Below are 288,358 nucleotides of genomic sequence, written 5' to 3' on the forward strand. Positions count from 1 at the left end.
AGAAGCAGCTGTTTGTAGTTCAGCTACATCATTAAGATATGTATTTGCCGTCATAGTAGTGTTTTGTCAAGTAACTGATTCTGTTAGTCTATGGAATAAATTTCAAGAAAATATGGCCAGTGATATTCTGATTCGGCGACGGCAAGAGTCAAACTCTGTTGATGTACAATATGACCAAAACATATTTGACGAAGCATTATTTGAATTAAACAAAATAGTGCAATTACTTTCGGGTAAAACGATCAAGGATTTTGGGCTGCCGATGCCAGCTAATACTACTAACTCTGATTTAACTAATAGTGCCGAGTACACAAGAGAAACATCATACGATCAAACGAGACTTTTACAAAATATAGCTCAAGATGAGCCACGATTAAACATCGATCAGAAAAAAGTATTCACTGCATTACTATCAACAATTGATAACAATGAAGGGAAATTGTTTTTCCTTGATGCCCCAGGAGGCACAGGAAAAACATTTTTAATCAATCTGCTTTTAAAAAAAGTGAGATCTACCGGAAAAATTGCGTTAGCTGTTGCGTCATCCGGCATTGTCGCTACTCTTTTGGAAGGAGGCCGAACCGCACACTCTACATTCAAGCTCCCGCTGAAAATCGCAACCGATGATGATAACAGCGTCTGTAGTGTTTCTAGACAGAGCAATACAGGAAAATTGATGCGTGACTGCTCATGAATAGTCTGGGACGAAGCTACCATGTCAAACAAGACGTCTGTGGAAGCACTGGATAGGACAATGCGCGATTTGCGCAACAAAAATGCACCTATGGGTGGATGTACAATTCTGTTCTCAGGAGATTTCCGTCAAATCCTACCAGTTGTGACTCGAGGAACACGTGCTGACGAAATAAATGCTTCGCTAAAAAGATCCCACCTTTGGTCGCATGTCAATAAATTAGATCTTTAAACTAATATGAGGGTTTCGTCATCTTCACGTGAGAACAGGCTATTTCCAGAGGTGCTACTAAAAGTTGGCAATGGAGAATTAATACAAAGTGAGGGAAGGATTAACCTAGAAAACCTTTGTGTTTTGATAGACAACATCCAAGAGTTAGTCAACATCGTCTATCCTGACATTGATAACATAAGTTATAAGACAATATCTTGGTTTAAAGAAAGAGCTATTCTGTCACCAACTAACGAACAAGTAGATAAAGTAAATAACTTGATTATTTCAAAGATTGATGCGCCGACGAAAATATACTACTCGGTCGATACTGTTCCCGATTTGGAAGAAGCTGTTCAATTTCCTACAGAATTTCTAAATTCTTTGAACCCGTCTGGACTCCCTCCTCACAAAATGGAGCTGAAAATAGGTTGTCCTGTTATTTTATTAAGAAACCTAAGTCCACCTAAACTTTGCAATGGCACGCGTTTGCTGGTAAAATCACTGAAAACTTTCATAATAGAGTGCACAATACTCACAGGACGTGGTACCGGAGAAGATGTATTGATTCCCCGAATCCCTCTGATACCATCGGATCTACCATTCCAATTTAAACGCTTACAATTTCCGGTAAAGACATCTTTTGCAATGACCATTAATAAATCTCAGGGTCAAACCTTCAACGTTGCAGGCTTAGATTTGAGTGTTGACTGTTTTTCACATGGCCAACTGTATGTCGCTCTTTCAAGAGTAACCTCTAGAGAAAACATGTTTGTATTGTCTAATGACAAGAAGGCTATGAACGTTGTATATAAAGACATTCTGTAATATAGTAATTGTTGTAAAAATAAAATAAACACATATGTAAAAATGCAAAAAGTTAATATGCAAAAATGTAGGGTATGAATTTAGATATCCCAAAGATAGCAGGAAATCTTCATGCTATAAAAAAAGGGGAATTGTTTTACTCCAAATTTAACGCGTGCGGGCCACGGGCAGTAATGAATAAGCCACAACTACTGGATCGATTTTAATAATTTTTTCAGTGAGTGACATAGGGTATATATTTTATACCCGTGCGAAGCTGGGCGGGTTGCTAGTCTATATATATAAATGTGAAAATCTGTCCCTATGTTCGCTTATAACTCGAGAATGGCTGAACGGATTTATCTTATCTTGGTCTTGAATTATTCGTGGAGGTCTAGGGAAGGTTTAAAAGGTGAGAAAAATTCGAATAATTGCCGGGAAAATGGTCAAAACGTGGACCCGGGTAACCTTCGGATGTGTATATACAATATGGGTATCAAATGAAAGCTGTTGGTGAATGCTTTAGTTCAGAGTATTTTTCATGCCGCTCCGTGACTAGGGTCTCGAGATAGAGACCAAAACGTGGACCCTAGAATGTGTTTGTACAATATGAATATCAAATTGAAGCTGTTGGTGAATGCTTTAGTACAGAGTATTTTTCATGCCGCTCCGAGACTGGGGTCTCGAGATATAGGTCAAAACGTGGGCCCGGGTAACCTTCGGATGTGTATATACAATATGGGTATCAAATGGAAGCTGTTGGTGAATGCTTTAGTTCAGAGTATTTTTCATGCCGCTCCGTGACTAGGGTCCCGAGATAGAGACCAACACGTGGACCCTAGAATGTGTTTGTACAATATGGATATCAATTGAAAGCTGTTGGTGAATGCTTTAGTACAGAGTATTTCTCATGCCGCTCCGTGACTGGGGTCTCGAAATATAGGTCAAAACGTGGGCCCGGGTAACCTTTGGTTGTGGATGTGCAATATGGGCATCAAATGAAAGCTGTCGATAAGTGCTTTAATGTGGGGTAATTTTCATACCTATTGATGACTATGGTCTCGAAATATATGCCAAAACGTGGACCCACCGTGTCTTTAAACCGAATTAAACCAAACTTACACACATTGTTAAGTAGGTATTGAAGATGGTTTCCGTATAGTTTGAATACCTATTGGTAGATAGGGTCTCGAGATATAGGTCAAAACGTGGACCCGGGTAACCTTCGGACGTGTATGTACAATATGGGTAGCAAATGGAAGCTGTTGATGATTTCTATAGTATAGAGTATTTTTCATACCGTTCCGTGACTAGGGCCTCGAGATAGAGACGAACACGTGGACCCTAGAATGTGTTTGTACAATATGGATATCAATTGGAAGCTGTTGGTGAATGCTTTAGTTCAGAGTATTTTTCATGCCGCTCCGTGACTAGGGCCTCGAGATAGAGACCAACACTTGGACCCTAGAATGTGTTTGTACAATATGGATATCAATTGGAAGCTGTTGGTGAATGCTTTAGTTCAGAGTATTTTTCATGCCGCTCCGTGACTAGGGCCTCGAGATAGAGACCAACACGTGGACCCTAGAATGTGTTTGTAAAATATGGATATCAATTCGAAGCTGTTGGTGAATGCTTTAGTACAGAGTATTTTTCATGCCGCTCCGTGTCTAGGGTCTCGAGAGATAGGTCAAAACGTGGACCCGGGTAACCTTCGGATGTGTATGTACAATATGGGTATCAAATGGAAGCTGTTGGTGAAAGCTTTAGTACAGAGTAGTTTTCATGCCGCTCCGTGTCTAGGGCCTCGAGATAGAGACCAACACGTGGACCCGGGTAACCTTCGGATGTGTATGTACAATATGGGTATCAAATGGAAGCTGTTGGTGAATGCTTTAGTACAGAGTAGTTTTCATGCCGCTCCGTGACTAGGGCCTCGAGATAGAGACCAACACGTGGACCTTAGAATGTGTTTGTACAATATGGATATAAATTGGAAGCTGTTGGTGAATGCTTTAGTGCAGTGTATTTTTCATGCCGCTCCGTGACTAGGGTCTCGAGATATAGGTCAAAACGTGGACCCGGGTAACCTTCGGATGTGTATGTACAATATGGGTATCAAATGGAAGCTGTTAGTGAATGCTTTAGTTCAGAGTATTTTTCATGCCGCTCCGTGACTAGGGTCTCGAGATAGAGACCAAAACATGGAGCCTAGAATGTGTTTGTACAATATGGATATCAAATTGAAGCTGTTGGTGAATGCTTTAGTTCAGAGTATGTTTCATGCCGCTCCGTGACAGGGGTCTCGAGATATAGGTCAAAACGTGGACTCAGGTAACCTTCGGATGTGTATGTTCAATATGGGTATCAAATGGAAGCTGTTGGTGAATGCTTTAGTTCAGAGTATTTTTCATGCCGCTCCGTGACTAGGGTCTCGAGATAGAGACCAAAACGTGGTATTGAATAAATAAATAAATAGTATGAGAATAAAGAAATAAATAATATGAAAACCATATCTTTTCTGTTCTAAACCATATCTATTCTATTTTAGTGTGCCCAGCGAAGCGGGCCGGGTTTGCTAGTATTTATATAAAAATCTTAAAAAAGAAATTTAACAAAATATATATATAATTTTTTTTTTAAATTTAAAGTAGAAAAAAATTTTTAAAAATTAAAAAAAAACATTTTTTAATATAAAAGAATTAAGAAAATTGAAAAAAAATGTTAAGTATTAAAAAGAAAATACGTAGGCCCCCTACAAGACTGAGTCTTGCCTTAGTTTCGTTAATCTATTTTGATTTCTGACAGAGTAGGTGATTAGCCTGCCGCTACCAGTCCTAAATAGTAGGAATGGCCACCTGTCGTGGCTTAGGAGCAACGCCTTCTTACTGCTAGGAGCGCCATCTGTGTTTCACTTTTTTCTGGCAGAAGGATCGCACAGATGGTTGAGGACTTCCCTAAATTTGGTGTGTCTGTGCTATTATCGCGGTTGCCCGCTTCCTCCTGCTGGCGCCACTGATGCATTGTGTAACTGTGTGTTTTTTTTATTTTAGCAGCCACAATGCAAATATGTAATGCGCTGACCATTGTGCGGGAGTAAGGATGGGACGGATAAGTTTTTGGGGTTGAAGAATTCGATGTTTTTTTTAGGAAGAAGAAAAGTAGATAAGTAAATTTGGATCGAACCCACAACCTCTGGGATGACAGGCTAGTGCACTTACGCTAGACTACTGAGACCACCTCAAAACAAAACAAATTTTTTTTTTTTTATTAAACAAAATTTTTAAATATATAAAATAAGAATAAAATTAAAATTAAAAATTAAATAAACAACACAACCGTATTATTATTGAACATTTCACTTGATTTCTGCATTTTGCGAAATGTTCAACACCACGAATATGAGAATAATAAAGTTGGACAACGCGTCACTTCAGCATCACACAAAAATAAATCTATGATAATCCGCACATAATTTCATCACATTTCCACCGACTTATGGTCATGCCAGTCTACTATTGCGACAAACTCAGTACACCTGAGAGCAGAGGACTGATTACATCATCCCGACGGTAATATTTAATAGGCATTTTAGCACTCTCTTGCCATCTCAGGAGGAATGGAGTAAGGGATTCTCACTACACAACTTCGGCACTACCGTCTATACAGATGGCTCTAAACCGGATTGTGGTGTTGGAGCAGGTATATATTTTCAGACGACTCAAAATTGAAATATCAGTCCGTCTTCCTAATGCTTGCAGTGTTTTCCAGGTGGAAGTACTGGCAATTGTGGAAGTTTGTAGGTTACTAATCGCAGATTTATCTTTTAAAGGCAATATCGCAATTCTTTCGGATGCCAAACTTAAGCAACAGAGTAGGAATAGCCTTACCACTTTAAGTGTAAATCATAACGTTAGCTTAATCTGGGTTCCAGGACAACGGACCATCGAAAGTAACGAAAAAGCAGATGAACTGGGAGTAGAGGTATCTGCCATGAATAACATTTTTGGAGAATCGATATTCACACCACTGGGTGCCATCAAGAACGCAATTTCCTCAAAGTATCTTCGAATTGCGGATTGTAGATGAAGAGACTAAACAATACGCAAAATTAGCAGCAGGGTTGGGCATTTTGCACTACCACTAAATTGCACTACCACTATTTTTTTAGTGGTAGTAAAACAAGGGTTTCATTATCACTAAATACGCTTATTGCACTAATTATTTAGTGCACTATGCCCAACCCTGATTAGCAGGCAACGTTAAGGCCCATCTACCCTTTCAAACAAACGCCAACATCGATAAACATGAAAAGACGGGACGCCTGGAGACTCCCGGCAGTCTTAACTGGCTTTTCGTCTATTTCGATTTCCCATTTCCTCTGTGAACTCCCTGCCTTATGGAAGGAGAGAATGTCAACGCTGCGAAAACCACTATTCGAGAGGTAACGAACAGCTGTCTCGCTTAGACGTCAACAACCTAAGGTTCTTAAACCGCACGACTGAATATAGTCATGCTGTAAATTGTCATTAAACAAGTTGGTAGCGAGGATGTGACAACAAAATGGTACGGAAGCGCTAGTTGTATTCTGGATGAATCACCACTTTAACCAACCAACCATCTACCGACAGTCGGTTCTACGTTGTCAGAACGACCCGGATTTATATACGGCTAACTACTGTCACTTTAATAGCAAAGATTTATGGGAGCAAAGGTAAAGTTGTTGTAGCAGTTCATGAAGCCTTGCCGGTATGGTGTAATCACTGGCCGTCATCTCATCTAACGGTAGGCTCATAAAATTTCGCCTAAAAATCATTTCAAAAACTATTTGGATAGGAAGGAGATGCTTAGAACAGGTCGTAGCAGTGCAGCAAAAACAACAAGAGCAATGCATTTCGCGTTTGTTTTTGATGCGACACGCTTAAACCCTTGGGTTTATTTAACGTCTGAGACGCGTCATGCACTTGTTTGCCCTAGGAGCGGATGACGTGTTTTATTTTTATTAATTTATTTTTGTGTTGCAATTCTAATTACCTGCAGCCGCTACATACATATGTCACTAATATTTTAGAAATAAATGAATTCTTACGTAAAATTTACTACTCCAAGCAACAAAATTTTTTTCTCGGTTCCACATGCAAATATTTTCTGAAAAAAATCTGTACTCAAGGGGTTAAATTAAAAAAAAATTGCGTCGATCTGCCTTTGAAATAAACAGAATAGCCGAAGCGACAACACACAAAAAGGTTTCAGGACACTTCAGTTGCTGTAGAGAGCATTTGAAAAAAAAAAAAAAAAAACACAGAAGCACGCAAACACGACGTTTGTACTTTTTGCAGCTGCAATATTTGGTAAGTTTGGTAGTTAGTAGTATAAGTTGCACAGCAAGTGGGAGTGATCTGATATTAGAAATATTTATGTCAAACGGCACTCTATTTTGACTAGGATTAACTGGCAGACCAGAATGGGGCTATGGTAAAAGTTTAAATATGCTCTAATCTGCCCACAATATGTAGCTGTGTTTGTGGTTGTTGTTGTAGCAGTATCTTCGCCCTGTCAGTGTAGTGTAATCACCGGTCGTCTTCGTCTAGCTCATCTAACTGTAGGCGGGGTGCCTTCACGTGCCGGACATATGTTTAGTATGTCGGGGTCGATTCTGGATAAGTAGGAGTTTAACCTGCTACAGTATCCAGAACGTAATTGTGCCAAGGTTACGCGGGACTCTCGGGGAAGCTGGAGCTCTTCGTCTGCAATAGGTGGTGGTTGGACTCCGATAATGGCATTCGGGGGTCGGGAGCTTGAGAAGGTGGTAAGGGTCTCCCGATGAATGTCGTTTATGGCCTGTCTGTACACTGTCTGATCCTGGAGTGGTCTGTCCGTTTTGTCCAGGATCTCGTCCACGTAGTTGAGGAAGTGCCTCCTGATGTGCCTGGGAGGTGGCTCTAACTCAAGCAGGTGTCTGCATGGGTGAGGCCTACGGTGACACCCTAGCAGAAACTGATTGCTAAGCAGTTCGTTATGCTCCTTCACAGGAAGCATGTGATCCTCGTCATGCAGGTGTTGTATTGGGGACATCAGGAGACATCCTGTCGCGGTCCTAATAGCAGTATTTTGGCAGGTCTGGAGCTTCGTTCACTGCGTATCATTGGTTCCGCAGCAACATTTCTTTGTCTTTGCCCCAAGTGCTGCCGGCAAGCGACTTGAGGACCTTGTTGTGATTCTGTACTCTCGTTGCAATAGCGGTTGTGTACGCTGAGAAGGAGAGCAAGCTGTCAAAGGTGACTCCCAATATTCTGGGGTTGTTTACCGTCGGTATTGGGGTATCATCGACGTGTACCTGAAGTTGCAGCTTGACCTCCTTTTAGGTTTTAGGTTTCTCACAGTGAAGAAGCGAGAAAGGCGGGCGAGGTGGTCGTTTACTTTTGTGCATAGGCCATCAATGTCATTGCCCGACGCCATTATCGTGCAGTCGTCGGCGTATGAGACCAGTGAGACTCCCTCTGGTGGCTTGGGGGAGTTTCGAAATGTAGAAATTAAAAAGCAAGGGTGAAAGGACACCACCCTGCGGTACTCCCTGCTTTATTTTTCTCTGTTTTGACGTTTGGTCTCGAAATATCATCGACGAGTGACGACCACTCAGGTAGTTCGCGGTCCACCTTTTCAGCCCTGGCGCGAGTGTCGACTGTAAAATGTCATATAGTAGCGTGGCGTGGCTGACTGTATCGAAAGCCTATTATAAATCCAACGCTACTAGGACAGTCCCCTCGCAGGGGCGGTTTTGGTTTAGTCCGCGGTTTACCTGGGTGTTTATGACAGTGAGTGCCGTCGTGGTGCTATGCACTCTTCGGAAACCATGCTGGTGTGAGGCTGGAGTCAGGTGTTCTGTAAGAAGTGGGAGTAGAAGGGCTTCAAGCGTCTTCACTACTGGGGAAAAGACAGTTATCGGACGATAGGACTCCCCTTGGTTGGCGGGTTTCCCAGGCTTCAGTAGTGGGACCACTCTCTCTAATTTCCACTTATCAGGAAAGATGAGAGTGGCCATAGACAGGTTGAAGACCTTGGTGAGAAATTCTACTCCCAGTGGACCCAGCTTTTTCAGCATCAGCATGTTTAGTCCGTCAGGGCCAATGGCTTTAGATGGTTTCATATGTTTGATGGCCCCCTGAACCTCGTCGCTGGAGAAAGCAAGCGGTGCACTGTTGTATGTCAGTTTGTGCAACCGTCTGGTGGCACAACGTTTGGATCAGTCGACCGGAGGATGCAATATAAACTGCCGGCTAAAGTAGCTCGCGCATCTCTTCGGATCCGACGAAGTACGACCGTTAAAGGTGATATCCACCTTGTCGTTGTGCTTCGTCGGGTTCGACAGGGACCTTACGGTGGACCAGAGCTTGCTCACACTAGTGGTGAAGTTGCAGGACTTCAGATGCTCTACCCATTTGGTCCGCTTGTGTTAGGTTACCAGTTGCCGGATCTCCGAATTGAGGTCCTTTATTCGAGGATCCCCGGGATCGGCCTGGCGTAGGCGATCACGCTCGTTCGCCAGAACAGTTGCTTCAGCTGGGAAATTGGGACGTATGTCCCGGATCCGTCCAGCGGGTATGAAGCGAGCCGCGGCGGCTGTGATCACCTTGCGGAATGCGCGGTGATTTTTTTAAGGTTGATATATGGCCGGTGATCCGCGGAAACAAAGTCGGCAGGTTTCTCGATCGAGATGATAATGGGCAAGTGGTCTGATGCAAGCGATAGCATAGGTCGCCAGGTTATGGTATTTATTAGAACTGCGCTAGCAATTGTGATGTCAGGCGAGCTGTTGCAATTGCCCACTACCCTAGTGGGGGCGTCGTCGTTTACAGTGCTGAATGTCGAATCGTCTATCTGCTCTGCCAATAGCTGTCCCCAACGATCATTTGGCAGGCTTGAATGCCAAAGATCGTGATGCGCGTTAAAGTCACCTACTACCAATCGGGTTTTTCCCCTGATGAGCGCACCAATATCGGGGAGATATCCTGCCGTGCAGCAAGTGACAGGGGGTGTATACAGTGTTGCCAGAACCAATCGCAGCAGCGTACTAAAGCGATGATCAAAAAAGTAATAGATTGCTGTACTCCGTAATAGGAGTCTCAGCAAAATTCAAAAAAAAAAAAAAACGAAATTTGAAACTTTATTGACGTAAAATGGTTTCAAATTTAATATTCAAAATATTGTCCATCGCTTACTACTACTTTTTCCCATCTTTCTGGCAATTCACGGATTCCCTTTGTGAAAAATTCGGTCGGTTTTGCCGCAATCCACGAATCGATCCATTTTTTGACTTCATCGTAATTACGGAAGTGCTGGTCAGCCAGGCCATGTTGCATCGATCGGAAGAGATAGTAATCGGATGGCGCAAGGTCTGGACTATACGGCGGGTGGGGTAGGACATCCCATTTGAGCGTTTCTAAGTATGTTTTGACCACTTGTGCAACATGTGGCCGAGCATTGTCATGTTGCAAAATAACTTTGTCGTGTCTATCGGCGTATTGCGGCCGTTTTTCTCGCAGTGCTCGGCTCAAACGCATCAATTGTCGTCGGTAGACATCCCCCGTAATCGTTTCATTCGGTTTCAGTAGCTCATAATACACAACACCCAGCTGGTCCCACCAGATACACAGCATAACCTTCAGGCCATGAATATTCTGCGCCGACGTCGATGTTGAAGCATGGCCAGGGTATCCATACGTTGCCCGACGTTTTGGATTGTCGTAATGGACCCACTTTTCATCGCCAGTCACAATTCGATGCAAAAAACCCTTTCTTTTGTGCCGTTGAAGCAGTTGTTCGCATGCCATAAAACGGCGTTCAACGTCTCTTGGCTTCAATTCATACGGCACCCAATGGCCTACCTTTCGGATCATTCCCATGGCTTTTAAACGTTTGGAAATGGTTGATTGATCAACTCCCAAAGTTTTTGCAACCTCTTCTTGCGTTTGAGCCGGATCTTGATCGAGCAATTCCTCCAATTCGGTATCCATGAACTTTGGCGGCGCACCCTCGCGTTCTTCGTCTTCCAAGCCAAAATCACCACTTTTAAAGCGTGCAAACCACTTCTGGCACGTTCGCTCAGATAGAGCATGCTCACCATAAACTTCCACCAAGATACGATGACTTTCGGCTGCTTTTTTCTTCATATTAAAATAATGAAGAATTCCCCGCAAAAACACATTATTTGGCACGAAATTCGACATTTTCAAGTGTGGTAAAAATATTGTTGTTTACGCTTCAAATAAAAAACTTATACTGACGTTTGTGCCTTACGACAGTAGCTCTCCAATGAATGTTTGGAAATGTGGATCGATGGAATAATAATCAAGTTACGCCATCTGTTGTAAAACCGCACGAACTTATTCATAGTCCTATTAATAGCGGCCGCCCCTCGGCGGGCAATGGCAAACCTCCGATTGTATTTCAGCCATGAAAAAGCTCCTCATAAAAAATATCCGCCGTTCGGAGTCGGCTTGAAACTGTAGGTCCCTCCATTTGTAGAACAACATCAAGACGCACACCACAAATAGGAAAAGGAGCTCGGCCAAACACCTAACAGAAGTCTAATTTTCGTTTAATAATAAATCTGCACGACAAAATACGGATTCCTTCTTATGCATACATGTAGATATTCTTTTATATTAAATTCTTGTTCATGGTCCATTGAAAAAATAATCCGCAATTATTTCACGTGAGAAAATGTTCAGAAACACTCACCTTTCCATACTGATGTATCAACAGTATTTAATTGACTAAAACGAAAACAAAACACTCACTATCACACTGACATGCTCATCACAGTGACAATTCTCGAACTGAATAAACTTCTAACAAAGCAGTAAAGCTCATTCGGAAAGGCAGAGTCAAATAAACGTCATAACACAGTCAGTAACACAGGATATCACTAATTAACATATATTCTTCCAACAATACGTCTTTTATAAAACATTTTTTTCAAAATTTGGCTGAAATTGTAATTTAAAACATGAATAATTTTTTTCCTCTTTCCTCTTAGAATTGGAAATTGTAATAGATGTCATATGAAGTGTAATAGCGTAATAAACTGAGAACAAATGTAATAGATCTATTACAATTGTAATAGACTGGCAACACTGGGTGTATAGATATTATAAATTTTCTATATTATAACATTCTAAGGTGCTGTCCCTGCGGCCGACGCCTTCATCGATGAGACGATACTGCACTGAATGGTGGACTATGAACGCTAGGCCCTCACCGTTGTCTCGCTCGCGGTCCTTTCTATGCCTTTCTAGCCGTCCCTGGTAATCAGGGGGGAGCTAGCGTGCAGTTTTGTCTTCTGGATCGCAGCTGTCTTGATACCATACCGGCTCATGAAGTCGACTATGGCAAAACTTTCCTTTACTACCACGATATATTTGAATGGGGGGCGGAGGGGGAGGAGGCGTGGCACCACCCACCCCGCCCATTAGAAAGAGCAAGGTCACACCATTATAACTGTGAAAGTCCCAACCTCCTAGTGTCCCTATAGAACCCCCAGGAGAAGTTTAAAAATTAGGTTTTTTCCGACCGCATTTGCAGTTTGTACTGAAATACAGTTGAAGAGAAGAGTATACAGCAGTCGTCAACCCAGAAAGCATTTAACTTAGGTTTTATATTTCATAGCACTTATGAAAACGTTGTTTTATCGTAAAAGTTATGAGTGCCGATGGCGAAAATTTAGGTCAAAAATTGTCCGATTTTGCATTATTTCCCTATTTATAAATTTTTTTTTTTTGTAAAAATATTTGTTTTTGTTATAAACATGTATATTTGAAATCAAAAAAGCGCCGCAGGCGAAAATTTGGACTAAAAATCGCGCGATTTTTACTCCAAATTTTCAGTATTTGTAAAAATATTTGTTTTTGTAATATATATGTATATTTGAAATCAAAAAAGCGGCGATTTTTATTCCAAATTTTCAGTATTTGTAAAAATATTTGTTTTTGTAATATATATGTATATTTGAAATCAAAAAAGCGGCGCAGGCGAAAATTTGGACTAAAAATCGAGCGATTTTTATTCCAAATTTTCAGTGTTTGTAAAAGTATTTGTTTTTGTAATATATATGTATATTTGAAATGAGAAAAGCGCCGCAGGCGAAAATTTGGACTAAAAATCGGGCGATTTTTATTCCAAATTTTCAGTTTGTGTAAAAATATTTGTTTTTGTAATATTATGTATATTTGAAACTAAAAAAGCGCCCCTATAAATAATAAAAGAATTGTTCGCTTGTGGTTGCTGGGTTTTTCTTATTTCGCCTTGTTCTTCTCTCTCTCATCGTTCGTTTGACAGTTCGCTCTTCAAATTTATTCTGCACGGTATTACAAACGGTTAGAAGAACATTTGTAATAATAGAATTTTAATAGAATATGGACTATTATTTAGTAAAAATAGCTTTGGCTAGAATTTAGTATAGTGCCGATCGCTTTGGAAAAAACGGTAAAAAGGGGGTGATAGAGGGGTGTATCCTCATCTTAAAACTGAAAACAGAATCTGCCGGAGGCTTATAGTTTTTAAGTAATTTAATGTTAAAGTTCTATAATTTAGCGAAAAGTTGGTGTTGCCATACACCTGAAATGAAAGCGAAGTTCGCACGCAGGGATGTTCAGTGGAAGGTTCATTGTAAAACTGCAGTATTTTTTGCTGTAATTTAAAGTTGAGAAATGAATTTGAAAATAAAAACATACAACTCATTTAAACTTAAAAACAATGATATTAAGCGTATCACAAAAAATAATAAAGTAATTAAAATTAAATTAAATTAATTAACACAGTATTTTTGCGTGGAACTCTTTATCGCGTAGGCGGCCTTCGGCCGCGCTTCATAAAAATAACCCTCATCAGTCCTACTCCGGCTACACAATCCACAGTATTTTTGCGTAGAACTCCTTTTCGCGTGGGCGGCCTTCGGCCGCACTTCAAAAAAATAACCCTCATCAGTCCAACTCCGGCTACGCAATCCACAGTATTTTTGCGTAGAACTCCTTTTCGCGTGGGCGGCCTTCGGCCGCACTTCAAAAAAATAACCCTCATCAGTCCAACTCCGGCTACGCAATCCACAGTATTTTTGCGTAGAACTTCTTTTCGCGTGGGCGGCCTTCGGCCGCACTTAAAAAAAATAACCCTCATCAGTCCAACTCCGGTTACGCAATGCACAGTATTTTTGCGTAAAACTCCTTTCCGTGTTAAAACCATTGAACCCAAAATTAAAACGTCATATGCGTGTATGTAGTAAGCAGGCACAATAACCCCCATTCCCATCATTAACACTAAACTCAAGTACTTAATTTTTGTTTTCATTTGCAGGCATCCGGCAACACCATACTGTTGGCATTCCAATCTTCTTCTTATTCGCGCTTAAAATTGGAATGTGATTGCATAGGCAAATGTATTTGCATTTAATTTTAATAGATATAATTAAAATATTAGCATAAAAATCGGTAAAAACACGCGTGTGAGTGTATATTTGGTGATTTATAGTGAAATGTTAAAAAATATAGAGTGTAATGTGGCAAATTATACTGATGTTCCCAAGGGCATTTTGAATGTAAATAATTAAAAAATTATTATTTCCCGATTAATTTAAAGTTATAAAGAGTGTTCCTTAACACCTCACTAACATCTCCACCAAGTTTCATTAAAAAAAACATTATAGTTTGCCAGAAATTCCAAGATCGGCACTGTTCTAAACTCCAGCCATAGCTTTAAATCGAATCTTAATGTAATAAAGAATGTTTATAAGTGATTTTGTTACTTTTCTGTGTTTGTATTTATGTGAAATAAGCGTCTGTAATAGGGCATTTTTTTTAAGCTTATGCAAAAAGCTGCATTTTTAACGTTAAATATTGCTATTAATTCTTAATTTTAATTTATAAAAAGTAATATAAATCAAAAGGCTGATATAGTGACTACATTTGTGTGTTATAATTTTTAAATTCGGTCCACGCACTTAGACATTATAAGCAAATATATCGTGGTAGAAAAGGAAAGCACAGCCTCGACTATTTCGTCAATCTTGCTCGTGAGTCCGTTGCAATAGCCTGAAGCTTCGCGGGAGTATGGTCGTAACTAGGAGGGTGAGGGATGCGTGATGTTGTCTACGTTGGCCCTGCTGTGCGTTCCGCAAAATTGTTTGTGGCCTGATGTTGACTGGCGGCCGCGCCACTGGGGGCGGTTGCGGGTGCAGAGCTCTGCAGCAGGGGGCCACGAAGTCGCGTGTCCACTCACGGGTGGTGTGCAGGCCGTAGCACCTCCGAAAATGGCACCAGCCACTGCAGGAATTGCATTCGACAGTTGTCAAGTTCCGAGGAACTACGGTCCGACACACTGAGCAGATTGTGCGGGGGACCAAGAGCTGCTGGTTTGCCCCCGTACTGGGGTAGGAGCAGGAGGGTTGTGGGTCAGAGACGGAGTTGTGTTGCTCGTGGGGGCTCCTTACCGTTGAGGTGTTGTTGGTGGCGGCAGTGAGACGTGCCGGCACTGAGGGCAGTGTCGCCGTTGAGGCAGGGGCCCCCTGTGAGCGGGAGCAACACGTGGCCATATACCTTGTGAACCACTCCCTGTGAGTCTTTAGGCCTGAGCAGGTCTTAAGATGTCACCACCCGTTGCACTTATTACACCTAACCGAGGTGGAGTTCGGGTGGAGCCGTTTGTGGCAAATGCAGCAGTAAAATACCTCTGGTTGGGTTCGACGCCAGCCCGGAAGAGAAGTATTTGGAGCAAACTTGCTGCAATGAGTTGCTCCTGTGACGAAAGATTGGGAGTGGGACACGGTACACTAGACAGGGCTAGTTTACTGGGGCGGCAGCCCTTGGTCGGAATGTTTGTGCTTGTTTGTTTGTGGTGCATTATTGCGGCTTTGATAAAGGTTAAGTAGAACTTTTGTGGCTATACAAGGTTTACCGATCTGTTTGACAACCGAAATGGAAAATTTATTTTAATTAATAAAACCCAAAGAATCTCTATAGAATTTGGTTCATTCACTTTACAAAACCAATGTGCTCAAATTTGGAAAATTCATAAATTGTAGACTCGACACTCCATTAATTTTAATTTAAAAATTGAACTAAAAAAAAATATAAGAATTCTTTTAATCCAGCAAACTCTCTCTTTGGAAACTCCGACTTCACTTACATACCTCAAATTCATTGGGGAAAAATTACGCACTTTTCTCATTTAATTTAGCTGGAGGCAATCCAAATAATGCATTTCCTATGAATTTGTAGACGGATCTGAAAATAAGAAAATATTTCCATGTTATATAATATATATATATATATACATATATTTCCAAAACGTTGCCTTAAGTCCACACCCTCTAGCTCTTCTGCTTCAGGAAGATCCTCTTTGTTCGCTATTGCATTGATAACTAAGCCAGGTTCATATGAGCATAACTCTGGCAAATTCCATTTTTTAAATTGCTATGTTGTTAAAACTCAGTGATCCGCACTCCTCATGTACATTAGTTTCAGCCATCTCGATACGCTGATTCATATAGTCTACAATTTATGCGAACTGCGATTTAAATGAATAGGCACCGAGAAAATTATACTTCATATTTTCCCGAGTATACTGTTTGTTAAATTTCGAAGCAGTAATCACTTCATCAAGGCTTCTAGGGCTACAACCCTTTTCTTCTAAATGGCTCAAAACCTTCTTTTTCATGTAACCATACACTTGAATTTTTCCCCCAGATACGCATATTTTTGCTTCTTTGGGATCCGGTGCCTGCGCTAGGGCATTGCTAAAATAATAGAAACATTTGAAACTGAATATTTGAGAGGATTTTAGTACCTCTCATGATTGGTTGCAGATTTCTGTTTTTCTGTTTCCACAAGAAGGTTCCTCTGGTCTGGCTAGTTCCTCCTCTAAGATACATTTCTCGTCAGGCCGCTGACTCCTGCAACCATAAAAGAACAATAATAATCAACAAAGAAAATTATTTCTCAAAACACTTACTTATCTCCTTCAATAACTTCCTCCATATTACCAATTTGTATACTTTTTACACTTGCACACAACGCCGCAGCCAGCTGTTTCAACACAATGAACAAAAATGAACATTAATGCTGCCATATCGTACATATTTTCTAAATAAGGTAATATTAAAATTAAAATAAATTATTTAATATATATTATTATATATAAGAAAACAGAATTCGTAAAATCAATTATATATGTTAACTTAAAAAATTATTAAAACCTAATTAACAAATTATTTAAAAGTTAGACCGTAAGTTAGTTTAAGTTGGCAAAAAAGGCCAAAAAGCAAATAATATGCTTATATCTATTCTATTCTAATTTCGAAATTTAGAATCAAATATATTAGAAACAGCTGTTGTGCAAAAAAATAAAATTTTTATTTCCAGATTTAAAAAACCTAAATGAAAAGCATTGCAATATTGCGGAGTACAGTATTTGTAGTTTCTATTTAAAGGAAGAACCGCCTGCAAAAAAACTTCTGGAAGATAAAGTCGTATTGACTTGGCGAATATAAAAGGAATGTGTAGTGGTTTCTTAATAGTGTTTAACCGTGTTTTATTAAAATATTACACCTACTCATAGCGGCATTTAGTTTCAGTGGGCCAATTGCATTATTTTTATGGTTTGTTAGTCACAATGAATGTAGTTTTCAGGGCATTGGTCACAGAAGTGGACAGACTACCATTCGGAAGTGCGCAGGTTCGAATCTTCGCGCATGAATTATATAAAAAGCAAGCCAAGGCAAACCTCCAAGTGTATTTTTACCATTAAAAAGCCCCTCATAAAAAACAATTTGCCGTTCGGAGTCGGAATACTCACAAATAAACACAAATTATATATGTGTTATGACTCGGATGGCCTTTCGGGCATTTTGCTGAAGAACTGCTTGTGTCTCGCTGAGCCTCTTACAATTATCTATACTAATATTATAAAGAGGAAAACTTTGTTTGTTTGTTTGTTTGGTTGTAATGAATAGGCTCAAAAACTACTGGACCGATTTTAAAAATTCTTTCACCATTCGAAAGCTACATCATCCACGAGTAACATGGATTATATTTTATTTTGGAAATAGGGCTCGAGATATAGGTCAAAACGTGGACCCGGGTAACCTTCGGATGTGTATGTACAATATGGGTATCAAATGGAAGCTGTTGGTGAATGCTTTAGTCCAGAGTATTTTTGATGCCGCTCCGTGACTAGGGTCTCGAGATAGAGACCAAAACGTGGACCCTAAAATGTGTTTGTACAATATGGATATCAAATTGAAGCTGTTGGTGAATACTTTAGTACAGAGTATTTTTCATGTCGCTCCGTGACTGGGGTCTCGAGATATAGGTCAAAACGTGGACCCGGGTAACCTTTGGTTGTGTATGTACAATATGGGTATCAAATGAAAGCTGTTGATAAGTGCTTTAATACGGGGTAATTTTCATACCTATTGATGACTACGGTCTGGAAATATATGCCAAAACGTGGGCCCGCCGTGTCTTTGCACCGAATTAAGTAGGTATTGAAGATGGTTTCCGTATAGTTTGGATACCTATTGGTAGATATGGTCTCGAGATATAGGCCAAAACGTGTACCCGGGTAACCTTCGGATGTGTATGTACAATATGGGTATCAAATGGAAGCTGTTGGTGAATGCTTTAGTTCAGAGTATTTCCATCCGCTCCGTGACTAGGGTCTCGAGATAGAGACCAAACCGTGGACCCTAGAATGGGTTTGTACAATATGGATATCAAATGAAAGCTGTTGATAAGTGCTTTAATACGGGGTAATTTTCATACCTATTGATGACTAGGGTCTCGAAATATATGCCAAAACGTGGACCCGCCGTGTCTTTGCACCGAATTAAACCAAACTTACGCACATTGTTAAGTAAGTACGGAAAATGGGTTTCGTAAAGATTGGTTGTAATTCGGAGCACTGGCAACGGGTACAGCGTTCTTTTGAACCAGCCATAATGTCGCTTACTTTTTTAACGCTTGGGGCGGAACTGAACTGTCAAATTGACAGTGTGAGTTACAATGTGTCAATATTTCTTTCTGATTTGGATGCCATAAGGAAAAAACGTAGATAAGTGCAACATGTAAAAATTGTTTGTGAATTTTTTTGGAGTGGATTTTGGAACAGTGAATAATTTCGTACGAAATTTGAGAGTTTAATGCGAAATCCGAATGAAATTATGTGTTCGTGGAAAAAAAAATTTTTTCGTTTTTTTTTTTGAAAAATATAAATGGATAGTGGTTAAAAAAGCTCCAATGCTTAATAAAACATATAAATTGAAACGAAAAATTCATGGATGATCAGGAAAAAAGACGATTGTTTATTCATATGCGTTGATTTGAACTTTAAAAACAATCTTCTTTTTTCCTGATTTTCAATTTATATTTTATATTTACTCAAAAACAAATAGAAAAACAAAAAATATTGTTTATGCCAAAGCGCTTGAATAAAGAATAAAGAAATAAATAATATGAAAATCATATATTTTCTGTTCTAAACCATATCTATTCTATTTTAGTGTGCCCAGCGAAGGGGGCCGGGTTTGCTAGTATTTAATAAATCGTTGTCCTCCGGTATCTTTGTTGACGACTGGAAATTTACTGCCGTTACGCCCATATTTAAGAGTGGAAATAAAAATGATGTTAGCAATTACAGGCTGGTTTCGAAGCTTTCGTCTGTCTCAAAACTTTTTGAGATAACAGTGAATGAAAAGTTATATTTTGCTGTCAAAGGCCTAATATCTACCAACCAGCATAGTTTCGTTGCAAGTCGCTCCACTGTCACTAATTTGTCTATTTTCAATGATTACTGCATTTCAGCCTTCCAGAACAGATCTCATGTTGATAAAATTTATACAGACTTCTCTTAAGCGTTTGACAAAGTATCGCACCGAATTCTCTTGTCGAAGCTTGCATCATTGGGTATACATTCCACGTTTTTGTCGTGGATCAATACGACATCCCGTGCATTTATTGCGTCCTCTGGTCTCCCACAGGGAAGTATTCTAGGACCCCTTCTCTTTATACTCTTTATTAACGATATTGGTTCTTGCTTTTCTTTTGCTGAGCACTTGTTGTATACTGATGATCTTAAAATATTTGCGGTGATTAACAGTGTAAGGGACTCTGAAAAATTGCAAACCGACTTGCACAATGTCCGGAACTGGTGCTATTTAAACCGTTTGTCACTAAATATAAGCAAATGCTTTCACGTAAAATATGCTAAATCAAACAATACTTTGGATACTTCGTATAGTATTGCTGGCTTACCTTTGCAATCCGTTGAGGATATTAAAGACTTAGGCGTTATTTTCGACTCTAAGCTGAATTTCACCAACCATGTTAACCACGTCATAAGACAATCATATGCGATTCTAGCATTCATACGCCGAAATTGTTCTGCATTTACCAACCCACACACTCTCAAAACATTGTATTGTGCTTTTGGTAGATCGAGATCAAAGTATGCCGCTGTTATTTGGAGACCATACCAAATAGGTCTGTCTAATCGGATTGAGAGAGTTCAGAAAGTCTTTCTTCGTTTTGCGCTCCGATCTTTAAACTTTTCTGAACCTATACCATCGCACCTCTCTCGATATTTATTGATTGACTTAAAACCACTTGATAGCAGACGATCTATTCTATCGTGATCATTTATTATTCGTATCATTTCTGAATCTATTTATTCAATTTAATATACCCAATATGAAGCTCCGACAGTACGAAACCTTGTAATTAGCTTCTCGAGAACCAATTATGGGGTGAATGCTCCGATTCCTAAGGCGTGTGCAGATTTAAATATGTTTTTCAATTCTTCTGGTGCTGATTTTACATGGCCGTAAGGCATCTTAGCCAATCATCTTAAATCGTTCTTTTCTTAGTAACTACTAAACTATTGTACATTAGCTTAATATAGGCTGTAAGAATGTATCCATTCAAAGACAATAAATAAATAAATAAAATAAATAAATAAATAAATAAATTTCATTTTAATAATTTTCTAAGTTAACATATATAATTGATTTTACGAATTTTGTTTTCTTATATATAATATATTAAATAATTTATTTTAATTTTAATATTACCTTATTTAGAAAATATGTACGATATGGCAGCATTAATGTTCATTTCTGTTCATTGTGTTGAAACAGCTGGCTGCGGCGTTGTGTGCAAGTGTAAAAAGTATACAAATTGGTAATATGGAGGAAGTTATTGAAGGAGATAAGTAAGTGTTTTGAGAAATAATTTTCTTTGTTGATTATTATTGTTCTTTTATGGTTGCAGGAGTCAGCGGCCTGACGAGAAATGTATCTTAGAGGAGGAACTAGCCAGACCAGAGGAACCTTCTTGTGGAAACAGAAAAACAGCTTGACAAAATAGAAACATCATTAACGAAACCTGCAACCAATCATGAGAGGTACTAAAATCCTCTCAAATATTCAGTTTCAAATGTTTCTATTATTTTAGCAATGCCCTAGCGCAGGCACCGGATCCCAAAGAAGCAAAAATATGCGTATCTGGGGGAAAAATTCAAGTGTATGGTTACATGAAAAAGAAGGTTTTGAGCCATTTAGAAGAAAAGGGTTGTAGCCCTAGAAGCCTTGATGAAGTGATTACTGCTTCGAAATTTAACAAACAGTATACTCGGGAAAATATGAAGTATAATTTTCTCGGTATCTATTCATTTAAATCGCAGTTCGCATAAATGGTAGACTATATGAATCAGCGTATCGAGATGGCTGAAACTAATGTACATGAGGAGTGCGGATCACTGAGTTTTAACAACATAGCAATTTAAAAAATGGAATTTGCCAGAGTTATGCTCAAATGAACCTGGCTTAGTTATCAATGCAATAGCGAACAAAGAGGATCTTCCTGAAGCAGAAGAGTTAGAGGGTGTGGACTTAAGGCAACGTTTTGGAAATATATGTATATATATATATATATTATATAACATGGAAATATTTTCTTATTTTCAGATCCGTCTACAAATTCATAGGAAATGCATTATTTGGATTGCCTCCAGCTAAATTAAATGAGAAAAGTGCGTAATTTTTCCCCAATGAATTTGAGGTATGTAAGTGAAGTCGGAGTTTCCATAGAGTAAGAGAGTTTGCTGGATCAGAGGAATTATTATAACCTTTTTTTAAGTTTCATTTTTAAATTAAAGTTAATGGATTGCCGAGTCTACAATTTATGAATTATAGCTTATATTCTCCAAATTTGAACAAATTGGTTTTGTAAAGTGGATGGGCCAAATTCCAGAGATATTCTTTGGGTTTTATCAATTCAATCAATTTTTCCACACAAGTTCGAGTTAACTTAACTTTTATCAGAGCCGCAATAATGCACCACAAACACAGCTACATATTGTAGGCAGATTAGAGCATATTTAGACTTTTACCATAGGCTCATTCTGGTCAGCCAGTTAATCCTAGTCAAAATAGAGTGCCGCTTGACATAAATATTTCTAATATCAAAAAATGTGAAAGTATTGAATTCAAATTCGAAATTTACTTAATAAATAAAAAAATATAATATAAGAAATATCTGTTTGATTTTATTGATATGGATCACTCCTACTTGATGTGCAACTTATATTACTAACTACCAAACTTACCAAATATTGCAGCTGCCAAAAGTACAGCCGTCGTGTCTGCGTGCTTCTGTGTTTTTTGTTTTTTTTTTTCAAAATGCTCTCTACAGCGACTAAAGTGTCCTGAAACCCTTTTGTGCGTTGTCGCTTCGGCTATTCTGTTTATTTCAAAGGCAGAGTGACGCAATTGTTTTTTAATTTATCCCCTTGAGTACAGATTTTTTTTCAGAAAATATTTGCATGTGGATATAATTTTTTGTTGCTTGGAGTAGTAGATTTTCCGTAAGAATTCATTTATTTCTAAAATATTAGTGACATATGTAGTGACTTCAAGTAATTAGAATTGCAACACAAAAATAAATTAATAAAAATAAAAAACGTCATCCGCTCCTTTGGCAAATAAGTGCATGAAGTGTCTCAGACGTTAAATATACCCAGGGGTTTAAGTGTGTCGCACATCTAATCACAGCAAGATAAAATTCTTAATGCTATTGTTAATTTTTCAGCAGCATTTTAAACCCTCTTATTCCGTGGTCAGTTAGACGATCACCGAGAAATAAACAATTTTTCGAATTACAATTTTTACATATCCACAATTTTTGTTGTGAATTTTAATGACATATATTTCTGGAGTGAAATAGAACTGATTTTAAAAAATTATTATAACTTTTTTATAAGCGCCATCGAACTGTGAGACCTTCTACGTTCCCACGTAGTCGGTTCTACGTTACCGTAACGACCCGGATTTATATCCGGCCAAGGACTGCCCCCTTCCAGCAGCATTTTCCGTACATGCATCGGAAATGTCTCTGCTGCTACAACAAGAACAACCTGTTTAAACAAAGCATTTAAAAAACTTCGAACTTTAAATAACCTCCATCTACGGTCCATTGCACAGGTAAAAGCAGTAGCTGTTTTGATTTTTTCTATTTATTCGATTTCTAAATTACCAAATTTGGTTTCAATTACTCTAAACTGTCAATCTTTGTTTATAGATTTTTATATTCTAGGGACCAAAGGCAAACGCGAAATGCATTGCTCTTGTTGTTTTTGTGCTACTGCTACGACCTGTTCAAGGTACCTCCTTTTTATCCAAATAGTTTTTAAAGGGATTTTTAGGCAGTATTTTATGAACCTACCGTTAGAAGAGTTAGACAATGACGACTACCAAAAGCCAGTTAAGACTGCCGTGAGTCTCCAGGCGTCCCGTCTTTTCATGTTGATCAATGTTGGCGCTTGTTTGAGATTGTAGATGGGCCATAACGTTGCCTGCTAATCAGGGTTGGGCACGGTGCACTAGATAATTAGTGCAATATGCGAATGTAGTGATTTGAAGATCTACAATCCGCGATTCGAAGGTATATATATATTAGCGTCTTGATGTTGTTCCTAGAGTTTCAAACCGACTCCGAACGGCAGATATTTGTTATGAGGAGCTTTTTCATGTCAGAAATACATTCGGAGGTTTGCCATTGTCTGCCGAGGGGCGACCGCTATTAAAAAAAACGTGTTCTTTGTTTTTGGTGTTTCACTGAGATGCAAGCCTACGTTCTCTCTGAAGTCCGAATGGTAGTCACGCACCAACCCATTCGGCTACGGCGGCCACGATTCGAAGGTACTTTGAAGAAATTGCGTTCTTGATTGCACCCAGTGGTGTGAATAGCGATTCTCCAAAAATGTTATTTATGACAGATCCCCCTCCTGCCAGTACATCTGCTTCTTCGTTACCTTCAACGTTACCAAGACGCTCAGATTTTTCAATTTTGAGTCTATGAAAATATATACCTGCTCCAACACCACAATCCTCTTTGAAGTGCCATAAAACTACTATGCTGCTCTAGTGCCGAAGTTGTTTAGTGAGAATCCCTTACTCCTTTCCTCCTGAGATGGCAAGAGAGTGGTAAAATGCCTATTAAATGTTACCGTCGGGATGATATAATCAGTCCTCTCCGACGTTTACTGAGTTTCTCGCAATAGTAGAAATAGTGGAAATGTGCAGAAATTATGTGCTGATTATCCTCGATTTATTTTTGTAGGACAAATGAAGTGGGAAATTCTTAATATTATATATTGATGGTATTTTCTCACGCTCCTCATCGCTTTATTATTTTATTGAATTTAAAACACATATTATAGTATAGAGTATACACGCTCCAGCCGGTGTACAATGAGTTGGGCGGTTGTTTAGTATACCATAAATGTTTCAACATGATAAACAACGCGTTGTCCAACTTTATTATTATTATATGCGTGGTGTAGAACTTTTCGCAAAATGCAGGATTCAAGTGAAATTTGTTCAATAATAATAATCGAATTGTTTATTTTATTCTTATTTTATATATTATTCTTATTTTATATATTAAAAAAAAAATTAATTAAAAAAATGAATTAATCAATTTTTTTTTAATTAAATTTTTTTTTATTTTTTAAATTCTTTTATTTAAACATTTTTTTTAAATTTTTTATTTTTTTTTTAATTTTAATTTATTTTTTTAATTTTTTTAAATTTTTTTTATTTTTTAACATTATTTTTAATTATCTTTTTAAGCTTTTTTTCTGTGGAAAGAACTAAAAAGAAAAATGTAAAATCTAAAGTTGGTTGTTGTTGTTGTTGTAACAGCATAAACATTCCCCATACTTACATACGGGGAATGCTGCTGGAGTGACAGTCCTTGACCGGATATAAATCTGGGTCGTTTCGGTAACGTAGAACCGACTGTCGTGGAAACGAATCATTAATTAGATTTTTAATCTAAATTTGGTTGTACAATCTGCTTATACACGTTCCAACTCATAGTGCAACCGCTAACTACGCCCACCAAAAATTAAAAACAATTTTAATTTTCACGCAACCGTTGTACAACCATACTTATATGATACAAGCGTGTATCCAATATGCCCATGTTGACACAACGGTTGGAGCGTGCATACTTTGCCTAATACATCATTATTCAACTTTCAGCGCCAGCATTGAGTCTAATAAAATTTTACCTTAGCGATCGTGCGTAAGCTGTATGTGCCAGTCACAGCTTATCCAGCTATTTGCCCATAACTAAAGGTGTGTCCCAAGGTTCTATTCTTGGCCCGTCAAAGATCTTCCAAACGTACTAAAACATTGTAATATTCATGTTCATGCCAATTATGTTCAATTGTATTTATGTTAGTTGTGACTTTGTGTCCATCAATAAATGTATTTTAATAACCTCAACAGTGATTTAGAAAACGTTAACAAGTGGGCCTGCGATAACGGGTTGCTATTAAATCCAAACAAATCACAGTGCATCGTTATTTACTAAAATACATTTAAATTTGACGACTGCAATGAAGTGAAACTGAATAATACTAAACTTTGTTCTATAGTGAAATAAACAAAGTCTATGGTATGCTAGGATTATTATAGACTATTCAGAACTTTATCCCCGTGAAAATTCGATTGCTTTTTTTGTCCTTGCGGTCCGTTTTTGCAACCTCCTACCACTGAAAATCAAAAGAATCAGAAGCACACTGCGCTTTAGAAGTGAACTGATATATAATATTACTTTGTTACCAATAGTTGCTAATATGTATGTATATCTTTCTTTTTATCTTTTTTCTTCTCTTGTGTTTCTATACCTTCACAACTTCAACATTCTTTATAAAGGGTGGTTAAGTTTCAAGCGCCGGTGTTGATTTTGAATAAAATAGAATTTTTTAAAGAAATTATTGTCATTTCTCTATATTATAATAATATTTGTATGGCTCAATTACGTATGGAACAAAACATCGACCAAATGGCCGCCGCGGACTCGGCGGCACACCTCCATCCGATGGTCCAAATTTTCGATGACGCTGAGGCATGCCGTTAATGTGCCGAATTATCTCATCCTTAGCCTTATCGACGTACACCTTTTTTTTCACATAACCCCAAAGAAATAAGTCCAACGGTGTCAAATCACATGATCTTGGCGGCCAATTGACATCGCCGCGACGTGAGATTATTCGGCCATCAAATTTTTCGCGCAAAAGAGCCATTGTTTCGTTAGCTGTGTGACAAGTGGCACCGTCCTGTTGAAACCACATATCATCCACATCCATATCTTCCACTTCGGGTCATCTCACGATAGCGAACACTATTCACAGTAACTAAAATAAATAAATAATTGGCGCGTGCACTTCTGTTAGGTGTTTGGCCGAGCTCCTCCTCCTATTTGTGGTGTGCGTCTTGATGTTGTTCCACAAATGGAGGGACCTACAGTTTCAAGCCGACTCCGAACAGCAGATATTTTTATGAGGAGCTTTCTCATGGCAGAAATACACTCGGAGGTTTGCCATTGCCTGCCGAGGGGCGACCGCTATTAGAAAAATGTTTTTATTAATTTTGCTTTCACCGAGATTCGAACCAACGACACAGTACAGTAACTGCCCTTGGAAAAAATACGGCCCAATGATGCCGCCGGCCCATGAACCGCACCAAACAGTCACTCTTTGTGGGTGCATTGGTTTTTCGGCAATCACTCTTGGATTATCATTCGCCCAAATGCGGCAATTCTGCTTATTAACGAATCCACTGAGGTGAAAATGTGCCTCATCACTGAAGATGACTTTCTTCACGAAGTGCGCGATATGAATTTCGATTTGAACGCCCGTTTTCATAATAAGCCTGAATAACTTTAACGCATTGCTCGATTGTGTATCTTTCCATGGTTCAATTTAAGCTAGTCTGAAATTGAAAAATGTCAAATAAAATGCAGAAAAAAACTTGACATTTAGGTGTGGTTCACATTCAACATAGGCCCTTGAAATTTAACCATCCTTTATTTTATATCCTACTGACTCTGCTAACCCACTCCTAACTCCATATACATTACCTTTATGTGTACTTACGCTATGTTATTATTAAGAATAGTAGTCATAAGTTCAAGCACTGTTAAATTACTTTTGGTTGTGTGCTTTATAAGAAAACTAGCAAACCCGGCCCGCTTCGCTGGGCACACTAAAATAGAATAGATATGGTTTAGAACAGAAAAGATATGGTTTTCATATTATTTATTTCTTTATTCTCATACTATTTATTTATTTATTCAATACCACGTTTTGGTCTCTATCTCGAGACCCTAGTCACGGAGCGGCATGAAAAATACTCTGAACTAAAGCATTCACCAACAGCTTCCATTTGATACCCATATTGAACATACACATCCGAAGGTTACCCGGGTCCACGTTTTGACCTATATCTCGAGACCCCTGTCACGGAGCGGCATGAAAAATACTCTGAACTAAAGCATTCACCAACAGCTTCAATTTGATATCCATATTGTACAAACACATTCTAGGCTCCATGTTTTGGTCTCTATCTCGAGACCCTAGTCACGGAGCGGCATGAAAAATACTCTGAACTAAAGCATTCACTAACAGCTTCCATTTGATACCCATATTGTACATACACATCCGAAGGTTACCCGGGTCCACGTTTTGACCTATATCTCGAGACCCTAGTCACGGAGCGGCATGAAAAATACACTGCACTAAAGCATTCACCAACAGCTTCCAATTTATATCCATATTGTACAAACACATTCTAAGGTCCACGTGTTGGTCTCTATCTCGAGGCCCTAGTCACGGAGCGGCATGAAAACTACTCTGTACTAAAGCTTTCACCAACAGCTTCCATTTGCTACCCATATTGTACATACACGTCCGAAGGTTACCCGGGTCCACGTTTTGACCTATATCTCGAGACCCTATCTACCAATAGGTATTCAAACTATACGGAAACCATCTTCAATACCTACTTAACAATGTGTGTAAGTTTGGTTTAATTCGGTTTAAAGACACGGTGGGTCCACGTTTTGGCATATATTTCGAGACCATAGTCATCAATAGGTATGAAAATTACCCCACATTAAAGCACTTATCGACAGCTTTCATTTGATGCCCATATTGCACATCCACAACCAAAGGTTACCCGGGCCCACGTTTTGACCTATATCTCGAGACCCCAGTCACGGAGCGGCATGAGAAATACTCTGTACTAAAGCATTCACCAACAGCTTTCAATTGATATCCATATTGTACAAACACATTCTAGGGTCCACGTGTTGGTCTCTATCTCGGGGCCCTAGTCACGGAGCGGCATAAAAAATACTCTGAACTAAAGCATTCACCAACAGCTTCCATTTGATACCCATATTGTATATACACATCCGAAGGTTACCCGGGCCCACGTTTTGACCTATATCTCGAGACCCCAGTCTCGGAGCGGCATGAAAAATACTCTGTACTAAAGCATTCACCAACAGCTTCAATTTGATATTCATATTGTACAAACACATTCTAGGGTCCACGTTTTGGTCTCTATCTCGAGACCCTAGTCACGGAGCGGCATGAAAAATACTCTGAACTAAAGCATTCACCAACAGCTTTCATTTGATACCCATATTGTATATACACATCCGAAGGTTACCCGGGTCCACGTTTTGACCATTTTCCCGGCAATTATTCGAATTTTTCTCACCTTTTAAACCTTCCCTAGACCTCCACGAATAATTCAAGACCAAGATAAGATAAATCCGTTCAGCCATTCTCGAGTTATAAGCAAACATAGGGACAGATTTTCACATTTATATATATAGATAGAATAGAAGATAGATAAAATAAAATAAATAAATAAAAATAAGTCACACTCATCTAATATATATACAAACTTTCTTTTTAGATTCTTGTTGGTGAAGCCAATACGAATGTTGGCGATTGTGCGACAATGCTCCTGAACAATCGATTACAAAACTACAAGGAGCTGCCGTTTTGCAGGGAGAAAGAAAAAAGTAGCATCGACGCTTTATGTCTAGAGGATGGACAGAAATTTACTCAATAATGAAAGGCGGGCACGCTCTGCATATTCCAAATAAAATTGGGCTATACTAATCTGTATTTTATATTTTTTGAATTGGTGATTTTGTTCGTAAAGATTATAATACCATTGCAAATAAAAAAAATTATTGTAATATGTTGATAGAATTAAAACGCACCACTTTAAATATTTGTCCACATTTATTACACACTCAAATATTATTCCGTACTTTAAAAGAGTTGACACAAATTTGTATATATGAATGTAGTAATTTTTATGTTAATTAATTCCTCTTATTCTTTGTTACAATAACCCACGCCGATTTACTTATCACTTGCACGTGTTTAAATTTACGCCTCAAAAAGATTCATTCAACCTTTAAATGAAATTGCTTGTTGCATGTAGTTTACTTAAAAAAAAGCTAAACTGAGTGTTCAGAGTTTTATGGAGTGTTGTAAAAGTGACAGATAACATATTTTATGTTTTATTTTGCATGTACACGTGAATGTGGATTTTATTTGACAATTAGAAAAACGTCAAAGTTTATGTGGGTTCAAAATTCTTTCTTTTTCGACGGGTTCAATTTTTTAGCTAATTGAGAAGGTACAGTTTTTAGTGTAAATTTTATTAAGTAATTAAACTACATATTTTACGACTAGAAGTACATATGTATGTGTTACATAAGTGTTAACATAATTCTGTAAATAGTTTTTAGTTTTATAAAGTAGTTTGGCTTTGTTGTAATAGACTGCAATAACCAAGTTGTTGCTAATTTAAGTAAGGTAAAGTACTTTGCGGTGTGCTTTGTGTAGTTTGTTTTAGTTATTTTTGGCCTAAGGAACTTCTTGGACAAGTCCTTCGGTAGAGCACATTTACCATATAAGAATATCTAAAACATACTAATACGCGGAGTGTTACACCACATTCCATATCTGTTTATGCATATTTGTATCTATGTATGCACTATATATAATATTATAATATAATAATTACACTAAAGTAGTTTGTAAAAATAATAAACTGCTTACAAAATTTGGCAATTGCCCTTGACTGTAGCAACTCATTTTTGATTACTAAAATTAATAATACAATTTATTTATTTATGTACGCGTTACATATGCAAATAAGTTAACTTAATTAATTCAAATTCAGTCGTGTTTGAGCTTTTGCTTTCCCCTTATACATTTTTAATACATGAGTATGTATGCAATTAATATATGGTTGTATGTACATAAAAATATGTGCGTTTCTAATGCGAAAGAAATTTTGTAAAGTACATTTTTTATAGCAATCAAACAAAAAGGCTTCAGACTAAAAAAAGCGACAAATTGGATGCATTTTTGCCAGCGATAGGACTTAAATGCATAATTTTTCCTTTGTATGTTTGCTAACTAATAAATACTTGTACGAAGAAGAACCAATAAATAAATTAATATATTATTTAAAAACCTTTTACGGCCTGAATTATATGGCATGGGCTTGGACAATACGATTTCACCCTATTGGTCTACTCTCTCTCTGGCTACGTGAAAAATATGGTCTATACCAGGGTGGCCAAGCTCCTTGATAGTCCGAGCCATTTTTAAAAATTTGAAATCTTTCGCGAGCCGCAATTAAATAAGTATTTAAAAGATATGCATAAAATGGTATTAAACATTTTTTTTACAGAAACTGAATTTAAATATTAAAAATTAAAATTACATTTATTTCACTATTCATATTATTTAAAAAAAACGTTTTGCTATTGAAGTAAAAAGGAAATAATAATAAAAAATATCAATGAAAATAAATTAATAAAGACGTACAGGGTTTGATTGAAAAGTAATGAGCCTTCTCGCGTGGAGCGTCTACCAAGCAATCAACCGAATCGGCTGGTGGGGGAAAATGATCGTTGGACCTTCCCCTTCCACTAGAAACCGGTCCCCTGTTTGAAAAATGAAAATGCAGCGATCGTTGGAGCAACGATACTTGATCAAATTTTGCGTAAAGCTAAACAAAACGAGTACCGAAACCATTGGGCTACTCAAGGGGCTTACGGTGCTCCTTCGGCTGAAAAACCGCGTCGCCCGGGTTCGGCCCGACCTCGTCAACAATTGGACCCTCCATCACGACAATGCGCCGGCGCACACCGCCTTCCTCTGCACCTCTGCATGGGCCAAGATGGGGGTTCCGGTACTTCCCCACCCTCCCTACAGCCCAGACCTTTCCCCTCCGGACTTCTTCTTGTTCCCGCGCCTGAAAAGAAAGTTGAGGGGGAGGTGTTTCGACTCGATCGAGGCGATCCAAAAAACTGTGACAGCCGAATTGAACGCGATTCCGGCGAATGAGTTTAAAAAATGTTTCCTGCAGTGGAAGGACCGCTACCAGCTCAAGGGTCCTATTTTGAAGAAGATTAGTTGTATAAGCCAAAAGGTTTAATAAAACTGCTTAAAAAAATAAGGCTCATTACTTTTCAATCAAACCCTGTAGGTAGAGGAGTCAAGCCCATCGTAGTAACAAAAGGCCACAGAATGAGTTAACGAAGATGCATCAAAATGCCGCTAGGGTTTACATAACTTTTAAATTAACCCTTTGGGAACGAGTGCCGGCATATAGCCGTCCAAATTAGTTCGTAGCTGCAAGGCTCGCGGCGTCTGTCGTTCTGAGCGATAAGATACGCATAGGTATAGTAAACGTGTTCATTCAAAGATATTAGGGGCGATTAGTGATGAAGTCTTATCTTCCTTATAATGTCAACTTACGATGTGAGACGACGGTAGATTCAGAAGAAATTTCAGTTCTTCGATTCAGTCTCTCAGTGTCAGCAGGCTTTTCATATATTTTATCCTACGCACGATGGCAAAGCGATCTAGAGATGATACGTTAGATAGTCACAGTTCTGACGAATATTACTTTGAATCTGATAAGCCGGAAGATGACATTACATCGTTAAGTGGAAGTTAAATCCGTGCAATAAGACATCCACTGAGGCATTTCAACATTAGCAGTGATAGCAGTTTTTTTATAATTATTTTTTGATTTTATAAAAAAAATGTTCTTGTTTATTATAAATCCTTAGTTTTTATAACGTTCAACGTATTTATTTTCTTTACTGTGCACTCCAATACCTCTCGTCCTCAGCGAAGCTCGCCCATCGAGCGGCTCCGGCCTCAAAGGGTTAAATTTAATCAATATTGAAATGCAAATATTTATTAAACGAAATATTTTATAAGGGCGAAAAAGCGAACTAACTTCCAATCTCTTAAAGGTGTGGTTGAAACATAATATTTTTTATTTTGGATTTCATTTCACGCTTTTGTCCCATATGACACACATAAACCAGACACACATAAATTTGGAAAAAGTATTATTTTGCATTCATTACTAATGAAATCCCTAAAACAGGTTGGCATTTTTTGCTGTACACATCGTCATAATCAGCTAAATCCGATTTTCTAGATATAAGCTCGCTTATGGTACGTTCATCGTCTAAAAATTTCTTGGGTTTTAGTCTTGGTAATACCGTTTACTCTAGCAGGTGATTCAATGTTTGGAAGCTTGCAACAATATTTTGGAGCCCATTTACCTGTATTGCCTACAACCTTGGGTTAACTCCTAGGAAGCAACATATACTTGAAGAAGTACTGGGAAAGGGCGCACAGTCTATATACTTATATGTTTAACAAGTACTACTTGATTTTCTGAAACTGATGGTATCATTTTCTCCCTTCTTCTTGATAGGCGCTTGCCATTCTCTTTGCACAACTAATAATTCATATAGAGCAGTTTACTTTTTAAAAATTTTGCTGTTGCCGGTATAGATATTGGCTAATTTACGATCAACTCTACTTGATCAACCCACAATTTCATAGTTCTTAATTTAGTATGAACTTTCCTACTATGCAGAGAACGTTTCCATCCAAACTCAATTTTTTTTTTACATAAATTGCCGCAAGCATGACTTATATATTTTATAAATAAATATTTTTTGAAGTACAGCTAAGAAACAACGGTACGATTCCTAGTACATATTTCGTTGGAAGCGAATTATTTTCATAGAATTTTCGAATAAATTTTTTGCTTTGCAGTTTTTTCAGTGGAATATTTACGACTACGTTTACTATACTCAAATGATCTTTAACTGGATGAGAGGTGGAATAATGCCCTTTTAATTTATGTATTTTGTTGGTGCCTTTCTTTGCACGTGCAATTATAACTGTATATAATTTATAAATAGGATAATTTAAGGGTGTGGCAGATCATTCACAGCAATTATTTGTGATATGTAAATTTTATTTAATTTTTTCAGGCAATTGGTAATACTCACTTTGGTAAGCTTAGTCATTTAGCGATACTCAGTCGAATAGCGCGCAAAAGTGATCCAAATATAAATGAAAATTTAGGGTGCTGATTATTACACATATTCAAGAAAAGGCTTTGCATCCACAAAACACATCCAAGCTTATGTGGGTGATGTGTGCGTACTAATCAGGGTGGTCACTAAAAGCTGTATGCAATAAAATCCAAGTAGCTCTAAACAAGATTTAGCATTGGCGCGAATTGCATTGTCTTTCGGTGAATCCTATAAAATGCACCTTGGTACTTTTCACTTGGAAACGCAATATGGAAGGCCTGTTACTACCAACATTGAAAGGAGTAACACTGAAACTGTCTTCTGCGGTCAACAACTTAGAGGTCAAAACGTATTATGTAGCAAGATGACCTGAAACACGCACGTTGAGCGGAAGGTCTCTCGAGTATTAAAAGTCTTCTGGCAGGCTAAGATAATCTTTGCCAAGACATGGCGTCTAAAACCGTTCTAAGAACACTGGTTGTACATCACCCTAATTAGGACCATTATTACATACGCCTCTGTAGGCTGGTGGAAAGCTACTGTGGTTAATTCTATATAGCAAGATGAACTGGAAGACGTTAAGCAGAAGGGCTCACAAGCACTAAAAGTCTTCTAGCAGGCTAAGACAACGTTTGCCAGACATGGGGTCTAAGACCTGTAAGAACACTGGTTGCACATCAGCCTAATTAGGACCATTATTACATACGCCTATGTAGTTTGGTGGAAAGCTACTACGGTTAATTCCAAAGTAAAACCCTTTAACGGACAAACGGACTACAGAGAAGTGTGTGCTGGAGTATCATGGAAGCTATGAGTACGACATTTGGCGATGCCTTTAATGCCATCCTGAACTTCAACCTCTAGATCTTCAAATTCGAAAGGAAGCGATGAAGGCGGCGTACAGCCTCAAGCTAAACGGAGTCTGAGGAAACGAGGAAAACACTGACCACTGCCAGATCTGCCACCAGTTGTCAGAGCGGTGCAAACTGTTCCCGATGCCGCCGGACAATCGGGTGCCTTACGCGACCGCAAACCAATTTTTCAGTCTTACCATTCATTTAATATATATTGTGTCTCTCTACTTCTTCCACTGTAATCTATCCGGGTGTAGTATAATAGTCCTCCTGTCTTGTGTTTGGACCTATCTGACTCCCCACAAATCTAATTTCTAATCTAATCTAATGTAATCTAAGTTAATGCATTCACTGTTTGGTTGGGTTTTGGGTTGACTACGTTGACTTCCTCGAAAATGTTGCAGGTAGTGCTGTTATGGTGAGCGGCGAACGTTAACATGACATGATAACAAATCTTTTATGGTCTGAATTAGATGGGATTGGACTATATGTGGATTCAACAGGACGGTTCCACTTGCCACACGGACCATGAAACAATTACGAACGAAGTTCCGCATACGAATTATCTCACGAAACAAGAAGGTCAAATGACCGCTGCGATTTTGCGATTTGACACTATTGGCCTTGGTATGGTCTATAAAAAAGGGGCGTCCAAGCTCCTTGAAAGTCCGAGTCATTTTTTTAAATTTCAATTTTTTTCGCGAGCCGCAATTATATTTATATTTAAAAGATATGCAAAAAATGGTATTAAAAAATTTTTTTTACAGAAACTGAATTTAAATATTAAAAACTAAAATTACATTTATTTCACTTCTCTTGATACGTCCTTAAAATTTGGTGAATAATTGGTGACAGCACTTCTTAGTAATTCTTTGAGATGCTGGCTCGTTAATATCGATCGTTTTTTTTTCGACCAATGCGACAAACAGCCTTTTATAATTGAGGATACTTCGATTCTGGTACAAATTTCCAAAATTCAGTAATCGACGTCGACTTATATTTTAATTGCAAAGCTTGATCTTCTTATATCTCTATTAATTCTAATTCTCCAGATGCTTTTTAGACCATAATTATATTAGAAATGGAAAACTCACCGTGAATTGTGAATGGATTCAGAAAAAAAAATCAAGAGACGTAACGAATTCGTAACAAAAATGAAAAGGGAACTCTGGTGCATTTATCGAGAGGCAAAAATAATCCTTCTAAGAGTTGAATGTGGCTCATGAGACCATTGGCGTTTGAAGTGATATATAGGTTGAACTATGACAAAAAGTAAGGAAAATTTTGATATGCCCAACCTGTGTTGCCAGGGGTGTTATGGTAAGTATGTAACATATATTTTATTTCATACATAAACGTCATGAACTAAATATTGTGAACTTCATTTTTCTTATAAGTGTTAGTAAGTTTTCTTATAAAGTTCGTAAAAAAGAAACGCTGGACTTAAAAAAAAGAAACTTAATCAAATGCATCCAAACAGCCATTAAAGAATTTCTCGGAAGGTGTAAATATAAATGAGTTCTAAAAAATTTACATGTGTGTGTAAGCAGCATATATGTATGTAGAAATGTATATCCATATATATATATATATATTCTTTTTTTGATTATCTGATTTTCCTAGAGTATTGTTATGATCGGTGGTATGAACTTACTTTTAGTATTTCGCTGTAAGCCCACCCATGAGATTTGATTGCATACACAAAAATGGGGTAACCCTGTAAAAGAATATACTAGAGTATAAATGGACTTGTAAGAATCTCTTTCTATGTTACGAAGTATAAAAGTATTAATGTATGCAAGTATATATGTATATATTAAAATTTATCAAGTGTGAATATCGTCAGTTTAATGCAGAAACTTCCCACAGCTACAAATACCCTCACAAGTAGGCAGATGCTTTTGAATTTCAAATTTAATATTTAAATAATATTCCAGAATCTTAACCGGATTTAATTAAAATTTTCACCAGTCAGTTATTTCCGCATTAAACTAACGATAGGCACGCACCCACACGGTTTCTCGATTTCTTCTACACGCAAATTACTGATTGTCTCTTAGATACACAAAATGTACAAATAGATATACATATATTGACGTAACTTCTTGCCTTTATAAATGTACCTTGACGTAATTATACGAGTAAGTATATATATTTTTAGTTAAATTTTTTATCCTGAAATAGTATTTTTTTGGTGAAATTTCGCTTCTGCTTTGTTAGCTTAAGTTGACAGTTGCCACATATAAATTTTATAGTAACGATGGTTTTTATTGTTACTTTTTTGGGCATTCTTTAGTGCTGTTAAATTGACAGAGTATATGTAAATGAATACATTTCATATAATATTTGTTGAAATAGTACATATATTATAATTTTATGGTTCGATCGCACTTTGAGGTGCCCACAATGCATTCTTAATAATCTTTACAACTTTTTATTTATTTTTACCTTATCTTTGCAATCTTTAATAGCAATAAAATTTCTCTATTTCAACATTATTAATCAAACCTTTCTGTTTGGTTGCTTTTAAAAATATTGTTATATTTTACAACATTTTTAGTTTTGTGTATTTGTAATGTTCAACTTGAAAGTTTCGTATGCATAAAGTAATTTTGTTTCTTTTTTTTTGGAGGGGGGTGTTTAATCTTCTTATTTTTTAAGTAAATACATTTAATTAGTTTTTTTACTATTATAATATATTTTTTTTATTTTTTTTTTTTTTGTAAATACCAGAAATTTCACATGTCATACAGTCATACATAAAACTAAGAAATATTTACCTACATATATGGTATATGTATGTATATTATATTAACTAACTACATATATGGGTGGGACCTGCCCTGCCTTGAGTAATTAACGCTTTTAGCTCAGTAGTAGTAGTTGTGGTGTTTTTGACGCTGATGCTGTTGATGATGCCTTGAACTTTCGTTCAACAACGTATTTTTTGTAATAAATGGGGTGTAACATCTATTTTTCAACTATGGTTTGAATTTCCTTCTTTTTGATAAATATTTGTATACACCTGCACATACATCTATTTTGACTGTTAACAATCCAATGACTATGTTTTTTGCCTTATATAATCAGTGAAGGGATAGACATGTAAATATGCGTATAAAATAAGTTTATGCGCATTAGAGCTGGTAAAATGTTTCCTCTACTTTGTTTCGGCCACTGAAATATTGTACGGGCAATTCTGAATGAAAAGGGCCAAGAAATCGTAGCTCTAAAATGAGTTTTAAGCCTCCTTATTTGGTTGTTCAACCTCAATAAATTTTTTCTTTTAGAAAATGTTTGGGTTATTTCTGGCGTTTAAGTTGGCCGTTGGTTTAACAGACTCATAGCAGAATTTAATTAAAAATATTTTTGTGGTGCGTGCTAATCTGTTACATGTCACTATTATGATTATTTTTTGCAAAGTAAAACCAGTACTCTATAGTTTTTCCGTTTTTTTTTTCAGAATATAGTCAGCATCAAAATAAAGTGTACACCACATGTTGCTAAGATTTGACTATTTATTTATTTATTTTCAAATTCCTATTATTTTTTTTTAAATATAGTTCAACTACAACAAAAGCCATATAAGCTAAAGTTTCGAACTTTGTATAAAACTTGTAAAAATTCGGCGAATTTTCATCAGATTTTCAGTCTTTTTACTTAGAATTTTAAGAAAAATTTCGGTTATCTAGTTTTATAAATCATTCAATTTTGGTATAATAAAATGCAAGTTTTAAGTATATTACATTCAAAATTACATTGATGTTTGACAATTTTTTTAGGAAGCGGTTTTGCGCATTTTCTCTATTCGACACAATTTTCTTATATGGAAAAAATATCCTATACCGTCAGCAGGAAAAATTGTCAAAAACCAACGCAACTTTTGAACTTTTTGAATTTTGTATTTTAGTATACCAAAATTCAATAATCTACAAAACTGCGTACTTGAAATTTTTCTATGAATTCCTAGTAAAATTTGTGAAATTTTGCTGAACATTTGCAGAATTTTTATAAATTTTGTGTTAAGTTCGTGTAACCTTAGTTTACAGGTATATGGGTTTTATTTTAGTACGAGCCATATTTTTAGAAACAAATTATTGAAATTATAAAATAAATAAACAAATAGTCAAAACTTAATAATATCTGGTGTACATTTTATTTTATGTAAACAAATAGTCAAAAGTTAATAATATCTGGTGTACATTTTATTTTGACGTTTATGTCAAAATAAAATAGCAAAATACCCTCTGAGGATTTAACTCGCTGGAAATAAAATCGAAAGTAGTTTTTCCGCATATAGTCTTTATTTACACTGGTAAACAAAATAGTAATTTAAAATAAGGTCTCTTCTATTCGCCATTTCCGCACTCTTCATGCTGAATTAACTTCACGAAAAATTTGCATTCGCAACAACAAAGTTATCGAGTAAGATTCGCTGCTAGTGAGTATGGCTATAGCTCATTAGACTGCTATGCCGTACTGCCTTACCAACACATGTAATATAAGGCAGCTCTTTTCCCGCGTTGCCAATATATGTTCATTTATACTAGTTGCGTCATCTATTCGCCACTTGCTAACGCTTGGGGAAAAGAAGAGGCCTATAGTATTTAAAATGAAAAAAATATTCACAAATTATGAATGAGTGGCGTATAAAACCTTTTTACCGAGCGAATAAATACAAAGTACTGACAAATGTATTCTTGAATTTATTAAAAATTGGATTTTCGGCACTGAATCGAGATTTTGAGGGCTAATTGAAATTCGGAGCATGCAGTTTTTTTATTTGACAAAACCTGAGATTTAAAAGATTTTTGTGTCACACAGTTAAAAATATAATGAACCAATTTTTCTAGAAAATTTTATTGCTTTTTTATCATCAAATACTTTTAGGTTTTATATATTTTTTATATTTGGAATAAAATAATTGCAATAAATAATTTGTTTTTTTTTATATTTGAGTGTAGGGAAAATCGATGTTTTCCATTAAAAGTAGTAAAAGTAACTAAACTTTGCAATGTTACGCTCCCTACCGGAAAGCAAAATAGACATAAAAACTGAATTTCTTGTACCCAAAAACCATAAACGTAGATTTTCTCCCAAAAAACTGCAACAAAATAAAAATAATTATTAAGGATTAATAACTCAAAATTAAGAAGTGTCGAAATATATTTTAGAGCTATGCTTCCAGGTACGTTTTTGTTCAGAAATCCCAGTAAATTACTTCAATCGCCGAAACAAAGTAGCTTATATTTCTTAAGAACAAATTGACCCACCCTAATGCATATGTGTCTGAAATAAAACTTTGCACTTCATTGAGTAGATGTGAATGGGATGCAACAGTACTTGATGCCCTAACAGCAGTATAAGTAAATTTTATTCACCTCTAAGTTGTAATGAGAGGCCTAGGAAATCATTTTTAAGGGCTTAAGGGAGACTGGCAGGCAGATACGAGAGGATCTAGACTTTCAAAATAATTTCGATAGTTATCCCTTTGTGACTGGGTTCACATGGAATCATAAGATAACTCTACATTCTCTCAGATATAATAATACATATGTTGTATAGTGAGACCTATTAAGATTATAGTAAATTCATATGAGCTGGCCTATGTTACGTCTTGCTACGCGATGTTTGTTATGCTATGGTATGTAAAGTTATGTTATATTTTGATATGTTGTGTTATAATACGCTGTATTCTTTTATGTTCTGTTATGCCGTGTTATGTTGTGTTGTGTGCTGTTATGCTTGTTATGTTAAACGTGAAATTTTAGTAAAACCTTAAAGCAATATCATGTAAATGTGTAATTTCGTCCATTTTAATGAGTAGTTGGAATTCCCATGCTTGGCCTTGAGCAACAAGTTTTTAGCCTTAAAAGATGTATGCGCGCCATACTAATTGTATTAATTTTGGAATTTAGCCATTCAAAAATGTTGGCCTAGAAACATTTCAATTGCTTTCTTTTGATTTTCTTGCTTTCAATTGCTTTCTTTAATTTTTTGCTTGACCTGTATATGCATAAGACATTTTTGAAGGTAAATTACTCGCTTAACTGCTTATGTTTGGTATGTTGTGCTAAGTATAGTAATGTTATGCAACGTTGTATTATGTTATTTTAAGTTTTTTTGTACTACTCAACTTTGTCTAGGTCATTGATCATGACAAAACGGTATGTGTGCTTCGAACAAGGAAGAAGTGATGTTATGTAGATAAGAGGGTTGCAGGAGGTATTTATATAAAAAAAAGGTCAGTCCACGAATATTTCTTGACCACACAGTTGGCTAAACTATGGGCTAAGCTATCGCGTAGTGTTTTGGAAAAGCTAATAAATGCTTTGGCTACCAAGCGAATATAGATTAGGTGTGGGGAACTCTACATTTAAGTTTTTACGTGATATTTCTGTGTTCTTTTGGGTTTTTTGTGTATTTTCTAAAATACATTTTTAGTTCCAAAAAAATAAGTACTTTTTCATTGATTTGTGGTCAAATATATAAAAAATATATGTTATAAGGTACTATAAATAGAAAACTGTGAAGAAAAAAAAAAACTTGAAAATTTTAACATTCTGGTGTTTTTAGAAGAACCAATAGAAAAATATTTGAAAAAAACAGTAAGGTGCAATCTACGTCTGTCCAGTATTAGTAGTAGTCTCTCAATTTATAAGGTACTTTATATATGTACATGTAGGAGACATAGTAATGCTAGTGCAGTGAAAAGAGGTTGAGAGAGACGGGTAATAAGTGCAATCCATTTCTTGACTTTCTCGATTGGCTTGGAACTTAATTTGTTTAAATTCAAGTAATAAAATACTACGCAAATTCACAATTACTTGCAATAGACAGGCATTTGCAAATTATGAAGACAAATACTTTTCTACACACTTCACATTTAGTTGTTGTATTGTCATTGTAATTTGTAAACGCCACGATGCCAGTTTTTTTTTTGCACCTAATTGAGAAGGGCGCTATTATTTAGAGTAATTAAAACCTGTAACACTTCATTGTCAGCGCAGACGGAGAGCTGCAAGCTTATTAACAGAGTAGGAGATGGTGTTTTACCATAAATCTCACCCTTATATATTTCGAAATATACCTTTATGCAAGCTGGTGAAATTGGAGTCAACCCGTAATCGGATCGAAAGTGAACACGAGTTGTTTACCCTCTGAATAAGGGGGATGTCACTACCATCGTTAGAGTTCAAGCTGTCCTGTGATTTGGCAAATTTCCTCTACTTTTGCCTCAGAGACTCCATTGTTTTCGGCGGCAAACGAGAGCGTCTGAAACAGAAAAGATTCTCTTCCGGCTCATTTCTCTGCGAAAATTCACAAAAAAGATTCATAGAAAAACCAATTCAATCAGTAAATTAAGGGGAAACCGCATAGGTATATTTTTGGTAGAGAAGTCACACAAAGGTATTTATGGGCGAATCTACAATTCTGGATATTGATTTATGCATGTAATATTGATAGAACGAAGCTACCACGACAAGTCTACTAAACTTTTTGAAAGTTATAAAAAATATTATATTAATAATTGGCTTTACTTTCGTGACTTTCACTATTTTGTACTGAGCTAAACACTACGTACACCTACTAATTCACCTACATTTGGATGTATTAAATGTGTGTATGTGTGCATATATACTTTTGGGCTTTTTGCCCCAATTCACCTACAATACTTGTTTAATAAAACATCGAGATTCCTTTGTGAACATCAACATATTAAATATGTAAATACATTAATATATTTTGCTGAAAATTTGCTAATGGTTTGTAGTTTGTAATTCGTGTAAATGTTAGTATGTATAAGTAAATACAAGGTTTAAATTGAATTAGATTCCCTTTTTTCTAGAACATTAAATGTGGGTATTAATTTCTAATTTCAGTTTTTAAAATGATTGCATATGCATACAGCGTATTTGTATTTCACCTTAAATTTCGGAAATATGTAAACTTTTATTTGCTTACTTTGTGTTTAACACAACGTCAACCTCATTTTGATATATTTAGGTATGTATGTATGTTTGTACGTAAGTAAGGTTAGCATTTTAACTAAATATGCTAGTATATAGATAACATTTAAGTTAAGTTTGATAGGTACGAATATGCTACCTGGCTGAAAATAAATCTAATATTTTGCTTGTTGGTTTTTCATAGATATTTATATGTATGTGTTTATATGTTCTTTAAGCGAAAATTGAAACTTGTCGATTTCTTTCACAAGCCCCTCTTAGTTCACGCTGTTATTTGGTGCAGTTGAGAATTTATTTCTGCTAAACATATGCAAGATGAGCTAAAATGATTTTGATAGTTATGTCGTTTAAAATGTTTTTGCTTAAGTTCGACCGAAGAATAGCTGATACTGAAAAAGATTTAGATTAGCAAGTGAAAAAAGAGAATATTGATAATTTAGTAGCGTCTTTTTTATTAATAATTTTAAGAGAAAATAGCGGTGGAAGCATGTAACATGTATTTGTGTAGGAATTACAAAATGTGACATATTTAATTCTTTGTATATAAATAATTATTTATTATATAATATGTATAATAAAATGACCTATAGTAGCGAGTAATGCAGGCAATGCTATAAAATTTGAAATAATTATGTCACGAATATGGCGAGAGGCGGAGTGCAGGACGAACTTGGATTTTTTATTAGTGTTAGTATTGGGTTACTCAGTTAGTGCAAATTTTGATAGACCGCATTTGAACAATAACGGGCATCGAGCTCAGTGGTTAGGGCACATCAAATACTTCATAATAGTATTGAAAGGGGAACGGTACAAAACGTTGGAAGATTGTATAAAATTCTCTTATTGCTCTGGAAAAAATTAATAATAAGCAAAAAATAAAATGTTTTTTTAATAAAAAGAACTAAGTCCAAATCAGAAGGGATTAAACAAAGATATGAAAAGAATTTGATTCCGACTCGTCGGTTGTTTTCAGCAAATTTTTCGAAAATTCTTTCCACCTCTATAACAGAGGTCGGTAAAGTGTTGTTACGAGTGTGTTGGTGAGCACAGAGTAAGCGCTCTGCCCAGTGAAAAGTAAAAAGAGTAAACCAGTGCGTCAAAAACCAAATGCGCCAAAAATTAAAAATTAATATTAAACTAAACTAAATACTAAGTAATTTAAATTAATTTAGATTTATACTTTTGGGACTTTTTCAATCATTTTATTCATGTATCCAAATATGTATGGTATGTCTACTGTATCATAAGAATTAGGTTTAGAATAACGACTGATTGGAAGAGCGTAAGAATACGTGTGTTGAGTGTACTGCTCACAAGCGCAAGCTTTACCGACCCTGCTCTATAGGTATACAGATGCGCTGCCCCATTGATCTGCTCTTGTGCTGTGCATCGTACTTCTTAAATACATACTTTCTCTCTCTCTCTCTCTCTCTCTCTCTCTCTCACACTAGATTACGACCAAATTTTTTTTTTGTGTAAAATTTCCTTTTAGAGTCGTCCAAAGAATGGTAGTTGTAAAATACTCGTAGAGTTTTTTTTACCTCAAAAATGTTAAGTCAAAAAGGCGTTTTGGTTGTTAACTGTTATTTGTTTTATTTAATAGGGTATATGGTCATTCTTTATAATTACTTAAAAAATGCGATTTGGTACAGAGTGATTTAAGGTACAATAAGTGATTTCAGGTTGTTTAATGATATCGGGCTTCAGGCTACTTTAATCGCATGAATCTTTTTGGCACAATTCAATAGCTTTGAGATTTGTTTTTCGCTTTTCATCGGACTTCATATAGCAAAGTATTTGTTCGTTTCGTTCCTTTTTCATATTATAGGGATCCACTAGGGGAAGGTTTTTAGCAAAAAAAAATTTTTTTTTTAATATTTTCTTCATATAAAAAAAAGAAAAAATCAAAATATTGTAATATATAAATTGTGTTTTTAGTGAAAATTGCCGCAGAACTTTCTCGATTCTTAGATTAAGTTCCGAATTAACATTCATTTTATGTGTACAACTTTTTTTGAATAAATATACGAATTTTTCGTTATTGTGAAACGATTTGTGTCGTGTTGCTAAGTTGCAAATTTTTTTCGACGGAGAATAAACATAAACACAAAGGTTTGTATGCTCTTTATGAAGAGAAATGCTTCAGTACACATACACGAACGCCGAACTACTGATTTGTGTGCAGTTCATTTGTGAGAGCAACAAGTGTGTTACCAAGGATAATAGATTTACCAAGGTTTGCCAGACAAGAAAACAGTTATGGTGATAATAATTTTAATGCGTTGTTTAAGCGTGTATCGTTCCATTTTTATTAATGGCGTAATTTCTACTTGTCAAATATCAAAAACTCACAGCTTCAAAAGTGACATCTACCGGAATAGAGGGCTATTCAAAGTAACACCTGTTATTGGAAAACTCTTTATGTTGCTAACCCTTCGTTATCGTTGGTGTAAAAACACGAAGTGAAATTGTATAAATTCCATGTTTTGGGCGATACTATTTTATATTTTTTAGGAGCATAATTTTTGACCAATAGTGGTAAATTTGCATTTTCCAGTAGTGTTAAGTACAACGTGGTGCAAAATTTATCACCCAAGATTTATAATTCTTTTATATGGCGTCGTACATCTATTGTATTTGACTCTTGTGAACTAGACTTCTGTGGCATGTATTTTTTACAAAATTTTTTTGCAAACTTTTCTCAGTAACGTATCTTCCGTGTGAAAAAAGAGTTTGGTGTATGTACTTATATATGGATTACAAATTGGGTTTGTAACAATCGCTAGAAGATCAAAATGTTAACCGGATGTGTCCCGTGTTATTAAAACGCATATCAAACATCTGATTGTCAATATGAAGCGATAAAGTGGCAAATCAATTTTTTTTTCAAGAATGTGATAACGCTTTATCCGGTAGAGAAGTAGTTAAAAATCTAAAATACAATTCTTTTCGACTCTAAGAAAGTTCGTTTTCCATGTAGGTATGCGTGCAATTTCCTGTAGCTCGACTATCTTCTGTCTGGCTACGTGAAGTTTCGTATTTTTAAGACAAATCGTAGACACCCATACGCTGTGGTACATACCAGTTACTTTCTCAGAAACGATAGAACGCGCAATCAACCAAGAGAGATGCTTACTGTTAACTTTTGAGCAGATACTTGTACGAAAGCACAAAAGTATAGATGGCTCCCAACAATAATTGCGCCATCCGTGAGAACATTTCTAGCTTTGATGTAACAATTGGACAAACAATAAAGAGAACGGCGTAGTGAAATAAATTCGCTCATTAATAATTATAAAAATTAAAAATAATACAACAATAAAATTAAAACAAAAATTCAATTATTACGTTAGCAAATCAGTTTCACTGCTCCTGTATTCTCGCCACCGAACATTCGCGATTGCGACAGTAAAAGTTATTCAGGAAAAATTTAATGTGGGCGTGAAAGTATAGATTTTACATATGTTAGTAATGCTGCATATTCAGTTTTTCATTTCCTCATTATTCGGCTGAAATTATTATAAATACAAAAACATTTTCGCATTAAATTTTTAAAAGCTCTTAAAGTTTCAAAAAACTAAATTTTCAGAAAGTGGTAGTAATATTAAGAGAAAACATATATACATATGTATATGCAGCTGATAAAAAAAGAAATGGTTTACTTTCAACTTTGCTCTTCTTGCTGTTATAAAAACGTACAAAAGTAACGCACAAAAATAGTTGAATTTTCCTTCTATGATAATAATTCGACTCCAAATATCATACATAGCACTGGTAACATAATGGGCACTAGAGACCTAAGTGCGATCTTTTTACAGATCAGCCAGCGCCACCTTCCTTCTATGAAATAAGGTCACCCAATGGATACTATCAAAAATCTTATTTGCCCTGGCGAAAAGTAAAGAGTAGTGTTCTTGCAATTTTTAGTTAAATTCTCCTTCGTTTCATATCCATATTAATATCACTGAGTGAGTATAAGTATAAAGAAAATAACTTTTTAAAAATCAGTTTTTCAAAACTTCAAAGCCATTTCAAAATTAAATTGCTGATAAAATGAAAAACTGGGTCTGCATCATTACTCTATAAAAACTATACTTACACGCCCACATAAAATTTTTCCTGGATAACAAAAGAGGTGATAACATAACGTGGCATAACAGATAAAAAAACGTTCGTTTATCCGCAATTATTTCATAAGCGCACATAAAACTGCGCTTAATGCTTCGTGCAAGCAAGCTTTAAGCGCAGTTTCATATGCGCGTAACAAACACAGCTATTATTTATTTACTCTAACATGAATTACTAAAAAAGACAAAATACATACATAAATACATACACTATGGGAGAGCACTTGTGTGTTATTTGGTTGGAGGGGAAGAGGCCTATTAGTAAGTTGGGTAATGTTAAGAAGGTTTATAAGAGTCATGCAAAATGGAAGTGAGCAAATACACCAAAGGAGTTTTATATAAATTTAGAAGTACATATAAATCCGTATACATATTTACACTTTATATATAGAAATACATGACTTATGCCTTTATATTAAGAGAAAATATCCTCAAATTCATTAGTGGAATCCAAAAACTTTGCGGAGGTGCATCGATGCGACAGCTTTTACCTAATAGCTGCATACGTATGTATGTATGTTGATTTTTTTGAATTTTGACTATTTTTAAATTATTATGTGTTTTAACATATTGCAATTTTCTCAAAATAATTCACATAACAAATTTTTATTAGAATTATTTTTTATTATGAACTAGCATCACCCAGTGGGCTTCGCACCACCATACATAAAATGTTTTTTTTATATCGCAAGAAATTTTTCATATTAAGTTTTCTTTATAGAACTCGTAAAATGTTTAAACAGTTGAATTAGTTGATTTTTTTCATTCAACATACTTTCTAAAGATGTCACAATAGCCTTTTCTGTACTTTTTTAAAATTTGATTGTGGTGGTCACCTATATACAGGTAAGGTGAAAGAGCCGATAAAAACTTGTAATTAAACTTTGATTCTTTAATTTCCATTTCAATTTTTTACGCTAAATAAATTATGCTAAAATAAATAAAGTTAAAAATGTTTTTCCAGTTCCTTGAATGCTCCAGTTTTTATTATATTTTCGCCCAAAATTAATATTAACAGAATACACTTACAACCACAATAGTACAACAGAAACGCTCATAAGCGGCTGTGTATTTGTTATTGTTTTTCCCATACAGGCATTTCGTATGAGAGGAAACCGATACTCACATAAAATATCATAACTCAGGAACGGCTACACCGATTTCAATCAAACTTCACACAAACCACCTCCTCAAAGATAGAAAAGAACTCTAAAATTTTTGTGTCAATCGGTTCGGCGGTTCTTGAGTTATAAGATTACCAAGTAAATGTAATATATAACGACAACTTGAAATAACCCAGGATCAGCAGTGTGGTTAGGAATTTCCGCTGATATAAGGCTATCGATTTGATTCGGAGTTATTTTATGTACCAGCCAAATTAGTATATGTGCGTGCGGCAATCCCCTTTTCTGCCATTCGATGGAGTACATATGGCAACGCACCTCCCCAAATACATATAATTTCACAATTAAATCCATAAGTGCTTTACATTTTTGCCGAAATGGATACTCATGTGGTTCAAACACATCCTAGGGTTATCCAGGTCCACGTTTTGGTCTATATCTCGAGACCCTAGTTACGGAGGGGCATTAAAAATACTCTATACTATAGAATCATCAGCAGCTTCCATTTGCTACCCATATTGTACAAACACATCCTAGGGTTACCCGGGTCCACGTTTTGGATTATATCTCGAGACCCTAGTCACGGAACGGTATGAAAAATACTCTATACTATAGAAATCATCAACAGCTCCCATTTGCTACCCATATTGTACGAACACATCCTTAAGTTATCGGGGTCCACATTTTGGGCGATGTCTCGAGACCCTAGTTACGGGGGGCATTAAAAATACTCTATACTATAGAATCATCAGCAGCTTCCATTTGCTACCCATATTGTACAAACACATCCTAGGGTTACCCGGGTCCACGTTTTGGATTATATCTCGAGATCCTAGTCACGGAACGGTATGAAAAATACTCTATACTATAGAAATCATCAACAGCTTCCATTTGCTACCCATATTGTACGAAAACATTCTTAAGTTATCGGGGTCCACATTTTGGGCGATATCTCGAGACCCTAGCCACGGAGCGGCACCAAAAATACTCTATACTATAGAATCATCAGCAGCTTCCATTTGCTACCCATATTGTACAAACACATCCTATGGTTACCCGGTTCCACGTTTTGGATTATATCTCGAGACCCTAGTCACGGAACGGTATGAAAAATACTCTATACTATAGAAATCATCAACAGCTCCCATTTGGTACCCATATTGTACGAACACATATTTAAGTTATCGGGGTCCACATTTTGGGCGATGTCTCGAGACCCTAGTCACGGAGCGGCATCAAAAATACTCTATACTATAGAATCATCAGCAGCTTCCATTTGCTACCCATATTGTACAAACACATCCTAGGGTTACCCGGGTCCACGTTTTGGATTATATCTCGAGACCCTAGTCACGGAACGGTATGAAAAATACTCTATACTATAGAAATCATCAACAGCTCCCATTGGCTACCCATATTGTACGAACACATCCTTAAGTTATCGGGGTCCACATTTTGGGCGATATCTCGAGACCCTAGTCACGGAGCGGCATCAAAAATACTCTATACTATAGAATCATCAACAGCTTCCATTTGCTACCCATATTGTACAAACACATCCTAGGGTTACCCGGGTTCACGTTTTGGCCTATTTCTCGAGACCCTGGTATCCGATTCTTAAAATTTTAAAACACAAACCATCTACTGAATACTCCAAACAAAGCCTAAAAATTTGGTTTGGATAGGTGAGCCCGTTCTTGAGTTATAAGATTACCAAGGAAATGTAACTTCTTTTTATATATATAGATATAAGATCAAAATAAATTTGGTCGATAAAAGGTTTAAGTTAAGTTCAGACCTCTGGGTCGCTCTGTGTGTTTATGCTTTATTTGGGAGATGGTGTTTAAAGCAATGCACTTTAGTATTCACGTAAAAACTTGTCGTTAGCGCATTGTTTAGTGTTTATGGGAAAACCACATCGTGAATGTCAAATAAGATGTGTAGAATTCAAGTTTCCATTTCAGACATGGCTGATAAAATCAATCAAATAGTAATAAACTAATGGACGACCAATAGTTCGTAAGATTACTAAGGATATGCGCATCTGCATCCGAATTCTGGCAATGGTTCAGGTGCCTTTTTTCTCAGCCGGCAAAAAGTGCATTGTAAAGGGTGATTTTTTAGCTATTATCTTTTTAGAAAGTTGGTTTAAACAGCTGACGCACGTTTCGTGTTCTGTTTCACTATCAAACATCTTCAGTTTGGTCTATAATTTAACCATGAATCGTCTTACAAACGAACAACGCTTGCAAATCATTGAATTTTGTTATAAAAATGCGTGTTCTGTTAAGAAAGTTAAAGTCGAAAAATTGTGTTCAGCGACGAAGCTCATTTTTGGATCAATGGGTACGTAAATTAGCAGAATTGTCGATTTTGGAGTGAAGATCAGCCAGAAGAATTGCAAGAGCTACCAATGTATCCAGAAAAGGTCACCGTTTGGTGCGGTTTATGGGCTGGAGGTATCATTGGACCGTACTTCTTCAAAGATGCTGCGAATCGTAACGTAACTGTGAATGGTGAGCGCTACCGTGGAATGATATCCAACTTTTTTTTGCCCAAAATGCAAGAGCTTGACTTGCATGACATGTGGTTTTAACAAGACGGTGCCACATGCCACACAGCACACGTAACAATGGACTGGTTGAGAGGCGAGTTCGGTGAACATTTTATTTCACGTTCGGGACCTGTCAATTGGCCACCTAGATCGTGCGATATAACGCCTTTAGATTATTTTTTGTGGGGCTATGTTAAAGCTCATGTCTATTCAGACAAGCCTACTTCAATTAACGCATTCGAAGACAACATTAAAGCATTTATATGTGAGATACCGGCCGAAACATTGGAAGAGTTCGCCAAAATTGGACTAAGCGGATGAACCATTTGAAGCGCAGTCGCGGTCAACATTTGCATGAAATAATCTTCAAACATTAAATTATATGGGCTGTACTATCGATTAAAATAAAAATTTCATGAATTTTTCTGAATTTTACGTGCGTTTTTTTAAAAAACTTTCCTATAGCTCTTAAAAAATCACCCTTTATAATAATTTCAGAACGTGCAAATAATGACTTTCCACAAGACTTGCATCCACCAAGAGAGCAGAAGCAGTAAACTTTTCGAAACATGACGAAATCAAAATAGGCCCACATTGGTCTGCGAAAATACAATAAAGGAGTTAATTGCCCGTTGCGGTGTCAGTTTGAGAGAGTTTTCAATACATACACAATAATAATATTACTCTTACAGTGCCCTGTTGGAGAAGTTTCGCACTTCAATGATTGAGAGGATTATCTTCTTAAGTTATATATGTATGTATATTAGTATAATTGGCGCTTGCATCGTTTGTTGGTTTTTTTGGCGAGGCTTCTCCTTCTATTTGTGGTGTACGTCCTGATGTTTTTCAACAAAATGGAGGAATTGAATTGGATGGAACAGTTTTATACCGCCTCCGAACGGTAGATGGTTCTCTAAGGGGAGATTTTTCATAACAGAATTGTTGTAAGATGACGGCAAGGTGTTATGAGCATAGCGTTGGTGTAAGAACAACGATTGATTTTAAGAACGTAAGAATACGTGTGACGTATGGTGCAGAAGCTCGGACGATGACAACATTCGATGTGGCGTCCCTTGAAGTATTTGAGAGAAAGATTCCGCGGAAGATTTTTAGACCTTTGCTCGTTGACGACGGCGAGTATCGCAGGCGATGGAACGATGAGCTGTATGAGCTTTACGACGACATAGACATAGCGCAGCGAATAAAGATCCAGCGGTTACACTGGCTGGGTCATGTCGGCCAAATGGAAACAAACTCCCCGGTTCTGAAAGTATTAGTTCCGGTACCAGCTGGTGGTAAGAGGAAGGCCTCCTCTGCGTTGGAAAGATCAAGTGGAGAAGGACTTGACTTCACTTGGTGTGTCCAACTGGCGCCGGTTAGCACGAGAAAGAAACGACAGGCGCCTTGTTAAACTCGGCCAAAATATAGTAAGTGGTTATCACGCCAATTAAGAAGAAGAAGAAGAGGAATACGTGTGTTGAGTATACTGCTCGCACGAGTAGAGCACTTGTTGGTGTTTAAATAAAGCGGAGAATTTATGCACTATAGTTGAAATCTGTCGATGTACTTTGAAGCTTAAGTACATCATCGGAATTCATAATTTTCGAAAATAATTTAAAATCGTCAGTATAGAACAAACAATTTTTATTAACAAAACAAACCAGCAGTGGGCCAAGTAGACTCCGTTGAAGAGCCCTAGAGGAGACGAAGAGAGGTTCAGAAAAAATGCCGTCGATGCGTTTACTAAAACATGTTTACCACAGTTTTTTCTAATAGGCAGGCATTGGCAAACCTTCAAGATTATTTCTGTTCCTCATAAAAACCATTTGCCTTAAAACAGTTTGTCCATCCATTTGCGGAATAAAATCAAGACGCACAACACAAATTAGAGGATAAGCTCGGCCAAATACCTAACAGAAGGGTAAGCGCTAATTATTTATATTTAATCCTTGGATGTGCTCTTTAAGGGGAATAAATGCCGAAGTAAAACCGACAGACAAGGGTCTTCGCAGGGCCTTTGCCCACTCAATTGTGGTTCTGCTGACGAGAAACCGTTTTTAATTACCGACAAAATTTGGGGGTATGCCATATTTCATAATTTTTCTGTGGTAATAGATGTTTAGTAGCAGTTTTATAGCCAAAGGCCAGTGAATTTTTCCTTAAGCGTTTTATTCTCCATATTTGGCTCTTTGTAACTATTGGCCCTTTCGAACTTAGAGAAATGACTTAGTGCAAGTAAAACTCTAAATTTCATTTTAGAAATGAATTACTATGAAAGTAGAGTTGGAGCCAATTTACCCGATGACTTTTCAACCTAGTGTTTTTGCCCATTCTCTTTTAAATATGTCTTCGAAAATCTTCGTGCATTTACACGATGACTTTTTGTTTTCGACTTTCCTGGGGTCTTTTTGAGATTTAAGTGGATAATTTTTTTGGCTACTCGTCTGTTGAGCACGAGAGTCTAAGACCACTTGAATGAAAATACGAAAATTGTGAATAGATGAAAGCGAAATGTCAAAAAACCCATCGATTTCGCTAACCGTCAGGAAGATTATACATATACTACGACAAACCTAACTAAGATGCCATTAATATGGCTTAGAAAAGTTCACAACAACTCGTTTATTACATATACGAATTTTAATAAGATTAACGACATATTTATATAATTAGTACGTAAATATTAATTTAAAAACATTTTCGAGTATTTATGTATGCACACGAGCACTAAAAATATGTACATGTGATAGAAGACCGTTCCGAGGTTGAGAAGACACTTAATTACATTTTAAATATGCATTTACATACATTTCGCATAATATTACTAATGTTTTTGTTGATTTATGTATGCATTACATTTGCAAAAGTCGTTCTAGGAACAATGCATTTATCAACTAAAATATTGTAAAGAAAATATACTAAGCAAAGTATTGAGCTATAAAGGAAATGTTATATGATTTAAATTGCATTGTATGTATGTCGATTGGATGCATATCAACAGTATAACGTGCAAACGCGAGTTGCTTAAATCGTAACCTGTTTCGAAAGAGTACTTAGCATATACTACTTACTTAAGTTTACAAAGCATCCCGCCTACATACCTAGTATTTTAAATAAACGATTTTCAACGAAATTTGCGAAATCGCTAAGCGTTTACGACTGCACTTACGCCATCGCATTATGTACCTATATCAGCATTACGCAACTAAGTAGCCAAACAGACTTGTTATATAATTGGTACAAGCATTCAAATACGAACACATGAACATATGTAAGCAGGTCTATAAATGTGTTTTATGTGTGGTTGTGTGCTATAGAACACACGTACATACATATGTGATTTGGGCCGTGAGTGTCAGTCAATCATATCCTTAAACATTCCATTTGCAATATTTGCGAAGCAATGCTTGATGATTTGATGATATATAAATTTTATTAGTTTGTTCATTCATTTAAAATATTTTTAAAATTTACTTTTTATGAATGTGTTTTTATTTTATCAATTCAAAGCAGTGCTCGATAACTTTTTTTATAGAAAAATTTCTTTGGCAAAAAAAAAATCGCGAAATTTTTTCATGGTGCAATTGTCAGATAGGCAGAAACTAAAATGCGCATATAACAATTGTATTTAAGTTTAATAAATTTTGCATGCAACAAGAAATAAATAGTTGTGTGTATGGTGAAATTTTTTAGAAGAAAATATTTACAAAAGCATCAGTAGAAAACTACATTATTGCTGCGAGTTGTGCAAATAACTTTTTTATCAAATTGTAAGTTAACGTATTTATATGCAACAGAGTGAGTTTACAATTCTTTGAACTTTTGACAAAACAGCCCATGTCGACTTAGCACTTTTAGCTTCACAGATAAGCACATATAAACTATATATAGTATGCCTGTATGAACAATTTCTAGCTAAAAATATTTATATGTTGGTAAAAAACAAATCCTGTTAAAGTCCGTTAAGTTGCTTTGTCAAAAGCTCACGGATATACTTAGACTTGCCATAAATTCTGTAAAAAAATGTACAATGCATACCGCGAGGACAAATTCGCAGATAAGAATTCCGTTATTTTTGCTTTTCTTCATATATGTATATTACATTGTCTACCCATTAAATATTATATATTCAGTTTCGTGAGTGGAGTGGGGAGCTAAGGAAACTCGCATTGCAGTGAGAAAGAATTCGCAGAAATCTCCTTGGAAAGCAGACAATCATGGAAATAAAGGTATCAACCAGATCCATGCGAAGACTAATTAGAAATGTCTTCGTCAGTCATAAGGAAAAAACCACCCAGACAAAAAAAAAACAATAAACCTAAGTTGATAGCCGCAGAAGTTTGGCCGTGTGGAAGTCCAGATCTGCATCCATTGGACTACAGTTTGGGGTCCGAAATGGAGAACATGCCCTGTCGAGGACCTTACAGAAATTTTGAGAGACTCAAAGTCTTTAGTTCGAGCAGCAACGTCAACATCCATGAAAACCGTGCGTGCTGCAAAAGCTGAAAAACCTAATAATTTCAAGGCTTCTGTAAAAGCAAATGGTGACTATTTCGAATGAAAATTTAAAATTGCTTTTTTTTTTTTAATATTTACATGAACATTTACATAAAACTAACTTCATTGAAGAAGGTATTATAATATATTATATATATATACAATACGGAAAAATTACAGCTTAGCGAAGAATGCTATTCAGTAATCACCATGACCATTACCAAGTTTCTTAAAATTCAGAAACCAGACCAGATTCTATACATATTACCAGCTATTGGCAGCACCGACATATGTAGAACTTGCCCCAGTGCTGCCCTGAGTGTTGTTTTGCATTTACTTCTCATCGCTTTTACGTTATTTCCATCGCTGCTCAAAGTGCAATCGGGTTAAAGGAGGTTGCCCTCTGGAGGCAATCTCTCAAGGGACATGGTAGCAGTTTTGGGCAGTTAACACCGCATTTCTCTGAACTTCGAACAGATCTCTCTATCTGCAAATTTGTGTTTAAGAGTCGTGACAGGGCAATCTTTTCAAGTACGCAAGATTGGAATGAGGAGAAAACCTGCATCGAAGCTGGTACCTCTGTCTTAACTGACGACTTCAAGCTGGAATCGGGAGTCGGAGCAGGGGTTTTCTCTAAATCAGTCAATCTATCTATTTGTTTAAAATTGCCAAATACTGCTAGTGTTTTTCAGACAGAAGTCTTTCCGATCCTGCAAACATGCAAAAGGCTTAGGGAACATGGGAGCAAGGGAGATATTAACATTTTCTCTAATAGTCAAGCCGGGATCAAGGCTCTGACGACGCCATGGTGCCTATTCAAACTAGCCAACTAATGGAAGGAGGAGATAAAATCTCTTGGATTTGGAGGTAACATTCTTCTGATCTTATTTATATTTTTACGTATTTGTGTTGGTTGAAGGAACGAAACAGTTGGAGCTGTTGTAACTTAAGATTGGCTGCATTATGAAAATCACGGCCAGAAGAGGTTGGCTTCAAATTATACCTGACTTATGTTTTACATGCCAGCTTTCTTCTTGATGAAAGCGGCTACTAAGTTCGATAAAATATTAAGACTTTTACTAAATATTAATCGATTGGGACATTTAATGCATGATGATAGAATTCTCCGAAGATTTTAACTAAATGTAAAAAAGAAACGTTTAGCAAGTTTTTTCAGTCATCGCGACAAAATTTGGTTATTTGTATCTCTTGCAGAGGTGCATATGGATATTACAGAATTACCAAAAATGAGAAACGAGGAAATGCTCTGTCTTTCTATATAAGAACTTAGGTATGATATACTCTGGCTGTTTCTCCCCATGACCATTCTTACATGAGTTGAACATATGAACCAGAAAACCGCTCATTGACCGACCTTGAGATATGATATGAGACTATAAGACTTTAATGATTAGTACAATCTGATAGGATTTTGAGAGAAAGCTCTAAAGTTCCTATGATAGAAGGTGCATGAGTATAGAAACAGTCAAACCTCGGCGCGGAATTAGATGTTTGCGGTGTGTTGCATTATGAATTCCTTCAAAAATTACAAACAGTCAACGAAGATTCCCTTGGGGGAACCTGTTATCCCTATAGGGCGCGTCCCCAGGTGGTGGATAGGGGAACGCCTCCCAGATATGGAAGGTAGGAGAGTAGGTCTCCCGCGAACCACACAGGTCAAAGACGTAAACTTCGTTAAAAAACTCTCTCAACCCAAGGTGTGATGCGACCCGTGCCTATTGGGTGGGTTTGGCAGCCGGGGGACTAAATAAGGCTGTCTTCGTACGGAGCCCTCCTGATATCAGGCCGCCTCAGGTTGTAACGGTGGCCTTGCCATGGTATGGGGCGCTGCCATGGTCGACCGGATATTTCCCCACTATCCTCTTTGGTCACCGCGCATGGCGACATGCGCAGCTCCCTCGGCGGGGCAGGTGACCATACGAACCAATTGAAATGAAAAAACAAAAATTCGGATGACGGGAAAACAAACACGGAACAAACGGGAAAAATGACGGGAAAACATACTGACGCATCGACAACACGGACTGATAAAAAACCAAACATGCGGACAGACCTACAGGACAAGCAAACAGACAGACAGGAGGAAGTGACGGACGCACTCAAAAAACAGTCAGACATTTGGACAAGACGTACGAGCAAGGACGAACTGAGGATGACGGGGTCACCCTCAGAGGATGAGCTCTTGGCCTCCAGCCAAGAAACAGTTGAGGGCAAAGCTGTGGGCCACAGTACGCCAACAACTATAAATGAACCAATAACATCCGCTAAAGCCATGGGGCAAAAGCGTGGCAATAAAGGTCCCTCGAGGTATAAACTTTACCAGAGGTCTCTCGCTATCCTTGGCAGGATTCGGAAAAACGAGACCGAAGGTAAAGTTCATCCCAAAGATGAGACCGACAAGGCAAGATGCCAAAAGGTGGTTGATGAATACTTGGCATTCCAAGCCGCCAACAGGACAGATGCCAAAAAACGAAACCGCTCGCATGACGAAACTGGGAAGGTAACAAAGAAGCACAAGATATCGGATCAGGGTGCAGTTGCCTCCAAACCTATCAAGCGATTTAGTGAGGTGGCACGGGACCATCTCCAAATGGCATTGGTAGACGAAACCTCTAACCGCGGAAAACCAGTGCTTGACAAATGGTCAGAGATTGAGGCACGGTTGTCTCGCATAGTCGTTGACCATGTCATGGCGAACCCGGAGGGCCAAACACCAGGTTTCGACTCGGTGGAGGTAGTCCGCGGCTACCGTGTCATTAAATGCGATGACCAATTCTCACTGCATTTCTTGACAAATGTGATTGGTAAAATCCAGAACAGCTGGGAAGGCTTGAAACTCAAGCTAATTCCGGCTAGCGAGATTCCACGAAGGCCGAGGGCTCACATCTGGGTACCAAACATGGAGTTTGATGCCAATCAACTAATCCCCTACCTTCAGGCGCATAATCGCTCGGTGCCGATGACCGATTGGTCGATCATCAAAGCGGAGGCTCCGCAAAGGCACAGCAGATCATTCCTCCTTCTAATTACAGAAGAGAGTCTGGAACCACTGGAGAAAGTGGGAAACAAACTTCAGTTTGGGATCAGGAAGACCCAGCTGAATATATTCCGTTCTGCAAACCCGGAAGAGGAGCAGGATGAGGTCGATCGTGCCAACGAACTGCTGACTGGCATGCAGCTAGATGACACCGAGTCCGAAAAAGGAAACCAGTAAACATGGGTTTAAAGGTTGTCCAAATCAATCTGCAGCATTCACGGTGTGCAACGGACAACCTAACCGTTCTCCTGGCGGAGGAGGACGTGGACATCGCACTAATTCAGGAACCCTGGGTGCGGAGCACCGAGGTGAATGGGTTCACTGGGAAAACCTACAATATCTACTATAAACGGATAGAAGGTAATCCCAGAACATGTATTGTAGCTAAAAAACATTTAAACACATTTTTAATTCCATTGTATAGTTCACAGGATGTGACGGCTGTTGAGGTGGAAGCCACTGACGGAGTCAGAATTACGCTTGCCTCTATATACATGGCACATGAAAGACCAGCACCGCCTGAGGAGGCTTGTAAACTTGTGCAGGAAAACCCGAACAAAACCCTGCTTCTCGGATGCGATGCCAATGCAAGGCATGCTCTATGGGGAAGCTCCGAAACAAACGACCGAGGTGAGTCTCTTTATGATTTCATAATTAACACTAACTTGTCGGTATGTAACAGGGGTAACACTCCCACTTTCACCTTTCCAAGTACGGAGTACTTCAGGGGATGGGAGGAAGTGATCGATGTTACCCTAATGTCTGAAAACAGCTCAGTAAGGTTAGACAATTGGAGGGTCTCTGATAAAAGGTCTTTTTCGGATCACAGCTGGATCCTGTACGATCTGGATCTTAATGTTGATCCGCCCTTACCGTATAGAAATCAACTAAGAACCAACTGGAAAAGGTTCAGAAACATAGTCAATAAAAGGATAGGAGAGATTCCCATCCACAAAATCACTCTCACCGAAAACCTTGAGAGTAGGGTCACAACACTGGAGAAGGCATTTAGTAGGGCCTACAAAACGTCCTGCCCCATAAAATTTAGTAAAAAATCCCATCCCCCTTGGTGGAGCAGTGAGCTCTCAAAACTAAGGGAAAAACCTAGATCAACGTTTAACCTCAGCTACTCGACAGGAAATTGGCAATTGTATAAAGAGAGTCGGAGACAGTACAAGAAGGCTATTAGGGCCGCCAAGAAAGAGAGCTGGAGCGAATTCTGTTCGTCAATCGAATCCACCAGGGATTCTGCCAGGCTTAGCCGTGTTATGTCCAAAGATCATTCAATGGCTTCTTGGGTCAAGAAACCTGATGGTACTTGGACAGCTACGACAGAGGAATCGCTAGAACTTCTGCTAAACACGCATTTCCCGGGGTGCAGCGTCCACGAAAGAGGGAGGGAAAGTATCAGGCGGAGCCAATATAATCCACAGCACCTTGCAAAAGAAATAATTACAAAGGAGAAAGTTGCATGGGCAATTACATCTTTTTCACCTTTTAAATCTCCGGGGCCAGATGGGATCATCCCAAAGATGTTACAGGAAACCTTGGACTGTATCCTACCATGGCGTGTTTAAACCTAGGTCATATTCCAGATAGCTGGAAACTAGTCAAGGTCGTCTTCATTCCAAAAATAGGCAGGAGGGGACATGAATCAGTGAAGGACTATAGGCCAATCAGTCTTTCGTCTTTCCTGTTAAAAACCTTTGAAAGACTTTTGGATATATATCTTAGAAGCTCTTTGGAGAGCTCTGGTATATCTACTGCACAACATGCGTACCTTAAAGGCAAATCTACGGAGAAAGCGCTTCACGAGGTAATCTGAACAATAGAGGGCTCTCTAGAGAACAAACATTATACCATGGCGGCATTCTTGGATATAGAAGGCGCCTTTAACAATGTTAGTACAGATGCGATCCAACGGGCGTTGATAGACTTAGAGGTGGACAATTGCATCAGTAATTGGGTCATCTCTATGCTAGAAACCAGGATCATCAAAGCTAATATGGGTAATATCAGTATAACCAAGAAGGTCCACAGAGGCACCCCACAGGGGGGAGTACTGTCTCCACTTCTCTGGTTATGCGTTATTAGCAAAATCATAATAAAACTTAATAGAGGTGGGGTAAAAGCGATGGCGTACGCTGATGATGTGGTGTTAATGGCGTCAGGACTGTGTCCTAATACGATCAGTGGGATCATCCAAAGGGCATTAGGCGAGCTTAACTCTTGGGCCACAGGCTGTGGCCTAGGTTTAAACCCACGTAAAACAGAGCTTATGCTTTTCACCACCAGATATAAGGTACCACCTTTTACCTTACCAAATATTAACGGACAAACTCTCTCACTATCACCCAGCGCAAAGTACTTAGGGGTAATTCTGGACTCCAAACTAAGCTGGAAATTAAATGTTGAAGAACGGGTAAGGAAGGCAAAAATTGCTCTATATGCCTGTAAACGTATGCTTGGAAGAAGATGGAGTCTTCAACCTAAGCATACATTATGGCTGTATAAGACGGTTATACGACCTATTCTATCATATGGTTCGGTAGTTTGGTGGAAGGCTCTAGGGAGAGAGTATAATACCAAACTACTCGGCAGAATACAAAGATCAGCATGTGCAGTAACGGTCGGTGCAATCAGATCATGTCCTAGAGAGGCTCTCAATGTACTGACACACGTTATTCCAATAGACCTACATATTAAGATGACGGCAACCATGAGTGCATTTAGGTTAAACGAAGCGGGTCGCTGGAGAGAAAAAACTTATGGTCATGCTAGTCTATTATTGCGACAAACTCAGTTAATCTCGGTGAGAACTGACTACATCGTCCCGACGGTAACTTTCAATAGGAATTTTGCCACTCTCTTTCCAACTAAGGAAGAATGGAATAAGGGATTCTCTCTAAACAACTTCGACAATACAGTCTATACGGATGGAAGTAAAATGGGCTGCGGTGTTGGAGCTGGTATATATTCTTACAGACTTAAAATTGAGAAATCTGTGCGTCTCCCTAATACCAGCAGTGACTTCCAGGCGGAAGTACTGGCGATTGGGGAAGCCTGCAGGCTACTAATCGCAGATTTCTCTTTTAAGGGTAATATCGCTATTCTCTCGGATAGCCAAGCTGCAATCCAGGCACTGGGTTCGGCCACAACAACCTCCAAAGTGGTGGAACAAAGTAGGAATAGCCTCACCATCTTGAGTGAAAACCATAAAGTTACCTTAATCTGGGTCCCGGGACATCGGAACATTGAAGGTAACGAAAAAGCAGATGAACTGGCAAGAGGGGGATCTGCCATGAATACCACTCTTGCAGAAGCGGTACTCACACCATTAGGTGCAGTCAAGAGCACAATTTCCCAAAAATACCTCCGAATCGCAGACTGTAGGTGGAAAGTCCAGACGAAATGCAATATTAGCAGAACGTTATGGCCCACCTACAACCTCAAGCAATCGTCGGCATTAATAAGAATGAAACGACGGGATGCCTGGAGACTAACGGCAGTCATAACTGGCTTTTGGTCTATAGGAGAACAAGCAGCCAAAATGGGTATCCCTCACAATACATACTGTCACAGTTGTAAACAACCGGAGAAAAAGGAGACAATCTTCCATTTCCTCTGTGAATGCCCTGCCCTATGGAAGGACAGACTGTTAACCCTGGGCCAACCGCTGTTCGAGAATCTCGAACAACTATCTGGCTTAGACGTTAACAACCTAATAAGGTTCCTTAACCGCACAGACTGGATATAGTTATGCTGTAAAAAACCGTTAAACAAGTTGGCAACGAGGATGTGGCAACAAAATGGCGCGAAAGCGCTAGTTGGATTCTGGAAGAATCACCACTTTAACCAACCAACCAACCAACCAACGAAGATTATTATTCGACCATCTTGGGGCGTTTAGATGCAAGCAATTCAGGGGTTCTGTATGACAATATCACATCTTTAAATGACAGTCGACGGCAGCATCCTGTTCCCACCTACAGTCTGAATACATTGAACTCGTTGATAAAACGTGAATGCGTGTCATGCGGTTTTCATTTTGTTTGTAAATATTACTCAGATCGAGGTAGAAGAATGGGTTGGTACGTGCCTCCTATTTGGTAGTGCTCAGGCTTGAAACACCAAAATGAGAGAAATAGTCTAAAAAGTCGAATAGTAGTCACCCTTTGGCAGACAATAGCAACCCTCCGAGTGTAATACACTATGCCCTGAAAACGTCCTCATAAAAAATCATCTGCCTTTGGGGGATTAAAGCGGGCATTAAAATTTGAGTATCTCCTTTTGTGGAAAAACATCAAAACGCACACCGCAAATGGGCGAAGGATCGAAACAAGACCCAGCAAAGGCGGTAAGCACCAATAACTTTACTCTACTTATTATGAGAAATCCACTTTCCCAGTTATAGGGTTACGATACCAAAAAACGTTATAAAAAATAGGCAACCTGTGTTGTTTCAAATTAGAGCTGTTGCTTCGTGGTCAGGGATGAGCTCACTCAATTAAGAAATAAGTATTTCTTACTTTTCTATGGTGAATTCAATTTTAGTGATGGAAAAAATTATTTGCATAACTTATAAACAATTGTAAACTTAATACGATATATGTACACACATAGAATTTTACCCGTCTTAATTATGCACCAATACGTTTTGCTTATGGCTAGGGTTGTCCTAAAAATTCAAATTGCTTTTTCCAAAAGCAAAAATACGTTAACTTAAAGGGCGTTTTAATTTCACACCCTCAATGGAATAAATTTAAAACCTTCTTGTGGCCCCAATATTTGACATCTTTTTTAAACCGTTTTTAATATAGGGTGGGCCATATAAAATTTGCTTTTTGAATCGGCTGTAACAAAAAAACGAATCAATATTTTTTCAAACTTTTTTTTTCATTTTGAAGATTGAACATTGTCATTTATGAATGAAAAATAATATCATTCAAATGGCTGCCACGACTGGCTTTACAGTAGGCCATTCGATCAACCCACTTTTTAAGCACATTTTCGATTGTTTGGGCTCCAATTTCATGAATGGCAACTTCGATTTCGTGTTTTAAAGCATCAATCGTCTCTGGATGGTTCGCATACCATTTGTCCTTAACGGATCTCCACAAAAAATAGTGCAACGGGCTTAAATCACAGCTCCGAGGCGGTCAATTGATATCGGAATTCAAAAACGGTAGCCAAATTTCGAGTGTAACTTTGGCAGTGTGACAAGTTGCACCGTCCTGTTGAAACCAAATGTCGTCCATGTCATCCTCTTCAATTTTTGGAAACAAAAACTCGTTGAGCATGTCACGGTAACGCTCGCCATTTACTGTAACCGGGAAGAAGAAGAAGACTGACCACTTTGGAAATAGGTTTTCAATATTTCCCAATTTTGTTCAAGCGTATAGCGTCCCATTTCGTAAATGTCAAACCTTTAAGTAAATTATGAACACATTTTACATGTCATTTGTGTTACCATTCTCAAAAAAATAGGTGGTTCAAAAAGCAAACGCTATATGGCCCACCCTGTATTAAGTGCACGCTAAAAAATGTATAACATCATTTTTGTTTGATTTAAAGTTAATATGTACAACGTGTAGCTGTTAAACTAAACGAATATGGTAAGCTTGTTTTTTGTTTTGGTTTCGTGGGAGTAACGATTTCGAACACATCCATAATAAAAGTTTTTTAATAAAAATTGTCGCTTGCTACTGCGTTGTTACTTAGTTATTATTGAATTATGCTCGTTTTTATTCGTGTGCTATTTTTTTTTTCATTTACTTAATATTATTCTTTCTTTCTGGATTTTTTTCTAGCAACAAAACAGCAAATATGCGACAAGTTATAAATTAGGCCGGGTCGGTTTGTGGGGAGGCAAAAAAATCGCCCATTGCTCTGTGAAAACCGTATTCTAGGGATCAAAATAAGAAACTTTGCCGAAGCAACCATACCTCTAAAACGAATTCTGATGTCCCCCAATTTGGGTCGAACTTTTTAGTTTCTTTTCTCATGTAAAGGCCAAAAATGGTGATATTTTGAAATGATTGTATGGGGACCCCCCCGGGGGAGTTCCAGGAGGTGTGCCACTGGCATGGGTGGATCGGCCGTCCAAAGTTAGTGGGGGTCGGTCATACATTTGGACTCGATTGGAGCACTCTAAATGGGTCAAAGTGGGATTTTTCGTTCGACCCAAATTGGGGGACATCAGAATTCGATTTTTAAATCGACCCGCCCTAGTATATATTCAAATATAAATGGTAAGGAATTTTAACGGTTCTAGGCCATGAATTAAAACACTTATACATTTAATTAACGTTTGTTTTGTTGTTAATAGCATCGACATTTTTAAAGTAAATAACATTTATTATACAATTTATGCCTAAATTTTGGTTTTTATGTATGTATATGTACTATACACACGGATACAATTTGTATGAACGTATTAACTATTTTAGTAAGTATGTATGTAAAAGAATGCGCAACATTTGTGGAATTCAAGCCTTTTATGGTAACAAACAGATGTGTTACGGCAGGAGTAAACAGGATCCGCACCCGCACAAGGCGAATTGAGTACTGAAGGTGGCGCGATTTTGACAAGCCTGACGTCAGTTGCCTTTCCAATACAAAGCAAACGAACAACACAAGGAGGAAAAGTTAGTCCGGTCAAATTAGGCCAAAACGTAAGGGTGAAGCTACTAAAACTCATAACAAGCTGAAAATGGATGAAATTGTTCAAAACATATGAAAAAATAAAATTTTAAAGCTCCCAATTGATCCGGCCGGGGAAAAAAAACTGACTCGAGGTCAAAGGTTAAAAAAATGGGGTTTTCGTGAATTTCTCGAAAACGGTCAATTTTATCGCAAAATTAACTCAGACAAAAATTGTAGATCATAGCATTATCTACAAAAAATGTACGAATGATTTTTTCCCCAAATACCACCGTTTCTAAGATATAACGAAGTAAAGAGTTGCAAGTGTCATTTATTAATTTGATCTTTCATAATCCATGGCAGTGCTAGCGAATTCAACTCTTCTCGCACGTAAAATAACTCTCGCCGCAAACATCCGTCCGATTGCCATAATAGGGATGATTTTTACCCTCTGCCTCGTCTACATATTGCTTGCACAAACAACTTAGATACAGTATTCTCTTTAACTCTTTATCCTGTAAATCCTGTACTAAGTTCGCGTTTTACGTGAAATGGCTGTCAAAATCCATACAAATTGCATTGCTGTGAAATATGCGTGAAATTTCATATCTATCTTACGGCAACGTAGTACTCATTAACGATGGCAGCAATATTGTTTCACACCTATTTGTGCATTTTGTCATATGAAATTCAGCGTAAACTAACAGTTAATTTGCGAGTGAAGTGCTTGAATTTAAATACTCCGAAGACATGGCATTTTTAAGCGAAACATATTGGCAAAGAGTGTAAGTAAATCTTCTTTATATTTTTTTTGTGTCAATTTAAATGATGATTTGATTGAATTGTTTTAAAAGACTTTTCTTACGGAACTTTGCCAATTGATCGCCCCAGAAGCTCATAAATTTCACGATTCTTCTCATTTGACAATCAATGTTGCTAGCAACATTTCACGGCTGTGAGCTTTAAGCAGAGAATGTTAATGCAATGAGAAGGAGCAAATGTTAAATGAGCTTTTTTCGAGTTCTAATTTGTAGATTCATAATAAGGTAATTTCAAATTCAACTTTCCTCACGAGTGGCGAATTGCAGATATTTACCACGCGAGTGACGCGAGTGGAGGGTTTCTATATTTACTTACCACGCTAGGACAGCAATTCAGATTTTTTCTGCGTTTACCAAACTACTGAGGAAGTTCATAAGATTTTTCGGCACACTACTAAGGAAATCGAAGCGAATAAATTTGCGATTAAGAAGGCTACGCGGCAGTTCATTTGTGGTGCAGAAGTCGGCGGAATTATTATTAACATTCTCTGGTACTATGCTTAACATAAAATTAAATGTATTTATGCATTTCCAACAGAAAAAATTGGTTCGAAGGTTTCTGTTTTACACATACTCGTACATGATTTCAAGTTCGATATCTTAGATTTTTCACTTAGAAAAAATTAAATAAAATTGACTTACGAAAATGTTTCTGCACGGGTTAAAAATTAAAAAAAAAAATTTATGTAAAAGTCAACAGAAACACCTTCTATTTTGCATAACGAAAATTGTAACACCGGCATTAAAAATGGGGGCAACTCCAATCAAATAAATATTTAAAACTAAAAATTTTGTATCTCTTATATTTACTTAAAAAAATTATGGAACTGGAAATATGGTTATGATATGTGTTATTGCTTTTAAATTGTTTAGCTTTGGAAAATATGAAAATAATTGTAATTGAATTTTCGAATATAATCCAAGATGTCGGTGCGCAAAGAGATTTAATATGTACTACTGTGAAGAAAATATAGAGCTCCTCGTGACTGGAATAATGACACATTGTTGTTGAAAATCGGGTGCCAAGTAATAATACTTCCTCTGACGGAAAATTCGAGTTGATACCATTCATTCAGCCAGTTTGCGATGCTCTCGTAAGAAGTGAGCCGCACTCCAATAAAGGCTGACTGCTTTGATCGGAACAGATGGTAATCCGAAGGTGCAATGTTCGGGAGAATACGGCGGGTGGGGCGAGATTTCCCAATTCAGTCCCTCTAAATATTTCTGGACCGATTTAGCAAAGTGTGGCCTGGCGTTGTCATGCAGCAAAATCAGTTTGTCATGTCTACCGTCCCATTCCGACCGCTTTTCTTTGAGAGCTCGATTCAAACGCGTTGGCTGTAGTCGGTAAAGATCGCCAGTGATAGTTTCAGATGGTTTAAGGAGTTCATAATAGATGACACTCGTCTGATCCCATCAGATGCACAACATAACTTTTGAAGCATGAATATTTTTTTTCGCTGTCGATGGACCTGGTTCATCTGCCAGGTTACAACATTTTCGACGCTTAGGGTTATCATGATACAACCTGTTTTCATGGCCAGTGACGATGCGATGCAGAGAATATTTTATTTTCTGCTGTTCGAGAAGCATCTCACACGTCAACTAAACGTCTCTCGATATCCCTCACATTCAATTGATGTGACACCCAGATACCTGCTTTCCGGGCCATTCCCATCGCGTGCAGCAGTTGATCTGTCAACATCCAACTCTTTACACATATCATCAATCGTTTATCCATTGATTGTTGTAGTTGAGATTCTTCGAATTTTTTCGGTGCGCCTTCGCGATCTTTATCACTTACGTCGAAAATGCCACTTTGGAAGCGTCGAAAACAGTCTTTACAAGTTGTATTTGATGGAGCGTGATTACCGTAAATATTGATCAATATACGACACGTTACAGCTGCACCTTTCTTCAAAAGGTAAAAGAAGCATGACTTCCCGAAAATGCTGTTTTTTCAAGACGAACGTAGACATTTGTGATGTCAGATAAAAAAGGATCTTTACTCTTCAAATGAATGTCATTTACTGTAATCAAGACCTCACATATACACCTTCAAATCACCAGACTAGTAATATACGAACACAAAAATAGTATCAGCAGCGACACCTCTTTTACGAGGGCGGAAACTTATTCCCATACCCAATATTTCGGCGGTTTTAAAAGGCTAAACAAACTTTTTTTATGGTTCCGAAATCCTCTTAACATTAGCGTTAAATATAGGTGAGGACTTTTGCAACTTGGTTTTCGTATGGCGACCCATCCGGTCTAGAGTACATGCACATGTGGTTTCAGGGTGTAGGAACGCGCGCTAAATATCGCAGAAAATGGTTACAATGTTATTGAAATGCTTTTTACATTCATACGTACACAAGTAGCTTTATACACATACATATGCATGTAGTTTTAATTAAATATTTTGCTTCGATTTTATTTAAAGCAAATATTAAATTTGACTTTTAGTATTCTTAAGTTCAATGCATTTTCCCTGGTGCAATGTGATCCAGAAGAGCGGCTGTGTAAAATTCTAGTTTTCGTTATGGTTTTTTATCTGCTTTTGTATGTATCCACTACTCCCAAATTCAATGATTTGTTATTGTTTGACGTTATTGTGACGTTCGTGAGCACGCGAAGTACGTTTTACTACGTGTTTTTTTTTCAATTATTTAAAAAAGATTTTTTCGTTAAACACTATTATATATTATATTATATGTATTGTATATGTGTTTAAATTAAAAAATTTGTTTTGCTTTCATTGAGCATTTAGTTACAAAGCACAGCCGATATGATTTAATGTATATTTGCGTTTAAGCCGTTTGCAAATCTTCATATCTTGCTAACGCCAAAAGGCTTCGCTTGTTCAATTCTTCATTACTGACTGAATGTGATATTGAGTGACGGACACTTTCGGACGTACTTAGGTACGTTGTCCATTAACCATTAAATGTAGAAGTAGTTATTTGTCTTACCATTCCGCTGCCAAGTTGTTGTAGAATCCCAGAGCCAGATCCCAATGGTCCCGATGTGTGTACAGTAGAAGTAAGTCTGGAACGGATCGATGGCATGCTGGATGATAATAAAAATGGTAAACTGCTCGATGTATTCGGCATTGATCCACCCTGTTTGTTGGAGGATAATAAAGGAGATTTCTTTGAAAGATAATGAAGTCTCTTCATAGCATACAAATGCTAATGTCATAAATATGTACATACATATATGTATGTATATGTGTATTGCCATATGTATATATGTGTGTGTGTGTCGGTGTTTCTTGTGCGAATTTTGAAGAAGAATATGTGTGCGTTTATACGCGTACTGAATAATTGGTGAGTTGATTACAATAAGAAATATATACATATATATTTAATTTATATAAACAGTTAATACATATAAATTGAAATTGGCAACACTAATTCATATAATTAATTACAAATTTAATTTTCATTAGCAATCCGATAGTTTTTCCAATTATAAATTTTATTTTAATAATGAAATATTATTAAATTTTGTTAAATTTTATTACTTAGTAAAGCCGCCTTATTGTAGAGCAGTGTTATTTTTTCATTTGATTTCACACATTTTTTTGAATTCACTCACATTCTTCTTCGCTAGAAATACTTTTTATTTGGGTTTACTAGTTATTCGCTGTAGTAATAAAATTTTTGCAATAAAATGTGATGGTTAATGCGTATTATTGAAACTGTTGAACAATAATAAAAATTAACGAACCATTTAGGCAACGAATTGAACAACCAATTACACAAAAGAACATTTTAAGTACATAAAACACAATGTCACAAACGAAATTTTAAAACGGAAGCAAAACAGTGAACGTTTAAACAGTAGTCATTATGTTAACAATAAATAAACGCATATATGTATATATATGTATGTAGGTACTTACTCATAGCGATATGATTGTATATATGAGTAATTTGGTGAAGTAAGTAGTGGTAGGTATTTGTTTATATGTAAGCATTTCGCAAGAACAGCTCAACGCAAAACGAACAAGAAATCAACAAACGATAGTGGATATGTATAGGTATGTATATACCTATGCATGTATTGTAGGTACGCTGTACCTGAAAAAATATTCTCAAACCTTTGAAAAAATCCTAGTTCTCAATTTGATATTCAGCATTGCTTATCATTTGAAACTAAATATTTTCTTAAATTTTTCTCAAATGTCTGTTATCAATTTTAGTAGGTGTTAAGAAAGATTTGACAAAATACTGGCATCCCTATTGCTTGAAAATGACTAATTTTCAACATGAAAATAAGTAAGATGGCTGGTAGATACACCTGTAAATTAATTAAATTTCGAAAAAAGCATGTTTTTATTTATTTAGAGTCTATCCCATTTATCCACATAAATAAATGGAATTTACATTCCACAATTTTGGACTGAGAAAAAAAATTAACTAAATCAGGAATTCATGTTCAAACGAAGAAGCGTACAAAATTGAGTGCCCTTAAAATATTTTACAAATCTCCTGTGGCAACCAGACTGAACGGACGACCCGATGGCAACCCTGACAATAAGAGGACAATATAACAACGTAATTGAACAAACAGAGTTTGATCGAATCGCCGGCGAGTACAGACGCGTTGTACTAATTCGCATCACATACATTTTTCTTTAAATCTAATTTAATCCTAATTTTAAACTAAATATATTATTAATGTAATTAAAAACTAAAAATAAAAAATACGTTTTTATTGAACCGCATACAATTAATTGCCAACGTCTATTCGGGTTTCACAGCTTCTTTCAGCTCGTTTGTGTTGCGAAAAACTTTATTTCTTAGTTTTCTGGTCAAACCCGATTTATTGATATCAGACAATTCAACGGGTGTTTAAAGTAGGTTAGGGCATTTGTAGATAAACTGATTGTTTTCTGATAGAAAGCAATATTGTGCTATATACCCAAGGGTTCGGCTATTTAACTTCGCTTTACGCATATTTGGCTGTTGCAATTTATCCAGAGGGCATTCTCTCATTTATCCTTTTGGCATATCCCGAAGGCCTCGTTTTCGTTTTTATTGGGTGGGTCTCAAACCCAGCGCACAAACAGCTTTGCTGGATTGCTTTGCCTTCTGGATGTTCGGAAGCTTCGCAGAGGATTTTTGCGCTAGCCCGAAGTTGTGAGCTGCTTGGACCATATGCAGAAGAATCGTCCTGGCCACTCCCAGGTGAATAACAAGCAATGACTTTCTCCACTTGCGTGGACTTCTACATATGGGACCATTTTTCCCATCTGGATAAAGAAGTAAAGCGAATGGGTTTGGTAGTGAACGAGGACAAAACAAAGTACCTCCTGTCTTCAAACAGCTCACAAACAGTCGGCACACTCGCTTATCGGTCGGCGCACGTCACTGTTAACAGATATGATTTCAAGGTTGTAAGAGACTTCATTTATTTGGGATCCGGCATTAATCGATAATAACGTAAGTCTTGAAATTCAACGGAAAATTTCTCTTACCCTGTAAGGCCAACTGCGGACAAAGTAGGCAATTGAGTAATAAAGTCCTCTCTCGACGAACAAAACTAACACTCTACAAGACTCTCATCATACCCGTTTTAATGTATGGCGCAGATGCTTAGATGATGACAACATTCGATGAGGCGTCCCTTGGAGTGTTTGAGAGAAAGATTCTGCAGAAGATTTTGGACCTTTGTACAGAAAATAAAGATCCAGCGGCTACGTTGGCTGGATCATGTCGTCCGAGTGGATACAAACACCCCGGCTCTGAAAGTATTCGATGCGGTACCAGCTGGTGGTAGCAGAGCAAGATCAGGTGAAGAAGGGCTTGGCTCCAACTCACGCCAGTTAGCGCGAGAAAGAAACGCCTGGCGCGCTTTGTTAAACTCGACATAAGCGGTTATCGCGCCAATCAAGATGGAGAAGATATCCAGAAGGCATTCTATTAAGCACTCTTTCCAACATCTGCACTTGAAGCACAGCCCTACACTATTATAAAACCATCTCCATGCTTATAATTAGCCTTTATATTCTTCAACTCAAATTCAGTATTGGGCTTTCTGCAGTCATAACACTGGCCATTCTGCCCATTTAAGTTATATTTGCTTACATGAGTGTGTACTACCTTAAAAGAATAGAATAAGTGCAAAAGGAAGTGATTTGGTTATGTTTACCATTTTCCCAAAGTCTATACCTTGAGGCAAATTTCTTTCGAGCGCTCTTATAAATCGCTTCTTTCGCGCAGTTTGCCCGTTATCTTTCTTGAACACATTTTGAACTGTATCATCGTAAACCTTTTTATTAGTATATTCCTTTAACCTTTTATTAAGTTTTACGTCTGATGCAAAGTGGCCTTCCCCCTCTTAAAATCGAGCGATCTTCGTCATCATTAAGTTCCGTTCCCTGACTTAGGCGGCTTATATCTTCTAATTAGGTATTGCACTATTGAATGAATTCCGCTTTTTATGTTTATCACTTCAAAACTTTTAGCAAACAAGAAACTGTAGTGGTTTTTATGAAATTTGATTCGCATGTTGACCGCGCACGTGAAATATAACGATATCCTGGCGCATTCTATGATATTTATGTATGAGTATTAATTTTGACATGAATTCTCCGAATTTATTTATTTTTACTTCCAGTATAAAATGGTTGAATGTAAATATAATTTTTTACATGTAGTTAAATTGAGTACACTAAAAATAAGTGCAACACATGTTGTTTTCGAAATATTATTAATTTATCGTTAAGTAAATTGGTTTTAAATTTGAACGCTGCATGTACAAATTTAATAATCTATTTTTTTACGTGAATCAAATACCTTATTCACTAACAAAAATTAATTTGTTATCGTAATCTTGTATTTTTTTCGTATCATTGGCAATACTTTGACTTAATATTAGCTTGGGGCAAAAGAAATATATTATTTTCATTTTTTATTTTGCGCAAATGATTTAAAACTGTTTTATGGCCGATCTTTAACTCTTGAGCGATGATACGACTACTAACATTCCGGTCAAAAATGCCTGAACGAAATCGACGAAACCAAAATTGCATGTAATTAGCTGTTATGGTATCGGCACCATAAACACTATTCACTACTTCATTGACCTGGCTTGCATTTTCGAATTTATCAAAGAAAAACTGTTACCGAATTTTTTCTTTGTTGCCTTCCATTGTTAACGCCCTGTAACTCACAACTGAATGAAACAAACAAAAAAGAGGTTGTCTGTAAAGTCGGTTTACTGACGATAGTTTAAGAAAATACGTCATAAGAAAATACTGATGTAATGGTTGCAATTTTCAAAACAAAATTTTAATTTTATTTGTTTGATAGATATTTTGTATGGATATAGAGAAGGAGGTAAATGGAATCGCAATGGAATAGGTCAAGTTACATTTACACAAACGTGAAAAATTACGAAGCATTTATCAAATTCATGAAAGATATGTTCAATTTCGATTGTGAATCAGACGTTAATAAGTCAACAACACTAAGAGGCAACATCAGCGATTTGCCTTTTTCAAGACACATTACACTCGAAACACTCCCTTTCATATTTCCTACTTTTCCTCTCATCGTCCTATTCTCAACAGAGAAATGGTTCATTACCATGCACACAGGAAGAAGGCATATGCAAATACAAATACATACCATGATGGAAAGAATAATGAGATGGCGCCTATCGTGGTCCCGTTACTTTGCGCTCAGCGAATTTGACAACTAGTTACGTGATTTTAGCTCCAGTATGGCCAGATTACTATTTTCGTAACTTGATTTAGCATTTTTTTTTTATTATTTAGTCTCGGAGTTTTAGTTCTTTCTTCATGAGATTTTTCTAGCTGTTCTAATTAAAATGTTATGTTTATAATTTTGTAAAATATACATTTTTTAATAATTATTTAAACAATTCACTCAGTTTTATTTAGCTTTACTTTTTTTTAACGTCTGGTGGCGTTGCCCGCGATTGCAGGTGTTGTTGGTGTTCTTCTGCTTTCGGCAGTCAAATCTCTCGTGACAATTTGCGTGACAAATTGTCTTTAAAATGTGCGTTTTTTTAAATAAATGTGTTATGCTTATGTTCAACTTAATTTATGAGGTTTTTTTGTTAAGCGAGACTCTTTTGTTAAGGGAACGACTTTTTTGCTATATTTGAAGTTATGTAACTAGATAAGGTACTCTTTTTGTAAAAATGTCAGTATGGTTTCTTTAGTATTTTCTGGTATTTTCTTGTTTATTTTTACAATGAATAACTCTTAATGTCCTATGTCTCACCAAGGATTGATGACTGGAAGAAACGATTACACCTCTATGGTTTTAATTCGCATTCAATAAATTCAAAGGCTTTTTAAAATGTGTAAAAAGGTTTTCAATCTTAAGAAGAGTTGAGAGAGGGGCATTTAATATTTTTGCATAACCTTAAATGGAGCCAAAAATTAAATTTGCACTTTCAAATTATCAAATTTTATAAGAGTAAAAAAATGTTCATTAGCACTAAAATCTTCTCAGAGTGACCTTTTTTAACCTTTTTTTGTTTAATAATATAGTTTGTTTTTTAACTTAAAGTTTCGGTAGCTTTAAATTAAAAAAAGAAACAAACACGAAACTTAAAAATTTTTGCATTTTGGGTATAAAAAATCACTAAATTTATTGCGAAGAGCAAATGGTTGGCAATACTGCACAACTCAGCAAACGTGACGCCACGTACGCTCTGATGGGCGCAATCCTCTTTCTATCATTCTTGAATACATACCTATGTATGCTCACTAGGAGTGGGACTATTTTCGAATAATACCTCACTATATATTCATTTATATCAGGGAGAAAATGATTTTAAAAATATAAAAATTACATTGGCCCTTCTCATGGTGCTAATCAGTTTTTCTCGATTTTTGAACATTTTGATTTTTTGATTTGACCGCTTCATGTTTCAATTAGCTAATATGATAAGATTTCTTTGGTATTGTTCTTGATAAAACATCGACAGGTATACATACTTATATGTATGTGCATAACTAAATGTGCATAAAAACATCAGAGCGTTTCTAAAAAAATATTTGGTTTTCCCTCGTAACAATTCTTGTGTTTAGACGCCTTAATATTAATATTAGGGTGGCCCGCACCGCACTTTTCAATTTCCCATATAAATTGTATGGGCAAATATGATTTCACATTTTCTATGTCCGCATCGGTTTTAACATTCTCAGTAACGGATCGAAATAATGGTTTTCTCTCAAACGATAAATATGGAGCCTTAAAATCTTCTTTTGCTTAATCTACAGATTTAGAAGTTATTCAAGGCCAATAATAGGATAGAATTATATACTTATTTATGTACACATGCAGATTGCTTTGAAATTGGATTGATGCGCAAATGCATGTGTGTATGTATCTATGTATGTATGTATGTAATTTCAAAAAATTACGCTATAGAAGAAATTAAATAAAAATATCACTTACTTTTTGTTGCTAATGTGTGTACAACAGATACATGACAACAACAACAGATATATGACATATGTATGTATATGTACATGTACCTACCCTGCTGAGTGGTCAATAGTAGGTAGATATTTCTTTGTATATTTAGTTATAAGACACTATTTGTAATAAATAATTATCATAGTAAATGGTTTTTGAAGTATTTATGTACGTATGCTTTTGCTAAAGGCAAAATACCTTAACGCTCTTCCTTTTAAAGTAAACAATTTTTTTTAATTCGATAATAAAATATATATTATTTATCTCTCTTAAAAAGAAGTCTGAAATAGATTACGTATTTCAGTGTCACATGAAGTTTATTTTCTTATTAATAAATAAATAATGAATTTAAACTTAATTAATTCTAAAATCTGTTTAAATATTTATTTCCTTTTGTTTTGGTGTAGAAATACTAAAGCTGATACTAAGTATTGTTTTAATTTACTCCTTGAAAGTTGGACAATATTACCAGCACTAGAAAAAACTCGCTCGGAACTTGCTGATGTAGCTGGTATTGCAAGATATTTCTTGGCTAGTAGTGAAAGGATGTGATACTGCTTTTCGTGATCCTTCCACCAAACTCTCGCCTCTAAATTATGGTTAATTTGAGACTCAGAAATATACTTTTCAAACTCACTTTGCATTTCATTTATGTTATCCCCACCAAGAAGTATATCCATAACTGTTGGAGTATCATCTGCGACCGAAGTTGACGGCATGTTCAAACAAGACTGATAAATTTCCTTTGCCGTTGTGAAGATCTTTGTTCTAAACTCCTCGGAACTTTCAAAAAGTAAGTTCTTATGTCGCGGATCTAAGAATGATGCGATGTGAGATGGGTCCACGCAACGTGTCTCCAACGTAGTATTCAGTCCAAACCTTTGAATTAAGTCAAATGAAATTTCATTTTTGAGATCCGTTACAAAACTGGTATCATTGCAGTTCACGTTGAGGTGTTTCCTCACTAAACTATTCATGATGGGCTGAACGAGAGATATTGTAATTTTGGATTCAGAACACAAAACAGTTGTTGCATTTTCTAATGGCTTCAGCAAATTTGAAACCTCACTTAACTTAAGCCACTCGTCCTCGAAAATTTCTATTTTTTGGGCCGTACGACCATCAAAAATTTCTCGATCTGCGAGCACTGCCACCAATGAGGGTCTCAGCCTTAATAGCCGCTCGACCATATAAAAGCTGGAGTTCCATCTTGTCGTGCAACTTTGTATCAGCGACAGTACGGGTTTTTCAAGTTGCTGAAGGGGTTTCTCCAGTGCTGTTGTTCTTTTTGGGGAATGATTGAAGGCACTTACTAAATTTGATGCTTTTTTTAATAAATGTCTGCAGTCTTCCATCTCCATGCCCTTTTTTATGCTTAATTGCAGTGTATGTGCTGCACAAGCAACGCTGTCTATGTTGTCCAAATTCCTAACGGCGTTTGTAATATTTTTTGCATTATCGTGGACTATAGCTGAAACTCTTCCGGAAATTGCCCACTCCTCTATAGAGTCCAGAATGAAGCTTCGCAAGTTTTCCGAAGTGTGGCTTGTACTCAATTCTTCTGTTTTCAGGTTCATTGAATGAAGGGCCCAGTCGGAATCAAAATAATGCGCTGCAAAGAAATTTGTTAGCAAAAAAGTACTTGTGTAATACAATTATGTAATGGTAAATAAAGGCGATATTTCGGCTGTGTAAGAAACGAAACTTTTTTCGCCTTAACTCTTACAAAATATCGCCCGAAAACTGGTCGCAATCAAACTATAAATATATTTTATGTAAACAACTTACCTGTTATTGTGACATAGGAATCCAATGCCCTTGAAGTCCAACCATCTGTGATCAGAGCTATATGTGTCTCAACCTTCCCAATGATACTTTGAGCTTTGACTAATTCATCAGAGTACAAAGCCTCAATTCGTTTTCGAATGGTTTTCCGACAAGGAACTTTGTACCCTGGCTCCAAAACACTCATTAACGATCTAAATCCTTCATTTTCAACAAAGGATGTCGGCAGAATATCCATTGTTAACATTTTCGTTAACGCCTGGGTAATTAGTTCTTGGCGGTCTTGGGTAATACTTGTGGAACTGCTGGTTGAAGTACTAACCCGTGACTGCCGCTTCCGGTTTGGAGGTAAAATTTCTTCTGAATCACCTGTAGCACGGCTGCTCGAAGGTTCCGGTTGATTATCAACTCCATGACTGAGTTTATGCTTAAAGTTATAATGGTTCCATAAACAAGTGGTGGATCCCATACGTTTCAGCATATCACCACAATAATTGCAGGAGGCCTCACCGGTATTTTAAACGATTGTAAAATGTTGCCAAACTTTGCTTCTGGGCATTATTATTATTTTTTTTATTTGTCTTGATTGATGATTAGATTGGCTGAACGTTCTTGCTTGAGGTTCTTGATTTTAATGAGTGATCTAACCCAACCCAAAGAAAAGTTTGCCTGAAATGTCCATCTAATATATATAATTCTCATCGCCAGTTACCTAAGCGTATGCATGGTCGTAGGACTGTCTGCACTCGTTTATCGGGCTTAGGTCAGTCAGTAGCAGGTAGAGTATATGTATGTGCATATAATAGTACTGCGAAAAGCAAAAAAAACCTAAAAGAAAATAATTTCATGCCTCAAGCAAGAGTAGTCCGCTAATCTAAGTAAATATTTACCAAAATATGAAACAAAAACAAAGAGCCGACACAATAAAAAGTAGGTAGTATTTTCATTTAACACGTTCCCTCTCCGCTGAGCCACATATGGTTCAGTAAACGTGCGCCTGATAAGCACTGATACGTTCCTGAGCCATATGTGCGTCAGGGGGTATATGAACCACATGTGTTTCATGAACGTGCAGAAGCAAAAATGTCCCTCTACGCTCATGTATTATATGTGTTTCAGGTAGAAATACCCTACATCCGTTTTTTTTTAATTATTATTATTACTAAAGCTATCCTATGACTACAAATAAACAAATTATTCAAAAAACCCTGTTGGACTTGTCGGTCAATTTTGCATTTTTGTATTGCGACAGGGAACGTGTTAATATATGTAAGCCTTTGCGTGGTTTTTGAATTTGCATACATAGGTACATGCACTTGTACAGAAACCGATTAGTAGTCCGCTAATCTAAGTAAATATTTACCAAAAATACTCGAATAGTGAAGTATTCAAATGGTAAGGTATTTGAATAGTGAGGTGGTATTCGAATAGTAAGGTATGCGAATAGTAAGGTATTCGAATAGTGAGGTATTCGAATAGTAAGGTATTCGAATAGCATTATTCGAATAAACGAATAAAAAATTCGAATAAATATTATTCGAATTACGAATACCTCTCGAATAAAAGATTTTATTATTCGAATAGTCCCACCCCTAATGCTCACTCAAGTAGGAGAGAGCCAGATATCGAACGTTGCCGAATGCGGGGGCCGATTGTGCTCTTTGTCGTTCATTCCGCGCTTTCACTTGCAGTTCAAGCAAGGTAACGACCATGAGCAAGATAACGACGATTGAGCACGATAACGACGATTGAGCACGATAACGACGATTGAGCAAGATAACGATGATTGGGCAAGATAACGACACATTTGTTCGTGCGTGCAGCCGGCTAAATCGAATTATAAGACGTTATCACGTCAAAAAAAACAGCAAGCGAATGTTTTTAGTGTGAAATGTCACCTTGACAACGAGCATAAACCTTAAATTGTTCCATTGGTACTTTACGAGATATCGATCACTACAGCCATCTGCCGAGGAAGTAATACATTTATTTTTTCCCAAAGTAATATAAGAGCAATGGGTTCCATTCCATTCCGTTTGTGCTTGAGATGGAGTTGAGGACTCTTCAATTTGAGAACTAAGCATATTCAAATTGTGCCTTTTAGTTTGAGAACGTTTATGAACGGTAAGTTTAGATGAAATTGAGAACTAAAGCTGAAGATTTGAGAAAATGGTTAGTTATCAAATTCCCCTCAACTTGAGATTGAACAAAACGTTTATTGGGAGTAAAGAAAATATTTATTGAAAATTCGATACTTGTAGATTTCGAATCTGTGCTTGCGAATAGAGCGAAATAATCGAAAAAATAATAATATTTGCAAACAGTGAGGAACAGCTGACCAATATTCGCTAGCAGCTATTGCTCAATTCAGCCTGCTAAATTTCTCTCGAGTAACTCGCTAGTAAGCATATTCGAACTCCACTATCAGGTATGTATAGCAGTGTACAAAAAGCAGAGGTGTATAGTTACCATTTTAGAGTAGGCAAAGGACAGTTGAATGCATTTGTTTATATTTGTGTGTAAAAAATGAAATACATAGTTGTACTTGTAGATATATATTTATATACTTTTGTGTGTGTAAAACAGTGGGTAAATAAATGATTTGTACATCACGCGTTGTCAAGTCAAAGCGAAAACGTGTACTCACGATCATGCTCCGTACAAGCTGCGATAATTTCCAACTAACCGAAAGTAAATGAAATAAAAAATATGGTTGGATAAACAATGGAATGCATACATTGGTAGAGAATTTGCTTAGAGATTGAAAATAATACGAAAATCAATACAAAACCAAAACGAACATTAAATCACACATATGAAATAATGAAATTATGCCCACTGAGATAATCACATAGGAAACTTGATGTATTTACGTAATTAACTGAGTAATTGAGAAAAGCTCACGCTGCGGAACACTCAGATTTAATGCGAAATCGAAAAACATTTGCACGCCTATAAAGATAGCTGCAAATATGTATGTATGTGTATATAACCAAGACACGTACATTAAGTAGATATTGAACGTTTACGATTTTGATCTCTGAGAAAAGTAGTTGTGACGGTTGCAGTCACTCAGATGCACGAGTATAACATTAAAATAAGGAATTTTATGAATCGGCATGCAAATTTGAAAACACCACGGCGAAATAAAAAATACACTGACGCTCACATGAAATAAATAAAAACAGTTATGTATTTATGTATATAAATACAAAAATATGCTCGTGTTTGGTCGGTAGAACGGAATTAAGTCATGTACAACATTAAATACAGTAGATTCTGTTTTTATGCGGTATATACGTTCCGCAAGAAACAGCATAAAAAAAGCTACCAGTTCTATAGTAAAACTATAGATACGTTTCAAAAGTGCTAAGAACCGCATAAATCTGAAATAATGTAATAAAATCGCATAAAAAAAGGGCACTAGTCCCATCTTATACCTATAGATACGTTCCTCAGACCGCATGAATCTGAAATAATTAAATAAAATCGCATAAACAAAATATTGTATTTTTGAAAATTATATCTTTATTTAAGAAACGTCAGAATCGAAAAATAAATTTACGTCAGAAATAGAATCAGACAATACCCACATGTTGCGCATTCGTTTAGGATTTGGCGTAAAATCACTTTCGTCACTTGAGGAAATGTACACGTCTGATCTAGATGGTCATGCAGGCGGTTCCATACTTGTAGGGTTAGCATTTCTGATGTAATCTGTGATGAGTTTTTGCTTAGCTGGTTTAGAATCTTGTTTATATGTACAATTCCCGATAGGTCGACATGCATTTTTAATTTTTTTAAAAACCGCACTATTTCAAAACCGTATAAAAAAAGCCGCGTAAAAGCAGAACCTACTGTATTTAAGAGTTACAACTCATAGATAAGGTTAAGCATTTGTCAAATATAATTTCAGTTATCAAAATTATAGTTTATCAAATAGCGAATGCAGCCTAACATTTCCTGCTCCCTACAATGAGGTCTATACTCTTGTGCATACCCCGAAATCGACTAATTATACGACTATGACCATTCGACTAAAAAAAAAGCTCCGTTTTCACTTTATATGGTCCCACTTGTCTTTTTTCTGTCCCATGCCTCAAGCTACCACTTCGCGGAAAGCGTTTTGAGACGGTTGAAGGGAGAAAACAGAAGTTCTAAACAACTGTAAATATGCGTTATGGAAATTGTTTTAAAAATTGAAATGAATGAAGTAAAAAAATATATATATATAATTGGCGCGTACACTTGTGTTAAGTGATTGGCAGAGCTCCTCCTCCTATTTGTGGTGTGCATCTTGATGTTGTTCCACAAATGGAAGGACCCAAATTTTAGAGCCGACTCCGAACGGCAAATGGTTTTTTTGAGGATCTTTTTTCATGGCAGAAATACACTCGTAGGCTTACCATTGCCTGCCGAGGGGTGGCCGCTATTAGAAAATAACTTTTTCTATCATTTTGCTGTTTCATGCATGGGGATTCAAACCTCTCGAATGGGAGTCACGCTCGAACCCATTCGGCTACGGCGGCCGGGAATAAAATAATAGGCTTTGTATATTAAACCACTTCTGGGTAAATTTTGAGCAAAAGTTAGGGATGAATGCGCCCACAATTTTGGCAATTGTGGGTGTCAACAAATAAGAAGACTAAAACATGATTGACTCGAATAATCAAATGCACGAGGTTTGAATCGCGTTTACATAGACAAAAATACAAAGTGGCTCCAAACAGCCTCTTCTCTTGATACAAGAGTCTAGAGTGCAAGAGTAATGACTACTTTAGCTCACCCATAGGCAGCTAAAAATCTACGAATACGAAGGTTGCTTTTGCTTTCTCATCCTACATTTTCTCCTACGATTAGTTTCTGTTACTCAATATGAAGAAATAGTTCGACGATAAGATGTTTGGGTCGAATTAAGAGGTCAATTATGAAAGAGAATAATTTTTTGAGGTGCAGGTCGAATGAAGAGGTCACCTATGAACGAGAAGCATTTTTTGAGCGTATCTTATATTATAATTAGGTGGACACTAAAAAGTGGAGAAACGTTGAACGAATCACATTGAGCGAAAATGTGATTATTATAGAATAGATTTTCTAAGACTTATCAAACCACTCCCAGATATGTATACTAACAAATTTCTACACTTTTCATTTATTTGTTTATTTATTTGTTAACCTTGCCTTATAAAAAATCAGCATGAGAAAACAATCAATTACAATTACATTCCAACGAAAACAGTTTATTTGAAATTATATTGAGTGTGTGAGGATTCGAATACCATCCAACGGGAATCGTAAATAAATTTCGAAGGACATAAATAACGGCAAAATGCAAATAAGTACATGAGAAAACAATAAATTGGAATTGAAATAAGAATATATAATTATGAAGCGGTTACTGTAACTGGCGGTATAGGTGTATATAATATTATAGGATTGACATTTTTTTATTAAAAGGTTTCAAAACTAACTTTAAACAGTTTCACGCCACCCATACCACCTCTACACTAACCACTCCATCCGTCATAGGAAATAAGATAACTTCCGTGAACAGTTAATATAGTACGTTTTGATTTTATTAAAATTATAAAGATAAAGGTTTCCTTCGAGTTATTTGTACGAAAACGATTAAGATATACTAAATGTAGGAGTATGTAACTTTTTATCGTTTGACGAGCGTGAGTTATGAGTTATGTTATTAATTATGTTATTATGTACCCTGTATTTATTAAGGTATTTACTAATGTATGTATGTATTATATTATTCACCGGCTTAACATAGCTGTACACATTCCTTCCAATATCTACATATGTACATAAAGGCATCGAGATCACGCCACTGTTGGCTGTCCGATTATAGTTATATGTTTCACAACTTCCCTTTTATGATTCATGTACTATGCTAGTTAATGACATTAAATATGAATCGATGTAGTTTTTTTTTTAAGTTGAGTTGAATAAATAAAGTTATGAAAAAATAATATTTCTTTGAAATATAAAATTTCTTTGAAAAATAAAATTTTCTTTGAAAAATAAAAGAAAATTTAAGTCGTGCGAAGGCGAGTATGAGCTTTCATTAATGGTATGAAACGAACAAGATACACATTTGCGTAGTAGTTCACACATTACAAAAACAAAGCAGCAATGTTGGTTAGTTACAGTTATTTATGCGAATATTCGTACATGCGAACAACGCAACGCCCTCGCACAAAAGACCTGAAGAGTGATTTCAATGGCAAAAATTGTTGAGACGTTTTTTAGACTTACAACATAAGCCGACGAGGAAGGTACCGAAAACCTCGATCCGGAACCACCGCGAGCACCAAATCCATACTTCTATTCGAGGAGGAAGTGTAGAAGGCATTTACCATTTACCAATTACCATATCGTATATGTAGTTGTTATGTGGTGAAATATTAAGTAGTAAGTAAATGAGAAAAATAATTCCGAATTTCAATACTGATGATAAATTTAGTTTTCTTCTTTTCGTTTTTTTTTTTAAGAAACAATAAAAAGTAGCTTCTAACTAACTAAATCGTCCCCTTAGTATTAAAATAGCCTATACATTTTTTGATGTTTTGAGAAAATGAATTTCAAACTTTTTGTCGAAAATAGCTCTCACTCAAATCTCGTTATGTCTGTAAATGTTTATTATTTTTTGACTGACGTTTTGACCCACTTTGTGGAACTAGAATTTGACAAAATTTTGACCACATATAAAATCGACGATGGAGAATCCAAAAATTCAATAAAAAAATAATAGCCTATGAGCACATAGGCTATTGTTATACTAAGGAGACGAAATAATGTCTGCGTATAAGCTGCTTCAAAAATAAAAAAAGCAGTTTTTATATTTACAACTTATGAAGCTATGCGATAGTAAAGCGCTTGCATAGAATGTATAAATTTTTTTTTTGAATTCACTAAATGGACGAACTATTTATGCAGGTATAAGTACAAATCTACTTGTTTTGAGAAAGTAAAATTTCACTTCAAACAATATACATCTATGAACATTTTTCTTTTTATTAATCACGATAAAAGTAGCACAGAGTAACCCCGCCCAACCTATAACTATGTACATACTTAGGCAAAACAAAAATTTTAAACTCATTAAGCATCTTTGCAATGGATTCACCAAACAAAATAGAAAAACGAATCAATAGAAAACAAACTGAATTCAATGAACAGGGTCAAAAAATATAAATCAGCGAGCGCGCATACAAATGTAGACGCTGTAAGATGAATTGGTGTTGGATGTGGTGCAAGGAAGGCGGCTACTTACAGTAGGCGGGGACAGATTGATTATCGAGCCACGTCGTTCCTTTGGTCCAATGCTCGAGTGTCGGCGTGTTGGCAGTCCAGAGCCTGGCATTCCACCAGAAGAGGATGCACACGACGGTGCTATGCGTGTTTTCGGTCTCATCAAAGTGTTATCCAAGAGACGCCAGTTGGGGAATGCATTAGCAGCACGCGGGAAGTTACTATCGGGCAACGATAGCGAGCAACCGAACCACGAACCTCCCAGCATGCCTGAACCTGTAATTAAACGAGCTGCAAAAATTAAAAATATTCGAATCAACATATCGCCCGCTGATGGCTGCGCAAAATATGGTAAATATGTGGTACACATATCTGTAAATATGTATACATATATGAATAGAGGTTTAACCTTGTTCACTTCTGTTAGTAGTAATACTCGACACATCAAAGTCCCTAAACAAAATTAAGCCCTGAAATACGTAGGTAATGCATTAACTTCGCGAAGACGTACGCGCCTATCTCTAATAACGGAAGACGAGTACAGTTGGAAGAAGCTAAAGTTATAACAGAAGACGAGTACAGTTTGATGTAAAAAAAAAATTGTAATTAAATGGAATACCCTGGACTTTTATTCCGCCATTTAAACAATAGCGCAAGAAAAAAAATTAATGCTCCGGCTTGCGAGGGGTTTTTGCATTTCAAAGCTTAGCTATTCGGAAAGATTTTAACATAATTTGAAGGAGTCTCTAAAGAGCGCGCGGTTATGTGCAAAAATATGGTTAAAAATCATCAATTCTTGCTGTTACATCAAAAAAGAATCAATCGATCGAAGTATTTCTTCTTTGTAGCTAAATGTTGAATTGTTTATTTTTGTTCTGCCACAATAAAATAAGTTAACGCTTCTGAATCGTTAAGGTCATTCTATGAGCATATTAATATAAAATGGTCTGTATTTTCTAAATGGCAGGTATTATTAAAATATAAGTTAACACAAACAAAATTATAAACTCCATTTATTAAAGTAAACAAAATTATTAAATTCATTTTATGCTGATACGTAACTTTTTCATTTCACCTAATTTAAGTTAAAATCTTTTATATAAATTTCGAAATAATTATTATTTGACACTTTTGTTTACCTCAATTTGGTAATTCTTGCGAAATCAATATTTGCAATAAATGCAAACTCAGAATTAACCGGAAATCACTCCACCTCTTTAGTAGGTTACCATCATGATTCAATTATTAAAGGTTTGCTCACTTGTGACATTAGAATTTTGACACTCCCTTACAAAAGGTCGCATTTAAGAAGGGCGAAAAAAGTAGAAAAATTTAATACCTCTGAATAAAAATGGTAGCAAAAAATGTTTCCTTTTTACTTAAATTATAAATGATACAAACGGAAATTCCCAGAAATGATATTAAAAAAAGGTTATTAAGTTAAATCCAGATTGATATTTTGTGAATGAATTTTCAAATTGGAAACTGAATATCGGAGGCTCCTCGACAGGCAATGGCACACCTCCGAGTGTATTTCTGCCATGAAAAAACTCCTCATAACCTCTCTCCATCTGCCATCAGTAGGCTGCAATTAATTACATATTGTTAAATGGCCTCTTTTTTGTACTTATGTACCTTTAAGGTAACCTAGTAAGTACTCCCCGAACCTGTATTTGAAAGGCATCGGATTCAAATTGTCAAAGCGTCCATCTTTCTCGTTGCCCCAAAAATATGCTTTATGGTATCCCGATTTAAGCTGTATGTCAGTATGTTTTCCACATCGTTTTGGTTATTCACATACCGAGCAAGTGCTTATACACCCTTTTGAAAACGAAATGTTTTTCCTACAAATTTTACTTTTCTTCCACTTTTGCAAAAATTTCTATAGTTAGCAACCCAGTGTCTTGCTAAGGGTGCCGATTTGTGAAGAGGGAATGAAAAAGCTGCTTACTGAGCAAACCTTTTATTATTGAATAATGGGTTACCATAATAGTATAAAGTAAGAAATTTTTAAATTTAGTGGCAGTTTTAAGAATAACTCGAATAAAGTCGGTCGTAAAGACCTTAAACAATTTTTTTTAGCTTTTTCACTTCGTAAAAGCTTATTTTTGTGTAGAACGATTCATGACATTTATGTTTTAAAGGTAATCCCTTTCAAATGATGGCCGCAACTGAGCTGTAATTGGGTCATCCCTAAACACCAATTTTGAATGACTTCAACCGGAGGATTTCGGACGGTATCTCGTGAATAACTTTAGTAATGTTGGCTTAAAATGTCTCAATTGAAGTTTTTTTATCCACAAAGCATTTATGACGCAGTAAATCCAATGTTTCACGAATTGTGTGGCTTGTAGCTTGTAGCTTGTTGAAACCAAATGTTTTACAGATAACGAGCTTCAATCAAAGTCAAAACTCGCCATCAAAAGCCATTTGTCATGGCGCGATAAAGTTCGCCATTTACTGTTACATTGGCGCTAGCCTCGTCTTTGAATAATATGGGTCAATGATTCCTCCAGCCTATAGGCCGCACCAAACAGTTATTTTCAATGGCTGTCTTTGACTGACTTCGGGGGGCTCTTCAGGCCAAATATGGCGATTTTGCTTATTGACGTAGCCATAAAGCCAAAAATGTAGGGTGATCTGAGCACTCGATGAACACTTTTCACAGAGCGTCGATTTTAGTACTATAATTGTACGATTTATAAACGTTGTTGGACATAAGTCTTTCCATGATGAAATGTCAATAATTTAGTTTGACAGTAGTCACGTGAGATCTGTCAAAAATGGTCCTATGAGAAGAAATATCTCGAATCTGATCACCTTTTACTTATAAGCAAGGCAACCGTAGCATATTGGATAGAATTTTGCTCATAGCCGAAACAGTCACTTGGACCATAAATACAAATTAGTTTTTCGGAAAACTTGAATTACTCTTTTTGCTGTGATTCGTATCTCTTTTATCAAGGACTCATTTGACCTATGTATGTTTTACAACGCAGATGAGGAAAATTGCCCATGAGTTCAATAACATGAAAGGTACTGAAAAAAACGCTTATAAATTCAAGTCAATCGATGAATGATTTAACGAGGAGTAGCGGATAAACAGCTACTGTGGTATCACAATGGATCGGCAACTATCTAAGTGAGTTGATTTAAAGACCGACTGCCACTTCAACCTACCAACCGAGGTCGCAATGAAAAATTTCATCGTCCGCTTTAGCTTGTGTTGTTTGGAGAAAAAGAAATAAATTATTTTTACGGAAAATTTTTGCGAAAATGGTTTAAAATTGTCTTATGATCGATCTTCAGCTCCTTGGCGATTATACGACTACTAACATACCGGTCAACTTCGATTATTTCTGTGATCTTATTGATATTTTCTTTAACATAAAAAATGCCTGAACAGAATCGACGAAACCAAAGCGGCACCATAAACACCATCCACAATTTCAGTGGCCTGGCTTGCACTTTTGGCTGTATCCAACAAAATTGTAAAGTATACCGATTTGTTTTTGAAGTGAAAACTTCTTTAGAATCGTTGGGAGTGATTTGAGAAAAAGTGAAACGAAAAAGCGACTATCTTGGCTACGAATATTACATATAAACGTAGCGACGAACTAAATAACTTTTAGGCCAGCGCCGACAGTATGGCGCGATAGTTGAGCGGCTAGCAATGTGAGCTTCCGATCCAAACTTCTTGGTTCGAATCACAAGAAAAAATTTTTTTTTTTGAAATTTGCATTGTAGGACATTTCTGATTATTTATTGAAAACAGTTTTTTGGCTTTTCTATTTTTGGTTTAGATACTGAAAGTCAGTTTAAGTGAATCGGTATAAATATTTCGTACATTAATTTTTGTGAGCGTGTAATTCTCAAAAGGTTTATTAGAAAATTTATTGACTAGGTAGTTTGTTGGTTGTGTATGGTTATCGCTTCTCGGCCTTATGGCTAAGATCAAAGTGGTCAAAGTGTGTTTTTTGTTTTGTCTTTTGTCTTTTGTTTTTCTTTTCTTCTTCTTCTTCTTCTTCTTCTTCCTCTTCTTCCTCTTCTTCCTCTTCTTCCTCTTCTTCCTCTTCTTCTTCTTCTTCTTCTTCTTCTTCTTCCTCTTCTTCCTCTTCTTCCTCTTCTTCCTCTTCTTCCTCTTCTTCCTCTTCTTCCTCTTCTTCCTCTTCTTCCTCTTCTTCTTCCTCTTCCTCTTCTTCTTCTTCTTCCTCTTCTTCTTCTTCTTCTTCTTCTTCTTCTTCTTCTTCTTCTTCTTCTTCTTCTTCTTCTTCTTCTTCTTCTTCTTCTTCTTCTTCTTCTTCTTCTTCTTCTTCTTCTTCTTCTTCTTCTTCTTCTTCTTCTTCTTCTTCTTCTTCTTCTTCTTCTTCTTCTTCTTCTTCTTCTTCTTCTTCTTCTTCTTCTTCTTCTTCTTCTTCTTCTTCTTCTTCTTCTTCTTCTTCTTCTTCTTCTTCTTCTTCTTCTTCTTCTTCTTCTTCTTCTTCTTCTTCTTCTTCTTCTTCTTCTTCTTCTTCTTCTTCTTTTCTTTTTGCGAGTGTCCAACTAGGCACTTGAATGATTATTTACCCATTTGTGGAATTATTTGTCAATTCACTCAACAGTATTATTGAGAGTTATAATGGCGGATGAACCTGCGGGGGATTCTGCCGAGCGGCCGGGGTCACCAACAGAGATTGTCATTGAATTTCCTCTTCCCTCAGAATTCCGATGCCCAAAGTGTGCGGGTCCTCGGAAAGGACGAGGGGCCTGTATCTACTCCTCGCACGGAGGGCTTGCTAAACACATAAAGTTTGACCATCCGGGTGAATATGTACTGGTCTTCCAATGTGGCGTTTGTGGCTACAGAGGGGGGACAGCATATCCCGCCAAGGATGTGCGAACTCATCATGCCAAAAATCATGTCGTTAACCGGCCCGCTCTATCGACAGAAACGAGGGCACGTGGTCGTACCGGATCTCACAGGACAGCCAATAGTAGTAGCAATAGCACTATTACCGCATTAAGATCTAGCGCGAGAGCCAGAGTCAGCTCAGATAATTCCCTCATTAGCAGTAGAGTCACTCCCGACAGAAGTAACGGACCATCACCAGGAAACCCCCCACCAAGGACCACTCGGAGACCTCCATCCCTTAGTTCCCAGCGTGATGACACTGGCGCCACGATCTCTCGACCCTCCGGCCGCACTATCACCACCAGAGTTACGGCGTCGACTACCTCCCCCACTACCAAAGGCCCTCCAACAACATCGAGGGGGACACACAATAAAACACCAACACAACCCAGGGCTTCTCACGCTGCAACACCCCCTACAAGGAACTCCAGGGCTCAAAGTACCCCACCGACATCTATGCTCCACAGAAAGCAAACTGCACCATTGCGTCCAAGGGACTCAAATCGCTTGGTTACTGTCATCACTACCACTGCAGCGGGCCCTGTCACCAGAAGCAGGCGCCTCATAAGCCTCCCACCTGAGACAAGAGACGTTTTGCAGAAGAGAAAGGGGTTCACCAGAGCGAATACAGAGAGTACGAACAGCTCCCCACGGGAGTCGAGAGACACACCCATCCCGTTAGCACCCCAGCCAAGAATGCTATCAGAACCATCACAACCGTCACCTCATTCACCAACAGATGGAAATAATGAAGGAAGCGAGCACCCACCATCAACCGGGGCGGCCTATCTACCCCCTTCAACCAGCATCACTACACTGACCACGGTAACAACTAGTGTCAGCACGTGCGGGAGACCGATCGTGACAGCAAGACTGATTGGTGAGGGACCACAGATAGTGTCAGCTACAAGGGTGAACCCAACGGCCACCCAACATCTCCTTAGCAGGATCCAAGAGGAAAGATGTACTCACCAGAAGGAAGTCCAACGTCCATCAACATCCCATGGGACTACTGAGGGTAGGGAATCGGGGCGTCTCAGTGAAGTCGCGCTGAGGAAAAGGCGTGGAGGTGGCAGGAAACTGAGCTCATCATCATCGTCTTCGTCATCATCGTCGAGTCATTCTGTCGGGGCCCAAAGTGACGATTCAGTTTTTACTCGCAATCCGGTAACACACAGTCCTATGAATAACCTTAATAATATGAACGACAATGTAATTGATGTAAACAATGATAGTCATCGATCTCCGCCACTAGAGGCATTGCAAAATCCGGTACGACAGGCACCGCCCGCGTTTGCCCCAAGCTTCTCAGCATCAGTACCTCGTGACCACTCTTTGCGCAACCCTCAAACTGCTCATACCGAACCCAACATTTTTCCTAGATCCTCAACAGCTTCCCAACTCCCGAAGCCTGGTTCCGCGGGGGCGCGTGCTTCTGGGGGGGCTCCATCAGGGGGGCTGGCTCGGTCTGGACTTGCTAGTCGCCAGACACAGAGAAACCATGGGACCATCAATAGGGGAAACAACCCAGCGACGTCCTCCACGAGTGCCCAGAGGACACGTCCTCACCATTTCCAACCATCTGACAGGGTGTCCCGGGCGCCAGCGCGGGCTCCAACAGCTACCAACAGCCAGCGTGCAACGAGAGAACAAGGTGCAGGCCGCACTTCCGAGGCTGCCAACACCAGAAGACGATTGGTGGCCCGGGCAGAAGGAATAAACACCGTGGATGGCCTTGATCAACTCGCAGTGGATCTAGCGAGTTTCCTACAAGCAACATCTGGGAAACCGGCAAACAATCAGCCGCGACCTCCTCGGGCCCAGCCCCAGCAACGTGAACCACCAAGTCAACAGCCCCGCCACGATAGAGCTGGCTATCACCCCGACGATGCCAACGACAGGAGAAGCCGGCACCAGGGCGCTGAGCCCATGTTTCACCAGGGAGCTCAACAAGTTCGTCAAGCAACCGAGATTCAAAAACTCTACAGAACGAATCGCAAGAGAGCGATGCAGAAAATACTGGTAGGATCCACGGAACACTGCCAAGTGCAGCGAGATGAGGTCTACCAGCACTATCACTCCATGTACTCTCTTGCGAGGAATTCTATGGGGAACGAACCGGAAATCCAATGGCCGGAATGGCCTGAGAGTGGAAATGAGCGGTTGGTGGAGGCACTGACAAAGCCCTTTGACGCCCTCGAGGTGAACAAGAGACTCCGTAAAGCACATAACAGTGCACCGGGACCGGATGGACTCACCTACCGAGAGCTTCGGAGGGCAGATCCTGGTGCGGTAGTTATCACCGCGGCCTTCAACGCCTGTCTCCGGTTATCGGCATTTCCAACATCGTGGAAAATGTCCAACACGGTGCTGGTCTACAAAAAAGGAGACCAGGCGGACCTCTCCAACTGGCGTCCGCTAGCCATGGGCGACACGACAGCAAAACTGTTTGCTGCTGTACTGGCGGACAGGATCACCGAGTTCGCAGTACGGGGGAAGTGCCTTGGACAGGAGCAGAAGGGCTTCCTGCAGTATGAGGGGTGTGCTGAGCACAACTACGTTCTGCAGGAGGTCATTGAGGACTCCAAACGGACGGGGAAGGAACTTCTGGTGGCCTGGCTGGACCTGACCAACGCCTTTGGGTCCATCCCTCATGAATCCATATATAGGGCCTTGGATGGAGCTGGCCTGCCGTCGTCATCGGTGAACATGGTGAGAGCAATGTACACCGACTGCACGACACAGGTAAGGACACGGGAGGGATTCACTGACCCAATTAGAATTGCTGCGGGATTCAAGCAGGGTTGCCCGGCTAGCCCCATCACGTTCAACCTGACCCTGGAGTCGCTCATCAGAGAGCTTTCCAGCAAAGGTACGGGCTACGTGATGGGGACCACGCGATGGAAGAACTTAGCGTACGCCGATGACCTTGCTTTGATTGCTGGCAGCCCGGAGGAGATGAGACTGTTGCTGACGACCGCGGAGGCTGAAGCCAAGAAGATCGGGCTCAGGTTTAATCCTGGAAAATGCGCCACCCTCCATCTTAGGGGCAAGGGCGGTAAGCAGCGCGCAGTACCCACTGAGTTCATCATGGACGATGAGCCAGTGAAGGCGCTCCAAGCGGGACAAGCCTACCAACATCTAGGAATACCAACTGGCTACCAAGTGAGACAAACACCCGTTGCCACCATTGAGCAGCTCATCACTGATGTTAGGACGGTGGATGACTCTCTGCTAACCCCATGGCAGAAGTTTGACGCCGTAGCCACTTTCATCTTACCAAGGCTAGATTTCGTGATGAGGGGAGCTCAGGTCCGGAAGGCGGGCCTCACAGCGGCGGACAAAGCCATCAAGAGAGCAGGTAAACGCTGGCTGAACCTTCCGCAGCGCGCCAGTCCGGAGGTGGTCTTCATACCCCCGTATAGGGGTGGTGGAGGGTTGCTTCCGTTGGCGGGCCTGGCAGACGTACTCACGGTAGCTCATGCGTTCAGGATGTTAACCTGTGCGGATGGGTCCGTGAGCGCGTTGGCGAGGGAGACGCTGTCGGATACGGTTCAGCGGAAGCTGAAAAGACCACCAGTGCAGCAGGACATCGCTGAATACCTCTCTGGCTCATTGGAGGGGGAGTTCTTTGGGCCCAGCACCGACAATTCCTCATTTTGGTCACGTGTCAGAGTGGCAACGAGACGCCAAGCTGCGAAGCTGGAGCCGAAATGGAGACACGATGGCGGCCGGGACGAACTATCGCTGGAGTGTAAGAGCTCTAGAGGCAGAACAGTCATCATCCCCCCCAGAGGCCAGGACCCAGGTGATCAACCGGCTGAGAACGGCCATACAGGAGCATTACCTCGCGACGCTCCTCGCGAAGCCAGACCAGGGAAAAGTCTACGAGGTTTCATCTGGTGTAAGGGTCGCTAATCATTTTATGAGAAGCGGCAGCTACACCAGGTTTGCCGAGTGGCGTTTTGTCCACCGCGCCCGGCTCGACGTGCTCCCATTAAACGGGGCACGAAGATGGGGTGAGGGGGACAAGCGCTGCCGTAGATGTAATCACGCCCTGGAATCCTTGCCGCACGTGCTGTGACACTGCACACCTCACTCGGCAGCGAGACAACTGCGCCATGACGCTATTGTAGCAAGAGTGGCAAAAGCTGTCAAACTGCCTGGCACAATGACCATCAACCAGACAGTTGCGGGAGTCTCTGGCGGGAATCTCTCAGCACTAAGGCCGGACATTGTCATCAGGAACGAGACCACGAGGTCCGTCACCATAGTGGACATAACCGTGCCATTCGAGAACCGACGGGAGAGTTTCGCAGAGGCGCGGGACGAGAAGATAAGGAAGTATACCCCGCTGGCTGTTGCGCTGCATTCACGCGGCTACAATGTGGAGGTAGAGGCGATCCTCGTTGGTGCCCTGGGCACCTGGGACCCATGCAACGAGCCGGTGCTGAGACGCTTGCGTGTTAACCAACGCTACGCGTCTATGATGCACCGTCTAGTTGCATCTGACACCATCCACTGGTCACGGGACATATACGTGGAGCACGTCTCTGGGGTGAGACAATATTCTGCTCCTCCTGGGGAGCGCCCTGGCTAGGGTGTGCCCCTGGCGGACGGACTTCAAACCCTCCTGACCCTACGTGAATGCGATTGTAAGGATGGGCTATGGCCTCCGGTACCCCTTCTGGGTGAACGGGGGCAATAACGAGATTAATTCTTTCATATGAAACACCTGCAAAGAAAAAAGTCAACCTTAGCTAAGAAGCAGCATAATCTTTTATTTATATCTAGCGAACCGTCACACTCGAAAAGAGTGCGGGAATTTTTTATGTATCACCCCGGGGGGGAAATGTCCCCCCGGGGAAAACGGTCTTGAAGCCCACTTTATCTGTTCTTATCAGCTTAACATCTGATAGATCCTCCATCGGAGGACAACAAATGTTAAACTGATTTTTGGAAATGGGCGGAGTGTTTTAGGGGCTTGCTCCACCTCTGCCACGGGTTGGCCCGGTATTGCAGTACGGGCGGGATTTCGGCCCGAATTATTGAATAAATACAAGAAGAAATATACTAATACATTTAGCTTTGGTGGGAAGAGACATAAATTTTTATATGAATACAAGTAGACGAAAATGGAAGAAATTTGTAAGTCTGTTTCTTCGGTCCGTTTGGGTATTTTTTTTGACAACATCGAAACCAAAGCATTTGTATCATATTTTATCTATCATAAGCCACTCGTATCATTTGTTGAAATTGAAAACATTGAGGATGAATAATAATAAAATGAAGAAAATAAAATATGAACTTTATAGCAATATTATAATGAACCTATAATTATCCCGCTCCTAATGCTGCTTTCGTCTTATTCTCTCTCAGTTTGTTTTACGGAAGGTTTCACTTCTATCGCGTCTAACCGTTAGACTGGTATTTTTGTTTTTTTTTTTGAGTTCCATTCAGCAAAATAAGTTTTTCAGTGTGAAATGTCGCCTTGACAACGAGCATAAACGTTTGATTGTTTGAACGATATTTTACGAGATATCGATCATTGCAGCCATCTACCGACAAAATAATAGATTTTCTATTCCTTTATATGTATAGAGTTGTACTTTTACGAAACCATGTCCTTGTACAGTTCATCATCTGTTATAAATGCCAGATTTTCGGTCATTCTCATATGTAGTAGACAGAACTCATTGTAGTAGACAGAACTCAACCGCTTGGCTAAGTTTTCATATACATCTGTTATATGAATACCAATTAAAAAAACTCTTCACTCTCTACCAGAATTGCATTTTTTCCTTTCGCTCTTAAGCCACTCAATTTCGTTTATTCGATGCCAACCTACTATAATTGTTTTAAATTTATAAGCCCACAATTTCTTGAGATTCAAAGATATGCCCATTTGCTTATTATTGTTTTAGACCTTGTCTCTGGACTGATTGATTGTCAGGGCTTTCTTGAACCGATATTATTATTATTACAGGTAGGTTACTGCGCACTTCTACTAAGGGGTTTTTCAATTGGCGCGGGTCGATTTTGGCGCTCTGTGGCAGCCATTTTGTTTTGGTGACATCTGTCAAATCTTTTGATTATTATTCAGTTGTTTATGCCAAATCATCATGGCAAGTTACACGATTGAACAGCACGTTCAAATGATAAAACTTTATTATCAAAATGAGTGTTCATTAACGCAAACGATGCGCGCATTGCGCCCATTTTTCGGTAGACGTGGTGGCCCTTCCAATTTCTTATGGCCCATATTGAACCATATGGACCTAGACGACATGTGGTTCCAGCAGGACGGCGCTATGTGCCACACAGCAAACGCCATTTTATTCCATTTCAACATCTACCCACCCTTATTGAAAAACGCTTTAAAAGAGATCTATTGTGCAAAGCCTGCTGAGGTACCCTATATTTTAAGGCTTTTTAAGAATTATAGCACATTCTGGGGCTTATTGTTCCGCAGTTTATACGGGTGCACGGTAATACCTGATATTGAGTCTAACTGAAGTGGGGAGCAATACGTGTACGAAGTTTGGGCGAGTTTTATTGAAAAAGGTACAATAACTCAAAAAGGAATGCATTGTAAAATCGTTTATTTAAAATTAATAAAAGATTTTATCATTTACTAAATAAATAACCTCTAAGAAATTATTGACATAAAACTCACATATAGACATATATATATATATATATATCTATATATATATATATATATATATATATTTCTTTTTTTTCAAATACCTCTTATCCTTTTATATCGCATCCTCATAGTGTGTCTATAAAAATTATGATGAAGCTTAAAGGGAGATCAGCTTAAGCCTTTGCTTTGCCCTTGACCTTACAAGGCAATTTTACAATGCCACTTTTATTGACATTGCAAGAGTGAATACAGTGGTGGGATGCACTTAGCCTTGCAGAACCATTATACCGAATTACCATGTTTTGCATCGCATGCTTTAATTGTATTGCAATAAGCAATTGATTACGTATATGCACTGTAGGACCATTAGCCCGGAATAACTTGAAATCATACTGCTAGCAGGTGATAAAGTTATGACTTTTACTTGTTTTAAAAATCCATTGTATTAAAAGTGCGTATCCAAAAGGCACAATTTACCATGACTCTGTTGCACAAATCTATCTGAATCTGCAATGAACTGGGCTATTACATCTTATTGATATAAACCTACGACTTCACAAAACCCAATAAGAAAAAGTCTAGCGGAGTCATATGCACGCTTTGATTTTACAGTGCTTTCAGTGCTTTAGGTTGGGTTGGGTTAGCCATCAAAGACAAAGCACTTGGTGGCCCTAAGGGCCATTATGATACCCGCATCTGATTTCTATCCTCTAACTAAATTGCTTATACCACTTGGATCTGTTTAAGAAGGTAACTAGTCCCTCCTCAGATATTTTCCACGGCTTCAAAGAAATAATCACCAAGATATTTAGTACGGCTATTTTGAAGTGCAGAAAAATCACAGAGGAAGTGTTGTACCCTCTCAATGTCTTCTTCATCTCCACAGCTCCTGCAGAAGTCATTGTGATGTACGTTCATTAGCGCAGTGACACGTTATAACACCTGCGAGGACGCTGGTACACAGAGCAAAAAGTACCTAATAAAATTAATAAGATTGTCTTCATGAGCAGTTTTTGGACTCAGGGGTAGTCAAAATGTGTGAAACGAAAAAAATATCATGCAAAATTCTCTTTGGTTTGATTAAGAAATTTTTATTGATATTATTAATTGCAATTTCTTCTTAATTTTGTAGCAATTCTTTTTGTACGTGTTATTTATACGAAAATTTTCTCATTTCCTTTCAAAATTTCTGAGAAAAAATGGGAAAAAATGAAAAGAGAGAAAACTTCTTATTTTTTGAAGGTATCTTTATGAATATTTTTAAAAAGAAAACTTGTTAATTAGATTTTTAAAACTTAACTGTAGGTTTGCAAAACTCAACATGTTTTGTTTCGTATTTTCTAGTAATTGGCATACATGAATCAATGTACATATGTGCGTATGTAAATATATTCATGTCAGTGAAATGCTTACTTACACCGCGTTACACACATTCTGTCCTATGAACCAAACATACTTTTTCGGAAAGGGGATAAAAAATAAAAATACACGTGTATCGGCGATTTTCATGTACGCGTCACAATTGTTTTTTTTTTGTATTTATTAACTTTAAACGAGCAATTCTTGTATGCATATCTGTATAGCCACCCGATCTCAGGATTAGCTTAACGGATTTGAATGAAATTGGGCACACAGATAGTGTATCACATTTCTAGACTTTTCACCTAGGTGTTGCCACTGACAATGTTTCACAGGGTTGCCACCTGTTCGAAATTAAAAAAAAAATTGCATGAGATATGCCGATGAGGGTATTAAAAGAAAGGCATTTCACTCCGAATTACAATAGAGATATAAAATCTCGAATTTTTTTATTAAATTTATTATATTAAAATTACAAATTGTTACATTAAAAATTTTAATGCTTTTAAAGAAACTTAGGCCTTTTATTTTTGCGTTTGTAAGCATTTGTGTCAGTATCGCGACAAATAGACCAACAGTATTCGCCAAGCATATGCGTAATGTCTTGTCCTTTAAAGCGCTTTTCAATAGCCGCTATGTCCTGATGGAACCTTTCGCCATGTTCATCGCTACAAACTCCTAAATCACCAGGGAAACCATCTAAATGATTGTGAAGGAAATGGATCTTTAGCGACATTAATATGCCCATTTCGCCATATGCCGAAATCATTTCTGCAACAATATTTTTATAATTGCCAGCTCGTTTGTTGCCAAGAATCTGCTCAATAACGGCAACTGTGCATTTCCATGCACGTTGTTCGATAGCATTCAATTTTGATGAAAATTCATAACTTGCAACTATTTTTTGTATCTGCGAACCACTGAAAACACCTTAAATTATACACATCATTAAAAAAATAAAGTTACTAAAAAAATACCTGCATGAATCTTTGCGCCGCTCAGTTTCGGAAAAATATTGCGCAAACTTGCAATCGCCTCGCCCTCACGATCCAGTTTTTTAACAAAATTTGATACGACACCGAGCTTAATGTGTAGTGATGGCAAAATGATTTGAGGTGGCTGCATTAATGGTAGATTTTCTATACTTTCTACGCCTACTTTGTGGCATGTTCGCGGCTTCCACTTAAATTCAGTATAATGCTGATCTCTTTGCGACCTTCCCATGTACACAAAAAGCACTGGTGGGTTGGAAATCCACGCTTAACACCCATGAGTAATCCGACCACTTTTAGATCGCAGCATATTTTCCAATTATGCTCTTGGTAGTTTATCAGCTGTAATATTAATTCCATGCCTTCGTATGTTTCTTTGAGGTTGGTGGCATATGCGATCGGGACAGCTGGATGCTTGTTACCGATATGAAGCAGCACTACTTTAAGGCTGTTGACCGATGCATCGATGAAAAGTCGCCACTCCTCTGAAATATGAGGGTAACCAATTTTTTCAAACATCGAATCAATATCACAACAATAAGCCAGTTTTTTTCCCGATCTTCGTGCAATTTAAAAAATTCGTCATATGGAATACTGCTACGTTGATCACGAGCGGCTGTTATTTTAAAATCAGCCGCCACTACATTCCACTGCTTAAAGGGTGATGCAAAGAGTTCGGCTGTTCTCTTTGACAAAATTCCTTCTCTCGCATTACTAAATGCGGCACTGCAGTCCCAAGTTCACTGGGTGTTCTGAATTCTGAATTGTACATGAAAATCGCCGATACACGAGTATTTTTATTTTTTCTCCCCTTTCCGAAAAAGTATATTTGGTTCATAGGACAGAAAAAAAGTTCGTTTTTGTAACGCAGTGTTATGTAGCACAACATAACGGTTCCTTGCATTCCTTTTTTCTTTCTATGAAAGTAGAAAATGCTTATTATATTTTCAGTATCAGTTTAGCAAGCAAAGAGTGTGGACCAAAGTGCTAATTTTTCAGTGTAATTCGGAAACTATAGAACGAAAGTGTTGGCTACATCACAACTGCAGTCCATGGGAACAGGTGATAACGTACTGGAAAGTCACATGGAAGACTAGAGTTGCAGAAATTAGAAAAAGCGTTTCCTTAGATGTCATCTTTAAGGCTTGGACACGGTATAGTGACTACAATGGTGATGATCTCGTAAGTATCTGCTACTAAGTATTTTTTTTTTTTTTATATTTATAAAATTTTATTCATTTCTTTACTAAATCGAAAGCTTTTACCCAAGCAAGGGAAACTTATTGTTTCTAAAATTGGAATCTTTTTATAAGGGCATATTGGACATTTTTGAAAAAGAAATAAAGGACCGCCCTTCCAGATTTAAAACTCCTATACAACAAGGATATTTCAAATGGTTAGTATTTGGTTTCATCTTATTTGCTGAAATTGATTTTAATTTTTATTTGTATAGATACTAAATACCTATACTAAATTAAAAGAGAAATGTCAACCCAGAATCATTCAGTTGGAACTGATATTACGTGTGTTTCCGAATTTTATATTTCTTGCGATGGCATAAAATGGAAAGCCTGCTCTTATATGTCTCTCAGAGCGATAATATAAATATTTATGAAATAATTAGATTTTTAGTAAAAAATAATAATGTCATGCTTTGCGTAAAAAAATGGGAAAATATACAGTGGAAAGCAAAACTGTCCGGATGTTTTGCATTAAGAAAGAAAGGTAATGAAAACAATACAATACCTCCTGGTAGCAGAGGAGGACGAAGGCCCCTTCTACGTTGGAAAGATCAGGTGGAGAAGGATTTGACATCACTTGGTGCGTCCAACTGACGCCGGTTAGCACGAGAAAGAATGACTGACGCGCTTTATTATACTCGGCCAAAATATAGTAAGCGGTTATCGCACCAATAAGAAGAAGAAAAATACGTGCATTGTCAGAAGCCGGGTTAGATAGTTTGAAATTGTTTATGATTTCGCTAGGAGAAAAACTTTGCAATAGTTCCAGCAACTTCTAACTAAAAAAGAAACTATAAATATAGGGTTTTCCAATAAGAGGTTGTTGGGAGCAGCACCTAATTTACATGGCATAATTTAAGTATAGGGTTAATTGTATAGTTTTTATTTAATAATTTAGTATTGTAGTCTAACTTATAAGATTGTAATATTTTTAACTCGTAACACCTGGTCACCCTAATCCTTGTACTTGTTCTTGAATTATATTAATACAATGTGTATATTTGTCATTTTCCTAACGTTCGTATCAACGCATTCTTATGTACATAATAGGACTATCAATAAGTTCGTGCGGTTTTTTTTCGAAATTTGAAACTTTATTGACGTAAAATGGTTACAAATTTAATATTCAAAATATTGTCCATCGCTTACTACTACTTTTTCCCATCTTTCTGGCAATTCACGGATTCCCTTTGTGAAAAATTCGGTCGGTTTTGCCGCAATCCACGAATCGATCCATTTTTTGACTTCATCGTAATTACGGAAGTGCTGGTCAGCCAGGCCATGTTGCATCGATCGGAAGAGATAGTAATCGGATGGCGCAAGGTCTGGACTATACGGCGGGTGGGGTAGGACATCCCATTTGAGCGTTTCTAAGTATGTTTTGACCACTTGTGCAACATGTGGCCGAGCATTGTCATGTTGCAAAATAACTTTGTCGTGTCTATCGGCGTATTGCGGCCGTTTTTCTCGCAGTGCTCGGCTCAAACGCATCAATTGTCGTCGGTAGACATCCCCCGTAATCGTTTCATTCGGTTTCAGTAGCTCATAATACACAACACCCAGCTGGTCCCACCAGATACACAGCATAACCTTCAGGCCATGAATATTCTGCGCCGACGTCGATGTTGAAGCATGGCCAGGGTATCCATACGTTGCCCGACGTTTTGGATTGTCGTAATGGACCCACTTTTCATCGCCAGTCACAATTCGATGCAAAAAACCCTTTCTTTTGTGCCGTTGAAGCAGTTGTTCGCATGCCATAAAACGGCGTTCAACGTCTCTTGGCTTCAATTCATACGGCACCCAATGGCCTACCTTTCGGATCATTCCCATGGCTTTTAAACGTTTGGAAATGGTTGATTGATCAACTCCCAAAGTTTTTGCAACCTCTTCTTGCGTTTGAGCCGGATCTTGATCGAGCAATTCCTCCAATTCGGTATCCATGAACTTTGGCGGCGCACCCTCGCGTTCTTCGTCTTCCAAGCCAAAATCACCACTTTTAAAGCGTGCAAACCACTTCTGGCACGTTCGCTCAGATAGAGCATGCTCACCATAAACTTCCACCAAGATACGATGACTTTCGGCTGCTTTTTTCTTCATATTAAAATAATGAAGAAGAATTCCCCGCAAAAACACATTATTTGGCACGAAATTCGACATTTTCAAGTGTGGTAAAAATATTGTTGTTTACGCTTCAAATAAAAAACTTATACTGACGTTTGTGCCTTACGACAGTAGCTCTCCAATGAATGTTTGGAAATGTGGATCGATGGAATAATAATCAAGTTACGCCATCTGTTGTAAAACCGCACGAACTTATTGATAGTCCTATTACATTATATATAAGCTGTACTAAGCAAAAATTTCGAGACTTGAATCTCGACATCAGCCGGTGGCCGGTGAACTTAAACATTTGTACAGGGAATAACAAACACACGAACGCGTAAACTCTAAGTGTGAAAAATAAAATTATAAAGTGGTTTGAAAATTAAAGTGTTTAATTTATTTCAAAATTAATAGCTGCCAAAAAAGCTTGGTGGCCCAACATTTTTGGTGACCCCGACGCGATATTCGTGTGTTCTACTTGTGTAAAATAGAAATTATTATTCGATATAATAATTTTTGTTAACCCTTCGAAAATATTGTTACGGTAGTTAATTATTGTCGCGTAGTCATTTCCAATACCTACCCAATAAATAAAACCGTTTGTTAACTTTGTGCGGGACTTGTATAACAAATCAATTAAAACCGCAACCTATATTTACGGCTAAAAATTAACTTGCACCGTTTTCTATTTACTGACTTTTTCAACGGTTTCCGTGTACATAGAACCGTGGCTATAAATTCGTGCGCTGTCGATATAACCGGTCAGTTAATTTTAAAAGTCCAACGTTCAACATGTCGCTCAGTCCAGGTAATGGTACCTTCATTAGAAGCGATTCACCACATACTGTACCATCGAGTGGGCAACCGTCTTCAGATCGCGTGTCGTATTTAAAGCTGAAAACAATGTCAGTCTTTAATCGACTTGAGCATACAGCAGCAGAGATGAACACCGAAATGCTACAAAGCATGGATGAGTACGGGTTGGCAGCAATCATGGAATCAGTGTGAGATTTGAAAGCAACATTCACCGCCGCTCACACCAGTTTGGAGGAAATGGACTTTGAGTCTATTGCCAGTGACCTGCCCTGCAAATTCGATGCTACATTAGTGAAAATTAAGGCGAACCTGCAACGAGAGATTGGCAAACGTAGCACAGGTCAGCACTGCTCGACATTTAGAGCGAACACTGGTGACTCGCAGTCGATCATCGTGAATACCAATCGTTCTCGCTTGCCTTTGCTAATGCTACCTAAATTTAGTGGCGCGTACACCGAGTGGAGCAACTTTTTCTCGATGTTCACCTCCGTCATTGACAACGATGGCGACCTAACGCAAAGTGATAAGCTGCAATACCTGCGTTCCTGCTTGAGTGGTGCTGCTTTGGATACTATCCAATCTCTGGAGATAAACGAAAATAATTATAAAAATACATTAGATTTACTCAAAAAACGTTTTGATAACAAGCGAATTATATTTCAGGCACACATCAGACAGATCTTTGGGCTGGACAGGGCAGATGCATCCGCAAGCAAGTTGCGGGAGTTAACGGACAAGGTTACATCACACATAGGCGCGTTGCTGTCGCTTGGGTCACAAGAACAAATCGCTGACTGCATCATAGTTGAACTACTACTCCAGAAGTTGGACAAGGCTACTCAATCCAAGTGGGAAGAAAATTCATCTAGCAACGAACTGCCGTCGTGGGATCAGTTAGCTGCATTTTTGGAAAAGCGGTGTCGTACCCTCGAAAATGTGGAGCATGCCATACAAACCCAAACGGATCAAGTTGACAGAAACGGTAAAACTGTAAGTACAAATAAGAGAAAATCATTTGTCGTTTCGAATGCCTCAGTAGGTGGTTGCGCGTTTTGTCGGTGCTCTGATCATAGAATTTACCACTGTCAGCAATTCTCCACTCTTTCTCCAAACCTTCGCCAAAAAGAAGCCAAGAAGCTCTCGCTTTGCCTTAACTGTCTAAAGGGTGGCCATCAGATGAGGGATTGCAAATCTGGATCCTGTAGAGTTTGTCAACTGAAACACCATACGCTTTTGCATTTTGACCGCACATCTTCTGCTTCAACTTCTATATCAGGCCCAGTCACGCAACCACCCACATTGAAATCAAACACCATAGCTGCAACATCATCTGTCCCTGGCCATGCCCTCACTTCGAGATCTCCATCTGATGCTGTGCTTCTAGCCACTGCAGTAATTTTTGTCAAAAATCGTGCTGGTACCTTCGTGCCATGTCGGGCAACTTACAACTTCGTAGGACCAAATATTCGGCGGCAGTTTCGGGCATCGGGGATGCCAACCTGTCAACTGAAGGCTATTCGGTCAATGTCGTACTGAAGTCGCGGACTTCAGATTTCTCAACGCACATCACTTCCGTCGTTGTTCAAACAATCACTGACAATCAGCCTGGTTTTTCAGTGAGCATCGCGGACTGGAACGTCTCTTCGAACATCCAACTAGCTGATCCCAATTTCAACATACCTCAGCATATTGACGTGCTTATCGGAGCAGGACTATTTTTCGAACTTCTCTGCGTTGGGCAGATACAGTTGGCGCTGGGTTTCCGGTTCTTCAAAAAACTCTTCTCGGTTGGGTGATATCAGGTGGTGGTCAACAGACTTCTAAGCTTTCGTCATTTGTGGCCAATCAAAGGTCTTCGAGAGACATCGACTCTGATACCCGACTAAACGATTTGGTACGTCGTTTCTGGGAAGTAGATCACGTTTTTGAGCCAATCACTAAAACAACAAGGGAGGAGCTCGAATGCGAGGCGCGTTTCCAGCAAAATGTTTCGCGTTTACCTTCAGGCGAGTACTCGGTTCGCTTACCTTTGAAACTTGGCACAGAATCATTCGGCGAATCATACACACAAGCAAAGAGACGATTTGAGAGCCCTGAGCGCAAGGAAGATAGCTCCACAACAAAGCTCAGGGGCGTTTTTGATGGTTCTGCTGTCACAACTTCGGGCCTTTCATTAAACGAGATTCTAATGGCGGGGCCAACCATACAACCCAAACTTTTTGATATTCTTATTCGCTTTCGTACGTTTCCCGTTGCACTTATTGGAGACATTTGCAAGATGTATCGTTGCGACAACATGTTGCAGTGCATTTTGTGGCGGGACCTTCATCACATTTCTGATGCAGAAAGGGAAACCTTCCTTAAATTCGATGACGCGCGACACCTTGGAGGCACCAGAAATTCTATACGGTCTGCACTATCAACAATAGCTCGAAAACCTTTTGAGCACATCATGGCTGATTTGCCTAAGGAGCGCATTCAGGCCTCACGAGCCTTCATCGTCACAGGAGTGGACTACTGCGGTCCATTTTACTTCAAGCCCGAAACCCGCAATAAGTCACCCCAGAAATGTTATATCAGCGTTTTCATCTGTTTCGCAACCAAGGCCGTGTGGATGGAGCTAGTGAGGGGCCTTTCAACAGGTGCTTTCTTGGAAGCTCTCAAGCTATTTACGGCAACACGCGCCATGCCAAGCTGTATTTGGTCAGACAACGCAACCAATTTCGTAGGCGCTAAGAACGAGTTGAGGGACCTAAAACGCCTACTCCTAAGCCAAGAGCATCGCAGCAAGGTTCACGTTCACTACCTCAACAATGGTTTCGACTGGCGACTCGTTCACCACATTTCGGCGGCTTGTGGGAAGCCGCAGTAAAAATGGCTAAACAGCACCTGTACCGCACTCTTGGCTCTGCAATTATTGGTTTCGATGAACTGCGTACATTGGTATGTCAAATCTCTGCTATAATTAACTTTCGACCTCTCGTACCTCTTTCAGAAAATCCAGAAGACCTTGATGTTTTAACTCCCGGTCATTTTCTTATTGGCGGCCCGCTTACAGCTGCTCCTGAGCCTAGCATCACGCATTTGAAATACAATCGACTCGGTCACTGGCAGCGTGTCACATACTTCCAACAACTATTTTGGAAACGGTGGAGCGAAGAATACCTCACTCTTCTTCAACAAAGAGCAAAATTGCGCACCCCTCACCCCAATGTGCAAATCAACGATATTGTATGCATTAAAGATGAAAATTCAGCGCCTCTTAAGTGGCCTCTTCCGCGCTTCATCGAAGTCATTACTGGTGAGGACGGTGTTGCACGAGTAGCTGTTCTACGTACATCCACTGGCCTTACACGTCGAGCTGTTACTAAATTGTGCCTCCTTCCGACTAAGGAATCAGTTGAAAGCCCTGAACTTTCAACGGAGGGGAGGATGTTGGGAGCAGCACCTAATTTACATGACATAATTTAAGTATAGGGTTAATTGTATAGTTTTTATTTAATAATTTAGTATTGTAGTCTAACTTATAAGATTGTAATATTTTTAACTCGTAACACCTGGTCATCCTAATCCTTGTACTTGTCCTTGAATTATATTAATACACATTATCCTATATTTGTCATTTTCCTAACGTTCGTATCAACGCATTCTTATGTACATACATTATATATAAGCTGTACTAAGCAAATATTTCGAGACTTGAATCTGGACATCAGCTGTGGCCGGTGAACTTAAACATTTGTACAGGGAATAACAAACACACGAACGCGTAAACTCTAAGTGTGAAAAATAAAATTATAAAGTGGTTTGAAAATTAAAGTGTTTAATTTATTTTAAAATTAGTAGCTGCCAAAAAAGCTTGGTGGCCCAACAGAGGTGTTATTTTGATATTCAAAGAAAAATGCTATTTTTTAATATAACTGATCGGATGTTTATTTCATTATAAAGAGAAAGGTATGCCGTTAATAGTGGAAAATAACATCAGGCAAATGACCACCACGACCACGCTTACAGAACAATATCCTTTTCATGAAATTTTCCATAACCGAATTGCAAAGTGGCTGCCCTATGTCCTTGATAGCCTCACGAATTCCATCTTTGAGATTGTGATCGCCTCTTCGAGAGATAACACGTTCCGGAAACTTTTCTCGTAAAAGATCAATGGTTTCGTTCTTGTGTGGCACGTAGCGCCTTATTGTTGAAAATAAACGTTGTCCAGATCAATACCATCCAATTCCGGCCATAAAAAATCGTTAATAATCTCTCGATAACGCAATCCATTCACCAATAACACCTGTTATTGGAAAACCCTTTGCAATTATTTGGAGACAACTAACCAATAATAGCTTTGGCCGCAGTAACTATAGGCCAGCTTCCACTGGATCTTGTTTAATTCTAGCTAAATACTGTAACTCTTCATAGAGAATTAATGTGTTTAAGTTTCTTGACTTTTACATGAGACAGTTTTGCAAACACAGTAACAACACATTATCACGTTTTTACACAAACATTTTTTCTCTTTTTTGACAGCCAATACCTATTTTCAAGTGTCTGGAGCATTGTCTTCTGTGAACACAAAGTATAGAACGTCCTATAATAATATACATGTAAATACTACAATATATCCCGTAAAATCTTTAAAGGAACCATGATGATCCAACATATACATATCTAATATACATATGTTTATGTATTGCTTATACTGTTATTTTGTTAAATACTTACGAACTGTATGCATCACAATATCCGGATCCGGTATGCGAACATCACCAAGCAGCTGCAGGACTTCTTTCATAACCTTTTGCAGCAATATTGATATTGAAGAAAATGATTTGACATATAAATAACAGAAAACTGATTGTAAGGTATGTGGATAACATTTTTCGTAGGTATGAATGCTGCAGACTACAAATACATACAAGCACCTAAGTTATATATTATAAGTAACTTTCCCCTTTCGCTCTCGCTCTCTTCATTATCTAACTGTAATAATTAGCTATGTAAGTTACAATATATATTTAATTGTTGTAATTGTTGTAAGAGTAAATGGGGAAATCTTTCTCTCTTCATTTTAAGTAAAAATCTAACTGTTAAAATAAATTGAATAAGTATAGTTTTTAATGTTAAAAGTAGTCTTCAAAGTCACCTTGAAGAGTAAAGAACAAATTTATTTTGAAGTGTAATCAAACTTGTTCAATTTTAATAAAAATAAAACTAATAAAAATAAAACTTCAACAAATTTATTTTATTTTCAAAAATAAATTTAACTCCTATACATTTACATTTACATATGCGGGTATTTATGCGAGAGTACCGCGAGTGTGCATTTTCTGCTCTATCTACGACTTAGAATCATTTGCATATACACATTTGCATACATATTTAGAACTTACCAGACAGGCTGCTTAGCATAAGTATAAATGTAAATTTACATATTTATATGCAAGTATTATTCACCTGAGCTCGCTCCAGTTTATCCATCAGCCCTTCAATGCAGATGAGAACATTTTGCACAATTTTTCGATCGGCAAGATTTTTTTCAAACACCGATTTTACCTTTGGCACAACCATACGTCTTATAGAGACATCTTCAATGTTGTCGAATACGTTTGTAACTGCAACAACGGCAGCGCTCTGCGTGTGGAGGTGGTTCAAGAATTAAAGTAAAGGTTTTTTTGTATACAAAAGTAAAAGGAGATTTCACACATTTTAAAAATATTATTCTATGTGGGATTCGTGCTGAGAAAAGTGGTATAAAATTGGAATAGCGGAATGATCTGTATACGGCGAAATCAAGGCAATCGTATGCCTAAATTTATTCCTAACAATAAGCGTTGTTTTCTCAATTTCCTAATTTTCGTATTAAGTTGAACGGGCTTTTTCTCTCTTAAGTGAAATGTGACAATTTGAAATTTCAAGCAAATATAATTCCTCTCTACTTTTATTTAAACTCGAAGGATGCGACACAATAAAATACCCATTCTTTCAAATGAGAAGTTGACAATGGCAGTTTGGCTTCACCTGCTTTGAATTTCTAGTGACGCTAGATAAATTTAAAGTTTGCTTACTGAATTGGTATTCAGAGGTTAAGAGGTCGGCTGTTGAAATGTTCTTTTAGAACCTGAAGCAGTCTGAGCTTATATAATTAATAATTTTTTTAATGATGATATGTAAATCGCAATGTCATAGAAGTTCTACTAGCTTAGAATCATAAGGCTGCCCGAAAATGCCAAATAATCATAGAATTGAATTGAATACAAAGAACTGATTTCATATTTGTAAAGAAAAGGCGCACCTAGATGTTGTTTTATTGTAAAATTAAGCATATGCAAATTTAGATTCTTTCAAGTTTTACTATTTTTTATTCAAAATACGGCTCTTAACAATCATGTAAAGGGTGATCAGATTCAAGGTACTTTTTTCAATAGGAAACACGTCCTATGGGCTAGAGGAGGAACCATCGGAGTATATTTCTTCAAAGTCGAGTCAGTGAATGGCAAACGCTATCGCACTAATTATAAATTACTTTTTGATGCCGGATATTGAAGCCCGTGATTATCACAACATTGGGATCCAACAAAATAGCGCAACTTGCCATACAGCCCGTAAAACAATGGATTTACTGCGTCGTCCTTTCGATGAGCAATTCATCTCTCGTCGCGGAACAGTGGATTAGTCACCAAGATCGTGTGTTATCACACTTTGGACTTCTTTATTTAGAGTTATGTAGGAAGTCAACATTACTAAAGTTATTCATGAGGTATCGACCGAAGTCCTCCAGCGAGTCGGAAGTCATTCAAAATTGGTGTTTATGGATGTCCGAATTACGTCGCAATTCCGACCAACATTTGAAATGAATTATCTTTAAAAAATAAGTGCCAACAATAATAAAGATTAAGCAATCAATTTGAATTTTCGTTGTTTTATTTCGATTTAAAATCCAAAATCTCTAAATTGATCACCCTTTATATTATTTATATGTGAAAAATTACATCATTTAACCACCGCCTACAGACTGCCATACGCGAATTATTCAAGGATTCGCTCACACATTATGGCATTGAGTTCAGCGAAAAAATTCTCATTAGAAGATATAAACATAAATCAAATCATAAACATTATAATATATACAGTTCAACCTTGGGTACATAGCTAATAATCTAGGCGCCCACCTGCACTTGTATTGATGGGCTTTCGAAAGCAAAGAACAGCATTGGAATAATGTCGGTGGTAACATCCCCAGGTGCCGTCTTCTCAATAATGAGATGTAAATTTTCCAGTAAAGTCACAGTAGCCTGGGTGGATTTGGGTGAACGGAGAAGAACTCTGTAAAAATACAATGTAAATACATAAATATCTATAAACACAAGTACGTAAACCCATGAGAATGTACATAAATAGGTATATATTTAAAGAAGCGATTTCGTTGGCTCTTGAGTACGATAAGTGGCATGAGAAGAATTAAGGATACCCCCTCTACACACAAAAGATACACCCTCTACACAGCTTAAGCTAATTATAATACCCAGAAGTGTAAAATTATGGTTGCTTGGCCTTCAAGTTAAATCGATCGTTATGCGTATAATAGAAGAAGAGAAGAAGAAAATAATATCAATTTATTTCGAAGGAATGCGGGGACCATTTTTATTCATTTACTTTGTCAATCATATATAAGTATGTGTATGCACTTTTGCACAAGGGTATTAAAATTTTGTTCAATTACTGGTTGCATGCAAACGCTCAGAATCATGAGAGGAGTCGATTCGGTACAGCCGAATTTATCCTCTTTACTTGTTCCCTTTTTTGATATTGTGTTTAAAATCAGGTGGTTTGAACGCTGGCCAAGTTTTAGCGAAACCCGCTGATTATTTGGATGCTTATAAAAATGTACGAAGTGACTTGTTCGAATTCTCTTACAATAGCCAATATATTGGGTTGGGGAATAAGTTCATAGCGTGTTTATATTTTCCTTATTTTACAACGATTTGTTTGCTGTTTGGCAAAGCGTAAGTATTTTAATTTAATTTGAAGGTGGTTTGTAGAATTTGCCAAAGCTTTTTTTATATTTTTCGGCTTCTGCTTTTAATTCGTCATGTGTACATATGTAAGTATGTATTTTATGGTTAAAAAGTGTAGGTAAGAGAATTGAACTTGAGTTTGAAATATTTTGCAAACATACTACAAAGGTTATCTGTTTATTCTTATATTAAAAATTGCAATATTTTATGTATTTATTTATACATTTTCGAGTTCATTACTTTATGGTTATTATATGCTATAGTATATCAATTTTGAATAACTCCATTTAAATATTTTTGATTTTTTAGCTTATTTACGTATTTTATGCTGATTGAGCTTATTTTTATTATATGTATGTAGGTGTGTATGGGGGATATAAGGCTACTGGGCAACCGCACGCCATACACTAACCTCAATGGGGGTGTGGAAACTAAAAATTCCCAATTTTGTTTAAAAAATACTCATTCAATGTTTTTTCCGGTGTGGCATTACTGACGGATGTTATAAAAAATGCACATTTTTCAGCGCTCTCACGAGAAAAAGAGTTTCACATCTAGTCATCTATGCTAAAAAGCTTAGATGAGGCCGAACTTTCTGCGCGACTTAAACATGCTGAGCGTTTGCAGGCAAACTTCGAAAAAGCACGATCAACACTTAAGCTATTGGAACGTAAGGAATTTGAGTCTGATGCTGACAAAAATTTCTCCAAGGTGTATATTGAGGTAGAGGCAAAAATTAATCGTTGGCTGAACACAAAACATAAGTCATCTGGCGCGCACTCTTCAACACTACGACAATTCTCCTGGGACGACATTACACCGCAGCAGTTACAACGCCGATCCAGGCTACCTGAGCTTAAATTCCAGTTGTTAGTGGCTCCTATCTCGACTGGCAATCGTTTTTCATCACATTTACTTCAGCAATAGACAAAGACGTGGAGATGTCCAAATTAGAAAAAATGCTGTACTTGATCGCCAGTCTCAGTGATGCAGCTTTAGACACTGTGCGCTCACTCGAGCTCAGTGAAGAGAATTATGACAAAGCTTTAGATTTTTAAAAGTACGTTTTGATAATAAATTACTTCATTTCCAGGCACTCATAAAGGCAATTTTCGGGGTACAAGGTAAGGAAATGGGCGCATCAGATGGGTTATGAAAATTAAGCGATCAAGTAAATGCACATCTTCGAGCGCTGCAAACTTTAGCAACAACCGAAGAGATATATAATGGCTTAGTCATTCACCTCATCACAAGTAAACTGGATCGAGAAACGCACAAGAAATGGGAAGAGAATTTATCTGCACAGAAATTACCTACTTGGATTGATATGTTAACGTTTTTGGAAAAAAGATGCCGCATGATGGAGAATTTGGAAAACGCTATGGTCATACAGGCACCTAGCAAACAGGTGAAAAATATTGTATCTCAAGAAAAACCAAAAGCAAGCGTACTTGTTACTGTAGGTGGTGGCAAGCCCACTCCACTCTGTATTTTTTGTGATTCCAAAGAGCATTTCATTACTGGTTGCACTTCTTTTTTGAATCTTTCTCCAAATTTGCTTTGTACTTAAATTGCCTACGTAGTGTGTATCAAGCAATGCAAATCTGGCAATTGCAGGTATTGCCAAGCAAAACATAACACTTTGTTGCATTTAAATAGCAAGCAAGATAGCGGACCAAAACCAATTGTGGCATCGCCTATAACCAATCGCCAGTTAGCCTCGAAAAATATGTCTAATAATTGTGTGCTCTTAGCAACGGCCATTATTTTAGTAAAAAATCGTGCTGGTACATTAATTCCTTGTCGCGCTATTTTAGAATCTGCGTATCAATTAAATTTCGTTGCAACCCGGTTCGCAAATCAACTTCAACTTCGATCTCATCATTCACCAGTTTCAATTTTCTTCGTTTGCCTTCAGGGGACTTACTCACTTAGACTACCACCTAAATCTGATCTTGATGCTCTTGGTGAATCGAATTATGAAGATTTACGTAGATTCAGGGCGCTAGAAAGAAAACTCCAAAAGGAGGAATCCACAAAATTATTATTTTCGGAATTTATGTAGGAGTATAAGGATCTTGGTCATATGTCGCTGGCATCATTTGAAGCAGACAAATCAGTTTACTACTTACCGCATCACTGCGTTAAAAAGCAAGACAGTACCACTACAAAACTGCGTGTGGTTTTTGACGGGTCTGCTAAAACTACTTCAGGGTATTCGGTAAACGATTTGTTGCTACCAGGGCCAATCATTCAGCCAAAACTTTTTAACATCTTGCTGCGCTTCAGACATTTTAAAGTTGCACTATGTGGCGACATATGTAAAATGTACCGCTGCGTTAAAATTAATAGCCCTGATGACCAGTTGCAGTGCATTCTTTGGCGCGACGACCCATCAGAGCAAACCAAGACATACAAGTTAAACACGGTCACATATGGAACGAGACCTGCTGCTTTCCTAGCTATTCGAGCTATGCATCAACTTACACTTGATGAGTAGGAATCATTTTCAGTCGGCGCTAAAATCATTCGAAGAGATTTATAAGTGGATGATTTGATATCTGGTTGTGATTCCATCGAGGCGGTCATACAAATGAAGCAAGAGATCAGACAGCTACTCCTACGAGGAGGCTTTCCAATTCGAAAATGGTGTTCTAATGAAGTTGATGTTTTGAAAAATGAAGACGAAAGTAATTGCAAAAAATTCATAAAATATCATGACGGTACCGATGTGACAAAGGCACTTGGTCTTGTATGGGAACGTATCTCAAACAACTTTCTTTTCAGTTTCACACCAAATTTGAATTCGCAGAAAATTACAAAGCGATCTATTCTTTCAGTCATAGCGCGGTTCTACGATCCACTTGGCTTAATATCCCCACTTATCACAAAGTTGAAGATCTTCATGCAAGCCTTATGGAAGGAAAAACTGGTGCGGGATGGAAGCCTGCCGCAATCGCTACAGTCCATTTGGTTGGACTTGTGTGGTCAACTTTCATTCGCGTTCAAATTCATGCCTTTTGTGGAGCCAGTTTATCCACTTATGGTGCTTGTGTTTATGCACGCGTTGAAAAGCACGGCGTCAACAAAATACATCTTCTATGTTCCAAGTACAGAGTTACACCTTTGAAGTCGATCACGGTTCCGAAACTCGACTTTTCTGCTGCGTTGCTGTTAGCGGAATTGGTTTCAAATATTTTGGAAAATAGCCAACTATCATATGAGTGCCATTCTTCGTCGGATTCATTGGTTGCATTATCGTGACTACGATCTGCTCCCAGTAATTTTAATATATTCGTATCAAATCGAGTAGCTAAAATACAATCGCTTACATCAGGCATGAACTGGCATCACATTCCAACTGAACTGAATCCTGCGGATATTCTTTCGTGCGGGTGCACTCCAAAAGAACTACTAAATAACACCCTTTGGGCTAACTGGCCTTTATTTCTCCAATTTGATTCAGCGTATTGCTTGGCCAATGGATTGGATTTATTATCTAATCTTCCAGAAAGACGGCGCCATGTTTTAATTGCTGCAACTCTAATCGATGCAACTTACGGTTGCAAGTTCCAAAATTCATTCAGCAAATTACATCGTGTGTTTGCGTACGTTTACAAATTTTGCCACATTAAATCAAAAGGAACTTTACCATCAGCTGGATCACTCACAGTCGACGACATTAAGGGTGGTACACTGCTGCTTATTAGGCATATCCATCATCATAATATAAAGTACTGAAAGAAAATAAACAATTGCCTTCCTGCAACCATTTACTGTCACTCAATCCATTTATTGACGATTTTGGTTCATTACGCGGATTTAGAAATCGAGGCAAAACATCCACTTTTGCTACTTAAGCAGCATCCAATCACATACACACTCATTGAATCCTATCATCGTAAACTATTGCATGCAGGACCGCAGAGTTTATTAGCATCAATCCGTCAGCAGTTTTGGCCTATTGGTGGCCGCAAAATAGTTTAAGAAATCATTAATAAATGCTTGAGGTGCTTCCGCTTTAAGCCGAGGGTAGTGCAACAAATTGCAGGTCAACTTCCAACAGGCCGTGTGCGACCATTTAGACCTTTTAATACAACTGGTGTTGACTATTGTGGACCACTCCGATACAAATGTGAGGTGCGCAACCGGCCACCCGCGAAATGCTACTTATGCATCTTTGTTTGTTTTTCAACGAAAGCGTGTCATCTTGAACTTGTTCAAGATTTATCGATGTCATCGTTCATTGCTGCACTCAAACGATTTATCCGCATTAGAGGCAAACCAAGCACTATTTGGTCTGATAACGCTACAAATTTGGTGGGGCGAAAAATGAATTAGAAGAGCTGCGAAGACTATTCGCCGATCAAAATCACAATAGAGCAGTAGCTGAAATTTGCATTGAAAATCAAATAGACTGAAAATTTATTCCCCCCCTCTCGCCCCATTTTGGCGGCTTATGGAAAGCTGCGGTCAAGTACGCAAAACTTCATTTCTATCGCACCGTTGGCGTCTCTATTTTAACTTTAGATGAGCTTCGCACTTTAATTTGTGTGATTTCAGCTATTTTAAATTCTCGTCCCCTTTGTCCAATTACAGAAAATCCAAACAATCCAACCGTAGAAGAACCAATTGAAACGCATCTAAATATGAACCGTCTAAGCCGGTGGCAGCGAATTTGTCAGATGTAGCAAATCTTTTGGCAAAGGTGGAGCACTGCCTATCTATCCTTACTGCAAGAGAGGTGTAAGTGGCGAACCTCTATGGCAAACATAAAACAAGGTGCTATGGTGCTTTTAAAGCACGACAACCAACCGCCTTTAAAATGGAGTCTGGGTCGAGTTGAACACACCTTCAGTGGCGCTGACGGATATGTTAGAGCAGCAATCATTAAAACTGCAAATGGGCCAGTAAAACGGGCTATAACTAAGATTGCAGGACTTCCGGTTGAAACAGATTTGGTTGAAAGCCTACGCCTTCAAACGAGGGGAGTATGTACGCAGCAGGAATCTGCATAAACCCCATTTATTTTAATTCAAACATAAAGAATTGATTTTCATAGTTTATCTTTATAAAAAATAACTTTTGTTATTCCTACAGGCATTCTTTATAAAATACTGTAATCATATTTATTTTTCTATCAGCCTTAAGCATACTCTATTTTTCGTTAAGCTAACGGTGCCTGCTTTGCAGATTCGATGCTATAAGAAAAAATAATTCATAGGATTATGAAAAAACTTAATTCCTCATAACAAAGGGTGTAAGCGTATTTTAGGGATGTCGGAAAGCCATCGATGCATCGAAAATATCGATGTTTTGCTTCAGTGCATAAATAGTTTCTGAATGTTATGAGTTAAATTAACCGTTAGTCCAAATTACATTTTTTTTTAAATTTTGCTTAAAAATTACCATTTCATGAGACGTGGGTGGCCATCGGCCATTTTAATTGCCGTACTTCCTTGAACAAAGAGTGATACATACATGAATAAATCGGCTCTTCTCATCGTTCTGAACATTTTGATATAAACATATGTATGTAGTATATCTATCTCCATTGATTTACGTTATTAGGTACAACTGTTGACTGACCAAATGTAACGAAGTAATAAAAATAATGTTAATATTAATATACCGAAAAGAACAATTCTAAAACTTCAGCTGATAATACACCAAAGCACGAAGAAAAAGTCAAAAGATCAGAGCTATTTACAGTAGGCGATATCTGTTGCAGTTTGTTCAACGGGTGAAACATTTATAATTTTTTTGCCTAACCTCTACAGTCTCCTTGGAGAGTGCTTCTATATGGAGACCTTAAAGCATTATCAATAATTTCAAATCCATAATAAACCTTTCTTTCCACACGTGCTACTTTGGTCGGAGTCTAATCCAAAGTAATTCACCAAGCACAAAAACGGAAATGTAATTAATTTAAACCTCTGAAGGAATTTCGTATTTTTCCGCTTTTCCGATTTACAATTTTCTTGTTGCAAACCATTCATGCAAATATTGTATATAAGATGATTTCAAATATCTGAATATAAGTTTCAAATAATTTAAAATAAATAAAAAATAAAATTGTTTCTACTCACTTCATTGTCGGCGCCATAATCGACTCGTATTCACTTGGCGATGCCTCTTGTATGAGTCTAATGGTCGGTTGTAAGACAACCGCCAGCACTTCACCGTTGCTAATTTCGGCCTGCAACATTGGCCACACATTTTGCCACCACAATTTCTGAAATTAAAATTCTAAGCGTTAACTACATCTACCGTTTAGTAGATTTTCTTAGTTATAAATATTTTGTGTTTATTTTCTGGAACATATTTTTTGTTTGCATCTGTATACGCTATCTAAAATTTGCTAGCCATAAAATGCCAACCAACACCAGCTATAAAAAGTGTATGAGTGTAGCTAGGAATAGTCATCTTGTGGCTGCAGGTACTTTTATGTGCCATGCAATTGATGTCTCATAAACGTGTCAAAATTTTATTTTGCCATTCAAAAAACACCTGACTCGGTCAACCATTCGGGTTTAATTACCCTCAACTTCACGGAAAACAAGATATAATATTTTAGCAATGCCAGTTTAATAGTGGTTCCTTTAACTTTTACGGTCACTACACTTGTTGCAATAATGATTTGTTTTTTAAAGTGAGTTTTTCACTTCTGCTGGCTGGGTTCTTTGGTATTTCATATACAAGCGCGTTTAGTATTCCATGCGTTTTAACCAAAGTGGCGCCCAAAGCATACACACACTTATAAAACGTTCACATATGCATTAATCACCTACAAATCCACTAAATTAATCTACCCGTTCACATATGGCAGATTACCTGCAAAATTGACAATCAGATGTCAATACTGCTTTGAGAGGTTTTTCTTCATAGACATTTTTTTGGTTGAATATTTCACTGTTTTGGTTTCTTTAATTACACTGTGCGACAGTGAAAATATACTTTTATAGAGACCTAGTACAACTTGTAGGTATAGTAAAACTAAGAAACATGGTATAGGAGAAATTTCCAATACACCCCCAAAATCTCATTTTATGGCCATAAAACCGTTTTTCAGTAGGTTGATGTGAACAATCAAAACAAAAAATAAAATCTTAAAACTCACACAACTCTATTAATTTTAATTCAATTACAGTCAAATATAGCTCATTCGACGCAGAATTAAATTTACTATAACAGTAGTGTACTAAAAAAACATCCTCAATATCGGATAATAACGCAAAAATGATGTCAAAGTTGAAAAAATAGAGAAAAAATAAAAAAATTCCGAATACTTCCGTCTACAGTCTCGTCAGTTGTCATTTCAGAAAAATTGTCAACACACTGTCAAAAAGGCTTGTTTTTGTTCTTTCGAACTAAAAAAACAAATTCGAAATCGGATGGAAATTGGCGAAGTTAGGAGGGATTGTTCACATCAACCTACTGAAAAACGGTTTTATGGCCATAAAACGAGATTTTGGGGGTGTATTGGAAATTTCTCCTATACCATTTTTTTTAGTTTTTCTATAGCCACAAATCGTGCTAGGTCTCCATAAAAGTATATTTAATTTTTTTTTTTTGTCACACCGTGTTATTATTAACGATATGAAGAAAATACAAGGAGAAGGAATAGCTAATTTAATTGCGCAATTAATTGGCTGCTAATAATAAACCGTTGGCGACGTTTACTGAGGTTGCTAAAAATTATGGCAGCAATGCGCGTAGGAAATTCTATATTACATTTTATAATAAGTAAAAGGAGGACAAAACGTTTATGGGCACACGCTTTTCTCTGTAAACTGAATCCCTAATTAATAATATTTAATACAAATTTTATTAGAATTCTGCTAACAGACCTGTTTTCTTTGCCGGCATCCATTTCATTTTGTTTTTATTTTGATGTTTCTCCTTACATTCGTAATAATAATTATCGATAACACAGAAAACAGGTTGTATGTCGAAAAGTATCGTTATTATCTAGGATTATTTTTTAATCTCAGATTTTGGGAGAGAAATTTTGTATAGGAAATCGCGCTTTTTAATTACGGATTTTGAGTTAAGCGCGAAAAAGTAGATCATCTACTTATATGTGAACGTATTATTACATAATACACTTGTATATATGTACATATACATAATAAATAATACAAGTTCTGCATAAGCTATTTACCCTCGGTATCAGCGGCATCGCTTCCATTAGCGTATTTTTGTAAAAATGCGATTTTTGCGACGTATCCTTCATGTTCACCACATCTAAGAACTTGAGTGCATTTACAGCGGGATCTCTAAAAGTATAGAACAAACACGTACACAAAAGGTATTTTTAAAACTACTTCACTCAAGAAAGTTTAAAATAAGAACACGGTCCGAACCGAATTTTATATATGTACCCGCGCATATTTTAGTAAAATTTAATTTGGGCTGGCTATTAATTTTTGAAATGAAACAAATGCATGGATAATGAGAGTTATAGTTTGTAACATCAGACAGGCGAACAGAAATATTAACAAGAACAAGAAGTGAGCGCGGTTTCTATCCGATCTCATTATAATTATGTCAATTTTAAATAAGATGAGGAGCAATACAAGTTTTGGTGAGTTTTATTAAAACGTTTTCGAGATACATGCATTTACCCATTACTGGGCCTGGCACCTCCCATTTTTCACAATTTCATCCGTCGTATTTCCGGGTTCATCTTTCGTATCAAAGTTGAGGAATTTTCCACCATTATTTTTTTTTAAATTACCGTTATATGGGAAGTGACCATTCTATAGGGTTTTCCAATAAGAGATGTTAGTTTGATATTCAAAGAAAAATGCTATTTTTTAATATAAATGATCGGATGTTTATTTCATTATAAAGAGGAAGGTATGTCGTTAATAGTGGAAAATAACATCGGGCAAATGACCACCACGACGGCCGCCGTAGCCGAATGGGTTGGTGTGTGATTATCATTCGGAATTCACAGAGGAACCTTGGTTTGAATCTCGGTGAAACACCAAAATTAAGAAAAACATCATTCTAATAGCGGTCGCCCCTCGGCAGGCAATGGCAAACCTCCGAGTGTATTTCTGCCATGAAAAAGCTCCTCATAAAAATATCTGCCGTTCGGAGTCGGCTTGAAGTTGTAGGTCACTCCATTTGTGGAACACCATCAATACGCACACCACGAATAGGAGGAGGAGCTCGGCCAAACACTCAAAACACGCCAAATGACCACCACGATCACGCTTACAGGACAATATCCTTTTCGTGAAATTTTCTATAACCGAATTGCAAAGTGGCTGCTCTATGTCCTCGATAGCTTCACGAATTCCATCTTTGAGGTCTTGAATGGACCCTGAGCTGCTGGCGTAGACCTTCTCTTTCACGTCGCCCCAACAAAACAGTCACACGGTGTTAAATCACAAGATCTCGGTGGGCAATTGTGATCACCTCTTCGAGAGATAACACGGTCCGGAAACTTATGAATGGTAAAAGATGAATGGTTTCGTTGCTTGTGTGGCACGTAGTGCCGTCTTGTTGAAAATAAACGTTGTCCAGATCAATACCATCCAATTCCGGCCATAAAAAATCGTTAATCATCTCTCGATAGCTCAATCCATTCACCTGTAACATCTGTTATTGGAAAACCCTTTATTTGCTGTACCAGCTGCTTTGGACAAAGAGTTATATGTAGTATGTACCAATTTTCATTGAAATATATTAGTTTTTGCTCGTACTATCATGCACACGGACGGATGGGCAGCCTAAATTGATTAGCGTTAAGCGAACAAAATTGTGAAAATTGAGCGGGATGATGAATAAACATCGTATACAGTTGATAGCGGGAACGTAACTATAGCCACGTAACTATATGATATGGAGAAAGCATTAATTTTATTATTAAATTTAGCTAAAGTGGAAAATGAGCCTATATTTGTAACAATGAAAAATAAATTACTGCAACGCACACTGGGGATTTTGCGGAAAAAAGTCAAATTTGCAACATACCACCTACGCAATGTTTAATGGTATTTCTAAATTCCAGAATAGAACCAACAATAAAATCAAAAAGAATTACTAAATTCCGACTTACAGTTTTTTTTTATAGATATGTCAAAAGTATAATTGTTTTATAGTATTGAACTGACTAAGAGAAAACTTCAAAGCCCAAGGTGGTTTTTTTCCTTTTGCTTGAGCCGACTTCGAATTTTTTATTTTTCATTTAGGGTTCGATATTTTTATATATTTTAGCCGGAAGAACAAAGGCTGTGAAGCATTTGATTATCTATTTATAATTAATTTTACGAAAAAAAAAAAAAAAATCATATTCCTTCATATTCTTGGATCTGCAAGTTGAGCTACATTTACCTACGGTCAGAAACTAGTATCAACGTGTTCCTTAATAGCGTCTCTTTCAGTTTTAACCAATTGCAGGTGCCACCAGGCGCCACTGATTATTTTTTGGCAATGATAACACAGGGCAACAAAAAAAAAAAAATCTGCGGCAATAATTACAAAATGGTTTTCATTAGCACTATTAGCATCATTATATACATATATTGAGTATGAAATTACATTTTTTGAATTGACTCTGGTTCTTGAGATAAACGCAAAATTAAAAATTACTAAACAAATTTAAAGTGCCCTCCTACAGTTGCACTAATTTGATTAAACCTAACTACGGTTTCGTTATCTGTTTGCATATTTAGGTACAACACTTTCTGCTGTTAGACTCAGAAGTTATCAGTTAGTGTCATTTTTCAGTTTTAAAGTTGTCTCGAAAATATGAGTTCGTCACGAAAACCTTGTGTTAACGATTGCAACAGTTTTTGTTATATACATATGTGGCAAATTTTGTTCGCAAAAGCAAAGAAAACAGATCACAGAGTTTGTGAAAACAACCTACCAAGCATACTTTGGGATAAAGTATGTACAAAAGAATAAATATTGGGTGCCCAATATTGTGTGTAAGTCTTGTGTAGAATCTTTGCGATACATGGACCATCTTCTGCTAACTGTAATGACATTGAAATGTTAGAGAATTCTGACAATCAAGCAAGCAGCAGTGAAAGCGAGTTCGAAGAAAGTAGTTGTATGAAACAAGGATTTTCGCAAGCACAGCTTAGCGACTTGATTCGTGATTTAAATTTATCAAATTCTTTCCCTTTCCCTTTTCCCATTTCGTCCACTTTGAACTAGCGCCTGTATACAAATGTACAAATTATCAATAATAAAATGCTTCAAATGCATTTCTACACTTGTTTGCTAAAACCCAAATAAATTTAAATCATGTATCCTGTGCGTAAATATTTGCTGGTTTATATTAATAATAATCTGTGAATCGTAATAATTATACTGTTTACTGCGTTTGTCAATGTAAACAAATATATAATGGAAAGTTTCACCATTTCATACGCGGATTTATGCACGAAGCTTCTGGAATGTGACAACGATAGGAGAAAATTAAAATTATTTTTGGAACAATCATACATTGTCATAAGTGAACATAAAAGTGACCGTATTGTGGATGCAGTGTACAAACGTTTTTACTCTCAATTCAAACGAAGGTGGTTGGATTCTAAGCGCTCAAAATCGCGATTTGAAAGTAAGAACGCAAGTTGGCTTGAAGGAACTTTTAAAATTGACTTAAGTAATGATGAGTGTGAACCTTCTACCAGCTCTAAAACTGGTCGTCCACGAAAATCCTTTGACGAGTGTTGTGATCGTGCTAAGCGATATAAAAGGGATGAAGTACGTGCTATGTTTCCCCAAAAAGTGATTGATTTTGCTTCTACATCTAATATTTCGAAAGCTGATCAGAAAATTTGCCCCAAAAAAAACAGTTGGTTTGTTTACAAAGCTAGAACTCACAAAAGAAAAATATGAGTATCTTATGCACTGGTTACAACGTGAAGGATATAACATACTTGTATCTTACAAAGCACTCTCGGAAGAAAAGACTAAAAGTTATCCAGAAGGCATATTTATTACTGAAAGTTCAGCAAGTGTACCCTTACAAAAGCTTTTGGATCACACTACTAAAAGAATTTTAGAGACTAAATCAATAAACGAGATAAGCCAAATTACAAGCGAAAATCTCACGTTATACTCTAAATGGGGTTCTGATGGAGCCTCGGGACAAAGTGAGTATCTCCAAAGTTTTTCAACGGAAGAAGTGTCTGACTCTCATTTATATATGACATCTGTAGTACCACTAAAATTATCACGAAGTGACAACATAAATCAATCAGTGTGGATTAATGATAAAGCTTCCTCCACACAGTATTGTAGAACATTACAGTTTTCATATGTTAAAGAGACTTCTGAAGTTATACGAAACGAAAAGAGAAAAGTAGATGAGGAAATATCGAAGCTCAGAGAAACCGAAGTCACAGTAAATAATCGTGAATTTAAAGTAAAACATCAATTATATTTTTCGATGATTGGCGGTAAAACAGCGCAGTTTGTGACAGAAACATTTGCAGCATCTTCTTGTTTTATTTGTGGAGCAACAACCTCAAAAATGAATAAAATTGAAGAAGTTCAATCCAGGCCCGTAAATGAAGAAGCACTGAAATTCGGCATGTCACCTCTCCATGCTCGTATCAAGCTGATGGAGTGTCTTCTGCATGTAGCCTATAATATGGAATTTAAACGAGGACGAGTCGACTCACGTACTCGCCCAATAAAAGAAGCCAGAAAACAATTGATAAAACGAGAGCTAAAAGAAAAAATTGGGATACAGGTTGATACTGTCAAGCAAGGATCCGGCACAACAAATTCCGGAAACACGTCACGAAGATTCTTTGCCAATCCAACCTTAGTTTCTGAAATAACAGGTTTGGACGAAGATTTAATTAAAAGATTTGCTGTTATTCTTGAAGCCATAACCATACGTGAGCCAGTGAACCCAACAAAATTTGGAGATTTTTGTATGGAGACAGCAAAAAAGTTTGTTACTTTGTATGAATGGTACAATATGCCAACTACTCTCCATAAAATTCTCATACACGGTAAGGATATAATGGAAAATTGTATTTTCCCTGTGGGTATATTGTCTGAAGAGGCTCAGGAATGTCGAAACAAAGACTACAAAAAGTATAGACTCAGACACTCCAGAAAATGCAGCAGAATTGCCACGAATCAAGACATCATGCACCGAATGATGGTGACATCAGACCCGTTGATATCACATTTGACACCTTCTTTCAATAAGAAAAAGCACAGTGATTTAAGCAAGGAAGTAATTGCGCTTTTACAAGAATAAAATTTGCAAAAAAATATGTTTTATATGAATATGTAATGTGTATAAATCATTAAAAATAAATATTTGTTCATTATTTATTCACTTGTCGGCAGTCCATATAAAAATTTTCATATTTTTACAAATAACGCAGTAGTATATATTTCTATATGGAAAAAACATTGATATTCAACATTTTTTTAAAACAGTTTTTAAACATTGTTTTAAATCATGTTCTTTCCATATATTTTTAAAAATAAAATTTATGAATTTTAAAAAACATAATTTTTTAAAATTTTTTTTAAAAAATAGTTTTAAAAAATAATGTTTTTAAACATGTTCTTTTCATACACAAATATATACAACTTCGTTAGTAGTAAAAATGTAAATATTTTTTGGTATGTATACTTTTTTCCGCATCTCAGTACAAAAATCCCCAGTGTGCAACGCCCCCAAATGTTCGTTGCAAAACGTAAACAATGCGAGTAAATCTCCGCCTGAAAATTATCTCATGAAGTTGCCTACTCCCAATGCCTGCAATGGCTGTAAAGTCTGAACAACTTTGAAAGCTACTACACCTCAAAGGATTAACTCAGTCCTTATTGGGCGATAGATTCAAATTTTTCAAGAAAACGGTCAATATATTATAGTTTATAAACTGATTGCAGAACTAATTTTGAAGTAATTAGAGGGTTAACGCTGCTCAAAGTGCAATCTGGTTAAAGGAGGTTGGCCTCTGGCCTCAAAAGACATGGTCGCATTTTTAGGCAGTTAACACCGCATTTATCTGAACTTCGAACAGATCTCTCTATCCGCAACAGGGGACATAAATAAGTATACAGGAGCCTGATTTATGGAATTGTTTGACGCTAACGCTTTCCTTAATATGTAATCAAAATATTTTACACATGGTAATTGTGTACTGGGATAAGCTTTCATATGCGCCTTAATTTAGCTGTAAATTTTAGGTACCGTTATCCACGCTTTACTTTGCCTTTGATGCCAGCCAAATTTATGTCACAAAAGTTAGTATACAGCTAACGATTGTTCAGTTAGCATAGCATTTATTTTTACGTATTGATTAAAAAAGTTAAAGCTATTAAAAAGAAATAATTAAAGTGAGTATAAAAATTTAGCGAAGTACGTTTTGTATTAATTTTTGCGACATTTTTTGTAATGGCACCAAGAGGAAAAGAGCTTTCTGATGATTTAAAAAAACTGATTATAATATATCACAAGGAATTTAAATCATTGCGAGAAATCGGTTGTTTGATAGATAGGAGTTTTACTACAGTTCAAGAGATTGTGAATAAATATAAAAGTGCGGGAAGCACCACTAATAAAGAGCATTGTGGGCGTCCGCCGCTCTTAAGTCCCAGAGAAAAAAGCTTAGTCGTATGGAAAATCAGAACAAACCCCAAAATAAGTGTCCCCAAATTGAAATCTGAAGTTGAAAATGAGACTGGAAAACAATTAAGCACCCAAACTATTCCCCGGGTTTTGCATAGTGCTGGTTATCATGGGCGCAATGTTAGGAGAAAGCCCTTCGTGAGTAGTGCCAATCGGAGTAAACGGATTTCATTCGTAAAAGTTCATGAAAAATATGACCATACGTTTTGCAACCAAGACATATTTTCTGATGAGTGTAAGTCCAGTATCTATGGATCTGATGGCCGTGAAAAAGTTTGGAGAAAAGTTAACGCGGAATTGAATCCAAACAATATGACCGGCACTGTGAAGCGTGGAGGGGCTCTGTGATGGTTTGGGGATGTATGGCTGCGAACGGGGTTGGAAACTTGGTATTTATGGAAAATATTATGGACCGATATGGTTATTTAAATATTTTGAAAAACATTTTAAAAGAAAGCGCTACGAAATTGGGCCTTGATGGAACGTTTATCTTCCAGCAGGATAATGACTCCAAGCACACATCCAACATTGTACGAGAATGGCTGTTATACAATGTGCGAAAACACAACCACAGTCCCCGGATACCAACCCAATCGAACATTTATAGGAATATTTAAAGCGGCAAATACGTAAACATCCGATTAGAAATAAGGAACAACTGAAAAACGCCCTTCAAGAGGAATGGAATAAAATACCACCAGCTGTAACTGAAAACTTGGTGAAATCAATGCCATCACGACTTAAAGCGATTGTAAAGTCTAATGAATATCCTACCAAATACTAGGATTTGATTTTAATTATGTTTTTGATTTTACAAATTAATAATATGATGAACTGTATACTTACTTTTGAGACATGAATTTTTATAAAGTTTAGTATAAAAAGCTATAATTTTGTTCCTTTTTAAAATTTTGTCATTATTTGGATTAAATATGGTTTTTGTATTTCATTCATGTAAATAAAACACAATTTTGTTGTAACCTACAATAGATTGTTTGAAGAAATCGATTGGGGGAAAATTGAAAACGTATCCGGTGTATACTTACTTCTGTTACTAACTGTAAGTGATTTTATTGAAAAAAATCTCAATGGAGAGAACTGGGTATCATTCTTAGGTATGTTTCAACGGCTGTACTTGATGAATTCGCAAAATTATAGGCTATGAAAGAACAAATTAAACTTGCAACTCTTACAAGCAAATAAAAAAAAACTATTTAGAATTCAAAAATATAAACAAGGAAACGCTGGCAGCAACATTTTATTGTCACATTTAATTTAATTTATAACAAGATAGAAGAATAAGATAAGATATATTAATATATAAGAGATAAGACTTAAAAGTAAGAGTAAGCAAGACTTAGTACAAATAGGGATTCAGGGAGGGCTAAATCTTTTTAAAACATTAAATTCTCCACAAGTGGTGACACTTTTTCTCTCTCTCTCTCTCTTAGCTTCACAGTCTGTGGTGGACCATAGCTTCACCAAGAATCTTCCTCCAATTCAGTCCCTCTCTTGCCTCATTTCTCGAACTACGAACATTCATCGCTCTTAAGTCTGCTTCGACGTCATCAAGCCATCTCTTTCTTGGTCGGCCTCTCTTATGATGTGGCCAATCCATCTAATCCGCTGCGCTTTAATAAAACGTATTACATTTTCACCACCAATAAGGTTTTCAATATCGTTGTTGTAACGGATGCGATAAGTGCCGTTTTCAAGCCGAATAGGACCGTAGATTTTTCTCATTATCGTTCTTTCAAATCGCAATAGTTGGTTTGTATCATTAACTTTCAGTGTCCCGATTTAAGCACCATTAGTAAGAATCTGACGTATCAAAGTTTAATACATCTTATGCAACTGCTTCCCTTAAAGAGCTATCTTCCAAAGGATAACGTATGAGGAACTCAATTTCACCAGAACTTGGCGAACACCTTATAAGAAATTATCGAAAAGTTCGTTATGTTTCACAGTCATATCGAGTTTCTTTTTGAGAATAACCTTATCTCAAGTAGTCCCAATGGGTTTCTGGCTAATCTTTGTTTCCGGGCGAATGGAATAAGTGCTCAAATGCTCGTCCGACTCTACGTTGTTTCCTGCCGCCCTTTCTCTTCGTCATCGTCCTAAACGACGTTATGAGTCAATTGATCCTGCACAAAAGAGACATCGTATGGAGTTTCACAGACATCTTGAGAACCTGGACTTCGCCGATCACATGCCTCCTCTCTTCCAAACTCACAGACATGCAAGCGAAGGCGGAGAGACGAGTCACGCGTTTCCACGACAGTCGGTTCTACGTTACCGAAACGACCCGGATTTATATCCGGCCAAGGACTGCCACTCCAGCAGCATTCCCCCTATGTAAATATGAGGAATGTTTATGCTGTTACAACGACAACAACAACAACAACAACAGACGAGTCACGCTGGCACGTGCAATCAGACTGGAGGTCAACATAGCCAAAACCGAGGCTATTAGATTCATCCACAATAAAGCAAGACCTATAATAGTTGGCTGGTGGAATTTGTCAAAAGCTTTTGCTGCACCATGAAGATGTTAACTGCAGACTAAACAAAGCAAGGGTGGCATTCGAGTTAATGCATACAGTTTGAGCGAGTTCGCAAATCTCCAGGCGCACTAAGCTGCGAATATTCAGCTTAAATGTGAAGTCTGTATTGTTGTAAAGAAGTGGAACATAGCTGGTCTCCAACAGCAACACACGGAGGCATACTATCATTCGTCAACAAATGCCCCCTCATCATCTGTAGAATATTCTGGCTGAACACCATCAGCAATGACACACTGTGGTGATCAACGAATGAGGAGTCCATCCTATGGCAAATCAAATGTAGAAAGTGGCGGTGGTTGGGTCACATACTTGGAAAACTACCAGATAGCATCAGGAGAATGGCTTTGGACTGGAACCGGAAAGTCAGCAGGAGTCACGGTCGGCCAAAGATCACCTGGCGAAGGTCCACGTTGCGCGAATTAGCAGATGCCGGCATCACATGGGACGGCACAAAAACAACAGCCCAGAACCGTGTACGATGGAAGAGTGTGTTCTGGGTGGCTTCAATCTTATTAATATTGAATGGTCCAGTATAGATGATATATAGATTGGACATAAAACAATGTTAGTGGTATATCTGAAACCAATTTGACTGACAATTTTTTGAGTTTTTGATTGGTTCAGATAAATAGTTTCTCAAATAGTCTTTCTCGAATTCTTGATCACATTTTTGTTAATGATAATATAAATTTCTCTGTACTAGAATGCGCATACCCTTTGACTACCTCTGGTCTGCACCTGATAATGTGACTACGTTTTTGTTTTAGAAATTTTCATTTTAATAAAATTAATTTAGCTCTTGATATTCTACATTGGGAATCCTTATTTACTGGGGTTGTAGTAGACAATTGTTAAGATATTTTGAAGCTTAAGATAAATGAGAAATAAATACTTCAAAAAGTTTAAGTTCATAAAGTTAAATATTTACATTTTTTTTTTAATTTTAAACCTTTGGATAGCACTTTAAAGCGAAATTATATACTTAAATTCGATTTGGACACAAAATTAAATCCTAGTTCCTTCTGCCGATATGTTAAATCCAAAAAATTATGTTCAAGTATTCCTTCTGTTCTCTACTAAAGGGTGGTTAAATTTCAAGGGCCGATGTTGAATGTGAACCACACCTAAACGTCAACGACACCGTTGGACTTCTTTCTTTGGGGTTGTTTGAAAGAAAAGGTGTACGTCGAGCAACAATTCAAGAGCTAAAGGATGAGATAATTCGGCACATTAACGGAATACCTCAGCATCATCAAAAATTTGGACCATCGGATGGAGGTGTGCCGCCAAGGCCGCGACGGCTATTTGGCCAATATTTTGTTCCATGCGTAATTGAGCCATACCAATATTATCTTAATAAAGAGAAATGACAATAATTTAAAAAAAAAATTTATTTTATTCCAAATCAATACCGGCCCTTTAAACTTAACCACCCTTTATAATGAAACTCAGGCATACCTATTCTTCTATATATGCAGGTAATCTTTTTTCAGATTTCCTCCGTTAAAATTTCCAAGTAGACTCAGATTTGAATCATGAGTGTCACTTGAGCATGAATTCCTAAGTCAATATTGGCTTTCTGATGTTGAAGATGGAATTCGACAACTTAAGGCATCAACAAAATCTGATGTAGATGGGCTATCTTTGTTTCTTTTTAAAAGCTGCTCTACTTGAACGTGGAGAGTTCATAGATGTGCGGAAAGTAACAACAATTAAACCATTATTCAAAAGTGGCAATACAAATAATATTGCCTATTATAGACCAATTGCCAAATTGTTTACGGTTTCAAAATTGAATTGAAAAATGAACTTATAGTGAAAGATAAAATTTATTTTGTAGTTAACCGGTTTATCTCTGTAAATAAACACGGTTTTATGAGAGGTAGATCCACTGTTTCAAATCTTGCAGTGTTTTCTGAACATTGTCTATCATCTTTCAAAAAAAAAGTTGAAGTTAACACTGTCCCCACAGGCTTTTCGAAAGCATTTGATAAAATTTCTAAATTAAGGGCTTTAGGATTTCACTCCACTCTTTTATAATGGATTATATTAGATCCTATCTCTGCTCTCGGAAATGTGTTGTAAATGTTGATAGTGCGTCATCTATTTTTTTTTTATTGCGTCCTCTGTTGTACCTCAGGGGAGTATGCTAGGTCCTCTTAATTGGCGCGATAACCGTTTACGCGATTCTGGCCGAGTTTAATAAAGCGTGACAGCCATTTCCCCCTCTTTCTTTCTCGTGCGAAACGGCGCCAGTTGGAAGCACAAAGAGAAGCCAAATTCTTCTCCACCTGATCTTTCCAACGCAGAGGAGGCCTTCCTCTTCCTCTGCTACCACCAGCTGGTACCGCATCGAATACTTTCAGAGCAGGAACGTTTGTATCCATTCGGATGACATGACCCAGCCAACGTAGCCGCTGGATCTTTATTCGCTGCGCTATATCTATGTCGTCGAAAAGCTCATACAGCTCATCGTTCCATCGCCTGCGATATTTTCCGTAGCTAACGTGCAAAGGTCTCAAAATCTTCCGTATAATCGTTCTCTCAAACGCTGCAAGGGACGCCTCAACGGATGTTGTCATATATAGAATATTAGGTTTGTTCGTTGAGAGAGGATTTTACAACTCAATTGCCTACTTAGTCCAAAATAGCACTTGTTGGCAAGAGAGATTCTCGGTTGGATTTCAAGGCTGACATTGTTAAAGGTCTTAATGCTGGTTCCTAAATAATTCCTAAATTTTTGGGAGCTGATGATTGAAAGTACAGCGAACTCTATAAATCCTGAATTTGATTTAGATAACTTCGTTGCTTGGTGTAAAAGAAAAAAGTTAGATTTAATATAATTTTGTTCTCTTTTACCCACTTCCTACCACATTTGTGGTTCTATTTTATTAAATCGAAGTGAAATTATTGATCTTGGTGTGGTATTTGACTCCAAATTCTCTTTTCAAAGACATTTAAATTGCAGTATTGCAAAATCATATCCTGTACTTGCTTTTGCTCGACGTTTTAGTTCGGACTTTATTGATTCATATTTTCTAAAGTTGTTATATACCTCTCTCTCCAATGCATCTTATCCTGGAATGCAGCGTTATAGCGCGGAGAAGATTGAGACATCTTGGCTAACTGCAGCCAGAAGAAAGGCACATACACTCAATCCAACCCAGCTCCATCCTGAGTTTAATAAGGGAACTGGGTCTGGATGAGGTACTGTGATGAGTAGAAGGCACAAAAGGCCATGAGGTCGAAGTGCAAACCTCACAATGAATCTATCTAATATATGTACCTCTCTGGTGCGTTTGAAACTGGAATACGCCGTCTTTATTTGGAGGCCCAATTATGCATGTCATATTAGTAGGTTTGAAAGTGTCCAGAAAAAATATTTGTGCGTTATGCTTAGCGTTTTTTGAATTTCACTGATCTAATTCCATCCTATAACAGTCGGTTCTTGCTTGTTAATGTAAAAAACGTTTTCGATTTCTACCCCTCGTTACTTGAGAAAGTTTATATCAATATTCGGAAGCACGATATTTTCTGGTTAGGAATGGTTAGAACTAATTTTGCTTCCTATGCTTCAATTTCTAGAACTAATAGAATTTAATGCGCTTCAAAATCATATCGGCCTAGATTTTTCTTCAACAAAGTACCACTTCAAATTGTTACTAAATGAATTCTTGAACTAAATTCAAAATATTATCTAATATTCTTTCTCTGTAAACTATAAGAAATGTTACATGAGATAATGCTAATGGAATGAGAAGGCGCAAATGTTACTGTTAAGAATTTTTAGTATAATTGAGATTTTAAAGATTTGTAGTAAGGGATTTTAGAACACCGACTTTATAGACACCACACTGAGTTTTGCCCACACTAAAATTGAAATCACCACACATCTTTCACCTCAACACACAACACTTCAAACCAATTCGATTTTTACCATTTTCTTATTCTTGAAATTATAAGCGAATACGTAAAATTTATTACACAAAATTTTTTTCACTTACATAAAAAAAATAGAGGAAAATACAATTTTTTTTTTTTTAATTTTCGCCGTGAATTGATGTCGAGTCATGTGACGATGATAAATACGCAGTGCGTTTATTTTTGCAGTTGCGCTTTGAAATAAATATGTCTTCCAACAGCTGGACAGCCGCAGCTGCTATGAGTCAAGTATTCGCAAAAGCTACAGTAAGAGGCACAAAAAAAAACAACAAAAAATATGAAAAAGTTCTGCCCCGGACATTTCGATACTAGGGAAAATTTCGAATCCATTATTTTTGGTTCTCTCATAGTATATAAATACTAAATTATTATATTCCTTGACGTATGTGGTTCTCCAATTGATAAAAAGTGCACCAAAGCATATGCATATTAGCAGCAAAGAAATAAACTTCCTCTAAAATAAGAGTGCGCCTTTTTTGTAGGCTGCTGTGCAGACATTCAGCCTTCGCATGAAGCACAAAATGCCAAACATTTAATATTGAAGAAATCACTGAAGCTTCTGCGAGTTGTGTTGATGTGCAGTATTGTTCATAACAATAGAGACCGATGCCTCAAATTTTTGAACCAAAATTTTTCAATCAATATGTACTTTTTATTTCGAAGCTTTAACATATATTTTTCGACTTTAATATAAGTATTCATATTCCAAATAATAAGTTGCACTTCATAAAAAAGGTCTAAAAAGATATCTAAGTATATTATGCGGCAGTTTTGTTTATGCTTCATAATTCATAATTTTTGGCACAATGTTGTACCTTTGAATACGGGCGGTTCCTTTTTAGCATTTTTAGCGAATCGTGTGCGAACAACCGCATATGTATTGTACATATACCGTATTTTCCTGAAAGGTAAGAAGTAGGCGGACACAGAGAATGGTTGTTGTTTTTTATATGCCCTGTGTCAAGTGTGCGCAGAAGTTTGTGTTCTGAGTTTGATAGAATGGTGGTAATTTCTCTGCATATTTATATACATATGAGTGAATGTGGGTTGGGCTTTCTTAACAGATATTAGAATGATATTTTCTCAGCAATATACACTAGTCAGAAAAAGTTTGCGTACAGGCAGACTGGGCATTAAACTATTTGAAAAGTAGATTGAGAATAATGTATTTCGATCAGAAAATCGGGTTTAATTTGCATATTGAAATCCAGTTTTAATGCAAATAAAGTTTTGAATACAATAAAACAAAAACAAACAAAAAATATGAAATACTCTATTAGCGTGGTAAGTAAATATAGAAATTCTCCACTAGCGTGGTAAATATCTGCAATCCCCCACTAGTGTGGTCAGTTGAATTTGAAAATCCCTTACTATGAATCTGCAAATTAGTACTCGAAAAAAGCTCATTTAACATTTGCTCCTTCTCATGCCATTAACATTATCTGCTTGTAGTAAGGGATTTTCAAATTCAACTTACCACACTAGTGGAGGAAATCAGATATTTAGCACGCTAGTAGAGGATTTCAGATTTTTTCCTGTGTTTACCACACTAGTAGGGGATTTCATATGATTTTTCACACAGTAGTAAGGGATTCAACACACTAGTAAGGGATTCGTCGGTTTTCATGCTCACAGCGAAGCGAATGAATTTGTGATTGAGAAAGTTTCGTAGGCAGTTAATTTGTGGCGCAAAAGCTAAAGTCGACAGGATGATTCATATGAGTTTTGTGGTGCATATTTAATTCAGGTTCAAGTCCTAAAAAGTCATATTTTTTCCCTTGCACGATTTTTTTTACAATTCAAACCAGAAAAGTTTGGTAAAATTTTTGAGTTTATTTTAGTAATAATTGCTTTAGATTTTGTTGAATTTGATATTTAGAAATTTCTTTTCGGTATAAAATAATTTCCAGTGGATATGAACTGATTTTATATAAATCAATCAAAGAGGAAATATGTACATATAAACATGCATACTTATATTTAATCTCTTTAATCAAATCTAAGCTTTGTACACTAGTCAGAAAAAGTTTGTGTAAGCAGTCGGCTATGTACTTGCAATGCTCTTTGCTCATAATAAAATTTATCCATTATGTGTTTTTTTGTTTATAATTTTAAACGTAATGTTTATCGTTTGGAAATAATGTGGAATCATCGATTTTATCGATTATCAAAATTAGCCTTCTGTGACACAGAAGAAGTTTGCGTACAAAATCTGAAAAGGGGATTCCCACATTACTAATTCAAGCACAGAAAAACAGTGGAAAAAAGTGTTTATTTGTGCGTAGTTGGCATTTTTGCTATAATTGCTCCACAAGTTCGAAGTTTAGATAAATGGCTGGTAAAAGGAAAGTAACTAGTTCCGGTGAAAGGGACATAATCGTTAAGCTTTGGAAAGGAGGCAAAACATTGCGTGAAATCGGAAATACCGTAGGAAGAACACACTCTTCTATTCAAAGAATAGTTTCTAGTTTCTAATTACAATTCAAGAGGTTCTACTGTTGGTAAGCATCGTTCTGGACGCCCTTCTAAGCTGAGTGACCGAGAAAAGAGGTTATTAATAAAGAAGTTCAGAAAAATCCCCGACTTCTTCCCGAATCTTCCCAAATAGCAAAAGATGTTCAAGAAAGGTTTAATAAGTTTATTTGTAGTGGTACTGTATGCAAAATCCTCAAAAAAAGCGGATATCATAGTCGAGTTGCTCGAAAGAAACCGTACATATCACTTGTAAATAGGAAGAAGTGAATTGCTTTTGCCAAGGAGCACAACAGAGTTTTGGGAAAAGGTGATATTTTCTGATGAGAGCAAATTTTGCGTATTTGGAATCAAAAGACGTAAATTGGTTTGGAGGAAGAAAGGTACAGGCTTAAATAAAGAAAACTTAGTACCTACCGTTAAGCACGGAGGGAGTGGTGTTATGGTGTGGGGATGTATGACTAGTGCTGGTGTGGGCAACCTCGAATTCATTGACACAATTATGGACAAAAGATTGTATCTCGACATTCTTAAGGCGAATGTTAAGCAAAGTGCTCAAAAGCTTGGTTTGCAAAATGCGTTTCACTTTAAACAGGATAATGATCCCAAACACACCGCAGAAATAATGAAGCAATGGGTATTTTATAATGTGCCAAACAGTTGCGTACACCACCACAATCCCCAGATCTCAATTCTATTGAGCACTTGTGGGACTTATTGGAGCGCAGTATACGGGAACACAACATTTAATCCAAACTCGACATAAAGAGGGTGATTCTCGAAGAATGGAATAAAACTCCCTCAAAAGAGACAACAAGAATTGTGAAATCGATGCCAAAGCGATTAGCAGAAGTTCTAAAACGGAAAGGATACCCGATAAGCTTTAGCCATTAGTTTCCACAATTTTGTGGTATTAGAAAACTCGTTAATTTGTTTTTACGCAAACTTTTTCAGAAGTGTTTTCTGCTAGTCAGAGTCTTTTGTTATTTTGTTTTTGTTTTATTGTATTCAAAATTTTATTTGCATTAAAACTGGATTTCAATATGCAAATTAAACCCGATTTTCTGATCGAAATGAATTATTCTCAATCTACTTTTCAAATAGTTTAATGCCCAGTCTGCCTGTACGCAAACTTTTTCTGACTAGTGTATATTGCTGAGAAAATATCATTCTAATATCTGTTAAGAAAGCCAAGCCCACATTCACTCATATGTATATAAATATGCAGAGAAATTACCACCATTCTATCAAACTCAGAACACAAACTTCTGCGCACACTTGACACAGGGCATATAAAAAACAACAACCATTCTCTGTGTCCGCCTACTTCTTACCTTTCAGGAAAATACGGTATATGTACAATACATATGCGGTTGTTCGCACACGATTCGCTAAAAATGCTAAAAAGGAATCCGCCCGTATTCAAAGGTACAACATTGTGCCAAAAATTATGAATTATGAAGCATAAACAAAACTGCCGCATAATATACTTAGATATCTTTTTAGACCTTTTTTATGAAGTGCAACTTATTATTTGGAATATGAATACTTATATTAAAGTCGAAAAATATATGTTAAAGCTTCGAAATAAAAAGTACATATTGATTGAAAAATTTTGGTTCAAAAATTTGAGGCATCGGTCTCTATTGCTATGAACAATACTGCACATCAACACAACTCACAGAAGCTTTAGTGATTTCTTCAATATTAAATGTTTGGCACTTTGTGATTCATGCGAAGGCTGAATGTCTCCACAGTAGCCTACAAAAAAGGCGCACTCTTATTTTAGAGGAAGTTTATTTCTTTGCTGCTAATATGCACATGCTTTGGTGCACTTTTTATCAATTGGAGAACCACATACGTCAAGGAATATGTTAACTTTATATTTATTTTCCGCGCGAAAACTAAAAATAATGGTTTAGAAATTTTCATATACTAGTTGGTGTTTAAATAAATAAAACACACGGTTTTAAAGTTGAATCAATAATAAGCTGTCTTTCTTTATTTTACACTTTCTTAAATACTATTATTTTACTTTCCGTTGCATTTTCGTTAGCGGAAATGCACTTGGACAAATAAATTTACATATTGATACATATTGTGGGAAAAGAATACAATTAATAAAGTTAAGAAACTTAATACTATTATTTTGCTTTCCGTTGCATTTTCGTTAGCGGAAATGCATTTGGACATATATACGTATTGTGGGAAAATATTACAATTAATAAAGTTATAAATATATATGCACTATAACAATAAATCTTGAATTTTTGTCATGTCGAGTGGCCGCGGCCCGTATATACATTTGTATGCACCCTTATATATATGTAAATATGTCTTCTAACTGTTCGACAGTCGCGAGTTGAATGCGAGTTAGATTCCTTGAACAATTCCAGCGAATCACACATCACAATGCCTTGGCAATCGAAGAAAACAGTCAACATCACCTTCCCGGTACTTTTTGATCATAGGGTATACATATCTCATCTTTTCACTGACGGACAAGAAGACGGTCGCAGTTGTTGTTTTTTATATGCATACATTTTGCGTTCGATACAGCTTTCTGAACGGTTCCCAGCAAAACCTGCGTGACCGAAACTCTAACACAATTACACTTTTTTGTATGTTACAAACACATCCCAGCAAGAAGAGTGGCGGTCACGTTACCCTTCACGTAACCGCCACGCGTGGCCGTTAAACTGTCACTAACCACGCCCCTTTACAATCACGTTGTTAAAAGCGTTGGGAAAATCGTGCCAAAAACTTTGTGTACGTGTGATTTTCTATCCCTTTCATACATATGGATTCGTTTGCCAGTGCCAGTTTCATATAAACGTAGCGACGAACAAAATAACTTTTAGGCCAGCGCCGGCAGCACAGCGCGATAGCCTAGCGACTAGCAATGTGGGCTTCCGATCTAAAATCCTTGGTTCGAATCACAAAAAAAAATTTTTTTATACATTTATTTTATTTTGTTTTATGATATGTTTATGAGGAGAATTTTTTCATGGCAGAAACACACTCGGTGTTTTGCCATTGCCTGCTGATGGGCGACCGCTATTAGAAAAATGTTTTTATTAATTTTGCTTTCACCGAGATTCGAACTGACGTTCTCTCTGTGAATTCTGAATAGTAGTCACGCACCAACCCATTCGGCTACGGCGTTTGTTTACTTTGACTGATGCAAAAATGAGGAAAAATATTTGAATGAAGTTTGCTTACTGCTTACACATTTGCCAAAGGTTGACAATTTGATTCTCGGCCTACTTTGATATCAAAAAGAGAGAAAAGATATCTTTTTGACTTATTGCTTTGACAGCCACTTGCCGTTTTTTTTCTATTGATGCAAAAATGAGAAAAAATATATGAATGAAGTTTGCTTACTGCTTACACATTTTCCAAAGGTGACGGAGAATCAAAAAAAAGTCGATTGTGTTCCCAGCAAAACCTGCGTGACCGAAACTCTAACACAATTACACTTTTTTATATGTTACAAACACATATGCACGCAGGTTTTGCTGGGGCGTCACCGAAACTCTAACACAATCGATTTTTTTTTGATTCTCCGTCACCTTTGGAAAATGTGTAAGCAGTAAGCAAACTTCATTCATATATTTTTCCTCATTTTTGCATCAATAGAAAAAAAAAAAAAAAAAAAAAACGGCAAGTTTCTGTCAAAGCAATAAGTCAAAAAGATATCTTTTCTCTCTTTTTGATATCAAAGTAGGCCGAGAATCAAATTGTCAACCTTTGGCAAATGTGTAAGCAGTAAGCAAACTTCATTCAAAGATTTTTCCTCATTTTTGCATCAGTCAAAGTAAACAAACGCCGTAGCCGAATGGGTTGGTGCGTGACTACTATTCAGAATTCACAGAGAGAACGTCAGTTCGAATCTCGGTGAAAGCAAAATTAATAAAAACATTTTTCTAATAGCGGTCGCCCATCAGCAGGCAATGGCAAAACACCGAGTGTATTTCTGCCATGAAAAAATTCTCCTCATAAACATATCATAAAACAAAATAAAATAAATGTATAAAAAATTTTTTTTTTTGTGATTCGAACCAAGGATTTTGGATCGGAAGCCCACATTGCTAGTCGCTAGGCTATCGCTCTGTGCTGCCGGCGCTGGCCTAAAAGTTATTTTGTTCGTCGCTACGTTTTTATGAAACTGGCACTGGCAAACGAATCCATATGTATGAAAGGGATAGAAAATCACACGTACACAAAGTTTTTGGCACGATTTTCCCAACGCTTTTAACAACGTGATTGTAAAGGGGCGTGGTTAGTGACCGCTTAACGGTCACGCGTGCAGGTTACGTGATGGGTAACGTGACCGGCACTCTTCTTGCTGGGTAATAACTCGCATAGTGTAAGCCAATCAGATGGTTGTTCTCTCCTTATTACATCCAAAGCTGCTCCACGTAGTGTACTTACTATACATTGGAAGTAGAAGGGCTTCTCTTCATTTGTAAGGGAAGTGAATGGCGGAATGATGTTGACAATACTGCCAATGAAGAGCGATAGGTAATTTCTGTCTCCATCGAAAGGGGAGACTAACTTAATGCTTTGCACAACGCGATCTCTTCTTTCTCTGATTTCTTCCATGGTTATTCTTTTGCAGGTACTTATATTCAGTGAGCCGATTTGTGTGCAAATTTCGTGAAGCTGTTGGTCTTGCATACGATATGTTTATTGTTGTTGTGCCTAAAACCGAACGTCTATTTGCATTGCGCTCATTAACATTGCTGTTTTTATTGTTCTTTCTCCATTCTTCGACCGCTATTTGACTTTGCTTGCAGTCTTACAATTTATTTGTTGTTGTTTTAAAAAAATTTCCACAACCGCTTGAGTATGAACAGTTATTTTTTTCAAAATGTTTCTTATTCAATTTAAACTTTAATTTTATAAATGTCTTATTACTTACATGGATTCAAGTTTTTTTTTTCTGTTTTAAATGCTTATTATCACAAATAGTCCAAACGCTGCTCACTTGAGCTTGTGTATTAGCTTGTTAAGTTTTCACAATTTTTGCATAATTTTAATTACATGTTAACAAAAGGAAGTTTTTGCGAAGGTTCGTTTAAAGAATCATTTTCTTTGACTCCGCGACTGCGCCACTAACATAAACCACAATTTAAAGGTTTATTATTATAATTTTATTCACTAACATAAACCACAATTTAAAGGTTTATAATTTTATTCAGAATGGTGTTCACACACGTGTAAGTGGTTTGAAATAAGCAACAAGAGTGTCTGAGGAAGAACTTTAAAGCTAAGAACTTACTCTAAAGTAGTAATTGAAATTATATTATATACAGTTAGAGAGAATAACAATGTTTTAGGGAATTGTTATAGAGACATAATGTCACTTACATACATATGCATATAATTACGCATACAAACTTTCAACTAACGCAGAATATGTGCATATAAAACTGCGAATCGAATAAATGACTGATTTAGAAAAGTTCATTAGTAATTATAATTTAGCACAATCGTAAAAGACGTGTCGTGTATGCAGTACATCGTCCCATATTTGACTCAGGTTGAAGTCCCTTATGTATTTTTCTTTGTTAGATATTTTTATTTAATTTTTTGTATTTGGTTTAATTAGAATTGATTTAAAATAGTGTATTCAGGTTTTTCTAATACCTGTTATTTAGAAATTTATTTTTTATATAACATTATTCATACTTCTTTTGAATTAATTTATATGTAAAACAGCCATAAAGGCAATACATATGAATATGCATTCCTATATTTAATCTCTTCAGTCAAATCTGAACTACTTACATACACATATTGATGAGAAAATATTCTAATATCCATGGATGCATCTAGAAAGCCAAACGCGCATACACGCATATGTATACAAATATATACAAACCTTCAACGAACGCAAAATGTATGCATATAAAAAACAGCAACTGCGACCGTCTTCTTGTCCGTCAGTGAAAAGATGGGATATGTATACCCTATGAGCAAAAAGAACCGGGAAGGTGATGTTGACTGTTTCCTTCGAGTGCCAAGGCATAGTCCACCATGAGTACCTTCCATCGGGCCAGACAGTCAATAGGGAATATTATTTATCCGTGTTGAAACCTTAGAGAGATGCTGTGTGTTGGAAACCCCCGGAAATGTGAGCAAGCAATTCTCAGATTTTGCATGATGATAACGCGCCATCGCACTGATCAAAGAGAATACAAATCGGCCTGCCGGGGGTGTTTGGAGGACTGGGTTAAACGTTGGCACATGTGTGTTGCTTCAGACGAGTCATATTTTGAAGGAGATAATGTAAATTTGCCTTAAATTTAACTCTGTTTTGTTTAATTTAAACATTCCCGGTACTTTCTGATCATAAGGTACATATATGCGGCTTTGCGGACAGCAATGTGTGATTCGCTGGAAGTCGCATTAACTCGCGACTGTCGCACAGTTAGAAGACATATTTACATACATATAAGGGTGCATACATACATACGGAGCCGCGGCCACTCGACATGACAAAAATTTAAGATTTATCAAATATTGGCAAATAATTCCACGCGAAATATTCCAATATTGACTATTTTCGAATGGTCGCGAAAATTGGCATATGGCGGGTCGTTTATGAATGAAATTGAAATATGAGCTCGAACTTATGAATGAACTTTTTGTTTTTGTTCTAAATTGTTCAGCGTCGTCGCTGATAGAATCATGGCCGCTGCGACTGCGTCTACGAATGTATTTTGTTTTTGTAGTCGCTAGGTTTAGATTTTAGCTTTGGGCGACATGCGCATGTGAGGTATGTGTTTTTGTTGTGTTCTAGAACATTTTAGAATGTGTGGTGGCAAAGCGGCCATCGCGTTGTGCTTGCTGTTGCTTTCGCGTCTATCAAAGTATTGTGTTTTTGTAAGTACAATATTAGGAATATCGACTGGTGAAAGACAAAAGTACACGGAAGCAAGAAGGGAGCGCTGTGCTCGCGCATATGTACATATATGTATGCTTGAATGTATGAACGTGCATGGATGTAGTAACATATGAATACAATTATTTTGTAGGAAGTTTAGAAGGCAGGTAGGTATATATGTATGTATGTATATATGCTAGGACATAAAGTCGGTATATATGCATACATAGAGCAGAAGAAACTCGTTCACTAGTGCGTATGTGTATTTGATTTCTTGTAAGAATGTGATGTGCTGTGACATGTGTACATACATAAGTCAAGGTTATTTGGGCATACTTGCATATGTGATATGATGTTCTTGCGCTTGTGCATTATTGTTTTTCATATACAAATGTACATACATACATATGTATGTAAATGCTGTCGAATACATAAACTATAAATTGACATACAATATAAAATAAGTGTTGATTTATCTTAAACCATTCTTTTTTTCTGAATGCAAATACCTCCTATTGACATGTACATACATATTATGTACTTATGTATATTATCATATACCATCATTTATTTACATATAAAGTATACGTTCATTTTTGAATGTATGTAATGAAAAACTTCATGAATTACTTTCAGAACTTTATTAAAATTTATTCGCGTCGCGCGCATGCACAAAACCTTTTGTTCACAGGCGCAGAAATAAACGCTCTGCGTATTTATCCTCCCCACGTGACCCGCCATCAATTCTCGGCAGAAATTTTTTTTTTCGTTTTTAAATTTTTTTTTTTTAATGTAATCGTAAAAAAATTTGTAATACATTTTATGTATCCGCTTATCATTTCAAAAGTAACAAAATGGTCAAAAAATAAGCAGTCGAAGAAATAAACGCACCGCCTATTTTTCCTCGCCACATGTTAGACTCGAGTTCAATTCCCGGCGCAAACTTTTTTTATAAGTTTTTTTTTTTTAATCGTTTTTTTTTAATGTAATTGAAAAAAAAAATTATGTAATAAATTTTACGTATTCGCTTATTATTTCAAAAATACGAAAATAGTAAAAATTTAATTGGTTTAATGTCGAGGTGAGAAATGTGTTGTGTGTTGAGGTGAAAGATGTGTGGTGTTTCTAATTTTTGTGTGGGCAAAAGTCAGTGAGGTGTCTATAAACTCGGTGTGCTAAATGACCTTATTACAAATCTTTCAAATCTCAATTGTACCAAAAAAAGCTTACAGTAACATTTGCACCTTCTCATTGCATTAACATTCTCTGGTATAAGGGCATCTATAAAACATTATGAGAGTATGTGTAGGGTCGATATGCTAAGGTTTATGAAACTAAAGGTTAGTTGTTTTTGATCACTCGAAGCGAACAATTGATCATTGAAAGCAACAAAAGAGGGCAGAACATCTCGTCGACTGGAAAAAAATAATCAACAACAATTGATTACTGATCAGGAAGGCATACAATATGAAGCTGGAATGGGAGATTAGACGTAAGTTAACAAAATAAATTAAAAAATTCATTTTAAGTTCTTGCTTTAAATGCGCCCGACCTCGAGCGAAATACACTTGAAAGTTTAAACTCGTTTTTCTCGAAACTACTCCTTCCGGCACGGTCTGCATGATATCTCATACAGTTTTTAATATTGTTTGATGGGTGTTTTTAATATTCCAAGTGTTGTCTCTATAGTCTGTGGAGCCAGATTTTTAATATCTTTATTAAAAAATTGTGTAAACATAATTAAAATGTGACATTTAGGACTTAATATGCATACTTTTTTTAAAATGCCGTAAATTGCAAAATTTTTCGAAATCCAAAAATCAGGCTCGACAGACTATAACTACAACTTTATTTTACAAGAATTGATGCAGACCGTGGGTCAACTTTTTTCATTGTACATTGTGTCACGTGATTTTTTATATACTAATTTTTGTAAAGAAGAAAATTAAACAAATTTTTTTATGAAATTTATGTACTAATAAACAATGGATAACATTTTTTTATATTTATTTCTTTTGTCATCCCTTCTAAAACCAGCTTTTCTTTTAGCATATTTTTGGCGCTGCTGGATGTATGTAACCCCTTAAAAGGGTATATAATTAAAGAGGTTGTGAGTCGCTATTATTGCGTACATATGGCATGTGCACAAGTTTCTATTATATTTACAGGCATTTGATGTATAGTACATGTAAGTATATATATTAATAATTATATTTTTACGTAACTGCTTGTCATTCTTACTTACATAAAGTACTTAATCAGTTGCATTTGTTTCGCCGTCGGCCTGGCAGTAGCATCTTTACTAACCAAACGTGAGGTGGCCGCCTGTAGTGGTACCGGTACGCGCGGCAGCATTTTCTGCACAGACTCCTCCAGCTAAATTACATATTTTTAACAGTTATTGCATTGAATGAGTTTGAAATATAATATAGGTAATAACAATCACATTTGGTACTGAATTGTTGCATGAAAGTATTGATTGCTGCTAAAGCTTAAATTCTAAAAAACGAACTAAATTTGAACTATAGTATTCGGTTGAGAGCAAACTTTGTAAAAGTTAAATTTAAAGGGATGAAGTGTGCCCAGAAATTTTCTGCACACTCCACTTTCAAATCTGTTTGGTATACATACATACATTCATACATAAATAAACACATGTTAATGAAATTAAAAACAACTTCTTGGTTTATCTAATTGAAATATGAAGTATTTATAGCCATGTTTCAAACTCATTGGAATTGATATTTGTAATCATATCCATAGAAATTACAATAAACAAGAAGAAGGTAATTGAAACTAGACATAAAGCAAAGGCTGAATAAAATTCATCTAATATATAAAACTTCCATGTCCTTATGTTAGTTACCATACTCCTCCGAAACGGCTTTACCGATTTTTACCAAATTTTTTATGCGTATTCAGTAGGTCTGAGAATCGGCTACTATCCATTTTCCATACCCCTAAGTTATAAGGGTTGTTCACCCTTAAACATTTTTTATAATTTTTGGACGAAATTTTTTGTTTTTAGTTTTTTATAATGTGGCATTAAAAATACATACAACCCTAAATGTTTACTTTTTTATCACCAACCACTATTTTTTTTATGGCCATTTTAGTAATTTAATAATTTTTCATCCCGCTCGATAACTGATCAATTATAGTGTTTTTAACTTTACTTCGATTAAAAATCTAAAAAATTTTTTAAGAAAATAAACATTTATTTTTATTATTAAAGTTTAATCCTGATATATGCTTAGTGTTACCAATCTTAGATTCTTAAAATTTGCCGCGCTTTTACTGTTGAGTGAAATGCCACACTATACTATAGACTGAAGCCGGTCTCCTGTTTCACTCACACAATAAGACTTCTCGCACTCCCTACACAGTTTTGGGCCATCATTATTGTTTATGTATCGAGTGTAGTAGTAACGTTTACAATTATCATATTGCTATCTCAGTGTAACTCTCATATTAACTATTAATTATTACTATTTTATTCATAATAATCAAATTATTAATTTTAATTGTATTTGGCACGATTAGTTCCGTTAATCAAGTTTTAGTTAAACAGGTGATTTACATAACCTTAAAAGTACTCAACACGTGTCACGAGCTCCAACCAGCAATGGTTTTTGTGTTGTAAGTATATTTTTTTATATAATTAATTCAATTTTTTACAACTATTGTTTCAAATTTTTTTTCATAAAACTAATATTTTCGCCGGCTGTAATTATAACTATAACATTTTCTATCATTAAGTAATTTTATTAATTCAATTTATATGTGTTTTGTACAGTGAGAAATGCCAATAAAACGCAAAGGGGCTGATTTGAGCCGTATTACAAGTAGGTCCAGAAGTATGAAAGATAAAAGTTCCCAAAGAACCGAAGAACAAGTCCAACAAAATGCTGATGCACGTGTGAGCATGCAACAATTGCGTCTAGAACAATCAGAAGATACACGAGCTGAGCGCAATGAAGTTATATGTGTACGTTTAGAACAACGACAATCACGCCGTTTTACGGTTAATAGACGCAGAATAAATGACCAACAACGCCAACAGGTACATCGTGCATTTACATCTGATTCATTTTTGCGTCTAGCATTCCAGTATGAGCCCGATATTGAATATTATGCTCATTCAAAAGTGGTAATTGGTGCTATGGATAAGGAATGTCCGCATTGTCATGCTCTCAAATTCAAAATGAGCCATCTGGGATGTGTTGCGTGTAAGGAAAAGTGCAACTACCTGAAATTGAAACACCACCTGAACCATTGAACGGTTTACTTATCGGCACGGATCCAGATTCTAACGTATTCCTGAAGTCAATTCGAACATTCAATTCATGCTTTGAAATGACATCGTTTGGAGCAACAGAAATAGTTCGAAATACTAATGCTAATCAACAATACAATTCTACATTGAAAATCAGAGGCCAAGTTTATCATAAAATGGGCTCATTGCTGCCAATGCCAAATGAACCACATACATTTTTACAAATCTACTTAATGGGCGGCGGGAATTCCGGAAGCGCACTTGCCTATCGCGTGAATGCACGTTGTGACTATAATAACCTTGATTAATTTTTTGCCAGGCGCATCGTCAGCGACTCGGACGCTCTATTGAACGAGCACAATGAATTGTTGAAAATATTCAAATCACACATGCACAAATTACAAAGCGATAATCACGCTATTGTCATTACTTCTGATAAAACACCAGCTGGAGAAAATATTCGTAGATTCAATGCACCTGTTGTTGAAGACGTTGCTGGAATCATGGTTGGCGATGGTATAGGTACACGAGAAATTGTGATTCGTAGAAGAAATAATAATCTTCAGTTCATTGCTGATACACATCGTTCATATGACGCTCTCCAATATCCGCTAATATTCTGGAAGGGGCAAGACGGATATTGCATAAACATAAAACAACGAGATCCCGTATCAGGTACTTCATTTATTATGAGCTCGATCATTAACCATTTAACAAAACAATTAAATTATTGAACGGAATTAATTTAAATTAATATTCATAAATATATTATTACAGGAGCTGAAACAAACAAGAACGTTAGCTCGAAAGATTATTATGCGTACCGATTAATGATTCGGCGCGGCCTGGACAACATTCTACGATGTCGTGAGCTTTGTCAACAATTCATGATCGACATGTACGAGAAGATAGAGGGCGAACGACTACGATACTTACGATATACATAATCAATTCAAGCTGCGAGCGGAATATGCAAGAATATATACAGGATGCTATGGCTTACGTGCGCGAATATGGACGACCGTCTTTATTTATCACGTTCACATGTAATCCAAAATGGCCAGAGATTACATCTTTGCTATTGCCTGCCCAAAATGCAATACATCGTCATGACATTACAGCACGTGTATTCAGACAAAAGTTGAAGTATCTAATAAGTTTCATTACTAAATTACATGTATTCGGTCCCACACGTTGCTGGCTGTGCTCAGTTGAATGGCAAAAACGAGGATTATCTCATGCGCACATTTTGGTTTGGTTAATCGTCAAAATCGTCCTGAAGAAATCGATAGTATCGTTCATGGATAGTATCGTACTCTTCATCGTTCATCGCCTTGCATGACAGATGGAAAATGTACTAAAAATTTCCCTAAAGGTTTCATTAATGACACGATAACAAATACGGACGGATATCCAATATGTCGTCGAAGAAGTCCCGATAATGGCGGACAATCATTTATTAAAAATATCAGCAACACAGGCATTGACATTGACAATCGTTGGGCGGTGCCGTATTCGCCTCTGCTAACCAAGACATACAATGCTCATATTAATGTTGAGTTTTGCAGTTCTGTGAAGAGCATCAAATATATTTGCAAGTATGTCCATAAAGGCAGTGATATGGCTGTGTTTAGAGTAGAAAATACTAATGTAAATGCTCCTCCAATGAATAAAAACGATGAAATTACGCTCTACCAAATTGGTCGGTACATCAGCTCCAATGAAGCTGCTTGGCGTATCTTCGGTTTTCCAATTCATGAACGGGAACCAGCAGTTGTTTAGTTAGCCGTCCATCTTGAAAACGGCCAGCGTGTATTTTTCACGAACGAGACAGTGATTGATCGTGCTACAAATACACCTAAAACTACACTCACTGCATTTTTTGAATTGTGTAATAGTACAGATGATTTTGGTGCCTTTGCAAGAACATTACTCTATTCACAAGTACGACAAAAAAATGGATCCCCCGCAAGCAAGGCTCACCAGTTGATGCATGTCTCAATTTATTTAAATCGAACGCTTTAGGGCGATTAATATATTTACAGTCAATCCAAGACACACTGAGTGCTTTTATCTTCGACTGTTGTTGGTTAATATTACTGGCCCATTATCATTTCAAGATATACAGTGGGATGCACAAATGAGTACATGTTTGTACTTCGTACACTTCCAAGTGCATAACAGTAAAGTGAATGGGCAACAGTACAACATATAAAGACGCATGCCTTGCAAACGGCTTCCTGGAAGATGACAACCAGTGGGAGTGTATGCTTGCTGAAGCTGCATTGAACTGTACAAATTCGTCTACTATTCGCTATAGTGTTGATTACATGTTTCCCAGCTCGAGCACAGATATTGTGGGATAATCACAAAGATTCTATGACTGAGGATATATTGCATCAACATGGTACACGGTGCAACGATCTAACGATAACATTCAGCGACGCTATGTACAATGAATCATTGATTGCTATTGAGGATCTTTGCATTGTCATTACCAACTTATCACTCACTCATTTCGGTATGAATTCGCCAAATCGAACTGCATCTGAAACAGTGTAAAATTATCATCTGGGAAGAATGTACTATGGCACACAAACATTCAATTGCGGCGTTGAACAGGACATTGAAAGATATTAAAAACAACGACAAAGTATTTGGCGGCACTCTGTTGGTGCTTTCAGGTGATTTCAGACAAACACTTCTCTCATTCTACGTTCAACATACGCTGATGAGATCAACACTAGCTTAAGCACATCTCCACTGTGGCGTAATGTTGAAAAAGTACAGCTGAACGGAAATATGCTCGTTCAAATGCTTCAAGATCCATTCGCTGAAACATTCTCAAAACAACTCTTAGATATCGGTGATGGAAAAGTTGCTACAGATGAAACTGGATACGTAAGATTACCGACCGATTTCTGCACAATCGCTGATTCGCAAGATACTCTCATTGAACAAATATTTCCCGATGTACACACACAGTACATAAATCATGAGTGGCTTGCAGAAAGAACTATTTTAGCAGCAAAAAATGCAGACGTTGACAATTTAAATTTGAAGATATCACAGTTGTTGCCAGGGAACTTGGTATCATACAAATCAGTTTGCGATGCCAGCGAAGCTGTCAATTTTCCCACAGAATTTTTCAATTCACTGTATTTGCCAGGCATGCCACCGCATAACTTACGATTGAAGGTTGGATCTCCAATTATCTTGCTTCGTAATTTAAACCCGCCACGGCTATGCAACGGTACGCGATTAGTCATTCGAAAATTGATGAAAAATGTTATCGAAGCCAGCATTTTAAATGGCAAGTTGAAAGGTGAAAATATATTAATACCACGGATTCCTATCATACCTACAGATGTGCCAATTCAATTCAAACGAATTCAGTTCCGATTAGATTGGCATTTGCAATGACAATCAGCAAATCCCAAGACCAAACGATGTCTATTTGTGGCTTAGATTTGAGTACACCATGTTTTTCACACGGGCAATTGTACGCGGCATGTTCTCGAGTGGGTGAAGCATCCAGTTTGTTTGTACTCGCTAAAGATGGGCTAACAAAAATATTGTTCACGCTATAGCATTTAAAGGTTGATGTTGTTTGTTAGTGTTACTGCCGTAATTAATATGGGATATGTAAGTTTAAGAAATAAACTACTCGTATAATAACTTGAAAATAATATTGTTTGGCGTTTGTTATTTTTATATTCCCTTATCGTTCATAGCACTCCATGCCCATTTCACGCATAAACCATTTACTTACACACTTATAATAAGTAAGTTACTTTTTGTCTGCACCAGAACTCATCTAGAAACTAGAAATAATTTATAAGGCAAAACAACGTTTGCCGGGTCAACTAGTAAAATATAAATTTCACAAACTACACTTTAGCTCAAAATGTGATAAAATCAAATATGATGAAAAGAAATTTCTTTGGACTTTACTTGTTAAGGGTTTAAAAATAAGAGCGATGGAGCTTTGAAAATAAATAAATCACACAAATTAAAGTGATATTGCAGCAATTGGGTTTGTATTATTGTATGTTAATTTCATACGCATTTGGTGGCATTTTTTGTGGCGCACTGCCTAAAATGTCAAAGACACCCTGGAACTCATCTACCAGATGGACCCGCCCATACATTTTTTTTTCGAAAAACGAAGTGCAAGCAGCAATAAAAAGGCTCAAAACAAAGAAAGCTACCGGATATGATCTCATCACTTGAGAATTGCCCGATAAAGGAGTCTCTATCTCAGAAATGTACCTATAAATAGACAATAATGTTGTACTAACTAATTTTGTTCCTCCACAATGGAAAGTCGCACAAATAAAACTGATCCTTAAACCAGGAAAATGCGCAGTGAAGATGAAAACTTTTCGTATCATACCTTCAGCTTAATGCCCGTTGCCTTTAAATTTATGGAACCCAAGGCAATATAAAGGGCCCACTACTTTACTTGCTTTACACAAAAGATCTACCACTCTCAGAGGGAACTATTTGCGGAACTTTTGCAGATGAGACCGCCCGATTCGCTAAGACGGAGTGGCTTCGCTCAAACTCCAGACAGGAATTGATAAAATAGCTGAAAGACTGGAAAATAAACGCAACCAGACAAAACCTTCTCAAGTTACCTTTACACTCAAACGAAACACTTGCGCACCCGTTAAACTCAATAGTGTAATCATTCCCCAAAATAATGTTACAAAATAACTTGGCATGTTTTCAAAAAGCGCAAATCACTTGGAATTAAGCTCCGAAACCTAAACTGGTTACTTAAACGAGATGCTCATGCTTTTCTCCACCAATATGAGCTATGGCATACAACCCTAGGGCACTGCATCTAACTCTAACATCGAAATACTCCAAAGATTCCAGTCAAAAAGCTTAAGAATGATTACAAACGCACCATATTACATCACAAATGCCCAAATGCATAGCAAACTTCTCACAATAGCTGAAGAAATAAAAAAGCTTGCCACATCTCACAATAAAAGACTTCAATCATACACAAACCCCTTAAACACAGAAATAAATCTCAATCCCATCTCCTTAAAAGCCTGAAGAGGAACTCGACCGTGGACTTATAATGCTAATAAACAAAAATTTTACGATTAGTTGCACCACTGGGCGCTTTCCAGACATGTCTAATAAAACAGATTGCATTAAATAAATGGAAAAATAAATAAAAAATAATAAAAAAATATATATATGTATATTAGGTGTGCAACTAGGTTCTCCCTGTTTTTTTGATGAAAATATAACTTTATTCAGAAAAAATGGTTACAAGTGAATCAATAAAAGTATTGCCCATCGCTGGCTACTACTTTTTCCCATCTTTCTGGTAGATCTCGCATACCGTCGCGGTAAAACTGTTCATCTTTTGAGGCTATCCACGTATCAAGCCATTTTTTGATGTCTTCATATGAATGGAACTGCTAGTCAGCTAAACTATGTGCCATTGATCGGAACAGGTGATAATCGGACGGCGCAATATCTGGAGAATATAGAGGGTGGGGTAGGATTTCCCATTTCCGTGTTTCCAGGTAGGTTTTAACGGGTTTGGCAACGTGGTTGTCATGCTGTAGAATCATTTTTTCATGCCTCTCCGCGTATTGCGGCTGCTTCTCGCGCAGTGCTTGGCTCAATCGCATCAATTGAATTCGATACCAATCCCCAGAGATGGTTTCGCTTGGTTTTAACAGTTCATAATAAATAACACCAACTTGGTCCCACCAAATACATGGCCGAGGCGACGACGTAGAAGCATGACCGGGCAGTCCCCATGACTTTCTTTTCTTTGGATGTAAGCTGTAATGAATCCATTTTTCATCACGCGTCACGATGTGAAGAAGAAAACCCTTCCTTTTTGCCGCTGGAGCAGTTGTTCACAGGCGAAAAAACGACGTTCAACATCACTTGGTTTTAACTCATAAGGAACTCAAGTCCCCTGTTTCTGAATAATTCCCAAAGCATGCAATTGCTTGGAAATGGATTCGCGGGTAACTCCTAATACTAAAGCAAGCTCTTCTTGCGTTTGGCACGGATCCTCATTGAGGATCCAATCCAATTGAGCGTCTTCGGAGGTTCTTGATCTTCCTTCACGCGGACGGTCGTCACCATTAAAATCACCGTTTTTGAAGCGACGGAACCAATCTCAACATGTTGTTTCACTTAAAGCAGCATCTCCATAAGCTTTTTGTAGCTCTCCTTGCGCTTCAGCCCCCGTTTTCTTCGAATGAAAGAGGAAAATCAACACTTCCCACAAATGACGACTATTCGACACAAAATCAGACATTTTCACAAAACCAGAAGTACTAAAAGAATACTAAGAATACTAAAACAAAATCACTAATATGCCGAAGCAATTTGTTTACCATATGTCTAACGTTTAGGTTATGTTAGAATCGACTAGATCACACTGCTGGCGGCATCTATTGACATATATTGGAACTTAGTTGCGCACCTAATATTTTCGGGGCCAATGACAATCGCGGCCATCTTAATGGACTAGTTTTCGATGAGATCTTTGTATAATTTGATCACGAGAGGCTGTCTGTATAGGCCAGAGATTTCAAGTAGCCACACAAAAAAAGTACGAGCGGCGTTGAGGCAGGTGATTTCGGTGGCCAGTGAACCATAGCTGAAGATAGTTCCCGAAGTCAAAGAAGAATTTGCTCTAAAGCCTATCAGCGAACTATTTGTGGTTGTTGGGGTTTAGCTCTTCAGTTAAGGTACTTGACCACCATATAAGTTTCAAAAAATTAATTTTTTTTTTTTACATTTTTTCAATCCTTATACTTTTAAAAATCATCACCTGAAACTGTTTTTTTAAATTCGAATTCTAACAAAGTGAAATCAGTGAAAATGTGCAGGCGCATCCTGCACTCATTACTTGCTGACTCAGCTGAAAGAAAATAGCAAGTTTTAACTTTAAACGCGTTTTTCCAGAAATTACTTTTTTTCGAATGGCGGACACTTTATCTCCGAAACTGCTTAGCCGATTTTAATGATTTTGGTCTTGTTTTATTTGTTAAGATGTTTTGTATGCCAATTTACCACATTTTGCAAAAAAAAAGTTAATAAAGTATTGCTTTTTAAGCATAACATTGTGAAAAACAGGGGTGTTTTCTTAACTTTTTTTCAAACATCCGCCATTTTTTTATTATTTTTTTTTTTTGTCAGTTTGTGGTAAATTCTCACGCAAGGAACCTTCCTTTTGAAAATTTTGTTTCTCTCTTTTGTTTTAGAATTACCATTTCTAAGATTAACTGTCCGCCGCAAGACATGATTTTCTTCAGGCCTCGACTTTGGCGCCTCCTGGATATATGTTAAAAAAAGAAATTTTAATAAATAAATTTTGTTTTGTATTATATAAGCTCTAAATAAAAATTAAAAAAAAAAATTTATTTTAATATATTATACAGAACATAAAAAAAAAATTATTGAATATGTTATACTTTTTAGCTTTCCAAGGGGGTCAAGTACCTTAATAGAACTCATCCGTTCCGTGAAAAAACATCAAGGTTCACACCACACATAAGAGGGGGTGTTCGACAAGACACGCAACAAAGGGTGTAAGTGCTAATTATTATTAATTGAACTTTGTCAGGTCTCGATAATAACTCGCCAATCTATCATTTCCTCACATTGTGGCATAGTATGCTGTAAATTTTTCCGCACACGACAGTAATATTTCCGAAAATCCTTGAATATAGATACTGCTTCATCAGCCACCCATCCGGTTATCTCAATCTTATGGATAAATTGCGAGTTGTGGACTCTGCTGGATGGTCCCAAACACCATAAAGTGGATACGCACGAAATGTTGGGCGAACATACAGATTCTAATGCAATGTTGAATCTTGCAGTATTAATATACATGGTTGAATGTCAAGATTAAAGTAGTGTCAAATTTGACAGCTGTTGCTTTACTAAGATGGCCGCTAAACGCTATCAACGCTTTGGGTGTACCAACGGGAAAATCCTCTATGTACATTCAGGATTTTTAAATCTTTTTGAATGTCAATAGCTCTCTGTAACAGCACATAAACTTCCGTTACTAGATGATAGTTTGGCTTAAGCGTCGGCATTGAGGACTCTTGAACGAAGTACTTCACTGCAATAAAGGCCAATAGGAAGCATAACATTTCAAACCGATTATAATCGGACACAAAGAAAAAGCAAACACTCTGAAGGAATCAGTTTACAATTGTTTTCTCTCTCTTTCTAATATCTCGACCACTTCAGTGAATTCAGTTGCTGAAGTACAATTTCAGAAACCCTCACAAGAAAAAGTCTGGCGGGGTTTAGTGTTTCGAAACTACACTTGTGCAGGGCAATCATCACAGTATGATTGCTGTGAGTGGATGAAGGGTTATGCAAGACAAACTTTCTTTAATGACATATTTTAAATTTTTTTGAAATTGAACGTAATACTTTAAGTTTTTTCTTTTTGATACAATAGCAACATGGATCCCCAAACATCTGTATCCTTCATCTCTCCTGCCGATTGAGTTACTTGACACTCTAGACGCTGGTATACATTTTGTATGCCCCAGCATAGACTCTTGCTTCGACTTAGGTTCATTGTGATCAATGCTAATTTCATCTGCAATAAAAATTCGGTTCGTGAGAACAATTTACCCTTTTTTTCCTTTGAAGTATTTTTTATACCCATCTTGTGCTGACATCAGACAAATGTGAATTGGAAAATGAGCTTACTTTTTCGACTTTGTACTTAAATACAATTAATGATATTCACTTCGAAGAAGTGGGACTATGTATGAGGGTAACTCTGCTTAAAAAAGATTTTGAATTGCTGTGCTGTAATGATCATACAAGCATAAGAAGAAGACCGCTACATACAAGTCGCTGCTGGGAGATTGATTTTCGGCAATATATTTTCCTTGTTTACCTCCAATGAAGCAATCAATATTATTTGCTTTAAACTCTATTTTTAAGCATCATAGCTTCCAGAAAAAACAAAAACAAAATTAATTCAACTACTTCAGCAACTGAATAAATAAGCCACAACCGTTCAATTCACCGATTAATATGAAAAATCGATGGCCGATACCTTTAAAGAAATTTTACCAAAGATTTGAAGATGTTTATAAAAGAGAAACGCAAGAATTCTAACAATTTAGCCACCAAGAAAAAATATCGCGAAAATTGGTTAATTTTTTATTTGGATAAATTCAAACAGCAACCACGGATTGAAATATCATATTAAACGAGTTGGATAAACAAATCTGCCATATAGATACAATATATAAATATAATTGGCTCTTAAACCTTTTTTGCTTGTTTGGCCGAGCTCCTCCTCCTATTTGTGGCATGCGTTGTTGTTCCACAAATGGAGGGACCTACAGTTTTAAGCCGACTCCGAACGGCAAATATTTTTTATTAGGAGATTTTTCATAGCAGAAATACACTCGAAGGTTTGCCATTGCCATTCTTCTATTATTTTAGTGTTTCATGCACGGAGATTTGAACCTACGCGCTTTCGAATGGTAGTCACGCACTAACCATTCGGTTACGGTGGTCGCCATACAAATATTCATAACACTGAGTAGCTGCAAGGTACATACATATTTCAGCCAGTTTTTTACACGTACAGTGGTCTAATGGAATCGGAGTCGCAATAAGTTAAAAACTATTTGACCTATTCGATTCTCACAAACTGTATTGTGTGGACTTATAATAATGGGTTGTTCAATAGGTGCGTTTCAACTTTTTTCCGATAGGGAGGGCGAACGACGCAATATTTTTTATTTTTCGCTTGTCATTTGTAAACTTCATTAGTATACATTTCATCATGGAACGCTACACACTTGAGCAACGATTGCAAATCGTGCAAATTTTTTATGAAAATAATCGTTCTGTTGCTGCTACTTTAAGAGCATTACGGCCATTTTACGGTCCATTTAACAAGCCGTCCCGTTTTGGGGTTATGTGAAGTCATTGGTCTACAGTAACAAGCCGGCGACGATTTGTGAGCTCAGAGCCAATATTGAACGCGAAATTGCTGGAATTTCGGCCGATTTATGCAAAAGAGTGGTCGAAAATTGGGTTCAACGATTGGACTTCGTAAAACGTGCACGCGGTGGTCATGCAAAAGAAATCGAATTTCATACTTAAATGTATATGTTCAAACTCGATAATAAAAAAAAATTTTAGTTAAAAAAGTCAAACCGTTTGTGTTTTATTCAAAAAAGTTCAAAAGTTGAAGCGCTCTTGCTGAAAAACCCTATATTTGTTCCTTTTTATCTGCAAATAACCTCCGCGAGGTAGGCACCTTGCCGTGTTGCGGAGGCTTAGTCGAATCATTAATCAGGCCTTATCATTGGATGGCAGTGGGTTCGTTTACGTACATTCCAATAATAAACGAGTTCACTCCACTCCTATGGTTCGGACTGTCTTTTTGAACGATGACCAAGTTCTGCCAACTGGGTTGGAACATGGTGTAACATGACCCGTGCCGAGGTTCATCCTGGCTGGGGACTCAGATCAAAAACAGCCCAGTCGTGAACGGAGTGCTCCGGATACCTGGCGACCTCCGGTTCTATCTAGCCTTACCTGTGCACACGGACCTCTGTGCAGGCGAACCTCCCTTGTCCGGCACTCGTGGGACCAAAGAATGGAGAAACATTTAAAGAAACATAATTCTAACGAGGAGGACAGTCCTCCCAAAAAACCGACGGAGGTGAACCCGACTGCTGCCACAGCTGCGAGCAAGGTAGTGGTCAGACCGCCAGTAATAGGAGACAGAGGGGGCTTGAGCGATAGGGCTGGTCCCAGTACGAGTACTGCAGGAGACAACGGGGGACTCCGGCTCCCAAGCGACCAACACCAGGAGTTACGGGATCAACTCCGCTTAGGGCGAGCAATCCCCATTTCACCTCAACCTCTTTCAGGGGACGGGGGTCGGCACCTGCTTCCAGGTTTAACCGGCAGGTTGCCATAGAAGGGCCTATTATTATAGAAATATTATTGTAGGGCAGGGGGGACAGGCTAAACATGTCCGTCTCTATAAGCAAAGCTACTACGAGAAAAAGGCGGCCTTATTAAACTAGGAGAACAGCTAACAGAAGAACAAGCCAAATCGCTGGAATGGGCAAAGGGAGTAATATCCGACTAGGGTAAACCGGTGGGTGCTACTCCTAAAAGGCAACGTTCTGCAGAGAACGTAGAAGAAAAGGTCGCCAAAAAGCTAAAAACAGGTGGCCATAAATACCCAACATTCAGTGAGGTCGTTGTTGTTGTTGTGGTAACAGCATAAACATTCCCCATACTTACATACGGGGAATGCTGCTGGAGTGACAGTCCTTGACCGGATATAAATCCTTGTCGTTTCGGTAGCGTAGAACCGACTGTCGTAGAAACGTAAGGTCGTAAAGGCGGCGGTGAGATACTGGCCATCATTAACAAGGAAGAGGAGGAAGGAAACATTCCTAAGGAAAAATGGAGGTGGATTGAGGAGGCTATCGCCGAATTTTACCTACAGATCCTAGAGGAACACTCCGGACCCCCTACCTTTTGCCATGACGCAGGCTGGTATCAAGGTAGAGGCGAGGACGTTAGGTCAGCCACGCTCTACAGGATGGCCGTAGCCAGGATAGGGAGGTTTGGCCGCGGGCGAAACTCGAAGCGGACAGTAAGGAAGAAATTCCAAGCAGACCTCGAGCTCGGGTTTGGACACCTTGGTGGACCAAGCAACTAACCTCGCTACAAAAACACCATAGAACGTTATTCAACCTCGCCAAGGCCACGAGAAGGTCAGAGGACTGGCAAGCCTATAAGGCTGAACTGAAAAAGTATAAGAAAGCAGTCAGAACTGCGCAACGTGAATCCTGGCAAAATTATTACAAAGGAATTGAGGAAACTTCAGAAGCGGCCAGATTAAGAAAAATTCTTTCAAAGACGCCATGTAACCTAGGCTATCTACAAGGTTAAGGGAATACATGGACTACGTCAAGCGAGGAATCATTAGGTCTTCTACTAGAAACACACTTCCCAGGAAACAAGCCGGTGGAACAAAATGATTCTGCTAATCATGAAAGACAATCCAACTTAGGAAGTCTATTAGTCACAAACGCAAAGATTAAAAGGGCCATCAACACTTTTGGTCCTTATAAATCAACTGGACTAGACGGTATATATCCTGTGGAATTGCAGAAATCACGGGATATTGCTCACCGTTCATTAAAATCATCATTAGAAGTTGTTTTAACATGGGCTACATTCCGGAGAGAGACAAAAGTCTCTTTCATACCCAAGGCAGGCAGGTCCTCATACACTAACCCCAAAGACTTCAGGCCAATTAGTCTTACGTCTTTCCTCCTCAAAATTCTAGAGAGGATAGTGGACGAGTACATACAGGGCGCTATACCAACAAATAAATTCTCCCAGGCGCAGCATGCCTATATATACAATATATATAATATATAATTGGCGCGTACACCCTTTTTGGGTGTTTGGTCGAGCTCCTCCTCCTATTTGTGGTGTGCGTCTTGATGTTGTTCCACAAATGGAGGGACCTACAGTTTTAAGCCGACTCCGAACGGCAGATATTTTTATGAGGAGCTTTTTCATGGCAGAAATACACTCGGAGGGGCGACCGCTATTAGAAAAATGCTTTTTTTTTTTGTTTTTATTGTTTGTCTTTCTTAATTTTGGTGTTTCACCGAGATTCGAACCGACGTTCTCTCTGAGAATTGCGAATGGTAGTCACGCACCAACCCATTCGGCTACGGCGGCCGCATGCCTATACTAAGGGGAAATCTACAGAAACCACCTTACACTCGCTTGTCGGGTTGGTGGAAAAATGTTTATCAGATAAAGAGTTTGCCATGGTTGCCTTCGTAGAAGGCCCTGATAGAAGCAGTACTCGTCAGAAGGAAGGTAACGGCAAACTTAGGCAGCACTACCCTAAGCAGACAGGTCTGCAGAGGCACACCTCAAGGTGGTGTCCTCTCCCCTCTCCTCTGGATTTTGGCGGTAAACTCGCTTTTGCTGACCCTGGAGAGAGGAGGTTGTTACGTCACTGCATACGCAGATGACCTAGCAATTGCTGTTAAAGGCAGATATCCTAACACCCTCATGGACATTCTGCACTCTAACATGGCCACGCTTAGGAGCTGAACTGAGAGTAGGGGACTCGCTATAAATCCCGCAAAAACTGAAATAATTCTCTTCACAAGGAAACATAGGCTTCCTATAATCTCCCCGCTGGTCTTCAAGGGTGTAGAGATTCCTTTAAGAGAGAATGTCAAGTACTTAGGACTCATACTTAGATAGGAAACTTACATGGAAACCTAATATTGAGGAAAGAGTAAAAAAGGTCAACGTTGCATTATATACTTGCAAAAGAGCGGTCGGTATTAAATGGGGGTTAACACCTCGCGTTACTCATTGGCTATATACTTCGGTAATTAGACCAATCTTAATATATGGAATACTTGTATGGTGGCCATCTACTCTAAAGGCGAGTTACGCTAAAATCATGAGTAAGGTCCAAAGAACAGCTCTTTTATGCATCTCTGGTGCTTTAAGGACTACCCCAAAAACAAAGCACTGGAAGTGCTAATCAATTTGCCTGCACTAAATCTCGTAGGGAAAAACGTGGCCGCCGCCTCGGCGCTTAGACTCAAAAGTATGGCGCTATGGAAAGAACGGCGGTTTCGCCACGCCTGTATTTTGCACACTCTAAACAGTCACAAACAAGAAATATACTCTTCTACTCCTAGACTTACCTTCGACAAGCTCTTCAAGACAAGTATACCGTCAAGAAGGGAGTGGCAAACACCAAGGCCATGGAGAAAAGGGGAATTAAATTTTTATACAGATGGCTCTAAGCTAGACGATAAAGTTGGCTATGGAGTATTTTCGAAAGAATTAGGACTGGAACTATCCGTTCGACTACCAGACTACTGCAGCGTCTATCAGGCAGAGGTTCTAGCTACATATAAAAGAAGTGGATACATACCTAAATTTGCATGCCGTAACAAAAACGACTATAAACATATTCTCGGATAGCCAAGCGGCTATTAAATCAATGAATGCGGCTATACTAAGATCAAAGGTTGCACAGGAATGCCGAGCAGCCCTAAATGATACTCGTATTAGCGTCGTATTCAAGGTTAGCCTTATTTGGGTTCCGGGACACAGAGATATTGAGGGAAACTGTAAAGCTGATGAGCTAGCCAGAAAAGGTACTGCTCTTCAACTGCTCAGTGATAAAAGTACCATTGGAATACGTTTGGCCACGAGTAAATTAATAGTAAAAAACAACATTATCCAAGAGGCCAATAGGTCATGGGAAGACGAAGATACATGCGTAACAGCCAGGCTACTATGGCCGCAAATAAACGAGAGAAGAACAAAGGAATTGCTTAGCCTCTCAAGAGAAGATATCTCGAAGGTCGCGGCTTGTGCCACCGGCCACTGGCTATTTGGAAGGCATTCCTTGAGACTAGAAGTATTCTCCCATGAATATTGTAGAAGCTGCAGAGATGAGGAGGAGGAAGACACAGTAGAGCACTTCCTTTGCAATCGTCCAGCCTTAGCTAAAATCAGAGCAGGTTGTGTAGGTAAACACTTTTTCAATTCTCTTACAGAACTATCTGGCGCGAGGATTAGGCCAATCCTGCGATTCATAAGAGCCTCAAAATGGTTTCACGAAAGTAAATAAACAAGGTTCCCGTGTCGCACAGTGGTATCACAACGGACCTGTGAGGTCTAAGTGAGTTAGTCATACGGTCCGACTGCCACCACAACCTAACCTAACCTATCTGCAAATGAATGAAGCCATCACAGTAACAAACTGTTCATTAATTTTAAAATTTTTTAATTTACAACAAATTTGTTAAATGATTATTTCTTCGTTTTTACATTTAACCAAACTACAAAATATGAGATATAATAATGTGGTAATTGTGTCTGCTTCGTGCTGCTTCATGTCTTATGTTACGTAGCGTCCTTCCAATTTCTCGTTTGCCTTCGATTTTACCTTGCACAATCAGTTGCAACAACTCGTATTTGATATGATTTGAGGCACTTTGTCGTAAATAAAAGCTCTCTATCTTTTCTAGGTTTCGTAAAGACTTTTCTGTTACTAACTGATAACACCACATCTCAAAGGCCACTAATTTATTCATATTCGTAACTTAGTGTCACACACCGTAGAACAAAACAGACCAAACGTAACATTTCAGGTACCAAAGGCGTAATTTCATGTTCAAGCTTTTATTGGAAAGAACTTTCGTGTAATTGAAGAAAACTTCTCTTGCTGTTCCAATCCGACAGCAAATTCATCTGTCATTTGTCCATGTTCCGCTAAGCCAATATCCTAGATACTTAAATCGCAATATTCTTTTGAGCGGATTGTCATATAAGCTATAATATAATATATAACGATTTTTTTATTATTGTTATTCCATACTACTTTGGGAGCTTAAGGACAGCTTAAGGAAAGTTTTCCAAACATGTCTATTTCTAGACATACTATACATCTTAGTTCATTAAACGATTTTCCAGTTTCATTGCGGAAAGTCCTTTGCCAAGTCATCAATGGTCTGCCTCTTCTTCTCGTTCCTTGCGGGTTCCAAGTCAAGGCGGAATGCTGTATTTCCTCATAAGGCTTTTCTTTTCTAACGATTATAACGATTTTATTAGTTTCAAACAGTTACAATTTTTAATTTTGTCTGGCAAAAGACTAAACACTAAGCCTAAACTCAAGCTTATTTTATTGATAGCAAATGCAGCAGCAAATGAGGTTGATATTGTTATTGTTCTTGCCGCAGGTAACTTCCAACACGCGCACCTTCGCAGACATAACGTCAGCATTTGTATGGGACCTAAATGTTACCCATAAGCGCATACGCAGGTGTCATATTCGCTATGCGTTATTTGCGGACAATAGTGTCAGTGTTTTATATTGGAACGTATTGATTCCCATGAAGACGCTAGAAAGTGTTACCTTATACATAAATGTTTGAATCGGTGATTTGTTGAATTTGGTTTTTTGGGTGTTATTTATTATTTATTATTTATTTCTAAGATGGCTGTTGCCAAAGCTTCTCCACATATAAACTATATTCCGAGTACAAATTTAAGAGCATTGGTGATAAAACACATCCTTGGCGAACTCCCCTCTTGAATGTAACATCACTTCTCACATCATTTTGCAGTCTCGCGAACGTAGTTGGCCACAATACGAGTTGAAAATGCACCTTATTTATTGACGTGATAACGTCTTATAATTCGATTTAGCCGGCTGCACGCACGAAAAAATGTGTCGTTACTTTGCTCATTGCCGTTACCTTGAATGAACTGCAAGCGAAAGCGCGCAACGAACAAAGCAAACGAACGGCAACGTTCGACATCTTGCTCTCTCCTACTTAAGTGAGCGTATATATGTATGTATATGCGTATATGTACATATATAAATTCATGTATTTGTATTTGCATATGCCTTCTTATTGATTATTATTAATTTGATTTACTTGAAGAATTTAAAATAAAACCAAGTTTGTTAATAATACCTGTTGTTTTAATGTTATTATTATTAATTTTTTTATTATATATGAAGGAAAAAATGTATGGTAATATTTACCATATACCTTATAAGATATGTTGTATACTAATATATGTATATAAACATGCATATACATATACAATTTCGCGCAATTTTCAAAAAGAACAAATCTATATGTAAATATGCATACAAGTCATATGGACATATCAAATATACGAATCTATTCCGTACGCAAGCAAATGTAAGCTAATGTACTCGAACTGCAAGCGAGAGCGCGGAACGAACGACAAAGAGCACAATCGGCCCCCGCGTTCGGCAACGTTCGACATCTGGCTCTGTCCTACTTGAGTGAGCATATATATGTATGTATATGTATGTATATGCGCATTTGTATATAAATTCACATACTTGTATTTGCATATGCCTTCTTCCTGTGTTCATGGTAATGAACCATTTCTCTGTTGAGAATAGGACGATGATAGAAAAAGTAGGAAATGAAAGGGAGTGTTTCGAGTGTAAAGTGTCTTGAAAAAGGCAAATCGATGATGGTGCCTCTTAGTGTTGTTGACTTATTAACGTCTGATGCACAATCGAAATTGAAGATATCTTTCATAAATTGGATAAATGTTTCGTCATTTTTCACGTGTGTGTAAATGTATTGCAATTCCATTTACCTCCTCCTCTATATCCATACAAAATATCTATCAAACAAATAAAATTAAAATTTTGTTTTGAAAATTGCAACCATTCCATCAATACTTTCTTATGACGTTGTCACGTTAAACTATCGTCAGTAAACCGACTTTACAGACAACCTCTTTTTTGTTATCAATATCCCTTTGTCTTAAAATGTCAAATAGTTTTGTGGGCAGTACCTAATCAAAAGCCTTTTCATAGTCAGTGAAGCATATAAGATAACTTTCCGAACTTCTTTACAGTTTTGTACTACAACTTGAAGGCTGAACATCGCTTCGCCCGTAGCTTATTTGAATCCAAATTGTATGCGACCCATTGATTGTTCACATTTTGTAAATAACTTTTTTGCCCTCCTCTGGGGAAGTAATTTCATTTTTAACTTCGGTATGGTTGGTTGGTTGGTTTTTGTGGTCCAACTAGCGCTTCCGCACCATTTTGTTGCCACATCCTCGTTACCAACTTGTTTACCAGTTATTTACGGCATGACTATATCCAGTCTGTGCGGTTTAAGAACCTTATTAGGTTGTTGACATCTTAGCCAGATAGTTGTTCGATACTCTCGAATAGCGGTTTGCCAGGGTTAACATTCTGTCCTTCCATAGGGCAGGGCATTCACAGAGGAAATGGAAGATTGTTTTCTTTTTCTCCGGTTCTTTCTTGTTCTCCGACAGACCAATAGCCAGTTATGACTGCCGTTAGTCTCCAGGCATGCCATCCTTTCATGCTTAACAACTTTAACGTTTAACACTCCGCGATTCGAAGGTATTTTAGGGAAATTTTACTCTTGACTGCGCCTAATGGTGTGAATACCGATTCTGCAAGAGCGTTATTCATGGCAGATCCCCTTTTTGCCAGTTCATTTGCTTTTTCGTTACCTTCAATATTCCGATGTCCGATGTCCCGTCACCCAGATTAAGATAACTTTATGGTTTACACTCAAGGCGGTGAGACTATTCCTACTTTGATCCACCACCATAGAGTTTGTAGTAGCTGAATCCAGTGCCTGGATTGCAGTTTGGCTATCCGAAAAATAGCGATATTGCCCTTGAAAGAGAAATCTGCGATTAGTAACCTACAAGCTTCCCCAATTGCCAGTACTTCCGCCTGGAAGACACTGCAGGCATTGGGGAGACGCAAAGATTTTTAAATTTTAAGTCTATGAGAGTATATACCAGCTCCAACACCACAATCCCTTTTAGAACAATCTATATAGACTGTAGTGTCGAAGTTGTTTAGTGAGAATCCCTAATTCCATTCGTTCTTAGATGGAAAGAGAGTGGCAAAATTCCTATTGAATGTTACCGTCGAGACGATGTAGTCAGTCCTCACCGAGGTTAACTGAGTTTGTCGCAATAGTAGACTGGCATGACCATAAGTTTTTTCTTTCCAGCGACCCACTTCGTTTAACCTAAATGCACTCATGGTTGCCGTCTTCTTAATGTGTAGGTCTATTGGAATAACGTGTGTCAGTGCGTTGAGAGCCTCCCTGGGACATGATCTGATTGTACCGACCGTTATTGCACAGGCTGATCTTTGTATTCTGCCGAGTAATTTGGTCTTGTAATCTCTCCCTAAAGCTTTCCACCAAACTACCGAACCATACGATAAAATTGGTCGTACAACCGCCTTATAAAACCATAATGTATGCTTAGGTGGAAGACCCCATCTTCTTCCAAGCATACGTTTACAGGCATACAAAGCAATTTCAGCTTTCCTTACCCGTTCTTCGACGTTTAATTTCCAGCTAAGTTTAGAGTCCAAAATTACCCCTAAGTACTTTGCACTGGGTGAAAGTGAGAGGGTTTGTCCGTTTATATTTGGTAGGGTAAAGATTGGTACCTTATATTTGGTGGTAAAGAGCATAAGTTCTGTTTTACGCGGGTTTAAACTTAGGCCACAGCCCGTTGCCCAAGAACTAAGTTCGCCTAATGCCCTTTGAATGATCCCACTGCCATTAGCACCACATCATCAGTGTACGCCACCGCTTTTACCCCACCTCTATTAAGTTTTATTAATATTATTGCTAATCACACATAACCAAAGAAGTGGAGATAATACTCCCCCCTGTGGAGTACCCCTATGGACTCTCTTAGTTATGTTGATATTACCCATGTTGGCTTTGATGATCCTGGTTTCTAGCATAGAGATGATCCAATTGCTGATACAATGTTCCAACCCTAAGTCTATTAACGCCCTTTGGATATCATCAGTGCTAACGTTATTAAATGCGCCTTCTATGTCTAGAAAAGCTGCCATGGTATACTGTGTGTTTACTAGAGATAGAGGGGTCTATTGTTCGGATTACCTCTAGAACTCTCCAGTATACCATTGCACCAATTTATTTATGAACGTCTTCGACTTCTTCAAATAGTCTGTGAACTGTTTCGGTGTTACGAGTTCTGAGTTTTGAGCCTGTATTTATTACTTCATGCTAGCATTTTTTGTTTTTGTACTTTAAATAAATGAAGTTAGAAATCTAATTAGGTTTTGAAGAAAATTGTTGATTACATTTGTATATAAGTGGCGCACTACTCGGGATAGGTGTTTGCCTAAAAAATGAACGGCATCTGTGGAAGTGAATTTTACTGAATAGAAGCTACAAAGGTGTAGAAGTTTGCTGTTACTATTGTGGGGCATTGCCTGTAATTGCATGTACGCACTGTACAACGCGTTGATACAACAATCGCAGCGTGTGTGCTGGTCGTAGGGATTGTTGATACAAAAAGGCAGCGTGTATACGTTGCTTTAGTATTTTTGTTCCTCGCGTTCGTGCAGGTTGATAGAGTTAGTGGAAGTTTGATTGTATTCGATAGCAGTTGGTTGTTTGGTTGGTGCTATTTATCGTTCGCAGCTAAAAAGAGACATTTCTATCCTTTATTAATATTTGATTGTGTAATAAATATTTGCATGTACATACAATTAAAATTTGCCTAAAATAATAAATAAAAATATTCCTTGGAAAAATCCAAACTATGTATATGTATGTATATGAGTGCATATAAAAAGTATGCTGTTGAGCTTGAGTTGCAAATAAAGTTATCGAGTGAAAAGCAATCAAATTTGTTTCTAGCAAAACAGTTTAAGAAGACAACGCAAGATAAATGAATGCATCACCATAAATATAAGTCTACTCCTACTATATTTTTTTTGCTATTCAAATATGTATAAACATGTATGGGTTTTTTAAATATTGCAGGGTATTAACCCTCTAGTGCATAACAGTGCCTTTAGGCAATGCTTGCTTTGCAACAGAATTTTGAGTTATTATGTAACTTTTTTATTTTAAAAGTTAAACGGGCATATTTTATACAATTTTATGACTCCTTTTTGATATGCAAAGTTTTTACTTTACTTGCCATTATATAATGAATGGCAGTTGTCCGCGAGAAACTGAGTATTGAGCATGCATAAAATAGTTGTGTGAAAAGTGTAAACTTTTAAGTATTTGTTCGCTGGTAATTTATATAAAGAAAGTGATAAAAAAAGAGGTTGTCTGTAAAGTCGGTTTACTGACGATAGTTTAACGTGACAACGTCATAAGAAAATTTTGATGGAATGGTTGCAATTTTCAAAACAAAATTTTAATTTTATTTGTTTGATAGATATTTTGTATGGATATAGAGGAGGAGGTAAATGGAATTGCAATGGAATAGGTCAAGTTACATTTACACAAACGTGAAAAATGACGAAACATTTATCAAATTCATGAAAGATATCTTCAATTTCGATTGTGCATCAGACGTTAATAAGTCAACAACACTAAGAGGCACCATCATCGATTTGACTTTCTCAAGACACATTACACTTGAAACACTCCCTTTCATTTCCTATTTTTCCTATCATCGTTTATTCTCAACAGAGAAATGGTTCATTACGAGTACCATGCACACAGGAGGAAGGCATATGCAAATACAAGTATGTATGTGAATTTATATACAAATGCGCATATACATACATATACATACATATATATGCTCACTCAAGTAGGACAGAGCCAGATGTCGAACGTTGCCGAACGCGGGGGCCGATTATGCTCTTTGTCGTTCGTTCCGCGCTCTCGCTTGCAGTTCAAGCACATTAGCTTACATTTGCTTGCCTACGGAATAGATTCGTATATTTGATATGTCCATATGATTTGTATGCATCTTTACATATAGATTTATTCTTTTTGAAAATTGCGCGAAATTGTATATGTATATGCATGTTTATATAAGTTAATGCAACATTTATTCCTATTCCAGTATTAGTCAGCATATTCATATTTCAATATTTAGTTATTTCATATCAGTTATCCTATTTCAATATTTAGTCAGCATATTTCATGACTGCTTACATTGCAGCTAAATGCTTATAACTCATTTATGCTTACTTTACTGTGCCAAATAATAAGAAATGCTAATCAATAAATAAACATGTAAACCAGCATAAGAAATGCTGATCAATAAATAAATATGTAAACCAGCATAAGAAATGCTGATCAACAAATAAATATGTAAACCAGCATAAGAAATGCTGATCAACAAATAAACATGTAAACCAGCATAAGAAATGCTGATCAACAAATAAATATGTAAACCAGCATAAGAAATGCTGATCAACAAATAAACATGTAAACCAGCATAAGAAATGCTGATCAACAAATAAATATGTAAACCAGCTTAAGACTATTTATAAGAGGCATCGTAATTTTAAGAGTTCAGTGTAAAAAGAGAATTGAACGAATAAAGAGCTCAGTTCTTAAATATTTTTTAATAAAATAAATTTATAATTTATTAACTGGCGCCCGAGCAGGGACCGGTCTCAAAGTTCGTGAAGTGAAGTGTTTTGTACAAAAAAAGAGTACGATTACAAGGACGCGAACAGTGAGCCGGTGCAGCGTTAGAATCCAGTAGGAAAAAAACGCTCGCTTCTAATAGTGCGAATTGGAGGTGCCCCAGTAGCAGAGACTAGCAAAAAGGAACCACACCCCACCGCCGGGAAGTACTAGTGTAAGGATATTAATGTTAAGCAATATTAAGAATTATAAAGAAATTATTGAAAAAAATATAAGTTGAATATTACTAATTATTAATTTGGAATTAATAGGACTATGAATAAGTTCGTGCGGTTTTACAACAGATGGCGTAACTTGATTATTATTCCATCGATCCACATTTCCAAACATTCATTGGAGAGCTACTGTCGTAAGGCACAAACGTCAGTATAAGTTTTTTATTTAAAGCGTATCCAACAATATTTTTACCACACTTGAAAATGTCGAATTTCGTGCCAAATAATGTGTTTTTGCGGGGAATTCTTCTTCATTATTTTAATATGAAGAAAAAAGCAGCCGAAAGTCATCGTATCTTGGTGGAAGTTTATGGTGAGCATGCTCTATCTGAGCGAACGTGCCAGAAGTGGTTTGCACGCTTTAAAAGTGGTGATTTTGGCTTGGAAGACGAAGAACGCGAGGGTGCGCCGCCAAAGTTCATGGATACCGAATTGGAGGAATTGCTCGATCAAGATCCGGCTCAAACGCAAGAAGAGGTTGCAAAAACTTTGGGAGTTGATCAATCAACCATTTCCAAACGTTTAAAAGCCATGGGAATGATCCGAAAGGTAGGCCATTGGGTGCCGTATGAATTGAAGCCAAGAGACGTTGAACGCCGTTTTATGGCATGCGAACAACTGCTTCAACGGCACAAAAGAAAGGGTTTTTTGCATCGAATTGTGACTGGCGATGAAAAGTGGGTCCATTACGACAATCCAAAACGTCGGGCAACGTATGGATACCCTGGCCATGCTTCAACATCGACGTCGGCGCAGAATATTCATGGCCTGAAGGTTATGCTGTGTATCTGGTGGGACCAGCTGGGTGTTGTGTATTATGAGCTACTGAAACCGAATGAAACGATTACGGGGGATGTCTACCGACGACAATTGATGCGTTTGAGCCGAGCACTGCGAGAAAAACGGCCGCAATACGCCGATAGACACGACAAAGTTATTTTGCAACATGACAATGCTCGGCCACATGTTGCACAAGTGGTCAAAACATACTTAGAAACGCTCAAATGGGATGTCCTACCCCACCCGCCGTATAGTCCAGACCTTGCGCCATCCGATTACTATCTCTTCCGATCGATGCAACATGGCCTGGCTGACCAGCACTTCCGTAATTACGATGAAGTCAAAAAATGGATCGATTCGTGGATTGCGGCAAAACCGACCGAATTTTTCACAAAGGGAATCCGTGAATTGCCAGAAAGATGGGAAAAAGTAGTAATAAGCGATGGACAATATTTTGAATATTAAATTTGTAACCATTTTACGTCAATAAAGTTTCAAATTTCGAAAAAAAACCGCACGAACTTATTCATAGTCCTATTACAAAAAATTTTTATTGAGAAAAACAAATTTGTGAAAAATACAGAATTAAATATTACTATACAAATTAATTGAATTATTTAAAAACCAAAAAAATATAAAGAAAGTTATAAAAAAAAAAAAATTTATTATAATAAAATCTGGCTTGTACAGCCAATAATATAATATAATTTAAAGCTGCGATTCACCACCTAACGGGGGACCCTCCAGCTTATAATAACAAACATTCTCTGCGATTCACCCCCCAAGGGACCCTCCAGAGAACTGTTAAACAAAAACAAAAAAAAAAAAAAAAAAAAAAAAATAAAAAAAATAAATTAATTAAAATAATGTCTAACCCTAACAATATCATCCGACCCCCTACGCTAAACGTACCCTCACCACCTCAGCCAACTGCCTCCTCCCCAAATTCTACGAAAATTCTACTTTCCAAGACTGCATGGGAAAATTGAACAGTTTGTAAAAAATTGTTCAACTTGTCGTGCTCAAAAATATGATAGACATCCAGCAAAACCACAAATCCAGCCTACTCCCATTCCTCACTCCCCAGGTGAAATAGTCCATGTTGACATATATTCCACTGAAAAAAAACTAATCCTTACAGCCATTGATAAATTTTCCAAATATGCTCAGGTAAAGATAATACCTTCTAGAGCAATAGAGCATATTAAAGACCCAATTAGAGAACTAATGATCGCATTTGGAATACCGAAACTTATAGTAGTTGATAACGAAAAATCTCTTAACTCTGCCTCAATATCATCCTTACTTAGGGATGAAATGTCTATTAACGTTTACACCACACCACCTTACAGTAGCACAAGTAACGGACAAGTAGAAAGATTCCATAGCACACTCTCCGAGATCATGAGATGCCTCAAAAGCAATCAAACGACAATAACATTCGAAGAACTTCTATTTAAATCAGTATAGGAATACAATTCATCAATTCACTCAACGACAAAAGATAAACCCATAGACACATTTTTTGGAAATAGAGTTTACAGTGACCCACAACAATTAGAAAAGCAAAGACGAGAAAACATTACCTTACTTAAGAAAAAACAAGAGCAAGACCTCTCATATCACAATAAAAATAGACCAGAAAATAAGGATTTCTCACCAGGAGAAATAATCTATATCAAGATAAACAAGAGACTAGGTTCTAAACTAACTCCAAGGTATAAAAAGGAGAAAGTTTTAGAAAACCACAGGACAACGATTAAAACAGTAACAGGAAGAACAATTCATAAATCCCTAATAAAAACTTAATTAAATTTGCAGGTAAAATGGACCATTACAAACTTTTTATCCTTCTCATCACGATCACTACTTCTCCATCAGACGTTCAAATTTTAGACTATAGTCAATCTCAACTTGTGACAATAGACGACGGACAAGCCAAAATACAAGACAGAACATTTAGACTTATTCACCTCATCGACTTAGGAAAATACGAACAATTTTTGACAGAAACATACGAAGAAATAAATCACCAAATCCCTAGCAACCACTTCCTATATCCTCTCCTCAAACACGAAACCATTCAAACCTTTGAAATCCTAAATGCACTAAAACCTTCTAACACAAATTACAAAACGAAGAGATCAATTGATATACTGGGAACGGCATGGAAATACATAGCCGGATCTCCAGATCACGAGGATTTGAAAATAATTACAAATAATCTAAATAACTTAAATGAAAATAATAATGACCAAGTAGTAATTAATAAACTATTTGAAATACGAATAAATAATATAACCAGTATAGTTGATAGAATGGTAAATACCATTAGAAAGGAAGACAATGTAATAACAGAAATTATAATCAATTTGCAGAATAGGATTAGGTTAATTAAGGAAGAATTAATAAATATAAAATATGCCATCCAATGGGCGAAAGAAAATATATTGAATTCAGTAATATTAAGTAAAAAAGAAATAGAATTGTCAATTAATAAAAATGAAAAAGGAAAAAATACCATTCAAAAGTGCCGAAGAAGCATTAGAAATATCGAAAATAAACGTATTAAGTAAGGATATGGAAATTTTATATATGGCAAAAATACCTCTAACATTAAATGAAATTTTTAAAAGAATTATAATACGACCAGAAAAAAAAGCAAACAATATTATAATCAAAACTGAGTATAAAGAAATACTTAAAGGAAAAGATTCACTGTTCGGAATAAAAAATGAATGCGAAAGATATAATGATCTAACGATTTGTAAAGAAACTAATTTAATAGATTTAAGTAAAGATTTATGTATAACTAGGATTATTTATAGCTTGAATTCGACTTGTTCAACAACAATTGGCCATCACGTCCCTACATTAGAAGAAGTAAAACAAGGAGTTATATTGCTAAATCAATTTGACGGCGAACTAGTAGCTGACGAAATACCCCAAAAAAATCAATGGTACTCATGTCATCATATTTCACAATTCAACAATAAAAATAAACAGTCAATTATTCGAAAATTTGGAAACAAGACCGATCGAAGCCATACCCACAATACTACGGCCAACTCCATTAGAAAAAGAGCACATAGAAATACTTTCCTTAGAAGCTTTGAAAGACCTGCACATAAAAAACACGCATCAAATTAACTCTATCAACACGTAACGCTCGAGGACGATCGCTTTTAAGAGGGGAAGAGTTAATGCAACATTTATTCCTATTCCAATATTAGTCAGCATATTCATATTTCAATATTTAGTTATTTCATATCAGTTATCCTATTTCAATATTTAGTCAGCATATTTCATGACTGCTTACATTGCAGCTAAATGCTTATAACTCATTTATGCTTACTTTACTGTGCCAAATAATAAGAAATGCTGATCAATAAATAAATATGTAAACCAGCATAAGAAATGCTGATCAACAAATAAACATGTAAACCAGCATAAGAAATGCTGATCAACAAATAAATATGTAAACCAGCATAAGAAATGCTGATCAACAAATAAACATGTAAACCAGCATAAGAAATGCTGATCAACAAATAAATATGTAAACCAGCTTAAGACTATTTATAAGAGGCATCGTAATTTTAAGAGTTCAGTGTAAAAAGAGAATTGAACGAATAAAGAGCTCAGTTCTGAAATATGTTTTAATAAACTAAAATAAATTTATAATTTATTAACTTATACATATATTAGTATACAACATATCTTATAAGGTATGTGGTAAATATTACCATACATTTTTTCCTTCATATATAATAATAATCAATAAGAAGGCATATGCAAATACAAATACGTGAATTTATATATGTACATTTGCGCATATACATACATATATACGCTCATTTAAGTAGGAGAGAGCAAGATGTCGAACGTTGCCGTTCGTTTGCTTTGTTTGCTTTTTCGTTCGTTCCGCGCTTTCGCTTGCAGTTCATTCAATGCAATGAGCAAGGTAACGACAAATGAGCAAGGTAACGGCAATGAGCAAGGTAACGACATATGAGCAAGGTAACACTAATGAGCAAGGTAACGACACATTTTTTCGTGCGTGTAGCCTGTTAAATCGAATTATAAGACGTTATCACGTCAAAAATTCAGGTAAGTTATTTCATGTATTTTCAATGATATTCAGTTGTCAAAAGTGTTAGCTTTATGTATACTTCATTATGGTGACTTTTCAAAGTTTCAATGCCTAAAGGCACCAGCATGCAGTTACCATGTGAATACTCTTTTGTAACGAACTTCTCTCTTTTGAAAATATTAAAGTTAAAATGAATGGTTGGAAAGAAAAAATGCAAAACAAGGTTTCAAGTTTGACTGAAAAAGAAATTGATTAGTTCTTAAACACTATTGATGTTAAGATGAGGAAGGCAGTGATGACGTGGTCTCAATGGATGATGAAGATATAGATGACGGTATCAACTTGGTTGACAAATTCAGTTTTGGCTGTGGCGAACTGGGCATAAGTGTATCAGATCTAAATTTAACTTTGGTTACGCCTACGTACCAGGGAGTGGTGACAGTACACCACCAGCTCCTCCAAAAAGGTCTAAGACGTGCGCAGGGGTCAGTAGTTATATATTCAGGAGATTTGATGGAAATGTTGTCCAGATGCGACAGAAGGATGAGGAAATAAGCAAAATAGTGTGGAAAAAGAAAAGCATGAAGGTTCATGAAGATCAAATCAAAATCCAATGCTCGGATATGTCTGGTTTCGTACAATTAACTACTCCATATAAGTGTTTTTGCTACTTTGCTGATGAACATTTTTTTTCTACTAATGTAAATGAAACGAACTTATACGCGAGGCAGAAACAGATAGATACATCTTTTGTATGTACGGCTAATGATATTCGGCGTTATATTGGAATACTTATTTTTATGTCAGTTTTTGAATATCCAAGTGTTCGGTCATATTGGGGCCGACATGGTTTTGAGGCTATTCGTACAACATTGCCTGTAAACCGTTTCGAGGAGATAAATAGATTCATACACTTCGCTGATAATGCACAACGACCGGAAAAAAGCTCCGAGGATTATGACGTTATTTATAACGTGAGAAGGGTCATTGATAATTTCAATATAAAGTTTTCTTCTATTCCAATGCCTCAAAGATTATGCGTTGACGAACAAATGTGCCCAACCAAAATGACGAAAACAAGCATTAGGCAATATATGCCTAATAAGCCACATAAATGGGGGTTTAAACTATTTGTTTCATGTGATACTAGTGGGTTTTCATATCAGTTTGAATTATATTCCGGCGCTGGCGATAATAAAATGGAGGAAGAAGTTCCAGATTTAGGCGCCTCATCGAATGTGGTTGTAAGGTTATCAAAAAACATCCCCGAATTTGCAAACCACATACTTTATTTTGACAATTTTTACACGTAGCTGGGTTTAGTACTTCATCTGGAAAGCAGGGCTATCCATAGCTTAGGAACAATTCGCGCCAATCGTATCATGAATTGTAAACTGGCTACTGACTCTGATTTGAAGCAAAATAAGCGCGAGCGTGGTTATTCTGAAGAATTTGTTGGGTCAGCTTATGGAATCGATATATCAACGGTATTGTGGAATGGTAACAGAAGCGTCCGTTTTGCTTCAACTTACGTGGATATACAACCACACGAATCCAGTACAGATACATGTTTGCAAAAATCTCGTCGATGGAAGCGACGACAAAAATCTTGCGAAAACATTGATTGTCCACAAATTGTCCAAGACTATAATAAACACATGGGCGGTGTCGACCTGATGGATAGCCTGATTGGCCGATATAAGATCCGCATAAAGACCCAGAAGTGGACGACCCGTGTTTTTTATCATTTGTTAGACATGATCTAAGTTAATGCGTATATTCTTTACAATCGTATTAATTCATTGCAACACGAACGCTTGACTCTGGCTGAATTACGATGTGAAGTGGCAGAAGCTCTCACTAAAATAGGCCAGGATTCAGTCAAAGGCAGAGGAAGGCCAACAAACTCAAGCGAAGTGGAAAGTTTTGTTGTCGGTAAAAAAAAAGGTTATATGCCAACATCAGATGTAAGTTTTGATAACGTTGGTCACTGGTGTCAATTTCGAGATCGGTCTGCAAAATTGCATTGTAAAAACAAACCTTGTAATTCGCAGATGCAATCTTATTGTGAAATATGCGATATTCCATTATGTAATTCATCCACAAAGAACTGTTTCAAAGAATTTCATACCAAGAAATAACTAATTCAAATACAAGTACATACATAAGTAAGTCAAACCAATCATATATAATTATATATACATATATATATTTATAAATATATGTATTTATATATCTAATGTACATCTTAATGCAGGCAAAGATACAAACGAATTAAATTACTAAAAAAAATTAATAAAAAAAATATAACTGATCGATCAAAAACGAAAATTTGTGTACTTATTTCGATACCGTACAATGATACCTTAACTGCATGGCAGTGCCTTTTGGCAAAAATTTCTTTTCCTAATTTTTGACGCTGAATTAAGCGAAGAAAATTTTTAAATTAAAAATTAAAAAAGTATGCAATAGAGGGTTAAAAAGAAAATAAATTAAACTACTTACCGTTTCCAACTGCTTCATATAATTTGAAACTATATTACCGGCTTGTATAAGCGGACGTCCATTGTTGAAGACGGCACATATTACCAAACCCAATGAAAACATATCACTAAGTAGGCTGCCCTTCGAAGTTAATTGAGTTTCGGGAGCTGGGTAAGGAAAAAGGAAATACAAATATAATTTAATTAAGGTTAACATTGTAGGTTATAAGAATCTTAGTATATATTATTATAACTATTGGCATATTTCTGGCAATTGAAACATTTGTGTTTACTTTTAAACATTTTAATAGAAATTAGTGGCACCGGGTTGGGGAAATTAATTAACAGAGTTCGGCGTACATATATAAAGGGATTCTTGTTCTCTAAACTTAGACAACAAAAAATCGGTCAGACTATGGTTTATGGTACTTAGATACAGGTGCCTAATTGGAAATTAAGAATATTTCAAGGTTTTAGACCTTAATTTGAACCCACTTTATATACCATATCTAATTGGCAATACGTTTAGGCCTCTTCTATTCGCCACTTCTCTGAGAGCGACTCTGCTGTAATATTCGGTTGAATAAGTACACGTGTTTGATGACAGAGGGCGTTTCTGAGAAAAGTTGTTGTTAGCACCGACGGCAAAATAATTTTCAGACTAATTGATAGGCTAGTAAGGATTTGGCAGTTATTCGAGTAAGCATTGCTTCGAGATTTCCGCAGTATCGTTTGGTAATTCGCAAAGCTAGAAGCTGTCTATGGGGACGCTTCGCCATCTATGACCACAGTTATATCTTGTTTCAATCAATTTAAACGTGTGCGAATATACGTTTTTGATGAGTAGCGACCAGGATGCCCGGCAGACGTGGTTATCGAGGAAATCATTCAAAATGTCCACGACATGATTCTCGCTGATCGACGAACGAAAGGGCGCGAAGTTACAGAGGCCATAGACGTGTCGACTGGAATGGCAATTAATATTTTACACGATAAGTTGGTGATGAAAAAATTGTCGGCCCGATTGGTGCCGCGATTGCTTACGGTGGACAACAAGCGGATGCGGCTTGGAGCAATTTAAGCAAAATCCGAAGGAATTTTTGCGACGAGTTGCCACCGTCGCATTCGGCGAAAAACAAGGTGCACCAGCACATTCATCCGGAGTTTTCGTCGCCGAACTACATGAATTGCGTTATGAATTGCTGCCGCACCCCGGTATTACCCCGATCTGGCTCCCTGCGACTTTTTCTTGTTCCCTAACTTGAAGAAATGGGTAGCGGAGAAAAAAATTTAGTTCAAAAGAGGAAGTCATCGCCGAGACAGAGGCGTACTTTGGAGAGTTCAACAAATCGTATTTTTTGAAGGGGTTTAATAATGGCATGCGCGTTGGGAGAAGTGTATCTTTCTAAAAGGGAACAATGTTGATAAATGCAAAATAAAAAAAATTTTGGAAAAAATTGTGTCTTCATTTCTAACACGGGTACTTATTGAACCCCCCTCGTATACCAATTCCTTCATCTATTCACGACTTGTTAACACTTTGCGAAAAGAAGAGGCCTTCTGTGTCAGATTCTCGATGAGAAAACGAGAATCATGCACATGAAATAACAAAAAAAGTCACTAAAATAAAGAAAAAATAAAACAACGATGGCGTACGAAATTGATTGTGAATAAATTAAACAAATTATAATATAGCATATAATAAATGAAATTCTATAATAAACAAAGGTTATTTTAATTTCATGTACCTGCTTCCACAACACGGTGGGCGGTATTCAGAATGTGTGGACAACATCAGACCGATTTTGAAGAAATTAGCTGATTTACTGACCTAGTAAAGGATATGACAGCATTTGTTTACAACAGAGCTTGGCAAGAACTGAGATTACAAGTATGTTGAAGATATACGAAAACATCCACGTAGCAGAACCATAGATAACTCAAGGACGATCGATTTCAAGATTTGCTTGATAGCTATGGTGAAAAAAATTGTGAGGGGAATTTTGGCTGTCACGTCACTTGGAAGAGATGAATGAAATGAAAACAAAAGGATTAACAAAAACCATAAGCAGCATAATTCGCGCACCATTTTGCAGCTATATTTGACTTACATGCAGGAGAGACTCAAAAAACTTTAAAAATGGTGTTCTACGGTTATTACGCTATCACAATTTAAAACCGCTCACTTCATTTAGATAAGACTGTTAATTTTAATTAAACAAAAACTCACTTCAAATAACGCACAATAAAATTAAGCACTTGCCTACATCTGTATTCACCGCATTTGTAAACAAACCGCTGCCATGGCATGAGCATTGGCTGTGTTGACTTTTTTCGTTTATCACTAACACAACATACATTTTGTTGAACACGTCCCAAGTGACGTCGGCCCATCAGCCGATTCTGTCGAATTCGCTCAGAGCGGAATAACGGTCGGCCACATAGAACACCTCTAAAAATCTATTCAGCATGTATAAGTATATAGCTAGAAAAGCGAAACTCTTTTTCTTGTGAGAGCGCGGTCAAAGTGTACATTTTTTATATTGTAACATTCGTTAGTAATACCGCACTGGAAAAAACATTCATTGGGTATTTTTTAAGCAAACTTTAGGATTTGTCACTTTCCCCACCATCATGAAGGTTAGTTGGACAGTTCCTCATTACGCTTATTCACCAATCTACATACATAAAATAAGCACAATCAGTATAAAATACATAAACAAAAAATAAACAAAAATTTAGTAAATTAGAAATTATTGGTAATTGAAACACAAAAGTAATCAATACGAAAAACAAGTACATAAAATATTGAAATTTCTCATAAAGCACAAAAAATTGTACCAAAAACATATTTGTAAAACAATGAACAAAATAAGTTGAAGCAAAATAAAAATAAAAGTAACGATTAACGAAGATAATCTTTAATTTGTATAACATAAAAATAGTTAACAAAATTATGTTTGTAAAATATCTCAAACACAAATTCAATATCCTTACCTACGCGTTTAAGCCATAAAATATGTATATGTATACATATAGGCATATTTACACACATAGAATTGCATTACAATTAAACAAAATGTATTCACAGCAAAGAGTAATTGAATTTGCCAGTGCTTTCATAAATGAGAGAAAGAAAGATGAATTCAAAGCAGAAGTCGAAAAGGATATAAGAGGTTTTGAAAATTTCTTAAAACACATTTTAATTTGAATTATTACGTTTCAAATGAATTAATTTTAAAACAAATATTAATAAATATTTAAGTCGCGGCATTTTTCCATTGACATAAAAGCGAACTGTTTTCGTTAGTTATTTTTGGTGTCATACTTCTAGCAGCCCCCCATTTCGGCAATCAGCTGTTCATCAGTCCAGGGATTGGACCCGGTGGTCTAGAAATTTCAAAAAATCGATTTTTTGTATCTTAATGTCAAATGTTCATGTGGAAATTCCCAATATTATAGCTTGTACAGCCCACTAACTAGGTAGAGAGCGGTCCGCGCGCTCCTGTACCTCAAACTTTAAACTCATTTATTTCGAAACGACTTTTTTCGGCTTGATGTTGTCAAAAAAACTGAATCGTCTGAAATTTTAAATGTTGTTCACAACATCAATGGCTATCGCCCGTACTAGAAATATATTATTATTTCAATTATTTCGTAATTTTTTGGTAATTTTTTGATTAAAAACTGAAAAAACCCCATTTTTAGAGTGTCATATTCAAAACCGGTCATTTTGTTTTTTTTTTTATTCAAGTACGGGACATTGCTACAGTCATATAGCCAATATGGACAACACCGTACAGGTCCAATTTTTCGGGAGGATCAACTTCAGCCCCATTTTTTAAATTATTAATATTAAAAAAAAAATTGTTTTTTTTTTTAATTTTCGTATGCAAAAGAAGTTAAATAAAAAGCCTAAAAAGTTTAAATATCGTTTTTCATTACTCTAAATTTTCGAGCTCTAGACTACCGGAACCCCTAAACACTTAGCAACTAATCCTTATTTCACTTCTGAAGAAAGCCGGAATGCAATCAAAACGCGATTGAATTGACCAGGAAAGCGGAATATTTTTATTACTTGTTCTAAAATTAGGTTTTTCGCCATTTTTCTCACACCAAAAATCAAAACACTTTCCGCTGTCAAAAACTAATTGTCTAAGCAAAATTGTATGTGGGCAAACATCAAACTTAATGACCAAATTTAAAGCTTACTTGTCTCTGCTAGTTGCAATTTTTTAACATAGCCTCAGTCTGCCGCATTTTTCAGCGCCTAAAGATGTCTCAAAACAAATTAGAAAAGAAATGGGTAGGCATTTTTTCTACTGGAAAAACTGCGCTCATCTGTTCTTTTCTCAAAGAGAAACAAAGGAACAATTTCGGTGTTTTTAGAAAACAATCGTCTCCGTAGTGATACAATTCTTCAAAGTTATGTAATCTGTACTGTGCAAATGGAAGTTCTAGGCAACTAATTCCAGAAACGATTCAGTCTACCATCCCATTATCGCATGTGCAATTATTTTATGTGAAATAATCCGTTTACTTTCTTAGGTTGCATCAGTAGGACCAGAACTGGTATATATATTTTTGTCACCTTCTTGAGTATATCTAGTGCCATATCGAATCCCAACCAAACAAATACCTACTTTTGGCTTAGTGATAGTGATAGTTATAATGATAATACATAATAATACTTACCCATAAAATCCAAGTTGGGTTGAGCCATTTTCGATACCCTGTTACTCCAAGGTGGACAAGGAACTAACTCATTTACATCAGTCGCATTCATTCTTTCTGTTAAAAATATATACAAATAAAAGCAAGTAAGAAAGTGCAAACTTTGGTTCAGACCGAAATTTATATACCCGCTCTTGTTTTAGTAAAAGTGAATTTTTGCTGAGGGAAAATTTTTAAATCAAACTCATAGGCAATGATGGGTATACCTTAAAATATGAAATGGACGGACGGGCTATATAAAATGTGGCCCTTGTCGAATCGAAATAAGTTTGGAAGCAAAATGTGCTCCAAGTTTTAGCGAATTTTATTAAGCCGTCGTGGTACCGCGCTTTTTTCAAAATCTTACTTGCGTCATTGGGTTTAACTCCCTTTTTTTGGGTTAATTATTTATACCAGATTTAAATAATTCTGCTTCAATTATTACAGAGATTTTACGTTCTTCCCTTTAACTTTATATGGGTGGACGTGGTTATTAACTGATTTAAAAGAGTTTTATACCTTCTGCTCAAATATGAACGAGACGTTATCAATAAATCGGTCCACGGATGACATATGGCAAAAATAAATTTTTTATTTTTTGGTAGGACTGTTATAAGCTTGCATGGCAAATTTCAGCGTGATATGTCACATAGTTTGTTTTCTGTGCTACTGTAAACAAGTCAAGCTCGAGTGTGTTGACTTCAATTGTCTCAAAATGTTTTCCACGGAGCGGCAACTTGAGCTTGGGAAACAGGAAAAAGTCACATGGAGCCATATCTGCCGAAAACGGTGCTTGCGGAACGATATTAACATTATTTTTGTTCAAATAATCGCGAACAAGACGTGATGTGTGAGCTGATGCATTATCGTGATGCAAGAACCATGACTTGTTGTCCCACAATTCCTTCCTTTTAAGACGAATGTTCTCGCCCAAACGCTTTAAAACGTCTAAATAATATTCAGCGTTAACCGATTTTGCGATTTGTGCGATTTTCAAGCACAATTTCCTTTACTTTTCCGATGTTTTCGTCGTTTACTGATGTTGCTGGACGACGTTCATGAGGCAAGTTTTCAACCGTGAACACGTGCACGCGATAGAGCAGAGTCCCCATAGGTTGTCTGCAACATTTTTAAGGCGTCTGAAGCCGAAATTTTGTTGGAATAACAAAATTTCAAACAAATTCTTTGTTCAACTTGAATTTCCATCGTTAAATTCGAAGAACACACTCGAGCTTGACTTGTTTACAGTAGGAAAGGAAAAAAACTATGTGACATATCACGCTGAAATTTGCCATGTAAGCTTATAACAGTTCTACCAAAAAACAAAAAAATTATTTTTGCCATATGTCATCCGCGGACCGTTTTATTGATAACGTCTCGTTCATATTTGAGCAGTAGGTATATGTATGTGCCAAGCTTCTTTACCCACCGTTGTACACCCGGTTCTGGCTAGACCTTTTTTGACTTTGTACGTGAATTTAACATATTATATTTATTTTATATGTAGCTTACGACTTGTGCTTCTAGGTAGCTTATTAAAATTTAATTTTCTATCGATGTATGAATACTACTATTTTAACAGTATCCTCGAACAGGACGAAAAAAAGGATGTAAAAAGATGCACCTTTGGTTGTACACCTCGGGTCTGGCTGGACTCCTATACAAAATGTATGGAAATATATGTGATATGATACATTTTGACTATTTTACCTGCTTTTTTTCTTTTTCATGGTAAATCTATATTTAGACTATCTTTTACGACCATTTAGCTCATACGTATATATGTGTTCACACGCACACATGTGTGCGTTCATATATAAACCGGTTATTTTGTCGTTTATTTGTTCTTTCTACACATGCACTGAATAATGAACGTTGAACGCATAGCAAAATAGCGCGAAAATAATGAACAAAAACACGAATACAGTGAAACTGGACCCTATGTGATTGTGTGTATTGGTTATATATGTATTCTTCGTCGTTTCTTTTTCTCATTCTGTTCATCAGTTGCCCAGTAAACGTTGAGCATATAACATGTTAGTGACAAAAAAAAATTATTTACGCGCCAAATAAAGCGTCATTTACGCGATATTTTTTTCGTTTGTTTTGATCATATTGGGTGATGAAGTGGAATTTTTTTATAACACAAGATTACGTAGGAGAAGATTGAGTATTGATTTTTATGACCGAATTTCTTCGGCTTTGTTGAGTGATATTCGTCGTGAAAATAGAGATGAAGAAGATGATGAGGAAGAGCATCCATATGGTGGTGATGATGATCGAGATGTTGATATTGACCAGGAAGAAATAATCGAACCAAATGAAATACTTGACAGTGGCGAAGAAATCGAGAACGATTTATTGCATGAGCCCACGGCTACGCCAGAACAAAGTGCTAATGAGCATTCTTTCTGCGGCAGAGATGGAACAGAATGGAAGAAAGATGAGCCATGTGCGGCTATTCGTACTCGTCAACATAATATTATGCGATTTCGCTCTGGGCCAAAGCCCCAAAACTCCGTTGCTATTGAGGTATTCAAGAAATGTTTTGCACCCAATATTTCATTCATTATCATTTCGGAACAAATCGATATGCAAGAGAGGCCATTCAAAACTGGAATGAAGCCTGATTTAAAACGAAGAGTTTGGATTGATTTGACTAGCACTGAGCTTGATGCATTTATTGATATTCCTTTGGCCATGGATGTAACACACAATAATACGCAGAAAGTGGTGGTTTTGTGGCGTTCGAATTTATTGCCCATTTTTCGTTCAGCTATGTCATATCATCGATTCAGAATTTTGACACGACATATTCGTTTTGATAACAGTCGAACCCGTGAATTTCGCCAAAGAACCGATAAAGCTGCGCCCATTCGTGATATGTGGAATATCTTGAATGAAAACCTCAAAGATAATTATGACCCGCATTAAAATATTACTATCTATGAGCAACTATTTCCATATCGAAGGCGAACAAAATTCACGCAATATATTCCGTCAAAACCGGCGAAATACGGTGTAAAAATCTGGTAGGCAAGGAAAGTTGTATTGTGGCCGAACAGAAGGAGGAGAGCGTGAAGTTGATCAAGGGGAAAATGTGATGTTATAATTATCCAACCGATATGTAAACAGCGGTCGTACAATAATAGCCGATAAGTTTTTCGTCACATTGAATGGAGCTAAGCATCTCGCTGCTATAGGACTCCCAATAGTTGGCACCATGCGATCCAACAAACGTTGTCTTCCATCAGATATGGAAAAGACAATTCTAGACCAGTGCTTTCGCCATTATTTGGTTTTTATGAAAACCTTGTTTCAATCAGCAGCTATGTGCCAAAGAAGAACAAAGCGGTCAATTTACTTTCCACGGTTCATTATACTAAAGAGTGTGAAGGCGATGTAAAAAAACCATCGGCTATTTTATATTATAACGCACATAAAGCTGGTGTCGATTGTATGGATCAAATGGTCACACATTTCACATCAAAACGGTCAACAAGTCGATGCACCTTTGTTTTCTTTTGCAACGTGTTGGATGGCATGGCATTGGCAGCGTTTTGTATTTGCAAGGAAGTCGATGGGCTTAGAAAATAGAAAAAGTGATGCTAGGCGCAATTTTTTGACGGCTTTATAGAATATATTAGTCGTTGCAAACATCGAAAATCGTATGAATAATCAAAGCATTATTTCTCAGTTTACTACTCGTTTGGCTATGGAATCATTTTTCAACAAACAAATAAATATCGTAGCAGAAAAAAGGTTTTTCTTTACAAACCGAAATATTTACAGCGAATATTTTTTCTTCTGTAGGCAGCTCAATGCATGCCAAAACTAATAAGAAAGGTAAGAAATTTTAAATATATACCTACGATGTTTATAAATGATCACGCATTTGCCGTATATTCCCATACAAATGCATGTAAATGACCCGAGGTGTACAACCGAAGGTTTAAAAAGTGGTTTACAACGGAGGGTTAAAACGCACAAATTTTTGCCCGAGTTATCATACGCATGGACATGCGTGTGGACAGACTTGGTTGAATCGACTACTCTCATCATTCTCAGCGTTTTAGTATATACCGTATGTCAATTAATTGTTTGCAAAATGAAAAAATTTTATAAACTCATTTTTAGACTTATGCTTTATTATCTAAAATGTCTTTTATTAGCATTTTTTTTAAATATTATTAACCCTAGAATCGTAATATACGTAAATTTTACGTGTATATCGCAAAAAAAAGTCAGTTACACTTTACCGTTCGGCGCTATCGTTACGAACTCTTGGCAGTGCTTCCTTTATTTTATTATAACAAGTGAATCATAAATCAGTTGTTACTTCGCGTTTAGCTTTAATCGTTCTTTAAAACAAGGTGTGCACGTAAATTTTACGCGGTCTTAGCATTAACGTATACATTTTTGTACGTAAGTTTTACGTGGTCTTGTTATTAGCGTATAAATATTTGTGAATGAAATTTATGTTCCGTGCGGTTTTCAGGAGAAATAAATGAAAATAATGGAAAACTCAAGTCGTTGCCTTGCGGATGCAGAAATAGAAGCCCTCCTGGACAGTATTGACAGCGATGTAAGCTTTACTGAGGACAACCTTGAAGAGGAAGTTGATTTTGACAGTGACGATAGTTTGGAGGATCCAGACTACTCTTGAAGAGTAATACTTTTGAAGAGGAACTGATGAAAGCCGTGGAGTCCGCTCAAAATATGGCATCTGAAAAAAAAATAAAGGTCCCCCGGCAAAAAAACAAAAGTCAGCACCAACTGTGCAGCTACAACTAAATGACATTGAAGATGTATCCAGTTCTAATCCACTTTTGGGAAGGAATGGTCATGTTTGGAGTAGCAATCCAGTGCATCGTAGTAGCGGAAGAGCAATGTCTATGAATGTTGTTTATATTCGACCAGGTAAATATTATTAAAAGCGGATGTTTTTTAAACACTGTTATTAAAATAAAACATAAACTAGGTCCATGTCCAGGAGCCAAGGATGCTATCGAACCCATCGATGCGTTTGGCTTATTTTTTAACGACGAAATACTAAACGAAGTGCTTTTGACAATGAACGAAAAAATTGCACAACTACGAGAAAAGTATTAAATCAAAGACTGCACTGTTTCAGATACAAATCTTTGTGAACTGAAGGCCTTGCTTGGACTTATATTTCTCTCCGCAACTTTAAAAAATAATCATCTCACCACGGATGTACTGTTTGACCCCAATTACTCAGGCGACAGGTACAAAGCAATCATGAGCCGTAACAGGTTTAACTTTTTGATAAACGCCCTAAGGTTCGATAATCAATTGACAAGAGAAGAACGCATGAAAGAAACGGTTTTTGCTCCAATATCCATGATATGGAACATCTTCATTTACAACTGCACAAAGTCTTACAAGCCAGGATCATATGTTACAATTGATGAACAACTTGTAGGTTTCCGGGGAAGGTGCCGGCATTCGGCATGTATAAGTTAACACCTGCAGCCCAAGGGCAGCTGTAACATTTGCAGTAGTCGAATCTCTCTTTAAGCTGGCGATCAATGGCTGGCGATCAATGTTACTAGCGGCCTGCCCACATTAGCTGATTACGGCGAATCTGTAATACGACACCAAGATGCAGCTGCACGATAGTTTCGTATTAAAGTTTGGCAAACGTGCCAACTCCCACGAATCGTGGGAATAAACTTATTCAAATAATGCACATCTGCTAATTCCAAGAACATCATGACTAGCCAGTCAGTGACTGCGACGGTGGCGGCTGTAGGTTAGATTTTAGCATAAAGTAGTTTATAAGTTTTAGTTTAGTAATTGAACTCACCGAGAGAGCAAGTACTCGCGGTAATAAAAAGTTAATTTAAAAATTAAAAATCAACTCAAAGTCTTTAATTGTCGCCCTAAACGTGGGACCACGATAAACGTGTCAGGGCATAAGGACATCCAGATCTATCCAGAAAGAGGACATCAGGATATACCTAAAGACAACAAAACTTTCCAGACTTTGCTGTAAAATTTATTTTTAAGAAATGTAAGTAGAGTGCAAAGAGAAAAATAATAAATAATGTGTAAATTAATGTTTTAAGAAAAAAAAAAGTACAACAAAATAACACAAATTAGGAAAAAATTATGAAACTTTAATTACATTTGTATGAAAAATCAAAAAATCAATTGCCAAGTCAAAAAAATTTTTAATTGTATTTTGCTGAAATCTCTGCAAAAAAGGCAGGAGATAAAAGAATAATAATAGTAACATGTTGAAAAAAATACAAAACGAATTGTGAATCGTCGATCCTTGCACGGAAAGTCTTACCGTTTTTTGTTTGCTGAATGCTTTGTGGGCAAGTGATTTGCCAGGTTCATGAGTGATTGTGAATTAGATGAATTGTTAAATAGGCTAAACAGTATAGCAATCGATAGAAGAAGGATCGGTGGTGTTTATGATCAGGCAGCTTGGCATTCAAGTGTAAATATGTCTTTGGAAGCCATCCAGCTGAAAGCGCTAATAGAGAGTGCTGTTTCCTCTGCACTCGCTGTACAGAGGGAAAACTTTGAAGAACGACTGACTACCATTAGTCAGCGTATAAATGATGTTAAGATTACTGTGCCAGAGGTAGAGGCGTATAGGGAAATAGAGGTATTGCCCGGTAGACAGTGTGACGAAACCCTTGACATTGTGAAGTCCTTACCAGACTTCGATGGCAAGCATGAGTGCTATGTTTCATGGCGACAGGCAACCCAGACGGCATATAAGATTTTCGAAAAACATGAAGGTAGTAGTAAACATTACCAAGCTGTTGCCATAATTCGAAATAAGGTGAAGGGACCAGCAGATATGGTGTTGGCATCATTCAATACGGTGCTGAATTTCAAGGCTATAATCAGTCGCCTTGATTTTACTTACAGTGACAAAAGACCCATCTACCTAATTGAACAGGAGCTCTCAACCCTTCGCCAGGGAAGCCTGACACTCCTGCAGTACTACGACGAGGTTGAGAAGAAATTAACCCTTCTCACCAACAAGACAATCATGACTTACGATAAGACAATTGCTGCGTCCCTCAACGAGAAATATAGGATGGACGCCTTGCGAGTGTTCATTTCGGGTGCAAAAAAACCGCTTTGCGATGTACTTTTTTCGGCAAGACCTAGCGACCTCCCATCTGCTTTAGCGTTAGCTCAGGAGGTAGAGTCAAATTACGAGCGGTACATATTCGCTAGCACCTACGCTAGGAACTTGGAAGATAAAGCCCAAAGATTTGAATTTAGGCAACAGCATAGGGAAAAAGGTACTGGTGGAAGAGCCCCAGTCAAGGATTTTTATCCATCAAGAAGCCCTTATTTTAATAGAAGTCAGGGTACCAATAATAAGCCTCCACAAAAAATGGAGCCAGTGTAACCAATGGAGGTAGATCCTTCACTTCGCTATAGGCAAAGCACGCGACATCAACCCAATGTTCCGTTTCGAAATTGGGTGCCGCCTCATACAAATCAGAATGAAGTAAATAGGCAGGCTGCAAAAAGGCCGAATTATGGCTCCGCTCGATTTACAGGGCCGAAACAACAAAGAATCGACCACTTATCCGCAGGTCAAGAGTGCGAAGAATATCGAGATGTGGCTAATTCGGAGGCTGCAGCAGTGGACGATGAACTGTCCGATTCTGATCAAATCAATTTTTTAACGCAAACTCCCTGCTACCTTTCATCGAAAGGACAATTGCAGGGAGAAAAATTAAATTATTAATCAATACAGGGGCATCAAAAAATTATATTAAGCCTCTAAAAGAACTTAAGAATATAGTACCGGTCGAAAATCGGTTTTTGGTAAAGTCAATACATGGCTTTAACGCTGTTAAGAAAAAATGTATAGTTAACTTGTTTGGTACAAACAGTCCCTTTTTTTTGCTCCCCATGCTTTCAACTTTCGACGGAATAGTTGGGCTTGACCTGCTTACGAAGACAAATGCTACGTTAGATTTTAAAAACAAAATAATAAAAACCAGTTCTGGCTCCGAAGAACTTAAATTCTTGAAGTGTTGTAATGTGAATTTCACACAAGTGGAAGACATAGAAGTGCCGCAAGTGGTGAGAAACAAATTTCAAAAAATGATAAAAAATTTAATAGGGGTATTCTCGGACCCGAATGAAGCACTCCCTTACAATACAAACATTGTCGCCACTATTCGCACCGAAAGTGACGACCCGGTATATTCCAAGTTATACCCATATCCTATGGGTGTATCAGACTTCGTGAATGCGGAAATTCGTGACTTATTAAGAAATGGCATAATCAGGCCATCTCGATCACCATTCAACAATCCAATCTGGGTTGTGGACAAGAAGGGTAAGGATGAACAGGGTAACACCAAAAAGCGTCTGGTTATTGATTTTAGAAAGTTAAATCAGAAAACCATCGACGACAAATATCTTATTCCTAATATTACAGGTATATTGTCAAATCTGGGAAAGGCCAAGTATTTTACAACGCTTGACCTTAAATCAGGTTTTCACCAAATAACACTTGCTGACCAAGATCGAGAAAAGACCGCGTTTTCGGTGGGCCATGGAAAGTACGAGTTCTGTAGGCTCCCTTTTGGATTGAAGAATGTACCCAGCATTTTTCAGAGGGCCATCGACGACGTGCTTCGAGAACAGATAGGGAAGTGTTGTTATGTCTACGTCGACGACGTAATTATTTTTTCCGAAGACGAGGAAAAACACGTTGACCATATTGAGTGGGTTTTAGGAAGACTATGCGAAGCTAATATGAGGATATCCCGGGAAAAATCGCACTTCTTTAAACAAAGTGTGGAGTACTTGGGCTTTGTGGTATCTAAAGATGGTATAAAAACGAGTCCTAGTAAGATCAAAGCAATCCGCGATTACGAGAAGTCCTCAAATTTGTTCAATGTCAGGTCGTTCCTGGGGCTGGCAAGTTATTATAGATGTTTTATCAAGGATTTTGCGTCAATAGCAAAGCCTTTGACGGATATTTTCAAGGGTGAAAACGGTAAAGTGAAGTATACACAATCGAAAAGAGTAAAAATAGACTTAGATGAGGAACAGTTACAAGCTTTCAACAAGTTAAAAGAGGTTTTAGCGTCTGAAGACGTTATACTACCCTACCCTGATTTTAAGAAGCCTTTCGATCTAACGACGGACGCTTCATCAATGGGTATAGGAGCCGTGTTGTCTCACTTGCCATAGTTTGGGCTTTAAAAAGCCTTAGAAATTATCTCTATGGTGTAAAGAATTTGAATATCTTTACGGACCACCAGCCACTGTCATTTGCGGTTTCAGACCGAAACCCAAATGCTAAGATTAAACGATGGAAAGCGTTTATCGACGAGCACAACGCTCAACTCTTTTACAAACCTGGCAAAGAAAACTATGTGGCCGACGCTCTGTCAAGACAGAACATTCATACCTTAGAAGAAGAAAACCAATCAGATTTAGCTACAATACATAGTGAAACATCGCTATCTTATACGATAGAAGCAACTGAGAAGCCACTAAATTGCTTCCGAAACCAAATCGTTTTGGAGGAAGCCGACATGAACCTAAGACGGAATTTTATATATTTCAGCGAGAAAACTCGCCATGTTATCCAATTCACAAATAAGGAACATCTCATGGAAGAGGTTAAATTAACTGTGAACCCAAATGTGGTAAATGCCATACACTGCAATTTGCCAACATTGGCCAGCGTACAACACGAACTTATAAGGTGCTTTCCGGCAACAAAGTTCTGGTACTGTAAAAGCATGGTGGCCGACATTGTAAATAAAGACGAACAGCGGGAGATTGTTGTTATTGAACATAATCGAGCTCATAGAGCTGCTCAAGAGAACGTTAGACAAATTCTCTGTGACTATTATTTCCCAAAAATGACCAAACTGGCAAACGAAGTGGTTGCGAATTGTAAAATCTGCAGTAAAGCAAAATATGATAGGCATCCACGAAAACAGGAACATGGCGTAACACCACCCCTATCCTATGCTGGAGAAATATTGAACGTTGACATATTTTCAACATACAAGAAGTACTTTCTTACTTGTCTCGATAAGTTCTCAAAATTTGCGGTGGTACAGCCAATACCATCTCGAACAATTTTAGACATAAAATACCCTATTTTTCAGTTAATGAATATATTTCCAGGGGCAAAGACTATATATTGTGACAATGAGGCATCGCTTAATTCCGAAACGATAAGGTCTCTGTTAAAAAATCAGTTTAATGTTAATATTGTGAATGCACCTCCGCTTCACAGTACCTCAAATGGTCAGGTCGAGCGTTTCCACAGCACACTTATAGAGATTGCGAGATGCCTGAAATTGGAAACAAAATTTTGATGAAACAATCGAACTTATATTATTGGCCACATTCGAATATAATCGAACTATTCATTCTGTGACCAGAAAGAAACCCACTGACATAATTCACGCCACACCCCAGGATATGCGAAATGAAATAATGGACAAAATAGAGAAAGCCCAACAAACTCTGCTGGAGAGGAATAACCCTTCCAGACAAAATAGAGTGTTTGACGTGGGGGAGCGTGTATTGGTAAAAACCAATAAAAGGTTAGGGAATAAGTTAACACCTCTCTACGTAGAAGAAAAGGTGACTGACTTGGGGACCACAGTCTTAATTAAAAGGAGGGTGGTCCACAAGGACAACATAAAATAATTTTAATTTTTATTAGGGTAACCAAGATAGATTAACTCTCATATTTTTCAGGATTCTTTCGGTGATACTTCTAATTGGGTCAGCAACAGCAAAACTGACTGACTACTCGCACTCTAGTTACATACCGATTCAGGACGGGATTGTAACTCTTTGGCAGAACGTTGACTTTCTTAAACACACAACAAATCTCAGGACATATATGGAAATAGACAAAGAAACTAAGGAACTAACGAAACATTTCCCTGCATCTCCCGTGAGGATGTTGCTGGACTCGGACATCGAACATATAAAAACACTTTTGGAAACATTAAACATTCACCACAGACAGCCACGAAGCATAAACATTTTAGGGACAGCTTTGAAAGTTATAGCAGGAACACCAGACTTCGACGATTTTGAAAATTTAAAATTTCGACAACAAGAGCTAATTAATTCAGAAAATAGGCAAATAGAAATAAACACAGCAGTGCAAGAAAAGATAAATGAGCTAACAGATACAGTGAACCTAATAACAAACAATGTAAAAACTAAGCAGATTGACACAAGTTATTTATACGAAACATTGCTCGCTAGAAATAGAGTTTTAATTTCCGAAATTGAAATCTTGATTTCAGCGATTGCCCTTGCAAGATTTGAGAAATTCAATATGGCGGATACAAAATGGCGGACCTATTTTTTGAAAAATTTTTTGGAAACTTACCAAATTTGACATTAGGGGGTTTTTGGGGTCGCTGATTACGAACCTTGAGTCAGATTTGAGAAATTCAATATGGCGGATACAAAATGGCGGACATATTTTTTGAAAACTTGTTGGATACTCACCAAGTTTGATCTTAGGGAGTTTTTGGTATCCAACAAGTTTTCAAAAAATATGTCCGCCATTTTGTATCCGCCATTTTGAATTTCTCAAATCTGACCCAAAATTCGTAATCAGCGACCCTAAAAACTCCCTAATATCAAACTTGGTGAGTATCCAACAATTTTTCAAAAAATATGTCCGCCATTTTGTATCCGCCATATTGAATTTCTCAAATCTGACCTCAGATTCGTAATCAGCAACCCCAAAAACCTTATAGTATCATGTCCCATCTTTATACATTATGTACTTTGTTGAAAAATGAATTTTTTCCTGAAAATAGACGATTTTTTCAATTTGTTTATCTGTAATTGTTTATAAATTCACGCAAAACAATTTTCTTAATTTCAGTTACATTCTTTGATATATGGATTATCATATAAATAAATTTTCTCGGTCCCATTTTCATAAATATCAAATCTGTAGAGAAAAGTTGAGAAAAAAGAAGGTGGGAACCTGGCTTCCCACCATGCTCGTAAGGGTTAACAAAGCGCGCCAGTCGTTTCTTTCTCTTGCTAACCGGCGCCAGTTGGACACACCAAGTGAAGCCAAGTCCTTCTCCACCTGATCTTTCCAACGCAGAGGAGGCCTTCCTCTTCCTCTGCTACCACCAGCTGGTACCGCATCGAATACTTTCAAAGCCGGAGCGTTTGTATCCATTCGGACGACATGACCCAGCCAACGAAGCCGCTGGATCTTTATTCGCTGCGCTATGTCTATGTCGTCGTAAAGCTCATACAGCTCATCGTTCCATCGCCTGCGATATTCGCCGTTGCCAACGTGCAAAGGTCCAAAAATCTTACGCAGAATCTTTCTCTCGAACACTCCAAGCGTCGCTTCATCGGATGTTGTCATCGTCCACGCTTCTGCGCCATACGTTAGGACGGGCATGATGAGAGTCTTGTAGAGTGTTAGTTTTGTTCGTCGGGAGAGGACTTTACTGCTCAGTTGCCTACTTAGTCCAAAGTAGCACTTGTTGGCAAGAGAGATTCTACGTTGGATTTCAAGGCTGACATTGTTATCGGTGTTAATGCTGGTTCCTAAATAAACGAAGTCTTTTACAACCTCGAAATTATAACTGTCTACAGTGACGTGAGTGCCGATACGCGAGTGCGCCGACAGTTTGTTTGAAGACAGGAGGTACTTCGTTTTGTCCTCGTTCACCACCAAAGACATACAGTTAGTAACATAAATAAGTATACAGGAGCCTGATTTACGGAATTGTTTGACGCTAACGCTTTCCTTAATATGTAATCCAAATAGTTTACACATGGTAATTGTGTACTGGGATAAGCTTTCATATGCGCCTTAATTTAGCTGTAAATTTTAGATACCGTTATCTACGCTTTGCTTTGTCTTTGATGCTAGCCAAATTTATGTCACAAAAGTTAGTATACAGCAAACGATTGTTCAGTTAGCATAGCATTTATTTTTACGTATTGATTAAAAAAGTTAAAGCTATTAAAAAGAAATAATTAAAGTGAGTATAAAAATTTAGGGAAGTACGTTTTGTATTAATTTTTGGGACATTTTTAGTAATGGCACCAAAACGAAAAGAGCTTTCTGATTATTTAAATAAACTGATTATAAAATATCACAAGGAACATAAATCATTGCGAGAAATCGGTCGTTTGATAGATAGGAGTTTTGCTACTAATAAAGAGCGTTGTGGGCGTCTGCCGCTCTTAAGTCCCAGAGAAAAAAGCTTAGTCGTACGGAAAATCGGCACACTCCCCAAAATAAGTGCCTCCAAATTGAAATCTGAAGTTAAAAATGAGACTGGAAAACAATTTAGCATCCAAACTATTCGTCGGGTTTTGCATAGTGCTGGTTATAATGCGCGCAATGTTAGGAAAAAGCCCTTCTTGAGTAGTGTCAATCGGAGTAAGCGAATTTCATTCACAAAAGATCATGAAAAATATGACCAAACGTTTTGGAACCAAGTCATATTTTCTGATGAGTGTAAGTTCAGTATCTGTGGATCTGATGGCCGTGAAAAAGTTTGGAGAAAAGTTAACGCGGAATTGAATCCAAACAATATGACCGGCACTGTGAAGCATGGAGGGGCTCTGTGATGGTTTGGGGATGTTTGGCTGCGAACGGGGTTGGAAACTTGGTATTTATGGAAAATATTATGAACCGATATGGTTATTTAAATATTTTGAAAAACATTTTAAAAGAAAGCGCTACGAAATTGGGCCTTGGAGGAACGTATATCTTCCAGCAGGATAATGACCCCAAGCACACATCCAACATTGAACGAGAGTGGCTGTTACAATATAAAATGTGCGAAAACACAACCACAGTCCCCGGATACCAACCCAATCGAACATTTATAGGAATATTTAAAGAGGCAAATACGTAAACATCCGATTAGAAATAAGGAACAACTGAAAAACTTCCTTCAAGAGGAATGGAATAAAATACCACCAGCTGTAACTGAAAACTTGGTGAAATCAATGCCATCACGACTTAAAGCGATTGTAAAGTCCAATGGTTATCCTACCAAATACTAGGATTTGATTTTAATTTTGTTTTTGATTTCACAAATTAATAATATTATGAACTGCATACTTACTTTTGAGACATGAATTTTTATAAAGTTTGTATAATTTTGTTGCTTTTTAAATTTTGTCATTATTTGGATTAAATATGACTTTTGTATTTCATTCATGTAAATAAAATACAATTTTGTTATAACTTAGGTTGTTTGAAGGAATCGATTGGGGGAAAATTGAAAACGTGTCCGGTGTATACTTACTTCTGTTACTAACTGTACATATGTATATTGCGTTGTCAATTAATTCTTTGCAAAATGCAAACACAACTTGAAGTAAAATTGAAGCTAGCTAACGGTACTTTTATTTTGAACGCAAATAAACGCGTGTTATAATTGTACGTTTCTGGCACACATTTAGTATGGTATGGAAGATTTGATTCAGTTAGTTTATTTTAATTATTATGAGGGGAAGTCGGCTAAAGAGTTGGCGGAAATGTTTTTAATTAAGCTTAGAACTATTTACAATATTATTTAACGCGCAAAAGAAACCAGGCTTAAATTAAAGCGCTCAGGAAGCAGACCACCAAAGCTCTCTAGACGCGATCATTCAAAAATTAAAAAAATTATTGCGGAAAACCAGTAAGTCACGAGACTGTCCAGAAAGTTTTAAGACTGCATAAATATTCTTCGCAAATAGCCAGAAAAAAGCCATTAATGTCTGCAGTTAATATAGAAAAACGGCCTTCACACTAAATATTAAAATCACAGACTAATATTTTCCTAACAAAAGTCATATAATATTTGAAGATGTAAACAATTAATTGACAATGCAGAATTAACTATTTTATGGGCTTTTATGTTTTTTTACTACTGTTTTGAGTTTTATTGCCATATAAATGCGTTAAACATAATTGTTACAAAAATACTGTGTATTCAAAATTTCGAAAATGTAATTTCAGTTGGTAAAATAAAGTTATTAAAATGTATTTAAGAAGTTTTTATCATGTTACAAACAATTAATATATGTATGTATATGTCTTTATCCATCTCGATTTCTGGATGATGTTATACAATCGCTATATGGAAAAAATTTTATTACCCTTTAGTACAAGTGCACGCGGGTATACAAAAAACATTCTCATATACATACATATGTATATGAATTTTAAGCAAATATGTTACATATCTGCATGTGCCAACTATTGTCAACTGTTTATAGAAAAAGCAAACGGATAACCGTTTCCAAAACCTAAAATTGTTATTATATTTATTACGGTAAGCTAAGCTTTAACTCATCAATCAGATGGCTTTCCATGTAGCATGAATTGACTGAAGCCAGAGAAGTGTGATTTTTTGCGCTTTCGATTTTCCCACACAAAGAGAATATATGTCCCGTTTTAGCTAGAGACAGAAATTGATACATGTCATAATAAATCTATATATACCAGGTATATACAGTGGCTCACAGCTTATTTCGTGTGCCCGTTTATCAAAATAAAAAAGTTTAATATTTTTGTATAAACTTTATTTAGAAAAAAAACGTTAACGTATATTACATTCAAAGATAAATTATTTCTTGTTACAAACATACATAAATAAACTTAAATTATTTCTTCTTAAATAATATATTTACAGCAAAATCAAAATTATAAGAAAATCCACGTCACACCTTATTTCGTGTGCTTAACCAAACTAGAAAAAACATGATTTTTTTTTTTAATTTATTATGTTTTTACTAATCTAATATTTTGTAGGGTAGCCTTTTTGTTTTAATACAGCTTTTAACCGGGATTGCATGGAGCTAACAAGTTTTCCAGTGTATTCAGGAGATATTTTCTCCCACTCCACTTGCAATGCTGTTTTTAGATCTTGTTTGTTGCTTATGTTATGTTTTATAATTTTTTGATCCAGAATATTCCATAAATTCTCAATTACATTGAGATCAGGTGATTGTGCTGGCGTTTTTACCACATGAGGGCAATTCCATATAAGCCACCGTTGCACTAATTCCGACTTATGCTTCGGATCATTGTCCTGATAGAGCCTGAACCTGTCCCGAATGCTTAATTTTTCAGCACTTTGTAGTAAATTATTTTTTAATAAATTCAAATAAATAAATAAATCCATAATTTCGTCGATAAAAACCAAGTTTCCAAGTTTGACATGCAGCCACAAACCATTACATGGCTCCCACCGTGTTTTACTGTACCACGCAGATTCTTCGGGTCCAGCTCCGCGTTGGGCTTACGCCAAACGAAAGACTTTCCATCGGAACCAAAGAGGTTGAATTTGCTTTCGTCGGCGAAAATAACGTCATTCCAAAATGTTTGGTCTTTATTAACATGGTTTTCGGCAAACTCCACCCTTAATCTTCTGTTATGCTCATTAACAAACGGTTTGTTTCGAGCTGTACGACCATGGAAATCAGCTTTGCGCAGAATTCTTCTTATTGTTTCAGGATTACATGACTTATCAAGTACTTTTTCAACCTCTTTTGTCAAAGCTGGCGCACTAATTCGTGGGTCTTTTTTAATTTTTCTTAATATCCACCTTTCATCAGCTTCTGTAAAAATTTTGTTTGGAGCTTGGCGGCCTTTGTCAACCACTCTTTTTTCACGAGAAAAGCGTTGAATAATGTACTGTACTGTGGAAGTACTTAAACTTACAATTTCAGCAATTTTTTTCTGCGACTTTCCATTTTTGTAATGCGTAATCACTAATTCGCGCCTTTCAATCGACGTACGACGACCCATCACGGTATTTTTAAATTAAGCTGGACAACCGACTACTTTCAATGTGTAAACTAAATAAGGATATAATCTAATATACTATGCAAAACAAATTTCTATAATTGCTAACCGGTTTACTGGCACCGATAACGGTAAAAGTGAACACACGAAATAAGCTGTGACGTCAATTTGCCTAGTATTCTGTTTTTGTTGTAAATATTCTACTAAAGCAGAAAAAATTTGAATGCATTTATACATGTTTGTAATTAGAAATAGTTTATCTTTGATTGTGCATTTAAATTTTTTTTAAAGTAAATCAAATAAAAATAATTTTACAATTTTTTAGTTTAACATACAGCCACACGAAATAAGCTGTGAGCCACTGTACCTATGAAATGAGACTTTCAGCTATTAGTCCATAGATGTCGCTAGGAGTATTTTTTAAGCCTTCCCAAATTTCTTGGTTTTTTCGTCTGTCATCTGTCAACAATATTCAGTTCATTGTTTGTTACGTTTCATACAACATTTTTGTCGCTCTTAAAAATGTCGAATTTCGTGCCTTCAAACTACGATATGCGGACATCGTTGATTTTCTGTTATCAATTGAAGAAAAACGCTTCTCAAGCTCATCAAATGCTTATAAATAGAAGCTTATGGTGGACATAGTCTAAGTAGAGCACAGTACTTCAGGTGGTTTGAAAAATTCCGAAGTGGTGATTTTAGCGTGGAGAACGAGGACCATGGCCGGTCACCGAAAAAGTTTGAGGACGCCGAATTGCAAGCATTGTTGGATGAAGATGATGGTCAAACGCAAGAAATGATGGCAGAACAGTTGGGAGTGACCCAAAAAACCTTTTCCAAACGTTTGGAAGACATGGGCATGATTTTAAAGGTCGGAAGATGGGTGCCGCACGAACCGACAATGTGACAATGCACCGCCACATCGAACAAGAGCGACCCGGGAATTGGTGGAGACGTACGATTGGGAACCGCTGGTGCATGCGGCTTACTCGCCAGACTTGGAGCCTTCCGATTATCATTTGTTTGCATCGATGGGCCACGCACTTTCTGAGCAGCGCCTCAATTCTTACGAAGAAGCCAAAAAATGGCTCGATGATTGGTTTGCCGCCAAAGACGGCTAATTTTTTTGGCGCGGCATCCACAAATTGCCTGAGAGATGGGAAAAATGTGTCCTAGCGATGGCTATTATTTTGAAGATTAAATTTGTAACAATGTTTTGTTAATAAACCTTTGAAAATGAAAAAGTCTCATTTCATAGGTATACACCTGGTATATACATACATATATATATACATATATATGTATATTAAAATATTACCAGGTACAAGTTAGAATAAAATTATTATCAAATTATATTTTTTAAACTGTGCTGATAAGCGAGAGTATATAAAAACAATAAAATAATACATTTTAAATAAAAGCGCTCACCAATAAATTCTAAGCCAGCCAGCTTCCAAGTGCCTCGTTTGGTAACTAATATTGATGATGGGCACACATTCCGATGAATAACATGGCCCGAATAGTGTAAATAGGATAAAGCTTCCACTAGCTGCGTGTATGAGAAAATTAAAAAATTACAGAAAATTATATGAATATGTACTTGTATTATACATGGATATGTAAATAAGTATAAGTGTATACAAATATACAAAAACTTTTAACCTTTGTGATTATGTTACGTAGAAAATGTAATACGACTATATGTATCTTTGCTTGGAAATGCATTTGGAATGTTGGTTTGCTACAGAGATATGGTTGCAGCTAAATATTTAGTTCTTTAACTACATGTAACAAGAAATTAGTTGAGCTATACAGGGTGGTTTTTTTGAAGTTTAGCTGTCGACTTGGCAACACGTAGAAAATAAATAAGGTCGAGCGACTGGTTTCTACGCTAATAAGAAGCACGATGAAAAAACGCTGAATTTGTTACTGAATATGCCTCCGACGAATCTTTATACAAGTAAGGATTGATTGCAATAAAAAGAATTGGCCTATCGTTAGAAAAGCCATAGCGCAGTCCTAACCGAATTCATCGACCCATCTATAGAAAACGATTAGTACCTGTCAGCACTCCGTACAAAGCCCAAGTTCACGATCCAATCGCCAACTTACGTTGATATATATTCGGTGAATCTAGATATATTTTTGCTTTTGCGCTTGCCTGATTACTGTAGCGCCTTTCATCTCAAACGCCAAATCATTGCTTTAGTAAGGTTTTTAATCCATACAAAGAAATCTACATTTTAATAAACAATCAAATATCTATACAATCCGTTGAAAAAATGTAGCTAATTTCAAAGGTGGATGTGAAATAAAAGTATGGCTGAGATATTTCGTGAACAGGCAAAGTTTTTAAAACGGTAGTTTATTATTATTGTCGGGCCACAGTGCACTGCTTCAAATGTTGTTGCCAGCATTATACTGTGCACAGTTTCGTTAATGGGGCTAAATTCGCGTTATTCTATGGGGCTAAATGCGCGTTATTCTATGCGGCCGCCGTAGCCGAAAGATTTGGTGTGTGACTACCATGCGGAAGTGTGTGGGTTCGAATCTCTCTTCATTAGGTCTTTTCCACACATATGATTGCCCATATAACCTAAATATGTTAAACTTGCTTTCATCTTCAAATAAAACGTAATTCCAGCACTCGAAATTCTTAACCCCATGACGCTTTGCAAATTTTATTCACTTGAGTCGGTTAATCTCGTTGATGAACGGTTTTTTTGTGCTACTCTTCCATTATAATTATTCTTTTGCAACACTATACGTATATGTATACGTATACGGGGGTTGCAGTTAATATTATGCTGAAAACAATGAACGACGTACGCAGTCCCTTACCGAGCACAAAACTGAGCACAACTCATCCCGTAGAGAACAGTTGTTTTTAGTTGGTTACATACATACAAACTATATTTACAAAATACATCGGTGACAAAATGGATAAAGAAGACATCGAAATTTGCGACTTATTTCTTAATTTATTTCAACTATATATTTTATATAAAAAAAGCAAGGACCAAAAAAAGTGCAGAAGGTATAAAGTTCGGCCATTAAATAGGAATTGGGGCACAAGTGGTTATCAAATCCAAGTGTTCCGCCGAATGGAAACATTGGAGCCTGATGAAATGTTTTCACACACAAGGATGTCCCCGCCTGTGTATGAGCTGCTTTTAAAATTAGTGAGCAGTTCCTTGAGGAAGCCAAAACAGCGGATTGGTCCTAAGGAAAGACTATCTTTAGTTTTGCTGTATGCATATTGAGAAAGCGAGGCATTAAGTCGATTAATATTTATTTCGTATTGATTGTTTAAATATTTGTCACAAGGTGTATTTGTGCGGAGCATTGCATGGAGTTATAAGTTAGGTGCAACGACTGTGCGCGAAATAATACAGGAAACTTGTGAAGTTATCTGGCGGCTACTTTCTTCAGTTTACGTTAGCGGTCCTACAGAATTCCAGTACAAGGATATTGCAAAGGATTTTTTTGATATGTGGAACATTCCAAATTGTTCGCCAAGTCAAGTTCGATGTACTACAACTACAAAAAATTCTTTAGCATCGTTCTGATGGCCGTTTGTGATGCCAAGTATACTTCCACTGCAGTAAGCATCGGGAGTTGTGGTAGTCAGAGTGACGAAAGTAATAAAATTTAAATGTACAGTAGAAGCCCGATAAGTGCAATACCGATAACTGCAATTTCGCGGAAAGTACAATTCGATTTTGAGTCCATAGAAAACTCGAAAGGAGCAATAAAAAATTGCAATTTTCGGGCGCAAAAGAATTCTTGTTCGAAGAAATTTTTTACTTAATACGGCAATGTATTTGCGTTCATCACGCGCGAAGACACAGCTTTATAGTTATGCACAGTTATGGTTCTCGGAGTTATTGCGACCAAAAACACTGTTCTCACGCTTTGTGATTTTTGATTTTTTCAAATGACTGTAAAATTGTAGCGCTGATATCATAAAATATGGCATCGAATCGTTTGTGACATTCAACACGCGTTAGTTTCAAGCTGGTTCTTGAGAGTAAAACAATCGTTCGGAGTTTGAATCATTTTTTTTTTTGCTTTCATCAAATAAAATCATGGGAAAAGTGAAAAAGAATCTACATTTTCTTACATTGAAAGAAAGAGATGAGATTCTCCAAAAAATTGAAAAAGGCGTTAAACAACGAGATCTTGCATTCGAATACAAAGTTGATTGCGCAACGATTTGCCGAATAAAAAAACAATCCCGTTCATTAAAAGAAAATGCATACAATTCATTTTCACTTGGAAATAAACGGAAAACTTTGCGGTTTGGCAATCATCCAGAGCTCGAGAAGCGTTTGTACCAGTTTTTCATGAATCAGCGGCGACGAAATGCTCCTGTTTCTAGCTTGATTTTGAAAAGCAAAGCATTAAAAATATTTGATGAAATAAAAAAGGATGGAGAACAATTCAATGCAAGTGCTGGATGGTTTTCGCGATTCAAGAAACGCTTCGGACTTCGCTATTTGACTGTGACTGGTGAATCATTATCTTGTGATTGAGCCATTTAAGGAAAAATTGACGGCGAAAATCGCTGAAAAAGGATATGTAACATCACAAATATATAATGCTGATGAAGCGGGCCTCTTTTGGAAACTTTTGCCACATAAAACCTACGTTTCGAAAGATGAAAAGAGTGCTCCAGGCAACAAAGTTTCAAAAGATCGAATCAGTGTTCTTTTGTGTGCAAATGGTGATGGCAGCCACAAAATAAAACCATTAACGATCGGCAAATCTATGAATCCGCGTTGTTTTAAAAATTTTCGTCTACCGGTGAATTATGCTAGCAACAAGACTGCTTGGATGACACGGGATATTTTCAAAAAGTGGTTCTTTGATAATTTTGTCGAAGAAGTGAAAAAATTCGCCAAAGAAAATGATGTTCCACCCAAAGCATTACTCTTGCTGGATCAAGCCCCATCTCATTCGCCCGAAGAAGAATTAGTTTGTGGTGAGATCGAAGTGATGTATTTTCCGGCCAATTGCACAGCGATTTTACAGCCAATGGATCAAGGTGTTATTAACTTGACAAAAATTCAATACAAAACATTGCTAATGGAAACCATTTTGACACCATCGTTGGCGATGCTGCATTCCCATTGAGAACAAACTTGATGCGTCCATATCCTGGTTCTTACATACCAAGAACCAAGCGGATTTTTAATTATCGCCTGTCAAGAGCGCGTAGAGTAATAGAGAACAGCTTTGGAATATTAACGGCGCGATGGAGAATTCTTCGCACGACGATTGAATATGACACTAAAAATTGCGAAAAAGTAGTGCTAGCATGCATTGTGTTACACAATTTTATAATTTTAAACGATCACAATCGTTGGTATTGCCCTGAAAATTATGTTGATCGACAAGAACCAGGCAACATCGTTCATTGTGGGGAATGGTGACGAGAAATAAATAATGAATCTTCATTGCCACGTATGTGGACTACAATTCGGAGAGCCCCAACAAATGCATTTAATATCCGCGATAGGCTTGCTGATTATTTCATAAATGAAGGAGCTTTACCATACCAAGATTACTTTTCCATTGGCGGACCCTACATATAAAAATGAAACACATGTGAAGTGAAACAAATATATATATAATGAATTATTTTGTTATTTATGTTTATTTATTTATGAATTTTTTGATATGCAATTTATATACATAAATATATTTACAAATATAAATTCCAACTTTAAATTTATGCAGTTAAAAATATTTGGAAATATTTTCATTCTTCAGTTATTTCTTTTATTATTGCAAAATTCAGGTGCAATATATACATACATATTTAAAAAATCACAGTATTCAGGTATACGCATATGTACAAAATTTACATATTTACAAAATTACAGTATTCATATTCCAAATTCAGTCTTTTCTTACTAACTACTAATACTTCTATTAAAAATAAATATCTTATAAAATTCAAAATTCAAAGATTCTTAAAACTAAACTTAAAAAAATTCATTAAAAGATAAAAATATAAAAAAAAATTCAACGAATTTTAAAACTAAATTTAAAAAAATTCAAACGAAGATAAAAAACTACGAACCCTCATTCCGGCTCCTGCTCTATTTTAAATGTTACCTCCAGTATTCTCTGCATGGCCCGGACTTGCTTAGCTGCATTTATTTTAGCAACCATTGAGCCAATCATATTACCAAATGAGTCCGCTGAGTTGTTTGTTTTGTTTTCTTTTTCAATGCATCTCTTTTTCAAGAGATCGATTGCTTCCAAAATGCCATTTTCAATCTCAGCACTTCTGTCGCGTTTTTTTCCGCTAGGTTGCTGTGACTGGGGTGGAGCAAGTGACGGAGCTGACGCTTGAGTTACTGATTTTGGTGGCAATGGTGAATCAACATCATCAAAACACTCTTCTGGTGGCACTATTGGTGGCAACGGCGAGGGCGTAGAAATTGCAATTGAAGACCTAAGCGAATCTACTTCTGGGCACACATTTTGTGAGGACTTAATTCTTTAAGAAAACATTATTAGCTATCACTTTATAAAAATATTCCAACTATAAATACGGTCGAGGAATAACATGCTGCCTTAAAAATGTCATGCTTTCAAGTAAATACTACGGCTTCTGGTATTCTGCTCCACTGCCTGATGGTGCTTCTGATTTCCTGGCTTCTCTGCTATACCGATCGCGGAGAGTTAACCATCTGCGTCTGCATAGCTCACCTTTAAAATAACTTTGTTATGAAATTTGAAATACTAATACTCGTAAATATAGCTCCACTCACCACTTGTGCGCAGCTCCTTTTCGATTTGTTCCCATATTTCCTTCCCTGGAATTTTTATAAAGGATTACTCTTATCGTATAATTCTTTATTGTCTTATACTAGCGATACAAGATGCTCGACGTTCAGCGCCATTTCCGTGTTTAATATGTTTGTAAACAAATTTGCGAAAATAAACGCATATACATCTGCTTGTATTGACACAATGTTGCTATTAACATTTTTGCTTACACAGTTTTTCACACATCCGCGTTAACAGTTACAATTTTTCATTGTTTAATAAACCAAAGCCAAAAACCAACAAATGCAAATAGTTCATTTATCTATAATTAACATCATTCAACAGTGTTTTCAAGTTATTTTAATAAAAATTATAATTTTTCTAAGTTTATTTTGTAAGTGATTTCGAAATGCACTGCTTGGCAACACTGTGTGGTGAGAGAGCAATCAGCTGACAGGGTTCTACGGGATTTTTCAAAAATCGTGAAATATAATCTACAATACTACGATACGGAAGGAAGGAATTTTTCATTTACATGGGGGTTCTCATTAGTTTGATCTTAACAGCTGATAGGGGACTGCGTTTACGTCTGTCACTGTTTTCAGCATTAAGGTGTTGGGCGACTTCTGTTGCGAGCTTAGCAGCGCTCGCTTTGAATTTTTTTTAATTCACTATCCACCGTTCATCTGCATCCGAAAACAGTTTTGGTCGTCCCGATTTCTTCTTATTTTCTACGGATTTTGTTTCTTTGAAACGATTTATCACGTTGTATACAGGCGAATTTCTGCGATTTCCCGAACGGTTTTACCCTTTTCATGATGACTAATAATTAAATTTCTGACTTCAGTTGAGCTTTGCCCACACTGTGTACCCATTTTTCTAATTTGGACTTTTATTCAACAAAACACGACCTACCTACCTTGCACTGTTCTACCGAGAGAAAATTAATTGTGGGACTCACCGGTTTAAAGTATCAACTAATCGCAATAATACCAGATGTTCGACTTCTTTTTTGACACCAATTTTGAGAATGCTGCATGATAAATTTTGTATAGATTTGTGAATTATTATTACTATTTTTTTAAATTCTATTTGAATACCCAATAGAAAAATATAAAAATAAAAATATTTAACTTGCATTTCTTACAAAAGTTTTGAATTTGGAGCAGCATGCTATGTATGTCCGAGTTCTTTATTAAGTCACTGTATAAATATATTTGTTCTGAATAAGTAAAAAATCCATCAAAGGGAAAATTATTCAGCGAAACGAGGAGACAAGAACAAAATTAAACGCTATTTGGAACGCTACTCCAAGATGCAATAATAGCAGGAAGAGACTTTTTTTGCCTGTTTTTGGATGTTCACGATGAGTGGCCACCAAAAAATTGGTCGATGATGTGTGGCACATTTAATGCAACAATTATTTTGGCGCAAACGAAATTCCCGTGAAGAATAATTTCCCTTCAGAGGATGGTGTTTACGTGATTAAACCATAAATAATTGAAGGTTTGAAAAATAAAAATCGGAGTGAGAGCTGAAATTATGCCTAAACTTCATAAAATATTTCACAAAACGATCGGCTTTTCTAAACGTGGATATAGGGGATATTTGTAATCACTTATCCTTCATAAACTGTAGACCCTTTACTGCATATGCCAATAAACATATAATGAATTCACATTCAAACTAACGCAAATCTGTTGGTAACTTTGTAAAGATGTTCCAGAATTTATTTTCCTCCTTTATGGTCAAAATTGCGTGCTCAGCTATGACTAATTAAGTAAACTAATATATAGACAATTACCAACTTCAAATATTACCTACATTTCTAATTTCATACACTCATACATGTGCATACTTACAGTCACTCACACTTTATTTGATACAGATACGATTTGTTTGTAAAGTGTTTTACATCTCATAATATGTTGTGAAAATGAAAGAACAGAGTATGACATCTTATTTTTTGATTTTTTTATTTCATTTCTCAATATAAAATAAAAAAAGGTGTACACTCTTTTCTTTATAATGCACAAAACAACAACAACAGAGGATTCACGCCGAAGCTTAAATTTGTATTCTTAGTATGCGAGAGTTTGCAGAGTGAGTTTGACATAAAGCAATATTAAATTTTATGTACGCCTGTTAGAGATGGGATCGCGAACTTCGGTAGATAATCATGAGTTAGTTTTGAAGCATTTCAAAAAATGAATGCCGCATCGTAAAATAGCTGAAATTGTACATTTAAGTTCGTCAACAGTTCAGCATATTATTGAACGTTTTATGGGTGAAAATCATAATAAATAAGGAGCGACAGGTCCGAAATAAAACTTTCACAGAGAAATAGTGTCAATGGTTAGTGCGCCAAGTGAAGAAAAATCCAGCAAAAAGCGCTCCAAAGTTAGCTGGGATGGCCAACAAGGATTTAGGTAAAACTTGCCATTCGGAAACTATTCGAAAAGTAGTGAGGGAAGCAAATTTAAATGGTAATGAAAGCCCGTAATAAACCTCTCGTAATAAGATCTAAATCTAAATAAGACTCCAGCATTTTGGAGAACCGTACTTGTGATAAAAATAAACTTATTTGGACCAGATAGTAGGCATTTTATATAACGCGAGGCCAAAACGGAGCACACAATTTCCGAGCTACTATAAAACACGACGGTGGCAACGTTACAAGCATGCCTTCAAATGGAGTTGGAACTTTGATCTTTATCGAAGAGACAATGAACAAATATGTTTATTTAAGACTTCTGCAAGAAAATTTGGTTCAAAGCGCTAGAAAATTACAAATTGAAAATGATTTTCACTTTTAGCAATATAACGACCTTCACCACAAGTCACAAGTCCAGCCTTGTTGATACTCCTGCACATTCGTCGGATTTGAACGCCATCGAAAATTTGTGTTCGGATTTGAAGACAAATACATATAAAATAATATGATATCCATTACAAATCTTATCTTAAAAAGGCGATACTTGAAGAGTGGAACCAAATTAGTCCAGAAACCGCAAACAAATTGGTTGACTCCATGCCACGTAGACTTCAAGCTGTAATTGATAATAAAAGATACCCAAAAAAGTACTAAATATCTTAAAATTATGAAAATTAGAAATAAATAGTTGCTCGTTTTTAACTATAACTCATTTAAGCTGTGACGTGAATTCTCTCGATTTGTTTTTATTTTTATTTTTTTTTTCAACGCAATGAAATGAGCGAACACTTTTCATATTCTGTGTTGAAAAATGAAATAAAACAAATTAAATAAAATATCTTCATACTCTATTTTTCCATTTTCAATGAAATATAGAAACCTTGACAAGCAAATCGTATCTGTGTCAAATAAGGTGTGAGTGACTGTATATCGTACAAACCAATCCATAAATTACGTGAGATATTTAAGGGGGGAGGGGGTCGAGTCAAATCTCATCTAATCTTACGTTGGAGAGAGGGGGCGGTCTCGGCAAATATCACGCAATTTTTTTTCTGATTGAAACAAAAAAAATTTATACTATTTTGGTCCATTATCCAGATTGTACATGCTTAAGATTTAATCTTAAGCGTAATCGTAGTATGATTAAGATCATTCACTAATTCGTTCGAAAGAAAATAATTTCATTCATACTTCGACGTTATACATTACTGCTGTCAAACCACCATATTTGTTTTATACCAAATAGCTCAATTTAATCTGAATTTACGGTACAGTGTAGCCCGTCGTTTGTTTTCGCACCACTATCAGCCGAACGTGCGACTCGATGAGCAAGAGCGTACGAGCTGAGTGGCAGCGACCCACGGACAGGTTCCAACCTTCTTTGCTTAGAGAGAAATATTTACTCCAGGTACTTTGCAGTTGATTCATATCAAATTTTTATGCGTGCTTATTGTTTTTGTTTTTTTTTAGTTTTTTAACGAGCGCGAATGTCAACAAATTTTTATTAAGAGTTACAAAGGGAAATTGTTTTTAATTTTTTTTAGGTTGTGAAATGCGATGATCAGAACTGCTGCAGCCCACGCCGGAGTGATCTGCATATGATTCTTCACGACCGTTTTCTGCCACCTCCATACCCCATCACTTAGGTTGATTGACGTTTGATAATTCCGGACTTTAAAGAACATGACGGAAAGTCATTTGCTCCATTTCTAATACGCCTACCGATTCAACCGCTGAATGCCTTTATCAGCACGCCTTATGATCTCTATTGCCCAAGTAAACGTGATGATTTAGAGAAAATATGCTGCAGTACATGCGGTATTTACTTCGCATCTATCACAAGAGCTGCAGAGCACAGACGAACAGCTCACATTGCACCAGCTAAGCAAGTGCGTATGTACCGCAAAGTGCGACCCTCACGAACTGTCGAAAGACGAGCTAAAGAGTTACTGTGCGCAAGCGTCAACGGCTTAGAGTGGATAGATCAGAACGAAGTTGAAGGAGCAGATGATTTTACTGAAAATCATATGGACATGTTGGTCCCAATAGTCTCTCTTGAAACCGCGCATGATTCTCCATGGACTGAATTAGAGTAGATATTCTTTTTTTAATCGCAGTAGTTACGATTTAAGTCTTCTACGAGTATTGTTAAATTTTTATTACATTTTTAACTCTCAGCAATATTGATTACTAGTCTTAACTAGTGGTAAATAAAAGCACGAAGCATTTTTTTTTCGTTTTACAATAACAATCTAACGCGTTTACATAAGAAACCCACATTTTGAAAAATCTCACGTGAGATTGGCGGATGGGGAGGGGGTTGAATAAAATCTCACGACATCTCATCAGGGGGGGAGGGAGGTACAGAAAATTGAAAAAAACACCTCACGTAATTTATGGACGCCCCCTTATAACCGTACATACTCACCTGCAGAAAACCATATTTGATTTCGATATCTAAAAAATTATACTCCTTCGCATGAGCTGGCCGTTGTGGAATTGCCGTAGTTTGCTGTTGATAGCTCTGTGCGCCGGTGCCTGATGCATTCGATGCCATGGCAATGTGTTCATAAGTTTTTGATTCCTGGAAATATAGCAGAATGACAAATACAATCGATTAACGGAAAGTCAAACAGAATTGCAAAGTTCCAAAATGTCGACATACTTATCATATATTAGAAAATATATTTACATAAGTAAGATTTCTAATTGTTTATTCCGTAAATAGTCACTGCAAGCCATTATGCGCTTTAAGTAAAGGAATTTACATGTACTACATTTGCCACTGAATTGTAGCTGTGACGCGCTTTCAGCGATGCTCTAACGTATTCAGCTAATACTGCATGTTTTCAAACAACTGTGGCTGTTTATGTACTTACATATATAGGAGTATAAGCAACTTTAGTTTAGTCTTAACCATGTATTTAAATACACAAAATTCCATTGCATAGTTGTTGTATCTAATCGCGTTTACTCACTTTCAGAACGCGGTCAATCCTTGCTAATCTAACAAAAAATGTTATAGGGTCCGGCACTCGAAGTGTAACCAATTAAAAAGGCCATAAATTTAGTTTGGAAAATTATTTTTATTGAATTCAAAGTAAAAAATGTGTGAAACTACATAATACAAAATTAAGAATCAATGTACTTTTGCTCGATATGACCACCTTTTGCCTTGACTATGATCTTGAGACGGTCCAGAAACGAATCGCAAGCTGCCCGAATGTGACTTGCAGCTATTTTGGCCCACTCGCGCACATTGGCTTTTTTCAACGCCTCGAGACTGTTGAATCTTTTAATTCGGACCTTGCTCTCAAAAATGGTCGGATTCGCGTCTGGTGAATTTGAGAGCCATTGTGCGGGCGTTACCACGAACAATTGCTGGATGTGATGCCCGTGCATCAGCTGCGCGAGCGGTCTGAAGTTGGTTACACTTCGAGTGCCAGACCCTGTATGTATCACTGTTACTCACTTGACAACTCGGGATAAAGAAATGTTATAAGACAATTTCAAGCACTGCCAGACTTTTAGCAATGCAGAGGCGGGATTACTCATTAATTGCTATAAAAAATATATTTTCCACAAAAAATACTAAAATATTTTAAATGGTCGACTTAAGCCGCATGCTAAATGCATTTTTTATAGCTACCAGGCCTTCACGGTTTTCAAGAAGTAAGTTCAACCATTGACCAAATTTTCGTACTAAGGCGGATATTGGAAAAGTCTCGTGAATTCGACGTATCATCTTTTCATAGATTTCAAAGCAGCTTACAGCAGCATAATTCGAAACCAGATCTTGTCAGAGAAGGCTGAGCCCGGTATTCCCGATAATCGACTATGCGCAATGTAAGGAAAGGCGTAAGAGTTCAAGGCGATGAGTCATGGGAGTTCGCCACCATGAACGGACTCCCGCAAGAGTATGGTTTCTCATGTCTACTCCTTAATATTGCCCTTGAAAAGGTTATCAGAGATTCAGGCGTAAACACAAAGGGAACTATTTCATTTAAATCGGTTCAGTTGCTGGCTTACGAGGACGACATTAGCAGTATTACATCCTCACTGGCTAGCGCTTTTTTCAACTTCGTCGGACTCTGTCAGACATAATGTGGGTCAAATACTCACCGTCGGTGGTTATGGTTTCGAAATAAAAAATGAATTTAAGTAGCTAGGAGTAACCATTAATCACGACAATAAACCTTCTGCAGGAATTAATCATAGAATCCTTATGGCACGCCGCTGCTATTTCTCTTTGTGCAATCATCTAAAGAGCCGCCTTCTATAGATTAAAGATTTCACTGTTCCGCACAGTTACTATTCCCACTTTGCTATACGGTAGTGAAACCTAGTCACTCAGAGTTGCGGATAAACAGAAGCTATGGACCTTTGAGAGGAGAGTTCTATGAAAAGTCTTTGGCGCGATATGTGATAAAGGCGAATGTTGGAAGCGCTGCAATCATGAATTCGAAAAATCGTACATACAGCGGTTTGCAATAACATCTATTTATTATGATCAACAGACTGGGATGGACAGGTCACATATTACGGCGAAGACTAGACCAGGATTATTAAGCCAACAATTATGATGATGATGCTATCATCTTTACTGGGAATCTTTCATGTACAGGATTTGGTGAGTTCCTATTTACCGAAATGTTAAATAGTTCCACTATAATTACTTCCTGAAGCGTTAACATATAGTCTAGGCAAATTAAGTCATGCCATTTGCCGGGTTGGGCATTTCAGAAAAGACGAAAGAAATAATTCACTAGTGTAAGCCAATTGGGAATTACTTTCGAAACCACTGCCCAGAAAGGTCAAGTTGTAGCAATTCAATTTCAATTTCCCCAGAAATGCACTCAACACTCCTTTCACCAGCAAAGCATTAGACAGTTAATGGCGAGCAGCGCCATACGGCAAATATACATCGTAGAAACATACAGGCTGGTCCCTAAAGTCGCTTTTTTATGATTCATATGTGGGCGTGCACAGCACTGAACTAGCAAAATTGCTGCGGTAGAGTAACCCCTGCATTTGTGTTCGATGTAAGCCAAAATGCAAAAACTTTATCCGTCACAATGTACCACCAGGTATGCCTGGCTGACTAGTCGCTTAAGCATACACATATACACAAATATGTACATATATTACACATGTGTATCTTGCATGTGTATAACTACGAATATATACAAATTTACGGTGGTGAAGCTAACTTTTTGAAACCATTGCGATAAGTTAATAAATTCATTAAGTGCCTACTGGACGGAATGGTGAGAGAAAATATAATATATCAATTTTAAAAAAAAAAAAAGAGGTTGTCTGTAAAGTCGGTTTACTGACGATAGTTTAACGTGACAACGTCATAAGAAAATATTGATGGAATGGTTGCAATTTTCAAAACAAAATTTTAATTTTATTTGTTTGATAGATATTTTGTATGGATATAGAGGAGGAGGTAAATGGAATTACAATGGAATAGGTCAAGTTACATTTACACAAACGTGAAAAATGACGAAACATTTATCAAATTCATGAAAGATATCTTCAATTTCGATTGTGCATCAGACGTTAATAAGTCAACAACACTAAGAGGCACCATCATCGATTTGCCTTTTTCAAGACACTTTACACTCGAAACACTCCCTTTCATTTCCTACTTTTTCTATCATCGTCCTATTCTCAACAGAGAAATGGTTCATTACCATGCACACAGGAAGAAGGCATATGCAAATACAAGTATGTGAATTTATATACAAATGCGCATATACATTAGGGTGGTCCAAAAATGCATGGGAAAAAATTTATATTAAAATTTTTATGCTGCCGCCCCCCATAATGGTAAAGAATGAAAAATAAAAAGACCCGTATTTGTTTTTTTTTTTAATCAGACCATATTTAGTGGTGCCGCCGTTGCTTTGAAATATCCCATGTATTTTGAATGAGAAAAAAATACTTTTTCGTAGATTTCATGTAAAAACCTGGAAAATGAATATATTTTAACCGGATACCTCAGTTTCTCTTCATAATTGGTCAGGGAATAACAACCAATCTCACAAAAAAATATCTTAAAAGTAATATAAAATATTGTGTTTCGATTTTTTCTTAGATTTTCGTTTTATGGGGGCTTTTTGGGGTTCTATAAAAAATAGTTAATACAAAAAAAATTAATTATTTCATAATTGGTTGTTATTCCCTGACCAATTATGAAGAGAACCTGAGTTATCCGGTTAAAATATATTCATTTTCCAGGTTTTTACATGAAATCTACGAAAAAGTATTTTTTTCCCATGCAAAATACATGGGATATTTCAAAGCCCCGGCGGCACCATTAAATATGGTCTGATTAAAAAAAAAAAAAATACGGGTCTTTTTATTTTTCATTCTTTACTATTTTGGGGGCGGCAGCATACAAATTTTTTTTTGGACCACCCTAATATACATACATATATATGCTCATTCAAGTAGGACAGAGCCAAATGTTGAACGTTGCCGAACGCGGGGGCCGATTGTGCTCTTTGTCGTTCGTTCCGCGCTCTCGCTTTCAGTTCAAGCACATTAGCTTACATTTGCTTGCGTACAGAATAGATTCGTATATTTGATATGCCCATATGACTTGTATGCATCTTTACATATATTTACATATGTTTATATACATATATTAGTATACAACATATCTTATAAGGTATATGGTAAATATTACCATACATTTTTTCCTTCATATATAATAAAAAAAAGAATTGTACTAAAGTAACCGCAAAATTAAATGTAATAACCAGCAGTGATGAACTTTTAGAAAATCGTAATCAATTAACTAATATTAATATTGTGTCGTATAACATTAACGGCTTAGCAAACAAAACTTTATATAAAGATTTTTTTGATTACATCTGTTCGTTTGATGTTTTTATCTTGTTAGAAACGCATGTTGAAACGGAAAATTTTGAAAAATATTTTAAATTCTTCAAGGGGTTTACTCTGTTTTGGAGATCAGCAGTACGACGTAGTCATTGTGGACGGACAAGTGGTGGACTCCTTTACGGCATTAAAAAAGACCTAGACAATGTTGATGTCAGATATTCGTTTAAGTGTTTAGACTGTTTAGACGTAATCGAATTTTGTGTGGCTGAAAAAACTGTAAACTTGATTCCATTATATTTGAAGGGTAATAACTGGATACATGATTTTGAAATTGTAAAAGAAAGTTTTGTTCAAAATGATTTTGTAAATGGTGTTGTAATCGGTGACCTTAATGTACGAATTGGAGACTTACAAGTAAATATGGACGAAATCTTACTAAATGATATTGTAGGAGGAAAAGCAGATAGGAATTCAAGAGACAAAAAAATCAATAGAGGTGGGAGGCAGTTCATAGAGTTCTGTATAAATAATGGTCTAATAGTGTTGAATGGCATGTTAAGTAGTGATGTTGAGGGAAAATTTACTTATGTTAGTAATATAGGTGAATCTGTAAATGATATATGTGCAATATCTCGGGACATATTGAAACATGCGTCTGGTTTTATAGTGGACAATAAAACATGGTCTGATCACATGCCTATTATTTTAAAAATGCAATTGCCTGCAATAAAATCAGCTTCAATATGCAAGACGAACTTGTTACCAAAAATTGTTTGGGATGAATTACGAGCAGAATTGTATAACAAAAAACTTATTAGCAACCTACAAAAAAAGAAATATGTAAAAAAAGAGCTAGATCTTGAAGATTTAACTGAAATAATTAGAATATCAACTTCACAGAGGCGAAATAAAGAAAGATTAAGAAAAAAATCGGAATGGTTTACTTGGAAATGTCAGTCAGCTAGAAAGATGTTATTAAAACAACTGAGAATTTATAACAAAACTTTGAGTGGAAGTGATAAAAAGAAATATATTCAGGCAAATAGAAAATACAAGAAACTATGTGAAGAGAGCAAGAAGAATTACTATGATAATCTTGAACTCAGAATAAATGAGGTTAATAACAGTAAGGATTGGTGGAAGATGGTCAACGTCCTTCGGTGTTCAGTTACAGAATCTTGTCTAGAGGTATCGCCAGCAATATTCATGCACTATTTCCAAACATTATTAAATCCAACTCGCTGTACACCATGTATACAATATGTGGCAAATTTAGTAAGGGATGATTGTCTAGACAGACCAATCTCAATAGATGAAATCAGATTGATGTTACAAAAAACGAAATGTGGAAAAGCTCCAGGGTCAGACAAGGTTCCATATGAGTTTTTTAAAAATGCCGATGACCGGTTTCTTGTTGAGTTGGCAAACGTTTTTAATAGGCTATATAATATGGGCCAAGTATCTGAATGTTTCGAAACAAGTCTGATATATCCGCTCTTTAAAAAAGGCGATAGGAAATCTCCCTCCAATTATAGAGGTATCTCATTCATGAATTGTGCTGCAAAGATAATGATGGGCATTTTAAATGAGCGACTCACAAGCTGGGTAGAAAATAAAAATATTATAACAGAATTTCAAGCAGGTTTCAGAAAGCGACATTCAACTGTAGATAACATATATAACTTAGCAGCAATAGTCCATATTAAGTTTAGGGAGAAGAAAAAAGTGTACGCGTTTTTTGTGGACTTTAAAGCCGCTTTTGATACTGTCCCTAGACAACTATTGCTATACAAGCTTCATGAAATAGGAATCTCCACCAAAATGGCAAACTTTATTGAAAGTTATTACAGAAATACATGTTCGATAGTAAAAGTAGGAGATGAAATGAGTGAAAAATTCAAAATATCGTCAGGAGTATGAATGACCTGCACGACTGCTTGGAGGGGGGACTCTTTATAGATGAGTTAAATATCCGTTTGCTATTATATGCTGACGATATCGTCATATTGGCAGATGAGGTTAGTGCTCTTCAAAAAATGATAAGCAACTTAGAAAAATACTGCGATAAGTGGAATATGCAAGTAAACTTATCTAAGTCAGCTATAATGATTTTTCGGAGAGGCGGTAGAATAGCAGAAAAAGAAAAGTGGTTTTTTCACGGCGAAGTTTTACCAATAACGAAGGAATATAATTACTTGGGTGTAAAGCTAACATCAAAACTCAGTTTCAAGCAACATATATATTAGAAAATAGAAATGTTCTAGCGAAAAACAGCATAAATGCAACTTGGTGCACATTTCTTAGTAAAAATAAAATTAAGTTGTCGCCAAAATGGAAACTGTTTTTAGCGGTGACTAGAGCAATCCAGAGTTACGCTGCTCAGGTATGGGGAAACTCGTTGTTTGAAGAAGTAGACAAAATTCAACTTTATTTTTTAGAAAGGGTACTTCATCTCCCGAGTAATACGCCATCTTATTGCATTCTCTTGGAGACAAATGTTCCAAGTTTTCATTTGTATACACTGCAGCTTCACTTAAAATATATATTCAAAACGTTATTTGAATATGATGATAATAGATTGTCTCATATACTATCAAAAAAGATTTTAGAAAAACAGATATTTTGGGTTGAAGAAATTAGTAATCTAGCACAAAAGTTAAATATAACATGTAACTGGGGCACTTCAAATAAAAGAGAGTGGAATAGAAATATAATTTCAATAATAGAAAATCTTCATGATTCGAATATTCGAACTTTATGGGAAAGGGCACACCAAAGCACCCGATTATATAAGGAATTAGACCATAACAACGCCAGAAGCTATTTAAACGATAATACTGGAGTCTATAAAATTATGTGGATTATGAAAGCCAGATGTGATTTAATATACTTGGGAAGCCAAAGGGATTTAAATTACACTTTATGTAACTTAAATGAATTAGAAGGCATCACACATTTCTTAGGAAAATGCCCGATACTTAAAAGAATTCGTCAAAGATTTTTTGGAAAATATAGTTTAAACCGAGATGAAATCATAGACATTTTAAATGGAGTTGGCCCTTCTGGATATAATAACTTATTTAAGTTCATCACTGGTGCTATAGAATATAGAAAATTAATTTTAAGCGAATTCAATACATAGTACCATAGTAACATATGTATGTAAAATGTAAGATTTTGTTTTTTTTTTCTTTTTTCTTCCGACAAACGACCTAGTGGCACTGTCGTACGTTCTAATGTTAATGATTAAAAATGAAATGTAATGTGTATTTTAAAAAAGTCGAAAGTTTTGGAAATATTCGGTGCAAATTCAATCATAAAATATTTTAGGGATGAGGAAAGCGTCACAATAGGCCCGTTTTTATAACTTCGCTTAGTCTTAGTTTGTGCTTTCGCATTCTTATAAAACTAAAACTAGTTTGTAAGTCTAAAAAATCTTAAAGTCTATTGGATTCACATAGAACTTAGGTCTGCTAGGCAATCAAAGAAGTACATCGCTGATATCGATGAGTAATTTAATTACCGCCTAACTATCGAGGTGGATAGCAATAATGTTTGCAGCGTGAGAGAAAGGATCATCAGCTATGTTGTTATGTCGTTACTGCAAATACTGCTTGAAAAGTATCTCATTGGTCTGTCAGCCGAAAGCTAAGGTTAAGTTAATCTAATATTAAACCGTTGGTATAAATAAGTCTAGAGTTAGGCTACAGTTATAAAACTAAAAAATCTTTCTATTCGTTTTGGATAGAGTTACTGCAAAGGAGGCGTTTTCGAAGGAAGGTGTTTTTGAATATCTCAGATTCTTGAAATGCTGTTCTCACTATTTAGAGGAAGAATTCGTAATTTGGAGAGTAATTCTCAAAGTCACTAAATGTATTATCTATTAAATTTGAAATAAATAAATAATTATTGGAGTCAGCAACCCATTTTCAAACAACATTCGCATGTACTTATACAAAGGCAAGTCTGAAAGACCTCCACTCACCATCATCATGATTTTCATTGTTGTTAAAAAATGCATTAAGATTTACTAAAACTACTGTTTGTTAGTGATTTTAAATTGATTACGTGTTTTTGGCCATTAGCAAAAGTCGCTTTTTACGAAAAATTTTAAAATCGAAAAAAAAACCCTCCAAGGTTATCTCAGGAATCATCTCCTTTAACAAATTTACTTAAATTTTTTTCCTTTAGCTGATTCTCTCGCTACATGCAATTTTATTGACCTCTGTAAAGTTGCAATTATTACTCTGACCTGCACATCTGGTAGCAAGAATGAACTTCTTTCTAAAGCTAATATAATCTAATAAAATTCAGCAGCATCAAAAGGGGATTGTCTGCGCGCGTTCTATGGTTACCAACCTGGCTAAATTTACATGATTTGATAATCAATGAGACGTTGTGTACACGGAGCGATTCTAAATTTGTCTTCTATGCAGATGATTTGAAATTTTTTAGCAGACTTACATACTCCTCGGATATTGCGTTATCACAAAGTGATTTAAATAATTTATTCGAAGCAAATTGTTGCTTAATATCAAAACTGTTTTCACATGACTTTCGCTATAGTTCGAAATCCGATTGCTTATACTTATAACATTTCTAGTGCCCGTCTTTTCGTTGCAAATGAATGTCTAATGTGGGTGTAATTTTTGACTCAGCGTTTTGCTTTGTTAGTCAGATTATTTTTATTATTTTTAAGACCTATTCCAGTTTGCGCTTTCTTCCACGTTATCCTTATACCAGAAAAACACCTTATTGTTATATTGAAGTTAATGGATAAGTACGCCTCAGTATTTGGAATCCAATTCATACTGTTTATTTGTAAAGAATCGAAAGAGTTCAACTTCGCTTTGTCCGGTTTGTTCCGCAATCCTTTCATTTTAACGAGGCATGTCGGTTTTATAGGTCGTGGTGAATGTTAATAAATTCAAAATCACTTTCTTTTCCAGGTACAATACACTCATTGATGTTTATATATGACATTGTCTGGGGTATCATTGATTGTCCAGGTCTACTGGGGCAGATAAGCTTGAATATTCGCCAAAAGGTTAGCGTTTTCAATCTCCGTTGCACGTTAAAATTTCTTAAACAAATTATTTAAATTATGTAGCCATTATTAGATATCTTAATTCCCTTCCTAGATCTATATTTTTATCTAAGTTGAAATCAAATCCAAGTCTTGTCTTTAAGTATTAGCTTTAAGTCATTTCGCACCTCTAGTCTGTAACGTTTTATAATACCTAAATGCAATAATTCTGTTGCGAGTTATGTGGAATACCACAAAACACTTTTTTCCGAGGTGCCTCCGGAAATTCAATGTCATTCACTCGATATCCAATACTTTTCAATAAAAATTTGTTGACGGCTTGCGGTAATCAAAGCTGCTCCCGACTGCTAGCACTCCATATTTAAATAATTAAAAAATTAAAAAATTAAATGGGTATTTGGCCGAGCTCCTCCTCCTATTTGTGATGTGTGTCTTGTTGTTGTTCCAGAAATGGAGGGCTTTACAGTTTTAAGGCGACTCGGCAAATGGTTTTTTGTGAGGAGCTTTTTCATGGAAGAAATTCACTCGGAGGCTTGACATTCCCTGAAAGGCGACCGCTATTAGAAAAAAATCTTTCTATCAAAACTTCTTCGAGCAGGAATATTCGAATCTGTGTAGTAGCCGCGCACCAACCCATTCGGCTATGGCAGACATCAATAATATACTCGTATAAGTGCACTGGCAACAAGCCTCGAAAACCGGAGTACTCCATTGACTATAAAATATGAATTCTATCAATTTGAAGTTTTAGATCCGCAATTTTTCCTATGGTTACCATTTCTTTATCATATCTCAAGAAAAAATCATAGAGAAGGGGGAAATAATAAGATATACACAGATATACAGTAGAATTGCGATAATTTGCTCATCGTTAATTTGAAAATCTCAATAGATTGAGACAATCTGTTGGTGCTTTGAAAAGATCTTAATTCGCATTTTTGACAATGCCAGTTTTGCCCCACTTATAAAATATGCAATTCGCAATGCAAAGCAACTTTCTGTTGGTATGATGAAAACTTGGAAGATGTTTTAGCGGAAAACTATAAAAATAATGTCCTAGATGACGACAGTGAAGAGGACTTTATTACATACAAATATGCGAAATCCCCCATTAAAAAAACACTTTTTCATTTTTCGAATTACAACGTTTATAGAACCGTTTTTAATTTCTCTTGTTTTGGAAAACTTTCTGTACCAAAATATGCGAAACGAGCAATGCAAAATAACCCTTTTTAAAACGTAATGTTTGAAAATACCTTTCGCTAAGTTTATTTCGTTTCTTCTATATTTAATTCGTATTATTTCTTGTTTTTTAATATAATCTTCTTATATATATATAAAAATGAAATGATGTTCGTTTGTACGCATTTTTTTGGGCCGATACGAGGCCAATTTCATTCGTTCTTTTTTCATATTATAGGGATCCACTAGGGGAAGGTTTTTAGCAAAAAAAAATTTTTTTTTAATATTTTCTTCACATAAAAAAAAGAAAAAATCAAAATATTGTACAAATTGTGTTTTTAGTAAAAATTGCCGCAGAACTTTCTCGATTCTTAGATTAAGTTTCGAATTAACATTCATTTTATATGTACAACTTTTTTTTAATAAATATGCGAATTTTTCGTTATTGTGAAACGATTTGTGTCGTAGTGCTAAGTTGCAAATTTTTATCGACGGAGAGTAAACATAAACAACAACATGTTTATGATACAATCATGAATAATGTTAGCCATGAAACTGGTGGATTCGTTTTCTTGGATGCTCCTGGGGGAACAGGATTTGATTTCATTGATATTAGCAACAATTCGTTGCATTGGCACTCGCTTCTTCCGGAATTGCGGCTACATTACTGTAAGGCGGTCGCACAGCACATTCTGCATTAAAGTTGCCTTTGAATATGCAGGCAAATGAAACACCACCATGTAATATTTCGAAAACATCTGGAATGGCAAAAGTTCTTAAAGTATGTAAGCTCATCGTATGGGACGAGTGTACTATGGCACACAAGAAACCATTGGAAGCACTTGATATAAGATCTACGAGGAAGCCAAACAGTCTTTGGAGGTGCCAAAATCTACGGCTGCAGATGAAATCAATGCATGCTTAAAATCATCGTATTTATGGAGACATGTAAACACGCTTACACTTGTTACAAACGTACGTGTTCAACTACAGAACGATCCGTCAGCAGCTGAATTTTCACACCAATTACTGAAAATCGGAAATGGCCAAATGTCTGTCGATTCAACAGGAATGATTACATTGCCTAACAATTTCTGCACTTTTGCACAGTCTAAAGAGGCATTGATACAGAGTGTATTTCCAAACATAGTTCAACATTACAAAAACCATGATTGGCTCAGCGAAAGAGCAATTTTAGCTGGGAAAAATAAAGACGTCAATGATATAAAGGCAGCTATTTTAGATCAAATACCTGGTGACATAGTTGCATATAAGTAAGTCAATGGACACTATTACTGATCTAGATGATGTCGTAAATTATCCAACTGAATTCTTAAACTCACTCGATTTGCCAAGTCTACCACCTCATAATTTACGATTAAAAATTGGAGCACCGATTATTATGCTGCGCAACATTAATGTGCCACGACTTTGCAACGGTACCAGACTCGCTGTGAAGAAGCTAATGGGTAATGTTATTGAAGCAACAATTTTGAAAGGGAAGTACAAAGGAGAAGGCGTCTTGATACCCAGAATTCCACTGATTCCGACGAATTTACCATTCGAGTTCAAACGTTTGCAGTTCTCTATTCGCCTTGCCTTCGCTATAACAATTAATAAGGCGCAAGGACAGTCTCTACAAATGTGCGGTATTAATTTAGAATACCCAATTTTTTCTCATGGACAATTGTATGTAGCTTGCTTACGATTAGGGAAACCATCGTCATTATTCATTTACGCGAAAGATGGAAAAACCAAAAATGTTGTCTACCAAAAAGTGTTACAATAAAGTTCGAATGAAATTGTATCAAATAATTTGCTTTGTTTCGTATTAATTTTATTCTCTTCAACAAATCATTGAGTTTATCGCCTAGCGAAGCGGGCGAGGGTACGCTAGTAGTATTATAATTAAAAAAAATCCCTATATGTCGTGATTTTCTTATTTTGACTTCTCTAAATCCTGCTAATTTGAAAAAAAAATGTAATATCTTGTTATCACAAATGCAAATGCAATTTAATATTTAATATACAAATTGGTCCATGGAATGGATAGTTTTTGGTTCACTAAAGTGCTTATGTTAGTAATAACTTAATATATCTACCGATTCATTGTCTTATAGATAACAATGGAAGCAAACAGTGCCACAATGCAAACGTATGAAATAACTGACTTTACATTTACCACAATTACAATCACCACGACCTCATTAAACAGTGAAATATGACTGGTTCCTTGCGATAACGAATTGCACATATATGTATCTAGTAAATGTGTATATGTAAACGTAACACCCGTATTATTTTCTATTATGTTTACTTACATGAAAAGCTAAAATATTAGAGAGACTGGCGAAAACAGGCTCAGCGGCAAAAGCTAGTGCATCCGTCGACTCTTCCACTGTGTGCAAAACTTGCAGAATCTACAAATCGAAAAAACAAATTGAAAATTATTAACCTCATAATATTTTTACGCCTAAATTTCTACCTCAAAATAAATGTGTATCAAACTAATTTCCTAACGCCATAGAATATCCCAACTCACCTTTGGATGACGAAATCTTTCCATTGTCTTAACAGAATTTTTCAGCAATTCCGTTACAATTTCCTTGCGTCTCGGTTTGAGCAGCTTTTCTGCTATTTTTTTCTCGAAAACGAATATTGAACACGCCTAGAGAAATTAAAAAATATTTGAAAGCATTCATATATGTGAAATATCTATTAAATTTTTAAATTTTGGTCAGAATTAGAATAGAGAAGTCAATGATTGAATGTTCGAATAATCGAATAGATTACATCGAACTTTCTGCAAATAATTTATGACTGATACCAAACTGTATGGAATCTGACTTCTACATCAACCGTAATCGTACACCTCAAGCTCAAAGGTGTACCAAAAATGCCACCATTAGGGTCGCCTTTGCAGGACTACGTCTGAAGAAATGTAACTCGATATTTTTATTACTACCAAGTTTTTCGGTAGTTTTTAGCGTAAAATTGAACATACGGCTTTCACTTATATACGAGCTTCATATTTTTTTTTTTCAGTGGGTTAAAGAATTCAAATCTCCCAATTAATAAACTCGTGAAAAATTTTGTGCGACGATTTTTTACGATTTTTAACGTGAATTGGCGAGACTGAAGGGCATTGATCAACATTCTTCCACTTTTAGCGTTCAAGCGCCGCTCTTAGCCACTGTGAAGCGCTGGTACAACGAGTTCCAGCGTGGCTGTCGATCCTTCCAGAACGAATTTCGTGAAAGCCGTCCAAAAACGGTCTTTGTGCCAGAAGCAATCGATACTATGCTTCAATTGATAATGCAGCATCGCAATATTTCGTATTGCCGGATAGAATCATCCTTGGGCATTATTGGGACCTGCGTACGTTCAATATTTTATGAAAATTTGGTACTTAAAAAAATTTGTTCTCGTTGGTTACCGCATAATTTAAATATTGCCCAAAAATTCCTCGTGTCGATTGGTAAAAAATATTGAGTCCCAAGACTGATTCGCCTAAGAAGCGCCGCAAAGCAAATGGCCGCCTGTGTTTTTTTTTTTTTTGGAAAATCTGGTCATGTCGCAACTGTACTACCAGAGAAGCTTAAAACATTCAATTCTGATTAGTACCAACTATTTTTAGCCACAAGTTTTCGGGCAATTAAGGGAAACCAACCGCTGAAGACGAATCACCCTTCATCAAGACAATGGGAACTTTACGCGTCACCTGGCACGAAACAGTTTTTGAGCATTCAAAATATGGAATTAATAGGTCATATGCCTTACAGCCCTGATTTGGCACCTTATTATTTTTGTTTTTGATCAGGAGCATCAAAAATAAAATGCGAGGTTAGTGATTTTCAACGCTAAAGAAACCTTTGAAAAACTCATTTTGGAGGAATCCACCCCTGAGTGCTTTGAAAATTGGTTTAAGCGAATTCAGGAGAATACTTATTCCATATTTTGAAAAACAGTAAAACTATTTCCATTATTATTTTCTTGTGTTTTCACTATTGGGTGCAAAAAAGATATTATTCTGAGGCCAAATATAATATATTCTAACGAAGACTCTAAAAGAAATTCAGTCTTAGTCTGAGTCCCTAAGAGAATAGGTTTTTATAACCTATGTGCAAAACAGCAGTCAATAGACATAATTATTCTTATCAGCTTTACCAAAAATAGTCCTATCGGGACCTGAAAGGTATTCCCATGATTTATTTTTCGATTCGAAAGAAATTTTTTTCTGAGAAGAAGGAGAAGTATAGTACAATGTCAAGTAGAAGAACAATGGCAAGGTATTATCATTTAACCACGATTTTTTGGATTCGCCGGCAAATCGCGGCTGGTGTACTGCGAATAACTGATGCAATTTCTATATTCTTATCTGACTGAAACTTCTTCTGGTCTTCAAATCAAATCGATCATTTTTCGATTGACGGTAAACATGTCTCCAAAATTTTAGACATGTGTAAACTGAAGACTCTCTCCAAAATGGCGGTATGTTGGAGTACATTAAGGATTTCATGGCGGAATCGGGACTTAGCTTAGAAAATGTTTCAAGGCCATCAAAAATTCTTAAAAACAAAGTCGACAAAAATACCGTTTCAATGTCGTGTGTAGAAAGTTTAAAAAAATTTAAGGCGGATCCAATATGACGAACGAATTTTTTTAATTCGTAGGATTAACTTGAAACTCGTTACATGCGAGTTTCTGGGGTCACTGAACACGAATTTTAAGTAAATTTTTCAAAATTCAAAATTATGAACCATTTATGTGAAGCGCGCTTGAGATATTACTCCTCTTCTATTCGCCATTTCCCCGCTCGCTATCTCTATGCTCGATGAAATTGACGAAAAATTTGCTTGCGAAAGCAACACCAAAATTATCGAGTAAGATTGGCCGCTAGCGAGTATGGCTATAGCTCATTAAACTGCTATGCCACACAGCCTTACCAACACATGTAATTTAAGGCAGCTCTCTTCCCGCGTTGCCAACATATGTTATTTGCCATTTGCTTAATATTGGCTAAAAGAAGGCGCGTATTGTAAAAATAAATGTTTTTTGTATATAGGTATGTCTGTCAGTTTCTTCCAGGCCACTTTTGAAGTATGCGCAGTAACTTTTTAAGTAATTCATTACAGAGTTTATTCTGAGAATAGTAGGTTTGGAATTTATATTAATGGAAGGCTCGGTAGAATTAACAGGAGATATTTATTAAAATTTTTTTAGATATTTATTTAAAAATACAGAGCGACCCTCGATGCTAATATTGTAGAAGTACAAAGTAAATAACACAAAAGTGTATTGGATGTTACAAATAAACATTTACTTATTTGATGAAACACTTTAAGCTTCCTTTTAACTCACCTTGCCATCACTTTTCCGGTAGCCGTCATGTATTCGCCACACCAGTTCGGGGCCCGCACATGCCACCTGCTCACCAATCTCAAAGTACTGGCTAATAGGATTCGCGTCGGTGATATTTTGCAAAGATGTCGATGCCGTATTGGCACTCTTGAATTTTGAGAAAATCGTACCGGCGGGCATACCGTCGATCAATTTCGAGAAAACATTCGAAAAGATGCCCTGCTGTTTGGGAACACCGCCGGTTACTGCACCCGTTCCAACACTTCCCTGGCCAACTCCAGCTCCACCACCACTACCTACAATTAAAAGTCCCGAGCCAGGCAAATCATTCACATCCAATATCGCGCCTTGTGCTGTTCCTATTGAAAGCCTCCCCCGTACCGTCGACGTAGCACCGCCTATCAATTGTGTACCGCTCTCACTGCCACTTCCCCCAATGCCAATGCCACCACTATCACCTCCACCCCCAACTGCTGCTGCTGCTGCCGTTGTATAGCCATTCACACTACCCCTGCTTAATTGCTGATTAGTCGCCGATACTGTTCCTGTACCACTGGGACTTAACACTGTGCGATGATCATCTAAACCAGCTCCTATACTACCACTCCGCGAACCTACTATACGCACACCAATGCCATTACCGCTACCTACTACTGGTACATTACGCGCACCTGCGGTTGCATACAAACCTCCTGTGCCAACTCCACTGCCAATTCCATCGCTGGATCCCACTCCCACTCCAGTTGCGGCTACTATACTACCACGTGCACCTTGTTCACCCTGCGCCGCAACCACGGGCACTATTCCAATTGCGCTTCCACTTCTGCTGGTACGCTGATGCAGCTCCTCGATGCTATCGTAACGTGAAAAGTCTCTGGCCGCCGTTGTAATTGTTGCTGTCGCGGGGTTAACGGGATTAAATGTCGATATGACGCTGGTTGACCACGCACGTTGTCAGTGGTGGCTGCTTTGACTGCTGGTGCTGTTGCTGGTATTGCTGAGCGGCTACTTGCTCAAGCGCCTGCTGCGTCTTGGCCTTTGGCAGCAATTGCTGTTGTTGCAGATTCGCTTTCTGCGGTTGTTGTTGTGATTGCGATACTGTTTGCGGCAGCAGGGGCCGTTGTTGTTGCTGCTGCGGCGGCTCGTCACGTTGCGCCGCCCTAAGTTGCTGCTGGTTGAGTATATGCTGCTTGAGCTGTTTCCAACGTTGCGCTATTTTGTCTAATTAAAAACGAAATATCGTGATCATTAAGCAATTTGCGCGTTTTTGGGTGTGTGCGTATAATTAAATAACGCCTACGAGTTATTCAAATTATTATTGTTGGTATGCGAATACTTTTGTATTTGTTTGCTGTGTATGTGTGCGTATATGTGTGTGCTCGTTTACCTGTATGGCTGCTTGTGGTAGTGTTGTTATGTGCGAATAAAATTAAAAATTTTCACAACTATGTTTTGTGTTTTTGTTATTTTCACTGTATTGTGCACGCCCGCAGGTGTGATTTCATATCTGTTTATACAGCTCTACAGTTGTGGTTATTGATGATGTTTGCTCTCATTGCCGTTGGCATGTGTTCACTTGGTTGTCCAATTAGTTACGGCTAATCAATTTAATAAACTTCAAACAACGGCAGCAATATTGAATGTGTCGAGGCTGGCTTGTCAGTTGAGAGCGAACAATGCATGGAAGCTCTGCGAGTGGGCCCAAAATGAAAGTAGATTTCATGCGCAATGCTGCATTAAATTATTCGAATCGGATGGAAAAGCTTTTACTATGCAATCTAACCACTGGATAATTAATTAGTCTGTTGCTTTTGTAAGCTAGCAACAGAAGTTTGAAACTTTTGGTAAAGTATGTGAGTATGAGCGTACGCCCGCTACATTAACTACGATTGCTGTTGCTCCGCTTGTGGTTAGTTAATTTCCTTAAAACAATTAATTTAAACAATTTATAGGCTGATTATCTTCCCTCTGCCTTTTTCAGTAAGAAATGCGTTTGTATTCAAATTCTGGTGAAATGCTGTTATCAGTTCCGTATAATGTAGCTTCAATAGCTGACAGCGATAATCAAGCTCAATATTGTGAGACAATTTTCGGGTAATTGTAAGCTCATCAATAAATATTAGCCAGTTCAAAAATAGCAATTCCTTCCTTTTATTTACCGCAGAAATAGTTATGTTCGCTATATCACGTACTTACTTACTTACGTATGTATGCATGTATTTATGCATGAACATATGTACATATATGACACACGCAGCAGTCACCTTTGATCTCTCACTTTCCTTTTTATCTTCTCCCCAACATTTATTGTTACTGTTTGTATTGAAATTAATCAAATCAAATGTTTACAGATACGTTGAAGAAGGCTGTTCATTTCTGGTCCTTCCTTCTCACACCTGATGGCCTCTATTCGCCATGCGTGCGTCTTCGCTTAAGTTGTTATTTCACATATAATTATGATTGACATAAATAAATTTGCGACAGTGGTCGTTTTCCTTGTCGACAGTGATTTGTAATTTTCTTTTGTTTTTTTTTTTTTGTATCTGCAACTGTTTTTCACTTTAGAAAAACCCGGACAATGAATATCACCATTCTAGGGAAGTGAGAAAAAGAGAAAAATTAAAACGGAAATTAGCATTGTTTATATCAAAATAGTATAACTTTTAGTATGAAATGCAATACTGAAAAAATACTTGTTAATAATCTTAAATAGAATTATTATTATTATTTATAGGGGATATATACAATATAACCCTAGATCATAAGCATAAATATTTCAAAGGCTATCACTTTGATAATAGGTATATTTTCATTCACGCATTTTGTTAATGTAATCGTTTTACATGCTTTGCACCTGCTTTCACTTACTTCAATTAAAAAATATGGTATAATGCACTGTAACGCAAAATTGGTCACCTTATCGGAAGATTTAAAAATTTTCCAAATAGCGTGGTATGTCTATCATATTTTACACTTGTGAACTAGACAGCTGCTCTATACAAACAGAAAAGCAATGGAGGGCGTACACGTCTAAACAAATTTTTTCATCCCTCAAAATAATTTTTTTATTTAGTAAAAAAGTTATTCAAAAACAAATGGGATGACTAATCTTACGTTTTACGTTAATTCAGACATGAAATAATTGAATTTGTTTACAAAAATCTACTGAGTTACACTAAGTAGGCCTTTATGATTTTAGGCACAGTTATGATTTCGAGGTTGTCAAAGACTTCTCTTATTTAAGAACCAGCATTAACACCGATAACAATGCCAGCCTATAACTCCAACGAAGAATCTCTTTTGCCAACAAGTGCTACTTTGAACTGAGTTGAGTAGTAAATTCCTCCATCGGTGAACAAAACTAACACTATAAGGCTCTCATCATGCCTTTCCTAATGTATGGCGCAGAAGCATGGACAATGATAACATCCCATGAGGCGTCCCTTGGAGTGTTTGAGGCAAACATTCAAGCAGAAGATTTTGGCCCTTATTACGTATGAGCTTTACGACGACATAGATATAGTGCAGCGAATAAAGATCCAACGGTTACCTTGGCTGGGTTATGTTATCCGCATGGATACAAGCGCTCCGGCTCTGAGAGTATTCGATGCGGTACTAGCTGGTGGTAGTAGAGGAAGGGGAAATACTCCTCTGCGCTGGAAAGATAAGGTGGAGAAGGACTTGGCTTCACTTGGTGTGCCCAATTGGCGCCGGTTAGTACGAGAAAAAACGACTGACGCGCTTTGTTAAACTCGGCCAAAATCGCGCAAGGGGTTATCGGGCCAACTACGAAGAAGAAGAAGTAGGCATTTAACTTGTACAAAAGGGCAGTAATCAATTCAATAAACAGCAACACTCATTTGGGCTTGAGGTGCTGCGAAAACTTCTATCACTTAAAAACTTCTAACACTATTATAATAACTTGTCTATAGGCTATGCCCAAGCAAACTGTTACGATTGGCACCATTACTCAGCTCTTTAATACTCGTATGTATGTTTGCACTCTGCATATAAAGCAAAAATACCTGAAAATTGTTAAGAGTTTTGTTTTGTCATGGATGGGTGCATAGCTTCCATTCGGAAGTGCGTAGGCTCGAATCTCCGTGCATGAAACAGCAAAATGATAGAAAAAGCGTTTTCGAATAGAGGTCGCCCCCGGGCAGACGATGGCAAACCTCCGAGTATATTTCTGCCATGAAAAAGCTCCTCATAAAAAATAGCTGCCATTCGAAGTCGGCTTAAAACTGTAGACCCCTCCATTTGTGGAACAACATCAAGATGCATGCCACAAATTGGAGGTCGAGCTCGGCCAAACACACAAAGAGGGTGTAGGGCCAATTATATCAGTATACGAGTATATAAATAATATATGGGAGTTATAGCTTCTAATATCAGACGGATGGAACGGAAATTTGACTTAAAATATAAAAAGGGGAGTGAGTGATTTTTTGTCAATACAAAATTAAAAGTATTTACGTCGGATCGTGTACGAGGTTTCTAGGCGTGGCACAGCTTATTATTCAACATCTTACCTGCGTCGTATTTCTTGTTTTCTGCAAAAAAAGGACCAGGAATTGTTCAATAAAAGGCATAGTAATTGTTTAATCATTAAAATTTATTATTTTGCCTTGAAAATATTATCCATTCGAAGCAATATATGTACATATGCCAACGATTAGTCCAGTCATCAAAGCACCTTTCAAACGCGCTTGAAGAGATCTTCTTCAGCTTCTTCAGCAGATACTCCTGGTCATTACTATCGACTGAAAGCGGCGTCCGCGGAGTAGTAAATTAAGTTTTGGGAAAAGGAAAAAGTCACAGGGGGCTACACCCAGTGAAAATGGTGGTTGTTCGATGATATTTGTCAAATGTTTCGTCAAAAAAGTGTCCACAGTATGAGCCTTGTGAGACGGTGCGTTATCATGGTGCAAGATCCATGAGTTTCCTTTCCGCAAATTGGACCATTTCCTATGCACATTCTCTCAACGTCGCATAGGTTAGGTTAGGTTAGCCTGGTTGGCAATAAGCCACGCATAGACCTTCTGGTCCCTACCGATACCAGATGGAGACTGACCTCTATGAATACTGAAAGTAGACATCATGTAGGGTGTCAGCGCTTTTGGCGAATCTAAGCAGAGCTGGGAGATCCGCTTTTGAGACGTCCTCCAGGCCATCAAATAATGGGGCTCCCAGGCATTTTAAACGCATTTTTAATAATGCCGGACAGACGCACAGAGGGCGTTCTAAAGTTTCCTCAACATCCTCTCTGCATTTCCTGCATTTGTCCGCGTTAGATATCCCTATCTTGTACGCATGTGCAGCCAATAGATTATGACCTGTTAGCATACCTATGATAGTTCTGCAGTCCTTTCGCGAGAGTGTAAGTTCGAATTGAGTCAGTTTTTTTGTCGTTAGTTCTACAAATAACTTTTGCTGTTTTGTATGTGGTCAAATAAGGCTACCTAGCTTCCACTAGTTTTTTCATGTAGTCGTCCATTTCGTTATGTATAGTATTTAGTGGTTTTGGTATGTCGTTCTCTTGTTCAAATGGTAGTCTAACAGAACATTTTGCTATCTCATCTACTGTTTCGTTCCCCATAATGCCTTTGTGACCCAATAGATATGCAGCCTACTGTTCCCGTCGAACATTTTTGGACTTAATACAATATGAGCTTATTGCTTTCATTGCTGCTTGACTGTCCACGCTCCTTTTGAGCTCATTTTTTATTAATTTTTTTTAATTTTTTTTTGTACGCCCCAAACAGTTGAAGGTCTCGAAATAAAATAAATTGTGAATAATATTTTTTATTTAAGGGAGGACTATATTTTTCATTACTCTACTGAGCAGAAAGTTGCATTTTCTGCAGCGGTGTAGTTTTCAAAGCATGAAGACTATCTATTAGTTGTGTAGAATAAGTGCAACAGCGTCATGCAATGGAGTTATGGGCATAATTAACGTATATATGTTGCAAGATCTTCGAACATAATTGGAAAAGCTAAAACTTTTGCGGAAATATCTACCAATTTGATCTCGGTTTTCACAGTGGGGCAGCACTCCTGTTTCTAAGTCACAACATTGATCGGTCTTACCCATACAACTATTCGTCTTCTATCTATTTTGCCAAAAGGTGCTTTTTCAAATATCTCAGTATCTATTGGTTGATCAACTTCAACAGATCAATGTTTTATTATTTCGCAGATATTCTAAAAATGTTATGAGTTCAATATTTATCTACACTGTCTCTTTATAGACTTTAAACAAGCGTTTGATAAGCTCAACAGAAAATATATCGACAATCACCTAAAAATATTGGGTATACAACAAAAATACATAAAATTGATCAATATGACAATTATGCACTCAAACGTTAAAGTAATAACGAATGGCGAATTCGCATGAAATCCGGAGAAAGGCAAGTTGACTCACTGTTAACGCTTTTATTTAATTTAACACTGCATTCAGCAAGAAACGAAATAGATCAAGGTGGCACAATATTTTATAAATCGACACAAATATGCGCATTCGCTGACAACATTGTGATTCTTGCGAGAACGTTTTCATGCGACTAGTGCAAGCTACAAGACCACCTGGCCTGAAGATAAATGAAGGAAAAACGAAATGCATGGCACGATCCTCTCATGATAGCCACATCAGAATCGGAAGCTATATTTTTGAGCTCATGCAAGAGTTTAAATACTTAGGAATAGTACTCAGCATAAGTAAGGATCCGTCCTTATCAATATAAGACCGTATTCACGCAGCTAACAGAGCATATTTTCTCCATATCAAACTAACAAAGTCTTCATTGATATCAATGGACCAAAAGCTCCAGATGGACAAAACTATAATACAACCGCTCCTAAAAGTTAATGACTTAAATTTACTGGTGCGATTTGAAAGAAAAATTCTCAGAAAAATATTCGATCCTATACGATTAGAAGACGGTACATACCGTATACGGTATAACCACGAGTTCAGTGAGGAAATTCAACACGGCTTATAAAGGCACAAAGATTACGGTGGTATGGACATGTCCTGAGAAAGAGCAGCAAAAGAGCGACCAAAACAGTTGTTGAAGCAAATCCTCAAGGAACAAGAAGGAGAGGCCGGCCAAGACGACGATGGTTGCAAGACGTAGAATAGAACATTTGTAGGTAAGATGAGAGTCTCACAACATGGAGCGAAAGCGGGCTGTCGAGAAGAATGGAGACGTATTGTAGAGGAGGCACTGGTCCACCCACCCCGCACTGTAATGCCAATATGATGATAACTTCATCAACTTCGCTGTTGAAAGCAATCTCACTCAATTCTCGAAGCCATCCGTACTTTAGCGTAATTCTCATATTATCTTTATGCTTTGCCCATAGAAGAGTACACATTGTAGTGAGTTAAATACACATTTCTTTAATGGAAAAAGAGGCAAACAATTCGAAAACTTAATATTTTGATGCAAATTTTTTGATGTTCTGAAGCACTTATTTGATTTTCTTTTCTGAATTTTATTAAAAATATTTTGTTGCATTTCTATTTAATTCAGATGCTTCTAACCCCGTCCTGCAATAAAATGAATCAATTGATTCTCTTCTAGTTGGATTTTTTCTGAAGGTGAGATTTTTCATTGAGATATTAGGTTCGGGTACATGATGCGAAGCAACTTGGAACTGCTCAGTATTATGAACAGAGAGGATATAGTCAAGTTCATTAAATTGCTGGGACAGAAATGGACTATGGAATATACGCCGATAGCGGAGAGAAAAAAGGAAAACCCACTTAAAACATGGCTAGACTGCATCGAAGATGATCTGACAACAATTGGGGTAAAAACCGGCAAGCCAAAACCTTTCGGGTTGTAGCGCTGGCTGATGATGAATTAGGTTCGAGAACGCCAAACCATTACACAAAATTCGCACAGGTATGTTTGAGTATGAACATACATACATACTTATGTATATTACTTCAAATTTAAACCTGGTCTCGTCCATATCTTTTCTTTCATTGCAATGCTCCAGTGATGGCACTAGTCAACAAACCTAATATCAATATACATACATTTGTTTATATAGTTAAATAAGCATAGACATCCTTTTATTTACGAATGTATGTATATTTAATGACAATTACTGTTAAATGTAGTGACAAGGAAACATTAAAAAGCGGTTGAATAACCAAATGGCGAGGCAAGAAATGTAAATTGGTAACTGATTTGCATCCATTTATATATGTATGTATGTATATGAGAATGCTTAAAAAATTAATGCCATTCACTGACGCTATTTACCGCAATTATTATTATAAAATACTGTAACTGTTTACTTATTTAATGTATGTATGTATGTACATACGCCTCCTTGCAGAAAACGAGGGCTTTGAAAAAATTTAATGGCACAAAAACTATAAAGCATAAAACTATACAGGGTGCATACGATTGTGGAGGATATACATACATGCATGTGGCTACCCAAGCCATTATTTATGTTTTTGCTCTTTTTCAGAAAAGACATGGAACACTGCAACTTAACTCAAGCAATGAGGAGCCATGCTGTTTGCGCAAATCAGCCAGTTATCCTTTAAACACCCTGAAGCGCCTGAGATGTATTGATTTTTTCTTACGAAAAAAATGTTCACCAAGACGAAAGGACAGAAAATTACCAAAAAATTATAAAATCATTATCATACCATCACAGTTCGGGGTGCATCATTGCTTCCGTTACAATTCACCTCCACGTCACTCGGCCATCAGTTTTCCGTTTGATATCAGATATGCCCATAGCTCCAAAATCGCCTTTAATATCATCTCTCCATTGTTTTCTCGGACGGCCTCTTCGTCTATCGCCTTGTGGATTTGTTTCAAAGATCCTTTTTATAGCTCTATCATTGTGTTTTAATGTACCTGATTACATTTGCACCCCTGATATGTGTGTTTAACTAATTTTTGTACCGAGTGCGGTAAGTATCGTCTTCAAGTCGTACAGGTCTACATATTTTTCTTAGAATCTTTCTTTCAAACCAATTTACAATAACTGATCGGTTTCATTGGATTTCAGCACCCAGACTTCGCACCTGCATGTGAGTGTAAGTCTTCTGACAGTTTTGTATATTCGCAGTTTCTGCCTTCTAGAAAGTAATCTCGACCTCATCATCTTTGTATGTACGAAGTAAGATTTATTTGTAGCGAGTATCTGGTCTTGTTTGACAATAAATGTATCTTTCTGTGCGCTCAGCACAATTACTGCTATGAATCCATAATGACGATGAGGGCTATGTTAAAATCTTACAGAGGTTCCTGTTGCCACGCACACGAAGCTTCCACCCACTATTATGGTTTTAAGTGTTGTTAGCAACAAAATGAATGTTACGACACAAAACTTCTTTACTCAAAGATTTCGAGTGAATTTTGCTGCGTATATCGATGTTCTAGAGGCAGTAGTGAAACCCTGGATTGATAGTGTACGCGGTGACAGCCCATACATCCTTCAGCACGATTATGCTCCTTCACACAAAGCGATGGCAACACAAGATTGGATAACTTAAAATTATCATCACCACACAACGCCGAACTCATAGCCGCCTAACTGTCCAGACGTTAATTCCGGATTAGGAGCGTGAAACCAATAAATATCCTCATGACACCATTTCTTCTCTGAAGGCCCCAATTGATACCGTTATGGTCAATATGAATAGGGTATTTGATAATGCATTTGATAATGCCACTTTTGATAGTATGTGTAACTCTGCTAGTAGGCACGGCGTAGACCGGGTGCTAGTAAATTGGATTCGTTCGATGCTGACCCAAAGAATCATTTCGGTGCGAGCAGAGGAAGATCTGCTGGTGTCATCTGGGGTTAACAGAGGCTGCCCCCAAGGCGGTGTGCTGTCTCCGTTGCTCTGGTGCATGGTAATCGATCCTCTACTCACCACCTTAAACGATTCGGGAGTCTACGCACAAGCATATGCGGACGATGTTGCTTGTTTGGTAACAGGCTCTTCGCTTATGAACATCTGCAGGAAAGTGCAGAAAACTCTGGATCGGATTGACACTTGGTGCTTTGCGAACGGGCTGTCGGCAAATCCCGCCAAGACTGGTATTGTCCTCTTTACCAGAAGGAGGAAGCTTGATGGACTCGTTCTGCCAAAGCTAAAAGGAGTCACAATCCAGCTATCCAAGGAAATCAAATATCTTGGAGTAATCCTCGATAGCAAGCTCCTATGGAAATCACACGTTGAAACAAAGGCATCAAAAGCGCTGACAGCTTTCTGGCAGTGCAAAGGTGCCTTTGGGAAAACGTGGGGTCTCTCTCCTAGCAAGGTCCTATGGATCTACACGGCTATGATAAGACCCATTATCACCTATGCATCAGTGGTCTGGATGAGCAGACTCTCCCTAGTGGAAGTCAGGAGGACCTTATCGAGACTACAACGTACTGTGGCCATCTGTTGCACCGGAGCTTTTCAGACTACTTCAGGCCCGGCACTAGATGCTCTGATTTGTTTACCACCACTTGATGCTTTCATCCGAGGAGAGGCCTTGAAGGCCATCTGCAGACTGAAACACAGTGGGAACTGGTACGGCCCTTGTCCGGCATTGGAACACAGAGAAGGCATGGACATCGATCCAACGATTCTCTCCATGCCCCTTGACTCCATGCCATCAAGGGTCGTACTTGAAAAGAGATACAGTGTAGTGCTACCAGAGGCTCAGTTGTGGGGAGACTCAGAAAATGAGCCCGGCAAACACTGTTTTCGCATTTTTACGGATGGATCCAGGACCGAGCATGGCTCCGGCTCTGAGGCCAACTTCTTTGGCCCAGAGCCCGCTTTGCCACTCCCCTCTGCGGCCATCACGGCCACGGTTAGCAAATGGGTAACTACTACCCACAAGCGAGCTTGGCAGGCTGAGAGAGGCTGCAGATGGACAAAACTGATGTCACCTGTCATGTCCGATCGACTGCCGCAAACCCTTCTGTCATTAAGCAGAGGGGAGTGCAGACGGCTGGTAGGACTGATGAGGGGCCACTTTCTGTGGGCAAAGCACATGGAAAGGTTGGGCATCTCAGACAGTGTACTCTGCCCAGCTTGTGAAGAGGAGGATGAGACGGCGGACCACTTCCTGTGTGTCTGCCCCGCCTTCGCTCGAATCAGGTTTGAGGTCGTTGGCACTGATGTGTTAAGAAGCTACCATCTTGGCTCCTTGGCACCACAAGATCTACTCAGATTTCTTCGGAGATCGGGTAGATTTAAAGAAAATTAAAAGGGAATCCAAGTGTAGTACAATGGACTCAATTAATGTCTGAGGGCTGCACTTGCTAGTTGTCCCGACAAAAAAAAAAAAAAAATTTGATTCAGGGTCGCTGCTAATGGAAATGTTATTGAATAATTTTATAGATATAGTTATAATAACATAAAAACTTCCTGGAAAATAAAATCTGATTAGTTTTACTCTCAAGTTGTCCTCAAATACCGTACCCACCCGCATATTGGACAAATATCCACGGCAAAGTTTGAATGTGTGTCAATTAAGGCTTTTATTTTGCGAAAGCAACTGTGTACTGACACATGCGAGAAAGAACGTGTGATTTACTGCAAGTTTGGGGGCCTGTGTTTGTTGATAAACTTAACTGCAATTTGCCCAAAGTGAAATGTGTGATATTTATAAATAGTATATATATCTACACTAATATTATAAAGAGGAAAACTTTGTTTGTTTGGTTGTAATGAATAGGTTCAAAAACTAATATACTGGACCGATTTTAAAAATTCTTCCACCATTCGAAAGCTACATCATCCACGAGTAACATGGATTATATTTTATTTTGGAAATAGGGCTCGAGATATAGGTCAAAACGTGGACCCGGGTAACCTTCGGATGTGTATGTACAATATGGGTATCAAATGGAAGCTGTTGGTGAATGCTTTAGTCCAGAGTATTTTTTATTCCGCTCCGTGACTAGGGTCTCGAGATAGAGACCAAAACGTGGACCCGGGTAACTTTTGGTTGTGTATGTACAATTTGGGTATCAAATGAAAGCTGTTGATAAGTGCTTTAATACGGGGTAATTTTCATACCTATTGATGACTAGGGTCTCGAAATATATGCCAAAACGTGGACCCGCCGTGTCTTTGCACCGAATTAAACCAAACTTACGCACATTGTTAAGTAAGTATTGAAAATGGGTTTCGTAAAGTTTGGTTGTAATTCGGAGCACTGGCAACGGGTACAGCGTTCTTTTGAACCAGCCATAATGTCGCTTACTTTTTTAACGCTTGGGGCGGAACTGAACTGTCAAATTGACAGTGTGAGTTACAATGTGTCAATATTTCTTTCTGATTTGAATGCCATAAGGAAAAAACGTAAGTGCAACATGTAAAAATTGTTTGTGAATTTTTTTGGAGTGGATTTTGGAACAGTGAATAGTTTCTTACGAAATTTGAGAATTTAATGTGAAATCCGAAAGCAATTATGTGTTCGTGGAAAAAAAATTTTTTTTTGGTTTTTTTTTTTTTAAATATAAATGGATAATGGTTAAAAAAGCTCCAATGCTTAATAAAACATATAAATTGAAACGAAAAATTCATGGATGATCAGGAAAAAAGACGATTGTTTATTCATATGCGTTGATTTGAAATTTAAAAACAATCTTCTTTTCTCCTGATTTTCAATTTATATTTTATATTTACTAAAAAAACAAATAGAAAAACAAAAAATATTGTTTATGCCAAAGCGCTTGAATAAAGAATAAAGAAATAAATAATATGAAAATCATATATTTTCTGTTCTAAACCATATCTATTCTATTTTAGTGTGCCCAGCGAAGGGGGCCGGGTTTGCTAGTAGTATATAATTGGCGCGTGAGTTACGTCACATGAAACGTCAACCACAATTCCCATCAATTGGGAAACATAAGAAAAGAAATTCGTAGCGAAAAGTATTGCAATAAGTGTTGGACAGAAATAAACAAATAAGAATAGCAATAGCAGCAATTCTTATCTTCTATAGTATTATTTTAAAACATGGCGCTTATTCTGACTAAAATAATATACAATATGTACAGATATGAAATATATATCAAAAGAAAGGTTTTGATGAGCATATTTCCGGAAAATTATAAAAATTAAAATTGGTTAATTTGTTCATGAAATATTTGCGTGTAAAGTTATCAAAATTTTCATATTGATAACAGCGATGTCTATGCAAAGTGGGGTGACACACAAATATACGCATATATGTACATATATGAGTACGTTTGCTTTGTTTAGCTCTTTTTCTAATGAGCACAGCATTGTATAGGCAAAGAACTCTTTAATTGTTTTGATTTGTTCTCTTTACTAATAAATATGTATTCATGAACATAGTCCCAAAATTTTGTTGTGATGGCAATAATTGGTATAAATTGACAATTGACTTGAAATTTGTCAATTCACTTAAAACAACGGTAACAGTGCAAATTAGAAAGAGTTTTGGACAGACGCAAAATAGAATTTATTTTAAGAAAAAAGTACATCCATATTTAATTTAAAAATATGCCTAGAGGACGACCAAGAAAAGTTCGTAGAAGAGTTCCTACTTTAAGTGGAGGAATAGAGCAGTAAGTAAGTGATAAATGTTTGAAACGTCACGTATTGGATATGATTGGTAGAAGCATCCACTTTTGTTTTCGTTCATATATGGTACAATTGAACTACAATATATAAACATACATATGTATGTATTTAAAAATTTTGTGTGCGTTTGATCCTTTTTGCAAAACTCAAAATTTTAAATAGTTTTAAAAAATGAGGAGAGAGAGACAAATTAGTTATTTATTGGATACTATTTCAAAGGTAAACTGTATTTGGGCTATTCTCAGACAAATTTTATAGTAATAGACGATGCCCAACGCCATTTAAAAGAACACTATTACCCATCAAATCAACGAACTTTTTGACACAGATATACATTTTTAAGTGTTTTTTTCTTTGTATTGTATTCTATGTGTGTACATGTATATTTTTATGTATGCAGTCATTATCAAATCATATATGCATATGAACTTTGAAAATTTTTTTTACCATTCTTCTTAAAATTTTTTAAAACGTAAAGATCTGTGAAAAAAAAATTTTTACTTTTGCAAATCCAAGAAATTTTACGAATGGCAAAAAAAAAAAAAAATTGTATAATTGTGTTGGTGAATGGCGCACGACTTATCATAAAACAAATGCATCCGAATTGTTTGCACGCGGAAGTGTTATGCGGAGAGGCTCAGGGAAGGCGATTTCTATTGCCTCGTATAAATTTGCAGTCAGTCGATAATTAGAGTTCAATAAAGCAACTTTTAAAATTAAACAAGTTAAAATTGTTTTTTTTATTATCGAACGGCTCGGAAGACGTTATTCTTGTGGACAGACCGACTGGTTTTTTATGATGAGTTTTGTCATGGCAGAAATACTAGGTTTTCCAATAAGTTGTGCGGTTCGATAAGAGAAGGCGTTGCTACTACACTAAATTTTATGTTATATTGGTACACTCCTCATATAAACGTATGTGAAGTTTCATTTCAATCTGGCAATTTATTATTTGTTTACAAGCCATTTAGTATCGACGTGTCACAATATTTTCTACACGGGAAAATATCAAGTATCGTGCAGTGATTGAATTTTTATTTTTGGAAGGTTTAAAAGCAGAGCAAATTTATGAACGAATGTTGATAGTGTATAAGGACTTTTCGCCATCAATTAGTGCAGTAGAAAGATAGGTTACTGAATTGAAATGCGGTCGTGAAGGTGATCCACATCAAGGAAGTCCAAAAGCAGCAACAACATCAGAAATCGTAGAAAAAATACCAAATATCGATTGAAAAATCGTTGAGTGACTGAAAGAGATTTAGTACGAGCCTTAGTCATCTCATTGGGCATTCTAAGTAATATTTTGACAGAAGTAGTGGGTTTCAGAGAGCTGTGTGCTCAATGGGTGCCCCATTCGCTAACAATGGAACAAAAACACATTCGAATGCGACTTTCTCAGCAATATTTAGAGCGTTTTCGAAAGGATAAAATAGATTTCATGCGTCGATTTATTACTTTGTGAGAGACTGGGATCTATCCAAAATCAAAACAACAGGCCAAAGAGTAGTGTGAACCTAGCTCTTCTGCTCCAAAACGAGTTCGTGTTAGCATCAGTTTTTTGTGATGTGAAAGGAATTTTGTTTGTTAAGAATTACTGCAAACCGGTGAAACAATAAATTGTGAATATTACTGTAACCTTTTAGACCAGTTGTAGGAAAAAATCGTGAAAAATACCCTGTTTGCAAATGAAAAAAAATTTTTTTCCGTGTCGCCAGAGTATTTTGATAAAGGCTAAAATCCATGAATTAAAGTTCGAATTTTCAACAATACTTTGTTTTCAAATGCATTGAATTATGCATACTTCTATTCTAAGTAATAAGTAATAAAAACTATTTAATAAATCTTTATCTTCTTTAAATTTTTTTTTATATCAATGAATGAGAAAGATTTTTATACTCTGAAAACGACATTCTCTCTCTTATTTGGCATTGATTCCAGATAACAAAAGCAATACTGCTTGGCCGAAGATGGTGGAAATTTTTGTTAAAACCAATTTTTTGTCAACGTCAACAGGTTCAAGCATGACTCCAAGCTACCTAACTCCGATGAGAGCGGAAGACAATGGTTGTTTTGTTGCAAGTAATGCAGAATCTTCTGATTGAACGGCATTTTGTAAAAATGTAACGGTTACCCTTGCGCGCAATTCTGTGTGCATTATCATGCGTAGTCGAGTCCAGAGAGATTAGAAGCAATTTTGTTTGAAGGTCTCTCCGAGAGTTCAGGACCACTGATACTTTTGCTATTCAACATTGCTTGAATACCATTTTTAGTGAACAAATGACGTGTGCATCGCATATTTTGTGAACAATGAACTACTTATGACATAACTAGCTGCCTAGTTCTTCAAGAAAATACGGCTTTTGGTCAATTGTTTTCTTTTTTTTTAGTTGAAATTGTTCCAATACTTTCTGCAGTAATGACTTGATTCTTGTTTTGACTTTAAAAAGAAAACAGCGATAGCCCCAGCACAAGCAATACTTTACAGTACGAACAGAAGACAGTTGATTTGACTGCGAGCAAAACGAATAGTAAAAGTGACTTCGCACGACAAGGCTGCCGCACACTTCTGCAATTGAAGCATTTTGAAAACAAAGCAAATAGCAAAACCAACCGACGGCGGTTTATCCTGCAGCAGGAATGTTTATTTTTGCGGCATAAAAAGTAATAAAATGTGCTGCACAGCAAGTTGCAGCAAGTGATTTTTTAGCAATAAAATTAAACGAATACTTCGTCTATTCACTTAGCCAATATGGAGTAAATGGAAAACATTCAGTATAATGCCACACGCTTTGAAAAAAAAGGATGTTAAGGGAGGATAGAGGGGTGTATCGAGATCCTAAAAAGGAAAACCGCACTCTCCGGAGGCTTATAGTTTTTAAGTAATTTGTTATTAAAATTATGTAATCGTGCGAAAAGTTGGTGTTGCCAGATACATCAAATAAGAACAAAGCATATGTAGAGGCGTTCACTGGAAGGATGTTTGTAAATCTGCAATATTTTTTGTTTTAGTTTAAAATTGAGAAACATTTTTGAAAATATAAATTTTCTGAAATGAAAACTTCTTTAGAATCGTTGGGAGTGATTTGAGACTCGATGAAACGAAAAAGCGATACTACGAAGCGTTATATGTTGATACACGTATATGTGTGTGGCTGCGTACTGCTGAGCCACGCTAGTATAGTGAGTATTGTAGTATGTACACTACACTGCCTATTACTTGCTTTGGTGTTTAGTTCAAGCGTCATACGTATGTATGTTTGTATGCATGCTAGTACGTATGTGTGCGCGCCTGCGTATTACGGAGCCACGGTGAGCGAGAAGGCATTATGTAAGTTATGTTGCCATATACCACTATACTTCCCAATGTCGCACCCTGTGATCACATTGCACTACACGTGAGTTCATTGCTCCAATTAAAGTTCACACAAGAACTTTCGCTGACGCGACACACGCGCAAGCGATCAATTGCAATATCCAATGCTTGGGAATTGCAAGGCCAGCATATTGGCCAACACGCGCAACCCAATGATTGCGAAGTACCAGCAAGTGGTGGGAACTGCAACGTTGGCGAATTAGCTTAGGTTAAGAAGTTAGTTGGTAAGAATTATATTTTGTAAAGTTTAGTTAGAATCGGAACCGCAACTAATGCGGAATAAAATTATATGTGACTAATTGAAATCGTGTTTTTTATGTTATCGGTGAACAGTTGGTTCACCGCATCTTTAATTTTTTGGAAGCCCCTATCGGTCAGGGCATAAGTGGCGCCCGAGCAGTCGGTGTGAAGTGACTTAAAAAAAAAAAAACAATAAACGATAATAACAAAATTTTTCTACATGTGCCAAAGCAACACAGTGTAAAGTCCAAGCAAAATTTTCCATGGCAAAGTCGAAAACGGAGTCAAAATCGAAGTCAACAACAAATCGGCATAGGCAGTTGTTGTAACATAAAGCGCTAATTGAACTAAATTTTACGTGGTTTGCCACAAACGAATTGAAACAAGAAATTTGAATAGAATTTTCATTTTTTTTGGATAAAAATTAAGCTTTGTTGGAATGCTGCTTGTAAAAATCAGTCAAACATCCTTTGTGAAGTGCAATACTTAGCTGTGTGTGTGCGTGCTTTTGTGCATATTTGCCAATTCAACAGCAAATTTCGTGTAAAAGAAATCAAGTTAGGAAAAAAAGGAAAAGTTAATTGCATTGATTTATTTTGCATACCAAAAATCAAAAAATAAAAAAAAAATTGACTGAGGAGCGTCTCAATAGGGTGGAAGCAACGAACAGAGATGACTCCTTGCAAGGCCTTACACAGGAACTGGAACGAATAGAGAGGAAGTGACCGCCGGTAGTTGTACGCATAAGAACAAGGAATCAATTTTTAAAAAAATGTACAGCTAGTTGGCATTTTCTCTTAATTAACTTTCGAGAAACGTTGAGCAACAACAACTTTTTGCAGACCATCAATTTACCTTTATTTTTGTTGAGCATAAATAACTGTGTTTGTAGATTTTTCGTTTGCCATTTTCGAAATTTCGGAACTATTTGTCTTTACAACAGCAGCAAATAGTTTTTGAATTGACTGACAAGCAATTCCAACCTCAAATTGTTGGAAAATTACAAAAAAGTACTATAAAATTAAATTCAAAATCATTTTTGTAGTAATTAAAGCTTTACGCTGAATTTAAATCCAAATCATTTTTGAAGTATTTGAAGCCTTCTGCTGAAGAGCTACTACAAGCACGTAAAAACTATGCGTAGCGTACTTTATTTTTCTAACTTCAAATTGTTGAAAAATTACAAAACAGTACTATAAAATTTAATTCAAAATCAAATTTGAAGTATTTGCGTTGCTGTTTTTGGAAATAGCTATTTCTCTTACTTAATGCTAGAAAATTTATAAATCTTTTTTCAAATCATTGTAATTTTTTATTTTTTTGCAAAATTTTTAAATCGTGTTTTGAGTTTTGCAAAATTGTGGAACTCTTGCGCTTAGTTTCAACGTTAAGCCATTTGAATTTTTTTTATGATAAAATTTAGTTTTTCGTACTCTGAAAATTATGCAATTTAAAAATTTAAGACATTTCTGCTCGGCTCAGAAAAATCTTTGGCGAGCCTTCAAAAATATTCAATAAGTCTGTCAAAAATATTTGACAAGTCTTTCAAAATATTTGCTCAGCCTTTCAAAAATATTTGTCAAGCCTTTCAAAATAATTTGAAAAGCCTTTCAAAAAATATTTAAGAAGCCTTTAAAACTAATTTGAGAAGCCTTTCAAAAAATATTCGAGGAACCCCATCCCGGCTATTCGCGACATTACCTAGGGTCAGAGGGAATTAGCGAAGCAGAGCTTATCGACGACCTCAAGAAAAAACTAAGACCAAAACGTAATCAATGGTATTAAGATTCCAGAAGCTCAATTAGGACTACTCCAGAAGGTATATTTAGAAAATGTTATGCAATATAAGATCCGAGTAGCTCAAACTATGGTAGAAGATTTGAGGGATCCGGATAGGATTTGCGATATAATATGGGGAGAACATAAAAGGGCTCACCGCAATGCCACAGAGAATAAGAAACAACTCCTGGAGAAATACTACTTTCCCAGAATGAACAGTATAATCAAAGGATATGTCTCGTCCTGCGAAACTTGTAAGGTCAGTAAATACGATAGGCATCCGAATGCACCAGAGCTGCAAAAAACCCCAATCCCATCACGTCCTTGTGAAATAATCCATTTGGACATTTTCGAAATTCAAGGGGAGAAATTCCTTAGTGTTATCGACAAATTCTCAAAATTTGCGAAACTTTTCCATTTACGTAACAAGTCCACTTTGCACCTTAAGGACAAAATAATAAAACTCCTACACTATTTTACAACACCCGATATTCTCGTGACCGACAACGAGCGCGGTTTAATTAGTCCAATTATCCAGAACCTGTTAGACTCTTTAGGAATAAAATTGTATCGCACACCATCCCAAAGAAGCGAAGTGAATGGTCAGGTAGAAAGACTCCACTCTACCTTAATTGAAATAATTAGATGCCTGAAGATAGACAACCCAAAGTTAAGGACAAAAGAATTAGTTAACATAGCAGTGGATCGATACAATAATTCAATTCACTCGGTTATAAACCAAAAACCAAGTGAAATATTTTTTAATCGAGCAAAATCCTCTAACTATCAGGAGCTGTTAGAAAAAAGTAATATAGAAAAACTAATAAATATTTGAAAGCCTTGCTGACAAAAAAGCAGCTAGACCAGATCAAACGTCACAATAAGAAAAGATCTCTTCCGGAGCGTTATGACGAAAACGATGTCATATACGTGAAGGACAATCAGATTAAGGGAAAACAAAAACCCGTGTATAAAAAAGAAATTGTTGCAATTGTTGCAAAGGACAATAAAGTATCAGTCACCACGCTAAGTGGCAAGAAAATACATAAAACTCACATAAAAAATGTTAAACGCAGGAATACATGTCCTAGCACTTAAACAAAAAAAAAAAAAAAAAAAAAAAACCATTAAAATAAAAAATAAGAAAGAATTATACTGAAATAAACTAAAATAAGAAAGAAAACTTGGTACTAAGGGGTAGTTAATCTAACAAGAGCGGGCTTGTAAGTGGGACAAATCGTGCCTTAACCGGATAACGCGATTCTCCATAGCTGGTTCGAGAAATGATAACACCTCTAGTCCAGAACAAAAGGAAATGGTCATTACTACAAGAGCGGGCTTGTTAGTGGGATGAATCGTGCCCTAGTAGGCTCGTAGTGCCATCGAATTTGACAAATGGCTACACTACTTCCAAACGGGATTCTGGCGATCTCTCCGTAACTGGTTCGAGAACAGTATGGCCCTCTGTCCTATACAAGAATTTAAAATGCTGCCCCGCATAATCGGCTGGAGAAGAAGGAAAAAAAAAAAAAAAAAATTTTAAATGCCTCCCCCGCATAATCGGCTGGAGAAGAAAGAAAAAAAAACAAAATTTAAAATGCCTCCCCCGCATAATCGGCTGGAGAAGAAAGAAAAAAAAAAAAAAAATTTAAATGCCTCCCCCGCATAATCGGCTGGAGAAGAAAAAACAAAAAAAAAAAAAAAAAAAAACAAACCCAAAATATTAACCATTTTGTTTTTTTCCTAATTTTTTGTTGCTTTTCATTTCTATTTATGAATATTTTTGTAATAACAATATAAAGTAAATTTAAACAAATTTTTCTTTTTAATCTTCCCTACTAATCATAATAAAAAAATCGTTTTATCCAAAAGAAAAAAAAATATACAAAAAGAACATAACTTGCAAACCACTTGTAAACTTTAAACCACTAACACACTAACAAAATAATATCGCAGGAAAAGCTAAAATCCTAAACCAGGATAGTAACACTAGTTTAATGATATTCAATCTAATCCTGAGAATTCCGCTTACTAATATACCTTCCTACTATCAACAACATTTTTCGCTTTTTACGAAATACCTTCTTAGAACCTAACAACTACTAACTTACTAACTACATTAAATTAGAATTAACATCTTGCGTTGCAGATTCCCACTGCTGGCAAATGCCATCAGCGGTCTGAACATTTTCAATTACAAGGCTCCGATCGTAACAATCCAAAATGGAAACGGGTGGATCATTGGCGGGTCATTCAAACTGGTACACGTCATCAATCTGCAACAATATGCTACAACCTTGAGGCAAATGGAAAACTTAACAAACCGAATTGAGGACCAGATATTAGCACAGCACTACATCAATCAAACGCTAGAACGACTTCACGAACTAATGGGCAACACAGGTAGAGCAAGAAATACTCGATCTATTGACTGGCTAGGCTCAGCGTGGAAATGGATAGCAGGATCACCTGACGCAACGGATTGGAGCAATATCCTGCACAGTCAAATTCAGATAATTCAGAATAGCAACCATCAGTACAGGGTTAATAAGAAACTATTCACGGCTACACAGAGGAGGTATTGGAAAAAATCGACGAGGTCGTGGATCGCACGAATAACGTGGCAAAGGAAACAGAAATCATGGAATTCAGACAAAACGCACTTCACAACATTTTTCTTCTTCGCGAGGATGTAAACGAAATGGTGCGGGGATGTCAGTTGGCAAAGAATGGAATTGTCAACACCAACCTACTGGATATGGACGAAATTAACCAAATTCTATCAGAAATAGAAACGCTCCCATATCAGAATATAATAGAAGCAATCGAATATGGCCAACCGTCGGTACTGACTAACGGGACACTTCTCCTCTACGTCCTTTCAATGCCAAAAGTAACAACTAAGAAATATAATCTCCTGGTTACTCGCGCTGGAATCTATGGAGGTAAGCAACTAAATCTCCCTTTTGACAGGATGCTTGTCAACCAGGAAGAGACGTACGGTCTAACAATGAATTGCCTGGTAATCAGCTCGTCCACGGTATGTAAATCAGAATCCTTGATTAAACTGGAAGAAAGCAGTTGCCTACCGCGACTCCTAAAAGGTGGAGAAGCCAACTGCGAATTCATCAGACAGAATGGGTCACAAATAGAGCTGATAAACGAGAACACCGTGTTTATATCAAACTTCCAAGGAGTAATCAAAAATAGCAATGCCTCTATTACAGTAAATGGCACCTACGTAATCCAATTAAATAACGAAACAGTCACCATTGGTGACCAAGTATTTTCTAGTTATGAAACTATTACCGCACAGGCCCTTCCAGCAGTACTATCAAAGGTGAAGAGCCATACAATGAAGGTCAACCTAGAATACGTCCACGACCTGACCATGGAAAACATAAGGTATCTTGGGTTCGTTAATGAAAAGGTAAATTTCTCTCTCGCTTCAGAAATCCTCTCGATATGCGCAATTGTTCTTATTGCCGCCATGCTGTGGAGATGTTACAATAGAAAGCTAGACCTTCCGCCAGTTGAAATCCCGACTCATTGGTCAGATAACACTAACAACAGCAAAATCATTAGAGGAAAGTCTGCTCCTGAAATCCATCGCCTGGACAATAGCCTGCCAGCCACACCAGTCAGTATCAACATGTCGCAAGGAAACTGTAATTACTCTCTACAACATTTTACCCCCTCGCAATTTTCGTCTTTTGATCTGCGAGACGCAGATCTTTAAAGGGGGAGGAGTTATGTTGCCATATACCACTATACTTCCCAATGTCGCACCCTGTGATCACATTGCACTACACGTGAGTTCATTGCTCCAATTAAAGTTCACACAAGAACCTTCGCTGACGTGACACACGCGCAAGCGATCAATTGCAATATCCAATGCTTGGGAATTGCAAGGCCAGCATATTGGCCAACACGCGCAACCCAACGATTGCGAAATACCAGCAAGTGGTGGGAACTGCAACGTTGGCGATTTAGCTTAGGTTAAGAAGTTAGTTGGTAAGAATTATATTTTGTAAAGTTTAGTTAGAATCGGAACCGCAACTAATGCGGAATAAAATTATATGTGACTAATTGAAATCTCACGTCACTGTAGACAGTTATAATTCCGAGGTTGTAAAAGACTTCGTTTATTTAGGAACCAGCATTAACACCGATAACAATGTCAGCCTTGAAATCCAACGTAGAATCTCTCTTGCCAACAAGTGCTACTTTGGACTAAGTAGGCAACTGAGCAGTAAAGTCCTCTCTCGACGAACAAAATTAACACTCTACAAGACTCTCATCATGCCCGTCCTAACGTATGGCGCAGAAGCGTGGACGATGACAACATCCGATGAAGCGACGCTTGGAGTGTTCGAGAGAAAGATTCTGCGTAAGATTTTTGGACCTTTGCACGTTGGCAACGGCGAATATCGCAGGCGATGGAACGATGAGCTGTATGAGCTTTACGGCGACATAGACATAGTGCAGCGAATAAAGATCCAGCGGCTTCGTTGGCTGGGTCATGTCGTCCGAATGGAAACAAACGCTCCGGCTTTGAAAGTATTCGATGCGGTACCAGCTGGTGGTAGCAGAGGAAGAGGAAGGCCTCCTCTGCGTTGGAAAGATCAGGTGGAGAAGGACTTGGCTTCACTTGGTGTGTCCAACTGGCGCCGGTTAGCACGAGAAAGAAACGACTGGCGCGCTTTGTTAAGCTCGGCCAAAATCACGTAAGCGGTTATCGCGCCAATTAAGAAGAATAATTGAAATCGTGTTTTCTATGTTATCGGTGAACAGTTGGTTCACCGCATCTTCAATTTTTTGGAAGCCCCTATCGGTCAGGGCATAAGTTGTATACCTATACTACACTACCTAATACTTGCTTAGACCAAGCGTCCTACGAATGTTTGTGTGTATGTTAGTACGTCTGTGTAATATACGCGTTACGACGCTCATAATAGCAACCGCGTGTGCTGTATTGCGTCCGTATTTTTATATTCGTAAATATTTTCATTTTTAAATATTTACCGCAATTGCAGGCGGTGTTGCAATATACCACAATCAAAATGACGGTGCTCGTATTGTAACTCCACAGATAGATCTGAATGCACAGCAACTAGAATCAATGTCTGTTCAGCTCTCTAAAGCGGGAGAAATATTTGCATACGAAACCAGATTGAGCAATGGAAAAACAGTTTTAATTGTGGCAATTTATATTTCACCGAATCAATCAATAAATACATCACGGAATTCATTCACGAAAATTTAATAAAGTATACACCAGAAGTATCGCGGATACTTAGAAAAGATTACGATAAAGTTCCAATGATTTTAAGTGGCGATTTTAACGTAAATTTTGCATTGGACACAGCGGTTCCTTTAATTGACTTTCTCAATACAACATTCAATTTAAAAATGTGTAACAATCGCACTGAATCGACAACACGATCAAAAACAACAATTGACGCGGTATTTCAAAGATATGTTGACAACATCGAAACCAAAGCATTTGTATCATATTTTAGCTATCATAAGCCACTCGTATCATTTGTTGAAATTGAAAACATTGAGGATGAATAATAATAAAATGAAGAAAATAAAATATGAACTTTATAACAATATTATAATGAACCTATAATTATCCCGTTCCTAATGCTGCTTTCGTCTCATTCTCTCTCAGTTTGTTTTACGGAAGGTTTCACTTCTATCGCGTCTAACCGTTAGACTGGTATTGTTTTTTTTTTATAGAAAAATTCGTCGCAGGTGAAAATTATGCGATTGTCGTGATTTGTTATATACGCACATAACTCATCGAAACTTGAAAATAATGATAAATGTATCACAAAAAATAATAAAGTAATTAAAAACCAACAAGTACGGTATAATGGCTTTATATTGCATGAGCATTTGATTATGAGAAAGCTCTGTTGAAAGTGGGTGCCGCCTTTGCTCACTGTTGAACAAAAACAAGGATGTATTGATGGTAGCGAAACAATAGCAACACTACATGAATTGAACCTCGATTTGCTCCCACATCCATCGTATTCGCCAGATTTGGTTCCCAGCGGCTACTGATTGTTCGCAGACCTAAAAAAAATGTTCGCCGGTAAGAAATTTCCCTCAAATGAAGAGGTAACGCTGAAACTGAGCTCTTTTTTGAGGGAAAAGAAAAATCATTCTACAAAAGTGGTATTGAAATGTTAACGCGGCGCTGCGTTGTTCTTGATGGAAATTACGTTGATGAAGAAAGCTAGATTTGAACAATAAAAAACGTGTTTTCTTTGTTAGCCTCGGAACTTTCAAGCCCATGTGTTATATGTAAAACTATAGTTATTACTAAGTTTATAAAACTACTTAAGCCTAGACGTACATTCTTCGTCTTCTTCCTTCATTTTGACGACGCTCGATAGAAGTTTACATTTTATTATTGTGTTTCCCCAATGTTTTTCTTTAATTTTTATACAGCTTTACTCTTTGGTGAGCTAAAGTTGTGTGCGCACGTTCAGCTGCGCTAGTTGCTTATAAGTATAGTTTTAAAAAGTTTGTGTCGACGAACAATGTCTTTTGTGTGACTTTTGCTAACAAATCAAATTGACTTTCATTATACATTTGTACGTGTGTTTTTACACATATGCTATAATTTATTTATTTATTTAAGTTAATATGATAAAACAATATTCATTAAGCGACGAGGGAATTGGAAAATTTCTGACTGACGTCGATGAGTTTATTAGAACAGGTGATGGTGAAGATGAAAATTCTTCTGAAGATAAAATTCTTCTTAAGGCGAAAATAATATCCCGCCGAATATTTGGAGTGCAAGGTCTCATATAATCACATTTTCGCAAACTATATTACGTGGGAAAAACCGCCAGAAGTGGTCGTCGCAAACAGCTCAGTCTCATAGGTACGGACAAAATATCGTGCATTAAGTGCGGGGTCCTACTCGCTTGTCCAAAAATATCCTGAACCTACTACAAGTTTTCAAACTTTTTATAACGCACGGTGGTTAAATTTCAAGGGCCGATGTTGAATGTGAACCACACCTAAACGTCAAGACTTTTTCTGAATTTTATTTGACATTTTTTAATTTCAGATTAATTCAACTTGAACCATGGAAAGATACACAATCGGGCAGCGCGTTAAAGTTATTCAGACTTATTATGAAAATGGGTGTTTAAATCAAAATGCATATCGCAGAAAATCATCTTCAGTGATGAGGCACATTTTCACCTCAGTGAATTCGTCAATAAGCAGAATTGCCGCATTTGGGCGAATGATACTCGTAATCCAAGAGTGATTGCCGAAAAACCAATGCACCCACAAAGAGTAACTGTTTGGTGCGGTTTATGGGCCGTATTTTTTGCCAAAATGAGCCAGGTCAGGCTGTCACTGTGAATAGTGTTCGCTATCGTGAGATGACCCGAACTGGAAGATATGGATGTGGATGATATGTGGTTTCAACAGGACGGTGCCACTTGTCACACAGCTAACGAAACAAAGGCTCTTTTGCGGGAAAAATTTGATGGCCGAATAATCTCACGTCGTGGCGATGTCAATTGGCCGCCAAGATCATGTGATTTGACACCGTTGCACTTCTTTCTTTGGGGTTATGTGAAAGAAAAGGTGTACGTCGATAAGCCAGCAACATTTCAAGAGCTAAAGGATAAAATAATTCGGCACATTAACGGCATAGAACCTCAATTATGCCTCAGCGTCATCGAAAATTTGGACCATCGGATGGAGGTGTGCCGCTGAGGCCGCGGCGCCCATTTGTTCCAATTTTGTTCCATACGTAATTGAGCCGTATCAATATTATCATAATAAAGAAAAATGACAATAATTTCTTAAAAAGATTGTATTTTATTCAAAACCAACACCGGCCCTTAAAACTTAACCACCCTTTATATGTCTGTGTGTCATTGGGGAATAAGTTCGTTGCATTTTTACCGAAGTATTTTATTTAAACAAAAAACAAAAATTATATCAATAAGTTAATCAATTACATATTCGCCGTTGTTGTTTACAGCTTCTCTCCACCTCCCGAGCAATTTGTTGATGCCATTCCGCCAAAAATCGCCGGGTCTGGTGTCAAAGAAATAACGCCCTTCGTATGGTTTGACATACAGAAGAAAATATGGTAATTGGTTGGTGCAAGGTCCGGAGAATACGGCGGATGCTGAAAGACCTCCCATTCGAGCTCTTGGAGTGTGGCCTTGACGACTTGTTCAATATGGGGGGGCCTGGCGTTGTCATGAAAGAGTATGGTTTGATCATGTCGATCAGGTCTTTTCAGTCCAATAGCGCCTCATTCCCGCGGTGTAGCTGGACAATGTAGAGCTCCTTGTTGGTTGTGGCATTCTTTGCGAGTATTTCCTAGTACACCATGCCCTCCCAGTCCGACCAAACATACATATATCACTCAATCCTTTCTTTGCTCCATATTGATGTATAGAAATCATTTTTCATCTCCCGTGACGATTCGGTTCAAAAGCGCTGTTTATAATTGTACTAGCTTTAATCCGCGGCCTCGCTCGAGTTAGGACTCTGTGTGGAAAAAATAATAAAACTATATTTTTTCTGAGCAAGAGCTCCTTTATTGAATTCGTCTATTTCAGAATTAATTTTATATTTTAATGCTTACATCTATTTATACTATTTCTAAATACAATTTGGTTTGAGATAAAAATATGTTTACATGTGTTTATTGTATGAAGGGACAAAGACCATGTTTGTATTGTTTATCATTATTATTGTTTGGAAACAAGAGTAATGTATGTTTGCAGTGTATGTATGTAGTGTAGTGTATGTGTCAACGTGGTTAACTCTCCCCGGTGTTTAGCTGAAATGTCCTCATTTCAAATCTGCTGTAGTCGGAGTAGTTCGGCTTCATATGCTCTTTGGAGTATTAAGCGTCTCTTCTCCTCTCGTTGGTTTCGGTGATATTTACTTAATTTTATGTATAAGTAAATTGTTAAGGTAAAGGTAATTATGAAAAAAATAACATATAATGCAAATTTTAATGGATGCTCTTCTATAGGTATAACATACTTATATAATTGTTGAATATTATTAAATTTATACTTCGAGTTTGATGCTAGTATTTTCAAGGCATCTACTTGTTCGTTATTATGTGCGTGAATAACGTTTTTAATTTCGTCTTGGTGGTTCACATATGTTTTATTATCTATACTTGTAGAGGTCTTAAATTGTATTAAATGTGGTCCGTTTATTTTTAAACCATTCCAAGTATGTTCATTAGTTATAACAATATTGCCGTGGTCTAAAATTTGTATTGGAATATTAGTTTCTTGTATTATGTTACATTGAGCTTGTTGATTTGATAACAGTGGAATTGTGCAGTTATCCTTTAATTCCTGTTTATAAATACTAATGCCTAAATAGTTTTTACATTTTGATACATTAATAAATTCGTTATTACATTTTGAAAGCTTTTGATTTAATTCATATTTTCCGTGTTTAGATGCTAAAGGAATCACTTGATATAGTTCACATTTATTTGAAATTGCAGGATATTTGTATATGGTTATTATTGCGGTTTTAAACATACATACATGGATGTCGGAATATTCTACTATATTAATTACAGGAATATTATAAATTTCATTCCTGATTACTTCATTTATTTCTTTTAAATTTAAGGTTCCAAATTTTATTGTATTGGCAATACTTTCGAATCCTTTCAGGACTTCTGTCATAATTAGTTTCTCTGTAATAGATTTAGGATCAAGAGTTTCAAGGATCTTTTCGAATTGTGAATTTATTTTACGTTGTTCGTTATTGTTTTCTATCAATTGGTTTAATCCTGTTTTAATTTCTATTAAATCATCGTGATCGGGTGTCCCTGTTACAAATTTAAGTACCGAACCAAAAAATTAAGAGCTCGTTTAGCACGATATTCTGGTGGTACTAATTGTGTTTTTAAAGTTTCTATTCTGTTTATGAGTATTTCTTCTTGTTGTGATTCCTGTATTCTATAGTGTGACCTCATTATGTTTTCGTATGGGGCTAATATATTAGATAAGTTCGCTATGTGATATAGGTAAGCTGTGTGGTCAAACATGTCCATCGTGTCTGATTCTACAAGCACACATTTTTTACGTTTTAAGTCCGCTATTTTGACGGAAGAACAAGGTGAAAGAATAAGTAATAATATAAATCCAATAATAAATCTTTTCCCCTCGATCTTCTTTAACTAGGTGTTTGTTGTATTTTGCCGAGGTTTTATTTCGTCGATCTGTCCTGCTGTAAATCGTATCGCCTTCTTTGTAGATTATAATCTTTCGATTTTTGTTATGGTACCTTAAAAGCTGGTGCTGCTTCTGTTCAAGTGTTTCACGAATGTCAGGATATTTGTCGCGATTATAAAACACATCTTCAGGTTTATATCCTGTGCTTGAGTGAATAGTTTTGTTGTATTGGCAAACTGCGTTGTATAACTCGTCAGCGGGAGCTGTTTCATTCTCTGCAGCTAAAGTTTGACAGAGTTCGATGAGTGTGCTATGTTACCGTTCAACTTGAGCGTTCGATGTTGAATGATGTACAGGCGTCACGGAGTGGGTTATTTGTAGTCGACTGTATACTGATTTTGCCATATTTCCTATGAATATACTCTCGTTATCACTACATATTATAAAACAAAGCCGCTTTTTCTGTCCCTATGTCCACGTAATCGCTTAAATCTTTAAAACTACGCAACGGATTTTGATGCGGTTTTTTTTAAAGATAGATTGATTGAAGAGGAAGGTTTATATCTATATAATGTGAAGAAATATATAAAGGGGGCGTGGCAATCGGTCAAAATGTGGCAAAAAAACATAATTTTTTTGTTTTCACGGCCATAAATCATAAACGAATCAATCAATTAAAATGAAACTTTCTTAGAGTTTAACTTTGAAATATTTACTTTCGTTCTGCATCAAAAAAAAAATTGATATATTTGTTATTTAACCAAAATAGTTTCAACAAAAGCAGCTCCAAAAAAAGCTGTTTGTGTGTTTGTTCGCTGTCAACCGAATGAAGCAACAGGCGTTAAGCGATAATCTCACCACACCTCATTAATGTTGAATTACATCGTATGGTGACGTATGTATGTATGTATTTACGAATCGCTCGCATTATTTCATTTCGGACGTATGTACATATGTATCTACATATGTATGTACTGAATTCCATGTAATTATATGCACATACAATTTTACAGCGAAATAAAACGCTATTTTCACGTTCTATATTAGTAATTCCCACATAATTAACACGTTCCCTGTCTGCTGAGCCACATATGGTTCAGGAAACGTGCGCCTGATAAGCACTGATACGTTCCTGAGCCATATGTGCGTCAGGGGGTATATAAACCACATGTGTTTCATGAACGTGCAGAAGCAAAAATGTCCCTCTACGCTCATGGACCATATGTGTTTCAGGTAGAAATACCCTACATCCGTTTTTTTTAATTATTAGTTTTACAGCGAAATAAAACGCTATTTTCACGTTCTATATTAGTAAATCCCAATTAATTAACACGTTCCCTGTCTGCTGAGCCACATATGGTTCAGGAAACGTGCGCCTGATAAGCACTGATACGTTCCTGAGCCATATGTGCGTCAGGGGGTATATAAACCACATGTGTTTCATGAACGTGCAGAAGCAAAAATGTCCCTCTACGCTCATGGACCATATGTGTTTCAGGTAGAAATACCCTACATCCGTTTTTTTTAATTATTATTAGTATTATATAAAGCTATGACTACAAAAAAAACTAATTATTCAAAAAACGCTGTTGGACGTGTCGGTCAATTTTGCATTTTTGTATTGGGACAGGGAACGTGTTAAAATACAGTTTTTGAATAGTTTTTATTGATTCGGAGCGCGTTTAGTTTGCTATCGATTCCATACAATAACATTTTTTGTCATTTACTTTTTACGACAACTAATAGCTTATTTTCGAAGTGATTTCAGCATTTAGGTACATCATTAATCCTTAACCAATTAAATACCTTAAATACATTGTTGTTTTAATATAGATCTATGTATATGACTCTTTACAGCATATAATTGAAAAAAATATTTTTCAAGATATTACATCAGTAATTATCTTTTGTTTCTAAATGGTAAGTATTTACATATTTTTAACTGCGGCACATACTAATAATATGACAATTTGTGGATAGGTAATCATACATATAGAACTGAGTAAATTTTCACAAAAATTATAAAGTCATGGCTGGAAGACGTCGTCGTTCGAACATAGGTCGTAGTACAGTGGATGCCAGAAGACTACGTTCAGCAAGAGATGAAAAATCGTCAACGGAACGTGAGGCTCGCCGCAGTCAGATGCGGGATAGATATAGAGCTGAGAGAGAGGGAATCTTCAGTAGAGCGTCAGGTTCGTTGCAGCCGGGATCGAGATAGGCATACGGTTCAGAGGGACAGAGAATCGTCAGCGGAGCGTGAAGCTCGACTCAGTCAGCTTCGGGATAGATATAGAGCTCAGAGAGAGGGAGAATCTTCAAGAGAGCGTGAGCTTCGCCGCACCCGAGATAAGGACAGACATCGAATAAAGAGAGCCAGAGAATCATCAGCACGAGTTACTAATTCATGGGTGAGTAAAGAAAATTCGGCCATGAATTATGATCCTTCGATTTCTTACAAGGACGACCGAATAGTATCAATAGGTACTATGTCAGTAGTGTGTGAACATTGCTTCGCATTGAAATTCAAGGACGAATCGAAAGGTATGTGTTGTTTACAAGGAAAAGTCAAATTAGAAGAAATTCTCCCTCCACCTGAACCACTTCACTCTCTTCTTACGGGTGATCATCAGAAATCTAATCATTTCATGCGCTATATACGCCATTACAATAGCGCATTTCAAATGACCTCTTTTAAGAGTAAGCAAGTCGTTGAGCGTGGCTTCATGCCTCCATTTAAAATTCAAGGGCAAGTATACCACTAGCTGGGAGCTTGCTTCCACTTCGACCCGATGATCACAAATTCCTGCAAATATATTTTATTGCAGATCCAGATACACAAGCATCTACGAGGTGTTCAAGTGTTGCACGGCCAATTGATAGAGATTTGATTAGATCTCTCCAAGATATGTTACATTCTCATAATTGCTACATACAGTCTTTCAAAACTGCGATTGCGAGTGTTCCAGCAGATACTCCTGACTTTAATGTCGTAATCCATGCAAATAAAGTTCCTGTTGGAGAACACAGAGGACGATACAATGCGCCTTCCACGAGTGAAGTAGCAGTGGTGATAGCCGGACAGCAATTTGACAAAAGAGATATTGTATTGCATAGTCGTGATGATAATTTGCAAAAAATTTCAGAGTTACACAGATCTTATGACAGCTTACAATATCCTTTGATGCTATGTCGTGGAGAAAATGGTTATGCTATTAATATTTCTCAAGTTGACCCAATCGGTGGTACACCTCTGCGTAAAACAGTGTCATGTATGAAGTACTATTGCTATCGTATAATGACAAGACGTAATGATTTCAACACTTTGCTTAGATATGGAATGTTAACAAACCAATACTTGGTAGATCAATATGCTAAAATTGAATCTGAGAGATTGGCCTACATCCGTAATAATCAAACTAAATTGAGAGCCGAAAATTACGTTCATCTTCAGGATGCTTTACAGGCGAATGAACACCACAACGGCATTGGGCAGTTGGTTATACTACCTTCATCATTCACAGGTGGACCTCGATATTTACACGAAAAATCGCAAGACGCCATGGCTTACGTCAGAAAGTACGGCAACCCTGATTTATTTATAACTGCAACATGTAACCCAAATTGGTCGGAAATCAGAGAAAATATTAACACCAATTCACCACAAGACAGATACGATATAGTTAACAGAGTCTTCCATTTAAAAGTACAGAAAATTCTGCACCTCATTAACAAGTCTCATATATTCGGTCCGCCGCACTGTCATATGTACTCAATAGAATGGCAGAAGCGTGGCTTGCCACATGTACACCTGCTGGTGGACTTTAAACCCGAATTCTCCATGTATGCGAGATTCTAAATGCACCAAAAAATTTCCGAAGTTGTTCCAAACTCAAACAATTACTAGCGATGATGGATACCCCAAATATCGTCGACGATCGCCAGAAGGGGGTGGGCAAATTGCTACCGTCCGAAACATTGATATTGACAACCGATGGATCGTTCCCTATAATCCGCTCCTTTTGAAAATTTTTGATGCCCACATCAACGTGGAGTTGTGCAATTCAATAAAGTCAATCCAATATGTTACTAAGTACATTAATAAAGGCAGTGATCAAGCCACTTTCAGCATACAATCACCAAATGAAGTGGAAATATATCAGTCTGGACGTTACATCTGCAGCTCTGAAGCTGTATGGAGGATTTTATCATTCGAAGTGCACGACCGGTCTCCCACAATTGTCCACCTTGCAGTTCATTTAGAAAATGGACAAAGGGTATATTTTACTGAGAACAATATACAAGAAGTTATTAATAACCCGCCGGATACAGCATTGACAGCATTCTTCAAGTTATGTGCTCAAGATGATTTCGCGAAAACACTGACATATGACAGAGTTCCAAGTTACTATACATGGAACCAGAGTTCTAAAGCTTTTCAACGGCGAAAAAAAGGTACTGCGGTTGATGGTTTCCCCGGAGTAAAAAAACGGATGCTCTTGGCAGAGTCTATGTGATTCATCCCAACAACAGCGAATGCTTTTATCTGAGAATGTTACTTCATATTGTAAAAGGCCCGACAACCTTTGCTCACCTAAGAACTTTACAAGGTGTTGTTTACAATACTTATCAAGCAGCATGCAAAGCTATGGGGCTCTTGGAAGACGATTCTCACTGGGAAAATACATTATCAGAAGCAGCTGTTTGTAGTTCAGCTACATCATTAAGAGATTTATTTGCCGTCATAGTAGTGTTTTGTCAAGTAACTGATTCTGTTAGTCTATGGAATAAATTTCAAGAAAATATGGCCAGTGATATTCTGATTCGGCGACGGCAAGAGTCAAACTCTGTTGATGTACAATATGACCAAAACATATTTGACGAAGCATTATTTGAATTAAACAAAATAGTGCAATTACTTTCGGGTAAAACGATCAAGGATTTTGGGCTGCCGATGCCAGCTAATACTACTAACTCTGATTTAACTAATAGTGCCGAGTACACAAGAGAAACATCATACGATCAAACGAGACTTTTACAAAATATAGCTCAAGATGAGCCACGATTAAACATCGATCAGAAAAAAGTATTCACTGCATTACTATCAACAATTGATAACAATGAAGGGAAATTGTTTTTCCTTGATGCCCCAGGAGGCACAGGAAAAACATTTTTAATCAATCTGCTTTTAAAAAAAGTGAGATCTACCGGAAAAATTGCGTTAGCTGTTGCGTCATCCGGCATTGCCGCTACTCTTTTGGAAGGAGGCCGAACCGCACACTCTACATTCAAGCTCCCGCTGAAAATCGCAACCGATGATGATAACAGCGTCTGTAGTGTTTCTAGACAGAGCAATACAGGAAAATTGATGCGTGACTGCTCATTAATAGTCTGGGACGAAGCTACCATGTCAAACAAGACGTCTGTGGAAGCACTGGATAGGACAATGCGCGATTTGCGCAACAAAAATTCACCTATGGGTGGATGTACAATTCTGTTCTCAGGAGATTTCCGTCAAATCCTACCAGTTGTGACTCGAGGAACACGTGCTGACGAAATAAATGCTTCGCTAAAAAGATCACACCTTTGGTCGCATGTCAATAAATTAGATCTTAAAACTAATATGAGGGTTTCGTCATCTTCACGTGAGAACAGGCTATTTCCAGAGATGCTACTAAAAGTTGGCAATGGAGAATTAATACAAAGTGAGGGAAGGATTAACCTAGAAAACCTTTGTGTTTTGATAGACAACATCCAAGAGTTAGTCAACAATGTCTATCCTGACATTGATAACATAAGTTATAAGACAATATCTTGGTTTAAAGAAAGAGCTATTCTGTCACCAACTAACGAACAAGTAGATAAAGTAAATAACTTGATTATTTCAAAGATTGATGCGCCGACGAAAATATACTACTCGGTCGATACAGTTCTCGATTTGGAAGAAGCTGTTCAATTTCCTACAGAATTTCTAAATTCTTTGAACCCGTCTGGACTCCCTCCTCACAAAATGGAGCTGAAAATAGGTTGTCCTGTTATTTTATTAAGAAACCTAAGTCCACCTAAACTTTGCAATGGCACGCGTTTGCTGGTAAAATCACTGAAAACTTTCATAATAGAGTGCACAATACTCACAGGATGTGGTACTGGAGAAGATGTATTGATTCCCCGAATCCCTCTGATACCATCGGATCTACCATTCCAATTTAAACGCTTACAGTTTCCGGTAAAGACATCTTTTGCAATGACCATTAATAAATCTCAGGGTCAAACCTTCAACGTTGCAGGCTTAGATTTAAGTGTTGACTGTTTTTCACATGGCCAACTGTATGTCGCTCTTTCAAGAGTAACCTCTAGAGAAAACATGTTTGTATTGTCTAATGACAAGAAAGCTATGAACGTTGTATATAAAGACATTCTGTAATATAGTAATTGTTGTAAAAATAAAATAAATACATATGTAAAAATGCAAAAAGTTAATATGCAAAAATGTAGGGTATGAATTTAGATATCCCAAAGATAGCAGGAAATCTTCATGCTATAAAGAAAGGGGAATTGTTTTACTCCAAATTTAACGCGTGCGGGCCACGGGCAGTAATGAATAAGCCACAACTACTGGATCGATTTTAATAATTTTTTCAGTGAGTGACATAGGGTATATATTTTATACCCGTGCGAAGCTGGGCGGGTTGCTAGTCAGTCATAAGATATTTTGCGTTGGAGTAGATTTGTGTGAGAACTTCCTCAATATACTCGTGGCAATGTAATTAGTTTCTAATTTTCGAATAAAACAGTATTTCGAGTATCTGTCTATTGAACTGAGGTATGTACATATTGTTGTTCATATAAAATATGTCCATTTGTATGTATTCCCCTACTCTTGTTGGTATTGGTGTTTTTCCTATAGGTTGTCTGTTCGGTTGACGTTCGTATTTATGTACAAGGCATATTTCGCATATGTTTGTCTCCGTACTGCACATTTTTGAAGTGAAAACTTCTTTAGAATCGTTGGGAGTGATTTGAGACTCGATGAAACGAAAAAGCGACACCAAAAAGAAGAAGAAAAAAGATATACGTATATATATGTATGTATAGAAAATGCTACATTACCAGGCACACAGAAGGATGGCATAAGCAAATTTAAATTTGTGAATTTATATACGCATTTACAGGAATCAGAGAACGTTAAATATAGAGAAGTCTTAATGACAGGAAAGTGTTCATTTTTGAGGGGTACTCGTCTCGCGAAGACAATTTCACCACAGACACATTTTTCAACAAAAATTAACAGTAAGGGGCTGAATTATGTAAATTTAGCAGCAGTCGATAAGAATTTGTTGGTGATTAGAAGCAAAGAATGCTCGGTAGCTTTTTAATATGACCTATATATTTGAATTTCTCCAAATCATCCAAATTATGTACATATGTATGTTATGTCTGTCTGTCTGGTGTCTGTAAAACTTTGTTGAATCCCTTCCAACTGAATCAAAATCCTCTATAGAAAACGCTTCATTACTAGGCGCACAGGAAGATGGCATATGCAAATGTAAATTTGTGAATTTATATACATTTGCGCATATGTATATGCTGTGTGTATGTATGCTCACCAGCCACAGCACAAGATAAAACGGTAAAACTTCTCAAGAAATCCAGCGCGCATTCATAGGCGCAGCTCACATTCATTGGCACAGCATTGTATGTACAGTAAGCGTGAAATGTTTACAGGCATCTTCAAATGCTCTGATTTCAGAGTAAGTTTCTAACTGCAGATATGTGCATATGTTTTGTTCACTTTTTATCAATTGAAAAACTACATACGTAAAGTAATCTACTAATTAACTATTTGCCTACTATCAGTTAACATAAAATAATTGTTTCCAAATTTTATCTTAGTATTAAAATGTCCGAATTAAAACTTTTTTTTTAAGCTACTTGTTTTCTTCTGCAACTTACTGTATGCTCATACGCGATTTATGTTATCGCCCCACGACAGTGTTAAAAAAAACAACGAGTTAATTCTTCGACAGCAATATGACAAGTGTTTATTAATTGATTCTTAACTACTATTTATACATTTTATGCTTATTGATAAGTATTACAATGTTAAATTTGCTTAATACGCAATTTATTACATATAACCTAAATTCTACAGAAATATTATTACAGTAAATGATTAATAAGCTATATTATTACAATAATTGATTAATAAGCTATATTATTGCAATAAGTATTAAATTTCTTAATTTTAAACAATTACTGCTACATCCGCATTTCCGGTGTTGATGACTGCTGGGTTCGTGCCCTTGGTGGCTTTTCTGGTGGTTGCCGAGTTGGTGTTGTTGTTGAGGTTGCGGTAGCGGCCGTAACTCCTCCCCCCATAAAGTAAAGCGAAGGCCACAAAGATGTCTTTGGGGCAGGAGCGTTGAAAATTTGGTTCGGCATATATTTTACCTTCGTTTTCTTGGTGGTATATGCGATGATGAGGATGACAGCAATCCCAAAGGTGAATATTACTATTAAAATCCCTTTGTTCTTCTTTGATGATGCCTCGTAGTTCTCTCTTTGGTATTTCCTTAATTTTTTCAGGCTTAATTTTTCTTTTATGACCCTCGGTGTTATTTTCGCATAAGTAGCTGGTGGTATGAAAATTTCTTCCTTGTACTGTAGAGGAGTGTCTTTGAAGACTTCATCGTTAACGTAAATTGTGCAGTTAATATAGTGTAGAAGAGCTGTGCCGTTTATATCGTATGGCTCTTCATTGCAGCTTGATTTGATCACGGTTTTGTTAACGTTGATGAATAGGATGTAGTTCGGCTCAGGTTGGGTGATGGAGCTTATCTCGCCGTTATCTTCCAGGTCACATATTGCGTCTCTGTTGTTTATTAGTGGGGCGATACATGTTGAGTTCGTGGTGTGTTGGGAGTATTGCGACGACTTGCAGTAGTACTGACCTTCTATATTTGGGCAATTTGTGTCAAAAAACTGAATGTTGTTTTTATTATATGTTATATATGGTTTTATTTTAATTTGTTTGGTTTCATTTATGGGTAGGGGAACAATATGGTAAAGTTTATATGTTTCTTTCGATAGATTTGGTATTTGAATATTGAAAATAATATTTGAATTGTTGTAGTAAGCTTGTAATTGAAGCAGTTCATATATTTGTTCTTTTGATATGATTTTTAATGATTGATTTTTCATTTGTTCATATATTTCATCTATTTCTTCAGTACTTAGTATAAATTTCGGTATTATTTTTAGTTTTGCTAATATAATTGATTCAGCGATATTGGCTAAGTGATTATTTAAAAGATCTATGTTGTAATTAATTTGGTTAATATATTGGAGCTCTAAAAATCTATTATCTTCTTTTGATATACTATTCATTAGTTTGTTAAGGTATAGCTCAATTTTATCCTGTTCTGTGTTAATGTGATTAGTAACATTGAGTAGTCTATTTTGCAAAGCTGTGTTAAATGTATGCTGATATTCTAGAGTGCTTTCAATTTGGTGTGTGTTTGATTGGATGGTTTCAATTTGTTTGTTAATGGAGATTGCATCGTTAGTATCCATATTGCCTGTTATAAATTTAATTGCAGTGCCTAACCCATTAATAAGACCACGTTTAGATCTGTTGAGTGGTGATAATGTGTGTATTTTGTTTTCGAGTTCAGTGAGTTTTAGTTTGGTTACTGTTGTAAGTGTAGTGGTCCCGTGAAGTTTATTGAAGGTGTTTATGGTAGTGTGTATTTTGTTTGTGTTGTTTATGTAATCTTCAAGGTTAATGATGTGTATAAGATTATTATAGCTAGTAATTATTCTAGCAGGTCCAAGCTCAAATTTCACTATTTTCTGTTGGGCGTTTATGTCTCGGATGTCAATTTGTTGCGGAAATATGTGTGGTAGCCTAAGGATAAAGGGATTATTTTAGTTGTTAGTTTTTTGTGGTTTGTGTATCCTTTTTAATTTTGACTTGTGAAATTTGTTGTTATGATCTGTAATTATAGTTACTCTATTGTTTTTCTTCACTTTGTGTTTTGAAAATCTGGGTGTAATTTTATTACGTTTTGCTTCTTTTCGATAAATGGTTTGATTTTCTAAATTTTCCGGGTCTGGGCGGGTTTCGTTCAGTTTGTTTATCCTATTGCTAGTTGCATTTTCCATTTTTTCTTTGATTTGTGGGTATAAAATGTTTTGGAATTCGTTAAGTTTTGTAATGTATTCATGTTCGTTGTTGAAAGTGACAGTATTATTAAATTTGAAGGTTCTACCGAAAAATAGTTCGTATGGGGTCAATTTCGTAGTACTGTGAATTGAGTTGTTGTAGGTGATTAACGCTTCTGTAAGTATGTCGTCATGGTCTTCGCTAAGGTGATTCTCTTTTCTGGTAGTTAATACAATTCTGTATATTTCCGTTAGGGTGGAATGTAGTCTTTCTACAGGAGCGTTGCTCGTGCTCTGTTGAAATGAGGTAATATGCAAGTGAATTTGGAATTGCCTACAAAATTCTTTGAAGATATTGGCTGTGAACTCCGAGCCTTGGTCAGCAACTATTTTCCTTGGAATACCGTAAAGGTTAATGAATTGTTTTAGAGATTTTAGTGTACATACAGAATGTCTTGATGGGAGTGTGTATGCTGCTGCAAATTTTGAGAATTTGTCAATAACTGTTAGCATTTGTTTATGGTTTATGCTGTAGATGTCTATATGTAAGATGTCTAAAGGTTTTAAGGGGGTTTCCGGTTTTTCAAACAAGGGTTTTGGGGGATTTCTGTCATATTTAAGGGTTTGGCATTTGTCGCAGTTGTTAACAGTCTGTGCTATTTTGTTTTTCATAAAAGGGAAATAAAATTGCCTTTTAAGATGGAGAAGCATTTCGTTAATTCCGCGGTGGTTATTATTTTCATGGTAATTCTTTATTAGTTCCTCTTGTTTGTCAGTGTCTGTTATGTCGTTAAGTATTTCTTTACAGCGCAATAGCTTGAAAAGCTTACTGTTCGAGAAAAATTTTGAATACACTGTCTGTATTATTCGGAAAGTGTCATCGTCCGTAAATATAGCTGATACCCGGTTTGGATTAAGAAATTTTTTGAAAATTTCGGTTATTACTTCTTCAGTGAATACCGGTTTTCTGAATATACGTCGTTGTTTATTTTTGAAAGGCATTTGTGTTAATGTTTCTGAACCGTTCGGATTTTTCTCGAATATATATTGAAGATTAAAATCATTTAAAGGTTTTTCTGAAATATATATACCGTCATTGAGGTTTTCTTCTGCTGAATGTACAGTGCTACCTGAGGTGCCTTGGTTGGAGAGTGTGTCGTTTACATTTATGTCTACTTCGGTTGGTGGGTCTATTCTGATTCGGCTAAGTGCATCTGCGTTTGTGTTTAATTTTCCTTTTTTGTAAATTATTTCATAATCAAATTCTTCTAGTTTGAGTCGCCATCTGACCAGTTTTGAATTGGGTTCTTTTAAACTCATCAACCATGTTAGGGGTCTGTGATCTGTTATAATGAGGAATTTTCGCCCAAAAAGGTAAGGACGGAAATATTTAGTAGCCCATACTATGGCTAATAGTTCCTTCTCTATTGTCGAATAATTGCATTCTGAATCACTGAGTGTGCGACTAGCATAACAGATTGGTTTGTCGCTCCCTATGTGCCCTTGGGATAGAACTGCTCCTAACGCAAAGTTGCTTGCGTCCGTGGTTAGTATAAAGGGTTTTGCAAAATCAGGATAATGTAGAATGGGGTCGTTAGTTAAGATAGACTTACATGTTTCAAAAGCGTTCATATATTTCTCATTAAGGTCTATGTTTTTACCCTTCTTGAGACATTCCGTTAGGGGTTTGGTTAATTTGGAAAAATCCTGAATGAATTTTCGGTAATACCCGACGAGGCCAATGAAGCTTTTAATTTGCTTCTGAGTTCGGGGGACTGGAAAATTTTTTATAACATCAATTTTTTTCGGATTGGGTCGTGTTCCCTCTGTTGATATAATATGCCCGAGAAACTTTGTTTCTTTTTTTAAAAATTCGGATTTATCTGTTTGAATTTTAAGGTTGGATGATCGAAGCTTATCGAAAACTAACTGGATGTTTTTTATGTGTTCTTGAAGGGATGTGGAATAGATAATAATATCGTCTAGATAGACTAGGCATATTTTACCTACTAGTTCACCTAAAACGTTATCCATGACTCTTTGGAAGGTGGATGGTGCGTTTTTGAGTCCAAAAGGCATTCTAAGATACTCAAAATGTCCGCCTTCTACCGTGAATGCAGTTTTTTGTATATCTTTATCATGCATCTCAATTTGGTGAAACCCACTTGCCAAGTCAAGTGTGGTAAAGTAAATACATTTACCTAATTTGTCTAGAATTTCACTTATATTGGGGAGGGGATACCTATCGGATATGGTTTTCTCATTAAGTTTCCTGTAATCTATTACCAGCCGCCATTTTTGTTTACCGCTGGCATCGAGTTTTTTTGGAACTATCCATACAGGGGAACTCCAGGAAGAATAACTTGGGCGTATTATTCCCTGTTCTAACATATCTGCTATTTGTTTTTTTACTTCAGATTTGTGTACTTGAGGGTATCTATAGGATTTGGTATGCATAGGGATATCGTCCGTTGTTGTTATTTTATGCTTGACTTGATTGGTGAAAGTCAATTTAGTATTTTCCTTAAAAAAGATATCCTTATAATTTCGGCAGAGTTTTAATAGGTGTAATTTTTCTTCACTGTTTAAATGTTCTGTTCTAAGTGTTTCTAAAATATCGTATTCACAGTTTTCTGTTTGAATTGATTCGAAATTAAAGGCTTCTAATATATGAACTCATGACAGCTGTATTTAGTAACTTTCAATGGTTGCTCTATGTATAATATCTGTTGTTCGTCCGAAATGTTAATAATTTCAAGTAGGCTGTGCCAGTCTTTTGCTTGGTATATACCTTCAGGTATATAAAGTGAAGCAGTGATAAAAGTTTTTTCTATGTAGATATCTCCGTCCCTCACGTCTACTGGAATTTTTTTTATAAGTTTGGAATTATCAGGAATAATATGCTTCCCTGATGAGAAATTCGGTTTAAATTCTAAAGGAATTATTGAGTTCTTTGTTACAATTTTATTCTTTTCCAAATCTATTTTGGATTCTAATTGTGAAAGGATGTCAATGCCTATCAATCCATCGAAATAATTATGAAAATTAAATAAAAGAAATCTTAGTTCACCTGGTTCGTTAAACTCAACGAATTTTGGAAGTCTAACCTCTTTGTTTAGTTCATATTTGTTAAGGATCGTTGTTATGGTAATTGGTTTACATGTTGTTTGATCTGAAGCATTTATAAATTTTGGGTTTATAAATGATGAGGAGGCTCCCGTGTCAATTAGGAATTTAAGAGGTCGTCCGAATGGGGAAGAGATATTAATGTAGCCTAACTCGCTACCATGCTTATTTATATCTAGGTATCCTGTCTGTTGTTTGAGGCTAAGTCGCGAAAATTTGTGTTGTCCTCAATGTTCGAATGATCTTTTGCTTCTTGGTACTGATCTAAGTTTTGTTGGTAACCTGCGATTGGTGGTAATGGATCTAGGTAGTTGTTGCTTTGAAGGTTATAAAGCTCCCTACTCTTATATTGATTTCCGGATGCGAGAGTACGCATCGTGTGGTCAGTTTTAAAGGATCTTTGAGTTGTTGTTGGTGCTTGAGTTTTCACATAGCTGGAGCTTACATCCATAGGCTCTGGCTTGCTGTGCCCTTGAAACGTGTTACCTCTAAATGGGTTCTGGTTGTAGTTTTGGTTCGGGAAGTTGGAGTTTATCCTACGTTGAGAGGTTTGGGCGTTATAATTCACTATTTCTTTTGACTGTTGGGGACGTGTATATTGGTTGTTGTATGTAAACTGGTTTTGCTGCGAAAAAGGTGTAAATCTATTATTATACCTGTTTCCACCATAAAACGAAGTGTATGGCCTTGGTTGCCATTTATTTTGGGTTGTAATGGGATTTGTTTTCATATAAAAAATATTTTGTTCTTTAATGCATAATGAAAATGCTTCTGCTAGTGAGTCTGGCTTGGATGCCCTTATGGTCGAGCCTAGTGGTTCCCTTAATCCAATCAGAAAGCTATTTAGACACATTTCGGAATAAAGTTCTTTCTTAGATCTTACTACCCTTACATCTCTTTCGTGTATTTGGATATTGTTAAGTAGAGCTGCCTGGATTTCTATTATTTCGCTGTAAAATTTTTCTACATTATTGAATTTTTGGTGAATATTATGGAGGTCTCTAATTAGAGAAGTTTCGGTCCTTTTATCTGAGTAATGTAGGATAAGGTTTTGTTTAATGTCATCCCAAATAAGAGGTGTTCCGTACATATTTAACACCTCATTAGCTTGTCCGATGATTTTGTTGCGGATGGCTCGCAATAGTATCTGACCCTGTGGTGTTGCATCGCAGGCTGTTATGTGAAGCAAAATTTCTTCCACGTTGTTGATAAATTCATTTAAGAGTCTTGGGTTGCCTTCGCATGTTGGCAAGTCCTTTATAGCGTCTGGAATACGGAGAGATTCAAGAGATAATCTAAGGGGAAAATTTGGGATAGGGTTCCCTACAGTGTTTGGCTGTTCGCTTGGAGGAGTAGCCATATTATTTGCTTCTAATCGAAAAGATGTATCTGTCAAAGGAGATTCTTCGGATATTGAACTTAAACTCCTACTTTTAAAAAGTATTCCTAGTGTATTTGGGTATGGTCTAAATGAAATAGATTTACCTGTTTTTCGCTTGAACATTTACTAGCAGTATAATTATTATTTTTTTTTCTATGAGAAATCAATCAATACGTGAATGATATTTATTTATATTATTTATTTTATTTTTTTTTTTTTTTTCAATGGTTCGTGTATATTTTTATAAAAATTTTTTTTTTTGTTTTATATCTGTCCTGTAGGGATCTCTGTGGCGATATTCACTCGGCACTCCTGTTCTATAGATCAGTGATATTCCCTCACTGTCCAGAAGGAAGGATGGATATGCCAGGCAGATATATTGTATATATATTGTATATTCTGTTTAATGATTCAACAATTCTTTATTTCGTTTTATATATCTTAAAAAAAAAATTTTTTTTTTTGTTCCCACTATTTGTTATCGCTCTTATAACCTGGAGGGTCCGGCTTTATGGGCTACGGAATCGCAGATTTGAGTTAAATTATAATGACTTTACTCCAAGATAGGAATAAAAGTCGATTTTTATATGTTTTTAGAGGATGTACAAGCCTCATATGTTATTATATAGTATTTTAATTTACGTTTGGCGTGCATACAGATGTGCAAGCGGTAATTAATTTATATTTATATTATTTTTCTTATTATAATCAGTTTTTGACTTACCATAAGGCCAGCATGAGTGTGCATCGCATTTTCAGGTTCTCCAGTGTTTTGTAGTTGAAACTACTCCAGTCCGGTTGTGCTTCTGGGTTGCTTTCTTCCGATATGCCCTCGGAATTTTTTTTGCAGCTGGAACCACTTTGGATTCGTTGGTCTTTCCGATATGCCCTCGGAATTTCTAAACTGGAACCACTTTGAATTCGTTGATATCCTTCAGCCTGCTCTGATATGCTCTCAGAGGTCACTTAGGGATTTTTCAACTTAGCACTTCCGAACCGTTCACTGGGCAGCCGACTGCGCCATTTATGTTATCGCCCCACGACAGTGTTAAAAAAAACAACGAGTTAATTCTTCGACAGCAATATGACAAGTGTTTATTAATTGATTCTTAACTACTATTTCTACATTTTATGCTTATTGATAAGTATTACAATGTTAAATTTGCTTAACACGCAATTTATTACATATAACCTAAATTCTACAGAAATATTATTACAGTAAATGATTAATAAGCTATATTATTACAATAAATGATTAATAAGCTATCTTATTGCAATAATTGATTAATAAGCTATATTATTGCAATAAGTATTAAATTTCTTAATTTTAAACAATTACTGCTACATCCGCATTTCCGGTGTTGATGACTGCTGGGTTCGTGCCCTTGGTGGCTTTTCTGGTGGTTGTCGAGTTGGTGTTGTTGTTGAGGTTGCGGTAGCGGCCGTAACTCGCGCACTTGACGCACAGCAGCTGCGGCTGTCGAGCATTTAGAAAGACATATTTACATACATATATTTTTGCATACATATGTACGATGCCGCGGGCACTCGACTTGACAAAAATTGAAGATTTATCAAATATTGGCAAATAATTCTACGCGAAATATTCCAATATTGACTATTTTCGAATTGTCGAGAAAATTGGCATATGGGCGGCTCGTTTTATGAATGAAAGTTCTTGCTCTTAGAACTATGAGCTCGAATTTATCAATGAATTTTTTGAAGATGAGTTTTTGTTGCACAGTACAATAGTTGAAACTGTTCGGCGCCGCCGCGACTGTTCAGCGCTATGGCAACTAGAATGATGGCCGCTACGCCTGCGTCTATGACTGCATTTTGTTCTTGTAGTCGCTAGGCATGGAATTTTAGCTTTGAACGACATACGCATTTTGAGGAATAAAGCGAATGCCCTGTGTGTGCGGTTGTATGTACATGCATATGTGTATATTAATAAGCATTGTTTTGCTTGAATTCAATATTTATATTTGCATATGCCATCTTCCTGTGTGCCTGGTAATGAAGCGTTTTGTATACAGAATTTTTGATTTGTTTGAAGGGATATGGGCACCAAATGTACATACGCACATACAAATATGTACATGAGTATTCAAAAGAAATTTGTTTTAGCATTTGTGAGACAGGAATTTGATCATTAGGTTATTTACATGAAATATAAGGCGATGCTCGTGAGGTAGGTCATGTTGCATGCGTGCAACATATACATATTTAATAAAGATGCAATTGAATTTAGTTGTCCCATAGGGTAACTGCGGGTATTGTGGTATAGGCGGGTAATGTGGTATAGCAGCTTTATTCGAAAACTAAAGTCGTGGAAATAACGGGACCAAGTTAGATATTTCGGCATTCTCAGAATCTTAAGAACGCGTGATTTGATTTGTGTTTTGCAAGGCATACAATGAGTCAGTTGTAAAAAAATCGCGTGGTCGTGTGGTTGACATTTTTTTGTGCTCAGTGGAAAATTTCTGGCAAATTAAAATCCTGTGCTTTAAACTGCATTTATCCATCGGGAAGTAATAAGTGAGTTTAAAACTAGTGAAGCATATAAGCAATATTTTTGTATATTTGGTCGATATTTAATTATTCAAAATTAATTTGTTCAAACTCTAATGCGGCTATTGTGGGATAGGTAAAGGCGGCTAAAGTGGTATAGTGTACCATATTACCCTGTCGATCAAAAAAATGCCGAAGAAAGGTGAAATACCAAAATGGAAAGCAGAGGATATGAAAAAAGCTATCCAAGCGGTTAGAAAAGGTGAAATGGGTATTCTCTTGGCTTCCAAGACATTTAGTGTCCCCCATACCACACTGCAGCGCATGGCAAGAAGCGAGAAATCCATCGAGGAGCTGTTGACAACTAAACTTGGCCGGGCTCCGATTTTAACAGCGGAAATTGAGAATGACTTAGTTAAATATTTACTAGAAATGGAGTCAAGGTACTGGGGACTAACACGCGCAGACGTGCGGTCATTGTGTTATCAAATTGCCACAAAAAACAACATTCCCAATAAGTTCTCCGTTATTAAAGAGTGCACTGGCAAGGATTGGCTAAAAGGCTTCTGTAACCGACACCGAAATGTTCTGAGTTTTCGAAAGCCAACTGGAACAAGCGTCGACCGTGCACGTGGTTTTTCTCGAGAAAATGTTGATATATTTTTCAAATTGCTGGAAGAAGAAAACGCAAAACATAATTTTCCGCCTTCTCGTATCTGGAACGTTGACGAAACCGGAATATCAGTAGTTCCTTCGCAACAGGCACAAGTAATCGCTCGGAAAGGAAAAAAACAGATTGGAACAATGACTTCAGCTGAGCGAGGATCGCTTGTTACAGTCATCACTTGCATGAGCGCAGGAGGTGGTTTCGTACCACCATTTTTCATCTTTCCACGAAAAAACCATAACCCTCTTCTAATGAAAGACGCTCCCCCTGGCTCAAGCTCGGCGTGCCATTTGTCTGGATGGGTTCAGATTCCCATCTTCACGAAATGGTTCAGGCATTTTTTAAGCGTAACGAAACCATCTCCGTCTGAACCTCTGCTTCTTATATTAGATGGGCATTATAGCCACACACGCAATATAGAAGTTATTGATCTAGCTCGCGAACACAATGTGACTATACTTTCTTTGTGCCCCATTCAACACACAAACTTCAACCGTTGGCTCAGGCTTTTATAGAACCTTTTAAGAAGTACTATAATGACGAAATAAGACGATTTATGCGTGAACAGGGCAGAAAAGTTACACATTTTGATATCGCAGGACTATTTACTAAGGCTTATTTGAGGGTTCAAACTGGACAAATTGCAATAAATGGTTTTAAAGCCACGGGAATTTGTCCGTTTGATAAACATATTTTCACAGATGCAGATTTTATAGCTGGGAACTCATCATCATCAGGTACAATTCAGTTTTAAATATAAAAAATCTTGCTGGATATATTGTCTTCTCAGAGGATCCAGTTGAAACTATAAATTCAACGACAGAAGAAACCCCAAGCGCATCAGCCATGGAAATTGAGCCTGAAATTCGTAAGTTTCGAAATAAAATCTATGGAAATTTTAGGAACGCTATTTAATTTGTTTATAGAAGCAAGCACAAGCCGAAGACTCGTTACTCCCTGGGAAATATCTCTACCACCAAAGCTACGAGATCCACCACCTAATCGGAAAGGCTGGAAAACAAAGGCAACTGTTTTAACAACTTCGCCTTATAAGTGTAATTTGTTACAGAGCATTGAAAGCATTAACATTAATCCATCCCCAAAACCCTCTAATAAAAAAAATATTTCTACCAAATCGTTTGTTGACTCGCATTCAAGTGACAGTGAAGAGGAGTTTCCAGATGTTCCACCAACAAAAGAATCCTCTTGCAACTACTGTGGCAAAATTTATGGGCAGGATATAATAATGAAGCCTTGGACCTCTTGTCTGCAATGCGAACAAATTTGGGCCCACGAAAAGTGTATTCCCAATCGAAGTGCTATTTTTCTTTGCGATTCTTGTAAGTAATATTGTAAGTAATACTCTTACAAGTGCTATGTATTTTATTGTTGCGTTTTTTGTCAATTGAAGCTTAAAATATTTTTGTTCAATATGTTTTAATTCAGTTCATATTCCTTTTTTAAATGGTTCGCAATAAAATTTTAGTTATCAATCAAAAGTAACTGACTTATTATTAAAAGCATCATATGCGGGTAATGTGGTATACTATACCACATTACCAGAATAAGGTATACCACATTACCCGCCAATTTTTTCAAGGGCTTGTTTCCGTCTTTTGCAGTACTTTCTTAAATATTTCTGAAACTCGCCGCTCTAAGGCTTTTGAAGCTAGGTTTATTTGAACTTAATAACGGTAGCAATAAATGGTTTTAAAGCCACGGGAATTTGTCCGTTTGATAAACATATTTTCACAGATGCAGATTTTATAGCTGGGAACTCATCATCATCAGGTACAATTCAGTTTTAAATATAAAAAATCTTGCTGGATATATTGTCTTCTCAGAGGATCCAGTTGAAACTATAAATTCAACGACAGAAGAAACCCCAAGCGCATCAGCCATGGAAATTGAGCCTGAAATTCGTAAGTTTCGAAATAAAATCTATGGCAATTTTAGGAACGCTATTTAATTTGTTTATAGAAGCAAGCACAAGCCGAAGACTCGTTACTCCCTGGGAAATATCTCCACCACCAAAGCTACGAGATCCACCACCTAATCGGAAAGGCTGGAAAACAAAGGCAACTGTTTTAACAACTTCGCCTTATAAGTGTAATTTGTTACAGAGCATTGAAAGCATTAACATTAATCCATCCCCAAAACCCTCTAATAAAAAAAATATTTCTACCAAATCGTTTGTTGACTCGCATTCAAGTGACAGTGAAGAGGAGTTTCCAGATGTTCCACCAACAAAAGAATCCTCTTGCAACTACTGTGGCAAAATTTATGGGCAGGATATAATAATGAAGCCTTGGACCTCTTGTCTGCAATGCGAACAAATTTGGGCCCACGAAAAGTGTATTCCCAATCGAAGTGCTATTTTTCTTTGCGATTCTTGTAAGTAATATTGTAAGTAATACTCTTACAAGTGCTATGTATTTTATTGTTGCGTTTTTTGTCAATTGAAGCTTAAAATATTTTTGTTCAATATGTTTTAATTCAGTTCATATTCCTTTTTTAAATGGTTCGCAATAAAATTTTAGTTATCAATCAAAAGTAACTGACTTATTATTAAAAGCATCATATGCGGGTAATGTGGTATACTATACCACATTACCAGAATAAGGTATACCACATTACCCGCCAATTTTTTCAAGGGCTTGTTTCCGTCTTTTGCAGTACTTTCTTAAATATTTCTGAAACTCGCCGCTCTAAGGCTTTTGAAGCTAGGTTTATTTGAACTTAATAACGGTAGCATATTATTGATAAATTTTCATTCAAATCAAATAAAATTTAACGATTTTATAGACGAAAATAAAATGGGTATACCACAATACCCGCAGTTACTCTATATGCAAATACGTTTCTTTGAAGTTTTCCTTTATTTATTTTAAAGTTTTATACTATCTAGAAAATGCATACACACAAATGTATGTATATTATTATTCCCTGTAATAAAATGTAAATTGAAAAAGATTTGGTTTGCCAAAGGAACAAATAAATGCATGTTCAAATGTAAATACATATGTCGATATACCAAAACACTTGTATGCTATGAATTAATTTCGACTCAAAAAATTAGTAAAAATTTTCATCAAATTTGTTTAGTTTTAAATTTACTAAACCGCACATACCAAAATGTGAGAGGTCGTTTTATAATGTATTTTTTTAAATTAAATCAAAATATTAAAGTTACTTTGATTTGATTTGGCGCATATAAATAAATTCAGTCATTTTTTCTTCATCACCTTTGTTTGAAAATACAAATTGAATAAATTTTCGTTTACCAAGGGAACATAAAAATGCACAAGCAAATGCCTTGCAAAATGCCGTCGGCATTCGTCAATTTGATTTCATACAGAAACCAAAAACTGAGCAGAGCCAATGTACTTGTACATAATTCACTGTAAGCAGCCCTGTTAAGAACTTCCCCGCTGTCGAGTTAAGCGAGGTGAAATAGTGTTCGCGGTTTCAATTCATTTTTGACAATTCACACTATTCGTAGCTCGTGAGAATTCTCTATATTTAACGTTCTCTGGGCTAGGCCATAGTATAGCATACATACATATGTATAAAAAATTCAAACCAAGCGTCCTACGAATGTTTGTGTGTATGTTGGTACGTCTGTGTAATATACGCGTTACGACGCTCATAATAGCAACCGCGTGCGCTGTATTGCGTCCGTATTTTTATATTCGTAAATATTTTCATTTTTAAATATTTACCGCAATTGCAGGCGGTGTTGCAATATACCACAATCAAAATGACGGTGCTCGTATTGTAACTCCACAGATAGATCTGAATGCACAGCAACTAGAATCAATGTCTGTTCAGCTCTCTAAAGCGGGAGAAATATTTGCATACGAAACCAGATTGAGCAATGGAAAAACAGTTTTAATTGTGGCAATTTATATTTCACCGAATCAATCAATAAATACATCACGGAATTCATTCACGAAAATTTAATAAAGTATACACCAGAAGTATAGCGGATACTTAGAAAAGATTACGATAAAGTTCCAATGATTTTAAGTGGCGATTTTAACGTAAAGTTTGCATTGGACACAGCGGTTCCTTTAATTGACTTTCTCAATACAACATTCAATTTAAAAATGTGTAACAATCGCACTGAATCGACAACACGATCAAAAACAACAATTGACGCGGTATTTCAAAGATATGTTGACAACATCGAAACCAAAGCATTTGTATCATATTTTAGCTATCATAAGCCACTCGTATCATTTGTTGAAATTGAAAACATTGAGGATGAACAATAATAAAATGAAGAAAATAAAATATGAACTTTATAGCAATATTATAATGGACCTATAATTATCCCGCTCCTAATGCTGCTTTCGTCTCATTCTCTCTCAGTTTGTTTTACGGAAGGTTTCACTTCTATCGCGTCTAACCGTTAGACTGGTATTTATTTTTTTTGTCTATCGATATTCGTAATATCAATAAGGAGTGTTTGTGCTTGTACAAACGTACAATTTGGAAATGTACGAATAATATCTTTTCCAAAGTGAAATATTTCTTCATTTTCTACCCTTAAAGAGTTTGTAACGTTTGGTCTGACTACCTCCTTCAACTTGTTGCATAAAATTTGTGAATCGTTGTATTGTGTGTCTAAAATGGTCGGCAAATATTGTCTGAGATACGGTTTCTTTTTCTTCATTGGTTTTTATAATAATTATTTAATTTTTGAAAGAGTTGCATGGTTGTTTCACTTTTTTCATTATTTCTGTTGGTGAGCTTTGTGCGAAATGGGCTGAGCAATCCGTTGAGGTGTTTATTTGATGTCGAGAAAGTGCATCTGCTACAACATTTTGATGACCAGGTTTGTAAACTAATTTTGCTCCGTACTCCTCTATTAAGTTTTTCCATCTTTTTAATTTGCTATTTGGATTTTTTTATGATATAGAATAAATTAATGATTGGTGGTCCGTATAAATTGTCAAATCGGCTACTCCGTATAAGTAATTTCGTAGTTTTTGTAGTGCCCATACTATAGCTAAAAGTTCTTTTTCATTGGTACTATAACTTTGTTCGGTATCGCTAAGAATTCTTGAAATAAAAGCGATGGGTTTTCGATTTTGGGCAAATTTACTTGCGTCCGTCGTCAGTTCGAAAGGTTTTGAAAAATCTGGTTGATACAATTCTACCTGTGCCTGTAATTCTATTTTAATTTTTTCAAAGGCATGTATTGCAGCTTCGTCTAACTTTATTTCTATTTTTGCGCTTTTATTCTTTTTCACCATACCTCGTTCTCCTCTGAGATGCATTGTCAAGGGTTTTGTTATTTTTGCAAAGTTTTTAATAAATTTTCTATAGTAACTGGCGAGTCCTAAAAATTACCTCAATTCTTTTAAAGTTTTTGGTTAAGGGAACTTCTTTATTGTTTCGATTTTATTTGGGTCTACAGTCACTCTATTGTGTTTAATGATGTGGCCTCAGAATTCAACGGAATCTTTGAAGAAATGTGATTTTTCTTTCGAGATCTTCATGTTAGCAGTATGGAGTGCATTGATTATAGTTTGGATGTGTTCAATATGTTCTTCGGTTGAAGAAGAATATATCAGTACGTCATCAATATACACATATGCAAATTTTCCAATATATTCACGCAAAATATCGTCAACACATCGTTGAAATATTGTCGGTGTGTTTTTTAAACCAAAAGGCATCCTAACAAATTCATATTTTGCACCATTTACTGAAAATGCTGTCTTTTCTCTATCTTTATCTTTAATGAGGATTTGGTGGAATCCTGATTCTAAGTCTATTGTTGAAAATATTTTTGCTTTCCCTAGGCTTTGTATAGTCTTGTTTACATCGGGTATCGGGTACCTATCTATCTTCCTTGAATTATTATTTTCATATCGTCTAGTAGGACATATAAAGGACGCTGATCTGCATATGTGTAATCTAGTCGATTGATTATCGAGTAGAAATTTAATTTTGTATTGTGATTTGTAAGAATATCAGCTGCCGACCCAATAATCTTCGTGCGTACTATTCCCAATGCTGAGTAATAACGAGGGTGTTGCATAAAACTCTTAATGGACTCCATAAATGTCCAGGCTTGATTTCTCCAAGAACGGTACTGCGTTTTATCGCCATCAAATTTTGGTAACGCTTTAAATAGCTCCAGATCAATATCCTTAGGGTCTGTTAGTGCCAGACGGACTTCTTCATGTTGGGTAACAAATGTTACTTGTTGGAATGATTCCCTTTTGATGGTTTCGATGTGTTGCTGGATGGATTCTTGTTGGCTCTGCATGTTCATCGCCAATGCCGTCATTTGGGCTTTCAGGGCTGCTATTTCGGTTTCCATCTCGATTTTTATATCCCGATTACTGTCGTAGGTGCGTTGTTTTTTAACTAGCCGTAAGTTTTTAAAGCGCTCCAGTTTTCTTTGCTGGTATAGCTAGGCTTCACTTAATAATTTTTGTTTCAATTCAAGGACTTAGCTTTTAGGTGGCAAACGTATTGCAATCCCGGTTGAGCCCCCAGTTAGGACTCTGTGTGGAAAAAATAATAAAACTATATTTTTTCTGAGCAAGAGCTCCTTTATTGAATTCGTCTATTTCAGAATTAATTTTATAATATATTTTAATGCTTACATCTATTTATACTATTTCTAAATACAATTTGGTTTGAGATACAAATATGCTTACATGTGTTTATTGTACGAAGGGACAAAGACCATGTTTGTATTGTTTATGTATGTAGTGTAGTGTATGTGTCAACGTCGTTAACTCTCGCGTAGGAGTAGTTTTGAGAGATTTAGGATATGTATATAAAAGAATTACAAACAATAATTTCATAGAAATAATTTTTTTTGCAAGCTTTAAGGTCATTAGGAAGTTATTTCATATTGATCAAAAGAATTCCAATTTTAAAATTTGCCCAAAATTGACGGAGGCTCATATTTACCCAAGCATTTTCGAAGAAATGAGCGTTTCACGCGCAACACAAGTATTGAGCAATTCGGTAGCGTCAGGTATTGACATGATGTGTAGTCACAATTTATTTGGTAATGACGAAAACTTGATAAATTTTGCCAAGCCCACGCAGATATTTGTTAAAGAAATGAATGATAATATATTTTTGATGAACTCGATGCAAAGCATTTCCAGTCAACAAATCCATTAAGGTCTCCTCTGAAGCGGGATGATAGGGGCAAAGTTGAAAGACTATTAAGTTACTTCGTTACAATAAAATCGATACTGGAATTGTGCGAGGAACTTTTTCACCCAACTTTTTAAACCAAGATTGTCTAGAAAATTTATTTTATCGGGTCCGAGCTAGTCAGGGTATTAATACTCATTCCACAGCACACGAAGTGCAGTACATAGTAACGCGATTGATATTTGATATGACTTAATCGATGTCAATATCGAAGTCGTGTGAGAAATTGTTATAATATGAGAACAATTTCGTAATTCGTGCTTTCACAATTTTATATATTTTTTTTCATTTCAGGAAATGTACAATAAATACCTATTAATTATAGTATTGCAATATATATACATATACATACATATAAGAGTACTTAACTTACTTGTTGATAAAAATAAAAAATAAAAATTAAAAAACTAGTGTTTCAATTTTCTTAAGGATAATAATATTTATTTGGTAAGAAGAACTTAACCCTTTATAAGGCAGAAGGATTCAGAGTAATAAAATAACTTGCGCTTACATTTTTGGCATGTTTTTATTTATATAACAAAAATAAACTTAAAAGAAAAACACTAATTATTTCGGAAGTTTTGGAAAAATAGGTGGTAAAAATATTCCCACTGCCCGTCAACAGAGCCACATGCAAGCTGAATTTGAGACATTATTTTCTATGAAATTGTGCAAAACAAGGCGTGATGCAAAGAGGGGCATTACACTTGCTGCATTTTATTTTGCTACGCTTATCTTTGACCTTTGTGCTGCACAATTTACAGCGTCGGTAAGTCTCCAACTCTGCTGGCATATGGTCACCTACGTTTACAAACCGCAGTTCTTCAGGTACAGCATTTACAGTTTTTTGATATACCTCTGGGCATGCTAGGCGTCATTTCTTGCAGATATAGGTAGGCAAGCTTGATCTTCTTTTTCTGCTGCTATAGCCACTAATCAATCCTCTGGCAACAGCCACCCGAAATTCTAAGTTGGTAAGCTGTTCTACTATCGAATATCCGCAACCACCAGCGTTTACTTCTCCTTCCGACAGCATACGTCCCCTTCACTTGGTCAAAACGGTCGACACCGCCCATTCTTTTGGTGTATTCTTTCACAACCATAGGACAACTTACAGCTTCCCTGGTGCCATATTTTTGCGTTCTTTGTACAGTTGTTACTTCCACCTTAGGATGAAATGCAGTTGTCAACAATAAAACCTCTTTAGTATCTTGCCACACAGTAAATGCTACATCTTGTTTAGTTCTCCACTTGAATTCACCTTTTTTCAACTTTAGGCTTTGGTTTCTGCCGTTTCTTTTTGTGTTATTTTTTATTATGTTATATAAAATTGCTCTATTTTTTCTTACTGTTCCGGTGGCATAAATATTTTTTTCATACAAGTACTGCATGAGAGAAAAATCGCAAAAAAAGTTATCGAATGTAACATGAGACTTGAAATCTCCTTGTGCTAATTTACTTGACAATTTTTTTACGACATTAGCCCCTATACCCTCTTCTGTTCCTTGTCCTGTTTTACCTGTATAAATTTCATAATTATACAAGTACCCTGTGCTACTATCACAACAGCACCACACTTTATAGCCCCTTTTTATGGGCTTTAGCGGCATGTACTGCTTCAAACTGGACCTTCCTTTGAATAGTATCATGCTGTCATCGATACTTTGGGAAGAGGAATTGAAGGCATTGTTTTGAAATGATTGACTAAGTAAAGATATGAGAGAACGAATTTTATACAATTTATCAAAATTTACATCTTCTCTACTTGGTTGTTGACTATTATCGTTCAAATGCAAAGTCTCTAAAATTTTCTGAAGCGTTTTACTGGCATAACTTCAGCTATTTTATTCACACGAAATCCAGGATCCCATGACCAATATAAATCGATATGTGGAAGAATATGATAACCCATTATAATGAGAATGCCTAAAAAAGCACTAATTTCCTGTGTGTCAACAGGCTGCCAATTTTTTATATTTTGCTACTCCGCATACAAGTTTGTCTGAGTAACAATAAAATCGAAGACTTCATCACTAAAAAACTTTTTCAAATGCGCTACTGGACGTGCTCTCCTATTCAATAAATACCGAGGTTTTATTGTCACCTTATCAAATTCATCGGGATCTGGCCTGGATGTCCAGAAAACCTTCCCCCATGACTCCACTTCACATTTAGATGCATCAGTCAATTCTTGTTCTAAGGGTGATGATGACTGTACTATCAAAGGCTCTTCGGGCTGCGAATTATCTAATTGTGAACATAGTGCTATTGTAGATGTACCTGACTCGGAACAACTGTTAGGTGTAGAATTCAAATGAGTGGGAGAATTTTGTAAAAGGTCACTTGAATCATCAGGTGCTTGAAGTGACCGTTGCATTGTATTCACGTTGAACTCTTCTGCCTCATCAGACTCAAATCCGTCTTCTGAGCCATCATCGGGCATGTCCAACATCTGCTCAATATCATTTTCATTCAAATAGCGCGGCATTTTTCATGAAAATCTGAGAAAAGGAGGAACTAATTCAACAAATGTACATAACACGCCACGCCTGGTGTTGCATTGACACCAAACCGGTTTGAGAGAGAGAGTACATACATGCCAATAAAGTTATGCAAAAAAAATATTTGATTTGTTAAAACATGTCTAAAAAAAATGTGTTGAAATAGAAAGTATTACATTTTGTTACAGTTTTGCTCTTCAGTGTATATGCATACATACATACATATGTATATGTACCCGAATATCGTTTAGATGAGTTTTTTTGCATATGTTAGGAATATGCTTGCACACGTTTGTCTATTTGCTTTTGAATTTTTTATATGTAGATGTGTATGAGAGGTGTATGAGCTGGGTTTTGAGGCAAGTCATGATTTTTTTCTGCCCACATGAATATGGATGGTAGATGTTATATATGTATATTCAACACTTTGTAGTATATGAATATACGTACATATGTACATATATAATAATTTAAAAAGTACAACATATTGCTGAATAATAAACCTTGATGTAAATGAATGGTTTACAAAGTTATTTTTTGTGTTATGATATTTGAATAATTTTGATAATAGACCTAAATTCAATACAATTTAGTCAATTAGATACTTAAAATTTCATATTCATGCATGCATACACTTAGAATTATTATTATAATTATCCCTAGAACGTCATCCTTATTTATTGTACACTAACGTCATCCTTCGTCATTTTGACTATGATGTATTTTAAAAAGCTGTAAAAAAAGTTGTCAACAAAAATAAGTATCAAAATTGATTTGTTATTTTTATTTAGATACTTTAAAATTAATATTTAACGAAACTCATAAAATTTTGTTATTTTTTTGGCGTAAAATTAACATTGAATAGCCTTCTTTCAATTGGCATGGTTTTTTAAACAACTTATTATATAGCATTTCAAATAAAAAATAAATCACATTTTTATCCATTAAGTCTTATAGTTTCTTATAAATAATACATTAAACTAAAAAAGGAACATTAGTTTTAAGATAAATTATTTCATATAAAGCATGAGTCACAAACTTCTATTTTGTGCTCGCCGCACAGCCTTTTCTTGCACTTTGCACAAACGACGTTTGTCATTCTTCGTTTAGCAGAAGGACAAACTGCGCATATTTTTCTTTTTCCAGTTGAACTTTTTGGTATTTTGTTTTCAGATTCTGTAGATTTATTTATTTGAAGCTGATTCTCGATATCATTTCTCACAGTGGATGTTATTGTTGGCATAACAAGCCTGTCCTTTAGTTGCTCTTTTATGAGTTCCGCAAAAAGTTTTTTCATAAAATTAACGCGATTTAGTGGCTTTTGACCACCTTGAAACACATTATGGGTATAAATTATATGTATATGAATTAATGAAAGCTATGTTTAAAATTCCGAAAAATTGACATAATGGCCATCTGTTAGTTTTTCTTGAACAGCTCATAACACTGCACATCTGATCGAATGTATCAACTCCTCCTTTGGTACTATTATAAAACTCCATCATGTTGGGTTTATTTGTATTGGAATTGATAGTGCCCTGTTCGTTACATGAGGATAAAAGATAAACCATTTTGTTTGGCTTAGGCTTATACGATAACAATGTTAAGTTGCTGTCGTAGCAAAACATGGCCGAACCGCACTTACGACACTTTTTTTCTTTTAGCTGAACTGGAATTTCTCTTTTATTTGACCTAAGAGTGCCGACAATTGTCAAATTGTATGGGCTCTGCCCTAATGATTTTGCCAGAGGTATTGAAGTGAACCAGTTGTCCATTGTAATATTTCGGTTTGAGCCATGTACAGTTTTCGTAAACTCTTTCACATAGAACTCTCCAAGAGGCATTGTAGTATTGTTCGAATTTTTGCCCAAATATGGAATTGCGTCCACCATATACTTGGTTCCACTATCACATAACATCACCATTTTAATTCCATATTTGGCAGGCTTATTCGGGATATACATCTTGAAACTGCACTTGCCTCGGAAAGCCAAAAGCTGTTCGTCCACTGTAAGGTATGGACCAGGACTGTAATTTTCCCTGCATTTTTTTACAAACATTTCCCATATTTTTCTGATGGGTGCGAATTTATCATCCACTAATTGCAGGCGCAGAGATTTATCGTCGAACCGCAGGTAGGACATAAGAAATTGAAATCTGGCTTTGGTAAGAACGCTTGCGTAGATGGATCCAGAATAACACCTGTCAAATAATTCCTCCACAGATAAATGCTGATCTTTTTTAACAGCGGTCAACACCAATATACCCATAACTGCATATATTTCATTTGCATTTGTGTTACGTCGTTGTGTCTGATCCGTATTTGCTAGTAAGATTGATTGGCGTTGATTTATTTCAACATTTGTCCACTTTACAACTTCGTCGACGATATCTCCTGTTATGAACAGTTTGAAACAGTCGAACGGATCAATTATGTTTTTACACTGACAGGTAGGCCCTCGACTTTTATGTACGATATTTAGCCCATAATGATGAGTTGTACCTTTAACTGATGACCATTTATGACCATTTTTCCCTCGAAGTATAGTTTTCTCACATGTAATAACGTTATCTTCATCCTCATCAGTTGCTTCATCTGATGAGCTGGCGTTTGCAACGAAATCCTCTTCCTCAACTTCTGTGTCACAACCTATTTCACTGTCATCGCTTTCAAATTCATCGTTGCTATCACAACAAGAGAGAAATTTCTCAATTTGTTTATCTGTTAGTGATTGTTGATTAGCCATTTTAGAGTTACGATAAAATTATTCGTACTAAAAAAGTACCCCGTCAAAACTGGAGGTTACACAAACGTCATCTTTCATCATTTTGACTACGGCAAAAAATTATAAGCGAAAAAAAAATACTTACAATGTGCGTTGTTTGCTGTACGTCTTCGTCCACCAACAGCTTCTAACCAACTAACGCTATCAGAAAAATCAGACCAAAACAATCTAAAAAACCGGTTTTAATTTTAAAATAAAATCGCGCGTAGTCATTTTGACGAAGGATGACGGAGCAGGGTTATTTATTAGAGAAATATGAAATATAACACTAATTGATAGAGCACACTAGCTACTTAGGCCTACGGTGCTATTGCGTTACTTAGAATTAATTTATTCATCTCACAAGAAATAATCCATTTGCGCATGCAAAATGCCGACGGCAAATAAGCATGAAAGAAAAATGTACAAGACTGCTGTTACGAGGGGTGCCTTTTATATTTCGGGATTTGGCAACCCTGGTGTTGCAATCTGGCAACTGACAGCTGTATCGCAAAGTTTGACATTTTTTGGCTTTTACGTACTCAGAACGTTTTGAAATACCAGCGCTATTTGTGTTGTTTACAGTAACTTAAAAGATTCATCTGGGTCCAAAAATGGAATTAAATCGTGAACATTTTCGTGCGATTATTTTTTACAACTTTCGACGTGGATTAACTCAGCAACATTGCATGGATGAACTTAATTCATTTTTTGGCGATGAAGCTTCATCAAGGACCAGTGTTTATCGATGGTGTGGTGAATTCAATCGTGGTCGTAGTTCATTCCAAGACGAATTTCGTGAAGGTCGTCCAAAATCAGTTGTTGTTCCGAAAACCATTGATGCTGTGCGCGAACTGATATTGCAAGATCGTCACGTGACCTATCGTGAGATTGAGACAATCTTAGGCATTAGTGGGACCAGCATACATTCAATATTGCATAAACATTTGACTGTCAAAAAAATTTGTTCGCGTTGGATCCCACACAATTTGTCAATCGCTCAAAAAAAGGTTCGTGTCGATTGGTCGAAGGTAATGCTAAAAAAATACGATCGCGGGGCTTCGAAACACGTCTATGACATCGTGATAGGTGATGAATCATGGATTTACGCGTATGATCCCGAAAGTAAACAGCAGTCGACTGTATGGGTGTTTCAAGATGAGCCAAATCCAACAAAAGTTGTTCGCGCACGAAGCACTTCCAAGCAAGTGGTCGCCTGTTTTTTCGGAAAAACTGAACATGTCGCAACCGTACCACTAGAACAACGCAGAACAGTAAATTCTGAGTGGTACACAACTATTTGTTTGCCAGTTGTCTTCCAAGAAATTAGGAAAACGAATCGCCAAAGACGGATCACTCTTCATCAGGACAATGGGAGCTCTCACACATCGGCTCAAACAATTGCAGTTTTGAGCACCCAAAACATCGAATTAATGGGTCATCCGCCGTATAGTCCTGACTTGGCACCGAATGACTTCTTTTTATTCCCGTACGTAAAAAACAAACTGAGAGGTCAACGTTTTTCGACACCTGAAGAAGCGGTTGCGGCATTCAGAATGCATGTTTTGGAGGTACCTCATTCAGAGTGGCAAAAGTGCTTCGATAATTGGTTCAAACGCATGCAAAAGTGTATAGATCTTCATGGATAATATTTTGAAGAACAATAAAGTGATTTTCGATTATTAAAATTTGTTTTTGTTCTCTAATCCCGACATATAAAAGGCACCCCTCGTATTTTCTTTTCCCTAACACCAAATCATGGCATTTTACATTTCAATGCAAACGCTATATTTATTTCTGTTGACTACGCTCCGCTATGTTAACTCTCTTCTGTTAACTTTCCTACCCTCGTTTTGATGTGTTTTGACATTTAACCTGCCCATTCGTTCCTGAGCCTTCTCTATCAATTTACGTTCTCTGCTACAGGGTTTGATTGAAAAGTAATGAGCCTTCCCGCGCGGAGCGTCTGTCAAGCGATCAACAGAATCGGCTGGTAGGGGAAAATGATCGTTGGACCTTCCCCTTCTACTAGAAACAGGTCCCAGTTCGCTGGCAACAGCGGTGCAGGTAACATCACTCCGCGCGTGAAAGCTGTTTTATAAGTGTGTTAGGATTTTGCAGTGGCGAAAATGCAGCGATTGTTGGAGCAACGTTACTCGATCAAGTTTTGCGTAAAGCTAAACACTCCAGGAAGTACTGTAAACGCGGCATTTTACAAAGAAGTGCTCCTTCGGCTGAAAAACCGCGTCACCCGGGTTCGGCCCGGCCTCGTCAACAATTCGACCCTTCATCACGACAATGCGCCGGCGCACACCGCCTTCCCCTGCACCTCTGCATTGGCCAAGATGGGGGTTCCGGTGCTTCCTCACCCTCCCTACCGCCCAGACCTGTCCCTTCCGGACTTCTTCTTGTTCCCGCGCCTGAAAAGAAAGCTGAAGGGGAGGCGTTTTGACTCCAACGAGGCGATCCAAAAAACTGTGACAGCCGAATTGAACGCGATTCCGGCGAATGAGTTTAAAAAATATTTCCTGCAGTAGAAGGACCGCTACCAGCGGTGTATTGACACTCAAGGGTCCTATTTTGAAGAATATTAGTTGTATAAGTCACAAAGTTTAATAAAACTGCTTAAAAACAATAAGGCTCATTACTTTTCAATCAAACCCTGTATTTTTAGTACAATTGTGATTTGAAAGATTTGTAGTAAAGGATTTTAGAACACCTACTTTAAGTCACCACACTGAGTTTTTGTTGTAATTGTGAACGAGACTTAATTGCTGATTGCTAATTTCACCACACATTAGGCGTGTTTCATATGTATATGTAAACAGCAGCCAACTTAGAGTGTTAGGATAATAAACACGTCCTTCTTCTTTTGGATAGCTTGATGGGTAAACAAGTATTTTATTTCGCTCTTATTTTTCCACTAATAAATCTTAAAACATCAGGTTATGGGCTAACATTCTTGAGAGTCTAAAAGCGAATTTATCCAAAACTTCGAAATTTCGATCTCGTATCACGAATATATTTGGATATTTGTTGTTTTACGCACATCTCGCATAAAATTTCTTTTCGTCTGTAGAGAGCGTGTCATCAGACTAAGCTGCACTAGAACCCTTGATAAAACGTGTGAATTTATCGTTTTTGGGTTAATAATGAATTCTCATACAATTTCTTTTGAGAAGTTACGCGGTCGCGAAAATTATAACGCGTGGAAAAGAAATGTTAAATCGTACCTCGTTATCAAGGAAGTAGAAAAAAGTCGAGACTTGAAATGTCTTTCCGAGATCATCTTGCTGATCGATTCACACGTGTTTTCATATATAGATGGAAAGGAAACGGCGAAAGACGCATGGGATGCACTTGAAAAAAGTCTAAGTGAAACAGGTCTTAGCCGTAGAGTCACATTGCTAAAACAATTCACTCACACCGTACTCTCTGACTTCGGCAGCATGGAGCAGTATGTTACTGAAATGCTCTCGATATCGTCACGAGTAAAAAGTGCCGGTTTGGCACTGAATGATGAAGTGATAGCCTCAATCATGCTTGCTGGTTTGCCAGCTGAATTTGATACTTTCGTTATGACCATCGAAAATACTCAAAAAACTCTTGAGTATGTCAAAACTACGTTGCTGCAAGAATCTAGACTAGATCCAAAGAGAAGTACTTCGAACGACAGTGCAATGTTTGCGAAAAATAAAAAATTTGCGTGTCATTTCTGTAAGCAAATTGGGCATTTTGCGAAGGTCTGTCCAAAGAAGAAAAATAAACCGGTAAACAACAAACCTAGACGTGATAGTGTATTGTTTGCTTCGCTTCTCGCGTGTAATGTAAATTCGAAAGACTGGTACGTCAATAGTGGTGCCACGTCCCATATGTCAATGGAGAGCTCGCTTTTCTCAAACAAACGCTCAGTTTTGGAAAAGAATGTTATTGTTGCTAGCAATTCCAGTCTTAAAACGGAATGTATTGGTGACCTAGACATGTTTCTCAATGTTGGCAAAGAGGAACGTCAATCTAAAGCAACAATTACTAATGTCACATGCGTTCCCCAATTGTGTGCTAACCTTTTATCAGTGAGTCAAAAGGCAATCAAAGGGAATAAAATCGTCTTTGAAAAGACGAGTTGTGAAATTTATAATGCAAATTCTGAATTGATCGGTACAGCATCACTTGTCAATGGGTTATATCGATTGAATTGTATACCTGTACACAACGTAGATAGCAGACACAAAGCGATGATTGCGAGTGATAACCATGAGTTATGGCATCGTCGCCTAGATCATATTTGTGACAGCAATTTGATAAAGGTACAAAATTCATCGCAAGGTCTAAAGCTATCGTCGAATAAGGGTGAACAATGCATTGTTTGCATGAAAGGTAAACAATCCCGGCTGCCATTCAAATATCCAGGTAAAAGAGCCAAACAACGTCTCGATTTGATACATTCAGATGTTTGTGGCCCATTCGAAAAAAGATCCCACTCTGGTTCACGTTTTTTTGTTACTTTCGATGACGATTTCAGCCGCAATGTTACCGTAGTGCCGATTGCTGCGAAATCAGATGTTTTTGATGAATTTAAAAAATATAGGTCGCTCGTGGAGAATCAATGTTCGAGGGAAATTAAGGTGTTTCGAACTGATAACGGCACTGAGTACTCAAGTCGTGAATTCCAAAAGTTCTTAACAGAGCATGGTATTAAACATGAAAAAACAGCTCCGTATACTTCAGAACAAGGTGGTGTCGCTGAAAGAATTAAGGGGGGAAGCTGGTATAGAATTTTGAAAAAATCGAAAAAATTTTTTTTGTCTTAAAAGGTGCTTTAGGGTCTTAGAAATAATATACCAAATGAGGGATGCCAGCAAAAATGTCTAAATGCCCAAATTTTTCATTCGACGGCAGTGCCTCGCAGGTATGCCCCGAACGCTACTTACAACTTTAAACGCGTTTTTCTCGAAATCACTTTTTTTAAACTGGCCGAAGACATAACTCGAACAAATCTTTACCGATTCTTACGAAATTTTGACACTACATTCGAAATATCGTTCTCCGGAGACGTACGTAGGATTTTTTATTTATATTACATAGCTTTTTTTTTTAATCAACAATTTTATGTCGTTCTTTATAGTGAAAATTGTAACTTTTTGTTCAAACGTGCACCATTTCGCGAAAAAACAAAATATCGAAAAAATCCTACGTACGTCTCTTTCTGTTGTTATATAGAAACTAAAAAAATTTTATTTTTTGATCCAGGACAAAAATTAAGGAGTTTACGTCTTCGGCAATGGACCCACTAGAAAAAAAGGCGCCTTAGCAGAACTGCTGGACAGCGGCCATTTTGAAATTAATTCAGACGAAAAATTTTGTATTTGTACCATGAAAGCTATATTATTAAACCTATTTCACAGATTTTCGATTGATTCCTTTGATGAGTCAAAATAAATTCATAAAATATGCCCATTTTTTGCGCGCTAGACCAGCTTCCCCCCTTAATAGGAGCATTGTTGAACGTATAC

The 288,358-nt window shown here is 36.9% G+C and overlaps 3 protein-coding genes and 3 pseudogenes across 3 annotated transcripts; 4 read left to right on the top strand and 2 right to left on the bottom strand.

Moving 5' to 3' along the window:
* Nucleotides 1-15,881: 15,881 nt before the first annotated feature.
* On the bottom strand, nucleotides 15,882-16,740 carry LOC128861794 (uncharacterized; annotated as a pseudogene).
* A 4,160-nt stretch (nucleotides 16,741-20,900) lies between these two features.
* LOC128862027 (uncharacterized) lies at nucleotides 20,901-30,685 on the top strand (annotated as a pseudogene).
* Nucleotides 30,686-56,635: 25,950 nt separating this feature from the next.
* On the top strand, nucleotides 56,636-57,862 carry LOC128861795 (uncharacterized). Its single transcript, XM_054100172.1, has one exon. The coding sequence runs from the start codon at nucleotides 56,636-56,638 to the stop codon at nucleotides 57,860-57,862; it is 1,227 nt and encodes a 408-aa protein (XP_053956147.1).
* A 10,225-nt stretch (nucleotides 57,863-68,087) lies between these two features.
* On the bottom strand, nucleotides 68,088-224,275 carry LOC128861796 (SCY1-like protein 2). Its single transcript, XM_054100173.1, has 16 exons — nucleotides 223,337-224,275; nucleotides 220,518-220,643; nucleotides 220,297-220,395; nucleotides 207,320-207,475; nucleotides 197,103-197,223; nucleotides 178,856-178,951; nucleotides 174,183-174,328; nucleotides 142,486-142,616; nucleotides 117,903-118,017; nucleotides 115,828-115,973; nucleotides 108,893-109,046; nucleotides 107,178-107,354; nucleotides 106,446-106,518; nucleotides 83,689-83,957; nucleotides 82,671-82,736; nucleotides 68,088-68,273 (listed from the first exon to the last, which is right to left on the bottom strand). Exons 1-16 carry the CDS (start codon nucleotides 223,514-223,516, stop codon nucleotides 68,088-68,090), a joined length of 2,241 nt encoding a protein of 746 aa, XP_053956148.1. The 5' UTR covers nucleotides 223,517-224,275.
* On the top strand, nucleotides 93,426-93,606 carry LOC128862631 (U2 spliceosomal RNA; annotated as a pseudogene).
* LOC128862029 (uncharacterized) lies at nucleotides 101,958-103,256 on the top strand. Its single transcript, XM_054100432.1, has 2 exons — nucleotides 101,958-102,702; nucleotides 102,760-103,256. Exons 1-2 carry the CDS (start codon nucleotides 101,958-101,960, stop codon nucleotides 103,254-103,256), a joined length of 1,242 nt encoding a protein of 413 aa, XP_053956407.1.
* Nucleotides 224,276-288,358: the final 64,083 nt, after the last annotated feature.

The sequence above is a fragment of the Anastrepha ludens genome, chromosome 4 (genome assembly GCF_028408465.1).
Source record: "Anastrepha ludens isolate Willacy chromosome 4, idAnaLude1.1, whole genome shotgun sequence".
NCBI lineage: Eukaryota > Metazoa > Arthropoda > Insecta > Diptera > Tephritidae > Anastrepha > Anastrepha ludens.

What these genes read in the sequence shown, in the direction of transcription:
- LOC128861795 (XM_054100172.1), top strand. Translation starts at nt 56,636, where the DNA reads ATGACGGGAAAACATACTGACGCATCGACAACACGGACTGATAAAAAA.
- LOC128862029 (XM_054100432.1), top strand. Translation starts at nt 101,958, where the DNA reads ATGGACTTTGAGTCTATTGCCAGTGACCTGCCCTGCAAATTCGATGCT. An exon ending in GGATCAAGTTGACAGAAACG is followed by an intron (nt 102,703 to 102,759) that starts GTAAAACTGTAA and finishes ATGCCTCAGTAG; the next exon opens with GTGGTTGCGCGTTTTGTCGG.
- LOC128861796 (XM_054100173.1), bottom strand. Translation starts at nt 223,516, where the DNA reads ATGCCCGCCGGTACGATTTTCTCAAAATTCAAGAGTGCCAATACGGCA. An exon ending in CTAATATTTTAGCTTTTCAT is followed by an intron (nt 207,476 to 220,296) that starts GTAAGTAAACAT and finishes CTATATTTCCAG; the next exon opens with GAATCAAAAACTTATGAACA. An exon ending in TCAATCTGTCCCCGCCTACT is followed by an intron (nt 82,737 to 83,688) that starts GTAAGTAGCCGC and finishes CTCGAATAGAAG; the next exon opens with TATGGATTTGGTGCTCGCGG.